At 42.9% G+C, this 249,174-nt stretch overlaps 4 protein-coding genes and 1 long non-coding RNA gene across 8 annotated transcripts; 3 read left to right on the top strand and 2 right to left on the bottom strand.

Annotated features, from left to right (window-relative positions):
• Positions 1-63,027: 63,027 nt before the first annotated feature.
• LOC110502572 (forkhead box protein G1-like) lies at positions 63,028-66,074 on the bottom strand. Its single transcript, XM_021580714.3, has one exon. It carries the CDS (start codon positions 65,830-65,832, stop codon positions 64,693-64,695), a length of 1,140 nt encoding a protein of 379 aa, XP_021436389.2. The 5' UTR covers positions 65,833-66,074; the 3' UTR covers positions 63,028-64,692.
• Positions 65,681-109,100, top strand: LOC110502574 (acylphosphatase-2). 2 transcript variants are annotated; one of them, XM_090217061.1, is made up of 4 exons: positions 65,681-65,802; positions 91,256-91,272; positions 91,470-91,579; positions 108,518-109,100. In XM_090217061.1, exons 2-4 carry the CDS (start codon positions 91,270-91,272, stop codon positions 108,630-108,632), a joined length of 228 nt encoding a protein of 75 aa, XP_090073187.1. In that variant the 5' UTR covers positions 65,681-65,802; positions 91,256-91,269; the 3' UTR covers positions 108,633-109,100. The 2 variants fall into 2 exon arrangements, with proteins under 2 accessions (XP_090073187.1, XP_021436390.2); XM_021580715.3 differs by lacking the exon at positions 65,681-65,802 and adding an exon at positions 90,707-90,825.
• Positions 96,482-104,491, top strand: LOC149972543 (uncharacterized). Its single transcript, XR_016491000.1, has 2 exons — positions 96,482-103,129; positions 103,230-104,491. It is a non-coding gene; the product is annotated as an uncharacterized LOC149972543 (long non-coding RNA).
• Positions 103,546-109,283, bottom strand: LOC149972542 (uncharacterized). The gene is made up of 4 exons (XM_090217060.1): positions 109,156-109,283; positions 105,609-105,876; positions 105,218-105,482; positions 103,546-105,118 (listed from the first exon to the last, which is right to left on the bottom strand). The coding sequence occupies exons 2-4, from the start codon at positions 105,713-105,715 to the stop codon at positions 104,936-104,938; spliced, it is 555 nt and encodes a 184-aa protein (XP_090073186.1). The 5' UTR covers positions 105,716-105,876; positions 109,156-109,283; the 3' UTR covers positions 103,546-104,935.
• Positions 109,284-120,020: 10,737 nt separating this feature from the next.
• LOC110502571 (spectrin beta chain, non-erythrocytic 1) lies at positions 120,021-245,348 on the top strand. Of its 3 annotated transcripts, XM_036960164.2 has the most exons (35): positions 120,021-120,381; positions 154,891-155,114; positions 186,388-186,539; positions 193,530-193,703; positions 207,164-207,255; positions 213,678-213,874; positions 214,724-214,836; positions 215,031-215,218; positions 215,886-216,003; positions 216,407-216,565; positions 216,902-217,204; positions 217,414-217,567; positions 217,823-218,693; positions 219,548-219,685; positions 219,833-220,589; positions 223,160-223,362; positions 223,689-223,779; positions 224,043-224,189; positions 224,594-224,857; positions 230,347-230,571; positions 231,290-231,379; positions 231,568-231,852; positions 233,109-233,239; positions 233,870-234,074; positions 234,172-234,546; positions 234,720-234,964; positions 236,093-236,231; positions 236,427-236,511; positions 236,670-236,866; positions 237,515-237,615; positions 237,921-237,975; positions 242,140-242,342; positions 243,418-243,591; positions 243,710-243,752; positions 243,940-245,348. In XM_036960164.2, exons 2-35 carry the CDS (start codon positions 154,943-154,945, stop codon positions 244,141-244,143), a joined length of 7,050 nt encoding a protein of 2,349 aa, XP_036816059.2. In that variant the 5' UTR covers positions 120,021-120,381; positions 154,891-154,942; the 3' UTR covers positions 244,144-245,348. The 3 variants fall into 3 exon arrangements, with proteins under 3 accessions (XP_036816059.2, XP_090073185.1, XP_036816057.2); XM_090217059.1 differs by lacking the exons at positions 120,021-120,381; positions 154,891-155,114 and adding an exon at positions 165,602-165,690; XM_036960162.2 differs by lacking the exons at positions 120,021-120,381; positions 154,891-155,114 and adding an exon at positions 165,602-166,310.
• Positions 245,349-249,174: the final 3,826 nt, after the last annotated feature.

Raw genomic sequence — 249,174 nt, 5'->3', positions numbered from 1 at the left:
CGCGGTTTGGCGGGTCATGTTTCAAAGGACGCAGGACTCGACCTTTGCCTCCTGAACACGTTGGGGAGTTGCAGCAATGAGGCAATATCAAAATTGGGGAGAAAGAGGGTAAAATACTACTACAACAACAACAAAAAATACATGCATACATACAGTACCAGTCAAACGTTTGGACACACCTACTCATTCAAGGGTTTTTCTTTATTTTTTATATTTTCGACATTGTAGAATAATAGTGACAACGTCAGAACTATGAAATAACACATATTGAATCATGTAGTTACCAAAAAAGTGTTAAACAAATAAAAATAGATCTTAGATTCTTCGAAGTACCCACCCTTTGCCCCGATGACAGCTTTGCACACTCTTGGCATTCTTTCAACCAGCTTCACCTTGAAGGAGTTCCCACATATGCTGAGCCTTTGTTGGCTGCTTTTCCTTCACTCTGCGGTCCAACTCATCCCAAACCATCTCAATTGGGTTGAGGTCAAGTGATTGTGGATGCCAGGTCATCTGATGCAGAACTCCATCACTCTCCTTCTTGGTCAAATAGCCCTTACACAGCCTGGAGGTGTGTTGGGTCATTATCAAATGATAGTCCCACTAAGCGCAAACCATATGGGATGGCGTATTGCCGCAGAATGCTATGGTAGCCATGCTGGTTAAGTGTGCCTTCAAGTCTAAATAAATCACGTGACAGTGTCACCATCAAAGCACCCCCACACCATCTCACCACCTCTTCCATGCTTCACGGTGGGAACCACACATGCAGAGATCAGCCGTCACCTACTCTGCGTCTCACAAAGACACGGCGGTTAGAACCAAAAATCTCAAATGTGGACTCATCAGACCAAAGGACAGATTTCCACCGGTCTAATGTCCATTGCTCGTGTTTCTTGGCCCATCAAGTCTCTTCTTATTGCTGTCCTTTAGTAGTGGTTTCTTTGCAGCAATTCGACCATGGAGGCCTGATTCACGCAGTGTCCTCTGAACAGTTGATGTTGAGATGCCTGTTACTTGAACTCTGTGAAGCATTTTTTGGGCTGCAATTTCTGAGGCTGGTAACACTGCTGAAGAGGATACGTTCATTAGAAGTAACTCTGGGTCTTCCTTTCCTTTAGTGGTCCTCGTGAGAGCCAGTTTCATCATAGCGCTTGGTGGTTTTTGCGACTGCACTTGAAGAAACTTTAAAAGTTCTTGACATTTTCCTGATTGACTGACCTTCACGTCTAAAAGTAATAATGGACTGTAATTTCTCTGCTTATTTGAGCTGTTCTTACCATAATATGGACTTGGTCTTTTACCAAATAGGGCTATCTTCTGTTTACCACCCCTACCTTGTCACAACACAACTGATTCAGAAGGAAAGAAATTCCACAAATTAACTTTTTACAAGGCATACCTTCTTTTAATTGAAATGCATTCCAGGTGACTACCTCCATGAAGCTGGTTGAGAGAATGCCAAGCGTGTGCAAAGCTGTCATCAAGGCAAAGGGTGGCTACTTTGAAGAATCTCATATAAAATATATTTAGATTTGTTTAATACTTTCTTGGTTACTAAATGATTCCATTTGTGTTATTTCATAGTTTTGATGTCTTCACTATTATTCTATAATGTAGAAAATTGTAAAAAAATAAAAATAATAAAGACCCTGGAATGACCGGTTGTGTATGTACAGTTGAAGTCGTAATTATACATACACTTACATTGGAGTCATTAAAACCGGCACAGCCAGAAGAGGACTGGCCACCCCACATAGCCTGGTTCCTCTCTAGGTTTCTTCCTATCTTTTGGCCTTTCTAGGGAGTTTTTCCTAGCCACCGTGCTTCTACACCTGCATTGCTTGCTGTTTGGGGTTTTAGGCTGGGTTTCTGTACAGCACTTTGAGATATCAGCTGATGTACGAAGGGCTATATAAATAAATTTTATTTGATTAAAACTCGTTTTTCAACCACTCCACAAATATCTTGTTAACGAACTATAGTTTTGGCAAGTCGGTAAGGACATCTATTTTGTGCATGACGCAAGTCATTTTTCCAACAATTGTTTATAGACAGATTATTTCACTTATAACTCACTATCACAATTTCAGTGGGTCAGAAGTTTACATACAATAAGTTGACTGCCTTTTAAACAGCTTGGAAAATTCCAGAAAATTATGTCATGACTTTAGAAGTTTCTGATAGGCTAATTAACATCATTTGAGTCATTTGGAGGTGTACCTGTGGATGTATTTCAAAGCCTACCTTCAAACTCAGTGCCTCTTTGCTTGACATCATGGGAAAATCAAAAGACATCAGCCAAGACCAATCTTGGTTTATCAGATCAATTTCTCACACATAATGCCTCCAGTTGCAATGATTTTTTTACGAGTGCTTTTTAATTGGAGTTCGTTTCTGGTAATGGGTCTTTGGTATATTGTCTGAGGATGTGTGCGTGTCCATATTCATTATATATTTCTGAATTGTCATGATCTACTTCACACTTATCAGTGCAATTTGCCCTTTGTCTGTCAAGTATTAATTGTTTAGGCCACTGCAGCTCTCAAGTGGCACAGATCGACTGAATGACTATATAGATGATTTATTCTGTTCTGTGCCATTTCTGTTTAGTAGCAGTATTTATTGGGATCCCCAATTAGCCACTGCCTTTCCTGGGGTCCAAACAGGAAACAAAACAAAAATATATAATACTATATAATCTCCTGCTGCCTCACGAAAGAGGAAATGGCTCCTGCCCTATGAGCCGTTCCGGTTCGCACAAGCCTAGGATTCGTGCAAGGCCACCCACCTATATAATACAATAAATACATAATTACAATACAAGATATAGAAAAATGGCTGTCTCTTCACAGTACTCGTTGTGCCGTAAGGTGTTCTTTTATCAATTTTTTGTATCTGTTTTTATTGCTAGTTTGAGTTACCTAGGGTAGCAGAGAGTTCCATGTAGTCATGGCTCTTTAATACTGTGTGTTTCCCAGCCTCTGTTCTGGACCTGGGGACTGTGAAGAGACCTCTGATTGCATGTCTTGTGTTGTGTCCGAACTGTGTGCCTGCTGCTTGAATGGTTCCAAATACGAATACAATTTGTCAGCGAATGTCTGACTTCTAAATACAGTGTTGAAGAGATTTTGGATGTATTGATTCCATGGCACATGGTGGGTTGAGTGGTTTGCTGATGTTAACGTTGTGAACAAAGTGCCCCATGGTGGGGTTATGGTATGGGCAGGCATAAGCTACGGACAACGAACACAATTGCATTTTATCAATGGCAATTTGAATGCACAGAGATACCGTGACGAGATCCTGAGGCCCATTGTCGTACCATTCATCTGCCGCCATCACCTCGTGTTTCAGCATGATAATGCACGGCCCCATGTTGCAAGGATCTGTACACAATTCCTGGAACCTGAAAAGCCCAGTTCTTCCATGACCTTCATACTCTCCAGACATGTCACCCGCTGAGCATTTTTGGGATGTTCTGGATCGACGTGTACAACAGCATGTTCCAGTTCCCGCCAATATCCAGCAACTTCCCACAGCCATTGAAGAGGAGTGGGACAACATTCCACAGGCCAATCAACAGGCTGATCAACTCTATGTGAAGGAGATGAGTCGTGCTGCATGAGGCAAATGGTGGTCACACCAGATACTGACTGGTTTTCTGATCTATACCCATACTTGTTTTTAAAGGTATATGTTGCATCCTAAGATGCTGGGTTCTTTTACTGAAGACTCCAAAGCGTACTTATAACAAACGGAACAGATTTATTTAATGTTCTCCTTCACACATTACAGTCGTCTACAGAACTCTCTACAGTGTCTTCAGCCCAACTCTCCAATACTCTCCAGAACTTTTACTGCCCTTGTATCTCGTAATCCAATCACTTCAATGCAAGAACGGAAACCCCATTATCATTTGTTAATTCAAATAACTCAACCCCTACATACAAAGCCCATTGGCTATTTGCAACCATTTTACTTCTCAACTCATTAACACATAATACAGTTCTCAATACATCACACTCCCCGGATATTCTCACTTCCTCTGAAAACATCCTTGATGAATATCATGGGTTTTCCAAAACAGTTTTTCCACTTATCAACTCATATACAACCTGTTTACAGATCCAATTGGTCCGGAGGCCTTCTGACCATTTTTTGGCCTCTCATGATGCTCTAGGCCCTCAGGCTCAGGGCCTGGCATAATCTGTGTCTCTGTATGCGTGCCTGTCACGGTCGTAGTTCCCAAGTCCCAATCAGAAATGTTCCACTCTGACACATTCAGGTCTTCTCTTTCATTGTGTTGCATCAATCATTTGATCCACATGCTTCTTACACAATTTTCCCTCAGTCTGCACTAAGTAGGTTACAGGACCAAGTACCCTTTTCACAACCCCGGGTACCCATTTCTCTCTCTCTCCTCCCCGGTAATCTCGGACAACACTGTTTGCTCCTACTGAAACAAACGAAGACGCTTGCACACCCCATTGTCCTGTATCTTACACGGAACCCAAACCGGCTGCACAAGTACGCCATCGTGCATAACTTTATTTTGTCCCCCCACACCAACCGCGATCACGACACGCAGGTTGGGGACAGGTCGAAAAGCATTAAACGTTTACGGCAACTTAGCTAGCTAGCTTGCACTTGCTAGCTAATTTGTCCTATTTAACTAATTTTTCCTGGGATATAAACATTGAGTTGTTATTGTACCTGAAATGCACAAAGTCCTCTACTCCGACAATCGACACAAAACGGTCAACCGAATCATTTCAGGTCATCTCTCCTCCTTCTAGGCTTTTTCTTCTCTTGACTTTATATTGCGATTTTCAACTTTCATAAATTAGGTGCATTACTGCCACTGACCTCATTCGTCTTTCAGTCACCCACGTGAGTATAACCAATGAGGAGATGGCACGTGGGTAGCTGCTTGTATAAACCAATGAGGAGATGGGAGAGGTAGGACTTGCAGCGCGATCTGCGTCAGAAAAATGAACTGACTTATATTTTAGCCCTTGACAATGCAGGCGCTTGTTGGCGTGCGCGAGCAGTGTGGGTGCTATAATTTAATAATATAGAGTTCTAAATTTATTTTGCAACGCTCGTGCACGTGATGGAGCGGTGTAGTCAGCCTGTTAGACTGCATGTCAGCTGAAAATCGGGGTTCACTCAGTGATAACCTTGTTCTAACCTGTCGTTTTAGGAACAACTCTGCTGGAGTTTTTCCAGTTGTGGCATATTCCTGTAGGCAAATAGTAAGTTGTCCACACTATGCTGTACAGACCGTCCTGATGACTTGTCCTTCTCTAGAGCCTGTTTCAGATTCTGTACAAGTCGCTCTGCTGTGCCATTTGAAGCTGCATGATACGGAGCCGACTCAACTGGAAGAATGTCTCCATCTCTTTTGACACAAGCTATGGCCCATTGTCTGAAACACACCCCTCAACTAACCCATAGACTGAGAACATTCCCCGGAGTGTCTCTACCGTGTAGCTGAAGTATTACTAACACACTTTACTTCTGGCCAGCGTGAGTATGCATCCGTAACTACTAAGAACAGGTGCTTTCCCATTTGAGCAAAATCTATATGGATGTACTGCCAGGGCCTCAGGCCATTTCCAAGGATGCACTGGTGCAAGGTTTGGCATATGTCTATTAGACTGACACACCTGGCATCTTCTTACCATGTCTTCTATGTCTGAGTCTAACCTGGGCCACCAAAAGTGTCTCCTTGCAAGAGCTTTCATTTTTGCCATTCCCCAGTGGTTTTCATGTAGCTCCTTCAGTAGATCCCTCTGTAGAGTAGTCGGCACCACCACTCTCATACCCCATAACACACAATCACTTTCTACAGTAAGCTCATCCCTTCTCCCCCAGTAAGGCTTTAGTTCAGGATCAGTAACATGGTTAGGCCACCCTGTAAGTGTGAAGTGCTTCACTTTTGCCAAACCCTTGTCCTTAGGTATGGTAGTTTCCCTGGCCCATGTCCTTAGCTAAAATGGGAAGTACATCTCAAAATGACACTCGATAGTTTGGATTGCTCCCCCCCCCCCCCCCTCTATCTTTCTGTAAGAGCTCTGTCGTAGGTTTGTTGGGAGTAGAGAGATTCTTCATGAACTTGCCATAGTAGGTAAGTAAAGCCAGATATGCTCTGAGCTCTGTAACGTTTGTTGGCACTGAAGCCTTTGCTATGGCTTCAGTCTTGTCCTGCACTGAATGTAGCACCTGTTTGTCTATCCTGTGACCTAAGTGACACTAGACTGAAAAAACGCACACTTGTCCCTGTTTACTCTTAACCAAAGCTCTTGCAGCTCTTCAACACTGCTTCTACATTCTGTAAGTGGTCCTCCGCCGATTTCCCTGTGATACGAATGCCATCTAGAAAGCACACAACCCCAGGTAAATCCTGTAATACATTGGTCCATAATATATTGGAATATAGCTGGAGCGCTTGATACTCCATAAGGCAGTCTATTCATCTGGTAAAAACCCTTCAACGTGTTTATAGTCAGGAAATGCTTTGACTCTTGAGCTACCTCCACTTGCTGGTAGGCCCGTGTAAGGTCTAACTTTGAACTGTTTACCACCGGCTAGATCAAACAAGTCCTGCGTCTTTGGTAAGGAGTACTGGTCCACATCCACCCATGCATTTACAGTCACCTTGTAATCATGACATATTCTGACGCCCCCGTTTGTCTTTGGAACACAAACTATAGGTGCAGCCCATTCACTGTATTCTATGGGTGTGATCACTCCTTGTTTTTCTAGCTCTGTAATCTGTTTGTCTACTGCTTCTGAGTGTATAAGGCACAGGTTTAGCCTTACAAAACTTTGGAACAGCTTTCTCTGACACTTGAGTTTTGGCTTTAACTCCCTTTACCACACCCAGTTCACCACTAAACACCTCTGCATATTTATCACACAGCTGCTGCAACTGGGTCTGACACATTGTTCACTCTTAACCAATCTAATTTGAAGTGCTGAATCCAGTTCCTCCCCATTAGCTAGGACCCTTCCCGTTTGACACTAATAGAGGTGGTGGTAACACCTGAGCACCACATTTCACTTTAACCTCTAGCTGTCCCCATAACTGAATTGGCTGAGCTGAGTAAGTTCTCAAAATAACATAACATGGTTGCATTTTATGCTTCTTAAAGCTGCTGTTGTACAGCTTCTCTGAGATAATAGACATGGCAGCCCCAGTATCTACCTCCGACTTTTCCCGTTACATCTCACCATGTAAGGTTTCACATACTCACAGTCACGATCACTACACACAGTAAAAAGTCCCAAGTCCTTTTCTGACTGGTGATTTCTGACTGTGCTGGATCCTGCAGGTGTAACGGATGTGAAACGGCTAGCTTAGTTAGCGGTGGTGCGCGCTAAATAGCGTTTCAATCGGTGACGTCACTTGCTCTGAGACCTTGAAGTAGTTGTTCCCCTTGCTCTGCAAGAGCCGCGGCTTTTGTGGAGCGATGGGTAACGATGCTTCGTGGGTGACTGTTGCTGGTTCGCGCCCGGGTATGGGCGAGGGGACGGTCTAAAGTTATAGAAGTTATAGAAGTTCGGCCTAACTCTCATTAGCCCATGCACCGTTTCTTCCCAGCTGACCAGTTAATTTACTAACGTTAGTTCTAGCTAACTTTCTAGCTCGTTCACTCAGTTGGTCATCAGTAGTCTGAGGATTTTGCCTCAGAATTCCGTTATCCTCGTTGCCAGTTGTTGCATTCTAAGATGCTGGGTTCTTTTACTGAAGACTCCGAAGCGTACTTATAACAGACGGAACAGATTTATTTAATGTTCCCCTTAACACATTATAGTTGAATACTCTCTACAGTGTTTTCAGCCCAACTCTCCAATACATCATTGAACTTTTACCGCCCTTGCATCTCGTAATCCAATCACTTCAATGCAATAACGCAAACTCATTGTCATTTGTTAATTTAAATAACTCAATCCATGCATACAAATCCCATTGGCTATTTGCAACCATTTTACATCTAAACTCATTAACACATAATACATTTCTCAATACACCACAGTATCTGTGACCAATAGATGCATATCTGTATTCACAGTCATGTGAAATCCATAGATAAGGGCCTAATTGACTTAAATTGACTGATTTCCTTATATGAACTGTAAAATCTTTGAAATTGTTGCATGTTACATTTATATTTTTGTTCAGTGTAAGTGCAACACGTGCTGCTCTGTTTTGGATCAACTGCAATTTCCATATGTCCCTCTTTATGGTGACTACACAACTGGGCAGTAGTCCAGTTGCTACAAAACTTAGGCCTGAAGGACCTGTCTGGTCGACTGAGATGTCAAGAAAGCAAAGAAACACCTTATCATGGACCAATCTCTTCCCATTTTAGCAATCTTTGAGTCAATATGTTTTGACCATGACAGCTTGCTATCTAGGGTTAAATCCAGCAGTTTAGTCTCCTCAACTTGCTTTGACAGAATGTCAGTTTAGCTCTTGTGGATGTTTTTATTTTAAAGCCAGGTGTTATTGTTTGAATAGAGCTGTGCTTCCCAAAATGTCTACACTACCTAGAGGTGGACTAACAAGTGGTGAAAGAAGCTCTTGGTGGGGTGTTAAAAGGGCCACAGCTGGTGTGAAAACTGGTGCTAGCCCTGAGCGAACAACCCACGCCTCAGATATGCTATGAAAGCTTAGCTGTCACATTGGATGAAGGGGGAAAAAGCTACACAGTACACTGTGAACCATTCCCAGGGAGGGAGTAATTGTGATGCCAACAAATGTTATCACCTTTCACCCCGATGCCCATGGAAATGGTGAAAAAAAAGAAAGCTTTTCTGCAGAAAATGTATTGTCTGAATTCCCCTTGCTTCCTCTATTACTCATTATTTTATGCACTTTCATCCAAGCAACTTGTTATCATGTGACTCCCAACCACTAACTGTATTGCTTTACTCTCAATGTGGATTGGAATAGACCACTTGATATCATAATCTGATTGCCTGCCAGTACGTAAGAGAAGTGGACAATGCCACCACTGTGTTGGACACACTTGACCTTTTTGCTCAAGTTCACTCTTGAATAACTGTACATCATGTCTTGCTGCCCGACTGCATATCCATCTAATGCATTTGTGAAGATAAAATAGTGCATTCCACAAACTGGGAACTTACAATTATCCCACAAAATGATTTTATTTTTCTAAGCTATACATTCCCTTCATTAGACAACATCTGTCTGTTTTGTCGGAAGTGTTACGCAAATGACTTTTCCACTTGTGACTCAATAGAGATCTCAGTGTTTGGTTCCAAATCTGAATACAATTTGTCAGTGAATGCCTGACGTTTGCTGCGAAGAAACAGAATCACTAGATCATGTATTATGTTATTGCCCCTATGTAGATTGTTTCTGGTTAGCAGTGTTGGGCAATTTGGAAAGCCATACTCCATCAATAAATAATATAATAATACTCGTAGGAAGGTTTTCCATCTTCAGCTCACAATCTGTGGAATCTATATGATTAGAAAGGTTTAAAATGTATGTAAAACATCACAGAACAATTGAAAAATATATGGCACATAGAAACCAAACCAGGCTGGTCTATGGTGATAGGTGGGATGGGCTGAGAGTGGCTGAGGGGTGGGATTAAAGAGTTTATGTTTGGTAATGTATTATTGATATGTGATTGCTTTATTTAAAAGTGCCATGTATGCTAAATGTATATGTAAAATGTATGTATATGTAGCAGAAAAATGAAGAGGGTAGATGGGTTAATAAAAAATGGAAACAAATAGTGTTAGAGAGTTGGTCCAGGGTCAAATGATGAACCAGCACCACTCTCCTGCTTCACAGTTCTCATTCAAGAAAAATGAATCCTCTACAGACAGACTGCTAGTTCATTTTAACTGTGGGATTTGACTAATGGCAGATGAGATCAGAATTTCGTACCTGCAGTCACTGCCCAGGTGTTTTGACTGCACCTGCACCCATTGGCTGTGCCCACTCTAGCCTACATGTTTCTCTTTTAGACGGTTTATTGTCTTTGGTGCCTGTGAGCATTAGAGCACGGAACAGGAGGGTGGTTGGAAAACGTTCCGGGACATTTCCTACACCAAACCTGATCCACAGAAAACAGAATCCTTATCCCCATAGTTAAGGATAAAAAAAATGTACCAATGGATGACACTACCCTGTTCTGGATTGCCACTAAAGCAGTGTGCAGCAAACCCAGTTCAGCCCGTATGCTATGCCTGTCCAGGAATGTGACAGGAGGGGAGTGTTTCCATGATGGCTGCTGGTGGAGCCTGAAGACTCCCAGCTCTGTTAGGGGTTCCTCCTCTCAACCTGAACAGACACAGGGCACTAAAAGCCCCCAGCCAAGCCCGCTTCTCAGTGTGTTCTCCACGCCTGCCTTCCACACAATGCAAACTGCCCACCCCTACTGGTGCAGAGACAGTGTGTCTGTTACTTGCTGCCACTAATGACCTCCTGGGTGTGCTCAGATCAGGGTCACCAGCTCACTGAAGCAGAACCATGCATGTCAGGAATGCAGAGGCCTCAGCTCCATAAACCTACTCATGTAGGGACCCCTCTCTCCCTTGCGACTGTCCTCACTGTACACATGTACATCCCTTTAGTGTCTCCCATACAGCCCCCCACAGTGCAGTTAACGAACAATCAAGAATGCTGAATGGATTTCCGTGATACGTGGAATTTGATCATTCATGCACACTTGGTTTTGCATTATTAGCAAAGACTGCATGCTATTTTCAATATTAATGCATGCATTTGATGCATTGCACAACATTCAGTGCAAGCTTAATATTTAGTGCAAGCTTATTTATCTATAGTCCCTGGTTACATCATGCAAGGTAGTAACACCTAGCCGTGTGTTTGTTTTTTGTGGATAGTGCTGCCAGATGTGAAGATTTGACTGAGCATTTGTGTAACATGATGTTGGCTCATGGATATGGAATCGCGTTGGTTTATAACACATGATATGGGCTAATGACTACATGTATAAGTTTGTGCTGATATGGCAGAACTTTTGCATGGAGGATGATGTCAGTCGGTGACCTACTAGTTCTTGACAAAAATGTTTATCTGTTAACCTCTTCCTTTATACATTCTATTAGCAATAAAGCGTAATATCTGCAGCCTTTAAGTCATTACTGAAATATTCACAAAGATAGATTGTCACACTGTAACAATTTTTGTTTCTTGATATACAACTAAAGTCGCATATATAAACTTGCCATTTCTGGTTGTATTTCAAAGTAACCTACTGCCTGGAGCTGGCTTGGTTACCCCTAGGGTACCAGACCAGTATAGAATGTGAAAACATTGATGTAGGTTGATATGACAACATACTCTGAGGGGGGAGGCAGCCTGGTGTAAGGGAGAGTACCATTTAAATGTCTTCCCTCCAAGTTGTAAATGTTACATAACAAGGATTAACCTACTTGGAGGCTATAAATATAAGTGTACACTGTGTACAGACATTTAAGATCAGTGCATCTGTGATGGTTGAGATATGTCTGCACGGTCCTAATGCTTTATTGGATTCAAATTAAAATATGAAAAAAATCCTCTCTCCTAATTAGGTTGTCTTTTCGCTTCAGATCTGGTTAGAATCAAGAGTTTGTGGATCAGAGTCTGGTTCAGTGGGTAAAACTCACCTCTGGATAGACCGGAGTCATATACTTCCCTGCATGAGCCCTACGCACAACTCTGTCTCTTTTCTTCTGCTCCTATCCTGTCTTAAAAATAAAATAAAAAAACATAAGGATTTATGAATTCTGTTCTCCTAATATACATATATATATATATATATATATATATAAAACATTTTTTATCGAGAGTTTGATCCAGACAGGACTTGACGTGCTACTGTAAAGGTCAAATGCGGAGTGGTTTTACCATTAAGAATACATTAATTCGGAAAGTACTCAGACCCCTTGACTTTTTCCATATTTTTTTACGTTACAGCCTTATTCTAAAATGTGTTAAATTGTTTTTTTCCCTCATCAATCTACACACAATACCCCATAATGACAAAGCAAAAACTGATTTTTAGACAATTTTGCAAATCTATATAAACAGAAATATCACATTTCTAAGTATTCAGACCCTTTACTCAGTACTTTGTTGAAGCACCTTTGGCAGCGATTACAACGTTGAGTCTTCTTCGGGTATGACGCTGCAAACTTGGCACACCTGTATATGGGGAGTTTCTCCCATTCTTCTCTGCAGATCCTCTCAAGCTCTGTCAGGTTGGATGGGGAGAGTCGCTGCACAGCTATTTTCAGGTCTCTCCAGAGATGTTCAATCGGGTTCAAGTCCGGGCTCTGGCTGGGCCACTCAAGATCATTCAGAGACTTGTCCCGGAACTACTCCAGCATTGTCCTGACTGTGTGCGTGGTTTGTTGTCCTGTTAGAAGGTGCTGCTGAAAAACATCCCCACAGCATGATGCTGACACCCCCATGCTTCACTGTCGGGATGGTGCCAGGTTACCTCCAGATGTGACACTTGGCATTCAGGCCAAAGAGTTCAATTTCGGTTTCCTCAGACCAGAGAGTCTTGTTTCTCATGGTCTGAGAGTCCTTTAGGTGCCTTTTGGCAAACTCCAAGAGGGCTGTCATGTGCCTTTTACTGAGGAGTGGCTGTCTGGACACTCTACCATAAAGGCCTGATTGGTGTAGTTCTGCAGAGATGGTTGCCCTTCTGAAAGGTTCTCCCATCTCCACAGAGGAACTCTGGAGCTCTGTCAGAGTGACCACCAGGTTCTTGGTCATCTCTCTGACCAAGGCCCTTCTCCCCCGATTGCTCAGTTTGGTCAGGCGGCCAGCTCTGGTCTTGGTGGTTCCTAACTTCTTCCAACTAAGAATGATGGAGGCCACTGTGTTCTTGGGCACCTTCAATGCTGCAGAAATGTTTTGGTACACTTCCCCAGATCTGTGCCTTAATACAATCCTGTACCGTAGCTCTACAGACAATTCCTTCAACCTCATGGCTTGGTTTTTGCTCTGACATTCACTGTCAACTGTGGGACCTTATATAGACAGGTGTCTGCCTTTCCAAAATCATGTGCAATCAATTAAATGTACCACACATGGACACACATCAAGTTGTAGAAACATCTCAAGGATGATCAATGGAAACAGGATGCACCTGAGCTCAACTTCGAGTCTTATAGCAAAGGATCTGAATACTTACAGTTGAAGTCAGAAGTTTACATACACCTTAGCCAAATATATTTAAACTCAGTTTTTCACAATTCCTGACATTTAATCCAAGTCAGTTAGGATCACCACTTTATTTTAAGAATGTGAAATGTCAGAATAATAGTACAGTGATTTATTTCAGATTTATTTTCAGATTTCCCAGTGGGTGAGAAGTTTACATACACTCAATTAGTATTTGGTAGCATTGCCTTAATTATTTTACTTGGGTCAAAAGTTTAGGGTAGCCTTCCACAAGCTTCCCACAATAAGTTGGGTGCATTTTGGCCCATTCCTCCTGACAGAGCTGGTGTAACTGGGTCAGGTTTGTAGGCCTCCTTGCTCGCACACGCTTTTTCAGTTCTGCCCACAATTTTCTATAGGCTTGAGGTCAGGGCTTTGTGATGGCCACTCCAATACCGTGACTTTGTTGTCCTTAAGCCATTTTGCCACAACTTTGGAAGTATGCTTGGGGTCATTGTCCATTTGGAAGACCCATTTGCAATCAAGCTTTAACTTCCTGACTGATGTCTTGAGATGTTGCTTCAATATATCCACATAATTTTCCTCCTTGATGATGCCATCTATTTTATAAAGTGCACCAGTCCCTCCTGCAGCAAAGCACCCCCACAACATGATGCTGCCACCCCCGTGCTTCACGGTTGGGATGGTGTTCTTCGGCTAGCAAGCTTCCCCCTTTTTCCTCCAAACATAATGATGGTCATTATGGCCTAACAGTTGTTGTTTCATCAGACCAGAGGACATTTCTCCAAAAAGTACAATCTTTGTCCCCATGTGCAGTTGCGAACCGTGGTCTGGCTTTTTTATGGCGGTTTTTGAGCAGTGGCTTCTTCCTTGCTGAGCGACCTTTCAGGTTAGTAGATATAGGACTCGTTTTAATGTGGATATAGATACTTTGTACCTGTTTCCTCCAGCATCTTCACAAGGTCCTTTGCTGTTGTTTTTTGGGATTGATTTGCACTTTTCGCACCAAAGTACGTTAATCTCTAGGAGACAGAATGCTTTTGAAGGCACAGTCAACTTAGTGTATATAAGCTTCTGACCCACTGGAATTGTGAAACAGTGAATTGTAAGTGAAATAATTTGTCTGTAAACAATTGTTTTAAAAATGACTTGTGTCATGCACAAAATAGATGTCCTAACCGACTTGCCAAACCTATAGTTTGTTTTAACAAGAAATTTGTGGAGTGTTTGAAAAACGAGTTTTAAGGACTCCAACCTAAGTGTATGTAAACTTCTGACTTCAACTGCATGTAAAGAAGGTGTTTGTTTTTTATTCATAATAAATTTGCAAAAATGTCTAAATACCTGTTTTTGCTTTGTCATTATGGGGTATGATGTGTAGATTGATGAGGAAAATAAATGTATTTAATCCATTTTAGAATAAGGCTCTAACGTAACAAAATGTAGAAAGTCAAGAGGCCTGAATAGTTTCCGAATGCACTGTACATTGTGTTTTCATTGTGCTTAGTTATGAATTGCAGTATGGCTCACATTTTGATGCTTTTAAAATACATGATTTATTAGAAATAAGTCCTGTAAACTATGATATTCTTTAGATTCAAACCATTTCATCTTAAGTCATTACGATAGGGCTCATTACAAAACTTGACAGACTTACCTCGAGGGAATCTATCTTGAATTATGAAACGAGGGGATGTGAGGTTGTGTCCTCTCATTCAGAACTCCAGTGCCTCTCCTCTCTGTCTGGTTGACTGGGCAGGTGAGCCTTATGCTCTGTGTCAGAGTGGAGCCACCAGGTCGCCCAATGGGACGCTACAGGACCCAAGTCAACCCTGTCTGACTGACTGCCTGGTAGTGTTTGGCTGTGCCTCTTTCCCCTAACCCACCACAAGACCGTAGATAACCCATCAGCTCAGCTCTCACCACTTCTGTGCCTATGAGTTTCTGGGATGAGAGGTGCTCTTACCAAAAGAGAAGGAACTATGTGACATGATATTGGATTGGCTGACATGTGAAATCCAGGGCCTCATGGCTATGCTGAGGCAGTATCATGACGACACAGGCTTTAGTGAGAGGAGCCTGAACCCTGTGAGTACAGTTCACATACTTTCCCATAGTTTGGTTCCTCTTGTTTCACTTCAGATGTTGGCTTATATCACTCACCGGGTTAAATGCTTGGTATGGACATGATCAAGTTAATGTACAGTGGGGGGAAAAAATGCAGATTTGACCAAGTACTTTCTTGCAGCCATGTATTTATACATTGTACAAATAATTGTTAATATCTCCTTTCTGTTTGCAACACATCTGTAGTGTGAGCTGTAAATTGGTTATGTCAGAGAGGATAATCTGTTCAAATGCAATGTAGTACTTAAAATGATTCCCATGTAAATGTAAGTATTCTGCTGATGACGTTTGCTGTACTGTCAGAAAGCACATTAGTGCCTGGTTTGGAGTTTAGTCCAATACTCTACTGTTGTATAAGGGCTGTTTATGGATGGTAATGAGTACGATGCAGTTTAGGGATTGACCTAAGCATGGGGCCTAAACTTGTGACGGTGTGGGGTGTCCTTTCAACTGAGCATTTGGCAATCTCCACTTAACCTCAAAAGCCTGTCAGTACTGTAGCTATTTGCTAAATGATTAGTAGAACTGACACAAGTAGATAGACACATGCATCCAAACTCAGGCTGAGATGACAATTGTCATGATGTTCGCCTGGGGGAGGTTTATGACAGTCATAAATACCTCTTCCCCCCTTTTTCCTCTCTCTACCCTACTGATGTTACATTTGCAAAACCCTTGGTTAACATAGAGATTCTGGGAACATCAGAAGTTGGGGGGAAATTAACTATATTCAGGTAATCGGACCAATTGAACATATCCAGTGGTACTTAATGAATATGATGTCAGTTCGGTTGTCATCTGAGACATTCTCATCAATGATAAGATGACAAACTCTACAGTGGAAAGTCTACACATCGGAGTTATCGGATTCACATGGAATTGTTGTTCAATTTAAATGTTTGAATATGAAATGATTTGTGATGGGATGAAATGTGATTTTAGCTTCTAAAATGTGAGAATTGGGGTTTTATAAGGTTAGGGCTCTGCTCAATCAGTGGCCCGCCCCTGTGAAGGGACATGGGCTATAAAACTTTTCAAACACGCCCTCCTCTCCCTTCCTATATAAAGCCTTGACGACAATATAACCTCCTGTTCCGAGGATGTGAGGACGACGGTCCGATGTCAGAATGGTTCAGATAATAACTACAGAACGAAGCCAACATCAGCGTGAGCTTTGGTTGCGAATGGTATGAACTTTGAACTCTTATTCACTTCAGAAGTGATACCTCCTAGCCGTTGAGTTAGCAACAGCAGCTGCAAACGAGGCCTGCATGAGGAGCCGTGAGAAAACATACCTGAGCAGGTTGTAGTGGTGTGGGGTCAATAAAGAGAACTCTCGCCTCCGGACAAAACGAGTAGAAGACCTAATGGCCCAGTACATTGACAGCCATGACACTGTTCAAATCAAATTTGATTGGTCACATACACATGGTTAGCAGATGTTATTGCGAGTGTAGTGAAATCCGACAGTGCAGTAATATCTAACAAGTAATAAAGAAAATCCACAACAATTACCTAATACACACAAATCTAAGTAAAGGGATGAAATAAGAATATACAGTTGAAGTCAGAAGTTTACATACACCTTAGCCAAATACATTTAAACTCAGTTTTTCACAATTCCTGACATATAATCCTCGTAAAATATCCCTGTCTTAGGTCAGTTAGGATCCCCACTTTATTTTAAGAATGTGAAATGTCAGAATAATAGTAGACGGAATTATTTATTTCAGCTTCTTTTTCTTTCATCACATTCCCAGTGGGTCAGAAGTTTACAAACACTCAATTAGTATTTGGTAGCATTGCCTTTAAATTGTTTAACTTAGGTCAAATGTTTTGGGTAGCCTTACACAAGCTTCCCACAATAAGTTGGGTGAAACTGAGTCAGGTTTGTAGGCCTCCTTGCTCGCACACGCTTTTTCAGTTCTGCCCACAAAATGTCTATATGATTGAGGTCAGGGCTGTGTGATGGCCACTCCAATACCTTTGTTGTCCTTAAGCCATTTTGCCACAACTTTGGAAGTATGATTGGGGTCATTGTCCATTTGGAAGACCCATTTGCGACCAAGATTTAACTTCCTACCTGATGTCTTGAGATGTTGCTTCAATATATCCACAGAATTTTCCTCCCTAATGGTGCCATCTATTTTGTGAAGTGCACCATTCCCTCCTGCAGCAAAGCACCCCCACAACATGATGTTGCCACCCTCGTGCTTGACAGTTGGGATGGTGTTCTTCGGCTTGCAAACCTCCCCCTTTGTCCTCCAAACATAACAATGATCATTATTGCCAAACAGTTCTATTATTGTTTTGTCAGGCCAGAGGACATTTCTCTAAAAAGTACGGTCTTTGTCCCCATGTGCAGTTGCGAACCGTAGTCTGTCTTTTTGGCGGTTTTGGAGCAGCGGCTTCTTCCTTGCTGAGCGGCCTATCAGGTTATGTCGATATAGGACTAGTTTTACTGTGGATATAAATACTTTTGTACCTGTTTCCTCCGGCATCTTCACAAGGTCCTTTGCTGTTGTTGTGGGATTGATTTGCACTTTTCACACCAAAGTACGTTACTCTCTAGGAGAAAGAATGCGTCTCCTTTCTGAGCAGTATGACGGCGGCTTGGTCCCATGGTGTTTATATTTGCGTACTATTGTTTGTACAGATGAACAAGGATGAACCAGACCTGTGGAGGTCTACAAATTGTTTTCTGATATCTTGGCTGATTTCTTTTGATTTTACCATGATGTCAAGCAAAGAGGCACTGAATTTGAAGGTAGGCCTTGAAATACATCCACAGATACACCTCCAATTGACTCAAATTATGTAAATTAGCCTATCAGAAGCTTCTAAAGCCATGACATTACTTTCTTGTCCAAGCTGTTTAAAGTCACAGTTAACTTAGTGTATGTAAACTTCCTACCCACTGGAATTGTGATACAGTGAATTATAAGTGAAATAACCTGTAAACAATTGTTGGAAAAATTACTTGTGTCATGCACAAAGTGGATGTCCCAAACGACTTGCCAAAACTATAGTTTGTTAACAAGAAATGTGTGTGGTTGAAAGTGGTTGAAAAACGAGTTTTAATGACTCCAACCTAAGTGTATGGAAACTTCTGACTTCAACTGTATACATATAAATATATGGATGAGCAGTAACCGAGCGGTATAGGCAAGATGCAATGCATGGTATAAAATACAATATACAGTGCCTTGCGAAAGTATTCGGCCCCCTTGAACTTTGCGACCTTTTGCCACATTTCAGGCTTCAAACATAAAGATATAAAACTGTATTTTTTTTGTGAAGAATCAACAACAAGTGGGACACAATCATGAAGTGGAACGACATTTATTGGATATTTCAAACTTTTTTAACAAATCAAAAACTGAAAAATTGGGCGTGCAAAATTATTCAGCCCCTTTACTTTCAGTGCAGCAAACTCTCTCCAGAAGTTCAGTGAGGATCTCTGAATGATCCAATGTTGACCTAAATGACTAATGATGATAAATACAATCCACCTGTGTGTAATCAAGTCTCCGTATAAATGCACCTGCACTGTGATAGTCTCAGAGGTCCGTTAAAAGCGCAGAGAGCATCATGAAGAACAAGGAACACACCAGGCAGGTCCGAGATACTGTTGTGAAGAAGTTTAAAGCCGGATTTGGATACAAAAGATTTCCCAAGCTTTAAACATCCCAAGGAGCACTGTGCAAGCGATAATATTGAAATGGAAGGAGTATCAGACCACTGCAAATCTACCAAGACCTGGCCGTCCCTCTAAACTTTCAGCTCATACAAGGAGAAGACTGATCAGAGATGCAGCCAAGAGGCCCATGATCACTCTGGATGAACTGCAGAGATCTACAGCTGAGGTGGGAGACTCTGTCCATAGGACAACAATCAGTCGTATATTGCACAAATCTGGCCTTTATGGAAGAGTGGCAAGAAGTAAGCCATTTCTTAAAGATATCCATAAAAAGTGTTGTTTAAAGTTTGCCACAAGCCACCTGGGAGACACACCAAACATGTGGAAGAAGGTGCTCTGGTCAGATGAAACCAAAATTGAACTTTTTGGCAACAATGCAAAACGGTATGTTTGGCGTAAAAGCAACACAGCTGAACACACCATCCCCACTGTCAAACATGGTGGTGGCAGCATCATGGTTTGGGCCTGCTTTTCTTCAGCAGGGACAGGGAAGATGGTTAAAATTGATGGGAAGATGGATGGAGCCAAATACAGGACCATTCTGGAAGAAAACCTGATGGAGTCTGCAAAAGACCTGAGACTAGGACGGAGATTTGTCTTCCAACAAGACAATGATCCAAAACATAAAGCAAAATCTACAATGGAATGGTTCAAAAATAAACATATCCAGGTGTTAGAATGGCCAAGTCAAAGTCCAGACCTGAATCCAATCGAGAATCTGTGGAAAGAACTGAAAACTGCTGTTCACAAATGCTCTCCATCCAACCTCACTGAGCTCGAGCTGTTTTGCAAGGAGGAATGGGAAAAAATTTCAGTCTCTCGATGTGCAAAACTGATAGAGACATACCCCAAGCGACTTACAGCTGTAATCGCAGCAAAAGGTGGCGCTACAAAATATTAACTTAAGGGGGCTGAATAATTTTGCACGCCCAATTTTTCAGTTTTTGATTTTTGAAAAAAGTTTGAAATATCCAATAAATGTTGTTCCACTTCATGATTGTGTCCCACTTGTTGTTGATTCTTCACAAAAAAATACAGTTTTATATCTTTATGTTTGAAGCCTGAAATGTGGCAAAAGGTCGCAAAGTTCAAGGGGGCCGAATACTTTCGCAAGGCACTGTATACACTACTGTTCACAAGTTTGGCATCACTTAGAAATGTCCTTGATTTTCCATGAAAAGCAAAGAAATGTTGTCTATTAAAATAACATCAAATTGATCATAAATACAGTGTAGACCTTGTTAATGTTGTAAATAAACACTGTACACTACTGGACACTACAGATGTTTTATGGAATCTACCTAGGCGTACAGAGGCCCATTATCAGCAACCATCACTCCTGTGTTCCTATGGCACATTGCGTTAGCTAATCCAAGTTTATCATTTTAAAAGGCTAATTGATCATTAGAAAACACTTTCACAATTATGTTAGCACAGCTGAAAACTGTCGTGCTGATTAAAGAAGCAATAAAACTGATATTCTTTAGACTAGTTGAATATCTGCAGCATCAGAATTTTTGGGTTCGATTACAGGCTCAAACAGGCCAGAAACAAAGAACTTTCTTCTGAAAGTCATGTCTATTCTTGTTCTGAGAAATGAAGGCTATTCCATGTGAGAAATTGCCAAGAAACTGAAGATCTCGTACAATGCTGTATACTACTCCCTTCACAGAACAGCGCAAACTGGCTCTAACCAGAATACAAGAGGAGTGGGAGGCCCCGGTGCACAATTATCCAAGAGGACAAGAGTACATTAGAGTGTCTTGCTTGAGAAACAGCAAATCATAGTCCTCAACTGGCAGCTTCATTGAATAGTTCCCGCAAAACACCAGTCTCAAAGTCAACAGGATGCTGGCCTTGTTGGTAGAGTTCCTCTGGCCAATAAAAATTAATCTTAATCTTTTCTAAAAATGTTTTACCCCTTTTTCTCCCCAATTTCATGGTATCCAATTGTTTAGTAGCTACTATCTTGTCTCATCGCTACAACTCCCCTACGGGCTCGGTTGAAAGCCATGCGTCCTCCGATACACAACCAAACCAAGCCGCACTGCTTCTTAACACAGTGCGCATCCCGGTCGGTTACGACAGAGCCTGGGCGCGAACCCAGCGTCTCTGGTGGCACAGCTAGCACTGAAGTACAGCGCCCTTAACCACTCCCTTAATCTTTTATTTTTATTGGCCAGTCTGAGATATGGCTTTTTCTTTGCAACTCTGCCTAGAAGGCCAGCATCCTGGAGTCGCTTCTTCACTGTTGACGTTGAGACTGGTGTTTTGCGGGTTCCATAAAAAATCTGCCGTTTCTGATCAATTTGATGTTATTTTAATGGACAAAACATATGATTTTCTTTCAAAAACAAGGACATTTCTAAGTGGCCCCAAACCTTTGAACGGTAGTGTACATATGAGATGAATAATGCAAGATATGTAAACGTTATTAAAGTGGCATTTTTAACGTGAATAGTGATCCATTTATTAGTGCCAAGGATTTCAAGTCTGTATGTTGGCAGCAGCCTCTCTATGTTAATGATGGCTGTTTAAGAGTCTGATGGCCTTGAGATAGAAGCTGTTTTTCAGTCTCTCGGTCCCTGCTTTGTACTGACCTCGCCTTCTGGATGGTAGCGGGGTGAACAGGCAGTGGGCTCAGGTGGTTGTTGTCCTTGATTATCTTTTTGGCCTGCCTGTGACATCGTGTGCTGTAGGTGTCCTGCAGGGCAGGTAGTTTGCCCCCGGTGATGCGTTGTGCAGACCGCACCGCCCTCTGGAGAGCCTTGCAGTTGTGAGCAGTGCAGTTGCCGAACCAGGCGGTGATACAGCCCAACAGGATGCTTTCAATTGTGCATCTGTAAAAGTTTGTGAGGGTTTTAGGTGACAAGCCACATTTATTCAGCCTCCTGAGGTAGAAGAGGTGCTGTTGCACCTTCTTCACTACACTGTCTGTGTGGGTGGACCATTTCAGTTTGTCTGTGATGTGTACGCTGAGGAACTTAAAACTTTCCACCTTCTCCACTGCTGTCCCGTCGATGTGGATAGGGGGGTGCTCCCTCTGCTGTTTCCTGAAGTCCATGATCATCTCCTTTGTTTTTCTGATGTTGAATGAGAGGTTGTTTTCCTGACACCACACTCCGAATGCGCTCACCTCCTCCCTGTAGGCTGTCTCGTCATTTTTGGTAATCAAGCCCATTCCTGTTGTGTCGTCCTTAAACTCGATGATTGAGTTGGAGGCATGCATGGCCACACAGTCACCCTTGTGGCCATGCAAGTTTTGAGGACTATGTTGAGTGTAAATGAGTTTCAAGGTCTGACTTTTTCTGATAAAGATGTTGTATATTAATCAGGACCGGACTACCGCACTTAGTCATGAGGCTAAGAGAACATCTTCCAGTTTTAAAGTACATTCCCTGCAATTCTATACTTTTCGCCATGAGTCAGAGAGAAAAATATGATGTTCCCTTTCAGTCAGTCAACTTCAGTACAACATACTATGGGGGGAGTCGCACTCTCCCGACTTTGGTTGAAGGATCAACAATCACGCCTGACTAGGCCAACCGAATTCGCGCCTCGCTGGAAGCCCTGCCTTCCACAGGTGATAAGTGTTCTACTCTTCAATTATTCCACTATTAACCTTGTGTGAATAGGAATGATTCACACTAATTCACACCATTCCTATTTTCATTGTTGGAGGGAGTAGAAAGAGAGAGGGGCTTGCGTGCTCCTCCAATGAGGAAGTAGCTCCCGAACAGTTGTGCCACAAAAACATTGCTGTGAAGACAGTGCCTCCACTTTCAGTTACTTCAAACGGGGTACTGCATCAGCCATTGCCGGAGCCCTCTGTGCCCATAAGAGGTAAGGGCTTCATGCAGGCTATACAGTCTCAAGGAAACAGAACCTGTTTTCAAATTAAATTGTATTAGTCACATACAACAGTGAAATGCTTACTTACAATCCCTTATCAAAAAATGCAGTTTTAAGATAAACAATGTTCAGAAAGTATTTACTCAAATAAACTGAAGTAAAAAAAAGTGAAAAAAAAAATAATTAACTAGAAAAATAACATGAATTAAAGCACAACAATAAAATAACAGTAGCGAGGCTATATATACAGGGGGTATCGGTACAGAGTCGATGTGCAGGGGCACAGGTTGGTCGAGGTAATTGAGGTAATATGCACATGTAGGTAGAGGTAAAGTGACTAGGCATAGATAATAAACAGAGTAGCAGCAGCGTAAAAATGGTGGTTGGGGGCAGGGTAAGTTCAAATAGTCTGGGTAGCCATTTGATTAGCTGTTCAGGAGTCTTATGGCTTGGGGTAGAAGCTGTTAAGAAGCCTTTTGCACCTAGACTGCTACTGCTTGCCGTGTCGGTAGCAGAGACAACAGTCTATGACTAGGGTGGCTGGAGTCTTTGGCAATGTTTAGTGCCTTCCTTTGACATCGTCTGGTATAGAGATCCTGGATGGCAGGAAGCTTGACCCCAGTGATGTACTGGGCCATACGCACTACCCTGTGTAGTGCCTTGCAGTCGGAGGGCGAGCAGTTACCATGCCAGGTGGTGATGCAACCAGTGATGCTCTCGATGGTGCAGCTGTAGAACTTTTTGAGTATCTGGGGACCCATACCAAATCTTTCCAATCTTCTGAGGGGGAATAGATGTTGTCATGCCCTGTTCACGAATGTCTAGGTGTGTTTGGATTGACGCTTTGCCTGTTCGATGGTTCGTTGGAGGGCATAGCGGGATTTCTTATAAGCATCCAGGTTAGAGTCCCGCTCCTTGAAAGCAGCAGCTTTACCCTTTAGCTCAGTGCGAATGTTGTAATCCATGGCTTCTGGTTGGGGTATGTACGTAGGGTCACTGATTTGCCAAATGGAGGGCGAGGCAGAGCTTTGTACTGTACGTGTCTCTGTGTATGGAGTAAAGGTGGTGTCAAGATTTTTTCCTCTGGTTGCACATGTAACATGTTGGTAGAAATGAGGTAAAACAGATTTAAGTTTCCCTGCATTAAAGTCCCCGGCCACTTGGAGCACCGCCTCCTGTGTGAGCATTTTCTTGTTTGCTTATGGTATTATACAGCTTGTTGAGTGCGGTCTTAGTGCCAGCATCGGTTTGTGGTGGTAAATAGACAGATTATGAAAAATATAGATGAAAACCCTTGGTAAATACTGTGGTCTACAGCTTATCATGAGATACTCTACCTCAGGCGAGCAAAACCTTGAGACTTCCTTAATATTAGATTTTGTGCACCAGCTGTTATTTACAAATAGACACAGACTGTCACCCCTTGAGGCAGTTGTTTTATCTTGCAGAGAAAACCCAGCCAGCTGTATGTTATCCATGTTGTCGTTCAGCCACGGCTCGTGACAAATTAAGATATTACAGTTTTACAGTCTCGTTGGTAGGATAGTCTTTATCGGAGCTCATCCAGTTTATTATCCAATGATTGCACGTTGGCTAATATGACTGATAGTCGAGGCGGATTACCCACTTGCCGTCGGATCCTTACAAGGCTCTCTGACCTACGTCCCCAATATCTCTGTCTCTTCTTCCTGCGAATGATGGGATTTGGGCCTTGTCTGGTGTCTGAAGTAAATCCTTCTCGTCCGACTCATTAAAGAAAAAAATCTTCATCCAGTGCGAGGTGAGTAATCGCTGTCCTGATATCCAGAAGCTCTTTTCGGTCATAAGAGATATACGTTACAAATAATGCCAAAAAACACACACAATAGCACAATTGGTTAGGTGCCCATAAACGGCAGCCATCTCCTCGGGCGCCAGTTACAACTGTCCATGTTTAATGCCCCTCTTTTACCCCACGTTTCATGGTGTTCACATGGTTCAAGGGGTGTAGCATTCTCCCCATGGTGGGAGTGATACAGGTTATGGGCCCTGTTGACAATTGGTGGTTGGGAGCAGAGTCGAGGGAACAAGCAGGGTTGGACACAACCATGCTATTATCGCACACACAGTCTGTGGTTCATCTGGACGTTGTTGAACTATAAGAGATATTTGTGCTGCTGCAAGTTGGGCCTCATGACACATTTTGTGAGGTTTTATCACTTGCATGTCACTCCTCCAAGTGTAGCCCACAGGGTTTTTACGGCTAGGACAGGGGAAATTCACTAGACAGTGCGCCATGTGCTCAGTACCCAGACTGCTGCATCTGTCGTAGTCAGGTCTGGGTGGTCTGCCATAGGCTGTTTTAATTTAGTATCCATTGGGGTCAGCTGGGGGCGTGATTATATTTTCCCCATAGTATGTTATACCGAAGTTGACTAACTGAAAGGGAATGTAATGTTATGGCTATAACTACTGTTCCTTGAAGGAGGGAATTGAGGTACAACACCTGTTTGGCCCCGCGCTGCCCGTTCCTGGGCTCGGTGAAGACCAGAGGAGCACTTAAGTCCCACTCTCTCTACTGTCTCCAACTCCAGAAATTGAACATAGGAATGGGGTTGCCATAGCTCTGGGAGAACGCTAGAAAGCTTAATTCACCAGAAGTTATGCATGCTAACCAAGAGGGTCTTTAGTCTAAGCTAGGCTAGCTAGCCTTTGAACGCAGCACGGTCTGTTTAGAATAACCAAGCTAATTTGATCAAATTTGATTTAATTGATTTGATTTGATACCCAAGAAACTCCACCATGGGGAGGCAGGAATACCTAGTAGTAGCTAGCTCGCTATGCTAGCCTGATCTCCATCATTCTTAAACAGAAGAAGTATGGAATCACCAAGACTCTTCCTAGAGCTGGCTGCCAAACTGAGCAATCTGGGGAGAATGGCCTTGGTCAGGGAGGTGACCAAGAACCTGATGGTCACTTACAAAGCTCCAGAGTTCTTCTGTGGAGATGGGAGAACCTTCCAGAAGGACAAACATCTCTGCAGCACTCCACCAATCAGGCCTTTATGGTAGAGTGGCCAGACGGAAGCCACTCCTCAGTAAAAGGAACATGATAGCCCACTTGGAGTTTGCCAAAAGGCACCTAAAGACTCTCAGATCTTGGCCTGAAGGCCAAGCATCATGTCTGGAGGAAACCTGGCACCATCCCTACGGTGAAGCATGGTGGTGGTAGTATCCTGCTGTGGGGATACTTTTCAGTGGCAGGGACTGGGAGACTAGTCAGGATCAAGGGAAAGATGAATGGAGCAAAGTACAGAGAGATCCTTGATGAAAACCTGCTCCAGAGCACGCATGACCTCAGACTGGGGCAAAGGTTCACCTTTCAACAGGACACCGACCCTGAACACACATGAATGGCTTCAGAACAATGCATGAATGGCTTCGGAACAAGTCTCTGAATGTCCTTAAGTGGCCCAGCCAGAGCCTGGACTTGAAGCCGATCGAACATCTCTGAAGAGACTGTGTAGCAACGCTCCTCGTCCAAACTGACAGAACTTGAGAGAATTTGCAAAGAAGAATGGGAGAAACTCCCCAAAATAAAGGTGTGACAAGCCTGTAGCGTTATACTCAAGGAGACTCAAGGCTGTAATCGCTGCCAAACGTCTCTGAAGAGACCTGAAAATAGCTGTGTAGCAACAATCCCCATCAACCTGACAGAGCTTGAGAGGATCTGCTAAGAAGAGTAGGAGAAACTCCCCAAATACAGGTGTGCCAAGCTTGTAGGGTCATACCCAAGAAGACTCAAGGCTGCAATCGCTGCCAAAGGTTCTTCAACAAAGTACTGAGTAAAGGGTCTGAATAGTTATGTAAATGTGATATTTCAGTTATTTATTTTTAATAAATTAGCAACATTTTCTAAAATCCTGGTTTTGCTTTGTCATTATGGGGTATTGTGTATAGATGGATTACGAAAAAAAACTATTTAATCAATTTTAGAATAAGGCTGTTACGTAACAAAATCTGGAAAAAGTCAAGGGGTCAGAATATTTTCCAAATGCACTGTATGTTGCCTGCAGTGGTCCGGTAACCCTCTTCGATAGAATAACAAAAACCAAACCTCATGAGTAATCAATAGGTCAGCTCTCTGAGGATGCTATCATTCATGGATGAGCTGACTCCCACCACCTACTGTAAAGTGCTAGATATGATTCCTACACAGAGTATACAAAACATTAGGAACACCTTCCTAACAGGAAGTTACACCCACAATATGTCAATTTTAATAAATGTGGCATGTATTTTAAGTGGAATTCAGTGTCTGTTGGTGCTGTTTAATATGAGGGAGGACGCTAATTATTTTAATGAGGATGGCCTTATTTCTATTACAGCATATTCAGTAACTGTCAGTCATATTCCATTCAGCCAGCTCAATGTAACATTGATAGGTTTAGGCTACTACATGATACTCAAATTGTCTCTATACCCATCATGAGGTTGCTACAACCTAGCCTATGAATGAAAGTTTACAACAGATCGAGAGAAATTGGAGTAATCAAGGTGACAGACATTGACACATTCAATACCGCCTTGCACACTCTTGCCTGCATCTGGCTGATCTATGGTTATATCATTAGTTAAACAGTTGCACGCAAGTTTCTATTGGACAAATTCAGGTATGTTTATCCCCGTTTTGTTCTGTTTGTTTCCATTTAAGAAATGTTTTTCAACAGAATCGGTGGAATGATTACTGCAAACAAAGTTCACTTTCATAGCAGCCACATACAAACAGCATGATCGCTTTGATCGTTGTATTCCTTCTCACATCTATGCGCTCTCCTCCTTTCACCTTTTCCCTTTGCTTGTGGACTTCAGTACGCAACAGATCAGCCTTCTGTGACCAGGTGAAAAAAACGCTACACACAGCCTTCATCGTTGTCACCATATTAACGTCATAGTCAACATAGCTACTAGAACTAACGCGTTGGTAAACTTGCTACACTACTATGCAGTACAGCATACAGTTAGCAGCAAGCAGTTTAGCATTTACACCCCAGTGGCAATAAGTTAATAAAACCAAAAGCTTACCTTGACTTGGAAGAGTTCCAGTGTTGGATAGCCATGACCAGCTAGCTAACATAGCACCCCTCTTTGTTTGACCCGGGTGTTTGAGTAGGCTAAACTAGCTAGCTGCATTCACTAAGTAAGTGAAGAAAATACAACAAAATCTCTCTCTCTCTATCTCCCTTGCTTCTCCGTAATTTTTCTCTCTCTTTGAGTCAACTACTCACCACATTGTATGCACTTCACTGCTAGCTAGCTGTAGCTTATGCTTTCTGTAATAGATTTTCTCTAATACTTTGTTTGGATGGACAACATGTCACTTTATGCTTCAGGAGCTCTGATAGGTTGGAGGATGTCCTCCGGAAGTTGTCATGATTACTGTGTAAGTCTAATGAAGGTGGTGAGCACCAGGAGCCTCCTAGGTTTTGTATTGAAGTCATTGTACACAGAGGAGGACAGAAACTAGCTGTCCTCCGGCTACACCATGATGCTACCCTACAGAGTAATGTTGAGGATACTGTAGACTTTCATTGCAAAACCATGTATTTTAATCAATGATTTGGTGACGTGAATACATTTAGTAGAGTTCTATCTTTAATGTTTCTCTATTTTATGAAATTCACTACGGAGGATGGTCCTTCCCTTCCTCCTATGAGAACCCTCCACTGGTGTAATTGGGCTATGACCATTTTATAAACATGTTTACTAACAAAACACCATTTATAGCTTTGTGAATTCCATATTTGAAAGTTACAAATAAATAGGGAAATTCGGGCTCCTGAGTGGTGCAGTAGTCTAAGGCACTGAGGTGTCACTACAGTCCCTGGTTAGATTCCAGGCGGTATTGGAAGTCCCATAGGGAGGCGCACAATTGGTCCAGCATCGTCCGGATTTGGCCGGGGTACGCCGTCATTGTCAATTTGTTCTGACTTGTCTAGTTAAATAAAGGTTACATTTAAAATAAAATAAAAATGGTATAGGTATTAAATAAATTGTAGCATATTGCTTTGAAATGAAGAACGACTGTATAATTCACCTCTCAGAAACATGAAAACTGTAGGCCATGTCACCCCACGTTGATGCTCATGAACGGGAAATGCGGACATCGATCATTTCACTGCACTTGTATCAAATGCTATGCATATCAAACACTCCCTGCACATTGCATATTTGAAATGAATTTACATATGTTTAGACTATTTATTTATCTTTATTATTTATCTTTTATCCACATAAATATAAATTCTTGAAGCATAATTGCACCCAGAACAAATTACACTATCCTGCCTATTTCAATCATTTGAAAATAATTAATTAGGCTATTTGGGTTGATGGTCTTCACAGAAAAACACTTTACTGTGGTTAGAATTGAAATGTTTAATCTTTGTTTAGATGTTGCCCTTCGTCTTGTTATATTCAATAACAATATCTGACTACTGGATGGGATATGGGATGCTGTTATGGTGTAGACTTTACTTTTCCATGTAGCTATAAAAGTGTGTGTATTTGTTTCTGTTCATAAAACAAATATTTTGATATACTAGGCTACATACACTGAGTGTACAAAACATTAGGAAAAAAAACTTTTTCCCTCAGAGCAGCCTCAATTGTCAGGGCATGGACTCTACAAGGTATCGAAAGCATTCCACATGGATGCTGGCCCATGTTGACTCCAATACTTCCCACAATTGTGTCAAGTTGGCTGGATGTCCTTTTTGTGGTGAACCATTCTTGAAAAATCTAGCAGTATTGCAGTTCTTGACACAAACAGGTGTGCCTGGCACCTATTACCATACCCAGTTAAAAGGCACTTAAATATTTTGTCTTGCTCATTCACCCTCTGAATGGCACACATACACAATCTATGTCTCAATTGTCTCAAGGCTTAAAAATCCTTCTTTAACCTGTCTCATCCCCTTCATCTACACTGATTGAAGCGGATTTAACAAGTGACATCAATAAGCGATCATAGCTTTCACCTGGATTCACCTGGTCAGTCTGTCATGGAAAGAGCAAGTGTTCTTAATGTTTTGGATACTCAGTGTAAATGGAGGCTGCTGCTGAATTAGTTGAGATTGCAGTGCCTTTTCCTCCACAGTTGGTGCAATACTCCCTTTATACTGTGGAAGCTTCAACAATGGTACAGTACAGAGGTCAGGAAAAGGGGATAGGGGATAGTAGTGATGGAGCTGTAGATACTCTAGAGAATACATTTGGATACCTGAACACACCTGAAGAACACTCTTTGTCTTTTCACAATATTTGACCACATTCATAACTGTTCTTCTATTGTTGTCGTGACCATCTTATCTGGAGGATTACATTGTATGTGTTTGTTGAAAGGAAAACATGCATTCCGAATATCCTGTACACTCTGTTTATGTCTGCTTACAGTATGTTTACTCTCTGCTTATGCCCAATTCATTGTATTGTTACAGTAACATAATGAAACTGTCTGTTTTCATTCCAAAGATTTTCTGCGTTCACCAAATTCTGTTATCATCTAAATATATGATTAGAATTGTGAAATAAATGTGCTAAATTGATGTAATATATAAGCTGCTTTTGTTTGTTTCATGATGTCAATGTCAACAGGGCAGTACAAATCCTGCAATTCTCATTTGTCAGCAGGATGTAAGTCTCTGTGTGTGTGTGTGTGTGTGTGTGTGTGTGTGTGTGTGTGTGCGTGTGTGTGTTCTGCCAAGTCTGACAAAATATAATCGAGAAATTTGGTATCCTACATAACATGAGACGTACTACATTCCTCTACACAGCACATGTAATCTATTGTTTATTGCTGTATAATATAAAGGCCTGTTATACTGCCAGACGGGTGCCAGTGCTGGACTGAAGAAAAGCCTGCACACACTGTATTGTAGCTCTAAACGAAAGCCAAAGACAAGTGCTTATGGAGACTTATCTGAAAATGTACAGTACCAGTCAAAAGTTTGGACACACCTACTCATTCAAGAGTTTTTCTTTATTTTTACTATTTTCTACATTGTAGAGTAATAGTGAAGACATCAAAACTATGAAATAACACAAGGAATCATGTAGTAACCAAGAAAGTGTTAAACAAATCAAAATAGATTTTAGATTCTTCAAAGTAGCCACCCTTTGCCTTGATGAAAGCTGTGCACTCTCTTGGCCTTCTCTCAACCAGCTTTACCTGGATTGCCCTTCCAACAATCTTGAAGGAGTTCCCACATATGTGTTGGGTCATTGTCCTTTTGAAAAACAAATTATAGTCCCACTAAGTGCAAACCAGATGGGATAGCGTATCGCTGCAGAATGCTGTGGTAGCCATGCTGGTTTAGTGTGCCTTGAATTCTAAATAAATCACAGACAGTGTCCCCAGCAAAGCAACAAAATGAGTATGTGTCTCAAACTTTTGACTGGTACTGTATATGAAACTAGAGTGAATACGAAGCTTCATTAACAGTCTAGGATTTAAATGCCAGCTTTTGATGTTTATTTCAGGTAGTGTCGGACATGTAGTTTGTTTTACAGAAAACTAATATTGCCAGAATTTAGTTCATATTGGTAGCATTTCTGTATGATGAAGAGTCAGAGACTTTGTTTTTTGTACCCCTGCTTATCGTATGAGTACATCTATCAGAATAGATATTTTAATTTCTGCAAGACGCACTTGAAAAGGATGTACACAAATGACGCTCATTAGACAGCTCAGCTATAGAGGCAGGGGGTTAAAGGGCCGTTTTTTTTAGCTTTTGTGATTTGATAATTCAGCCGTTGGTGGTAGCAGGCCATTAGCAGCACGCCATGCTAACCCAGCTGCCCGTCTGTGAATGGACAGTGCCAGGGTGAGTGAATGCATGTAATAAATGACAGTAACAGTATCGGGAGTCTAATCATGGCTCCACAAGCCAGTGTTACTGGACATCAGCTCAGCACCCTAATGGAGGTTGCACACCTAAGATGGCAGGTAAATCATGTGCTTCTTCTCTTCTCTCCTTTATGACTACAGTGATCCCTGTGTTCCAATGCAATTCACATTTTACACCCATAATTATAAATATTCCCTCATTAGGCCTATAACCACATCTGTGCTATGATGTGCCTGCAAGTATTTATATGTTGTTATTTGTTGGACAGTGTTTTTTTCTCTGTTATGAGCTGTGTGTTCATCCTGTGCTATGAATTTTTTCGCAAGGGTGAAGGCACAGCTGTGTTTGTGTGTGTGTGCATATGTGGGCAGTACTGTTTATTTGTGTATGTGTGTGTTTACAGTTTGTTTCTGTGAAACGGCATAATGTTACGGTACAGTGGTATGTGTGCGCTTGTGCGTGAGCTTGTGCGTGTGTGTGCGAGTGTGTTTGCATGTGCTCAGTCAATGTGTTCTCTGACTTGTGTTCACCTCTGTTCTGCAGTCTGTTACGTTGGCCAGGGCTGTTTGCTATTCCCTAAGCAGAAAGACTTCCATTAGCTCTGATGATCACATGTATTATCACTGATTAGGAGGCAGGGGAAAAGGCTGTTTCACCTTATTGCTTTTCCCTTCATTTATTTAGGCATATTCATCCTTTGATTGTCATGGGTTGCAGATGTCTCAGAAAACTGAATTATGGTGATTTGATGGTGATTGTAAATAATAGTACTCCACTTGATCTTAAGTGTACTTTCTGTCTTACTATTTAGGGAACATTTAAAGGCAGTGTGCTGTCTCCTGCTTCCTACTGGAATGTCGTTTGAGAGGGTCACAAGAAATAGGACTACACTGCAACTTCTACATTAGTACCACTGCCAAATGCCAAACTTGACCCTTTTGACCTAGAGTCAAGATCTTCAGTGACAAGTAAGCTAGGCCTAGAGGGGTACTGTATATCAGTAGCAGTGGTGTAGTGGAGGTTAAAAGCATGTCAATGTTGTTTACTCACCTTTTGCAGAAAAATGCATTTAAAGTATAGGTAGCGTTACTTTTTTCACAGTGACCGGCGATCAGAGTTGACCCATTATTTGTTTTACCACTACATAACTGATCAGTAACCGACCCATTGCCAAACTACAGGTGTGAAGACATTTGACAATCAAAAACAAATAGTGAAATCTCATAGTAACTTGGGTGCCTGCTTCACTGCTTTTTCGCTGTGTAGTGCTGGTTTTCTGGTTGGAATCAAGTCAAGAAAATGAGATAAGGGAAAATGTTGTTCTATTCAGGGGTCGATACCTCAATTGCGGAGGTCAGTAGCAATCACAGTACCTGTGTACATAAATAAGATCTTTACATGCATAAGCCAGAGAGATTTTCTGAGGGAACTTGCTCTATAATTACCAGAGTGCTGGTACAAAACGCTTCAGGAAAACGTGTATGTTTATTTGGATTACAGAAAAACAGAATTCTGTCCTCCTGAGGGACATATAGGTTTAAAAGCTTACTTCGGTATATGTGATATTTTTGGAAGAGGGGTAACAAAAGCTCGTGTCACAGGGCACCTCCAGTCTCCCAGCCTAGGGAACTAAATGCACTTATTCCGAAAGAGTGTGTGTGCGTGTGCGTGTGTGTGTGTGTGTGTGTGTGTGTGTGTGTGTGTGTGTGTGTGTGTGTGTGTGTGTGTGTGTTTAAATAAATAATTTAAAATCCCAATGCCACAGCTTTGATGAGTGTTTACCCAAATTAGTACAACAGACTCTTCCAATAGGGGATTAACTATGGGGAGATGTTGAGAGTGCCTTCGCTGCCTCAGAGGCAGATGGAATAGGTTACAGGGATGCACTGATCACAGGATCCTGTATGGCACTTCACCCGCACAAGGTTTGAAAACATTGAGAGAATTATATTTTACAAACAGACCATCAACGAACAGTGAAAGGTGAAGACACTTTTATGGAAATTAGTTTGATTGTATGTAATAGAGGGGGGATAATGGTGCTGTTGAAAGCAAAAGGAGCAAGAAGGCTAAACTACCTTAGGTCTTGATGTATCTGCGCATCATTATGTGATGGTCTGTAGCTAGTAATGCTAACTGGGAAGTTTCCATTGAAAACATGAGGTCATTATTCAGGAGAAATTACTTTAGAGTGTTGCAGCGGTTGTGTGGAGGACGAATCTGAACCTACCGGGCTTCTAATCTGATCCAGTAAGATTGCAAAGCCGTTTATTCTTGAATTTGACTTGAAGGCGGCTTTGCAGTATGTCAAAACAAGCGCAAGTTGTACAAATAGACATTTCTGAGTGGTGTTTACACATAACAAATATGTCCTTGACCTTGTGTCATTGTCCTTACTTCAGGTGTGACAGTTCCCTGCTTATTTCTGAGTGAGAGGAGTAAACAAAACTTTCAAGAGGTTATCCTGAAGAGGTCACACATAACCTTAATCAGAATTGGTTGTCTTTACTAAATCCTGCTTAAACCATGGATCTATGGATTATTATGAAAGGTTATTATTATAATTGTTTTGTGTGTGTATACGTGTGTTTTTCATTGTAATACATATGCCCTTGACTTTATGTCTTAGAAATCCCACATAGGCTTTCTGGATATTACATGGTGAAACGTATAATCTTTACAATTCCAAATCATTTACAATTGAAATGTTATTTTATTAGGGGTTGAAATGTTTTTGTTTATTAAGGCGTGCCCTTCTGAGATTTCTATTGTCTCTGCTCTTAAATGACGATGAATATCATGATCGCTTTGTCAAAGACCAGCCCTATAGTTATCAGACAGACAAGCCTGATCGAATGCATATGGATCTCTTCCTTAAGAGCCACAGAGGGTTGTGATGGCCTTTCCCTGTCATTATATCCCAGGAAGTCCAGGCTTGTCCTCCCTTTACAAATGGAGGATATCAAAATGGACACCAATTAGGATGGAATAAGGGGGCTAAATCCTGTGCAACATTGTATGCAAATTTTAAAATACTAATCTCAATGAGTAGGTTAAGTGCAGAAGTGGAGAATACAATGTACTCATGTTGGGAACATTGTACAGGTCTGCGGTATATAATCTAATGGACATACAAATTACCTATATTTTGATTCATTGTGTGATGGCAATAAACTAGAGGTTCCCAAACTAGGGGTGGCAACCCCATTTGGCAATACCCAAAAAATATATATACAGCGCATTCGGATAGTTTTCAGACCCCTTGACTTTTTTCCACATTTTGTTATTTTACAGCCTTATCCTAAAATGCATTAAATGTGTTATTTTTCTCATCAATACCATATAATAACAATGCGAAAACATGTTTTGAAATTTTGGGGGAAAATGTATTAAGTATTCAGACCCTTTGCTATGAAACTCGAAGTTGAGCTCAGGTGCATCCTGTTTCCATTGACCATCATTGAGATGTTTCTACAACTTGATTCGAGTCCACCTGTGGTAAATTCAATTGATTGGACATGATTTGGAAAGGCACACTCCTGTCTATATAAGGTTCCACAGTTGACAGTGCATGTCAGAGCAAAAAACCAAGCCATGAGGTCGAAGGAATTGTCAGTAGAGCTCAGAGACAGGATTGTGTCGAGGCACAGATCTGGGGAAGGGTACCAAAACACTTCAGAACCATTGAAGATCCCCAAGAACACAGTGGCCTCCATCATTCTTAAATGGAAGAAGTTTGGAACCACCAAGACTCTCCTAGAGCTGGCCACCCAGCGAAACTGCGCAATTTGGGGACAAGGGCCTTGGTCAGGGAGGTGACCAAGAACCCAATGGTCACTCTGACAGAGCTCCAGAGTTCCTCTGTGGAGATGGGAGAACCTTCCAGGACAACCATCTCTGCAGCACTCCACCAATCAGGCATTTCTGGTAGAATGGCCAGACGAAAGCCACTCCTTCGTAAAAGGCACATGACAGCCCACTTGGAGATTGCCAAAAGGCACCTAAAGTCTCTGAGACCATGAGAAACAATATTCTCTGGTCTGATGAAACCAATATTGCACTCTTTGGCCTGAATGATAAGCGTCACATCTGGAGGAAACCTGGCAGTATCCCTACGATGAAACATGGTGGTGGTAGCGTCATGCTGTGGGGATGTTTTTCAGCGGCAGGGACTGGGAGACTAGTCAGGATAGAGGGAAAGATGAATGGAGAAAAGTACAGAGATCCTTGATGAAAACCTACTCCAGAGCGCTCAGGGCCTCGGACGGGGGTGAAGGTTCACCTTCCAACAGGACAACGACCCTAAGCACACAGCCAAAACAAAGCAGGAGTGGCTTCGGAACAAGTCTCTGAATGTCCTTAAGTGGCCCAGCCAGAGCCTGGACTTGAACCCAATCCAACATCTCTGGAGAGACCTGAAAATAGCTGTGCAGCAATTCTCCCCATCCAACCTGACAGAGCTTGAGAAGATCTGCAGAGAAGAATGGGAGAAACTCCCCAAATACAGGTGTGTCAAGCTTGTGGGGTCATTCCCAAGAAGACTCAAGGCTGTAATCGCTGCCAAGGGTGCTTCAACAAAGTACTGAGTAAAAGGTCAGATAAAAAAATATATTTCTTTTTTTTTCTAAAATCTTGGTTTACTTTGACATGATGGGGTATTGTGTATAGATTGATGAGGGGAAAAAAATTTCATGAATTTTAGAATGACGTAACAAAATGTGGAAAAGGAAAAGTGTCTGAATACTTTCTGAATGTCTATACAGTAGCAGTCAGTTTGAACACACCTACAGTGCATTGCGAAAGTATTCGGCCCCCTTGAACTTTGCGACCTTTTGCCACATTTCAGGCTACAAACATAAAGATATAAAACTGTATTTTTTTGTGAAGAATCAACAACAAGTGGGACACAATCATGAAGTGGAACGACATTTATTGGATATTTCAAACCTTTTTAACAAATCAAAAACTGAAAAATTGGGCGTGCAAAATTATTCAGCCCCTTTACTTTCAGTGCAGCAAACTCTCTCCAGAAGTTCAGTGAGGATCTCTGAATGATCCAATGTTGACCTAAATGACTAATGATGATAAATACAATCCACCTGTGTGTAATCAAGTCTCCGTATAAATGCGTATAAATCAGACCACTGCAAATCTACCAAGACCTGGCCGTCCCTCTAAACTTTCAGCTCATACAAGGAGAAGACTGATCAGAGATGCAGCGAAGAGGCCCATGATCACTCTGGATGAACTGCAGAGATCTACAGCTGAGGTGGGAGACTCTGTCCATAGGACAACAATCAGTCGTATATTGCACAAATCTGGCCTTTATGGAAGAGTGGCAAGAAGAAAGCCATTTCTTAAAGATATCCATAAAAAGTGTTGTTTAAAGTTTGCCACAAGCCACCTGGGAGACACACCAAACATGTGGAAGAAGGTGCTCTGGTCAGATGAAACCAAATTTGAACTTTTTGGCAACAATGCAAAACATTATGTTTGGCGTAAAAGCAACACAGCTCATCACCCTGAACACACCATCCCCATTGTCAAACATGGTGGTGGCAGCATCATGGTTTGGGCCTGCTTTTCTTCAGCAGGGACAGGGAAGATGGTTAAAATTGATGGGAAGATGGATGAAGCCAAATACAGGACCATTCTGGAAGAACCTGATGGAGTCTGCAAAAGACCTGAGACTGGGACGGAGATTTGTCTTCCAACAAGACAATGATCCAAAACATAAAGCAAAATCTACAATGGAATGGTTCAAAAATAAACATATCCAGGTGTTAGAATGGCCAAGTCAAAGTCCAGACCTGAATCCAATTGAGAATCTGTGGAAAGAACTGAAAACTGCTGTTCACAAATGCTCTTCATCCAACCTCACTGAGCTTGAGCTGTTTTGCAAGGAGGAATGGGAAAAAATGTCAGTCTCTCGAAGTGCAAAACTGATAGAGACATACCCCAAGCGACTTACAGCTGTAATCGCAGCAAAAGGTGGCGCTACAAAGTATTAACTTAAGGGGGCTGAATAATTTTGCACGCCCAATTTTTCAGTTTTTGATTTGTTAAAAAAGTTTGAAATATCCAATAAATGTCATTCCACTTCATGATTGTGTCCCACTTGTTGTTGATTCTTCACAAAAAAAATACAGTTTTATATCTTTATGTTTGAAGCCTGAAATGTGGCAAAAGGTCGCAAAGTTCAAGGGGGCCGAATACTTTCGCAATGCACTGTACTCACTTAAGGGTTTAAATGTATTTTTACTATTTTCTACATTGCATAATAATAGGGAAGACATCAAAACTATGAAATAACACATATGGAATCATGTAGTAACCAAAAAAGCATTAAACAAATCAAAATATATTTTTTACATTAAATTGTCAAAAGTCGCCACCCTTTGCATTGATGACAGCTTTGCACACTCTTGGCATTCTTTCATCCAGCTTCATGAGGTAGTCACCTGGAATAATTTTCCAACAGTCTTGAAGGAGTTCCCACATATGCTTAGCACTTGTTGGCTGCTTTCCCTTCACTCTGCGGTCACTGTCATTCCAAACCACCTCAATTGGGTTGAGGTCAGGTGATTGTGGATACCAGGTCATCTGATGAAGCACTCGATCACTCTCCTTATTGGTCAAATAGCCCTAAGACATTCTGGAGGTGTGTGGGGTCATTGTCCTGTTGAACAATAAATGATAGTCCCACTAAACGCAAACCAGAAGGGATGGCGTATCGCTGCAGAATGCTGTGGTAGCCATGCCAGTTAAATGTGCCTTGAATTCTAATTAAATCACCGACAGTGTCACCAGCAAAGCACCTCCACACCATCCCACCTTCTTCTCCATTCTTCACAGTGGGAACCACACATGCAGAGATCATCTGTTCACCTACTCTGTGTCTCACAAAGACACGACGGTTGGAACAAAAATCGCACATTTGGACTCATCAGACCAATGGACAGGTTTGCCCCAGTCTAATGTCCATTGCTAATGTTTATTGGTCCAATCAAGTCACTTCTTATTATTACTGACCTTTAGTAATGGTTTCTTTGCAACAATTTGAGCATGAAGGCTTGATTCACGCAGTCTCTGAACAGTTGATGTTGAGATGTCTGTTACTTGAACTCGGCTAACGCTGCCAGTGGCGCAGCGGTCTAAGGCACTACATCTCAGTACATGAGACATCACTGCAGTCCCTGGTTTGAATCCAGGCTGCATCACATCTGGCTGTGATTGCGAGTCCCATAGGGCTTTGCACAATTGGCCCAGCGTCGTCAGGGTTTGGCCTTGGTAGGCAGTCATTGTAAATAAGAATTTGTTCTTAACTGACTGCCTAGTTAAATAAATGTAAAAATTATATTCGGGGTGCAAGCTGATGTGCAGTTAATTGCCGATTTCTGAGGCTGTTAACTCTAACTTATCCTCCGCAGCAAAGGTAACTCTGGGTCTTCCTTTCCTGTGGTGCTCCTCATGAGAGACAGTTTCATCAAAGCTCTTGATGGTTTTTGCGAATGCACTTGAAGAAACTTAAAATTTGACTGACCTTCATGTCTTAAAGAATTGATGGACTGTCGTTTTCTCTTTGTTTATTTGAGCTGTTCTTGCCATAATATGGATTTGGTATTTTACCAAATAGAGCTGTATACCAACCCCATCTTGTCACAACAGAAGTGATTGGCTCAAACGCAATCAGAAGGAAAGAAATTCCACAAATTAACTTCTAACAAGGCACACCTGTTAATTGAAATGCATTCCATGAAGCTGGTTGAGAGAATGCCAAGAGTGTGCAAAGTTGTCATCAATGCAAAGGGTGGCTATTTTGAAGAATTTGAAATCTAAAATATATTTGATTTGTTTAACACTTTTTTGGTTATTACATGATTCCATGTTTTATTTAATAGTTTTGATGTCTTCACTATTATTCTTCAATGTAGAAAATAGTTAAAAATAAAGAAAAACCATGGAATGAGTAGGTGTGTCCAAAATTTTGACTAATACTGTATATTATAATATTGTCTTTGTATCTCAAATTCATTGTAATGTGGTTAACCTTAAAAATGCATATTATTCAAATCTAAAAGATACAATTCAACCACACCCATGGAAACACTTGGCCGTTGAACTTGAATCATTCCCAGGGGAATGGCTATGTCCGCTATGCTATGAGACCATACACTACTGCAGAGACTTTGATATTACCGGCTGCAATTTATATGGTGAAAGTAATTTTGGGAGAGGCGGAGGCACATAAACTCACATCAATACCTTTGTCAGATAACACTGTTAAACGAATAACTTGTGCTATTGCTTGCTATTAAGAGTAAACTCTGACTGAACGACTCAAACTCCCCAACTTATGCTCTCCAAATGGACGTTAGCTGTGAGCAGTGCTTGACTTGTGCCGAAGCTGTCCGGAACGCCATACCGGCACTTCTATATTAAACAATAATATAAAAGCAAGATGTAATGTGTTGGTCCCATGTTTCATGAGCTGAAATTTAAAAAATCACTGAATTTTTCCATACACACAAAAATATGATTTATCTCAAATTTTGTGCACACATTTGTATCCATCACTGTTAGTGAGCATTTCTCCTTTGCCAAGATAATCCATCCACATGACAGGTGTGGCATATAAAGAAGCTAATTTAACAGCATGATCATTACATAGGTGCACCTTGTGCTGGGAACAATAAAAGGCTTCTTTCACATGTGCAGTTTTGTCACACAACACAATGCCACAGATGTCTCAAGTTTTGCGGGAGTGTGCAATTGGCATGCTGACAGCAGGAATGTCCTCCAGAGCTGTTGCCAGATAATTTAACATTGTTTTAGAAAATTGATCAGTACCTCAAACCAGCCTCACAACCTAAGACCACATATAACCCCTCCAGCCCAGGACCTCCACATCCGTCTTTTTCACATATTCTGATTGCCAGGACCTGGCTTCCCAGTGTGTGGGCCTGGTTGCCAAGAGGATGGGCCTATTCCCTCCCAGGCCCACCCATTGATGACTGCACACCTGCCCAGTCGTGTTAAATCCATAGATTAGGGCCTAATTTATTTATTTAAATATACTGATTTACTTATATGAACTGTAACTCAGTAACATCTTTGAAATTGTTGCATTTATATTTTTGTTCAGTATAATTTTGGGGGAATTGCGTACCAACTTCTATATCAAAACAAGGTAGCCTAAGGCAGCAGGTACCCTGCCGGGTAGGAGCGTTGCGCTGGTGACCGAAAATTTGCTGGATCGAATCCCCGAGCTGACAAGGTAAACATCTTTCGTTCTGCCCCTGAGCAATGCACTGTTCCCCGGGCGCCGAAGACGTGGATGTCGATTTGAAGGCAGCCCTCCGCACCTCTCTGATTCAGAGGGGTTGGGTTAAATGCAGAGGACACATTTCAGTTGAATGAATTCAGTTGTACAATTGACTAGGTATCCACTTTCCCTTTATATCGCTGGCCCAGATTCACACACCGAAGCAAACATGTCCGATCAAGCGGAATGAAGAAGGGATATTCATTGAATAGCAATGTAGAGTGGCATTCATTTCCTGATTACGCTTTTTCAAGTTTATATGCCGCTAGTCTGTGAATCTGTGAATTACAGTAGGTTGTTCGAGATTGCGCAGATTGTAATTAGTTTCATAATTGTTGTTAATGTAATGAATGAAATCACACTTTTAAATACGATCAATCAATTGAAAAACGACACATCAGCTATTATCGGAATTACTCTTCAGTGCATGTCTGTGGTGCTGCGTGTGTGCCTGTACGAGTGGGCCTTGGCCTCAGGAGAGAGAGCGCGACATTTCAGCTGCAGGTGTACAATGACAGATCATCAATTCAAAACATAACTGGTTGTAGTTATATCGCTAGTTAACTATAGCTAACTAAGCATTAATTTCGTCGTTGCCTTTCCACCGGTACTGTAGAGCCTAAATAAATCGGCACCGTTGGAAAACTGGGATTCCCGTCTATTAAACAGTATCCATGTAATTGCGACAACGTTAAAAATATTCTAATAGCCTAATTGACAAATAACTTGCTGTGCATAGATCTCGCCCGAAACAATATTTGAGCCGTATATATAAATATGTCAAGTTAGATACCTTGCTTTGAAGTAGCCTACCTTGTCCATTTGATCCTTGATTTTCTGAATGAGGGAATCATTTTATAAAGACAAAAGTATTTGGTTGTAATGTTGAAAAAAACAAGTTCTCAATATATATATATATTTAACCTTTATCTAACTAGGCTAGTCAGTTAAGAACAAATTCTTATTTACAATGTTATATGTGGCGGCTAAGTGCCTTGATCAAGCGCACAACGGCAGGAGGTGGTCTACATGGGATCAGACACAGCAGCGTTTCAGTGTCAATAATGCTTACGTTTTCATGTAGGCTATAATAATAGTCATGAAGATTTGGTCAAAGGTCATGGACAATGTGTATAAACCATTAACATTGTATAATCATGGGTTTCTATTGCATGTCATTTGCGAATTTCAGTGAACTGTGTCTAATGGACCGAAATGGAAAAAGTGCGCACTGTTGATCACGCCCCCTGACTTTGATAAGCTCAGATGCGACGTGCATCTAACACACCCATCTCACTAGTGGTGGTGTGTTAAGATACCTGGTCAGACTAATTTGCAATTGACTGTCATAGCCCCACATGAAAAGTATGTGATTGTAGTTGAGAAGTCAATCAGAAATAGCCTACCTTTAGTGTTTTTCAACTGAATGTCTTAGCCTAAAATAAAAAAGTAATTGTTTACTGCATGAACTGCAAGAACTGCAGAAATTCTGTAATCAAAGGTCATGAAGTTTTGACTGCAGTCTACTGCAAGTTTCTACAGTTGCTCTTCACCAGCTTCACCCTGCTTCCATCATGGCAGTGTAGAAGGTAAAAAGCGTTCCTCGGTGTACACATCACTGACAATCTGAAATGGTCCACCCACACAGACAGTGTGGTGAAGAAGGCACAACAGCACCTCTTCAACCTCAGGAGGCCGAATAAATTCGTCCTGGCCCCTACCACTCTCACAGACTTTTACAGGATGCTCCCCTTCTAATTTCCTTAATTTTGTCTCGAGTCAAATACTTTCTGTGGCACACATCAGTGTCAAATACTTTCTATAGAACAAACTTCTCGTCAGGATAGGCAACCAAAATGTATAATTCATGTATATGTGTTATATTAAACATGGAGGAGGGAGTAAAATGTAGGCAAGCATTAGACATTTCAGAACAACTACTAGTCGAATAAGACATGGGAGAGATGACGAATTTTGGCAAAGAGATTTATTTATAGACTAATGCGCTTGAAACAAATAGCCAAACCGAAAACTGCAGACATTACTAGTGCCTCCCTCGCGACAAACAGCCATAAAAATAAAATGAAACGCAGCATAACGTGGTCACTGACAGCTGCCTTGAAGGATACAAATAAAACATGTTTTCTGCTACTAAGATCAGTGAAATGTAGGCTAAACTGACAACAGAGTGAAGAGCAGCAATCTCAACTAGCAAGCAAGTCGCAGCAATGAAGAATTGAATGTGTGCGCGTTCACGCGAAGGAGAGGGGGGGATTCTGACAGAGAGTCAATTTTCGGCACCACACCGGTCTTGTGGCTTGTCTATTTGGTCTCCTTCGCGACGCGTTCCCTGAAGTATCGCGATGTTGTGCCTCAGTTTGAAAATGTATTATATTCAACAGACAGAGAAAGGTGAAGAAATTTTCATGGAAATCGGTTTGAATATGTTTAGTTAGAGGGGGGATAATGTCGCTATTGAAAGCAAAAGGAGCAGAAAGGTAAACTAGTTTCAGGTCTTCTTGTATCTGCGCATCAGTATGTGATGGTATAGCTAGTAATACTAAATGGGAAGTTTCCATTGAAACATAAGGCAGGAGAAATGGCTTGAGAGCGTTGCATTGGTTAACGTGACCAGCGGTTGTGTGGGGGACGAATCTGAACCTACAGAGCTTCTAATCTGATCCAGTAAAATTGCAAAACTGTTTAGTCTTGAATTTCATCTTGACTTTAAGGCAGCATTGCACTTTGTCAAAACAAGCACAAGTTGTAAATATACATTTATGAGTGGTGTTAACACATAACAAATACACTACATTGGCAAAAGTTTGTGGACACCTGCTCCTCTAAAATCTAATTCCAAAATCATGAGCATTAATGTGGAGTTGGTCCCCCCCTTTGCTGCTATAACAGCCTCAACCTTTCTGGGAAGGCTTTCCACTATATGTTGGAACATTGATGCGTGAACTTGCTTTCCATTCAGCCATAGAGACCATTAGTGAGGTCTGATGTTGGGCGATTGGACCTGGCTCTCAAACAGCGTTCCAATTCATCCCAAAGGCATTAGATGGGGTTGACGTCAGGGCTCTGTGCAGGCCAGTCAAGTTCTTCCGCACCGATGTATGGATTTCGCTTTGTGTACAGGGGCATTGTCATGCTGAAACAGGAAAGGGCCTTCCCCAAACTGTTGCCACAAAGTTGGAAGCACAGAAACGTCTAGAATGTAATTGTATGCTGTAGTGTTAAGATTTCCCTTCATTGGAACTAAGGGGCCTAGCCCGAACAATGTTAAACAGCCCGACCATTATTCCTCCTCCACCAAACTTTACAGTTGGCACTATGCATTGGGGAAGGTGATGTCCTCCTGGCATCTGCCAAACAATGATTTGTCCATCGGACTGCCAGATGGCAAAGTGTGATTCATCACTCCAGAGGATACGTTTCCACTGCTCCAGTCCAATGGCGGTGATCTCATGATCTCTTTGTCAAAGACCACTCCTATAGTTATCAGACAGACGCGCCTGATCAAATGCCTATGGATCTCTTCCTCAGGAGCCACAGAGGGTTGTGATGGCCTTTCCCTGTCATATCCCATTTATGGCCATTCATGTCTCTGCGGAGCACCAGGAAATCCAGGATTGTCTTCTCTTTACAAATTGAGGATATCAGAACGGACACCAATTAGGAAGTAGATCGGAGATAAAATCCTGTGCAACACAGAATGCAAAACTTAAAACACTTCTCTCAAGGAATAGGGTAAGTGCAGAATAGGGTAAGTGGAGAATACATTGTGCTCATTTTGAATTTTTTGTGAACTTTGTTCAAATTTAGTTACAGATTTGAAGGCCTGCGGTATATAATCGAATGGACATACAGTATGATTTATCTACATGTTGATTGTGTGTGATGGCATTAAACTGTCGCATGGCCAACTATACAGCACAGGCACAGCTAGACAAACTACCAGTTTCCTTAGGAAAAACAATTATTCTTTGATCAGTGTAAATGTACTTTCTTGAATGGTGATGAATAACATTATGGTTGCACCCTCTTTGGCTGACAGGACAGGCGGATTATTATCAAAGCCCATGGCTGTTTGCTTAACCTGCTCACCCTGCTGAGGTCAAGGTGCCCAGCTACGCCCCGTCGTTACCACGATTATATCACAAGTTGTCAAGCACACCAGGGGAGGTCTTCATGATGGGGAGGTTGTGTGACTCTGAACTGCGGAATAGATTCTTTCTACCTGTGCTCAAGGAGCTACAATATGTGAGGCCCTGGCCAATATGGTAAAGGTCTGCACTTGCAAAGTATTCAATTTGAACAATTACAGCATTCATCAAAGCTAATAAATCTCTGATTAAGGCCTTGAGGCTGAAATGTTAGCAATGAATGAAAGTGATACTTTACCAGCGCAGTGAGTGGGAGCTTAATTTCTTTTAATATAATTTCAACATGTCTGAGGCACATGCTGAAACATCCTTCAGGTGTGCTAGTGTATTTCATTTTCAATGGGTTATCCTAGCTAACAACAAACGTTCCTGCAACTTTAGAGAACGTTCCCTTAAGGGTCTCATTAGGTCATTAACTAATGTTTACATAGGAATGATCCTGTGATGTGCAAGTAATGTTTCCAAGATACATCCCTTAATGTCAAATAGAACTTAGCCAGAACGTGGTACCATTTTCTCAGAGGTTTAAGATATTAATGTTCTAGACACATTTCATGGGAACATTGTAAGAACATTCATGTGTCCAGTTTCAAATCTAATCAAATTTAAGTGGTTTATTGGTTTTCTGTGGGTTAGGAGAATATTCCATCAACGTCCCCCCAAACATACACAGAACATAGATGCCATGTTCCCAGAACATAAGATATTAATGTTCTAGACACGTTTCATGGGAACGTTGCAATAACTTTTGTGTCCAGTTTTCCTAGGGCTAGGAGAATATTCCATCAATGTCCCTCCAAACATATCCAGAACATGGTTACCAATTTCTCAGATCATAGGATATTAATTTTCAAGAAACATTACCTGTGAACTTTGCAAGAACTTTTCTGTGTACCAAAAAAGCGTTCTCCCAAAAAATATGTGTTTCATTACACATCACGCCTTGTTACTTTTGCCGATCCAATCAAGGCTCTGATTGGTGAACTACTGATCCATTCATAGCTTATTAATCACACAGCGTTTTTAACATAGTGTTTTCACCTTAAATATCTGACACACTTTGATATACATGATTACATTGTGCTTGTTCATTTATATAGTAATTACTATTCAACAGTCCTGACCTCAGATTTGATCTTACAACCTCTTGGTTAATGGTATGCCAATTTTCCTTCAACGGCACCATGTCCGTGTCCGGACCATTGATTTGATTTACATATTTCAGCAATTTAAGGGCTTTCAGTATAGTTGTCTAATGTTGGTGAGGCATGTTAATGACACCCCTGAATCACTGTGATCAATAAGTGGAATTTAGTGTAGTTTTAACAGAGCTGAGATTTACTTCAAAGTGCCAACATTAGAGAACTATACAGAAAGCCCTTGAATTCTTGAAATAAGTAAATCAAATCAATGATGAGAATAGTCAGATTAACCAATACCTGACACGGACATGGTGACCTACTGGGAAGATGGGAGTACAGTGAACCAAGAGGTTAGGTTGTGAGTTCAAATCCCAGAAGAGGACATGTTGTAAATGAACACACACAATATAATCAAATATGTAAATTGAAAACATTATGTTAAAAGCACAGCGAGTCTGAGTATCCCTAACCTCGTCAACAGAGAAAGCTATGAATGAATCAGTGGTACCCCAATGGTACCCCAAAAGGCCATGATTGGCTCGGAAACAGTATAAAGGCGTGATGTTTAATTACATTTTTAAAAAATGTGGGGGGGGGGGGGGGGGGGGGGGGCGTTTCTTTGGAATAATCAGGCAACGTCCTGACAGCTGATATACAGAAATGTTTCTGCAACGTTCCCATGAAACGTGTCTACAAGATTATTATCATGGCAACATGACAACCATGTTCTGTGTATGTTTGGTGGGACGTTGATGGAATATTCTTCTAACCCTCAGAAAACTGGACACATGAATGTTCTTGCAATGTTCCTATGAAAAGTGTCTAGAACAAAACTATTTGATGTTCTGAGAACATGAATATGTTATGTTCTGACAACATGGCAACTATGTTCTGTAAATGTTTGGTGGGATCATTGATGGAATATTCTCCTAACATTCAGAAGACTGGACACATTAATGTTTTTGCAATGTCCCATGAAGCGTGTCTAGAATATTCATATAGTAAATTCTGAGAACATGGCAACCACGTTTGACATTAAGGGAATGTTCTCCAAACTTTAACGCCAAAACATGCTAAAAAAGGTTATCTGAAGGTTTTTGCTAACATATATAGAATGTTCCCCCTAACTAATAGAAAACTGGACACTCAAACATTATGGGTAACATTACAAAAATGTAACCTGGGTGTTACAATGCATGCGCTGCCCTGAATGTTTTGTTTGTCTGTCCTAGTTTAGGAGCGCTAGTCTCCTAATACCTATATTCTCGTTCAAGAATTGCAGACACCTAGAAGGCCTGGAGTCAAGGTGGTGAATTTGGCTCTCTGAAAACCTGACAATCATGTCATTCTGCAGAGATACTGTAGGTGTATGTCTGCGATCTAGCTCTGTAAGATTGGACCATCTCTTCTTGTTGTTTTCAGTAATTGGGTCAAGAATTTGACATCTGCGTTAAGCCACACCCCCAAAATAATGGCTTTGGCTGCCAAAGTAATCCTAGGTATTTGTCCTACCGTTCGCCAAAGTATTAACCTTAGAATCCTGTCTTACACGGAACATAAACCGGCTGCGCGCGTGAGCCATCGTGCATTAATTAATTTTGTCCCCCTACACCAAACGCGATCACGACATGCAGGTTAAAATATCAAAACAAACTCTGAACCAATGACATTAATTTGGGGACAGGTAGAAAAGCATTACACATTTATGGCAATTTAGCTAGTTAGCTTGCAACTGCTAGCTAATTTGTCCTATTTAGCTAGCTTGCTGTTACTAGCTAATTTGTCCTGGGATATAAACATTAGGTTGTTATTTTACCTGAAATGCACAAGGTCCTCTACTCCGACAATTAATCCACACATAAAAAAGGTCAACCAAATTGTTTCTAGTCATCTCTCCTCCTTCCATGCTTCTTCATAGTTTAATGTATATGGTGATTGGCATCTAAACTTTCATAGTATTACCACGACAACTGGCAACAGTTCGTCTTTCAATCACCCACGTGGGTATAACCAATGAGGAGATGGCACGTGGGTACCTGTTTCTATAAACAAATGAGGAGATCGGAGAGGCAGGACTTGCAGCGCGATCTGCGTCAGAAATAGGAATGACTTCTATTCTAGCCCTTGGCAACGCAGACGCTCGCTGACGCACTCGAGCCGCGTGGGTGCAATAATTGAATAACATAGATTGCTAAAAAAAAATTGTGACGCGAGCGGTGTAGTCAGGGTATTAGCACACTGAAATATAGCTATTTGCCACATTTGCCATTTTTTTCAGCAAATAAATGTCTGAGCCCCATATAAGCCACTCGATGTAGCTCCAATTGTAGCCATTGGCCATATAAAATGTTGATACTTAGCCATCAGTAAGTGTCTAACATCACATTCCATGTTTAGTCAAAAGGGAGTATAGCATTAGCCCCCAGTGTTGCATCGGTTATTATCCACTGGAATATGTGGCCAACTGTAGTGTTGGCGAACGTTATAATCCACAGAATTAATCCTGTTATCTCCAATCATTATCCCTTCACGTGTTCCTAACATTAGTGACCTATGTAAGCCCCTATAGTGGCATTAAGTATCACCTCAGGTTAAGGAGTTGTGTCTAAGTAAACAGAATGTAGCTATGACTAGAATGGTTACAGCTGGCATGTGGGTAACATACATGCTAGGCTAAAGTAGACCCTTAGCTGAAGTATTAACTGTAAACAGTTACTTTATCCTCTACAATCTGAACACCTGTCTTTTTGTAAGCATTGAACAATTAGAAACAAGTAGGCCTATAGATTGTTGTTTTCTTAGGGTAAATTACCCTATTTCATAGTTTTTTGAAATTATGATAATAGAAGTCAGATGCAACCTCAGAGTATAAAGATTGATCACAGACATAATTTGACTTGTTTTCTCATAGGCAAAATAATAAATAAATAACATTGTGTTCAATTTGCTCCCATTGTTTTTAGGTAAAAAGTGTTGATGGCAGTTGATAGCATTGGCAAGTATGCACATTTACATTTTCTCTATTGATTGCAGTCTATAAATCAGTTAAGATAAATTGGCTAACATTTGAGTATATATGATCTGGAAATGTTGAGGCCTGACTGCGTAGTTTAGCCTATGCATCTGCGGCAACGGATGAATAAACATAATTTTTTTCCTGGGCAATCGTTCATGTGTAATGTGCGCTCAGGAGGGCATCTAAAGTGCTTATTGTAGCTTTGAGTGGTTTGGACTTTTTACGTGTAATTTTCTTATAAACTCCTTAAATATTAAGTCAGTTAAGAACAAATTGAATAGCAAACAGTGTATACATTATTTATGTAAGCTATGTAATTGCGAATTTAAATTACATAAAGGTGTAATATTCCAAGGTCTGATTTTTAATCAGCATATACAGTGGGGAGGGGGGAGTATTTAGTCAGCCACCAATTGTGCAAGTTCTCCCACTTAAAAAGATGAGAGAGGCCTGTAATTTTCATCATAGGTACACTTCAACTATGACAGACAAAATGAGAAAAAAAATCCAGAAAATCACATTGTAGGATTTTTAATGAATTTATTTGCAAATTATGATGGAAAATAAGTATTTGGTCACCTACAAACAAGCAAGATTTCTGTCTCTCACAGACCTGTAACTTCTTCTTTAAGAGGCCTCTGTCCTCCACTCGTTACCTGTATTAATGGCCTGCATTAATGTATTTATTTATTAATAAAAGACACCTGTCCACAACCTCAAACAGTCACACTCCAAACTCCACTATGGCCAAGACCAAAGAGCTGTCAAAGGACACCAGAAACAAAATTGTAGACCTGCACCAGGCTGGGAAGACTGAATCTGCAATAGGTAAGCAGCTTGGTTTGAAGAATCAACTGTGGGAGAAATTATTAGGAAATGGAAGACATACAAGATCACTGATAATCTCCCTCGATCTGGGGCTCCACGCAAGATCTCACCCCGTGGGGTCAGATGAAACCATAATAGAACTTTTTGGTAAAAACTCAACTCGTTGTGTTAGGAGGACAAAGAATGCTGAGTTGCATCCAAAGAACACCATACCTACTGTGAAGCATGTGGGTGGAAACATTATGCTTTGGGGCTGTTTTTATGCAAAGGGACCAGGACGACTGATCCGTGTAAAGGAAAGAATGAATGGGGCCATGTATCGTGAGATACAGCAAGGGCATTGAAGATGAAATGTGGCTGGGTCTTTCAGCATGACAATGATCCCAAACACACCGCCCGGGCAACGAAGGAGTGGCTTCGTAAGAAGCATTTCAAGGTCCTGGAGTGGCCTAGCCAGTCTCCAGATCTCAACCCCATAGAAAATCTTTGGAGGGAGTTGAAAGTCCGTGTTGCCCAGCAACAGCCCCAAAACATCACTGCTCTAGAGGAGATCTGCATGGAGGAATGGGCCAAAATAGCAGCAACAGTGTGTGAAAACCTTGTGAAGACTTACAGAAAACGTTTGACCTCTGTCATTGCCAGGGTATATAACAACGTATTGAGATAAACTTTTGTTATTGACCAAATACTTATTTTCCACCATCATTTGCAAATAAATTCATTAAAAGTCCTACAATGTGATTTTCTGGATTTTTTTTCCTCATTTTGTCTGTCATAGTTGAAGTGTACCTGTGATGAAAATTACAGGCCTCTCTCATATTTTTAAATGGGAGAACTTGCTCAATTGGTTGCTGACAAAATACTTTTTTGCCCCACTGTATACAGTGCCCTCAGAAAGTATTCAGACCCTTTGACTTTTTCCACATTTTGTTTACGTTACAGCCATATTATTTGTAAAATTTTATTGAACCTTTATTGAACTAGGCAAGTCAGTTAGGAACAAATTCTTATTTTACAATGGCGGCCTACCCCGGCCAAACTCTCCCCTAACCCGGGTGACACTGGGTCAATTGTGCGCCACCCTATGGGACTACCGATCACGGCCGGTTGTGATACAGCAACCAGGGTCTGTAGTGACGCCTCTAGCACTCAGAAGTAGTGCATTAGACCGCTGCGCCACTCGGATTCTAAAATGGATTACATTTTTAAAAATCCGCAGCAATCTACACGCAATATCCCATTATGACAAAGCAAAAGCAGGTTTTTTTAAACATTTTTGCACATCTATTAAAAGTAAAGAATAGAAATACCTTATTTACATAAGTATTCAGACCGTTTGCTATGAGACTCGAAATTGAGCTCTGGTGCAACCTGTTTCCATTGATCATCCTTGAGATGTTTCTACAACTTGATTGGAAACTCTCTAAAAACAGATGTGCCAAGCTTGTAAGCTTGTAAGCGTCAGACCCAAGAAGACTCGAGGCTGTAATCGCTGCCAAAGGTGCTTCAACAAAGTACTGAGTAAAAGTAATACTGCAGTTTTTAATTTTTAGAAATTTGCAAAAAAAATCTAAAAAAAAATCTAAAATCCTGTTTTTGCTTTGTCATTATTGGATATTGTGTGTAGATTGATGGGAACACCCCAATTACAGTTCAGCAACCTACTTAAAAACAGCTGTGCAGTGCTTGGTTACGCAACTATCAACAAAAACATTTTAATGCTGAAGCAGTAGTTTTTCATTGATGGAGTTGTGTTTCTCTTTACTTCAAATGGCGCCTTTTGTTCCTCAGGGTGACGATGGGGGCAGACGACATGTTGTAGCTGAGACTGGTCGCGTTCCCCTGCTCAGACATTGCGTGCATCAACCGATGGTTGTGTGCCACGTCATCGATTATGTCATCAGCTGTGTCATCAGCTGCTGTTAGCTGATACTTAAAATACCTATCGTGACAGTTGCCAGCAACGCCTGGGCAGAGGAACGCAGGCTGTATCTGTCATTCAGCTTGGCCTTAACCCTAACTGTTTCCCACACAGCTTTAGTGAGAACCCCAACTCTTCCGCCTTTCATCTCCGCCCACATTCCTGCCCTTCCACCTTCGCAGTGCCAGGGAGCATACGAGTCTCAAACATCACTGTCTGTATGCTAGAAAATATCTCTACAGACCCAATTTAAGCTCTTTCAGCGGTTATGTACAATCTATAACACTATTACAGCTTATTGTGAAATAGACACAAATGACTCATTCGGAAATACTTTGTCATTTTTTTTGTGTGTATTACACACATTTTTTTCTGCGCAACGCATTTCATGTACATTACACAGATTCCAATTTGTTGTGGCTAACGTTAGCAAGGCTAACTAGGTGGCTAATGTTATCTAGGCTAGGGGTTAGGTTAAAGGGTTAAGGTTAGGGTTAGAGGAAGGGTAACTAACATGATAAGTAGTTGCAAAGTATCTAAAAAGTAGTTAGTAGTTTTAAAGTTGCTAATTAGATAAAATGCTAAAGTTGTCCATGATGAGATTTGAACATGCAACCTTTTCAATAAGCAATTTGTGTTTATATCACAGTCTGTGATACTGGGTTAACAATCTCATCAACTCTTCATTCCAGCTGTCAAGAGTTCAATGCTTTCATAACTACAAAATCTTGGAGATTAGCCTTGAGTGAGCCAGATTTACCCATGACTTCATGGCTTTAATGACTTTAAAGTTATCAATAAATTAACCAATGTAGAATAAAAACAATAAGGCTGACGCTTAACAGACATTTGGAAAACTATAAGGAAAAAATGCAGGAAATGTGATGGTACAATAAAATATAATTTTAAGGTTATAACCAAATGTTTCATTAACATTATCTTCACCAACACTATGAAGCTATTCAAGCTAATATGAAAGATTAAGAACTGTTGGCACTGAAAATGGGGTCCCGCAAAGAGTATGACTGCTTTACATCTGACAATTTGCATGCCTAAACTCAAAGTACTTTAAAGCAGATGGGGTTTGTAAAAAACGAGGGAAATAAAAGCCTGCATACATAATAAACTGAAATGATGATAAGAAGTGGAGTGTATCAGCCACACTTTGTTCGTGTACATGCAGAACTCTAAACAAAGAAAGCTCAAATGGAGCGACGGGGGGGGGCGTAGTCAAGAAAGTGGAGGCATCTCTGAAAAGCATTAAGATTGGAGTTTTGAAAATAAAGCCAGTGGAAGATTGAAATAATTCTAATTAGAAGGGACTCTGTGTGCCAGTGATCCATGCTGACTATTAGTGTTGTCATGAAATGCTGCAGATGCTACTGCGCACTGGCACCCTTGCATCATTGCCAGTTTAGGGAAGGTAATCTCGCCTGGGTGTACATGCTCCCAGAGCCAACAGTGGGTCTATGATTCTGCACGCAATCATTACCAGGGGCGGGGGGAAAGGTGTCTGTCCATGGAGGTTTAAGCACATAGGTTTCTGCTTGTTTGTTTCAAAATAATGCAGAAATGCCTCACAAAATCCAAGCTAATGTTGCAGGGTCACTGATGTTGTTAGTGATTTAAACTGCGGGTTCAAGATGTTGACCTCAGCCAAAGTGTATTGAGTTTGTGCTAAAATGGCAGAGACCTTTGAAAGAAAATGGACAGGGAAATATCATGGATTAGTAAGATTCTGGTGCTACAATTCCTGCTACCAAATCTTTTTAGTTATCCAAAGGCAATTAATTATATGATTTATGTTAGTAATTTTAACAATTATATAACAGTGGAATCACACTGGTTCTCAATTAAGCCAAATGTTTTGACACAGTTCAAGGATGTTTGATATTTTAAGACTATCAAACATTATAGCGGCGGGAAGACAGACATCATATTACAAATCTAATTCATATGCCGTGCAATACTAAGGCCCAAGCGGTTCAGTTTTATGTTGTCAGAATACTTTTCTGCGGTGACCATTGCATTCCCCAATGTGATATAGTGCCGGATAATATTGACCGAAATATAGTGGATAATATATTGCACAATATGTATGTTCCTTATAGAACCCAAAATATATGGAACCCCTAAAAGTTTTCTATAGAACCTGTTTATAGGGTTCTTTGATCAGAACCCAAAGGATTTTTCTTCACTGAACCAAAATGTGTTCCATGTATAACCCTGTATAGTGTCATTTATGAATTATGGCTACTACTAATAAAAAAAATCAGGTATAGCTTTATATTTGTTTCTACAAAACATAGAAATGTGCTGTTTTCACATATGTAGACACTGGTATTGTGCTGGATCATGAAAATGAGGTTGAAAAGTGGTGGAATTCCCTTTAAGTGTTTGTTTTCAGAGTAAAACATTTTTCAAAGGTAACTTCTAATACTTCATGTCTGTCTTAGTTCTTCAGAGTGTATAGTTTCTAAGTCTGATTTCCCATTGATGTGAAATGGCTGCTTAGGCTTAGTCAGTGATGTGGAAAGTCTTAAGTGCCATGGTATGATTTTTAAAACTATCCTATCAAACAGATGATAGGTGGGTAAACATTATGGTAGAAAAATATAGCGAAATATTGAGGGACGTCATTCAGTGTGGGGTTAGATCTTATCTTTAGCACTTTTATGTCTAAGAAAAAAACATGATTCTATCACTAATGAAAACAGTATGATGATCATTGTTGAGAAGTAGATGTTAACAGGCTAAACTTGTTTTTAATGGACCAAAGATACCTGCAATCTGTTGTAGACGTCTATAATAAATCACAGATATACAATTCCTTCAGAAAATGTTCATACCCCTAGACTTATTTCACATTTTGTTGTGTTACAGCCTGAATTAAAAATTGGTTAAATATAATTTTTGTCTCACCCATCTACACAAAATACCAAATAATGACAAAGTGAAAATATGTTTATAGAATGTTTTGCACATTTATTGAAAATGAAATACAGATATATCTAATTTGCATAATACGTATTCACACCCCTGTGTCAAAACATGTTTGCATCACCTTTAGCAGTGATTACAGCTGTGAGACTTTCTGGGTAAGTCTCTAAGAGCTTTGCAAACCTGGATTGTACAATATTTGCTCAATATTTAAAATATTCAAGCTCTGTCATGTTGGTTATTGATCATTGCTAGACAGACATTTTCAAGTCTTGCTATAGATTTTCAAGACAATTTCAAGTCAAAACTGTAATTAAGCCACTCAGGAACACTCAACGTCATTTTGGTAAGCAACTCCAGTGTATATTTGGTCTTGTGTTTTAGGTAATTTAGGTGAATTTGTCTCCCAGTGTCTGTTGGAAAGCAGACAGAACCAGGTTTTCCTCTAGGATTTGGCCTGGCCTGTGCTTAGCTTTATTCTGTATCTTTTAATCCTAAAAAACTCCCTAGTCCTTGCTGATGACAAGCATACCCATAACATGATGTAGCCACCACCATTCTTGAAAATATGAAGAGTGGTACTCAGTGATGTGTTGTGTTGGATTTGCCCCAAATATAACATTTTGTATTCAGGACATAAATTAAATTTCTTTGCCACATTTTTTGCAATTATTCTTTAGTGCTTTATTGCAAACAGGATGTATGTTTTGGTTTATTTGTATTCTTTACAAGCTTTCTACTTTTCACTCTGTCATTTAGGTTAGTATTGTGGAGTAACTACAATGTTGTGGATCCATCATCAGTTTTAGCCATTAAACTCTGTAACTGTTTTAAAGTCACCATTGGCCTCATGGTGAAATCCCTGAGCGGTTTCCTTCCTCTCTGGCAACGGAGTTAGGAAGGACAGCTGTATCTTTGTAGTGACTGGGTGTATTGATACACCATCCAAAGTGTGATTAATAACTTCACCATGCTCAAAGGGATATTCAATATCAGCTTTATTTTTATCCATCCTCCAATATGTGCCCTTCTTTTCAAGGCATGTGAAAACCTACCTGGTCTTTGTGGTTGCATCTGTATTTGAAATTCACTGCTCGACCTAGGGATCTTACAGCTAATTGTATGTGTAGGGTATAGAGATAAGGTAGTCATTCAAAAATCATGTTAAACACTATTATTGCACACAGAGTGAGTCCATGCAACTTATTATGTAATCTTTTACTCCTGAACTTATTTAGGCTTACCGTAAAGGGGTTGAATACTTATTGTGTCCCATCCTGATCTGTTTCAACTGTCTTTGTGATTGTCCCCACCCACCTCCAGGTGTCACCCGTCTTCCCCATTATTCCCAGGGCATGTATTCCTGTGTTCTCTGTTTGTCTGTTGCCAGTTCGTCTTGTCAAGTCAACCAGCAAGTTTTTTTCCATGCGCCTGCTTTTTCCTTGTCTCTGTTTTTCTAGTCCTCCTGGTTTTGACCTTTTGCCTGACCTGACACTAAGCCCACCTGCCTGACCATTTAGCCTGCCCTGACCTTGAGCCTGCCGCCCTGTACCGTTTGGAACTCTGACCTGTTTAATTAACTTTTGCCTGTCCTCGACCTGCCTCTTGCCTGCCCCTTGCTGTTTTAATAAATATCAGAGACTCTAACCATCTGCCTCCTGTGTATGCATTTGGGTCTCGCCCTGTGTTGTTATTTTTTTACTTAAAATATTTCAACTTTTTGTTTTTTATTCATTTGTAAAAATTTCAAAAAATACAATTCCACTTTTACATTATGTGGTATTGTGTATATGCCAGTGACACATTCTCAGTTTAATACATTTTAAATTCAGGCTGTAACACAACAAAATGTTGAAAAAGTAAAGGGGTGTGAATACTTTTTGAAGGCACTTTTTAAAATATTTTTTTATCAATTGGCATTTAAGTTTTATCTCTCCCTTCCGTTATCTCTTCTTTTTGGGATCACTTTATTGTATGACTCCATAACATATAAGCTAATTTTGAATGTGATACTGGATTGATACATTACTTTAAAACAACCTCTCTACAGCACCCAGTATATTGTCCTATACATTAGTTGTGGAATGTTGGTTTTTGAGGGTTGTATTGCCAAACAAAGTCCATCCGTTGTCAGAACATTTTGATTAAGCTCTTCTCCAGTAGCCTATTTAGTGCTATCAAAATGAACCACAGTACATTTTGAAGAAAACAAAAATCTTCATGTTCTACTATGGAGAACTGAATATGAACATTAAATCCGACATTTGTTGTGTGTAAGTTAGCCAAATGTGTCAAGCTATAAACTAATAGGCCTTAAACAATACTGTATTAATAAATGCTACTAATATTCAGCTGGCATATGTAAACTCAAGTTAAAATTTGTAATTCGTTTGAAATTCAACCTATTTTAGCCAAATATTGTTGTCAAATAGATGGGGCACAGTGGTCCAACGCATTCCAGGGCAATATTTCAGCATCCGAACTGACTCCGAAAGGATTAACATGATCTCGCTGAAGTTGAAATGATGTCTCCATTTTACCAATTTCACACGAAATGCTTAGATGATAATAATTATACTATACATTGGGACTGTAAGTGAATATCACACACATGTACTGTATGTGTATATATACACGTACTGTATGCCCCTATATACTGTATATGACAGCCCTATATATATGGTTCATTCTACAGAAGTGATTCAAATTGCTGTCCACAATCAAAGAAACTATTTTAAAAACACAGGGAAAGAATTGATGTCTTTATTGTCACATACACCAGATAGGTGCAGTGAAATGTATTGTTTTACAGCGTCAGCCATAGTAGTATGGCACCCCTGGAGAAAATGAGGGTTAAGTGCCTTGCTCAAGGGCACATCAACAGATTTTTTTTTACCTTGTTGGCCAAGGTATTCGAACCAGCGACCATTTGGTTACTGGCCCAACACTCTAACCGCTAGCCCTTAATTAAAACATTAAAATACTAGAATAAGGCACCATAGACCCTGTGCCAATGCGTTTGTCAAACTCCAGGCAGTGCTATAGTCAGATGACATGAGAATATATCTCTTTGGCCACACACCCCAGTGGTGGGTTTGGCATTGAAAAACGTAAACATATGCAGAAAAGTACCTCATACCTAAGGTAAAATATGGTGGTGGATCTTTGATGTTATGGGGAAATGCCAACTTCCACAGGTCATGGGGCCCTTGTTAACGTCAATGGCATCATGAACATTACCAAGTATGTAGACATTGTATCCAAAAACCTGGTTGCCTCTGGCAGGAGGCTGACACTTGGCAGCAAGTGGATCTTCCAGCAAGACAATAACCCCAAGTATACTGAAACCATCCACTACGTGCAAAGCATTGAGCAACAAAGTTGAAGGAAAACTTACAGTAAGTCAAACAATAAACGGGCGTTTGGTTATATAACGGCAAAAACGTAATTTGCACAGAAGTAGCTAGCCAGTTATGCTAACGTTAGCTAGCTAACCAAATAAGAATGTTTAGCTGAATCCCTCTAGAATCAACACAAATATTTTAGCTAACGTTCATCAGAACAGAACTTCCATTCCATTTAGCTGTTTTTGGTGTAGTTTTCAGTTCAAAAGATTAAACAAATGATCCAAAAGTTGCCTACTGTAGCAGCTTATGACTAGTTCATGTTGAACATGCATAAGAAGTAAGGCTAGATCGAAAAGTTACATTAAGTTTTATATCAGATCTGGCTGAGATGTTATTGTCTGAGAATATCGTTTTTTGTGTGATTTCTAACACTATAATAAAAATACATATTATACAACCTAATGGAATTTTAAATTAAAATATCTTGTTTCTATTATTTTACATTTACATGTAAGTAAGTTAGCATTTCACTGTTAGTCTATACCTGTTTTTTATTAAGCATGTGACAAATAACATTCAATTTGATTTAATCTTTAATTAGGTTCAAATTTGAATTCGTTATAAAATTGTGATTAATGGTAGTTAACTACAGATAAATATTGTTATCGTTAGACAGCAGGGAAACTCGAGTTAACTTTTTGTAATTTTAGTGCACTCATTTTTTATCTGATAGCGTTGAAAATAAAATACATAATCTATAGACTAAGGCTTAAAAACATGGTGATGTCAAAACAAGATGACATTGAGGTTAAAGAAAGTGTGCTTTATCAATATACCAGTTTTTGCAAAACGTTAGCCCTACTTTTGATAAAATCCAAGAGGTCAGTAATTATTGTAGGCTTCCTGTATAAAAACCGGCTATCACGTTGTTTCTTGTTTCCTTCTTTGAGCCAAAGACCCAAGACCCTCACGGTTTGTGTCGTCTATTCATGCAGGTGTGTTGCATGCAGATGTGTTGTCTGTATTACAGACCTCTTTTTTTTTTTTAACTAGGAACTACTTCTTAACAATGACGGCCTACACCCGGACGACGCTGCGTCCGCTCTTTGGGACTCCCAATGTTACAGCCTGGATTCGAACCTGTAGTGACGCCTCTAGCACTGAGATGCAGTAGTGCCTTAGACCACTGCGCCACTTGGGAGCCCTCATTCATCCAATGTTACATGACAAGTAATCCAGTAAATCCTTGCAGAACAATTGGTTTTACAACGTCTAACCTAGAGGCAATGCTATGTCTAACCCAGAGGCAATGTGAGATTCCCAAATATGAAGCTTATATTTCTACTTTTTTTTGTTCTCTGTGGTGAGGCCCACAGAAACCTCTATGTGCGGTCTTCGGGGGAGTAGGGACAGCAATTATTTTTCGACTTTAAAACTATTTGCATTTTGTAGCCAACTATTTATATTGAAAAGCTTTTATCTGGCTATACGTTGTGTACTGTTTCTAGATATTGTTTAAGGCAAAGCTATACTCTGGAATATCTTCCTGATAAGCAGTTTGTTTGTTTTCTTCTTTAATTAACTACTGTAGTAGCACTCACGTTTAGGCTGTAACAATTGAATAACGGAATAATTATTTAAACTGATTCATAATAACAATATATCTAAAGTGTTTTGTGAACGTATCTAAAATGTTTGACCTTTCTCGAGAATATAGGAGCTTGGAACAGTTACATTCTGAAATCGTTAGCCTATGCTCTAGTAGAAATGCAATAATGCATGTAAATTGTGGAGGAACATGACCAAAGTGGTCAACAATATTAGTTTGATCTAATGTGCTATATGAACAACAAACATAAGGATGATAACTCCAAGATATAGGTATTTTCATGCACACTGGCAGTAGAGAAATCTTGCACGCGTTGTAGAACTAAAACAGTAGCCTACTTATATCAATGTGGTGCGCTATTATCCATATAATAGGGAAACATATTTGTATTTATACGGTTTAAGTGAATAAATCCTCAAAATAATTGTTATATTCACAAGTTCACACATATTCATGCCCACACCATCAGCAGCATATTGCTTGCCGCCAGAACAATGCATGCTTCACGGTCCAATTTGTTTATGTTTTGTAAAGTGCCAATGACATGGATATAAAATCATCCTGAACACAGGGAGAATATGATTGTTTCTATCCATTTTCTATAGCATATAAGACATAGACCCTGTCCTTTGTGTGATGTCGTGCTGTTCTGGTCACATCAAAGTTCCAATGCATCATTCTGAGAGTTTATTTCATTTTGTTTCCTAATATGGTTTCACTTTCTCTACATTTTTGTCTTCAACAACCTTTCTAAACTTTAGAGTACGAGCCCCCGAAACAGGCCTCCTCCCACATTTAGCTCCTGGCTACTCTTGAGCCTGTGTAGCCTATGCCTTTGCCATTAGGCCTATTTTTGGGGGGGATACAGGCCTAGAAATGAATGTTCGTTTTGAATAGTGCCTACACTCTTATAAAAAAAGGTTCTATCTAGGGTTTTTTGGCCGTCCACATAGGATAACCCTTTGAAGAATCGAATCAAATCAAATGTATTTATATAGCCCTTCTTACATCAGCTGATATCTCAAAGTGCTGTACCAGCCTAAAACCCCAAACAGCAAGCAATGCAGGTGTAGAAGCACGGTGGCTAGGAAAAACTCTGTAGAAAGGCCAAAACCTAGGAAGAAACCTAGAGAGGAACCAGGCTATGAGGGGTGGCCAGTCCTCTTCTGGCTGTGCCGGGTGGAGATTATAACAGAACATGGCCAAGGTGTTCAAATGTTCATAAATGACCAGCATGGTCAAATAATTGTCGAGGGTGCAGCAAGTCAGCACCCCAGGAGTAAATGTCAGTTGGCTTTTCATAGCCGATCATTAAGAGTATCTCTACCGCTCCTGCTGTCTCTAGAGAGTTGAAAACAGCAAGCACCCTTTTTGGTTCCAGGTAGAACCCTTTTGAGTTCCATGCAGAACCTTTTCCACAGAGGGTTTTACATGGAACCCAAAAGAGTTCTACCTGAAACGAAAAAGAGTTTTACCTGGAACCAAAAACGGTTATCCTATAGGGACAGCCGAAGAACCCCCTCGGTACCCTTTTTTAAAGAGTGTATATGTGGTCCAATCACTCAAAGAAATGTGATCTTCACATATTAACCCAACACTTTCGGACTACTTTTGAGTCCATTATTTCATGATTTTTTTTTTTTTACATGTATTTTGGGTGGAATTGGGCTATGACCATTTTGTACGATTTTGTTCTAACAAAACACAATGAATTTATGTTTATGTGAATACAATATTTGAAAATTATAAATGAATAGGCATAGATATTAAATAAATTGTAGCAAATAGCTTTGACATTAAGAATAGCTGTATACGTTGCCTCTCAGAAACACGAACTGTACTCCATGTCACCTCACGTCATTGTTGTTAATGAATGGGAAATGCGGACATCGATCCTTTAACTGCAGTTGAATCATATGCCATGCTTATCGAACACTCTCCACGCATTGCACATTTCACTTTAATTTACACATGTTTAGACTATTTATTATTTATCTGTATTATATATATTTTATCCACAGAAATATAAATTATTGAAGCGTAATTGCACCCAGAACAAATTACCCTATTGCCTATTGCAATATTTTGAAAATAATAATATTTCAATATTTTTAAAATAATTCATTAGGTTACTTGGGCTGATTGTCTTCACAGAAAAACACATTTTTTGTTGTTGGGACAAGCATAACATATTATATTTATTTAGATTTAGCCCTTCACCTTGTTAGATTCAGCAACAAAATCGGACTATTGGATAGGATATGGGATGCTGTTATGGTGTAGACGCCCAATTTTATGTGAATTTGCACTTTTTTCACGCAAGCATAAAAATTTGCTTATTTGTTTATGTTGATAAAACAAGGCTACATACATTAGGAACACCTTCCTAATATTAAATTGCACCCGTTTTTGCCTTTAGAACAGCCTCAATTCGTCGGGGCATGGAGTCTACAAGGTGTCGAAAGCGTTCCACAGGGATGCTGGCCCATGTTGACTCCAATGCTTCCCATAGTTGTGTCAATTTGGGTGGATGTCCTTTGGGTGGTGGAGCATTATTGTTGAGCCTGAAAAACCCAGCAGCGTTGCAGTTCTTGACACATTCAAACGGGTGTGCATGGCAGCTATACTATTTCCCATTCAAAGGCACTTAAATCCTTTGTCTTGCCCATTCACCCTCTGAATGGCATACATACACGTCCCAATTGTCTCAAGGCTTAAATCCTTCTTTAACCTGTCTCCTCCACTCCATCTACACTGACTAAAGTGGATTTAACAAGTTACATCAATAAGGGATCATAGCTTTTACCTGGATTCACCTGGGCAGTCTGTCATGGAAAGAGCAGGTGTTCCTAATGTTTTGTACACTCAGTCTAGTTTTCCTCTGTCTATAGCGTGTCTGAATGTATAACAGTAGGCCTACATTAGGTTTGTGTTGTTCTTCTTCCATTCATGATAGCAAACTTATTGCAAACTTGTAATGTCTTACACTTTAATCAAGTTCATTTTTTTCATACAGCAACAAAAACAGATAATACTCACATTAGATAGGCCTATTCTAACAACAAAAAGTGCAAAACTTTGAAATAACATTTACAAAAAAAAAATCGTCAACATCGAAAATATAACGTTGTTAAATAAATAAAACTATAGTATTCCCAATAAAGGAAATACATCTGTCAAATGTTAGGCCAAAATGTGTCAAATGTAGCCTAATTGTTATTTGTTGTGTTAATCAGCGCATTCTTCTCCAGTATTAATAGGCTACTATTTTGCTAGTAAATAGGCCTATTGGGTAATGAAAGCTTAACTGCTTATTACAATAACAACTCCGGATGTCATTTATTTGGATCAGCGTTTGCCAAACTGTGGTACTGTAAGCCTACCCCAGTGCTACGCAATCCAGATTCAGGAAGTAGATTATCATTGATGATCTTGTTGTTGAATTTATTTGAATAGTCATAGGCTAGACTATATCAAACTAGTTTTCTCAGAATGTGAGGTGTAATCCTAAAGTAGGCTAATTTACAGTTGAGTAAAATCCTAATTTACAGAATAAAGTAGCACAAAATGGGCAATAGCAAAGGGTCAGCAGACATGTTTGTAATTTTGTCAGGGCAATAGCTATAGGACGCTGGTAGGCCTTATACATCGTTATTTGGGTTTAATTATAATAGGTAGACGTGACTAAGAAAACATTGGGAACCACTGATTTAGAAGTGAAATTCTATATTGGTGTGGATATTATAGGCTACGTCGGTTTGCCAAATTTGAACTTGATGTAGCCTAATAAAGCTAAATGATCAGACAATTAAAAGGGATGTATTGCAGGCCTGAATAAGTAGCCTATAACACCGTATCAAGCATGGCAAGGTTCAAGACAAGAGGAACTGGTTTTAACGAGAAACTGAAACTTCAAGCGCTTTATATGAAAGATGGAAACAAATGCGAACAAAGGGTCAGTCACCGGGCATGCTATTATAAGAGGAGGCCTGCACTGTCATGCACTGTTGTATCTTATAATCTACATGTGCTCATTATGGCTCGATCAACAAAACAGAGGACAAAATAGGCTATAATTAACTTATGAGTACACAAAACTCCACTTCTCTCTAAAATGTGTTGCATACATTACAGATACAGCAGTAGCCTAGATTGGAGTCTATAGGAGAACCTGAGAAGACATAACTTGTAGGCTTTTGTTATATCCCGCGTGTCTTATTAACCCTGATCTTTATAAGGCGTTTTCCCCCAAAACATATTTCGAAATTAATTATTATATGAATAATGAAAAATGCTGTATGTTTTTTTATTCAATACTGATGAATACACTGTTTAATAAATAGCCTACCAAACAAAAATAAACGATTCAAAGAATTACAATCTTTGTACAAGATATAAATAGCCCGAAATATAGTTACATTTGGCAAGTCTAGTTACAGTTTAAACCCCACATGTAACGACTTTTGTCCCTTTAACGCAAAAAGAATACATCGTTGCACTTCAGGATACATAGCCTAATATGGCCATATTTGCTTTCAGGAATTGTCGTTTCTGACCTAATTAGTGATCACTGTTTGTTTAATTGCCATTTCTATGGTGCTTTTATTTGTCCTTCCCATGTTGTAGTTGTGTCATCAATTTAAGAAAGCATTTGGAGTGATCCTCTTTTGATGTGACAACATTCCTGGAAACCCGCTAGAAACTCCCGGTGAAAAAGACTGTAGGGACGTTCGAAGTGAGTCCGAGAGCAGTGTTTGTGGGGAGCTCGTGGGTACACCGTAGCCTTGCGCGCTCTGCTGGAGATGCGGCGGCTGATGCTGACTCCCTGAGACAAAGTAGCCACTCTGTCCGGATAATAGACTAGACGTGCTTACACCGTAACTGTTTGACAAGCCCAGAGCACCGACAGATCCACTTAGATGGCGCGTAAGGTCCCCATTACTCAGCTGGTCCACCCCGGGGAGTAGGGACCCATACGCGTGCCCTTGGTTCAGAAATCCTGCTGATGATCCATTGTAATGGGGATGGTGCAATGATAAAAACGGCGAGATTTGCCAATACAGAGGGTTGTTTGCCCTGTCGTTTATTCCCAAACCAAGAGGCGAGAAGCGCATTCCACGTTTCATCGCCAACTTGCCCCTGGAGGTAGCAGAACGTCTCCGAAGTTTCCCCGTAGTTCCACCAATAAATACATCATCGCTCGAAGGGTCCAACATCCAGTAGTTCCCTTTGCCCGGGTCGTCGTAATGCCTTGGCACTTTCACAAAACACTTATTGAGGCTCAGGTTGTGTCGGATAGAGTTTTGCCAGCCTTGCTTGTGCTCTCGGTAATATGGAAAGTTCTTCATAATAAACTCATAGATACCGTTTAGAGTCAGTCTCTTCTCGGCACTCTGTCTGATAGCCATCATAATCAAGGCGTTGTAGCTGAATGGCGGTTTATCATATTTCCCATTTTTGCTAGGCTCTGTCGCCCGCAAGGTACCCTCGTCTTCCTCCTTTTGTTTCTCCCGGTCCAAAGGTGCAGATTCCATATCAGGATCCAGTGATTTTTCCGAATCAGACCCGGAAGAACCCGTGTTTTTTTCCGGGAGCACGGAGTCCTGTTTGTCACATTTTGAGGGAAGCAGCAGACTCTTGATACTAAATGAAGTAGATCGGTGCACCATCGGCGGTTCTTTCTGATCTTCCATGCCGGACACTGACAAAAAAAATGATTGGGCTTTGTGTTTAAAAAGGAAAAGGTAAGACGCAATTGGATCAGGGCATTGCATGCATTAAGGAACTTATAGGATGGAGAGTTAGCCGGGACTGGGATGTAGAAATTACTAATTAAGGAGGTTCCGTTTTATCACTAGGCTACAGGGGAGGAGCCTGTAACTTGCAGATTTTTATCCCTCTTTCCCATTCGATATTGTTAAAACACGAAATAGACTTTCAGTGCACATATAGCCTATAGAAAAAACATTTTCGTAAGGATTTGACTGAACGGCTGTATTCGTTTACCCAAAGGCGTAACGCAGTTTTACGGCCCATTCTAAAAATAAAATTAAAGGATTATGACGTGTTAGTATGCTCATAATATTTTATGTCAATGCTAATATGGCAAAAAAATCGCTAGCTGGCTAACCAACAACTGTAACGATGTATTTGAGAGACAAGTGCTCATTGTGCAAATGTTAACTATTAATGTTATTTTTTGTAATCAACATTAGACGAAATATAGAAATATATGTTGTCAACAATCTATGCCAACCCCCTCTGTTTTGCCCCATAGTTGGGCATGCTCAGTTTTGTTGCTAAACAACCAACCCATCTGGGTCAAGATACAAATTTGCAGTTTTATAACTAACTTATCTCATTATATTTTACACATTTTGCCATGAGGCTGAGTGAAAATGTAGCGGTTTTAGAGCTAATTTCTTGCTATTCTACACATTTTGCCATGAGGCTGAGAGAAAATATTACCGTTTAAGATAATTTCCTGTAAAATAAAAAAGGCATGGCTCATGACGTGTTCATATAGTCTAATATCTGGAACACAAAGCTATGCGGGTGTGTGGCATACGTGCATGCCCTTGTAACTTTTTCTGTCTATGTGTGGTGTGGTGTACGCGTCAAAGTGTTCGTCGTAGTGAGCCTTGTTGTATTGAGGACAATGGTGGTTTGAATAGGCTACAATGCATTTAATACTGCCTTGAGCATTCTGGATGCGCTCCAATCATACTATTGTTCTGAGTACTGGACATATCAGATGCACATCAGAGAGCCCACTCAGGCTGAACACAACTACTTGAGCGCCTCTAGTGTACTGGGATGTTCCTGCATTGAGTGCGCACTATTTTAGCAGCATGCAGGCGGGTTTTGTGACTAAATATAGGCTAATTGACTACAAACATAACATTTGGTGCTACTAACGAGCTGTGTAGCCCTATGAGTAACATGTTTGTTTTGGTCTATTCACTTAAAATAGAATGGCCTAGACTTGACTTGAACAAATAAGCAACAGACTTAATTTGTTTTCGATCTCAGAAACTTTGTTTACGACTGCGTAAAGATCCCGATACAACCAGGGTTAAAATGATACTTTTTTTATGGTTGTTAACTTGTACTTGTATATACATTACAATTTAGGTCAATGTTATCTCCCATTCGGAATATTAATGCATTACATGACATTTTAGTGACATTTTTAACTGAACGTAGACCTAATGATGGTATACAAAAACTAGTAAGGTTCTATGCCATTACTAATCATTACTAGTAGGCCTACTTTTGTTCATTGAATATTTGTGAACTCTTTAATAATTATCATAGGCCTACCATTACAATAGTGCAATTTTCTATGCTTGTTATTATTAGTGTGTGTGTTGTTGTTGGAGTAGTAGGTGTAGTAGTAGTAGCTCAGTTGGAATAGTAGTCTTTTATTTTATTTTGTTGAAGTATTGTTTGCACTAGTAAAGTTTTGCCCTCATTGCAAAGTTTTCATAACCAAGATTATTATCATCCTTGTTATTATAAAAGTAATATGTACTATCATGATACATTGAGATGTCATTTTCGGTTAGGAGATTTTTTCCAAATGTAGTACCAACTTTTAATTACATTGAATTGAAAGTAATATTGGCTCTTAGGATTGATCCCTGATCATCATCAACATATTGATGGTTCACCAGAGGTATTTTTTAAGAGGTACAGTGCCTTGCGAAAGTATTCGGCCCCCTTGAACTTTGCGACCTTTTGCCACATTTCAGGCTTCAAACATAAAGATATAAAACTGTATTTTTTTGTGAAGAATCAACAACAAGTGGGACACAATCATGAAGTGGAACGACATTTATTGGATATTTCAAACGTTTTTAACAAATCAAAAACTGAAAAATTGGGCGTGCAAAATTATTCAGCCCCCTTAAGTTAATACTTTGTAGCGCCACCTTTTGCTGCGATTACAGCTGTAAGTCGCTTGGGGTATGTCTCTATCAGTTTTGCACATCGAGAGACTGAAATTTTTTCCCATTCCTCCTTGCAAAACAGCTCGAGCTCAGTGAGGTTGGATGGAGAACATTTGTGAACAGCAGTTTTCAGTTCTTTCCACAGATTGTCGATTGGATTCAGGTCTGGACTTTGACTTGGCCATTCTAACACCTGGATACGTTTATTTTTGAACCATTCCATTGTAGATTTTGCTTTATGTTTTGGATCATTGTCTTGTTGGAAGACAAATCTCCATCCCAGTCTCAGGTCTTTTGCAGACTCCATCAGGTTTTCTTCCAGAATGGTCCTGTATTTGGCTCCATCCATCTTCCCATCAATTTTAACCATCTTCCCTGTCCCTGCTGAAGAAAAGCAGGCCCAAACCATGATGCTGCCACCACCATGTTTGACATTGGGGATGGTGTGTTCAGCTGTGTTGCTTTTACGCCAAACATAACGTTTTGCATTGTTGCCAAAAAGTTCAAATTTGGTTTCATCTGACCAGAGCACCTTCTTCCACATGTTTGGTGTGTCTCCCAGGTGGCTTGTGGCAAACTTTAAACGCCACTTTTTATGGATATCTTTAAGAAATGGCTTTCTTCTTGCCACTCTTCCATAAAGGCCAGATTTGTGCAATATACGACTGATTGTTGTCCTATGGACAGAGTCTCCCACCTCAGCTGTAGATCTCTGCAGTTCATCCAGAGTGATCATGGGCCTCTTGGCTGCATCTCTGATCAGTCTTCTCCTTGTATGAGCTGAAAGTTTAGAGGGACGGCCAGGTCTTGGTAGATTTGCAGTGGTCTGATACTCCTTCCATTTCAATATTATCGCTTGCACAGTGCTCCTTGGGATGTTTAAAGCTTGGGAAATCTTTTTGTATCCAAATCCGGCTTTAAACTTCTTCACAACAGTATCCCGGACCTGCCTGGTGTGTTCCTTGTTCTTCATGATGCTCTCTGCGCTTTTAACGGACCTCTGAGACTATCACAGTGCAGGTGCATTTATACGGAGACTTGATTACACACAGGTGGATTGTATTTATCATCATTAGTCATTTAGGTCAACATTGGATCATTCAGAGATCTTCACTGAACTTCTGGAGAGAGTTTGCTGCACTGAAAGTAAAGGGGCTGAATAATTTTGCACGCCCAATTTTTCAGTTTTTGATTTGTTAAAAAAGTTTGAAATATCCAATAAATGTCGTTCCACTTCATGATTGTGTCCCACTTGTTGTTGATTCTTCACAAAAAAATACAGTTTTATATCTTTATGTTTGAAGCCTGAAATGTGGCAAAAGGTCGCAAAGTTCAAGGGGGCCGAATACTTTCGCAAGACACTGTATTTTAAATTATGAAATGTTGCGTTGGGGTAAATTAACCCTTTACCAATTACAGTGTCAAGGGCTTTGAAACCCAGTGAAGAAATACAATACAAAACATCTGAAATGTTTTATGCTTTTAGCTGGGGTACTGTCTCTCTGCTTCCATTGTGTCCAACAATACCTTGAACAAATAAGTGTAAGTAAGTGACGCGGCTCCACTAGTAGGCCTTTGGGGTAAGAATGAATAACAAAACAGGCCAAGGACTAGAGGTTGTCTGAAATGATTGTCAACATGTTTGGGTGTTATGTAAAATAACACGTTTCCTGTCTGTATTTAAGAAGTTTAGATATCAATTAAATTTGAGTTTTTATTTAAAAAGATACATTGTGGAGATTATATTACTTTATTGAAACTATAATACATGTATACTGTATTATAAATATATTGTACCTATCATTTGTGAAATTAAATTTTCCTTTTGAGGAAAAACACTATGGGATATCATTCCGTACATTTTGTGTCACTGAGGAAGGCCTAAGGCTTTTGATTACATTGTAATTGGGAGTAATATGTGTTGATTTTTAGTTCATGCAGACATTGTTTGTACTGTATGACAGCTGAGACAAAATCCTCCATTTAACAAATCTCAAACACAGACCCCAACAAATCTAATCTTAAATGATGAGAAGCCGATATTGCCCCCTTTGTTTAGGCCTGTCAAACAGCAGCAGGTGTTATAAGGCTCTACATACTCAGTCTAAAGGACTGTTATCTAACAGAAATGCTGAAGGTAATAATAATAAGTAATAGTATTCACTGCATGTTGGTCATTGGGGCGGCAGGTAGCCTAGTGGTTAGAGTGTTGGGCAAGTAACCGAAAGGTTGCTAGATTGAATCCCTGAGCTGACAAGGTAAAAATCTGTCGTTCTGCCCCTGAACAAGGCAGTTAACCCATTGTTCCTAGGCTGTTATTGTAAATTAGAATTTGTTCTTAACTGACTTGCCTAGTTAAAAAATAAAATTGAGGTACTGTTTTTGAAGCAATCGGCCTCAGAATCTTGCAATTGTGTTCGTTGTCCGTAGCTTATGCGTGCCCATACCATAATTCCACCGCCACCATGTGGGTACGCTGACAACAATGACATCAGCAAACTGCTCGCCTACCCGACGCCATACACACTCTTTGTCATCTGCCCGGTACAGTTGAAACTGTGATTCATCCTTGAAGAGCACACTTCTCCAGCGTGTCAGTGGCCATCGAAGGTGAGCAGGTGAAGAAGCCGGATGTGGAGGTCCTGGGCTGGCGGGGTTACATGAATGCCCACTCTCTATTGCTATTCAATGAAAATCCTGACTTCATTCTGCTTTGATCAGCCTTTTTTGCCTTGGTGTGTGAATCTGGGCCAGCAACAGGCTACTTTGTTTTTATAGAGGATCTGGTACGCAATTCCCCAGGTGAATTAGCCGGATGTGGAGGTCCTGGGTTGGAGTGGTTTCACGTGGTCTGTGGTTGTGTGGTAGGTTTGACGTACTGCCTAATGACGTTGAAGGAGGCAGCTTATGGTACAGAAATTAACACTCAGTTCTCTGGCAACAGCTCTGGTGGACATTCCTGCAGTCAGCATGCCAGTTGCACACTCCTTCAAAACTTGAGACATCTGTGGCATTGTGTTGTGTGACCAAACTGCACATTTTAAATTGGCCTTTTATTGCCCCCAGCACAAGGTACACCTGTGTAATGATCATGCTGTTTTATCAGCTTCTTGATATGCCACACCTGTCAGGTGGATGGATTATCTTGGCAAAGAGGAAATGCTCTCCAACAGGGACGTAAACACATGTGTGCACAAAATGTCAGAGAAATAAGCTTTTTGAGCGTATGGGATATTTCCGGGATCTTATATTTCAGCTGATGAAACATGGGACCAACACTTTACATGTTGTGTTTATATTTTGGTTCAGTGTATAATCACACTGGTATTATATAGAGATACGTCTAGAAAAACAGTTTGACATTAACCTCCGTCAAGTCACTACATTACCATTGTTCTGTAGGGAAACACCTACATGTTTCACTGTAATATCTCTACTACTACACCCGGCATCAGTGTGTTACCACAGACTGTCAGTTGACAAATGTTGGATAAAGTCAAGAAATCATTTCCATTTCCCCCAGCAATGAATTATTCCACAGCTGCACAGATTAAAGCAGTATTGCCACAGTACTATTTAAGAGCAAGTTTTAAGTGCGAGATGAATATTTTTTGGTGTCTCTAAACATGAACTTGGCTGACACTCCTCTCATCCACTTGAAATCATAAGAGATGGAGAGTGAGAACTTTGGAATAAAGTCATATATGAGAGTCCGGTCAGAGAGGTTATTTTCTTCACACTTAGTGTTTTATACTAGTTTGTGCTATTTCATTTATTGGATCCAATGTCCCCTTTACACATCCTGGGAGTTCTGTCCTTTTGTGTAACAAATTGGGGTGGTAGCAGAGTTTTACAGGTCTTTTAGATTTTATTGTTTTGAGTGAATTTTAAAAACATTGCATTCTCTAACTTTTCAAGTGGCTTCACAAACCTGTGACCCGTCAGTCAACCTTTTAAATTAAATATGAGAATGTCCTATCATAATGCCACATTCACTACATAGAAACATATTCTGGCATTGTCAGTCGGAAAAGTTCAAACACAAGTTCAAACACAGCTTTACTAGATTGCAAGGATAGTCTTGATGGACATTAAAGAAAAGGACTCTCTGTCAAAACATTAGTCTAGCCCATCAAACAGGACATCTGTGTGCCAGAGCACCCCCTAGGGATTCTTGGAGGATCTACCATTAAATACTCTTAAAGCCTAACCTAACACACCAACGCCAAATTAAATCAGGTTGAATCGCCAGCAGTTTCGGGGTCATTCCAAGTTTACTGCTATTTATAGAGCCGAGGTAAGGAGCCTTTTCCAGGGCTACGATGGTAACGCCCCCACACAGCGTGCCTGATTACTTTAGCTCCATCAGGGCTGGAAGAGACACAATGCAACAAGCCAGGATGTTCCCACAGGGAAGTTATAGCTACCGTACACAGAACATCCCATTGTGGGCTTTCTCCTGCTCTAAATCTGGTCTGTGTTGTCACACTTGCTCACATGAATGGGTTTTGTGTGTGAGTGTGTGCACAGAATTCACAGCAACACCCCACACATAGTCGTGCACACACACACACACACACACACACACACACACACACACACACACACACACACACACACACACACACACACACACACACACACACACACACACACTGATAGAAGATGTTGTGGGAGTTTATATTGGTAATCAGATAATGTAGAAGTGTGTCTCAGCAGTAACAAGGTTTCAAGCTTAGGTTCATTGTCTGGAATGCCTCTAATAGAACATGAGGCTAGGTCATTTTAGGTCAGGGAAGCTATTGATTAATTACCTCTTATTGAGGTTGGTTCCAGGGGTACCACAGTGTTGCTCTAGCTTATTACAGTAAATCAATGTTTTTTTTTAAGTTTTGAGGAAACAGCTAAAGTTTTACTCCATTTATTGTGGTCTGTTTAGAACTAATATTTGTGATTGTGTTGATGTTGGTGATTGGCAGGTTCTCCATCCTGGGTTAGAGGTTAATAGGTCAGTTTTCTGAAGTTCAGAGGCTTCATAAAGGTTCATATTACGTTCCTGGCTAACTGCCCTATTTAAGGTATGTTCAGGAGATTGTTCTTGGAAGTAATTACTGATACGAGTCACTCTGATAGTTTTAATGTTTATGCATAACTCATTATAAATATTTGTAAATTCTTTATGAATTATTACATGTGATAGATAAATGCTTATCAGTTGTAATGCTTATAGCTGTAAATGTTTACAAATTATTTAATACTTAATTACGAATTGTTGATTAATCACATTTTTATTCATAAAAATGATTATGAAGGAATATTTAACAACGACTTCACAAATTACCTTTTTTAATCCTGTTCTGTTTGTTGATGGAGAGTTAGCTTAGCTGTATTACCAGACAAAATGTTCCTCTTGTCATATTGATTATGCAGACACATTTAGCTGGGACTGGTGTGGCTGGGGAAAGCGCCTCTGAAGCCAGCCATATACCCTGATGTAGCCTGGGGGCTATGGGAGCAGGGGCCGCTTCCAAGTCAATTGTCCTCCCTGCTGTAAGTCAAAGCCAATGGGTGCATACAAGTCTTCATTCAAGACCGTACGCACTGTATTACATAGAAAAAAATGGCTATGATGAATCATGCAACTAGGCCAACTATTAAGCCTATAGCTAATTTACATAATTACTGTAATGGATTTAATTTAATTAATGTATTGTTTATTGAAGGAGGATAGTCCACTCAATAACAATCACAGGTGTTTTTCACAGAATCCTTGGATCCAACTGAACTGTCTCTTTCTACATTAGTCAAGGCAAACAAGACTGAAGATAAGAGATGGAGTGTACTCCAACGCTGCGCCATTCACATGAGTTATTCACTGCTTTAAAACAGAATCCATACTAAGGCTGTTTAGACAGGCAGCCCAATTCTGTTATGCACTAATTCATCATTTGACCAATCACATCAACTCTGAAAAAGATCTGATGTGAAAAGATCTGATGCGATTGGCCTGTCTAAACGCAGCTTAAGCAACATAGACAGAGGCAAAGTTCAGAAGCATTATTCTCAGAGCACTTCAGCAACTACTGTACATAGTAAATCCTGCGTTACTGTTTGTGTTCAATGTATCTGACAGTGAGGAAATACAAACAATCCTCAATATAGAAATAATCCATAAAATGTTTGGACTCAATGGAATACAGTTTATGGGCTATACTCTTTGGGGGTTTATGTGATACCTTAGTGGAGGACTATTACACCACATTACATCAGTTTAGCTTTATATCACTGCAGAGGATCAAAAGATGGATTAGAACATGGATAGACTACTTTCCCATGTATGTGTGTGTTTGAAGCATTGTGGCTTTTTACTGGTACTCCAAACATACAGTCTATGACAAAATCTACCATAACATGTTATTGCACAATTTACAGTACCAGTCAAAAGTTTAGACACACCTGCTCATTCAAGGGTTTTTCTTTATTTTGACTATTTTCTACATTGTAGAATAATATCGAAGACATCAAAACACATATGGAATCATGTAGTAACCAACCAATCAAAATGTACTTTATTTTTGAGATTCTTCTAAGTAGCCACCCTTTGCCTTGATGACAGCTTTACATATTCTTGGAATTCTATCAACCAGCTTCACCTGGAATGCTTTTCCAGCAGTCTTGAAGCAGTTCCCACATATGCTGAGCACTTGTTGGCTGCTTTTCCTTTACTCTGCGGTCCAACTCATCCCAAACCATCTCACTTGGGTTGAGGTAGCATGATTGTGGAGGCCAGGTCATCTGATGCAACACTCCATCACTCTCCTTCTTAGTAAAGTAGCTCTTACACAGCCTAGAGGTGTGGTACGTCATTGTCATGTTGAAAAACAAATGATGATCCCACTAAGTGCAGACCAGATGGGATGGTGTATCGCTGCAAAATGCTGTGGTAGCCATGCTGGTTAAGTGTGCCTTGAATTCTAAATAAATCACAGACAATGTCACCAGCAAAGCACCTACACACCATCATCCATGCTTCATGGTGGGAACCACACATGTGGAGATCATCCAGTCACCTACTCTGCGTCTCACAAAGACACAGAGGTTGGAACCAAAAATCTCAAATTTGGACTCATCAGATCAAAGGACAGATTTCCACCAGTCTAATGTCCATTGCTTGTGTTGGTTCGCCCAAGCGAGTCTCTTCTTCTTATTGGTGTCCTTTAGTAGTGGTTTCTTTGCAGCAATTCAACCAAAAAGGCCTGATTCACGCAGTGTCCTCTGAACAGTTGATATTGAGATTACTAGAACTCTGTGAAGCATTTATTTGAGCTGCAATTTCTGAGGCTGGTAACTCTAATGAACGTATCCTCTGCAGTAGAGGTAACTATGGGTCTTCCTTTCCTGTGGTAGTCCTCACGAGAGCCAGTTTCATCATAGCACTTGATTGTTTTTGCAACTGCACTTGAAGAAACTTCAAAAGTTTTTGACATTTCCCAGATTGACTGATCTTCATGTCTTAAAGTAATGATGGACTGTTGTTTCTCTTTGCTTATTTGAGCTGTTCTTGCCTTAATATGGACTTGGTCTTTTACCAAATAGAGCTATCTTCTCTATATCACCCCTACCTTGTCACAACACAACTGATTGTCTCAAACGCATTAAGAAGGAAATAAATTCCACATATTAACTTTAACAAGGCACACATGTTAATTGAAATGCATTCCAGGTGACTACCTCATGAAGCTGGTTGAGAGAATGCCAAGAGTTTGCAAAGCTGTCATCAAGGCAACGGGTGGCTACATTGAAGAATCTCAAATATAAAATATATTTTGATTTGTTTAATACTTTTTTGGTTACTACATGATTCCATATGTGTTTGTCATGTATTGTCATGTTGTGTCTTGTTTCTGTCCTTTCCCTTCACCCTGTCTCCCTCTGCTGGTCGTTATTAGGTTACCTTTTCTCCCCCTCTTTCCCCCAGCTGTTCCTTGTCTCCTCCTAACTACCTCGTCACCCCTTTTCCCACCTGTTCCCTTTTTCCCTCTGATTAGTCCTCTATATCTCTCTCTGTTTTTGTTCCTGTCTTTGTCGGATTCTTGTTTGTGTTTTTCATGCCTGAACCAGACTATCGTCATGTTTGCTGCAACCTTGTCCTGTCCTGTCGGAATCTGCCGGTCCATCTGAGCCTACCTATGTTTTGTTATTAAAGAGGTTCTGTTTACGTTAATTCGCTTTTGGGTCCTCATTCACGCACCTTAACAGAAGAATCCGACCAAGAATGGACCCAGCGACTTCGGATCCTCTCCACTCAGCCGTCGAGATCCAGGGAGCGATGCTAGGCAGACACGAGCAGGAATTGTCTGCTGCTCGACATTCCGTTGAGACCCTGGCCACCCAAGTCTCCAACCTCACAGAACAGGTTCACCATCTCCGCCTCGATCCACCGGCCACTTCCAGGGCTTTCGAATCTCCGGAGCCCAGAATCAATAACCCGCCGTGTTACTCTGGGGAGCCCACTGAATGCCGCTCGTTCCTCACCCAGTGTGATATTGTGTTTTCTCTCCAGCCCAACACTTACTCCAGGAGCACTGCTCGTGTCGCCTACGTCATATCTCTCCTTACTGGACGGGCTCGTGAGTGGGGCACGGCAATCTGGGAGGCAAGGGCTGAGTGTACTAACCAGTATCAGGACTTTAAGGAGGAGATGATACGGGTTTTTGATCGATCTGTTTTTGGGGAGGAGGCTTCCAGGGCCCTGTCTTCCCTATGTCAAGGTAATCGATCCATAACAGACTACTCTATTGAGTTTCGCACTCTTGCTGCCTCCAGTGGCTGGAACGAGCCGGCTTTGCTCGCTCGTTTTCTGGAGGGTCTCCGCGCAGAGGTAAAGGATGAGATTCTCTCCCGGGAGGTTCCTTCCAGTGTGGATTCCTTGATTGAACTCGCTATTCGCATTGAGCGACGGGTTGATCTTCGTCACCGAGCTCGTGGAAAGGAGCTCGCGTTCTCCGTTGCCCCCCTCTCCGCATCACTACCATCTTCCTCTGCCGGCTCGGGTGCTGAGCCTATGCAGCTGGGAGGTATCCGCATCTCGACTAAGGAGAGGGAACGGAGAATCACCAACCGCCTCTGTCTCTATTGCGGTTCTGCTGGTCATTTTGTCACTTCATGTCCAGTAAAAGCCAGAGCTCATCAGTAAGCGGAGGGCTACTGGTGAGCGCTACTACTCCTGTCTCTCCTTCAAGATCCTGCACTACCTTGTCGGTCCATCTACGCTGGACCGGTTCGTCAGCTTCCTGCAGTGCCTTAATAGACTCTGGGGCGGAGGGCTGTTTTATGGACGAGACCTGGGCTCGGGAACATGACATTCCTCTCAGACAGTTAAGGGAGTCCACGGCCTTGTTCGCCCTGGATGGTAGTCCTCTCCCCAGGATTCAGCGTGAGACGCTACCTTTAACCCTCACTGTTTCTGGTAATCATAGCGAAACCATTTCTTTTTGAATTTTTCGTTCACCTTTTACACCTGTTGTTTTGGGCCATCCCTGGCTAGTTTGTCATAATCCTTCCATTAATTGGTCTAGTAATTCTATCCTCTCCTGGAACGTCTCTTGTCATGTGAAATGTTTAATGTCTGCTATCCCTCCTGTTTCCTCTGTCTCTTCTTCACAGGAGGAGCCTGGTGATTTGACAGGGGTGCCGGAGGAATATCACGATCTGCGCACGGTGTTCAGTCGGTCCAGGGCCACCTCTCTTCCCCCACACCGGTCGTATGATGGTAGTATTGATCTCCTTCCGGGAACCACTCCCCCCCGGGGTAGACTATACTCTCTGTCGGCTCCCGAACGTAAGGCTCTCGAAGATTATTTGTCTGTAGCTCTTGCCGCCGGTACCATAGTCCCCTCCTCCTCTCCCGCCGGAGCGGGGTTTTTTTTTGTTAAGAAGAAGGACGGGTCCCTGCGCCCCTGCATAGATTATCGAGGGCTGAATGACATAACAGTGAAGAATCGTTATCCGCTTCCTCTTATGTCTTCAGCCTTCGAGATCCTGCAGGGAGCCAGGTTTTTCACTAAGTTGGACCTTCGTAACGCTTACCATCTCGTGCGCATCAGGGAGGGGGACGAGTGGAAGACGGCGTTTAACACTCCGTTAGGGCACTTTGAATACCGGGTTCTTCCTTTCGGCCTCGCTAACGCTCCAGCTGTCTTTCAGGCATTAGTCAATGATGTCCTGAGAGACATGCTGAACATCTTTGTTTTCGTTTACCTTGACGATATCCTGATTTTTTCACCGTCACTCCAGATTCATGTTCAGCACGTTCGACGTGTCCTCCAGCGCCTTTTAGAGAATTGTCTTTTTGTGAAGGCTGAGAAGTGCTCTTTTCATGCCTCCTCCGTCACATTTCTCGGTTCTGTTATTTCCGCTGAAGGCATTAAGATGGATCCCGCTAAGGTCCAAGCTGTCATTGATTGGCCCGTCCCTAAGTCACGCGTCGAGCTGCAGCGCTTTCTCGGCTTCGCGAACTTCTATCGTCGTTTCATCCGTAATTTCGGTCAGGTGGCAGCTCCTCTCACAGCCCTTACTTCTGTCAAGACGTGCTTTAAGTGGTCCGTTTCCGCCCAGGGAGCTTTTGATCTCCTCAAGAATCGTTTTACATCCGCACCTATCCTTGTTACACCTGACGTCACTAGACAGTTCGTTGTCGAGGTTGACGCGTCAGAGGTGGGCGTGGGAGCCATTCTTTCTCAGCGCTCCCTCTCTGACGACAAGGTCCACCCTTGCGCGTATTTTTCTCATCGCCTGTCGCCGTCGGAACGTAACTATGATGTGGGAAACCGCGAACTGCTCGCCATCCGCTTAGCCCTAGGCGAATGGCGACAGTGGTTGGAGGGGGCGACCGTTCCTTTTGTCGTTTGGACTGACCATAGGAACCTTGAGTACATCCGTTCTGCCAAACGACTTAATGCGCGTCAGGCGCGCTGGGCGCTGTTTTTCGCTCGTTTCGAGTTCGTGATTTCTTATCGTCCGGGCTCTAAGAACACCAAGCCTGATGCTTTATCTCGTCTCTTCAGTTCTTCAGTAGCCTCCACTGACCCCGAGGGGATTCTCCCTGAGGGTCGTGTTGTCGGGTTGACTGTCTGGGGAATTGAGAGGCAGGTAAAGCAAGCACTCACTCAAACTCCGTCGCCGCGCGCTTGTCCTAGGAACCTTCTTTTCGTTCCCGTTCCTACTCGTCTGGCCGTTCTTCAGTGGGCTCACTCTGCCAAGTTAGCCGGCCATCCTGGCGTTCGGGGTACGCTTGCTTCCATTCGCCAGCGTTTTTGGTGGCCCACCCGGGAGCATGACACGCGTCGCTTCGTGGCTGCTTGTTCGGTCTGCGCGCAGACTAAGTCCGGTAACTCCCCTCCTGCCGGCCGTCTCAGGCCGCTTCCCATTCCCTCTCGACCGTGGTCTCACATCGCCTTAGATTTTGTCACCGGACTGCCTTCGTCAGCGGGGAAGACTGTTATTCTTACGGTTGTCGACAGGTTCTCTAAGGCGGCTCATTTTATTCCCCTTGCTAAGCTTCCTTCTGCTAAAGAGACGGCACAAATCATCATCGAGAATGTTTTCAGAATTCATGGCCTTCCGTCAGACGTCGTTTCGGACAGAGGTCCGCAATTCACGTCTCAATTTTGGAGGGAGTTTTGCCGTTTGATTGGGGCTTCCGTCAGTCTCTCTTCCGGCTTTCACCCCCAGTCTAACGGTCAAGCAGAACGGGCCAATCAGACTATTGGTCGCATCTTACGCAGTCTTTCTTTTCGCAACCCTGCGTCTTGGTCAGAACAGCTCCCCTGGGCAGAATACGCCCACAACTCGCTTCCTTCGTCTGCGACCGGGCTATCTCCTTTTCAGAGTAGCCTCGGGTACCAGCCTCCGCTGTTCTCATCTCAGTTCGCCGAGTCCAGCGTCCCCTCCGCTCAGGCTTTTGTCCAACGTTGCGAGCGCACCTGGAAGAGGGTCAGGTCTGCACTTTGCCGTTATAGGGCGCAGACTGTGAGAGCTGCTAATAAGCGTAGAACTAAGAGTCCTAGATATTGTCGCGGTCAGAGAGTTTGGCTCTCCACTCAGAACCTTCCCCTTAAGACCGCTTCTCGCAAGTTGACCCCGCGGTTCATTGGTCCGTTCCGTATTTCTCGGATCATTAATCCTGTCGCAGTGCGACTTCTTCTTCCGCGATATCTTCGTCGCGTCCACCCGGTCTTCCATGTCTCCTGTGTCAAGCCCGTTCTTCGCGCCCCCGCTCGTCTTCCCCCCCCCCCATCCTTGTCGAGGGCGCACCCATCTACAGGGTCCGTAGGATTTTGGACATGCGTCCTCGGGGCCGTGGTCATCAGTACCTAGTAGATTGGGAGGGGTACGGTCCTGAGGAGAGGAGTTGGGTTCCCTCTCGGGACGTGCTGGACCGTGCGCTGATCGATGATTTCCTCCGTTGCCGCCAGGTTTCCTCCTCGAGTGCGCCAGGAGGCGCTCGGTGAGTGGGGGGGTACTGTCATGTATTGTCATGTTGTGTCTTGTTTCTGTCCTTTCCCTTCACCCTGTCTCCCTCTGCTGGTCGTTATTAGGTTACCTTTTCTCCCCCTCTTTCCCCCAGCTGTTCCTTGTCTCCTCCTAACTACCTCGTCACCCCTTTTCCCACCTGTTCCCTTTTTCCCTCTGATTAGTCCTCTATATCTCTCTCTGTTTTTGTTCCTGTCTTTGTCGGATTCTTGTTTGTGTTTTTCATGCCTGAACCAGACTATCGTCATGTTTGCTGCAACCTTGTCCTGTCCTGTCGGAATCTGCCGGTCCATCTGAGCCTACCTATGTTTTGTTATTAAAGAAGTTCTGTTTACGTTAATTCGCTTTTGGGTCCTCATTCACGCACCTTAACAGTGTTATTTCATAGTTTTGATGTATTCGCTATTATTCTACAATGTAGAAAATAGTCAAAATAAAGTTTGTGTCCAAACTTTTGACTGGTACTGTATATTTCATCATTGGGAAACATAAATGTTCTTGCATTATTCAAGAGGACAATGCAGTGCAATGCAATCAATCAATATGATTTCAGTCATAAAATGGTTAATGGAAACACCTGAAAGTAGTGACAGATGTTAAATACAGATTCTGGTTTTGAATAATATGCGATATGTACGTTTGTTGACAAGATGGAAGTGGTTTTGTTATGTTTTAAAAAAACATTTTTTACTGCTTTTGTAATTTTAGCCTATACACAATCCACCCACAATTATATCCACCACAAACCCAGCGACAGCATTTTTTTACTGCGACCTAACGTAGCATAATGTCCTAGGCTGAACAGTCAGTACCATTGAAAGTCTTTGAACTGCTGCAGGTGTCTTTTGACAAGTCCATTGCTGTTCATGGATGTGCCCTAATTCTCTCCTCCCCCTTGGGTTTGTGTACACTAGCGCCTAGTGTTCCCGTGTCCTTTACAAAGGTCAATTTGGCTGCTTTGGTTGGCCACACACTTCCTCCCTAACCAGCCTCAACCCCAGCCTCAACCCCACACTGATCATCAGACACATCAGGGAACAGGCCGACCAGGGCCAACTGCATACAATGTATTTAATGGAGCTCTATTTCCTTATCCTTTGTTATGTAAAGTCATTGATGTGTGTGCATGCGCCGGTGTCAGTGTGAATTCTTGGTTTGTGTGTGTGTATTTGTGTGTGTTTGTATGTTCCGTGTGTGCGTGCGTGGATGCACAGGGAGGGGAGATGGACTCTGGCCACGGATGCATTCTGTTGGATGATATTACTAAAAGGAGCCGACATGTTACACAGCAGACATGGCGTAGCTTTGCCTTTCAGCTCAGCTCTCTGCCCCCGTGCCTGACAAGGCCTCAGGGATCACCCCAGTCCACAGCGAGGCGCAGAATAGCACTCAACATCTTTCACAGACGCTGCAAAGAACACTGCGACCTAAAAACCCAGCTCACAGAAAACCCTGCATTCCAAACAGAAGAGTCATCCATGTGTGAACACAGTGAACACACACTGAAATTCGATTATATCACCACTCTCCAATAATTTAGCAAGACTGTAAAATTGTTCCCTGTCGCCTGCAATGTGATGAGGGGGGGGGGGGGGGTTGTTATGGAACAGTAGAGTAAATATTTCGATAGGAGCGATCATCGTTGTTTCATGTGACGATCCTCAGCTGTCAGTTCTGCTGCTCGTCTGTCTCATTCTCTCTTTATCAGTGGATGCTGTGTCTGTTTGCCTGTGCGTTGGTGCGCGCCTGCCTGTCCAGTGGTATGTGTCTGCACACGCGTGTCTGTCTATCTGTGTGTATGTGTGTTTGTTTGTATTCCAGCCTCTTTCATTTTGTGCTTATGGTAATTATGCTCTTGCCTTAGTCACAAAATAGCTAGTTTGTAGAGGCTAATTAGATGAATGTCAGATGCAATCTTGGTACCTATCCACCACAACCCTGCAGCTGTATGCTAACTTTAAGCTTCATACAGACCTGCAGCTGTCTAGTACTTGTCTGAGACTACCTGATATACCTGCTAACACGAGGCTACCTAGCTGAGCTATCGGTAACTACAATACAGCGTTAACCTTGGGCTAACTGATAACTAGGGCTCTTTGCCAACCTGGGGCCCCTTAGCTATGACCTGCTGACTCAGAAACATGAGCTGAACTGGACTCCTGACTGATCTTTGCCTGCAGCATCAACCTCACACTGACTTTGAGGGCAAAAGTATAAATAGCACAAATATGCCGTTACTAACCCTTGGAATTCACCCCCCCCCCCCCCCCCAGTACTGTGGCAATTAGCCAGGCAGAACCTGGATCAGTCAGTAATGTGGTACCTTATCCCAAGTATGCATTAACGATTGTGGAAACATAACGTGATTTAAATAGAAAGCTTTATCAAATCAGATAACCTGTTCAGATTTTTGTCCAGCACATGTTGGGCACAATGCCTATCTGATTCAAAGTGATATGAGAAATGTAAACACATTAACACAGAATAAGAGCAAATGACCTAAGCAGGCTACTGTAGCCGTTGGCAAATGCAGTACTGAATAAAATAGATCACTGTGGACTGTGAACCTAAGGATGGTATTTGCTGTAGGGTTGTTCTGGGTTTGAGCATAAAGATTCAATTTACAAACCAGAAACTATCAGTTCAAGTTTAGAAAATAACGGGGCAATATTTATGCAATGCATTTTTTCTACTGGAAATGTTGTACAGTGTATGAGCTTGTATTTCAATTTGGAGGTAGTAGTAAATATGAATATACTGAATTTGAATGGAAATATATTCCCTTGGATATGTAACATGAGTATTGACTGGGTTTGGAAATGTGAGTCAATGTGGGTGGGAGGATTTATTTTCTGGGATCTGGATTGGAAATGAATTACAAGGGTTAGGAAAGGCACATTTGTGCTATTTATACTTTTGCCCTCCAAGTCAGCATGAGGTTGATGCTGCAGGCAAAGATCAGTCAGGAGTCCAGTTCAGGTCAGCTCATGTTTCTGAGTCAGCAGGTAGCTGCAGGTCATAGTGCATTCGGAAAGTATCCAGACCCCTTTACTTTTTCCACATTTTGTTACATTACAGCCTTATTCTAAAATGTGTTTTTCTTCTCATCAATCTACACACAATACCCCATAATGACAAAGCAAAAACATACCTTATTTACATTTATGTAAATACCTTATTTACATAAATATTCAGACCCTTTGCTAAGAGACTCGAATTTGAGCTCAGGTGCATCCTGTTTCTATTGATCCCCCTTGAGATGTTTATACAACTTAATTGGAGTCCACCTGTGATTAATTAAATTGATTGGACATGCTTTGGAAAGGCACACACCTGTATATGTAAGGTCCCAAAGTTGGCAGTGCATGTCAGAGCAAGAACCAAGCCATGAGGTCGAAGGAATTGTCCTTAGAGCTCCGAGACGATTCTGTAGAGGCACAGATCTGGGTAAGGGTACCAAACAATTTTGGTACCACCATCATTCTTAAATGGAAGAAGTTTGGAACCACCAAGACTCTTTCTAGAGCTGTTCCCCGGCTAAACTGAACAATCGGGGGAGAAGGTGCTTGGTCAGGGACGTGACCAAGAACCCAATGGTCACTCTGACAGAGTTCCAGAGTTCCTCTGTGGAGATGGGAAAACCTTCCAGAAGGAAAACCATTTCTGCAACACTCCACCATTCAGGCCTTTATAGTAGAGTGGCCAGACAGAAGCCACTCCTCAGTAAAAGGCACATGACAGCCCGCATGGAGTTTGCCAATAGGCACCTGAAGGACTATCAGACCATGGGAAACAAGATTCTCTGGTCTGATGAAACTAAGATTTAACTATTTGGCCTGAATGCCAAGATTCACGTCTGGAGGAAACCTGGAACCATCCCTACGGTGAAGAATGGTGGTGAGAGCATCATGCTGTTGGGATGTTTTTCAGGAACAGGGACTGGGAGACTAGTCAAGATTGAGGAAAAGATGAATGGAGCAAAGTATAGAGAGATCTTTGATGAAAAGCTGCCCCAAAGCAGCTTCCAACAGGACAACGACCCGAAGCACACAGCCAAGACGACGCAGGAGTGACTTCAAGACAAGTCTCTGAATGTCCTTGTGCAGCCCAGCCAGAGCCCGGACTTGAACCCGATCTAACATCTCTGGAGAGACCTGAAAATGGCTGTGCAGCAACGCTGTACAGCAACCTAATCGCTGACAAAGGTGCTCAACAAAGTAAAGTAAAGGGTCTGAATACTTATGTCAATATGATATTTCAGTTTTTTATTTTAATACATGTTTTTACTTTGTCATTATGGGATATTGTGGGTAGATTGATGGAGGGGAAAAAATTGTAGGCTGTAATGTAACAAAAAGAGGAAAAAGTCAAGGTGTCTGAATACTTTCTGAATGCACTGTAGCTAAGGAGCCCCAAGTTGGCAGAGAGCAGTAGTTATCATTTAGCCCCAGGTTAACACTGTATTTTAGTTACCAATAGCTCAGATAGGTATCCTCATGTTATCCGTTATATCAATATCAGACAAGTGCTAGACTGCTGTAGGTCTGTATGAAGCTTAACATTAGCAAACAGCTGCAGGGTTGTGGTGGTTAGCTACCAAGATTGCATGGGTCATTTATCTAATAAGCCTCTACAAACAAGCTATTTTGTGACTAAGCATTCTTTTCAAATGTTTTCTGAAAAGAACATGAGTTTTACTGCTGTGCTGTTCTGATGTGTAATAGTATCTATCTTTGTTTTTGTTGTGTGTGTGCATCTGATTTACACATGTTTGTATTTGTTTGTGTGTGTTGGGTATATAGCCGCTCTGCACTGTATTTTACAGGTTAAGTAGGTTATGCTTTTTATATGTAATTTCAGACCCTGGGGGGGGGGGGGTCTATCAAATCAAATAGTTTCCATCAGATAGAGCCAGACATTTGCTGAACCTTCACCTAAATGTTATGTTTCATCCTCACTAATACAGACAATTGACTGTGTGGGTGCTTTTTTCTTCTTCCAATGGCTGGCATTTACCATGGTTATCCAAGATATGAGTGTTTTAGGAAATATGTCTAAAAACAGCAGTAGAGCTGTGGGTCAAATGAGACAGGATGGTTTGTCTGCCATCTAGTGGACAAAGTGGCGCAAGCTTTTCTGTTGCCAGTTCCTCCTGACATTATGCTGGACAACTGTTGGTGTCTTCAAGTTGCTTGTAGTTCTTAATTGCACAGTGTTCCCGTTGTGAGTGACCATACTGTTAAATGATCTGTGTTCCTTAATTTAGGTGCTTGCAAGTGTCCATTGCTCTGTGTTTTTATAAGCGTAGTGCACTTCACTAAATAAGCAAAGTAACACTTGCTTGCTAAGAGTCTCTGATTTACACTTGCCTTCAAATCAAATCACATTTTATTGGTCACATACACATATTTATCAGATGGTATTGCGGGTGTAGCGAAATGCTTGTGTTCCTAGCTCCAACAGTGCAGTAGTATCTAACAATAAACAACAATACACACAAACATAAAAGTTAATTCCATTATTTAAGAAATATATAAATATTAGTACAAGCAATGTCTGAGGGCATTGACTAAAATACAGTAGAGTACAGAATATACATATGAAATGAGTAAAACATTATGTAAACATTATTAAAGTGACTAGTGTTCCATTATTTAAAGTGACCAGTGATTCCATGTCTATGTACATAGGGCAGCAGCCTCTAAGATGTAGGGTTGAGTAACTGGGTGGTAGCTGGCAAGTGATGGCAATTTAACAGTCTGATGGCCTTGAGATTGAAAATCAGCTTCTGTCTCTCATCCCAGCTTTGATGCACCTGTACTGACCTCGCCTTCTGGATGATAGTGGAGTGAACAAGCTGTGGCTCGGTGCTTGATGTCCTTGATGTTCTTTTTGGCCTTCCGGTGACATCGGGTGCTGTAGATGTCCTGGACGGCAGGCTGTGTGCCCCTGGTGATGCGTTGGGCAGACCGCACCACTCTCTGGAAAGCCCTGTGGTTGTGGACGGCGCAGTTGTCATACCAGGCGGTGATACCGCCCAACAGAATGCTCTCAATTGTACATCTGTAAAAGTTTGTGAGGGTCTTAGGGGCCAAGCCAAATTTCTTCAGCCTCCTGAAGTTGAAGAGGCGCTATTGCATCTTCTTCACCACACTGTCTGTGTGGGTGGACCATTTCAGATTATCAGTGATGTGTACGCTGAGGAACTTGAAGCTTTTCACCTTCTCCACTGCGGTCCCGTCATTGTGTGCTCTCTATGTTGTCTCCTGAAGTCCATGATCAGCGCCTTCATTTTGTTGATGTTGAGGGAGAGGTTATTTTCTTGGTTCCACTCCACCAGGGCCCTCACCTCCTCCCTGTAGGCTGTCACGTCATTGTTGGTAATCAGGCCTGCTACTGTTGTGTCATCTGCAAACTTGATGATTGAGTTGAAGGTGTGCGTGGCCAAGCAGTCATGGGTGAACAGGGAGTACAGTAGGGGGCTGAGCATGCACCCTTGTGAGGCCCCTGTGTTGTACCTTCACCACCTGGGGACGGCCCGTCAGGTAGTCCAGGACCCAGTTGCACAGGGCAGGGTTCAGACCCAGGGCCCAGAGCTTAATGATGAGCTTGGATGGTACTATGGTGTTGAAGGCTGAGCTGTAGTCAATGTACAGAATTCTTCCATAGGTATTCCTCTTATCCAGATGGGATAGGGCAGTGTGCTGGACAATGGCGATTGCATCATCTGTGGGTCTATTTGGGCTGTATGCAAATTGAAGTGGGTCTAGGGTGTCAGGTAAGGTGGAGGTGATATGATCCTTAACTAGACTCTCAAAGCACTTCATGATGACAGAAGTGAGTGCCACAGAGCGATAGTCATTTAGTTCAGTAACCTTGCCTTCTTGGGTACAGGAACAATGGTGGACATCTTGAAGCAAGTGGGGACAGCAGACTGGGATAGGGAGAGATTGAGGACGTGGCTAGGAATGCCGTCTGGACCTGCAGCCTTGTGAGGGTTAGTACACTTAAATGTCTTACTCACGTCGGCCACGGAGAACGAGAGCCCACAGTCCTTGGGAGCAGACCGTGTCAGTGGCACTGTGTTATCCTCAAAGCGGGTGAAGGTGTTTAGCTTGTCCGGGAGAAAGACGTCGGTGTCTGCGACGTGGCTAGTTTACCCTTTGTAATCCATGATGGTCTGCAGACCCTGCCATATACATCTTGTGTCTGAGCCGTTGAATTGTGTCTCCACTTTGTCTCTGTACTGACATTTTGCCTGTTTGATTGTCTTACGGAGGGAATAATTACACTGTTTGTATTTGACCATATTCCCAGTCACCTTGCCTTGGTTAAATGCGGTGGTTATCGCTTTCAGTTTTACATGAATGCTGTCATCTATCCATGCTTTTTGGTTTGGGTAGGTTTTAATAGTCACAGTGGGAACAACATCCAATATACACTTTCTGATGAACTCAGTCACCGTGTCCGTGTATATGTCAATGTCAACATATCCCAGTCCTCGTGATCAAAACAATCTTGATGCATGGATTTTGATTGGTCAGACCAGCGTTGAATAGACCTTAGCACAGGTCCTTCCTGTTTGAGTGTCTGCTTATAGGAAGGGAGGAGCACAATGGAGTCATGATCTGATTTGCTGAAGGGAGGGCGGGGGAGGGCCATGTAGCCATCCCGGAAGGGAGAGTAACAATGGTTGAGAGTTCTTGTAGTGCGAGTACTACAGTCAAAGTGTTGATAGAAATCCCCAGCCACAATAAATGCAACCTCAGTGTTACATACGCCTCTAGGAAGAGGGAACGCAACACCCTGCAACAACTCAACTCCCCATGGAGTGAAAGCGGTATGGGACTGTAAGTGCAAGTAAGGATGACAAAGGCAGAGAATTTACCGTTTACTGGAAATGTATTCCTCTCACACAGTCATTTTGGGGAAAACGGGCTGAACGGAAGCAAAGCAAAAAAATTAAATGTCAAAGCCCCCTCTCCTACCTTACCTGCCTACCCACTACTTACCTAGCTTAGCACAACCTGGTGCGCTAACCAAAATACAAGGGGGTGGTCTGCCCAAGTCTTACCTAGTGTATATAGACAGTAAATACTATGGGTTATGTATGCCCGCAGGCCTCTTGCCTAAGCACTCCCTAGGTGCCTTCCCCTTCCTCCCTGGGAACAAATGAAACAGAATAATACAAACAGTTCAACAATCAAAACAGTCCTTTGGACATAAACATACCTCCGCAGGACCGCTACAATATACTTCACAAATAAAACTCTGCGAAACAACTAACTGAGGACACTAAAGAGGCTCTCTCTGAGCAACAAACACAGAATACAGGACATAGCAATACACTCTCTCTCAGCAACAACCAACACAGGACATACTAATCATCTCCCTTCTGAGCAACAGAACACTGGCTTATATAGCTGGAGAAGGAGTCTGTAATGGGATACAGCTGTATCCTGACGAGGGGGCGGGGTCAGCTCCAATTAGCAATGGAACCGACCAATCAGCTGCTTGGGGGAATTTCAGAACGCCATTCTGAAACACACACATACAAACAAAACCACAACACAGAAACTGAGGAACGTAACACTCAAGAAATGTGGTTTCCACTTTGCACAAAGTCCAGTGTAGTTCCTTGAGGGCCGCCGTGGTATATGCTTGAGGGGGAATATACACAGCTGTGACTATAACTGAAGAGAATTCTCTTGGGAGGTAATAAGGTTGACATTTGATTGTGAGATATTCTCGGTCGGGTGAACAAAAGGACTTGTTCCTCTACGTTATCACAATCACACATGAGTAGTTACTCATGAAACATACACCACCGCCTTGCTTCTTCCCGGAGAGTTCTTCATTCCTGTCTGCGCGATGTACTGAGAACCCAGCTGGATGTATGGACAGGGACATATAGCATAATGATTCTAACAACCTAAGAGCTTTTGCTGCATTATTACACCCACTGTGAACCTAAGGATGGTATTTGCTGTAGGAGGAAGCACATGGATGTTCTGGGCTTGAGCATAAAAGTTAACTTTTCTAAACCGGAAAGTATCAGTTCATGTTTAGAATATAATGGGGTAAAATTTATGCAAATATTTTTTTTTCTACTGGATATGTTGTATAAGAACTGTATTTTAATTTGAAAGTGGTAGTAAATATGAATATATTTTAAAGTAATTGTATTCCCTTGGATATGTTAATAAGTATTGCTTGGGTTATGAGTCAATGTGGGTGGAAGGATTTATTTTCTGGGATCTGGAGTGGAAATTCATTCCATGGGTTAAGAAATGGCACATTTGTGCTATTTATACTTTTGCCTTCAAAGTCAGTGTGAGGTTGATGCTGCAGGCAAAGTTCAATCAGGAGTCCAGTTCTCCTCATGTTTCTGAGTCAGCAGGTCATAGCTAAGGGGCCCCAGGTTGGCAAAGAGCCCTAGTTATCATTTAGCCCCAGGTTAACACTGTATTCTAGTTACTGGTAGCTCAGATAGGTAGCTTCATGTTAGCCGGTATATCAGCCTGAGACAAGCGATAGACAGCTGCAGGTATAGATGAAGCTAAAAGTTATCAAACAGCTGCAGGGTTGTGGTGGTTAGCTACCAAGATTGCATGGGTCATTTATCTAATAAGCCTATACAAGCAAGCTATTTTGTGATTAAGCATTCTTTTCAGACGTTTTCTGAATATAATGAGTTTCACTGCTGTGCTGTTCTGATGTGTATCAGTATCTCTGTGCTTGCTGTGTGTATGTGTGTGTGTGCGTTCATCTGATTTACACGTGTATTTATTTGTATGTGTTGGGTATATATCCGCTCTGCACTGTATTTTACAGGTTAAGTAGGTTATGGTTGTTTGTATTTCATTTCAGACCCTGGGGGATCTATCAAATCAACTCTTGCTTCCTTCCAGCCAGTTATTTGCTGAACATTCACCCAAATGCTCTTTTTCAACATGAACACCCTCACTAATACAGACTTTGACACTTTACGTTGTTTTGCTTGTGTGCTCCCCCCCCCCCCCCCCCCCCAATGGCTGGCATTTACCATGGCTATACAAGATATGAGTGTTTTAGGAAATATGTCTAAAAACAGCAGTAGAGCTGTGGGTCAAATGAGACAGGATGGTTTTTCTGCCATCTAGTGGACAAAGTGGCGCAAGCTTTTCTTTTGCCAGTTCCTCCCGAGATTATTCTGGACAACTGTTGAATTCACCATGTCCAATGACGCAGCTGGTGCAAAATTGTGTTCTGTAGATTTTGAGATTTTTGGCCATGTCCAAGGTTGGTGTCTTCAAGTTGCTTGTAATTATTAATTGCACAGTATTCCCGTCGTGAGTGACCATACTGTAAAATGATCTGTGTTTCTTAATTTAGGTTCTTGCAAGTGTCCATTGCTCTGTGTTTTTATAAGCGCAGTGCACTTCACTAAATAAGCAAAGTAACACTTGCTTGTTAAAAATCTCTGATTTACACTTGCCTTCAATGACGCATAGCCTACAGGTTCTAACAACCTACGAGCTTGCTACTGCATTATTACACCCACATTCTGTTTACAATCCTGCAGTTAGTTATTAGTTTACACCCACAGAACTCTTAGTACAGTCAATATGGAACCTATCATCATAAGTGAAGACTCAGTCAACTGTATAAGCTAATAAGTGATATAGCCTATTATATTTGTCAGTAATCACGTTTTCTCTGTTTCTTGTAGGGGTCTGTTTCAGAATGGTAAGTTTCTCCCACAAGACCCTATAGCTGAATTTCAGTAAAATGAAAATAATAAACATTCTGCTCTGCTATATTAAGTGCCCACCCCTCGCACTTTCACAGAGGAGATGCCAACCAACAGTATAGTGCCTAGTGATATCACTCATGACTGTATGAATCATCTTCATTGCTCTCTCTCTCTCTCATCTTCTCTACAGTACACAGAAAAGGAGGGTCTGAGACTGGGTCTGTGTGGCTGGGTAAAGAACACCAACAAGGGCACTGTGGTCGGCCAGGTTCAGGGGCCTGCAGACAAGATCTGTGAGATGTAAGTCCTACACCACTATCTATCTACTGCATTGAAAAAACAATCCATGTTAACCAACGCAGGAAAAGCTCCACAGAGTGAAAGACAGTAGGAACAACAGTCTGGTTTGAAATATGGACTTTGAAAATGTTCTAACTATTTTCAACCCTTTCTAAAAGTGATACAGAATGCAATGCCAATAATCCCCTCCCGTTGCTGATCTGTCTTCAAGGCCCTGTGTTTTATATACACTGAGTATACAAAACATTAAGAACACTTGCTCTTTCCATGACATACACTGACTAGGTGAATCCAGGTGAAAGCTATGATCCCTTATTGATGTCACTTGTTAAATCCGCTTCAATCAGTGTAGATGAAGGGGATGAGGCAGGTTAAATAAGGATTTTTAAGGCTCGAGACAATTGAGACATGGATTGTGTATGTGTGCCATTCGGTGGGTGAATGAGAAGAAAAAAGTTTTAAGTGCCTTTGATAGTATGGTAGTAGGTGCCAGGCGCACCGGTTTGTGTCAAGAACTGCAACGCTGCTGGGATTTTCACGGTCAACAGTTTCCCGTGTGTATCAAGAATGGTCCACCACCCAAAGGACATCCAGCCAACTTTATACAACTTGTCATATGCGATGACGCTGGAGAGACGAAGCAAGTACGGGGAGTAAAACATTTAATAAAGACGGACATGGAACGAGACAGGAACAGCGTCAGCAAACTAATACTAAAGACAAAAACAATACAGCAGCGGAGAACAGAGCTGGGGACTGACAGATATAGGGGAGGAAATTAACAGGGGATAAGTGACTCCAGGTGAGTCCACTAACGCTGATGTGTGTGATGAGGGAAGGCAGGTGTGTCTGATGGATGGCATGATGGATGGCAGGAGTGCATGATGCAGGCAACCTGGCGCCTTCAAGCGCCAGGGGGAGGGAAGAGCGGGAGCAGACGTGACACAAACTGTGGGAAGCATTGGAGACAACATGGGCCAGCATCCCTGTGGAACGCAACTCAATATTAGGAAAGTGTCCCTAATGTTTGGTATACTCAGTATATATTTCTATACTATGAGGTTGGAATAATACTGTGAAATTGTGAAAATGATGATAATGCAATTTTAGTGTAAGAGCCTGTTTTGGTGGGATGGAGTTTTAGCCTGCCTGGCGACATCACCAGGCGATATAAGTTAATATACCAAGAATAAAGAGACTTTCAAACCTCCTGAAAACTTCTATTAGGCTCATCCAATTAGGCACCTAACTCAAACCACTCCCAGGCTGTCCAAGCAAAATTCTTGCTTGAGAAATTGCTATTTGCTAAGACCATTTTGACCATTTTAATTGAACAAAATAACAGTAAAGTTCTTAATTGTTACCCAGAAATGATTTGATCTTGAGATAAACAATGGCTGCATTGGGCCTTTAATCAGTGCTTGACTTGGGCAGGAGCTCACTTGAGCTTTTCTACTGCTTGAGCTCCTATTCCACTTATAGAATATTAGCTAAAAAGTATTGTGGAGCTCCTGCACCTAAATGTAAACAGTACCAGCACCCAAAATGAATATCGGCACGTATTTCAGTCCAAGTCAAGCACTGCCTTTAATGTTTTTCTCTTATTATACCAGCAGATGGCACTATTACCCTGTATAGACCAGTTCCAATATTCCATAGTCGTGTTATAGTCGTGTTATAGAACTAAACTCAATAGAATTTAGACTTTTTGGAGTCACACTTCACTCAGTGATTGTTTTTACAATCCTCACAATCCTCGAGTCTGTCTAGCCCCATAGATATGATTGGCTTTATTTTCCTCTGTTCTGGTGGGCAGGGCAATCACAGACCACTGCCGGCACATTCTGTAATGATGAGATAGTGTTTTGGCATAGCCTTCCACTAGAACGTCCTGATACATTCAGTTTCTCTGGGAGAGAAATATCACACGATTCAAACTAAATTTTCCTTCCAAGTTAAGTGCTATTATCCAGACCTATTATTTTGACTGATCTTTGTGTGTTGGTGTGATATGAGCTGTTAATTGTTGTTGTTGTTGGTGTTGGCTCACACGTAAGCTGATTACTATGGATAATGTGTTTCTTCTTGTCAGACTTTGTCACAAATGTTCCCTTTGAGAGTCCGTTTGGGGAGGTGACGGAAACCTGCGACTGTCTGCTCCAATTCTCTTTTTCTACATTTTCTTCTCCTCTCTCAGCATTGCTCTTTTGCTCTCTTCCTCTCTCTCGCTTTCTCTTGCTCTCTTGCTGGCCAGGGACTGAGTTTCTTGGTAGAGATAATCTCACCGACAGGACCGGGGTCCGGGGGTGGGTCTCTCATCCAGATGTGAATCTGATGTCATCGGGGTGGAAGCAGGTCACAGAGATTACATCATAATCTCAAGTGTGTTCCACAGAGAGCTATGAGAGGCTGCTCCACACACCCACCCTGCCGCACACCCTCTCTAATGCTTACTGTATCTCATCACTACGCCCAGAAATTCTTGTAACTAAACACACACACATACACACACACACACACACACATTGTTGATACACTGTAGGAGACAAAGTTTTCACAGATCAAAATTATTTTCGTTTTTAGTTAACGTCAGTCTTTCAAGACCTCTGTCAATGTGAGCCAAAACCGAGCTTTACATATTTTCTCACTCTTAAAGGTTAATTGGTGTAGAGCACACTCTTTGGAAATGCCAAGCCTTCACAGATCACACCTACCCTTTCATGAGGGATACACATTGCTGTGGGTGTGTGCGTGCATGTGTTTGTGTGTTGTTCTCTTTTACGTCAAGCACAGTAGTGTAACGGCTGATCCTGTTTCTCCATAGACAGTTGAAGCAGAAAAAAACAGAACAGTGTCTTTGGGACTCAGCAGGCGTCATCTCTTCCTGAGCTCAGCTCTGTTGAGTGTTCTGGATACCTCAATCTGTAGACATGGGATCATTGACAATGCAAACTAAACCCTGGTGCCTACTCACAAGGTCCAGCTGTGCGTGCTGCTATGGTAACAGTGTCATTCCTGGGCCATAAAACCTCTATTTAAAGAGCCCTAATGGAATTATCCCCAATTTACTCTGTCTGGTCAGGAGAGAGAGAGTGGTTTGGCCAGTATCAGTCAGCTTTTGTGTTCCCTAATATGACATGATTTCCTTCTTAATTGTTATTTTAGGCCACAGAATTCTGGGTGGATGGATGAACTCGCCCTGCTATTGGGCCCAGATCATATCTGCATGACTGCTGCATCCATCCCTATTGAGATAATTCAATCAGCCATACAGCTACAATGTATTCTCCTCAAATCATTAACAAGACTATTTCTTTAACAAATAGGTTGACAATTAATAATGTCTGAAGCTATTGGAGAGTATGCAGCTGAGCTCCTGCGTTGAATTAGAGTGTTTTTGATTTTCTCTGAAGCTATACCCAGTACCCCCGGTGGCAGGTAGCCTGGCGGTTGAGAGTTTTGGGCCAGTAACCAAATTGTCGCTGGGTCGAATCGCTGAGCCGACTAGGTGAAAAATCTTTCTGTGCTCCTCCTATAAATCGCTCTGGATAAGAGCATTTGCAAAATTGCTGAAATGTACCCACCCACGTACCTGCATTTGGCCTTTTTTCCCTCATTTTCTACTGCTCTTTCCCTATCCTACTCTGTTCTGTGTTTGGATCATATTCCTTATTGGTATGTCACAAATAACTTATATGTATAGAACAGCGAAACCACCACTGAAATCAAGCTAGAAGTCCCCACCCGTTCATTCAATTTCAAGCTAGCTGATGTAGGCTAGTAGTCTGTATCAGACAGGGAGTGGCATATTATTTTTATGTGTCACATGTGACAGGTTAAAGGAAATATTCATAGCCTGTTATACATTAAAAAGTATTAGTAAGTTTATAGTATGTGAGGATCTTAAAACATCTAAGGTTAAAAAGATGCATTCAGTATTAGTTGATAGAGATTGATAACATTCATATAATTGTGTTAAAGTTCAAATCTGTCAAAGGATACGAATTGTGAGAGTAATGTGTAAACGTTATATTGATTACTTTATTTTGTGGTGCCTAAAAATGTTCATCTGTGATCTACGAAATGCTCTTAATCTATGAGCCGGAGATCGATTGCTCTGGTTTCCACCCATATTCCTGGGGAAAATCGCGGTCTTTTCTCATTACACTAAACGTTGAATTGAGAATACAACACCGTATCACACTCATGATTATTTCTCCCCTGTTTTCAGGTACTTTATTGATGATAAAAATAGTAATTTAAATGTTATAACTCGCTAACATGTCAAGAGTGTTTAAGGTGTGTCTTAGTAACGTCTTGAGGAAGTTAGAGTTAAGTTTGAAGAGAGTAATATTAGCCCTGCTCGGTTGAAGTGAAGAATAGCATCGTACTGAGAGTAGCTGCCATTTTATGTCGATTGTGAATGAACATGTACGTTGTTAATAAGATATTTTGCTGTGTTAGTTGTATAATGGGTTTTCTGTTGTTTTGTAATGTGTTACTTTTGTGAAATTATGACACTAAACGTTGAATTGAGAATACAACACCGTATCACACTCGTGATTATTTCTCCCCTGTTTTCAGGGGTGTAACATTTTTGGAGGCACCGCTGAGATCGCTGCTCAGATGTCCAGTTTCCACACCCTGGTCGCTGAATTCCGAGCCAGCTAAATCTCCACATAACAACTCAGGCAGGCTGCAGTGAGGAAAGTGTTGCTGTTCGAGGGAAGTTGGAAGTTAGTGGTTAAGTACGTGTCAACTGAGGCCATTGATCGACCATCAGAGACAGGAAGGACCATCTAATTCAGAGTCAACTCCTGCACAGTAAAAGTTCCTCCTGTTCTGTCAACATGACAAGCGCCTTGGAAGAACTACAGGAAGAGGTAGTAGGAGAATTGCACACCCTGACTAAAGACAAATTACTAGAGATATGTGATTTCCTTGAAATATCAGGCGAACAGAGAAGAGATGTTAAAGACAAATCCCGCATAGCATTAATGACTCGCATTATGATGTTCCTTGAAAGAGAGGAAGTCGCAGAGTTAGAAGATGGCGGCATGTCGGAATTGTTGCTACTTAGAGACGAAATTACAGAGATGATCAGTGGCATAGATAACAAAACAGGGCAAATTGACCATGATATTGAACCAGCCGGAACACATCACAGAATAGAGGAACTGAGAACTGTAACCCCACAACAAGGGGTGGGAACTGAGCAGATTATTGCAGCCAAAGCCAGTGATTCTCTGTGTCAGCCCCAACACCATGCCAATCTTCAGGGGAGCGTGCCGCTCTCACCCAATGCACAGCCCAGCTCATACTGCCGCAAAGAGTTTAAAATTTCTGGTCAGATAGGTGAACCGGGCCAGAAAGAAAAACTGATTTTTTTCCAGCCTTGCCCATCAGATTGAAAATGGACTTAACAGAGGCTATCCTGAGGTAGAAATAGTAGACGCAGTAGTCAGGGCTATTTCTCCAGGCTCACAGCTACGCAGCTACTTGGAAGGTAAACCCCAGCTAACTCTTCCCACACTTAGATGTATCCTGCGTTCCCACTTCCAAGAGAAGAGTGCAACAGAGCTTTACAAACAGCTAGCTTCAGAAGCACAGCATAGCAAGGAGACCCCTCAAAGCTTCCTGATGCGCGTTTTAGATTTGAGGCAAAAAGTACTGTTTGCATCCCAGGAGTCAGAATCAGGGCTTAAGTATGACCCTGCTCTAGTCCAGAGCATGTGTTTTCACACAGTCCTTACGGGTCTCCAGAGTGACAGTATCAGGATAGACATGCAGCCTCTCCTGCTAGAGAGCAAAACATCAGATGAGGTTTTGCTAGAGAAGCTTAACATTGCTTGTGCTAATGAGATAGAAAGACGAAACAAAAAGCGGTTTAATGCCCCACAGCCTGCTACAATTGTAAGTGTAGTCCAGTTAGAAGATACGCCATCTGCAAAGTGTCCTGTGAAGGAAGCCAAAGCTAAGATACCCGCAGGACTGTTAACAGAGTTAGCTGAACTTAAGACAGGTGTAGCTTCTCTAAAAGGTCTCAGTGCAGAGATTGAGGAGACATTACAACAGCCTATGTTTCAGTCACCGCCTTGTGCCTATGCCCCACCCCCAGTTAGGAGGCCAAATAGGGACCCCCAGCCACCTGTTTCCCAGCAGCAGTATTATAGCAGCTACAGTCGGTCCCAAGCACCTGACCCTGCGCAGCATCAATATGCACCTAACTGGTATACCAACCGCTCTGCTCAAGCTCCAAGGAGGTGTTTTGTCTGCCAGCAGGCCAGAACAGATGCACGCTGCACACACTGCTTCCGATGTGGGAGTGGAGAACATTTTCAAGCTGGATGTAAAATCCGGGGAGCCAGACCATCAAGGGAGGCCCCTTTAAACGGAAACGGGTTACCGCTGAGGGACGAGTGTTAACCGTAGCTACCAAAAAGTCCCAGAAATGTGCAAATTGTGCCAGAGAAAATTCATTTGAGAACCTGAAACAATGTTCATCATGTAAAGAGACACTGTACTGTTCCAAAGTATGTCAAAACCAACATTGGACTAAACATAAGGAAAAATGCACTCACCTGAAAATTGACTTGAATAGTGAAAGGTTTTCCTGCACAGAGGAAAATGCCCACTCCTTACCATCCCTAGCTCAAGGTTGCCACCCCCGTAAGGTCACCTCGCTAGTCGGCAGACAGTGCCTTATTGAGTGTCACCTGAATCGCCACCACCACCAAGCTCTATGGGACACAGGCTCTCAGGTATCGGTCATTGATGAACGATGGAAAGAGGAATCTCTCCCAAACGCAAGGCTGAGAGATGTTTCAGAAATCCTGGACTCACCTGATGATCTAAGGTTGACTGCAGCAAATGGGACTGAAATGCCGTACCTGGGATGGATTGAAACAACTTTTCAGCTAGCCTCTGAAACTGACCAAACAAAGGAACTGATCATCCCGGTGCTGGTAATGAAAGGCTGTCACCTATCTCATCCCATCATAGGTTTCAATGTTATCGAGCACATCCTGACAATGACTGAAAAGACTAAACGATACAGTACAGTAAAAACAGCTTTCCCAAGCCTCAAAAGAAACAAGGTGAGAGCTTTTATACAGGCTGTTAGCGCAGAACAGACAGATGAATACGCAGTGAAAACCAAGAAAGAGAAGGTTGCTGTACCAAAACACAGTAGCATTCAGATTGAGTGCCGTGTAGCTTCCCAGCCTTTCAAAGATGACATGACAATGCTTTTCCAGCCAGACCTGAACCCGCAGTGGCCAGACGACCTTGAGTTCTTTGACACACTAGTCAGAGTCAGGAAAGGTGTTTTTCCAGTTATCCTGCTTGATGTCTCTAACCCCACTGACCACGACATTGCCCTGCTAGGACGCACAATAATCGGTACAGTACAAACCATTATGACTGTGTTACCTGCCCAAGTCTTTGAAAAAACTGTCACTCCAGCCACAGTGAATCACACCAGCGTTCGAATCCCATGTACTGCTACTGAACAGTGGGATCCACCAGTAGATTTAACTCACCTAACCGAAGAACAGAGAGAGGTTGTTAGGCAAATGCTTAGAGAAGAGTGTCACTCCTTCTCCAGATCAGACAATGACATTGGCTGCATTGAACGATTGAAAATGACTATTTCTCTAAAGGACTCTGAACCAGTAAAGCGCACATACATGTCAGTGCCCAGGCCACTGTATCAGGAGATGAAGGATTACATTTATGACCTCATAGTCCAGGGCTGGGTTAGGAAGTCAAACTCTTCATATTCTTCACCTGTCGTGTGCGTTCGTAAGAAGGACGGGACCCTCCGGTTGTGTATAGATTACAGAGACCTGAACAGAAAGACACATCCCGACCGCCAGCCCATCCCTCGGGTCCAAGACATTATGGACAGTTTAGGTGGTAATTCCTGGTTCTCCCTCTTAGATCAGGGGAAAGCATATCACCAGGGGTTCATCTCTGAAGAGAGCAGATCACTGACAGCATTTGTGACACCGTGGGGACTCTATGAGTGGATACGTATGCCATTCGGCCTCATGAACGCTCCTGCAGCTTTTCAGCGGTGTATGGAGGAGTGTTTGGAAGGGCTCCGGGATAACATCTGCATTCCTTATCTGGACGACACGCTAGTTTTCAGTAAAACATTCAACAGCCATGTGAATGATGTGCGAAAAGTTTTGCAGCGTCTCAGAGAGTATGGCATTAAACTCAAACCAAATAAGTGTGATCTCTTTAAACCCCAGGTCCGTTATTTGGGCAGAATAGTGTCTGCAGAGGGCAGCCAAGTTGACCCAGCCGATTTTGAAGCAGTAAGAGCATTGAAAGAAATCAGACCAGAGACTGTGGGCCAGCTCAGAAAAATGCTTGGTTTACTCACTACAGACAGTACATCAAAGACTTTTCTAGGAGTGCCAGCTGCCTGTATGACCTCCTGAAAGCAGATTCAGAGAAATTACCTGACCACCCACGGAAAACAAAAACAAAGAAAGTAAGTCATGTGGTGCCCTCAAACAAGCCAATCCTGTGGACTGACCAGCATCAACAGGCACTTGAACAGCTGATTGAGTGTTTGCTTCACCCACCAGTTTTAGGTTTCCCTGATTTCACTTAGCCATTTGTTGTACACACTGATGCGTCACACCAAGGCTTGGGAGCAGTTCTTTATCAAAAGCAAGAGGGGAAGCTTAGGGTCATTGCTTATGGCTCTCGAACCTTAACAGCAGCTGAGAAGAACTATCACTACCACTCGAGCATGCTAGAATTTCTAGCTCTAAAATGGGCAATCACTGATATGTTCCATGACTATTTGTACTATGCTCTGACCTTCACTGTATACAGCGATAACAACCCGCTCTGCTACATTCTGTCTACTGCAAAACTGAACGCAACCACTTCCAGGTGGGTTGCAGACTTGGCTGATTTCCACTTTACAATAAAGTACAGGCCAGGCAGAGAGAACGGTGATGCAGATGCTTTGTCAAGGATGCCACTGGATGTAGAGTCACTGATGAGAGAATGTTCTGAGGAGCTTCCACCAGACACCATCGCCGCCACGATACAAGCAGTTGAGGTACAGAAAGAGGCTGTTGTACCTTGGTCATTTTCAGCTGCATCTATGTCAGTATCAGCTGAAGGGGAGACAACCACTGCAACAACCAGCTCGATCCCAAAAGATGGGATAAGAGAAGCACAAGAATCTGATCCGGTCATCCGTCCTGTGCTCAATTTCAAACTGTCTGGTTCCAAACCGCCAGTTAAAGAGCAAAAGAAATTCAGTCCAAAGACAAAATGCCTATTCAGAGAATGGGACAAATTGACAGTAGACAGTGATGGCATTCTGTACAGAATCACTACAGCCCGCAAGCAGTTAGTTCTACCAGAGCAGTACAAAGATAAAGTGATGGAAGAGTTGCACAATAACATGGGACACCAAGGTACTGACCGCACTGTTTCACTAGTACGTGACCGCTTCTTCTGGCCATATATGCAATCTGACATCGAGCACTATGTGACTAAAACTTGTAGCTGTGTCAAGCAGAAAAAGCCAGCCCATGCAACAAGAGCTCCTCTGACAAACATTGTGACAACACAGCCATTTGAACTGGTATGTATTGACTTCCTTCATCTCGACAGATGCAAAGGGGGATATGAGTACATCCTCGTGGTTGTTGATCATTTTACACGTTTCACTCAAGCCTACGCCACCACATCAAAGTCAGGTAAAACTGCTGCAAATCTCATCTTCAATGACTTTGCCCTGAAGTTTGGGTTCCCGTCCCGCATCCACCATGACCAAGGGGGAGAATTTGAAAATCAGTTGTTCCATCAGTTAAAGAAACTCAGTGGCATGGCGGGGTCCAGGACAACACCCTATCACCCGATGGGAAACGGTCAAGCGGAACGCATGAACAGAACATTGTTGCAAATGTTAAAGACACTAACTGAGACACAAAAGTCAAATTGGAAGGAGTCTCTGAACAAACTGGTTTATGCCTATAACTGCACTCGTTGTGAAGTGACTGGCTATTCACCATTTTATCTTCTGTTTGGGAGATCACCCAGGCTTCCAGTTGATATGCTCTTTGGATTGTGCACAGAGGCAGGTTCCAGTAACCAGTGAGACTACGTGGAGAACTGGAAACGAGGGATGGAAGAAGCATACGCCATTGCAAATGAAAATGCTCAGAAAGCCGCTGAAAGAAGTAAGAAGTACTATGACACTAAAGTTAGGAGTTCAGTGCTACAGCCTGGCGAGCGAGTTCTGATTAAAAACCTAACACCAAGAGGAGGACCAGGAAAACTCTGTAACTATTGGGAGGATACAATTCACACAGTGGTGAGACAAATGGGTTCAGACCTGCCGATTTATGAATTGAGACCAGAAAGGGGTAGGGGACGCTCCAGGGTCCTGCACAGAAACCTGCTCATGTCCTGTGACCACTTACCTTTTGAGACACAACCAGAAATGACCAAAGTGGACAAGAGTCAGAAAACGAGGAGACACCAGCCTGCATCACAGCCTCTAGATTCTGATGAAGACAGCGGTGATGAATATGACCTTCATCATGAGCCGCTACAGATTCCCACATCTCCTACAGTACCTGAGGAGAGGAATGCTGAACCAGCGAGAGAGTGGGAACACAGACCCCCAACAGTGAAACAGACAGTTGCATTGCCAGTCCCTGATACGCTACCAGCACAGTCTCTTGTTGCAAAGCGGCTGGAGGAGACAACAACACACACACAGGGTTCTCTCATCCTTAAAATCAATGAAAGTCATCACAGAAAGCACATGTGTTCCTGGGTGTTTTGTAGACTTGGAGAAAGTGGATGGTGATTTAGTGCTCCGTATCAGTTGTACCATGTATGCAGCACTGTGGGACTGACCTGCTGCCTGCTATAACTAATATAGCTCTTCTCTCTCCTGAGTCGTGTGACCCAAATCAGAACAACTTCTGTGTAGGAAGAGACCTACAAACCACCACTAGGAGGGAGGGAGGGATGATTGTTCAAGAGAGTGAGGGAGAGTGACAGAGGGAGAGGAAATTAGAGAAAGCGAAAGGGAGAAACTGAATGATGGATTAAGGGAGAGAGAGGGAGGGAGATTGAGTTAATCTATAAAAGAGTATGAGAGATGGGGATAGAATGAGAACAAGAGAGGGAGAAGCAGAGGGTGATGAGGGAGGATGATAAAGTAGTTAGATGGAGGCTGTAGGTGCCACTGTTTTCTACAAGGTCTCTGTCCATGGCGGCTGAGACCGCTGGTCAGCGAGTGGCACGGCGGGGACACAGATGGTCTGGATTCTGGCCCATTTAATCCCTCTTAGCCCTGTTTTGATGGAGCCCCAACTAAAGCCTTATTCCTCTCTAAAGCTCTCTATAGGAATGTCACTACGCCCCCTATTCACTGCAGCTATGTGTAATGCACTGCATGCAGCTGTTGGGCTGATGACTGTTTGGGGACAGGGGTTTTCAGCCTATTATGAAGCTCAGACTGGCCCAGATGTTTCATTTTGACCTCCTCCAGCTCCAATGGTAAGATTTCCTCTGGAAGTGTTTTCTTTAAAGCTGCTGTTTAGGATGCTTTATATTTTAGTGAACAAACATCCACCAATGTTTTGGTTCCCTTCCCCAGATCTGTGCCTCAACACAATCCTGTCTCGGAGCTCTATGGACAATTCCTTCGACCTCATGGCTTGGTTTTTGCTCTGACATGCACTGTCAACTGTGGGACCTTATATAGACAGGTGTCTGCCTTTCCAAATCATGTACAATCAATTAAATTTACCACACATGGACACAAATCAAGTTGTAGAAACATCTCAAGGATGATCAATGGAAACAGGATGCACCTGAGCTCAACTTCGAGTCTTTTAGCAAAGGATCTGAATACTTATGTAAAGGTGTTTCTAAAAACCTGTTTTTGCTCTGTCATAATGGTGTGTTGTGTGTAAATTGTTGAGGATTTTTATTTATTTAATACATTTTAGAATAAGGCTGTAACGTAACAAAATGTGTAAAAAGTCAATAGGTCTGAATACTTTCCAAAGCTAACACAGTAAAAAAAGCTAACACAGTCAAATACAACTCTGAAATTACAGCTAACTAGCTATTTTGCATTGACATTCATGTCCACATTAATGATGCTGCATAATTTTACTTGGTCAGATAAATAGCTAGCTGACACCCGACACCATTAACTATCTTTGCCAGGGGGAGATCGAATTCGCATTTTGCAACATTGCTTCCATTGTCTGATTGGCAAACTGCAAGGTTCATACAAAGCTGTGCTGTTGCAAACTAAATGCTAGCTAGAAGCAAGAGGAAATTGTGTTTAATAAAAGCATGCACTCATAGATAAAAAGGGTCTCTAGATAGAACCTTTTGGTCAATTCAAATTTGAACTGCCATTCTGATTCAAAACCCAACTGCCATTCCATTATGGTGATGCAACAGGACGGTAGTTGAACTTGCAAATAGCCAACCAATAAGCATGTAATTTATCAATTTATTAAGGTAAGCAAACTTTATGATTTCATTTAAATATATAAAACCAAAAGTCATATGGCAAACTATAGCTAGGCTAGATAAACAAAGTTGTATTCGAATTTGAGCACCATCGTTAAGCTAGCTAACTTTGCCCTCTAGCTGCCTAGCTAGGCCAGGAAGAAGTTAGGCTACTTTAATTAGCCACATTATAAGCTAGCAAGCTAACAAATAAACATTTTTTATTATGGAATATGGCAAATAGAGCTAGCTACTGACCCAGCCTGACATTGGCAATTAGCTTATTGTTACTTTTATTTCAGTTGCAACGTATGTGTACTGTCTAATCAAATGTCCCAAAATTAAATTCAACAAATTAAATTAAAATAAAACCTAACCAAAAACCTAAAACCTTTAGCACACATTCATTTGCATCAAGCCTGTTTTGAGCATTTGGCCATAAATTCTCATCCACATCAAAGTGAATGTTGTTCATGCACCGTGTGAAATAGCTTTTGGCATGGCGAATCCAAGCTTGACATTGGTCTGCATTGATGTCGTCATATGCCTCATCCATGGCCAGAAGGAGGGTGGCAAACTCATGGGGATGGCAATCGTATACCTTCCACCTCCCATTCCTCAAGTGGGTTAAGGAAAGGAGAGTGTGGAGGCAGGTGAAGGGTCATGAATCGGGGATGGGGGCCGAAACCATACTTGAACCGCCTCTGCATGGTGGAATCTGACATTGTCCCACACAATGACTTCGGTGACCCCTTCACCTTGACAGGCCTGGTCAATTTCATTGGGAAACAATGAGGTGTGTAGCTTTGTAGGATCAAAGTAATGGCCTATGTCCTACCACACCATCTTCAGAGATAGCTGCTCACATGGACATGTTTCCCCACGTTGTCCAGGCACTTGAATGGTCGCCCGTTGGCGGATGAGCCTCTGCCCACGACGCTGAGTTTTGGCCAGGTTGAAGCCCACTTCATCAACAAAGATACACTTGTGATGGTTCACAGCAGCATCAAGCACCATCTAAAAATATATATATGTTTTGTAGTATAGTTCCAACATAATATTGTTAAGTAGCATGTGCATCAAATAGTAACAGTAATACAGTATATAGTGCTGTACCTGAACATACTCAGCCCGCGGTTGTTTCACCCAGTCGTTGTTTCTCTCAAAAGGCACCAGGTAAATGTGTTTCATAGATACCTGGTGCTTCTTCAAAAAGCGGGTGATTGTCGGTATACTGATGGTTGCCACATTGGCAAAGGTGTCATCGTTCTCCTCAATGGCCTGCTCGATTTTGGACAGCCGTGTGTCATCCCAGGCCTTCATCATTTCCACCACTGCTGGTCGGTTAACACACGGCCACATCCATGGGGTCTTGTCAATCCTGAGGGTAGAACAGTGTATACTGTCAATAGATCATACTGTAACATATTTTGTGAATTTACATGCATTACAATGTCATTTACTGTACATGTAATGAGAAAGCATAGTGCATATCCTGCAGACTTACCTGTTTTCTTGACGAAATGTTCTCATGATCAAATTGACAATTGATCTTCTCAGATTGGGGTGAACTAATCGGGCGGCCTCTGCCATGGTAAGGCCTCTGTTTACCATATGATCAACAACGATGGCCCGGACTTCATTAGATACAACAGTTCCCGCCGTCTGCCTCCCTCTCTCTGATGTCCACCTCTTTGACGGGGCCCATGTCCACCTCTCTGAGGGGCCCCTTGTCCATGAGCTATTTGATTTCTTCTTCTTCCTTGCTGTCTATCCTGCTCCATGTTGAAAGAAAGTGCAAGTGTTTACACACACCCTTTTATATGGTGACAAATTGTGGTTGCCCCTATGTGAAATCAATTAGCAATAACAAGTGGTTATTATCTATGGTTATCATGTATCATACATATCATTTTATTTTATTTATTTTTATTGAACCTTTATTTAACAAGGCAAGTCAGCTAAGAACAAATTCTTATTTACAATGACGGCCTACCACGGCCATACCCTAACCCGGGCCAATTGTGCGCTGCCCTATGGGACTCCTAATCACGGCCGGTTGTTGATACAGCCTGGAATCGAATCAGGGTGTGTAGTGACACCTCTAGCGCTGAGATGCAGTGCCTTAGACCGCTGCGCCACTCTGGAGCCCATTAGGAGGCCACATTTAGATGTTCATACTTTACAAACACACGTTTTATTTCTGTAGTTCTCAAATCCATATATAGCAGACAAACCAGTTAAAATCTATAGGTTTACCAAACGGTTAAGTGATTAACCATTAAGCGCAATTGGATTAACTGATGGTCAAATGTATTTAAGCAAATGAGAAGAGAATCATATGAAATGTGCTGTGAACATTGCATCGTGAAAGGTATTTTTAGATGAAATGACTAATTAGGTTTAGTCAATTGAAAATATGCTTAAAGTTTTGATGATCTGTTTTGAGTTTTGTACTAAGAGTTGTTCAATATTACCACATACTTGTGAAAATAGTACCAAAGCGATACAAAAAAAAAAAAAAAACGTGTAACCTTGGCAGAGTTTTGGAAGTCCAACTTCATTATAAACCATACAGAGCCGTTAGCCAGCCAGGCCCAGTTAAGATCTGCTCCAGATTGCTCTCCAGGAACAATGCAATGCCTTAGTTTATTCTGCAGCAGAACGTCTTTTTGAAACACATTGAATTCCTTCCCATACGCTGGTCTATGTTATCTCATTTCCTCAAGTGTGTGGGACAAAGGAAATGTCCTTTCCTCTAGAGGCCTGGTCAGTCAGGCAGAGTGGATGCAGTGGGTGGTGCTCACTCAGAGACCAGGCCATTATTATCAACCCACCATCACATGGTCAATGTTAGGTCTTGTTATAGCAGCAGTCATTGCTCTCTCGCCGCTCTCGCTCTGTCTTTCTCTCTCTGTGACACACACCAGGTTTGTTTTCTTTTCATGTGCTTATTAGATCAGTTCACACAGTCATGTGCTTCTAAATTGGGATAATTCACTTATTAGGGGGTGGACTGGCGGGTAGCTTTGCTTGACAGGTTCAACCTACGAGTCAAAAACATCAGTCCATCAATTACCAGGACAAGAAGAGCAAATGCTTTTAAAAAGGAAAATAGCCACAGACACATCATATAGTAGATAGACAACCCGCCTTATGCTCATACTCTTTTGGGTTCAATCCTCCATTTTATTTAGCAGAGTAATGTCAGGGGAGATGAATATTTACCTGATGCAACGGGCGATTTAGAGCTAACCTCTAAGCCCTGTGATTGCTGTCAAATCAGCAGTCTGTGGGCTGTGTGCGACACGAGAGCAGAGCAGAGCAGAGAATGCAGATGGAGATGTTGCCTCATCTCTCGCTCTCGCTCTCTCCCTCCATTTCACTCTCTGTCATTGAGGCGCAATGGGCAGCTATTGCGTTGTGTCTCTGTGATCTGACTGAACTCCCATCGCACCAGACCGTGCTTCAGGATGACCACATGTGGCGCACTGATCCTCTACAATCTCTCCACTAATCTACACAGACTAGGAAATAATGTAGCCCATATCGGCCATGCAGCAACTTGAGTGACAGGGCCTCAGTCTCCAGGGCTTGACCTACATGCTGTAGAGTAAGCATGTTGCCTGTTGCTCCTCACTGAGGCATGTCTCATGGTAAACTGAGGTTTAGACTTAAGACAGTGCTGAGTTATACAATTCAATTTACTTGATTATGTTTGTGTTGTGCTTTTCCCAAAGTCATTTGTCATAGAGAACAGTAGAGATGGTGCCAAGAAAAACTGCCTCCTATGCACTGTACTGAGGTTGGCTGGGGCTTGGACTCAGGCTATAGCTGAATCATTTGTCTTTGCTGACAGAGGTTAGGATCATGTTGCTGAACCATTTTTACCAGTCGGCTGAAACAGAGGTTGAAGTTTTAGTGAACGCCCACAGCTGTTTATGACAAAAATCCCAGTTTTGCAAGGGAATAGGAGGGACTATATTATAGCCGATACAGTCAATCTAGTGTCACCCCCAAGGGTTGGCCGGCTTTCTTAGAAAGCCTGCATTCCCTGTGTCCATCTGACATGTGACAAGCCTTATTTGGCCTAGGCACTGGTTGCTGAACAGAAGGGTCTCCAGAAAACCTCAGATTCCCTGCTATCTAGAGCGTGTTCAAACTCTCAAAGTTAATTTTAGCAATGGAATGTATGTTCTCAAGCTATAGAGAACATGGTTAGCTGTTGAGCTGATAAACAGATCATGTAGTAGCTTATATTAGAGAAAATAGCCAACACAAGAACAGAGCAGAGTGATCATTCCTTATGGGAAACAGAAGCAGTGTGTTGCCTTAAAAAATGACCATCATTGACATGAGGGTGGTGGATAACAGAACATCTCTTTCTTTTCCTTTTCTATCTTTCTAATTGCGCAGGAAGGTGTGGCTGTGTAAGGAGGGGAGTCCCAGCTGTTCCATCACCCGGGCCTCGTTCTCCAATGAGAGATCCATTGACAAGGTGGAGCTCTTTGGCTTCAAGACACGCTTCTGAGGAACTCCCTTCATCCAACGCCACTCTAGCCACACCCTCTCCAGTGCTTTTACCACATCAATGTCACCTACGGTCTCTGTGGGTACCACCTTATGTTTCTAAATGCATTGTTTCGTTCCCAACCTTTCTGAAAAATACATAAAAAAATGTCAAGATTTTGTCAGATGCCTAAATCGATTTTATGCAGACAGTTTGAAATTGTGTGACATTTTTGTTTTAAGTAGAAGCTAATCCAAATAGTTGCTCATCCAAAAGTTGTTGTCTTTTTCTGAAAAATGCATTCCCCGTCTGAACATTTTGAATGTAACATTCAGGCTGGCAGAGCAGCATATATTGTCAGGCAGCTTTGTGCTTTGCAGATTCTCAATGCTTTTCTTCTGAACATGTAATGCAATAAAACCATTCAAGCTAGATGTTATTAGAATTCAATACAAATGCACTATTAAATAGTTAATGCAAAGGACAAAATATATATTTTTGTTGTCCCTTTAAGATAGATCCTCTTACTGTGTCTCTTTCCTACCTGGTCTCCTCTGGTCCTGAATAATGTTGTGTAAGGTCACGTGATTGTTTACCTAATCCAATTAAACATAGAGAAAGCCAGCCAGTCAGACTGCACCATCACGCTGAGTTGCCAAGACACAACTGGCCAAGTCAGGAGTATTGAATAACCCATTAGAGTTTGTGTGTGTGCGTGTCTGCTAACGTGCATGTGTGTCAGTGGAAGCTGCTGAGGGGAGGACGGCTCATAATAATGGCTGGAATGGATTCAATGGAATGGCATCAAACACATGGAAACATGTTTGTTACCACTCCATTCCAGCCATTATTATGAGCCATCCTCCCCTCAGCAACCTCAATTGGTGTGTATGCTTGTGTGTGTGTATGTTTGTGTGAGTGCGCGTGCATTCATCTGCATGATTTTCGGTTCATTAGACACGTAGGCCTATGTGTGTGTTTATCTCCATGGCGCTTGCACTTTCTTTCTCTCGCACAAATCATCTCGCTCTCTGTCTCTCGACACTATGTTGTTGACTCCCAGCTGCCCCTGCCCTAACCCCTCTCTACCTTGCCTTGTGCCAACACCATCTCGTCATCACCCAGTCAAGTCTACCTCAGTAACAACATCCATTCTGGTATGCTTTTTACCCAGCATGCAATGTGGTGGTAAATCCCCCATGTGAGCAGGAGCAGGGCAAAATCCTCTTATCTGACAGAGAAACTTGATTTAACCCAAGGGCTTATGATCCAATATTGAGCCCAGTCTCCTACTGCTCTGCATGGGAATACAGTATCAGAGAGAGAGAAGCATACTGTACCTGAATCTCTCTTCACAGCAGGAGGCTACTGTCCTTACAGCATTCATATTAACCTATCAGGACCCCTCCATGGATAATGATGCTTGTTATAGATTTAGCTTTATCTAATTATGATATATGGGCAGTGCTTTATCTAATTATGATATATGGGCAGTGCTTTATCTAATTATGATATATGGGCAGTGCTTTATCTAATTATGATATATAGGCAGTGCTTTATCTAATTATGATATATGGGCAGTGCTTTATCTAATTATGATATATGGGCAGTGCTTTATCTAATTATGATATATGGGCAGTGCTTTATCTAATTATGATATATGGGCAGTGCTTTATCTAATTATGATATATGGGCAGTGCTTTATCTAATTATGATATATGGGCAGTGCTTTATCTAATTATGATATATGGGCAGTGCTTTATCTAATTATGATATATGGGCAGTGCTTTATCTAATTATGATATATGGGCAGTGCTTTATCTAATTATGATATATAGGCAGTGCTTTATCTAATTATGATATATGGGCAGTGCTGTTTAATGTCATAGACAGACAGGTTTAGAAAGTGGGGGCTTCTTGGTCAATGACTAATTGTTTAAGTGCCCTTTGAAGCCTCATGTGAAGGTTTTTTCCTGGTCTCAGATGAATGGATAAAAGCCTTTGGGTCTCCACTACGCCCCACCCCCACCCTTCAGACAGGATCTCATATAGTAAAGATCAGTGGCACACTTAAAGTGACCAGGTAGCCTAAGCAGTCCCATGTCCTCAAGTCCATTACTACACTTGGGAACGGGGGTGTAATGGCCACTTAACAACAGGGTGGAATGGAGAGACTGACCGTGGTAACTTCTTGATACAGCAGTATGATAACCCCACCAGTGCACACACATCACACCCACACAAGTCTCACTTATGCTTCAATGTTCAGTCACAAGATGCTCTCCACTCACTCATAACAGTATGTTTTTCACTGAGTGTACAAAACATTATGCTTTCCATGACATAGACTGACCAGGTGAATCCAGGTGAAAGCTATGATCCCTTATTGATGTCACTTACTAAATCCACTTCAATCAGTGTAGATGAAGGGGAGGAGACAGGTTAAGTAATATGTTTAAGCCTTGAGACAATTCAGACATGAATGGTGTATGTGTGCCACTCAGAGGGTGAATGGGCAAGACAAAATATTTAAGTGCCTTTCAACGGGGTATGGCTGTAGGTGCTAGAACAGGTCCACCGATTTGTGTCAAGAACTGCACCGCTGCTGGGTTTTTCACGCTCAACAGTTTCATGTGTGTATCAAGAATGGTCCACCACCCAAAGGACATGCAGCCAACTTGACACAACTGTGGGAAGCGCTGTTCTGGCTGTTCTGATGACAAAAGGCGTTCCAACTCAATATTAGGAAGGTGTTCCTATTGTTTTGTACACTCAGTGTATAACTCCTCAGTCTAAAGAGCTGTCTGTCCATTGTTTTCTACAGTACAGTGTTTGTCCCTGATATATTGCAATGCTCAGTAAATCATTCCTAACTGTGTCCAGTCCAAAACACACCACCTTCATGATGTTCTCCCAACCCTCTCTCTCCCAGTGTGAGTAGGCTGGGTGCGATGCGGAGTGTGTTGCCATGCCACCCATTCCCAGGACCTTTCTCACTGGAGCCTCTGCAAGGACAAAGGAGGAGGCCCTCTGATTGGAGGTGGCCAAAAGCAGTGGATTTATGTCCCATGTGAATAGGACATGCACCACTAGAGAACCACTCATTTAGGCCCCAATCCGCTACAGTTACATAACCTATACAATCCCCCATTCAACGCAGTCTTCAGCCTTTGTCTGTGTGGTGTGGTATTTATCCCAGTCCTGGCGTTTCCATGACAATGAGTCAGCGGTGTGGCATTGAATCACAGGCTGTGTATTATAACTGTACGTTAATAGCCACCAGTGGTGCTCCTACATGGAAACAGTACAGGGGCAACTCTCCTCTCTGGAAAAAGCTATCCATCACTAATGGGGAGAAAAGGGCACATTGCTGCTTGTGTCGTGGCTACAGTGTAGGAGTACACACTTCCCATCCACACACACACACACGCACGCACGCACGCACGCACGCACGCACGCACGCACGCACACACGCACACACACACACACACACACACACACACACACACACACACACACACTAAATACACACTAAATAGGACTGTGAACATACCCGCTCTCACATACAGTACGTACAACAACAACAAAAGCCCACACATCCTCCTACTCACATACTATAAAATGTGACAAAACACTATTATATAAGAAGAGCTATACAGGGAACAAGGGGACAGTCTTTAGCCCATCAGGTAGGAGATTAACTTGTTGCATATGTTAATAGTAACAGCCCTATATCCCCTCACCATCGAGAAACCCTCTGTACTTCCATCGTGTCTGACTGTGTGCATTGTTCAGTGTTTGGCTTTCATGCTTATTAGTCTCCCACAGTCTGCGCCATCACTGACACAAAGCCATGCTGCCTGAGGGCCAGTATTTCATTACCAGTCATTCTGTCAAAGGTCCTCACTGAAAGCCCCCCATCTGATTGCATCAACATAGAACCAGCTCCAACATAGAACCAGTAATTATATTATATTCAGCCAAATATTTTAATTATATTGTAAGTAAATGTATCGACAATCCTCTTGTCTCTATTTTGGAGTAATGCAGTGATATTCCATGGTCATGCCATCAAATGCCCACTGGCTTGAAGCCAAGCGCAGGCGGATGGAGGCAGAGAGAGAAAAGAGGAGAGGAAAGATCAGAGTGGAGCAACACCGTGCACCCAGACCACCCACTCTCTTCACTCAGCGCTGCGCCACGTCTGAAATCAGGCGTAGAATATCTGCCCCCTCGACCTCCTCTCTCTGCTCTTCTCTTCTCTCTTCCTCTTCTTTCTCCTCCTCCACTTCACACACAGGCCACTTCCACGGCAACCAACAGAGCCAACTCGCACCAGTGGCCATGGTAACCAAACCATGTGGAAGGGTTTCAGAGAAACTAGAAGTGCTGAGGCCTTTTCCATCCTGTCTCTCTATCTCCTAGCACTCCATACAAAAGGGCTTCGCAATCAGCTGCTACATAATAAAGGAGATAGGATCTGATGAATATCTCACAAAGAATGATATTGGTCATATTGTTGTGTGGGTAAACTCAATGGCAATGCAGACTCTTAATTGGAAAACTGTGCTATATCTTTTTAAGTGGTAGAAGAAATCAAATCAAAGCAAATGCTATTTGTCACGTGTAATATACAACAGGTGCAGACCTTACCGTGAAATGCTTACTTACCAGCCTTTAACCAACAATGCAGTTTTAAGAAAATATGGGCGAAGAAAATATTTACTCATTAAACTAAAGTTTAAAAAAGTAACACAATAAAATAACAATAATTAGGCTACATCCAGGGGGAACTGGTACCCGAGTCAATATGCGTTAGCCGAGGTAATTGAGGTAATATGTACAAGTAGGTAGGGGTAAAGTGACTATGCATAGATAATTAACAGAGAGTAGCAGCAGTGTCAGCAGGGGCGTCACTGCAAATAGTCTGGGTAGCTATTTGTTTAATTGTTCAGCAGTCTTATGGCTTGTGTGTAGAACCTGTTAAGGAGCCTTTTGGACCTAGACTTGGCGCTCTGATACCGCTTGCCGTGCGGTAGCAGAGAGAACAGTCTATGACTTGGGTGGCTGTAGTCTTTGAGCCTTCCTCTGACACCGCCTAGTATAGAGGTCCTGCTACCCTCTGTAGTTGCCATACCAGGCGGTGATGCAACCATGCTGTCGATGGGGCAGCTGTTAAACTTTTTGAGGTCCTGGGGACCCATGCCAAATCTTTTCAGTCTCCTGAGGGTGAATAGGCGTTGTCGTGCCCTCTTCATGACTGTGTTGGTGTGTGTGGACCAGGTTAATTCATTAGTAATGTGGACACCAAGGAACTTGAAGCTCTCGACCAGCTCCACTACTGCCCTGTCGTTGTGAATGGGGGCGTTTTCGACCCTCCTTTTCCTGTAGTCAACGATCAGCTCCTTTGTCTTGCTCACGTTGAGGGAGAGGTTGCTATCCTGGCACCACACGACCAGGTCTCTGACCTCCTCCCAATAGGCTGTCTCATCGTTGTCGATGATCAGGCCTACCACCGTTTTGTCATCAGAAAACTTAATGATGGTGTTGGAGTCGTGCTTGGCCACGCAGTCGTGGGTGAACAGGGAGGACAGGAAGGGACAAAGCACGTGAAAGCAGGGCATCACTTAGTGGTGTCAAAACATTGAGAAAGTTCCCATTATTTCACTGTTTTGGCTGACAGAAGCTCAACATGACCACAAAAACACAGTCTTTTCTCCCTCTCTATGGGTCCCTCATTACCAGTGACCAAACATTCTCAGTGCCTCCACAGTAAGCTCTAAATGACACAAATTATTATCCATCCATACCATCTATGTTTTTACCTTTCTCTCTATATTACCATACATCGGGGGCGGACATCGTCAACACATCACTTCACCTGTCGTTAAGAGTGTGCTGAGAGGAAACGGTTGCTAGGCAACTTACAAAAGTTCCCGGCTAAGGCCAACTTTCTTGTATCAACAGTTCACAGTGATTTCATTGTGGGGGCGGTATTAGTAAAGCTGAGTATATATATTGTCACCTTGCTTGAGCTATCATTTGAATATACAGTATTTTGCTTCATCTAAGTCTATTGTGCAAAAACAAAGCTGGGAGCAATTACTGAACATTTTCTGCGCTGTAAACTATGTGGAAAATGGAGTAGTCCTTTGTTCTCTCTCAAGTCTGACCTAAGGGAAAGTAATTTTCTTGTAATGTGGTTCAGACTAGAGAAAGGCATAACCAGCCCTGTGTTAGGTTGGTTTGATCGATTGCTTTGACATGGGTGATGTTTAATTCCTATTCACTCCTATTTGCTGTTGGACAGAAGACGGACCTCTGGCCTTCTCACAGTCTCTCGTATCATAACAAACATGGCAGTGCCTATTCACTATGGTGTTTGGTGTCTGAATGGAAATACTCTATGTCATCATGAACGCTGCTGTCTCCTTAAGCTGACCAGATCCAATTCAGCCAGAGAGAATTATAGGACCCCCTCAAGGTCATCCAGAAAAGTTATCTTGAGAAGTAAGTTGACATGGTTCCAACTACATACTGTAAGAGGAACAGTGGTAGTCTCTTCAAATACGATATCTATCTACAGTGCATTCGGAAAGTATTCAGACCCCTTGACTTTTTCCACATTTTGTTACGTTACAGCCTTATTCTAAAATATTTTCCTTATCAATCTACACGCAATACCACATAATGACAAAGAAAAACGTTTTTTTTGGTGCAAATGTAAACATTTAGAACTGAAATACCTTATTTACATAAGTATTCAGATCCTTTGCTATGAGACTCGAAATTGAGCTCAAGTGCATCCTGTTTCCATTGATCATCCTTGAGATGTTTCTACAACTTCATTGGAGTCCACCTGTGGTAAATTCAACTGATTGGACATGATTTTGAAAGGCACACACCTATCTATATAAGGTCCCACAATTGACAGTGCATGTCAGAGCCATGAGGTCAAAGTAACTGTCCGTAGAGCTCCGAGACAGGATTGTGTCGGGGCACAGATCTGGGAAAGAACACAGTGGCCTCCATCATTCTTAAATGGAAGAAGTTTGGAACCACCAAGACTTTTCCTAGAGCTGGCCGCCAGACCAGACTGAACAATCGGGGGAGAAGGACCTTGGTCATGGAAGAGACCAAGAAGCCGATGGTTACTCTGACAGAGCTCCAGAGTTCCTCTGTGGAGATGGGAGAACCTTCCAGAAGGGCAACCATCTCTGCAGCACTTCACCAATCAGGCCTTTATGGTAGAGTGGCCAGACGGAAGCCACTCCTCAGTAAAAGGCACATGACCGCCCACTTGGAGTTTGCCAAAAGGCACCTAAAGGACTCTCAGACCATGAGAAACAAGCTTCTCTGGTCTGATGAAACCTAGATTGAACTCTTTGGCCTGAATGCCAAGTGTCACATCTGGAGGAAACCTGGCACCATCCCTACGGTGAAGCATGGTGGTGGAAGCAGGGACTGGGAGACTAGTCAGGATCGAGAGAAAGATGAATGGAGCAAAGTACAGAGAGATCCTTGATGAAAACCTGGGACGAAGGACTTGAACCCGATCTAACATCTCTGGAGAGACCTGAAAATAGCGGTGCAGCAACGCTCCCCATCCAACCCGAAGAGCTTGAGAAGATCTGCAGGCAAGAATGGGAGAAACTCCCCAAATACAGGTGTGCCAAGCTTTTAGCGTCATACCCAAGAAGATTCGAGGCTGTAATCGCTGCCGAAGGTGCTTCAACAACGTACTGAGTAAAGAGTCTGAATACTTATGTAAATGTGATATTTCAGTCATTATGGGGTATTGTGTGTAGATTGATGAGGGGAAAAAACGTTAATACATTTTAGAATAAGGCTGTAACGTAACAAAATGTGGAAAAAGTCAAGGGGTCTGAATACTTTCCGAATGCACTGTATAAAAAAAGTGTCAAAAAATGTAAACCTCAAGGAGACTAATTTCTAAATATGTTCATTATCCTAATTGTATCAACCAAGTGGTAAGGTATAGTAACAACAACAAATCTGTGGTCCTCAAATGGACTTAAGCATGGACTTGTCTGGTAGCAATTACTGCATTGTTTTGTGATCCAGCTGTGAGGCCATAGGACTGGGATTACTCATACTTCCACAGTGAGCGCAACATCCACCACAGAGCAACAATGTCTGTCTGTGTGTTGCTGTCACTGACTCCACAGCAGGAGGGACGAATTTCTGCCTGCTGGACAGTTCCAGGACTGCAGCCAAGATGGCTTTTCCTGGTAAACACATTGTCATGACAACCATACTTCATCTAGCACAGAGATGAGTTACAAATGTTACCTTTCCTTCTGTATTTATTGAAAGCATAGTAGGCCTACTGTAAATTATGTGAGAATACTTTACATACATAATGAGCATGACAATGTCTGAATAAGTTACTGCAGAGAAGGGAAAGCACGTTAACAGACTACATATAATTCACTCCATGTAAAGAGGTTGGAACCTGTCCACTCAGACTTCTTCAGCGTGCACATGCATGCACACGCCCCATGTGAGGAAACGGGATGTCCTGACCCAAGCTTGTCTCACTTTCTCAACTCCAGATGTTGGAAGCAGTGGATGCTCATCAGAACCAGAGATGTGAGAAAATGGTGAACCAGAAAATGAGAAAATGGTGAGCCAGAAACTGAGAAAATGGGGTGTTCAAACAGATAGTTCTGAACCTCTGTCCAGAGCTCCCCGTATGGGAGGGGTACAGACATACAACTCTCCTGCTGTAATACCTCCAGCTGACACCAGTCCCATGGCCCTGCATGTCACAGTACCACTGACTCTGCAGCAGCTGGGCTACACACACTGTACTCCTCTAGTGGACTCATTTGTTGAGTTGTTATACTTTTGTATGACTATTTTTTTAACAGTTTTCTATACACAGTATTTGTGATATACAAAACACATATGGTGGGAATCTTGAAAACTTCTTGTGACCGTGTCCGAGTTGCTTCACGTACAGTGTTTTCTGTCATCAAATCAAAAATAATCTAATCCAAATCAGATTTATTGGTCACATTCACGTGTTTAGCAGATGTTATTGCGGGTGTAGCGAAATGCTTGTGCTTCTAGCTCCAATAGTGCAGTAATATCTAACAAGTAATATCTAACAGTTTCACAACATATACCCAAAATACATGTACATCTAATTAAGGAATGGATTAAGAATATATATATATACATATATGTCAGGGCTGTATTGGACTAAGATACAGTGGCATAGTATAGAGTATGATATATACATATGAGATGGGTGATGCAATATTTACACACAATTAAAGTGACTAAGATACCGTAGAATAGTATATAGTACCGTTTACACATATGAGATGAGTAATGCAAGATACGGAGACATTATTAAAGTGGCTAGTGTTTCATTTCCTTAAACAGATTCTGTGACACAGTCCATTACTTTACAGTACCTGTACCTCATTCACATGTTTAGGATTTCAGTGTTCTCTCTATAACCATTTAATGCATTAAAATGATGGCTAAACATTCTCTAATAGTTTTTAATGTCTCTCTATTTTGATGGAGAATAAACAAGAAAGCTAATTCCTAGAGACATAATTGGATTTGTTTTTTGGAAATCTTTCTTCTGGGCTGCCTGTATTTCCTTTTGGGGTTTTCTATAAGACGCCGTTTTTAAAACCTGTCTTTAAAACATCCTCTACATCTGAATTTATCCTTAAACCACGGAATCGTTGAAGAATTTCCACAAAGTATTCCAATATGTTCCAATAGTGCCCCTTTAGGTTCCATGAGTCCACTCTGGTGACTCTTTAGTACTCACACAATTTTCTTTGGCTTGAGCTTTTACCAGTCCTGATTTAATTTAGTTGAATAATTCTCAGCTGGTGTAAATGTATGTAACATGATACATTTAATTAACCCTTCCCTTTAAACATGTAAATTTCACCCGCAACTGAGTTTTTAAATCACTAAAATACTATTTAACAAAAACAAATCCACCGTGACCCTTCATCTAGTCCCCTAGGTATGGGTAATAACCTTGTAAAACGACAAAACAACAACAACAAAAACACTACTCTGTACTTGACCTGTAGTTGACTTGTATTTGACATGCAATTTGTCCTTTGACCTTGACCTTAGTGCTAGAGACTAATGGTTTTCTGTGCAGTAAAGGTCTCACCACGAAGATCACAAGGATATAAGTATGTTATCCTTGGGATGTTCAGAGACCGAGGAACAGATCTGATCTGTTTAGTTTGGCTAAACTCATTAAATGTCATCCTTTGATTGATTTACGACTTTGGTAATCAAACATTTTGATCAACATTTTGAACAGTTGGGTCTAAAAACGAAGGGGGAAAAGGCATAAGAAAGAGGTCATTCCCGGCACAGGAGGTTGGTGGCACATAATTGGGGAGGACGGGCTCATAGTAATGGCTGGAATGTGTTTGGTTTCCATGTGTTTGATGCCATTCCATTTACTCCCTTCCAGCCATTATTATGGGCTGCCCTTCCCCCAGCATCTTCCTGTGATTCCCAGCTACTGGAAAATACATTTTGGGAGGTTAAAACCATATATTTATGATCTTGGTGTACTTACTGTACTTCCTATATGGGTCAAATTGACCAGTGGTCAATACTTTAATGCACTACTTAAGTCGTTTTGGGGGGTATCTGTACTTTACTATCTATATTTTTGACAACTTTTACTCCACTACACTCTTATAAAAAAGGGTTCCAAACGGGTTCTTCGGCTGTCCCCATAGGCATACCCTTTTTGGTTCCAGGCAGAACCCTTTTTGGTTCCATGTAGATCCCTCTGTAGAAAGGGCTCTACGTAGAACCTAAAATGGTTATTCAAATGGTTCTCCTAAGGGGACAGCTGAAGAAACCTTCTAGGTTCTAGATAGCACCCTTTTTTCTGAGTGTACTTTTTACTCCATACAATTTCCCTGACAGCCAAAAGTACTGGTTACGTTTCGAATGCTTAGCAGGACAGGAAAATGGTCCAATTCATGCACTTATCAAGAGAACATCCCTGGGCATCCACACTGCCTCTGATCTGGCAGAATCACTAAATGCTTCTTTTGTAAATTATGTCTGAGTGTTGGAGTGTGCCCCTGGCTATCTGTAGATTACAAAACAAACAATGGTGCCGTTTGGTTTGCTTAATATAAGTGTGAAATGATTTATACTTTTACTTTTGATAGTTAAGTATATTTTAGTAATTACATTGACTTTTGATACATAAGTATATTTAAACCAAATACTTTTAGACTTTTACTCAAGTAGTATTTTACTGGGTGACTTTTAATTGAGTCATTTTCATTTAAGTTACAGTATCATTACTTTTACTCAAATATGACAATTTTCTATTTCATCCACCACTGAAATTGACCCGGAGCATAACTCGTGTGGCATATAGCCTTTTCGAACATAAGGGCAGGGTTGAATTTCAGTGGCAGCATAGCGATATAGACCGCAATAAATCCTACTTTTATTTTCAAACATGTCAATTAAATACCCCAAATCACGCCTGTGGAGAGATGTTGACGAAGTAGCGCTGCGTAGAACCCACTTGGTGTGTGAATGAGACCTTGCGGGCGAAATCTCCGCCCCTTGTTGAGATTGTGCTGCAGTTGGCAGTGCTGTTGCAGCAAAGGAGGTGGAGAGGATTCTTCCATCAGGATTCTACGTTTTGGTCGTCCAGTCTCTGGCTTCGTGCTGTTTGCAGCCTTCTCCGCGGTGAAGTTCATTGCGAATTTGTTGATTGGTAAGTTTGATTATTTTATTGAGATAGGCTTTTGGGTTGGTGCTCTTCTCGTTAATCTAAACTATGCGCAGATTAGGGTGCGAAGAATTGTTTCATTGTATCTAGTAGCATCAGTTGCAAAAATATGGAAAGGGGACAGATTTTTTAAAATATCAACGTTGCTAGGGATGCAATCATACGTTGAAGTTGGTTCCTGTTCTTCTATTTACCCCGTAGACGTTGTTTTTGCTTGGAACGCTTATCAGATTTCTATTGTATTTGTGCAGCATAGTGTTTTTGAAAAGGCCATTCAGAGCTTCTATGAATCAGTTAGCCACTTCGCAGTCACAGAAGTGCGCCATGTTAATATGGAGGGTTAAGAGTGTATAGATAACGGTATTCACACAGGAGCCTACTGCATTTTGAAGAGACGCAGGCGTAGTCGCCCTGTATGTAGACAGATTGCAACGCTGATTTCAAACCAAACTGAAATTGTGACATTCAAAGCAAAATCATAGAATGTATTATAGTAACTGTGCGTAATGATATTGAATTGGCGCCCAGATGTAATTATATCTTGATAACTTGAAACCCTTATGTATAAGATATTATAGGCGATAGGTATCCATCACTGTAGACATAATGTCACGTCTTAATCAGTGCTCTCCGCTACATGTGGCTCGAGGCTACCCTTTGATGTTGTCGAGTTAAAAACATTCAGCGACTTCATGTCATTGGCACAATTTAAATCACACCCGAACTGCTAAAACGACCATTTGGTGACAAAATCCCCCATTTGCCTCACATCTTCACAGTTTGGTGCCAAACTAGGTTGTATCTATATTGAGCGAAGTGGGCTTCGGGGCCTTTTAATTGGTTACGAACGCCTTGTGATTATGAGACATCCATGGGCTTTGCTCGCCCGAGTTGCACTGACTGTCGTGATGCAGTTCGGTCGTAAATCATTGCTCTGCTGCAGCATCACTAATGGGAGTAAGCGGGCCTTTTGCTATTGAATATTAATATTTACCACACCATTTCACAAACCCGTTATACCCATTTAGAGTATGGGATACTGCTCCATTAAGCCATCCAATAGGAAACAGTAATGCGTATATGCTATACGTCAATAGGTCTCGGCTCAGTTGTTAGGACTGCTAGCTTCATAGGCCGTTGGCCTACTTGTGAACCCTTGGTGATAGTTTATGGTTCGCTGCGCTCTAGTATGAGTATGACTGTGATTAGAATGATCAAAGAGTGTATCTCTCCATTTATCTCTATCTGTCTTTGCCTCCATCTTCTCTTGTTTTCTACATATGAACCAGATCAGTATGTGTTGCAACAGTATTTAGAGCAGACACTGGGTAATGCAGTTTCTTTGGACTTCGGAACCCCTGCCAAAAATATTTAATAAAATTGAATGCATCAGCCCGACAGCTACTCAAAGTATGGACTACTGATCACTGTCCATGGTGCTGAAATTGCAACATGTCTATGCGACTGCCGATCAAATCGATGATGGGCTTTCTGTGGTGCCAGGGCGTGTACCCTATAGCTTTGCTTTAGCTAAAGGATACATGTTTATTGGTAGGCCTATTGGGTGATTATTTTCTCATGTTAAGCCTAACATTTCACAAAGCTATAGTACCTCAAGGCTGCGTTTTAGACTGCTGTCTGGTGGCAATAATGTAATTACTTGTTCATAATTTAACCTGGAAATTCAAACATTGCAGATTGTGAAATGTATTTTTGAAAACAAAAAAGCATACTAATTAGCATGCTAATTAGTACTGATTAGCATACTAATCAGCAACTAATAGATTTAAAAAGTATATATACAACTGTCCTGTATAGCCTACCTAAACCTGCATTACATAAGTCGTCCTTGCACGCTCTCCCAGCTTGGATAGAAAGTTGTTGTGCATAAAACCAGTTTATTATTGGCAAATAAAACACTATCTTACTAGGGATTGTTTCATTATGCAGTGTAACCTACTATCTATAGTGCCTTCAGAAAGTATTCACACCCCTTGACTTTTTCCATATTTTGTTGTGTTTTGTTGTGTTGTGCCGGAATTTAATTAGAAATTACATTTAGATATTTGTCACTGACCTACACACAATACCCCATAATGTCAAAGTGTCAAAGTTGAAATTTAAAAAAATATATATTTTACAAATAAATAAAAAATGAAAAGCTGAAATGACTTGAGTCAATAAGTATTCAACCCCTTTGTTATGGCAAGGCTAAACAAGTTCATGAGTAAACATTTGCTTAACAAGTCACATTATACGTCATACATTGTATTTAACATGATTTTTGAATGACTACCCCATCTCTGTACCCCACACATTCAAATATCTGGTCCCTCAGTCGAGCAGTGAATTTCAAACACATATTCAACCACAAAGACCAGGGAGGTTTTCCAATGCCTTGTATAGAAGGGCACCTATTGGTAGGTGGGTACAAAAAAAGCAGACATTGAATATCCCTTTGAGCATGGTGAAGTTATTAAATACACTTTGGATGGTGTATCAATACGCCCAGTCACTACAAAGATACATGCATCCTTCCTAACTCAGTTGCCAGAAAGGAAGGAAACCGCTCAGGGATTTCACCATGAAGCCAATGGTGACTTTAAAACAGTTACAGAGTTGAATGGCTGTGTTAGGAGGAAACTGAGGATGGATCAACAACATTGTTGTTCCCATGTTTCATGAGCTGAAATAAAAGATCCCAGACATTTTCCCTACACATAAAAAGCTTATTTCTCTCAAATGTTGTGCACAAATTTGTTTACATCCCTGTTAGTGAGCAGTTTTTCTTTGCCAAGATAATCCATCCACCTTACAGATGTGGCATTTCAAGAAGCTGATTAAACAACATAATAATTACACAGGTGCACCTTGTGCTGTGGACAAAAAAGGCCACTCTAAAATGTGCAGTTTTGTCACACAACACAATGGCACTGATGTCTCAAGTTTTGAGGTTAACGTGCAATTGGCTTGCTGACTGCACGATTGTCCACTAGAGCTGTTGCCAGATAATTTAATGTGAAATTCTCTACCATAATCCCTCTCCAAAGTTGTTTTAGAGAATTTGACAGTATGTCCAACTGGCCTCACAACCGCAGAGCACGTGTATGGCGTTATATGAGCGAGCGGTTTTGTGGTTTGCTCAGTTCAACTTTGTGAACTGAGTGCCCCATGGTGGCAGTGGGGTTATGGTATGGGCAGGCATGAGCTTCGGACAGTGAACACAATTGTATTTTATCAATGGCAATTTGAATGCACAGAGACACCACGATGACATCTTGAGTCCCATTGTCGTGCTATTCATCCGCCGTCATATTTCAGCATGATAATACACGGCTCCATCTCGCAAGAATCTGTACACAATTCCCGGAGGCTGAAAATGTCTGCATACTCACCAGACATGTCACCCATTGAGCATGTTTTGGATGCTCTAGATCAACATGTATGACAGCGTGTTCCATTTCCCGCCAATATCCAGCAACACTCGCACGGCCATGGAAGAGGAGTGGATCAACAGTTGAACCCAATCGAACATCCCTGGAGAGACCTGCAAAAAGCTGTGCAGCAACGCTCCCCATCCAATCTGACAGAGCTTGAGAGGATCTGCAGAGAGGAATGGGAGAAATTCCCCAAATACAGGTTTGCCAGGCTTGTAGCGTCATACCCAAGAAGACTGGGCTTTAATTGCTGCCAAAGGTGCTTCAACAAAGTACAGAGGAAAGGGTTTAAATACTTATGTTTATGCGACATTTCAGTTTTTTTTTTATACATTTGCAAAAATCTCTAAACTTGTTTTTGCTTTGTCATTATGCAGTATTGTGTGTTGATTGATGAGGAAAAAACGACTTCATCTATTTTAGAATAAGGCTGTAATGTAACAAAATGTGGAAAAAGTCAAGGGGTCTGAATACTTTCCGAATGCACTGTACTAGAGGTTGACCGATTAATCGGAATGGCTGATTAATTAGGGCCGATTTCAAGTTTTCATAACAATCGGAAATCTGTATTTTTGGACGCCGATTTAGCCGATTTTTTATTAAAAAAAAAATATATATATATATTTTTTACACCTTTATTTAACTAGGCAAGTCAGTTAAGAACACATTCTTATTTTCAATGACTGCCTAGGAACGGTGGGTTAACTGCCTTGTTCAGGGGCAGAACGACTGATTTTTACCTTGTCAGCTCGGGGATTCAATCTTGCAACCTTACAGTTAACTAGTCCAACGCTCTAACCACCTGCCTCTCATTGCACTCCACGAGGAGCCTGCCTGTTACACGAATGCAGTAAAAAGCCAAAGTAAGTTGCTAGCTAGCATTAAACTTATCTTATAAAAAACAATCAATCAATCAATCATAATCACTAGTTTGTGTAACACATGGTTGATGATATTACTAGTTTATCTAGCGTGTCATGCTTTGCATATAATCGATGTGGTGCGCATTCGCGAAAAAGGACTGTCGTTGCTCCAACGTGTACCTAACCATAAACATCAATGCCTTTCTTAAAATCAATACACAAGTATATATTTTTAAACCTGCATATTTAGCTAACAGAAATCCAGGTTAGCAGGCAATATTAACCAGGTGAAATTGTGTAACTTCTCTTGCGTTCATTGCATGCAGAGTCAGGGTATATTCAACAGTTTGGGCAGTCAACAGTTTGGGCAGTCAGACATAACATTGAAGGTTGTGCAATGTAACAGGAATATTTAGACTTATGGATGCCACCCGTTAGATAAAATACGGAACGGTTCCGTATTTCACTGAAAGAATAAAACGTCTTGATTTCGAAATGATAGTTTCCGGATTCAACCATATTAATGACCTACGGCTCATATTTCTGTGTGTTATTATGTTATAACTAAGCCTATGATTTGATATAGCCGTCTGACTGAGCGGTGGTAGGCACCAGCAGGCTCGTAAGCATTCATTCAAACAGCACTTTCGTGCATTTGCCAGCAGCTCTTCGCAATGCTTAATTGCGCTGTTTATGACTTCAAGCCTGTTAACTCCCGAGATTAGGCTGGTGTAACCGATGTGAAATGGCTAGCTAGTTAGTGGGGTGCGCGCTAATAGCGTTTCAAACGTCACTCACTCTGAGACTTGGAGTGATTGTTCCTCTTGCTCTGCAAGGGCCATGGCTTTTGTGGAGTGATGGGTAACGCTGCTTCGAGGGTGGCTGTTGTCGATGTGTTCCTGGTTCGAGCCCAGGTAGGGGCGATACTAAAGTGCCTTTAAGAACATCCAGTAGTCAAAGGTATATGAAATACAAATCGTATAGAGAGAAATAGTCCTATAATTCCTATAATAACTACAACCTAAAACATCTTACCTGGGAATATTGAAGACTCATGTTAAAAGGAACCACCAGCTTTCATATGTTCTCATATGAAACTTAGACGTTAGCTTTCTTACATGGCACATATTGCACTTTTACTTTCTTCTCCAACACTTTGTTTTTGAGGCTACATTTATTTTTTTGATGTATTATATTATATAGGGTGGCAGGGTAGCCTAGTGGTTAGAGTGTTGGACTAGTAACTGGAAGGTTGCAAGTTCAAACCCCCGAGCTGACAAGGTACAAATCTGTCATTCTGCCCCTGAACAGGCAGTTAACCCACTGTTCCTAGGCCGTCATTGAAAATAAGAATTTGTTCTTAACTGACTTGCCTAGTTAAATAAATAAATAAAAATTAAGTTAAAATAAGTGTTCATTCAGTATTGTTGTAATTGTCATTATTACAAATAAATAAAATGTAAAAAATTGGCAGATTAATCGGTATCGGCTTTTTATCGATCCTCCAATAATCGGCATCGGTATCGCCATGAAAAATCATAATCGGCTGTACATCTCCACATATCTCCTTTAATAAAGTCAATCCAACACAGAATTTCCCTGTGAGTGGGTTTGGTTTCCCCATTAGTGGGTTTGGACTGACTTGTATAGCCTCACTCTATCCTCTCCATCTATGGGACCCCTGGTCAGCTGTGCTGTGCAGCCCAGGGTGAGTGCTCTCCTCTGGTTGAGAATGGCTGTGGAGACTGGCATGACCTTGACTTGTGGGATCCTCTCTGGCTCTCTATCCACAATTCTGTAAGTGGGTTCGAGCCCCATCGGGGAGGGGAAAGGAGGCATGTGCTGGAAAGCTGCCAGCAGATAAGAAATGGAATAGTGCGACAGAGAACTAGTGCGTTTGCCCAACAGCACAGCCCTGGCTAAATATAGACCACTCTGTTTCAGCCGGGAAGGTATTCAGCATCGCCTCCACCTTTTCTCTCTTTTTTTCTGCCCTTTTAGTTAATTCAATGGAGACTCTCTCTCTCGCCTCTTGTGGACTTGTCTGTATAAATGGAGAGATCGAAATTAATGGTTGAAAGCGTTCTCAATGTTCTCAATAGTCTTTTCCTCTGTACCTTTTACCTCCCTTTCTTCTCCTGTCCTTTACATCAGGCTCTTTGGCATCCATTTCAGCAGTTTAATTCCCAGGCCGCCACCACCTTTTTTATCACACAAGAGAGGACATTTTCCTCTTTTTATTTACACTGTGCCGGACCCAGAACCTAAGTGAGGCATGTAAAACATGTCCAGTGCTGATCTTGCTTTGCCTCAAGTTCTAATCACAGAGAGTTATGAGAGGTCCAGGGATGACCTCAGCTTGGGTCAGTCTGTGCTCTCTGACTTCACTACAGCTGTGCCCTGGGTGTCATCTATTCTAAACAACCTGTTGGAAGATTATGCATTATCACTGTTACGGTTGAAGTGTGTGTGTGTGTGTGTGTGTGTGTGTGTGTGTGTGTGTGTGTGTGTGTGTGTGTGCATGCGCGTGCGTGCTTGCGTGTGTGTGTGTGTGCGTGCGTGTGTGTGTGTGTGTAATTTATGGGTTGTATGGAATCAGAAGGGAGTTGAATGAAGATAATGGTGTTGCAGTGGGCATTCTGGAATGTGGTGGGCAATGGTAGTGTGTAGAGAGGCCTGGGCTGTGGAATGTGTGATGTTTGACAGGATGGCGGTGGCTGGACAGGAGCTTGGTGCTGGGCCAAATTTGTCTCTACTGCTCAATTAAAAACAGCTACTATTTTTCAATGGGTTTGGGTCTGAATGTAAAACATCTCAGTCATGTGTATTCACTTATGGACCCAGGAAGTTTGTGTGAATACATTTTGTGTGCACACCCAAGGGCCCATGCATGGCCCTAGGCCTAGGATTCAATCTGTATCGCCGACGTTCCGCGTCTTGTAGCCAGATTGACATTTAAAGGCAATGTTCCTGTGTTAGCAGAGACTGCATTCACGGCAAACACTGCATATGTTGGCTCAATTAAAAATTACCTTTTAAATTTCAAGCACGCTACAACATTGAACTTTGGCGATACTGATTGAATTCAGCCCTTATATTAAGAAGCAAAGTGGAATACAGCATCATTCTGTTGAATCTTACAGCAAGGAGGAGGAACTGCGCTGCTTGAGAGACAGAGGGCAAGGCTTGGTGTGTCTGGCCAGAGGAGAGAAGTGACAGAGGAAACTATAAAAACAGACGGCTGAGTGGCGTTTCAAAATAATGCATGCCATATCGATATTGCACATGTCAATGCTGCGATTTTTATATGAATTTGATTAAACACTCACTCTGGGATCTTAAGCACAAAAAATTCATAACAAATTCGATTTGTAACATATCACACGAAATTGATGATGTAGTACACAAAACAATGGGTAGCTGTTTTGGCTCATGAGCCCCACTTTCAAAACTACTGGCAGAAATGATACAAACGTTTGAGAATGCATCTTTAATTGGGCAGCCCGATTTGTTGTGAATGTTTTGCGTTAACCTTCAGGCTTTTGCCTTTTGCTGATGGGGAACGATTTGCTTAGAGGTTGGAGAGAGAGAGATGCGACATGACCTTCACTGGGATTACTTTAATTTGATTTTCATGTGGCCAAAGGCGTGTCTGTTACATACAACATTAGCTGAAACCCTACCAACTCCCACATGTAGCAGCTCTGGGATAATGGTATAGAGTGGGAGTAAAACGCTAGCCAAGGAGACATACACTCTTTGTTAATCTGTTCTATCTCTAAAGAATCATTCTGCAAACACCCCCACACAATGTCAACATAAGGAGATGAAAATGAGGCACCAATAGACATTTGTTTCTCTTTCATTTTTGAGCTCATGAGATGTTTCGACACAGTTACATTTAAACAGAGTCCAAACCCCTCTGCTTTGAATTCAGAGGCTTTGAGAGAGGGTGACATTAAAGAGTTAATGGTAAAGTCAATGTGAAACCCAGTGTTTGCTCAGTACCTCTCAGTACAGTGGCAAGAAAAAGTATGTGAACCCTTTGGAATTACCTGGAGTTCTGCATAAATAAATTGGTCATCAAACTTGATCTGACCTTCATCTAAGTCACAACAATAGACAAACATAGTGTGCTTAAGCTAATAACACACAAATGACTGTCTTTTCTTGTCTATATTGAGTACATTATTTAAACATTCACTGTGTAAGTTGGAAAAAGTATGTGAACCCCAAGGCTAAAGACTTCTCCAAAAGCTAAATGGAGTCAGGAGTCAGCTAACCTGGAGTCCAATCAACGAGGCAAGATTGGAGATGTTGGTTAGAGCTGCCTTGTCCTATAAAAAACACTCACAAAGTTTGCTATTCACAAGAAGCATTGCCTGATTTGAACCATGCCTCGAACAAAAGAGATCCCAGAAGACCTAAGATAAAGAATTGTTGACTTGCATAAAGCTGGAAAGGGTTACAAAAGTATCTCTAAAAGCCTTGATGTTCATCAGTCCAGGGTAAGACAAATTGTCTATAAATGGAGAAAGTTCAGCACTGTTGCTACTCTCCCTAGGAGTGGCCGTCCTGCAAAGATGACTGCAAGAGCACAGAGCAGAATTCTCAATGAGGTTAAGAAGAATCCCAGAGTGTCAGCTAAAGACTTACAGAAATCTCTGGAATATGCTAACATCTCTGTTGACGAGTCTACGATACGTAAAACACTAAACAAGAATGGTGTTCCTAGGAGGACACCACGGACATGGAAGAAGCTACTGCTGTCCCAAAAAAAACATAGCTGAACGTCTGAAGTTTGCAAATTGTACCTGGATATTCCACAGCGCTACTGGCAAATATTCTGTGGACAGATGAAACTACAGTTGAGTTGTTTGGAACGAAAACACAACAATTTGTGTGGAGAAAAAAAGGTACAGCACACCAACATCAAAACCCAACTGTAAAGTATGGTGGAGGGAGCATCATGGTTTGAGGCTGCTTTACTGCCTCAAGGCCTGGACAGCTTGCTATCATCAATGGAAAATTCCATTTATCAAGACATTTTGCCGGAGAATGTTAGGCTATCTGTCCGCCAATTGAAGCTCAACAGAAGTTGGGTGATGTAACAGGACAATGACCCAAAACACAGAAGTAAGTCAACAACAGAATGGCTTCAACAGAAGAAAATATGCCTTCTGGAGTGGCCCAGTCAGAGTCCTGACCTCAACCCTATTGAGATGCTGTGGCATGACCTCAAGAGAACAGTTCACAATAGACATCCCAAAAATACTGCTGAACTGAAACAGTTTTGGAAAGAAGAATGGTCCAAAATTCCTTCTGACCGTTGTGCAGGTTTGATCCGGAACTACAGAAAATATTTGGTTGAGGTTATTGCTGCCAAAGGAGGGTCAACCATTCATTAAATCCAAAGATTCACATACTTTTTCCACACTGCACTGTGAATGATTACACAGTGTGTTCAATAAAGACATCAAAATGTATAATTGTTTGTGTGTTATTAGTTTAAGCAGACTGTGTTTGTCTTTTGTTGTGACCTAGATGAAGATCAGATCAAATTTTATGACCAATTTATTCAGAAATCCAGGTATTTCCAAATGGTTCACATACTTTTTCTTGCACTGTAGATAGAGGAGCTTCAGGAGGTTGTTGTGGATATTAGCTGTACAGGCGGAGCCCCAGAATGAATCTACGGAAATTAGCGATTAGACGTCCCCCTGCGATAAGGCGAGGGTCTTAAACTCTGCTGCAGCTGGACTGGGGTTGTTCCTTTCCCTTTTTATCTGCCTTTTCTTCTCCTTTATTCACAGTAACTGTATGTGAATGTCTCTGTCTTGCTGGCTGTTAATTAAGTCCTCTTGGGTCAGTTCAACCTTTCGCTACTATCTGTCCCTTGCTGTGGTTTGAAGCATTGTGAGTTAACCTTTGTCTTTCAGGGGTTAGAAAAACTGTTTACTATCAAGGAGTCATGCTGAGATTTGCTCTAATTGACCTGTTCCCCTCAGAGCCTAGTCCCCCTGTAGTGTGTGTGTGTGTGTGTGATGTGTGTACTTGTCGTTGTGAGCTTTGAAGTTGTGCCAGTCTCACCCTTAGGAGGAGGATCAGGATCAGCCAAGTACTTGTTGGGCCTCGCCATTGTCAATAATATACTGTTATAATGTCAAAGCAGCTGATGGCCTCAACACACAGGCTGTCTGGGTCCTGTAAAGCCCTGTCTCCTCTACAGCCTTAGGGCTTGAGGTCCCTGGAACAACTGCATATGTTAACCAGCATAATGGCAGAAGCTTTTCCAAAATAATATTGTACTGTAATATCCTACTACAGTGCTGCATCCAGATACTCCTTCATATGACGTGTTTGTTTGGAGATCTGTGTGCTTGTTTTTCAATGTGCCTGTGTTTGTGGATGATTGTGTGCCTGGTGAGAGTTAAACATTTTTTTTTACAAAGGCTGGGGGCTCTGTGGGATTTGGGGGGTTGGGGGATGAGCTATGCAGGGGGAGTATTGAGGAGATTTTCCCCTGGAGTATAATTTTCCCAAAGATACACTTGGCATGTTGGGAAAAAAGTGGGGGCCACTGGCAAAACCCCTCGGAGAGTGTCCTTGTACACATCATTCAGCCACATGGCTCACAGTGGCCACCCAGAATTGCCCAGGAGATAGGGGGGATTGTTTGATTGGCTGACCTGACAATAATGTCACAGCAGGAGATTGACATCCGAGCTGAGAGTAAGGAGAACTGGGGATTCCCAAGGACTAGCCGTTTCATGGTCTTGGTTTCCACTGTGATGCTGGATACTGACCACTGGATAACCCAGCTGAGTTCCCGTGCAGCTCTGCTCTAATAACAGAGCGATGTGAGCATGCCCAGAGACTCACGTATATAATCTGAATAGAGTAATATGACATTCCACAATGCACTGGGGGGTGGGGGGTGATGGATGTGATGGAATCATCTGTCCGGAGCTTTGCGTGCCGACGGTCGATCTGCCTAGGGCTTCACTGATGGAAGAAACTGAGGATGCTGGAGTGTGTGCATGCACCTACTCAGTGCTCAGCTATGACCCTCCTAGATTTATGGAGGAGTTACAGCACATACTGTAGGGAGGGTGGAGTTCAGGGGAGTGTTCTTCCTGTTCTCTGCTCTGTACGTAGCTGCGGAAGGTGTTAATGTAATGGGAGACGTGCTGCAGAAAGCCTGTGTAAATCCATTGTGTTATATATAACAGATATGGCAGGGGATTGGAGGAATTTCGGAATTCGTTGGCTCCCACTGGTGCTGCCAAAAGTGTACTTTATACCCTGAGCATACCAAACATTAGGACCCCCCCCCCCCCCCCCCCCCCCCCATTTGCCCTCAGAACAGCCTTGATTAGTCGGGGCATGGACTCCAATGCTTCCCACAGTTGTGTCAAGTTGGCTGGATGTCCTTTGGGTGATGGACCATTCTTGATCCACATGGAAAACTGTTGAGTGGGAAAAATCCAATTGCAGTTCTTGGCACCTACTACCATACCCCGTTCAAAGACACTTAAATATTTTGTCCTGTAAATGGCACACATACACAATCCATGTCTCAGTTGTCTCAAGGCTTAATAATCCTTCTATAACCTGTTTCCTCCCTTTCATCTACACTGATTGAAGTGGATTTAACAAGTGACATCAATAAGGGATCATAGCTTCACCTGGATTCACCAGGTCAGTCTGTGTCATGGAAAGAGCAGGTGTTGTTAATGTTTTGTATAGTGTATAGGGGTGGCAGGGTAGCCTACTGGTTAGAGCGTTGGTCTAGTAACCGGAAGGTTGCAAGTTCAAACCCCCAAGCTGACAAGGTACAAATCTGAAAATTAGAATTTGTTCTTAACTGACTTGCCTTGTAAAGGCAAAAAAGAAGTCCTTATATACTAAACACCTTTGATAATTTCTGACATGATTCTTTTACGGAGAAAAAACTATTTTCTTGAGCCCATTTTCCATCTGTATAAACAAATATGAATAAAATAATCGGTGCCCTGCAGTATTCAGATACCTGCTGACCAGTAACAGCCTACATTTGAACACAGAATACATATATTACTAATAGATGGCTACAAATAACTTGTGTAGAGTCTCAGGGATCTTGTTCCTCCTCCCCTTTCCTTGGCTGTGCACCAATACTGTCCCACCCTGGTCTGAGATGTGAACAACCTGTGCTGTCTGCAGTGCAAATGTCTGAGATAAGCTTCAAAAGCCAAGAAAATGTAATCAAGACAGAGAGAACTGCTAGATAGATGCAGCGTTGGAGTGTTATTAAATCCTGATGTCTAATCCGAAATATGGTCTCCCAGTGGCCGGTCAAAGTCAGCTGAGGTTAAGCACTGTAGATAAATATTTGTTTTCCCAAAAGGTAGGACTTGTGGTTTATGGAGAAAGTGAGTAAGTGTTATGAGTGCTAATAAGAAACCAAAAGATGAAAGGGGAGACACTCTCTCTACCTGTGATTCCACATGTGAACATTTGTCAACCTTGACTTGCAAGCCTGCATGTAGTTAATTGTTGGCTGGGTTGTCCTGCTATATATTGACTTATGTTTAGGATGTCTTGGTGCATCCATATCAGATTTCCTCATTTAGGTGGGGAGGGAGATAAGAGATCTTGAGCTCTGAAAGGTCCTCTTGACCCTATTTGTTTCAAGTGCTTCTTGCCCTTCTAAGAGGAATGGAAATTTGCAGTGGTGAGAAATTTGAAGAATCCCTTTTCCATGCAAGACAACGAGTGTTATTTCAGTGACTGTAGCATTAATAAGTAGCATTAATAACTGTATTTTTAATTGTTATGGATAGAATTGCTGACAGTTTGTGGTTTACAAAGAGTTTAGACAGACTTGTAGCTTCAACACAACATGATTTCTCTCCCCAGATATAGCTCCCAGGAGTCCTTTCCCTTGCTCCTGTCCCAACCGGTCTCTCAGCAAAGCTCCCGTTCAGCGTGGTGCACTGTTCCGCCTCAGTGGAGCCAGATGAAGCAGCCAAGATCCCAAACACAATTCAGATGATCATTAGGAGCTTCCTGTAAACGTGTTTTCACTTTCCACATGAACATTCAGCAGCCCATTATGCAATGCGCTGAGCCCTTCCGTGTGCTATCAGAGACCGGATTTATGTGTGAAGTGTATTTTGCTGAGGAGGGTTCACTGTTTATTTACATTGTGGACATCCTCTTGCTGTGTGCGTGGGGCTAAGCTACAACGTTAAGCTGGGAAAAAAAGAGGATATTCAAAACAAGACCGCCCATCCTAAATCCTCCATTTAAACGTCCCGTTCACTGGCCCTTACTCCCATTAACCACAAAATGTCCGCCCCACTTTGGGAGTTGTGTATGGCGGGCTTGGCTAGTCCCCAAGGACAGCCAAAGTGCTTATGAGGGTTTCCATGGTGACATATTTGACATAAAATGCTGGGCAGGGCTCCAGTCCTCTGGGTCTGTATGGGCTGAACTGTCTGGATGCCTTGTTCATTTGAGATTAGTTGATGTATGATTTTGATTACTGCATAATTCTGCCTCTCCCTAGTACTCAACACTCTCTGTTACAGTTTGGTTTGGATTCTTGTTTGTTATTAAGGCTAGACACCAGTAGTTTAAGCTGTACAAACAGTATTTCTATGTTTTTTACTACTCTTTATATCATTGACATCATGCTATCACGATTGTTGTTCGTAGTTGCCATTCTGACTTCGGCCCTGCTTTTCTGCCCAGTGTTTTGGCATTCCTCTGCTGGACTGAAGGACTGTACCAAAGGAGAGATGCCTTGGGTCATCAGTCTTATTTCTCTTGGGCCTTATTTTCTCCCAAATTATAGTTTTATGTAATGTACTTTTTTCAGTCCAAGCCCATGAGCAGCAATGATTTGAATTCAGGTTATGCTGCAGGTTATGCTTGTGAAATGTGTTGTTCACAGTTGAAGCGTCTGTGCTGTGAATCGAGCCATCTGTAAAGCGCAAAACTGTCAATGGTTCTATTCTCCTGTGCAGGGGAAAGGGAATTATTTTGAGGACTAATTCTCTATCAGATTTGTGCAAATGTGTATATCTGGGAAACTTCAACTAGATCTGCCTGCGTTACCTGGCTGGAGGGATGTGAGGGTCGTCTTGGTTTCTTCATGTCGGATCTCTTTCACTAGTGATTTTGTACAGGTCTTCATTGCTTTTAAAATGGTCTAAATTTGACCAGGGAACTGCGATAGAACATTTCCTTTCTTTGATCAGACAAAGAACTGATATATATTTTTGTGCTGTATGTAACCTTGTTCTTCAATTTAACATATTTGGCATCGGCTTCTTTAAACAGGACTTTTATTATTCAGGACAGGGAAGCGCTCTTCTGAAATGAAATATCCACAGTGCATTTGGCAAAGTCTCAGTTACCCGGCTCAGTGGTGTGAAAGTTACCCAGCTGTTCATCTTGCCTGATATCGGACCAGAAGCCAACTGGAAGACTGGTCGCTTTTAATGCCTGGTTTATTTACTGTACCACGAGGTTTGTCTGTGAGGGGATTATCCTCTCATTTGTTAAACCTGGGTTAATGGCATACCAGGCGTAACATGAAAGTGGCCGAGATCCACAAAAATACATTGTCGTCAAGTGTTGAGAAAGGTGCTGGTGGGCTGGAGGAGTGCCCACCCCGAGCTTCCTTCTCTTTCTCCCTTCTGCTACACCACCTAAACGGACTCCTGGGTGGGAGGTTTTACTAAGGTATGCTTTGATACTGACTAGTGCTGTAGACACCTTGCTTGTCAAACAGCTAGCAGGGAGCAGAAGTATAGCATAAGGGAGATATCATATCCTTCTCTTTTGTTTGCTTGGCATTCTCTGTCCTCTTACCCTTCCTCTATTCTCCTCTCAGCTGCGCCTGTGGACATTAACCGTTAATGACTTTCCCTCTAAGCACAGATCAAAACTGTCTGGTTATATTATTTAGGCTCTGGCTTCAGAGACCCTCGATCCCTAAAGCCTGTGGCCCGCCGCCAGCCTCCCACCCCCCCTCCCTGTCCCCCACCCATGCATGGAGAGGAGTGGCTGTTTTTGGGACAGAGGGAGAAGAGATTTTTGGCAACAGGGATTGAGGGAGTTAACTTTTGAGTGTTTGTACTCTGAGAGGAGAGTGGGTGGGAGAGTAATGGTATCCAGACCATTGTGTGCCTGGAATATGCACTGTTTCTGCCTGTGCGCTGGCTAGGGTTATGTAGTTTTTGGCTTTCAATAGGGGTGCATCAATATATTGGCATCCTTTCTGATTAAAGAGACTTTCCCGGAACTTTGGCAGCTACACAAGTATTTTATAAACCTCTCGGTTTGGGCTGGATGTGTCAACGTGTACTTCATACATGCATAATCTATGAGCAGAAATACTGTTTTACCTCAATTACCCATGAAATCCCTAGTTTGAAAGCAACTGTTTTCTGGAAGCTGGGTGGCGCCATTTTGAGTACTGCAAGCTTGGCCCACATGTGCCAGCCCCCTAGCAATTCGAGTTCCAGCCAATAAACTTCAGGCCTTCACCATTTTGAGTGACAGCAAAGATTATTTATTATATTGAAAAGATAGTCAAGTGACTGCTTTAACAATGGAAATACTTGTTCAAAGATTGAAGGGAGGAAGCGAGATCAGGTGGGACCATTCTAGCCAATGAGAGGGCAGATACAGTACCTTGCAAAGTATTCATCACACTTGGCATTTTTACTATTTTGTTGCATTACAACCTGTAATTTAATTTAATTTTTATTTGGATTTCATGTAATGGACATACACAAAATAGTCCAAATTGGTGAAGTAAAATTCATTTTAAAAAAAAATGCAAAGGTGGTGCATGTATATGTATTCACCCCCTTTGCTTTGCTATGAAGCCCGTAAATAAGATCTGGTGCAACCAATTACCTTCAGAAGTAAATAAAGTCCACTTGTGCGCAATCTAAGCGTCACATGATCTGTCACATGATCTCAGTATATATACACCTGTTCTGAAAGGCCCCAGAGTCTGCAACACCACTAAGCGAGGGGCACCACCAAGCAAGCGGCACGATGAAGACCAAGGAGCTCTCCAAATAGGTCAGGGACAAAGTTGTGGAGAAGTACAGATCAGGGTTGGGTTATAAAAAAAATATCAGAAACTTTGAACATCCCACGGAGCACCATTAAATCCATTATTAAAAAATGGAAAGAATAAGCTCCACAGCGGAGATTGGAGTATCTCTCCATAGGACCACTTTAAGCTGTACACTCCACAGAGCTGGGCTTTACAGAAGAGTGGCAAGAAAAAAGTTATTGCTTAAAGAAGAATTTGTAACAACCTAACCATTACAAAACTTCTATTCAATAAAATAAGCGCCATGTAGAACATTTGCCATACAAAATGTGTTGCCCAAATTTGACAATCTCTCATTGACTTCCATACAAAAATTCCTCACTTCATGGTCTTATTTTTGTGGACAGATTTTGGACAGAGTAAAACCTCTCGCTTCACCTCTTCCTCTCTGGTGACAGCTAGCAAGATGCACATTGAAAAGTTGCACAATGAAATAATAAAGCTGGCCCAGATCTCGCCAGCATTATCCCATGAGGTAGCCCAACAGCTCAGTAACACAGCAGAGAGAGAGAGAGCAATCACTTATTGCACATATCTGCACATACATGATGTAGTAAGCAATTTTCGGGGGCCCATTTTGGCTCTTGACCTCTACTTTGAGAACTACTGGCTAAAAAGTATGCTAATCTTCCAGAAAGTCTATTTAAATGTGGTAGACTATTTCTGCCCTCATGAACATGCACACGAGGTACCAACATGCCCATCAGATCTTGAAAATAACTGCTATGGTTTGGAAAGTACTGGTTTGATACTGCTGTACAAATAAAATCTATATGCCAATGTATTTCTGCCTGTTATAGTCACTTGCTGTCCTTAGGTCAGTATTGAAAAAAAACCCATTTTATTCATGGAAAAGGAAAATAGTTCATTTATTTCACTATTGCTGTTTATGAGAAGGGTTTTCCTCTACCATCACCTCCACATTGAAGCCCAGCAAGCTGTGGCTAGAGGCTGTGGCTGACCCAATAGTGTGACATCTCTCTTCCTCTGAATAAAGCCTACTGTGTTACTACGGACGAAGGGAGGTCAGAGAGCGGTTTTCCTCAGTGCACGCTTGCTATTGATCATGAGAGGCGCACACATCCCCACCCCCACATACACTCAGGCCTTTATTCATAATTCATCCACAAAACAGGAGTGTATTTACCAGGAGACTACTGTAATATTGCTAGTGCTGTTGACCAACATGAGTGCTATCTGAACTGAACACGAATGAACACGATGGAGACCGGCACAACCAAACACTTTCTGTGCATTCATCTGATTTGCACAAACACACTAACATCAACATATTTTATTAATGGTAACACACTTTGGGTTCATATGATTGGCTGAGCCCTCGTCAGGTGAGAATCTCCCTCTACTTAGGTCGGTAAGACCGTAGCCTTGGTTGGTTAAGAGGCTTCTCCAGGCTGACTGTCACAGTTGGGCTGGCTAGACTGAAGATATTATAATAATCTGGGCAACATCCATTGAAGTACGTATGTATATACCCAGCTATTTTAAAAAACAGAGCCACTCGTCATATTTGGCATGCCAGAGAACTCCCTTGAGTAGGTTTATCACGGCTCCAACACGCATCCCATATTCACTGGATCATTAGACACGGCCCTGTAGGCTCCTCAGGGCCCTCAGTCTAATGAGGTGATGACGTGTGGCCCCCTCGATTCCACTCCACTGTTCCCACTGTGGCCCTCGCTGCACTCTCACTGTCTCACTGCCACATTTTCTCATCTCTTGGAATCCTCATATGAAGAAGGGAGGAGGGGGGGAGTGGAAAATCAGTCTCCATATTTCAGTTTATTAGCAGAGGGAATTAATGAATCAATGTATTCAATGAGGGTGTTGTGCAATTTGATGTTTATATTGTCCAGAAAGACTTTGTAATTTTATCACCAAAGGCAAATACTGCAGCAGAGTTTGTCTGGTCAATGATGTCATTTTCAGAGTGACAATACTGCACTGCAATCACTTCCAATGATTGGCCTCTGGAACTATTGAGAAGTGTGCACTTTCTTTTATTGGCTGTTGGATGTACTTAGGATTACCTCCGTTTCCAAAGGCATGGGCACACACCCCCTCCCTTCTCCCCTCTCAGCAGGGACAGTCAGTGCGGTGTGTCTGACATTCTTTTACAGCACATGACATTGCAGAGGTGTCCGGAAGCCAGTGAATGACTGACTTGATTCCAGCCAGGCTCTGGTTTGACTCTGCAGGGCCACAAAGGGAGGTTGTTATCGGTCCCTTGACGCCAGCACTATGGGATCACCATGGGAGCTGTGGAGAGGGAATAATCACCATGCAGAGGCATACTAGGTCACTGAAGGACTGCCCGCCCAGTCGCCCAGACACAATTCCTAATCACTCTTAGTGTTTGAGATGATGCCTGTTAAGAATCATGAGTATGAGTGTAGTTTGACACAATTATTGGCTCGTAAATAAAAACAGTTTAAACATTATCCCGCTATCAGATTTTCTTCAGAAAGTATAAAGACGCCTTGACTTTTTCCACATTTTGTTACATTACCACCTTATTCTATAATGGATTAAATCAAATAAAACATCCTCAGCAATCTGCACAGAATACCCCAAAATGACAAAGCGTAAACAGGTTTTTAGACATTTTTGTAAATGTATTAAATAAAATTAAAAAAATATACCTTATTTACATAAGTATTCAGACCCTTTGCTATGAGACTCAAAATTGAGCTCAGGTGCATCATGTTTCCATTGATCATCCTTGAGATGTTTCTGCAACTTGATTGGAGTCCACCTGTGATATATTTAATTGATTGGACATGATTTGGAAAGATTTGGAAAGACACACCTGTCTATATAAGGTCCCACAGTTGACAGTGCATGTCAGAGCAAGAACCAAGCCATTGTCCGTAGAGCTCAGAGACTGGATTGTGTCGAGGCATAGATCTGGGTACCAAAACATTTCTGCAGGCTACAGAAAGATCCTTGATGAAAACCTGCTCCAGAGCGCTCAGGACCTCAGACTGGGGCGAAGGTTCACCTTCTAACAGGACAACGACTCTAAGCAACCAGCCAGGACAACGCAGGAGTGGCTTCAGGACATGTCTCTGAATGTCCTTGCCAGAGCCCAGACTTGAACCCGATCGAACATCTCTGGAGAGACCTGAAAATAGCTGCAGAGAAGAATGGGAGAAACTCCCCAAATACAGGTGTGCCAAGCTTGTAGCGTCATACCCAAGAAGACTCAAGGCTGTAATCGCTGCCAAAGGCGCTTCAACAAAGTACTGAGTAAAGGGTCTGAATACTTATGTAAATGTGATATTTGATAACATAAAAAAAACTGTTTTTACTTATCATTATGGGGCATTGTGTGTAGACTGATGTAACCTAACAAAATGTGGAAAAAGTCAAGGGGTCTGTATACTTTCCGAAGGCACTGTATGACACATGAACATTCTATGTCAACGTGTTTCGATAGGAGTTAAGAAAAGGACATCTATCTCCATCTTGCTTATAGTTATCTATAAGTGACTGCTATTCCTTGGTGAATTCTGTTATTGTGCCTACATAAGCCTCAGAGAAGACATTCAGCTCTCAGACAGAAACGGACATGTATTTTAGACTTCATCACAAAATACATAGCAACTGCTTAAGACATTAGCTGTCCATTTATTGGATAACCTAATAACCAGGCTGGAATGTTTGACATGGAAAAACCGCAAAATATCTTGTGACCGAGGTTTTGGTATTTTATTGGTGTCATTATGTTATTCTCTTCAGTGTCTGACCGTCTGGTGTAATTCTCCTCCACACTATAGTCCTATATCCCAGATGCTATTGTGACCTTAGGGTCACCAGTTTGGACCTGTCCTCCCTTTTATATGGTATAAATTATTATCAAAGAATGCATATTATGGTCTGGATAGATTTTTAGTAAATCGACTGGAGGCATTCCACAGTGGATCCTGGAACTTGAACAGAATAGTTAATGTCCTGAAGTTAACCTCCCTTATCTGGGCACTGGTGTGGGGTAGGCTTCACCTTGAAAAATATTACAGGAGTGGCTTATAGCTTGGATAGAATAGCCCCACAAGCCTGAATGATGTGTCCACAACTGACTTGAGAAATTCCCTGTCTCTCAGGAGCCAAGGGTAACATAGTCTTCATTTTGTCATACTATGAAGTGAAGGGTTAGCGTGCTGCGCTAAGAATGTTGACATTCTGTTCCAGAGACTCTGTCACTTCAAAGTGCTGTTTGTGCACCTTGGCGACCTTGGACTGTCTTTCTCCAAGCAATCTCGATGAAACTCAACAGCTGTCTAACATAGCCCAGATGTTGTAGATAGAACCACTCACTGAATCATTCAGAAAAGTTCTGGACAGTTTTCCTCTTCTGTCAGAATGAATGGGAAAGTCTCATTTGACTTGATCGTGCCAAAGCAGGTGACAAGCATGACCCACTTATTTAGTCAGTGTTTTACTGTAGGGCAATTCCACGGTAACAAAATGACGCTGAGACTCACATTTTCACTTTAAAAGTATGACAAACAAAAAGCCTTGATTGCAAAGTTACATTTTCAAAAACACATTTACCAGAAGAACAGTGCACAAGTAAATTTTGGCAACAAAAGGACGGTAAAATGTTCCACAGTTTATTTGACCACGTTTTACAAAAAACTGTTAAATATCTACTCTGAATTAAGATTTAAAGATGTCTGCAGAAAGAATGGGCTGTCAGCTATGATATGACATCTCTTTTGGTTATATAATAAGTGAAGTGGATTAACACCTGGTAACAGGACGATAGTAACAGAATGACATCATGGGTCCCTAATCTGTACTATACAGAAATGCAGAATTATGAAAGTCATTCTCTTCATGGTGATGTATCCTGAATAGGTACACAAAGACAACTGGCTATTATTCTAATGAGCTCCAACCCTCAAACAAGACCAAATTTGGTACTAATCATAGATGTCTCTGTTTCACAAGTTTAGACATCACAGTGCAGCACAGTAGAGTACAGTACGGCATGGTAGAGTAGATTTCAGTAAATTATACTGTACTCTACTTTAGTGTACTCTACTAAACTCTACTCTACATTACTGTATTGTACTGACTTATACTCTACTGTCCTTTACTGTGCTAAACTCTACTGTACTGTTTTGTACTGATCTCTACTTTACTGTGCTGTCCAAACTTGTGAAACAGACGTCTTTGATTGGTTCAGATTTAGACCAAATTTCAACTACTTTTGTAAGTCCGGTGCTCAGTGGGTGAGCGGGCTGAGGGAGGGAGAATAATTATGTTTTTAGAAATATTTACAAATTAATAAAAAATGTTAAGCTGAAATGTCTTGAGTCAGTAAGTATTCAAATCCTTTGTTATGGCAAGCCTAAATAAGTTCAGGAGCAAAAACTGTCTTAACAAGTAATATAAGAAGTTGCACTAATAGTGTTTAACATTATTTTTTAATGATTGCTTCATCTCTGTACCCCACACATACAATTAAGGTCCCTCGGTTGAGCAGTGAATTTCAAACACATATTCAACCACAAAAACCAGGCAGGTTTTCCAGTGCCTTGCAAATAAGGGCACCTATTGGTAGATGGGTAAAAAAAAGCAGACATTGAATAACCCTTTGAGCATGGTGAAGTTATTAATTACATTTTGGAGGGATTATCAATATACCCAGTCACTACAAAGATACAGGTATCCTTAACAAACTCAGTTGCCGGAGAGGAAGGAAGCTGCTCAGGGATTTCACCATGTGATCAATGGTGACTTTAAAACAGTTACAGAGTTTAATGGCTGTGATAGGAGAAAACTGAGGATGGATCAAAAACATTGTAGATGTATTATTTTTTCTTGAACATTTATTTAACTAGGCAAGTCGGTTAAGAACAAATTCTTATTTACAATGACGCCCTACTTACAATGACGGCCCAGTTTCTCCACAATACAAAGCTAAATGACAGAGTGAAAAGAAGGAAGCCTGTACAGAATTTAAATATTTCAATTCATCTTGTTTCCAATAAGGCGCTAAAGTAAAACTGAAATAAATTTGACGAATAAATTAACTTCATGTTCTGAATACAAAGCATTATGTTTGGGGCAAATCCAACACAACACATCAATGAGTTACCCCTATACATATTTTCAAGCATGGTGGTGTCTGCATCATGTTATGGGTATGCTTTCATTGGAGAGGACCAGGGAGTTTTTTTTTGAGGGGGATAAAAAGAAACGGAATAGAGCTCAGCACAAGCAAAATCCTAGACAGACACTGGGAGACAAATGTAGCTTTCAGCAGGACAATAACCTAAAACACAAGGCCAAATATACACATTGGAGTTGCTTACCAAGACGACATTGAATGTTCCTGAGTGGCCTAGTTACAATTTTGACTTAAATTGCCTTTAAAATCTACGACAAGACTTAAAAATGGCTGTCTAGCAATGATCAACAACCAACTTTACAGAGCTTGAAGAATTTGGAAAAGAAAGAAGAAGAAGAGAAAGACTCACAGCTGTAATTGCTGCCAAAGGTGATTCTAACACGTATTGACTCAGGAGTGTGAATACTTATGTAAATTTGATATTTCTGTATTTCATTTCATTTGTAACATTTTCTAAAAACATGTTTTCTCTTTGTTAGTATGGGTATTGTGTGTAAATGAGTGAAACAAATATGTTTTAATACATTTTGAATTCAGGCTGTAACACAACAAAATTATGAATAAGTCAAGGGGTATGAATACTTTATTAAGGCACTGTATAACTATATAGCCTACAGTATATAGCTGCACTTCTCAAAAATATAGACTCTTAGCTTTCATTTGACCCCAAATTTGATGTGCTCTTATGAACTTCTTTACATGTTAGTGCTCATGGAGCTTTTTACATGGAAATCCCCTGTAGTAGCTATGTAGAGAGAGGAAGTGAGGTAAAATTTGTTGTATGATCTAAAGCTTGAAGGAGTGTACAATTACTGGATGTGTTTGTGTGGGCGATATGTGCTAGTGAATTTGCTTACGCTTCTAATGATGCGCCTTCAGCCTTTACACATATACAGTACGTGTGGGTGTCTCCTCTAGGAATGGGAGTAAACATGATGAAATAACCCAAAAGCAAAATCCTATGTGCGTGAATGTGAAAATGTGACTAAGTAGAGCTGTCATAATCTATAAAGTAAAATCAGGTGCACAGTGAGGATGTTTGAGTGGGCTTAGTGAATGATCCATCCAGCTGTGTCCCTCAGGGCAGGTAATAATGTATGGTAATGTTAAGATAGATTGTGTGGGTGCAGAATACTATCCTGTGCCTGGCTTTTCTAAAGCATCAGGAATACTCAAGCTTTAAGTGAGGCTGACTGTAGCTAGGTTTCCATCCAAATGGTGACATTTTTACACCATCAAATGTATTGCAGATTAAAGTCTGTGCGTGATTATGTAGTGCACATACAAATAACTTTTGCGGTTAAATTCCCATGTACTGAATAAAAAATACAAGTTAAATGGGTTTCCATCGCATTTTCAACTCTAGTGATGGTTTTGTCACAAATGTGCCCACTCTGGTCTTGGCACCTGCGCTCTTGCCAACAGCTGGCAGATACAGTGTGGGTAGGCTACCTACATGATGAGATGGATAAGTGAGATTATTTTTAGTTGTCAAACGGCAGCCAATCATCTATCATCATGTCACCAGAATAAGACCCTCGATATTTATTGGAAAGGAGCGTCAAACTCCTTTGTGTGTGTGCACTTTCACCACCCTGTGAAGTTAATAATTAATTTCATCTGTAGCCTAATAAACTGCATGCTTTCCCGAGACGTAGTGGGAGGACTACACAACACTCACTACACGTGAGTACAAATTGACAAAAAAATTATTGTTATTAGCAATATTTTCCACCGCCACCTAATTAATTTTAGAGACACAAAAAGATCACTCCATGTCGAACAAACAATGTCTGTCGGCATTTATAAATATGTACCAGCATTTCCTGTTTCCATCAGCCTGGTCGTGACTTTTTTGATGCTTTAGGTAATTAATCCCGATGAAATGGTTGAATGGAAACCTGGTTAGTGTGGATGATGTCAAGGAGGTTGCAGTGAGAGAGCTTTCTGAGCCTGCTATTGGGTTTGACAGAGAAGGAAACTGGAGAAATTCCGGAAACTGCAACCAGTGTCTCTTCAAAGTATACAGTGCTGAATGGGGAGCGTGGCTGCACAGTTATTTTCAGGTCTCTCCAGAGTTGTTCGGTCGGGTTCAAGTCTGGGCTCTAGTTGGGCCACTCAAGGAAATTCAGAGGCTTGTCCTGAAGCCCCTCCTGCATTGTCTTGGCTGTGTGCTTAGGGTTGTTGTCCTGTTGGAAGGTGAACCTTCGTCCCCAGTCTGAGGTCCTGAGCGCTCTGGAGCAGGTTTTCATGAAGGATCTCTCTCTCTGTACTTTACTCTGTTCATCTTTGCCTCGATCCTGACTAGTCTCCCAGTCCCTGCCGCTGAAAAACATCCCCACAGCATGATGCTGCCACCACCATGCTTCACCGTAGGGCTGGTGACAGGTTTCCTCAAACTTGACAATTGGCATTGAGGCCAAAGAGTTCAATCTTGGTTTCATCAGACCAGAGTATCTTGTTTCTCATGGTCTGAGAGTCTTTAGGTGCCTTTTGGCAAACTCCCAGCTGGCTCCCAGCTGGCTGCCTTTTACTGAGGAATGGCTTCTGTCTGGCCACTGCCATAAAGGCGTGATTGGTGGAGTGCTACAGAGATGGTTCTCTTTCTGGAAGGTTCTTCCATCTCCACGGAGTAACTCTGGAGCTCTGACAGAGTGACCATCGGGTTCTTGGTCACCTCCCTGACCAAGGCCCTTCTCCTCCGATTGCTCAGTTTGGCTGGGCGGCCAGCTCTAGGAAGAGTCTTGGTGGTTCCAAACATCTTCCATTTAAGAATGATTGAGGGCACTGTGTTCTTGGGGACCTTCAATGCTGCAGGAATGTTGTGTTACACTTCCCTAGATCTGTGCCTCGACACAATCCTGTCTCGGAGCTCTACGGATAATTACTTTGACCTCATGCCTTGGTTTTGTTCTGACATGCACTGTCAACTGTGGGTCCTTATATAGACAGTTGTGTGCCATTCCAAATCATGTCCAATCAATTGAATTTACCACCAATCAAATTGTAGAAAGGATGATCAATGGAAACAGGATGCACCTGAGCTCAATTTCGAGTCTCATAGCAAAGGGGCTGAATACTTATGCGCATTTTTTTTAATTAGCAAAAATTCTGAAACCTGTTTTCGTTTTGTCATTATGGGGTATTGTGTGTATATTGAGGTAAAAAAATAAATAATACATTTTAGCATAATGGATCTGAATACTTTCCGAAGGCACTGTAGATCCGATCCCTGTTTTCAGAGGTTCAGGCTGTGACGATGATATATTTACAAATGAATAGCAAACTAAGTTTATATAGGTGCTCTAGTCTAGAGTATACTATAAAACTACACATCGTCTGCTGTTTCACAAAACCCTTTAACTGAAAATATTAGTTTTTAACCCTTGGTTTTCAATTCCTATGTGAACTATCACTGTTTTTCTTTTCCTATCTCTTGATCAAGTCAATTGTAAAATAAGATTGTCTTGGACTTGCCTTTGTGTTATGCTTGGCAGCCTTGTGGAGCAGGCCGAGATGGAACACTGTACCATTTTCAGTTTGCAACAAAGGCTTTTGTCTGTTTGGTTTCCATGGAGATCTTTAGTTCGATCTTGATAAAGGCCCTTTTCAATACAGTCACTGAAATGTTTCTATGTAGGAGACTGGAGAGAGAAATGGCGCAAAACAAAAATGTATGTAAAGAGCTGGATCAAAAGAGAAAACATGAAAGGGTGAAGGAGAAATCAAACAAATCATTTAGAGAAAGGCAGCACAAAATTGAAAACGAGAGCCGGAGTGGATCCAATACAGCTGTAACTAAATGGCAATAAGTTATTGCAAATTATTACTGATCTGTGTTTGGCCACACATGTAGCTTTAAGAAAAATATTGAGAAAGTGGACCCTTTTTTACCCTGTTCTTAAGTATCATTGGGGTCAATGTAAACAATGCAAAATGCTAAGCATATTCTGATGATGCAATCATCCCCATGCCAGCGTTCTGCTTTCTAAGCTCATATTGACCCAACGTTGACCTCTTTTTTTAATTTCTTTTTTTTATACAGTATATCGATGTGCCAGTCTACAGATCAGTTTATTTGACCCCTGATGTGCTTGTGTTGAGCCTGTGCTCAGAGAAGGCACAATGTGTGTCGCTCTTAGGGTAGGAGAGAATGATGAAATTACCCTCCTCAAGAAGAGAGGCTTTGAAAGTGAAATGAGTCAGCAGTTGGTATGGATTAGCCCTGATTTAAAGGATGGAATGTTGCTCTGTTGTTTTTTTGTGAATGTTTGTTTTTTGTGTATGACGTCATCTCTGCATGTCAGTGTCAGTACCATCAATGTCTGTATGTTGTGTGTCTGTGTTCAGTGCACTGTCATGGATAATGTCATGGATAATGTCATGGATAATGAAAGCATCCTCTGTAGACCTGTCAGATGGGTGATATTTGTAGTTTGTAATAGGATGATGGATGGATACAAGCCGAGGTACAATTTGTTGAAGGTCGTCCATAGACCCGAATTGAATGCATTCTCGTCTTCCCTTTATCCTCTCCTCCTCTCCTCCCTCTTTCTGTCTCTTGTGAGGTGCTCACCTTCCTCTACCACACAGGCTAAAAATATATCTGTTCGACCTGTTATCCATCTACTGCCTTATGTGCGCGCGGGCACACACACACACACACACATCAGCATCTATATTCTGTATCTTATCCCGGCCCTTTATAGCCTACAGTCACAGCAGACCAACCCTCTCTCTTCATCTCTCTGTCTTACCCAACACACAGTGGGTGAACACTGCATCTCCCTGCATCATCAGAGTGACAGGATGGGAGGATGTCGGTGGGAGGATGTCGGTGGGGGTGTGAGGATGATGCGTTGGTGGGGCTGAGCCTCTTTGGTAAAGCAGGTTTAGAATTATAGTTTCCAGACATACTACCCCTGAGCCAAACCCATTACATACTGCAGATGCTCTCATGCAATCTAGCAAATGTGGAGAACAACATTGCTCACTGTATGGAAGAATGATTTGTAAAATCCATAGCCCTTATTCCACACCAGTGATCCCGGGCATGGTTCGATAGCTCTCAACCATCGATAGTGGTTGGTTCCCCAGGTGGTCTGGTTATGTACTACAAGACAGGTGCAGTTGGTATTCAGTATCATTTACGGTGTGCTGCTTTCACCACTACATACCATTCTGCTGTGCTGTCTGAGTCTTCGTGTTAATCTCTTCCACTGCCACTGCTGGTCGCCACCATGCAGTCTCCTCCCCTCCTAAGTCCATGTCCTGACACACTTTCAGACGTGTGTGTGTGTGTGTGTGTGCACAGGCACATTGCTGTATCTCTTCTATGGGTGCTCAGGCTGTGTTAACCCACGCCAGCAGTAACACTCCGTCCCAGAGGCAACGTATTTTTAGCCTAGCAACACAAGCTCTAGTTTTAGTGATTGGTAGCGTGGAGGCGGATGGAACGGCTCTCTCTCCATCTCATCCCTTCTTCATAAAGACCGTACACTCAGTCAACCCTCTCACGCTGTCCTGCAGCACATACACATCTGCAAAATGGAAAGGGGAGAAAAAAACTTTTTCCAATGTCATGTCTCTATGTAGGAAGGTAATGTGATGTGATAGTTAACTTGAGTAATACAAAGGTAAAAACATACATAATGCAAACCTTAATGTAAATATGTAAGTCTCTGCTGTGTGCATCATGCATGTCTTTGCCATGCGTCGGGTGAATGTGTGTTTCTCTATGATTGCTGCTCTGTTGGCCCTCAAACAGTCTACACTAGCCAGGGCACCATTGTCCAATGTTTGCTGACTGTTGGTGTTCAGATAGACTTCTCCTCTAGATGATTTGCTGAGTTCATCAGGCCAACACTGGCCTGTCCCATTTGAAATGAGCTGAGCTGATTCACTTAGTCTGGCCAATGGACTGTCTGACTGCAGCAGAACACAGGGGCTAGCAGAGGGAGAGCAGGACAGGCTGCAATGAGCATGTTTTTGGGTGCAACGTACTAAAGATGGTGGTGGGTACTGGGTACTAGAGTGGATAGGCTTTTAGATGTGGTGTATACTATTTGCAAGATTTGTATTTTTTTGTGGTGCAGCAGGACTTTTCATTGGACTGTAGCAAGGTATCCCTTCAAAAATGATTTCTTTGGGGGTCATACTCAGATTTTATCTGTATGAAATGTTGCTGAGGAATATTTCATCTTTACCAGCATAGTTTAGAAAATGCTGTGTGTGCTGTGTCTTACAATAGTGTTGTTGGCCAGATTGTGTTAAACTTTTGTCTAACATTGTTTTTTTGGTGCTCTGAAAGCCAACTTGAGTTTAATGAGCTGAATATGCAAACCTCTGCGGCTACGTTGCATACGCAAGCTTTGCAAAAGGTATGTGGACACCTGCTTGTCGAACATCTCATTGTAACGGTTTTCTTGATGAGGAGAGTCGGACCAAAATGCGGCGTGTCTATTGCAATCCATGTTTAATGAAGTAACACACTAAACACAAACACTACCAAAACAATAAACTTAACGAAAACCGAAACAGCCTATACTTGTGTAACCTAACACAGAAACAATGACATCAGGACACTAAGGACACTAAGGACAATCACCCACGACAAACTCAAAGAATATGGCTGCCTAAATATGGTTCCCAATCAGAGACAACGATAAACACCTGCCTCTGATTGAGAACCACTTCAGACAGCCATAGACTTAGCTAGAACACCCCACTAGCTACAATCCCCATACATACACACCACATACAAAAACCCATGCCACACCCTGGCCTGACCAAATAAATAAAGATAAACACAAAATACTTTGACCAGGGTGTGACAGAACCCCCCCCCTAAGGTGCGGACTCCCGAACGCACCTCAAAACAATAGGGAGGGTCCGGGTGGGCGTCTGTCCATGGTGGCGGCTCCGGCGCGGGACGTGGACCCCACTCAATCAATGTCTTAGTCCCTTCTCCTCGCGTCCCTGGATAGTCCACCCTCGCCGCCGACCATGGCCTAGTAGTCCTCACCCGGAGCAGATCGGGACTGAGGGACAGCTCGGGACTGAGGCAGCTCGGGACTGAGGCAGCTCGGGACTGAGGGGAAGCTCAGGACTGAGAGGAAGCTCAGGAGTGAGAGGAAGCTCAGGAGTGAGAGGAAGCTCAGGAGTGAGAGGAAGCTCAGGAGTGAGAGGAAGCTCAGGAGTGAGAGGAAGCTCAGGAGTGAGAGGAAGCTCAGGAGTGAGAGGAAGCTCAGGCAGGTTGATGAATCTACCAGATCCTGGTCGACTGGCAGATCTGGAAGAGTCTGGTCGACTGGCAGATCTGGAAGAGTCTGGTCGACTGGCAGATCTGGAAGAGTCTGGTCGACTGGCAGATCTGGAAGGGTCTGGTCGACTGGCAGATCTGGAAGGGTCTGGTCGACTGGCAGATCTGGAAGGGTCTGGTCGACTGGCAGATCTGGAAGGGTCTGGTCGACTGGCAGATCTGGAAGGGTCTGGTCGACTGGCAGATCTGGAAGGGTCTGGTCGACTGGCAGATCTGGAAGGGTCTGGTCGACTGGCAGATCTGGAAGAGTCTGGTCGACTGGCAGATCTGGAAGAGTCTGGTCGACTGGCATATCTGGAAGAGTCTGGTCGACTGGCAGATCTGGAAGAGTCTGGTCGACTGGCAGATCTGGAAGAGTCTGGTCGACTGGCAGATCTGGAAGAGTCTGGTCGACTGGCAGATCTGGAAGAGTCTGGTCGACTGGCAGATCTGGAAGAGTCTGGTCGACTGGCAGATCTGGAAGAGTCTGGTCGACTGGCAGATCTGGAAGAGTCTGGTCGACTGGCAGATCTGGAAGAGTCTGGTCGACTGGCAGATCTGGAAGAGTCTGGTCGACTGGCAGATCTGGAAGAGTCTGGTCGACTGGCAGATCTGGGAGAGTCTGGTCGACTGGCAGATCTGGGAGAGTCTGGTCGACTGGCAGATCTGGGAGAGTCTGGTCGACTGGCAGATCTGGCTGCTCCATGCTGACTGGCTGCTCCATGCTGACTGGCAGCTCTGGCTGCTCCATGCTGACTGGCTGCTCCATGCTGACGGGCAGCTCTGGCTGCTCCATACTGACTGGCTGCTCCATGCTGACTGGCAGCTCTGGCTGCTCCATGCTGACTGGCTGCTCTGGCTGCTCCATGCTGACTGGCTGCTCCATGCTGACTGGCTGCTCCATGCTGACTGGCGGCCCTGGCTGCTCCATGCTGACTGGCGGCCCTGGCTGCTCCATGCTGACTGGCGGCCCTGGCTGCTCCATGCTGACTGGCGGCCCTGGCGGCTCCATGCTAACTGGCGGCTCTGGCGGCTCCTTGCAGACTGGCAGCTCTGGCGGCTCCTTGCAGACTGGCAGCTCTGGCGGCTCCTTGCAGACTGGCAGCTTTGGCGGCATCCTGCAGACAGGCAGCTCTGGCGGCTCCTTGCAGACTGGCAGCTCCTTGCAGACTGGCATCTCTATGCAGACTGGCAGCTCCTTGCAGACTGGCAGCTCCTTGCAGACTGGCAGCTCCTTGCAGACTGGCAGCTCTAGGCTAACTGGCAGCTCTAGGCTAACTGGCAGCTCTAGGCTAACTGGCAGCTCTATGCTAACTGGCAGCTCTATGCTAACTGGCAGCTCTATGCTAACTGGCAGCTCTATGCTAACTGGCAGCTCTATGCTAACTGGCAGTTCTGAACAGGCGGGAGACTCCGGCAGCGCTGTAGAGAAGGAAGGCTCTAACAGCGCTAAACAGGCGGGAGACTCCGACAGCGCTGGAGAGGAGGAGGGCTCCGACAGCGCTGGACAGGCGAGGCGCACTGTAGGCCTGATGCGTGGTGCTGGCACTGGTGGTACTGGGCCGAGGACACGCACAGGAAGCCTGGTGCGGGGAGCTGCTACCGGAGGGCTGGGGTGAGGAGGTGGTACTGGGTAGACCGGACCGTGCAGGCGCACTGGAGCTCTTGAGCACCGAGCCTGCCCAATCTTACCTGGTTGAATGCTCACGGTCGCCCTGCCAGTGCGGCGAGGTGGAATAGCCCGCACTGGGCTATGCAGGCGAACCGGAGACACCGAGCGCAAGGCTGGTGCCATGTAAGCCGGCCCAAGGAGACGCACTGGGGACCAGCTGCGTAGAGCCGCTCAATCTAGCCCGGCCGACACGCGGAGCTGGAATATACCGCACCGGGCTATGCACCCGCACTGGAGACACCGTGCGCACCACTGCATAACACGGTGCCTGTCCGGTCTCTCTAGCCCCCCGGTAAGCACAGGGAGTTTGCGCAGGTCTCCTACCTGGCGTAGCCATACTCCCTGTTAGCCCCCCCCCAAGAAATTTTTGGGGCTGCCTCTCGGGCTTCCTTCCGCGCCGCCGTGCCTGCTTCGCCAACTCCATTCTCTGATAACCTTCCGCGCACTGCTCCATCGAATCCCAGGCGGGCTCCGGCACTCTCCCTGGGTCGGCCGCCCACCTGTCGATCTCCTCCCAAGTCGTATACTCCATACTGTACTCCTCTTTGGGCTGCTCCTGTTGTTTCCTCTCCCGCTGCACCTTTGGGCGGCTACACTCCCCTGGTTTAGCCCAGGGTCCTCCCGTCGAGGATTTCCTCCCATGTCCAGAAATCCTTATTGCGCATCTCCTCGCGCTGCTCCTGCCTGTTGACACGCTGCTTGGTCCTTTTGTGGTGGGTGATTCTGTAACGGTTTTCTTGATGAGAAGGAGAGTCGGACCAAAATGCGGCGTGTCTATTGCAATCCATGTTTAATGAAGTAACACACTAAACACAAACACTACCAAAACAATAAACTTAACGAAAACCGAAACAGCCTATACTTGTGTAACCTAACACAGAAACAATGACATCAGGACACTAAGGACAATCACCCACGACAAACTCAAAGAATATGGCTGCCTAAATATGGTTCCCAATCAGAGACAACGATAAACACCTGCCTCTGATTGAGAACCACTTCAGACAGCCATAGACTTAGCTAGAACACCCTACTAGCTACAATCCCCATACATACACACCACATACAAAAACCCATGCCACACCCTGGCCTGACCAAATAAATAAAGATAAACACAAAATACTTTGACCAGGGTGTGACACTCATACCTAAATCATGGGAATTATTATGGAGTTGGTCCCCCCTTTGCTGCTATAACTGCCTCATCTCTACTGGGAAGGCTTTCCACTAGATGTTGGAACATTGCTGCGGGGACTTGCTTCCATTCAACCACAAAAGCATTCGTGAGGTTGGGCACTGATGTTGGGCGATTAGGCCTGGCTCGCAGTTGGCGTTCCAATTCATCCCAAAGGTGTTCGATGGGGTTGAGGTCAGGGCTCTGTGCAGGCCAGTCAAGTTCTTCCACACGAATCTGGACAAACCATTTCTGCATGGACCTTGCTTCGTGCACAGGGGCATTGTCATGCTGAAACAGAAAAGGGCCTTCCCCAAACTGTTGCACCAAAGTTGGAAGCACAGAATCGTCTAGAATGTTATTGTATGCTGTATTGTAAAGATTTCTCTTCACTGGAACTAAGGGGCTTAGTCTGAACAATGAACAACAGCCACAGACCATTATTCCTCCTCCACCAAACTTTACAGTTCGCACTATTCAATGGGGCATGTAGCGTACTCCTGGTATCTGCAAAACCCAGATTCGTTCGTCAGACTGCCAGATGGTGAGGCGTGATTCATCACTCCAGTTTCCACTGCTCCAGAGTCCAATGGCGGCAAGCTTTACACCACTCCAGCTGTTCGGCCATGGAAACCCATTTCATGAAGCTCCCGATGAACAGTTATTGTGCTGACATTGCTTCCGGAAGCAGTTTGGAACTCGGTAGTGAGTGTTGCAACCGAGGACAGATGATATTTACTCACTATGCGATTCAGCACTTAGCGGTCCCATTCTGTGAGCTTGTGTGGCCTACCACTTCGTGGCTGAGCCGTTGTTGATCCTAAATGTTTTCACCTCACAAACAGCACTTACAGTTCACCTAGAGCTCTAGTAGGGCAGAAAGGTTATGAACTGACTTGTTGGAAAAGTGGCATCCTATGACTATGCCACATTGAAAGTCACTCAGCTCTTCAGTAAGGCCATACTACTGCCAATGTTTGTCTATGGAGATTGAATGGCAGTGTGCTTGATTTTATACTCCTGTCAGCGATGGCTGTGGCTGAAACAGCCGAATCCACTAAGTGGTTAGAATGCATCACTGTTTAATTAAATGTCTCGATTTGTAGCTAACTTTAAAATAATTGACCATGGGGATTGTACTTGATCATAATAAACTAATTTTAGAGCCCAAAACAGCCATCAATTATTATTATTTTTGGTCGCTCTGGTGATAGAATTTACATAGGCTTTTTAGGATAGACCATGGCTTTTGGCACCACTAGGTTGCTACGCAGTAGACGACCAACATAGTTTGTGACTTCACGCTCCAGACCGGACACTGGGAGCCTGGTGTGGATGGACAAAATCAACATGCACGCGATGGTGCATGCGGACACGCGTGTGGCAAGGTGCAGTCAGCATGTAATGGAGTCTCACAGTTGCTGCCATTGCCAACAGATGTAGAATTCAGCTTTCTTCTATGTATTGGAGTAGTTACATTTTATCACCAGGAGGTGGTACTGTAAACAAGCTTTACAAATTCACACAAACTGTCTGAGACATTAGGGGGAGACAACTTACTTCTAATTTGGACAGAATTGGTCAGAATCTCTATAACCAGTACAATATAATCATTGAAGATTAGGGATTGAGATTAAAGACTAATGTTAGGATGTAGTTGGAATAGCAAGGCACATTTGCTTGATTTAACACACCCTTGGCTGATTATGTAAAATCATCATACGCCTGATCATTTCCCTAAACACATCATCTCCTCTGTGTCCACAGGGCTTCAGGAGAAGTGGCTGATGTGTGGCAGTGTGACAGTTGAAGGGTCAGGATGACATCTGTAGCCGCCGATTACGACCACATGGAGATCCAGCAGCAGCAGCAGCAGCAGCAGCAGCAGTACAGCAGCGACATTGTCAACAACCGCTGGGATGCTGACGAGTGGGACAACGAAAACAGCTCGGCCAGGCTGTTTGAACGCTCCCGCATCAAGGCCTTGGCAGGTAGGCACCAGAACTACAACACTACTGGGTCTGAGGACCGTCTTACACATGGATATACTGTTTTACATTGTCCTTTCCAGCACAGTTCAAGCAAAGTTAGCTATGTGGCGGCAGGGTAGCCTAGTGGTTAGAGCGTTGGACTAGTAACCGGAAGGTTGCAAGTTCAAACCCCTGAGCTGTCAAGGTACAAGTCTGTCGTTCTGCACCTGAACAGGCAGTTAACCCACTGTTCTTAGGCTGTTATTGAAAATGAGAATTTGTTCTTACCTGACTTGCCCAGTTAAATACAATTTAAAATAAATAAATCTACAGATACGCAAACAACTTTGTCCCCTGCTCCAACCTGACTGCCTGGTCATAGACTAACTAAACACGGGCCCCAACTGACACAGCACAAGCTTCTTCCATTGCATAAATGGGTTACAAATGTCACAGTGATGGGGTGTGGGGTCAGGCTGGATTCAGGCTACTCTTGAACCAATTGAACTCTCCAGCTACTCTCTTGATCTAATCAGATTAAGTTTCTGTGCTACATAGGATTAAGCTGTATTGCTTGTTAATTGGGATCATTAGGCTTTAATGTCATTGTGGTGAGTGTGTCCACTGTCTCTGGACCGCATAAGGTACTTCTGTGAAGATTAACAGGGGATTAGTGGACACAGAGTTGCAGAATAGCTGTTAACGAGGAATAATTCATTATGGAAAATGGGGATAAACTCTGGTGGCAGGTAATCTATGTTGTACAGAAAATAAATATACTAACGTACAGTAAGTGGCCAAAGCCCGGTGTTATTGTAGAAAAAGTATACACACACAGGCTGCCACTGCCTCCTTTTAAGATGAAGCATTGTAGCTAGAATGTGGCACTGTTGTTGTTCCATAATACCCTTCTTACATCTTAATACAATGCTGTATTTGGGCTCACTCAGACAATGAAAAGAGACCACCTGATGTACCCCCCTATAGTACAGAATGTGTCCCTGCTGAGGTGTTCCTCTTTTACCCCCAGTAGTATTAGTGGTGGCACTGTGTTTGTGCTGTAATCGTAGCTGTAGGCCTGTTTTTGGGCTCCATAGTTCACTGGTTTCTAGGCTAATATGCTAGTGTTCCACTTAACTAAATAATTTACCTGCCTCTTAAATATGCAGGAGTTGTTGGGGACTACAGCACCACAACATGGCTTCTCCGGCTCTTTGACTTTCAGTAAATTTGGTCTTTCAATCATGATAATGTCTGTATTCTTGTTATTGGGCCATATGTATTGTAAATCCTGCTTTTCTCTTATCCCCATAGTGTAGCTTGTGTCACTGTCTGAGTTGCTTTTTTGTAGACTATGTACAGTGCCTTCAGAAAATTTTCAGACCCCTTGACTTTTGACAGATTTTGTTACGTTACAGACTTATTCTAAAATGGATTAAATAGAAAATAATCTGCGGCAATCTACACACAATACCCATAGTGTCAAAGCGAAAACAGGTTTTTAGACAATTTTGCAAGTATTCAGCCCCTTTGCTATGAGACTCAAAATTGAGCTCAGGTGCATCATGTTTCCATGGATAATCCTTGAGATGTTTCTACAACTTGATTGGAGTCCACATGTGGTAAATTCAGTTGATTGGACATGATTTGGAAAGGCGCACACACACCTGTCTATATAAGGTCCCACAGATGTCAGAGCAAAAACCATGCCATGATGTCAATGGAATTGTCCGTAGTGCTCCGAGACAGGTTTGTGTCAAGGCACAGATCTGTGGAAGGGTATCAAAACATTACTGCAGCATTGAAGATCCCCAGGAACACAGTGGCCTCCATCATTCTTAAATGGAAGTCTTTTGGAACCTCCAAGACTCTTCCTAGATCTGACTACCCGGCCAAACTGAGTATTGGGGGGAGAAGAGCCTTGGTCAGGGAGGTGACCAAGAACCCGGTGGTCACTTTGACAGAGCTCCAGAGTTCGTCTGTGGAGATAGGAGAACCTTCCAGAAGGACAACCACCTCTGCAGCACTCCACCAATCATGCCTTTATGGTAGAGTGGCCAGACGGAAGCCACTCGTCAGTAAAAGGCACATGACCGCTCGCTTGGTGTTTGCCAAAAGGCACCTAAAGACTCTCAGACCATGAGAAACAACATTTTCTGGTTTGATGAAACAAAGATTGAACACTTTGGCCTCAATGCCAAGCGTCACATCTGGAGGAAACCTGGCACCACCCCTACCATGAAGCATGGTGATGGCAGTATCATGCTGTGGGGATGTTTTTCAGCGGCAGGGCCTGGGAGACTAGTCAGGATCGAGGCAAAGAAGATTAACGGAGCAAAGTACAGAGCGATCTTTCGTGAAAGCCTGCTCCAGAGTGCTCAGGACCTCAGACTGGGACGAAGGTTCACCCTCCAACAGGACAACGACCCTAAGTAAAGACCCTGGGCGGCAGGGTAGACTAGCGGTTAGAGTGGCGGACTTGTAAGGTTGCAAGTTCAAATCCCCAAGCTGACAAAGTACAAATCTGTCGTTCTGCCCCTGAACAGGCAGTTAACTGACTGTTCCTAGGCTGTCATTGAAAATAAGAATTTGTTCTTAACTGACTGCTTAAATGAAGGTAAAATAAAAAAGCACACAGCCAAGACAGGGCAGGAGTGGCTTTGGGACAAGTCTCTGAATGTCCTTGAGTGGCCCAACCAGAGTCCAGACATGATCAAACATCTCTGGAGAGACCTGAAAATAGCTGTGCAGTAATGCTCCCCATCCAACTTGACAGAGCTTGAGAGGATCTGCAGAGAAGAATGAGAGAAACTCCCCAAATACAGGTGTTCCTTCTGGGTCATACCCAGAAGAAGTGATATTTCATGTATTTTTTATTTTGAATCAATTAGCAAACATTTCTAAAAACCTGTTTTTGCTTTGTCATTATGGGGTATTGTATGTAGATTGACGGAAAAAAACAACAACAAGGTCAAGAGGTCCGAATACGTTCTGAAGGCACTGTAGCTAGAATATTATAATCTGGGTAATTTGGGTCCTGGATGCTGATTGGCTGAAACAGCATTTAAGCCGTATGTCTACAAGACAATATACCATGGGTGTGACGCAAAAACACTTTTTTTTACTGTTGTATTTATGTTGGTAACCAGTAGGGATGGGCACTAATATGTGGAAATTCCATATCGATATCAGTTGTAGGGTTGGGCAGTATCAAGATTTCCATACTTTCATTCTGTTCCTGTACCATGCCGGGGTATAAGGTATAACCTGGGATAACACATAGGGCACTATTTATTTCCTGAAAAGAAAATGCTAACAAAGTAGTAGTGAATTCCCATAGCGGATGCTAGCTAAATGCTAACTTGCGCAAGCGAATATAAACTATTTGCAAGGACAGACAACCCAGCTCATAAATATCTTAAAGGGCTACTCACACTTGATCTAGGAGGGGATTGTTTGTCTCTACTGAAACCAAGAAGCTTGATCTTGCAAGCTAGCCACTTATAACTAGCAAGTTAGCAAACCAAATGCATAGCTGGAGCCCTGAGCTGAAGAAAATGTATTTGGCATGTCTTACTTAACTTCTAGTTATAAGATATTTAGCTGTCAAACAATAGTATTGAATTTGTGACTGGCTCAACTACATTTTTGTGAATATTTCACAAAAATGGGTGGGTGGAAAATCATACCGTGGGTATTTCAAAATACCCCGGTTTATGGAATATACAGTATTCCGCCCAAGCCTATCAATATCAAATATATAAAAAAAAAATTATATCACATCATAACGTGGTTTCAGTTCCTGATGAGCCACCATAGTTGTTTGAACAAGCAAACTGACTGGCTAGCTAGCTAGACCTAAATTGGAGTAAACTAATTTAGCTGTACCACTATACCAAATCTGGAGCTAAATTTCTAGCTATACATTTTGTGCCCATTCCGTCTTTGTCTGATTAGCAAAAAATCTGATCTGTAGGAGAGAGTTGAGCTAGTAGACCACTGATTTGGCCAGCTCAGCCTTCTCTAGGCCGCTGGTTGGCCAGGTCGACATCCTTAGCGAGATGACATCATGTTCTATGAGGAAATAGAACACATTTTTTTAATGTTCTGTTTGAGATACAAGTTTGAGTTGTTTTTAAAAATCATTTCTCTCCAATTAATACTTTGGCCACGTACCAGTATAGAACGAGTCAACACATTTCTTTGGATATGAGTTAACAGAATAATATATTTTAAAAGTGAGATTTTTACTGGGCAGTTACTTTAAACTACACATAATGCAAATAATATATGTATGGTACAAAATAGCTAGCTGGCTATTTTGTCAGGTGGGTTCCACCACTGATTTGTGGGCTAGTCACTAACTGTCACGGCTGGCTGAAGGACTGGACCAAGGTGCAGCATGGTAGGCGTACATTTTCTTTATTTAAAAATGACGCCGACAAAAGAAAGAACAAAACCAAACCATGAAGCTTTGGGCTATGTGCCCTGAACAAAGTCTAAATGAACTTCCCACAAAACAGGAGGGGGAAAAGGGTATCTAAGTATGGTTCTCAATCAGAGACAACGATAAACAGCTGTCCCTGATTGAGAACCATACCAGGCCAAGGCATAGAAAGGACATAGAATGCCCACCCTAGTCACACCCTGGCCTAACCAAAATAGAGAATAAAAAGCCTCTCTATGGCCAGGGCGTGACACTAACGTTAGCTACTTGGCTAGCTAGTTAGCTACCATCTAGCTGAAGGGGATTAGGTAGCATTAGCTAAAGCAGATTAAAAAATAAAAGCAAGTTGGCTAACTAAAAACATGTTTGTTAAAACCATATGATGTGTGCACAAGCATAAACAGAAATAATGTAAAGAATACATACATGGCACAAATTTGCTTTCTTACAATGTTCCAGCTGTCTAGCTAGCTCGTGAATAATTTTCCCACCAGCAGTTGTTTGTTGCCTGCTATTTTGTTCTATAACTGTTTGTGGGCTAGCTGTCTAGTTAGCTAGCAGGTGAGGGCGGTTGACTCATGGAGAGCAAATAAATGTATGTATACTTAACAAAAATATAAACGAAACGTGAAATGTTGGTCCCATGTTTCATGAGCTGAAATAAAATATCCCAAAAATGTTCCACATGCACAAAAAGCGTATTTCTCTGAAATTGTGTTCACAAATTTGTTTACATCCCTGTTAGGGAGCATTTTTCCAAAATATTTGCAGTTTTGTCACACAACACAATGCCACAGATGTCTCAGGTTTTGAGGGAGCATGCAATTGACATGCTGACTACAGAAATGTCCACCAGAGCTGTTGCCAGATAATTAAATGTAAATTTCTCTACCATAAGCCACCTCCAATGTAATTTTCGAGAATTTGTCAGCACGTCCAACTGGCGTCACAACCACAGACCACATGTAACCACGCCAGCCCAAAACCTCCACATCCGACTGCTTCCCCTTCGGGATCAATTGAGACCTGCCATCCGGACAGCTGATAAAATGGAGAAGTTTTTCTCTCTGTAATAAAGCCCTGATTGGCTGGGCCTCGCTCCCCAGTGGGTGGACCTGGCTCCCAAGTGGTTGGTCCTATGCCCTCCCAGGTCCACCCACGGCTGCGCCCCTGCCCAGTCATGTAAAATCAATAGATTAGGGACTAATGAATTCATTTCAATTGACTGATTTCCTTATGTGAACGCGTGTTGCGTTTATATTTTTGTTCAGTAACCAGTTTATAACATGTTTTGCCATAATTAGAGCATTAAAAATAAATGTTTTGTCATACCCGTGGTATACCACGACTGTCAGCCAATCAGCATTTCAGAGCTCGAACCACCCAGTTTATAATGGCCAATAAACAATTTCTAAGGGCTGTTCTTAGGCACGACCCAAAGCGCAGTGCCTGGATAGAGCCTATATTTTTGTTCAGAATATGAAACATGAAATGCATTGTGGACCAAAGTATTTATTGTCTTGCCTATTTTGACAACCTTTTAGTTGTATTAAAGTTAGTGAGCTGGTCTCATTGGTGAACCCATGCTATGTCTTTGCTTTGCTAGCTATCCGCCGAGTGCGGCAGCAATTGCCGGTGCGTTGTTGTAGAAAGCGGGGTAAAATAAGTATTAAACGATATCACAACATGCCTCAGTCATATCGATATCAAACGATATTGATATCATATAGAATTATCGATATTGGTGCCCACTAGTAACCAGTTTATAATATCAATAAGGAACCTCTGGGGTTTGTTGTATATGGCCATTATGCCATGACTAAAGGCTGTATCCAGGCACTCCACTTTGGGTCGTGCATAAGAACAGCCCTTAGAAATGGTATATTGGCCATTATAAACTGGGTGGTTCGAGCTCTGAAATGCTGATTGGCTGACAGCCGTGGTATACCACGGGTATGGCAAAACATTTATTTTTAATGCTCTAATTACGTTGGTAACCAGTTTATAACAGCAATAAGGTACCTCGTGTTTGTGGTATATGGCCTATATAGCACGGCTGTCGTGCATAATAACAGCCCTTAGCTGTGGTATATTGGCCATATACCACACCCTCTGGGGCCTTATTGCTTAAATACTGTATATAGCATAATTTGTATTGTTAGGTCTGAGTTATATTGTTTGTTTATCACCGGTTATTATGTTGCATGGTATTATTACTTTCCCCTGTTTTCGAATGAAGCAGATCTGATTTAATTGATAACTGATGCATTCATGTAATCTGTCTCTATACTGACCTGATGTTTGTGCAGTACAAAACCTTTCTCTCCGCCCTACCCTTGCTTTTTTCTCTCTTTCGTTCACTCTCTCTCACTCCCTCTCCCCCGCTCCCTCTTAGCATTTGCTGGCCAGATGTGAGTTTAACGTTGCAGTGGCGGTGGCATTCTGCTCCTTGCTCGTCACTTAATGGAGGTGACTGCGCTTACATCACTCACACATGCCTGCCCCTTTTTTCAGAGGCGTTCATCATCAGTTATGCAGCCCGTGTGGTTCTGCCTATGTCAGCAGTTTAATATGGGATATTGCCATTTTCTCACAATGTTAGTTGTGAAACATGTATTTATAGGCATTATTTAGGTTAATTGTAACTATCCATACTGTATTTAAGTAAAATCTTCAATTCAGAATCCCCTCTCAAAATGTTGTCTAGCAGTTGCAGTCAAGGTTAGCTGTACAGTGTAGGGCAGGGCACAATTGGCCCAGCGTCGTCCAGGTAAGGGGAGTGTTTGGCCGGGGTAGGCTGTCATTGTAAAATAAGAATTTGTTCTTAACTGACTTGCCTAGTTAAATAAAAATAAATAAATACATTACATAATGCACCCCGCCAACACACTAAACCATGCTGTTCAAGGATACAGAATGACTTAGGAGGTGCCAGGTCTTGTGTTTGATCAAACTAACTAATGTCTGTGTAAACCTATCAAATCTATGGTGTAAACTGATGCCCCTTCCTGAGGCACAGGCTAGTTTTCTCATGAACAGTGCGTATGGCCTGGTGTGTTTCACCTCCACAGTGTGCATATGATAGGTAGGCAAATCTGAAACCACTTGGGGCTAACTGCACTGATCTCTTTAGAAACAGATCTGTATCTCATTACACTGAAGGAAGGAGCGAGGGAGTGTGTATGTATGGCTAACAGTACATATTCAGTTTGGAGCTAATCCCAAATTAGGGTATGATATGTACAGTAGTGTACAGTATGAGAATACGCCCAACAGCCAAGAGGTTGGTGTGTGAATGTCTGTCTGTGATGGTAAATAATGCCATGAAGAACCCCCTGCATTTGCTAAGACAGTCTGCACTGCGGGATGCTGGTTTCCAGTAATAGTGTTTGTGGTTTGTTTTTTACACCCTTTCATGTTGTGTATTGACCTGTTTGTAACCTTGGCAGTATCCCTGCTGTGTTTCTGGTAAACTTCGCTCTGCTTGACCCTGGAAGGTCCAGGAATAACCCGTGCGGAGGTCACAGGAATGGCTGTGGAGTTGAGGAGAGAAGCTCTTAAAAACAATCAGCCAAGCCAAGCCAAGACGTGTAAATAAATAAAACTAGCCATGGCAGCCTCCCCTCCTCCCATCTTAAAGAGTCTTTATGCTGCTGAGCACCCACCCCAAGCCCCCCTGCTCCTAACATTCTCTGCATTCCAAAATGTACACATTAAAACAGGAAGCCCCCGACTCAGACAGACTCCCCAGGTCTGGGGGAGGTGTATCATGTCCCAAATATAAGAGAAAGACGAGAATGTGTGTGGAGTGGACTCTGACTCTGGCTCAGTAAAGATGTTCATCAATCTCTCTGGCAGGAGCTGAACTCATAAGAATATTATTTACATTCGACAGGGATGAAGCAGAGTGCTCTTGTGAAATTCTCCACGATGGCTTTACAAGTTTGTGTCCTTAACGCATCACTGTGGAGCCCAGTGAAGGCTGTGCCAGCAGGGCCAGGTTTCTTAGCAACCCACTGGCTTTGTACCACCTCCACCTGTCATAGCTGTCCCCATGTAGCTTCTAATCTAGATTATGTATGGGCTATGTAGAGTGCCTGTGTGTTTGAGTCTGTGCCTTAGCAGGTCTCTGGTGTACCATCTTTATGGAAGCATTTAGTTAACAGAGAAGCAAAAGGAAGGCGCTTAATGAGTAACACGTTGGTTGATTGACTTTGTGGCATCTATAATGAGTTTCTTTTGTCGCCGCTGGTGCTCCGTTGTTTCCCATTTTGTCCTTGTGGATTACAGTACAATGGCTGTAGAGGCATGTCTGTCGTGTAGCACATGCCAAAGAGAGTGGCTGTCGAGTGATATTTCACTGCTTCACTCTCTTGGTTGGCGGGGTATGATTAAGATCACATGGTTGTGTCCCCCCCCCCCCCCCCCAGGACCTTCTTTGTGAAAAGCATTTGCAACATCCTCACGGGACATTGTAGTGAGTTTTTGCTCTTGCATGCGTTAATTAGATAATATAGAAACTGTTTCAGATGAGGGTTCTGCTATTTAAGTGAGGGAGTATTTAGTTAAACAGGCGCGGCAGGGTAGCCTAGTGGTTAGAGCGTTGAACTAGTAACCGGAAGGTTGCAAGTTCAAATCCCCGAGCTGACAAGGTACAAATCTGTCATTCTGCCCCTGAACAGGCAGTTAACCCACTGTTCCTAGGCTGTCATTGAAAACAAGAATTTGTTCTTAACTGACTTGCCTAGTTAAATAAAGGTAATAAAAAACAGTGGAGAGGGATCTTTTTTGAACGGAATGTTCCACTCAAACACACTATTCAGAAGAGGAGCTCCAGAGGCGATTCACGAGGAGGCCTTGTGATTTGTGCTCTGACCATACAGGAAATTAAGGCAGTTCATATGGAGTTTTTCATTTGGTCCATACTCTTTTCCCCTCGGACATTCAGCTTTTTTCACTTCACTATTGACTACTATAAACAGCCCCCTTTCACTGCTCATGTTTACCTTGCTCATTCAGCTATCACCGTGCATTTACCTCCCACACTCATTATTTACAGCACAGAGATACCCCACTCACCCAACTTTCAAAGGGTTTGTATATAAAACCTAATCTGGAAGCGCCTCCCCCGCCATGCTATGCCAGGCTTACTCGGGCCAAACCTGGAATGGTTTTCAGTGCGTATAATCACATTAGACTGACTGCCCTGTGAATACATACATCAATGTTAAGATATGTTACAGTATAAATACATTGCCAGGAGTAATGGGACCAGCGGGGTTGAATTCACATGAGGTTTGGGAAGTAGAAACCTTTTATCCCCTAAAAGCCATGCTTTCCATTTAAAGCTAGTGAAGAAATTCCATACCATTAAAATGCCCGGAATTTAAGAAAGGCCAGCTTTGAAATGGTGTAAAAGGGGCGCTTTCCGGCAAAGGGTTTTCAGATGGGTGGGAATATTGTGCTGTTGGACTAGTCTAACTACTGTAGATGTTTAACAGTGCTTTCTTGTCAGGAAAAACTGAGTAAATGAGGATTCAATGTTTTTCTGATCAGTAAAAGGCTTATTTTGTGCTCTGTGATTATATAATAACCCCTCGCTTCAATCGGTGGGTCAGGCGGACTACATGGCTAAATAATGAAGAGGAAAGGAGAGAAGACTGGGGAGACCTGCCTGCACTTTGGGTCCAGTTCACTGTCTAGGATATTATTACACAGAGCTCACTATGAGAGCTCCTTATTCTTCTGGCTTTGTCTGGCCATTCAAAAGCCAGTGCATTTTTGTAAGGCCCACACACTAATGTGAAACGGTGAGGGTTGGGGGGGCTAGCAATGAACTCTAACAGGACGTGCTGGTAAAACACAGTCAGGAAGTTTGTTTTTTTGTGCATGAGCCTGTCTACGTATCAGTGAAATATTAGGGGATGTTTTGTCTCTTAAAATAACAAATGTACTTAGAAATGGGGAAGGTCATGGCCAAGTCTCCCCCTCCCCCTTTCCATTTCCATTTGGTACAGCCCACCACTCCCCTCTGCTCCTCCCTCCCACTCCCCTTTTTGGTAATGAGGCTGTGACATCACCACTGAACACAAGGACTGTGAGTGGCTGCTGAAGGAATTCCAGGTTGCTGGCTCCTCCCCCCTCCCTAAGGTTTGTAAAAGGTGTGCAGTGTTTGAGCAGCCCTTTGCTCATTGCAGGAGTACAGAGTCCAGCGTGCTTTCTCTGCTTCCCTCTCTCTCTCTCTCTCCCTCTCCCTGTGGCTTTTACCATATTGGAACGGAGCACTTTATCGTTCTCACTGTGCGTGTTAGTGTCAGCAAGCTGCTTGTGCTGTGTGAAGATGGGGGGGATTATAGAGTAGGGGAGGACAGAAGACTGAGACGAGTATGATGCTGTGGTGCTGCTGAGCCAGCATTTCACCTCGGGGCTAACTGCTGCACGATCACCCAGAGAGGGACTCTCCCAGCTAACCTTTTACAGGGACCACCACTGGACATTGTTTTTTAGAAGGAGGGGGACCAGCGAACTCTTCTTCTCTCCAGAACCTTTATTTTCTACTGGACTGATGGAGCTACAGAGGGCAACCAGCATGCCTGGCCCCTTGTCCCCAGGGCCTGTCTTTCCAGGGTCCCACTCCCCAGGGCCCCTGTCCCCTTCCTCTGGGCCCGGCCCCTCTTTTGCCTCCAGCCCCGGCCCTGATCCGGGCTACTCTGCTAAACAGGCTGCCTTCAACTACAACCAACTCGAGGGCCGATTTAAGCAGCTGCAAGGTAAGATAAGTAGGGAGGAAGGCAGAGCAGAGCCCAGGGCTTTGTTTACCAGCGTTGCTATGCACGCTAAAGTTGCGGATGATAGCTGACAAACGGGAGGGTCTGTAGTATCCAGTTCATAAAGATGTGATTTCATGGTGTCGGGAAGCAGTTGTGAATCTCAGGATGCCTGGGGATGTAAGGTCTTTCCCGTCTTTGTTTTGCATTGTCTGTCAGTGATAGGAGAGGGTCGCAGCATCCTCTAATTCCTACGAGGGAGAGGGCTGGTGGATCATGAGGCAATGACAGACGCCATCCATCACCTAATGAAATATTGATGAGGTAGTGCAGGGTGGGAAAAGAGGAAGACTGGATATCAGCTACACGTGTAGAGATACACCTTTTTAGGGAGACGATGGGGTAAAAGGAAAGAGCCATTTAAAATATCGCCTTTCAGACCAGACAGCATGGCTGCAGCTGACTGGCTGTTCCAAGATGACAATGGCAGGAGAAGAGAAGTGGGAGGGGCGGTGTTCTCCTGTGTTGCTTTGTAAGCAGCATGGTGCTAGAGGAGGAGAGCCCTGGCATTGCTCCTTGTTAGACGGTGTGTTGTGGAGTTGTTAACCAGACAGGAGGAGCCTCACGTCTTGTTTTGCAGCACATTATAGGATGAAAGAGGGCTGTGATGGAGCACGCTCCACTGAGCATACTCCGAACAGCGGGAAGAGCATTTGAGCCCCTCTCTGTCCCGTGCAGTCTACCTGCATTCCACAGCCCTGCTGGCTCATTGAAGTGTGTGTATGTTTGGGTCTGTCAGTGCTGCTCTCGTTCCCTTTCTCATGGGCAAAACCAAAAGAACAAACACGACTCCCCATCTTAGCTGAGACAGAAGTCATGTCTCACTCTACGTTACAAACAAAGCCTTGTATAGCCTCCGATCATTTGTTGACATCTGTTATTTCTGTGGGCAAGATGCTGTTTGTTGACTGGGATCCTGTGGGGGTTGGTTGTTGTCTTGTGCTCAGAGCTGTGAAATACAAGGAGGTCACAACTGGAGCACGAGGGCTGGGTTGAAGCAGGGGGCACACAATCTCATGCAAACAGCATTATACAGTACGTGTACACACAGACGGGTACATTATCGCAGGCGCCAGGAATGAATGAGTGTGTTGACTTATGATATTGAGATATTGAGATATTTCATTATGCAAGCTAATAAACTATCTTTGAGATTAGGTATTGGTGAATGATGATACGTTTTCCTGGCAGTCTCCTCTGGTTTCATTAGCATGCTAGTGTCAGAGAGGCCTCTGAACATCTTCAGACACCCTATGGAACCCATGACTCCAGAGGAGTCTCTGTTATCGTTACTCATTGTGTATTTATTCCTCATTTTACTATTTTTCGATTATTTCTCTATTTTCCTCTCTGCATTGTTGGGAAGGGTCCATAAACAGTTCACCTGTTGTTTACGAAGCATGCGATGAATAATTTGTTACGAGCCAATGTCACTGTGAGACTGAGTCTCCCCTGATTTAATATGAATCCCTGCAGCCCTGACAGCACAGTGCTTTCACTCCACACAGAGACATGGGACAGGGAGGGATACCGCCCAAGTAGTGTGGCATCGCTGAGATAATGTAGTGTTGAAACGTGGCAGATTGGTCTTCTGCATTAGCTTTCTCTGTACAGAGAAGGGTGCCAGAGAAAGGTGCTGACCCAATGAACTATTGTCCCATTCAGCTACATATTTCTGTCTGGGTCCAGCATGGAGAACACTAGCTTATGATAAGCTCTCTGTGTGTACCCACTTTAGTGTTTAGTACTGGACATGAAGGCACCAATAAATTGACAGACAATTCCAGTCTTTATTGTTTTGGGTCTGGTTTCTGAGGCCAGTCCATTTGGCTATGAGTCAGCTCTAGCGCCTAACTGTTGCTTGGTGCAAGACCGTTATCAGCCTGGTAACACCACTGACAGACTCTTCCTGCACTGCCCCTGTGTGCTGTAGGGGCCATGATGAATGAATAAACAACTCTTCTAAAATAGACAGGGTGAAAGAGGAAGGAAGTTGGCATCTTTATGAAAGGGCCAGTCATTGCTGCATTCCCAGCGCAATTCAATCAATGACTCAGTGGAAAACCATACCTGTTGTGCTAATTTGATTGTACTGTATATCGAATAGTTGCAGAGGGAAGAGGAGGCTCTTGGTTCCAAGTCTGGCTGAATGTGTTTTCGATTTGTGCCGCAATGATACTATAATGAGAAACAGAATATCTGTCAAGTGACGTGTGTTTAACTGGTGGTAGTACATCTTTCACAGGTGGTAGTATGTCTTCAGACTTCACACTACATTATATGTCCATCTGGGTGGATATGTAGGGTTGGAATGTCTGGGAGGCCATAGTGACACAGTTCTTTATGCTCCCTGGACTCGAGATGGTGAAACATGAGCTCGGTGGAAAGTGTAAATCTTGCGTTTCCTGGAGCTGTGCTGAAGGTTAAGGAGGGCCAGAGAAAGAGCTAGAGAGAGAGAGAGGGGGAGACTATACCAACCTGATGAAATGGGCAGTCCTTGTGTCTGCCCTCCCACCGGCCTTAGAATGATTGATTTGTCAGAGAATAGGAGGACTCCGGTCTTTGGCACTCTTATAACTTCATTTTAAAATGGCCACCAGCACATCCATAAATAACCTCGACCATTACAGCGATGATGGAGGCCCTGGTTAGCAAACATGAGGTAGAAGAAAATCACATGTGGTAAAATGAAAAACACTATGTTGCTGCAATGAATTCTTACCTCATCTTTCTATCCATCATATGACCTCAGAAGTCTATCTGGCAATGAATGTACTGGCACTGGTGGAAATGACAGACCTTGGCAGCAGACAAAGTTAGTGTGGATAGTGATGTCTTCTGGGAGGAAAGAAAGACATAAAATGCTCTAAAGGGCTGTAGACTGTATGGATATCAAACATAATGTCACCATACAGGTGTGATGGAGGCATAGCTACACAGTTCAGGCCATCAGGTTCAGGTTGGCGTAGCTACAGTGTGCAGGCCTACATGTTCAGGTTGACATAGCTACACAGTACAGGCCAACATGTTTAGCTATAGGTATCAGATAAATGTAGCCTACCTGTGTGGTTTTGGTTGGCCAATGGTGCAGTTTTACACTCCCTCCTCTTGCCCGCAGAGACAAAATTGAGCTATTTTGCACACATGTTGTCTTGGGGCTGAGAAACAAATTGCAGTTTCAAAGCTAATGTCCTGCAATTCTACACATTTTGACATGGGGGGGGGGGGGGGAATTTTACAGTTTTAAAGCTAGTTTCCTAAAAAAAATAGTTTTTTTAATGTAATGAAGCCGAGATAAGAATTGCAGTTTCAAAGCTAATTTCGTGCAATTCTACACATTTTGCCATGTTCTTATGTTATCTGAGTGACTCAAACATTATAACAAATCAGTGGGGGCCCCATGCCATGTCATTTTTTGAATTTTAGATTCTCAGTTTTTATATTTGGGGATTGTTGCTCCATTATGTTTTCGACATCCTTTATATCTAGTTTTATTGGTTTAAGTTTACACTGAAAATGTTATACCATCACAATTTTTTAAATTATTTTTTTTTTGCAGTGGCGGCCACAATTTAGCTAAATGCATATAGGGGAAACATTGCCTCTGTTCTGCTTTTAGCTCCAATTCCCAACTCTCTGATTAGAGAAAGTCCACAGGGTGAGACACTGGTTGAAATGAGTGAATGGCCATGTCTGCCTTGTAGGAAACTGACTTTACTCCCTTTGAGCCATGCTGCATGGAACCCCCTAAAACCCATCAGGGGCCTCCGGATCTCTCTGACAAAGGGGGTTGTATCAGCCTATCAACTCCAGGCCAATGCAGTGTGGCCCAGACTGTTATGAATGGGAGTGGAGTGACAGAGACAGGGAATGCTGAGATGACAGGCAGCCTCTTTCATCCAGCTATCAAGAGGGAAAACGACCCAGGCAGCAGAAAAGGAGCCAAGCTCATTGGATGGCCCAGATTGGGATAGTATCAGTATTGTCAAATGTAATTGGTTGTGAAAGGCCTGCTTGGCTCTGAGTGTGTTTTGGAGTGGATGGGTATGGACAGTGGGGTGTCCCGGTTCCCAGTTTATGTGTGCTGGTTTTCAGATGTTGCCTGTGTACATTCTCACACTCTGAGGTTTCAGATTGACTCTGTGTCTTTGCATAACTTAGAGTTTCTTTGGTTGTTTGCACCAATACTACATTCAATTTGGCATTGTGAAATGTAAATGAACTTGCAACTGCACATTGTGTGTTACATTTTCTTGTTCATTCTGCTAACAAGAAGATTTTACAGTAAAACACTGAAAGTGGTCAGCATTTGTTAAGATAAAGCATTTCCAGGAGATTAATAGTAGGTACACACTGGGCTTGCCTGTTCTCTTACAGGGCTGTCAGAGAACAAGCAGACTGTTTGATTTTCTTCCTTCAAAACAAAGGTCAGCTTCACCAATCAACTGAAATGTTGCTACATGTGCAGGGCACCTCTTTCAGATCGCAACAGTTGGCCAGTCAAGGGTAAACCTCTACTCCAACAGAGCAGAGCGAGGCAGGCTGATCAGCTGAGTAGCCCTGGTAGGCAAAGGCAGCTTTGTTACAGCCATTGAAGAGGTTTGTCTTAACATGACCTTCTGTGTCAAGAACCTTGGCGGGTTAGTGTTGTGAAGAAAATAAACTAATTTTGTAGTGTTGAGTCTTGGTACATGTGTAGGCAAGGCATCCACATTATCAGTACAGGGAACGTCATGGTAAGTACTGGGGCGTGAGCCCACATTCCACCCTGGTGAAAGGCACGGAAGCATGGGATTTGGGTCCGGATGTGTTGGGAATGTGAGTTTAGATATGTTATATGATCCAGGTCAAATGGCCCAAAGCCCTGTTTGTGTTAGTCTTCATAACAGTCATGCGAGAGTGAACAGAGTTAGGCTAAAGCCAACCAGGCTGGTCTGTCTTTGTCTGTCCGCATGTCTCCCCAATACGCTACAGGGTGTGTCTGGAAGAGAGAGAGCGTCAGTTGCATGTGTGTCTGACATAAGAGGGTCTCGGAAAGCTTCTAGTTTTAGAAGCACATCCACCAACCTTCCACCCTCTATCTACCCCACCCTTCCCCCCTCTCTCTCTCCCCCATCTCTTCTCCCCCTTCTCTTATTAAAGACAGATGTTTGATATAATGAGCTTGTCTATCTCCAGGCTTGTGGGCTCTACCCCTCCTAGAATAGCACCCACACACCAACCCTTATGTCACAGCCTTGGCCTCTGAATAAGGGGAAACATGGTTTCTTGTAAGACTTCATTTCATACCTGGGTTATGTTTATTATCAGTAATACTGCCAAGACATGGAGTGGACCTTTTTAGTGGAAGTCCATAGCATTAGGTTGTAAGTCAGAATGAGCTCCAGTTCCAATATGGGAAACCTATCGTCTTAATGTAATATCCAAAGCAGCAGACTGAACTATATATATACTGGGTTTTTTTTACTGTAAAAGGTGATATAGATCAGGTCTTAAAAGCCTCATGGTCCTTCCTAAAGAGGTTGAGATGAGGACTGAAAGCTTCTCTTTAATGCTCAGTGAATTAGTTTGCTTTGGAGTTTCTTCTCTATGCCTAAAGCAACAGAGAGAATGACTAGCATGTGCCCTGCACCTCTCCTCTCCCTCCTACTCTCCATATGACTTCATGACTCCGCTGTGGTTAACTCTGCCTGCCATCTCCTCACTACACCAAGGGTGATTCGTTAAACAGAATAACAGCTCCAATATCTCCTGAACAGCTTATGTTCCACATGATTGGAGGATTTCAGAGCTTCTTAAAACACAAGAGTGGGAAACGTTGACATATCTGAGCTATTATGTAGCAGTCTAAATGTTTTGGTTCTGTTCAGAACATTAGCTTGTTGCGCTTGAAGTTTGATTAATTAATTGCACGTAATATTTACACACTGAGGATTGCGCCGGATTCCCTGTGAACAGAGTCATGTTTTTATTTTATTTATTACATCAGAAGGCTTGTCTTATTCTTAGCGACTACCTAGTATACAGTCTTCTGTGTTTGATCAAACACATACAGGTAACTGCCAAAATAAGGGAAACCCCAATATAATGTGTCTTAATAGGGCGTTGGGCCACCAGAACATCTTCAATGCGCCTTGGCATAGATTCTACACGTGTCTGGAACTCTATTGGAGGGATGCGACACCATTCTTCCACGAGAAATTACATAATTTGGTATTTTGTTGATTGTGGTGGAAAACACGGTCTCATGAGCCGGTCTAGAATCTCCCATAAGTGTTCAATTGGGTTGAGATCTGGTGAATGAGATGAACACACCTCCTTATGACCCCCTAAACTCCTTAGACCCCTCTTTCAAAGTCACTGAGATCTCTTCTAGCTATGGTAGCCAAAATAATGGGCAACTGAGCATTTTTATACATGACCTCACCTCTTATGGGATGTTAATGACTTAATTGTCTCAAGAACCACACCTGTGTGGAGGCACCTGCTTTCAATATACTTTGTATACCTCATTTACTCAAGTGTTTCCTTTATTTTGGCAGTTACCTGTAGCTTTAGATACAAAAATGGACAGTAATGTATGCACTTAAGCAAATCGTACACTCTTTGTGCTCTCAGAGAGTCATATCTGTAACTGTAGGTTCTTCTCTGAATGAGTGAGTGAATAGTCATCTCTAGAAACAGGCTGCAAAAATGATGAACAAAGTTCACATTCACAGATGTGGTTATGGAAGATTATACAGGAAACACATCATACAGTTTCATTTTTCAACTGGGTTTCCGAGTGTATGACTTGAGTAATAAACTAACATGAGTGATATCTCCCTTGTGAGGCCACACAGCTGTAGCGCTCTCTCTGTAACACTCCCCTTGGCTCTGTACTAATACAAAGAAGGGAAACATACTGCTCGACCAGCCTTGACATAACCCGATAGGAAAATGTTTTCTGGCTTTTTATTTTTTTGGTGGGTGTTTTTATGTCCCTGTTCAGTAAATTAGGGTACTGTTGAGGTGCCTGTCTGTTCGACCCATTGTGCCAGCCGTCATGTGTGGGCCCATAAGAAAGGGCAGCCATTTTCCTCCTTGTTTGTCCTTCAACCGCTCTCTCCCTCTCTTGCGGGTATTGGGTGAGCACCTTGCACTGAGCAGGAAGTTGAGAAATTACAGATTTATAAGTGAAACAATGTGGCCTACATTAGAGGGAGGCAGGGTGGAAACATTTGGGAGGACAACCCCAGGGGTGAGTGGTTGTATACTTGGTCTGGATGCAGGGGCTGTGTGAAGAGTGGAGCGATGGAGAGTGAAGCGATGTGTAAATCTGCGCTCCCTGGACAAGCAGGGTTGTGTATACATACAGATCATCTGTCTGTGTATGCTTTAGCTGGAGACATCTGACGCCTTTCATCCATCTTGTGTAATTTGCACAGCTATCTTCAACAGGACAGTGCCACACAGAATTCCCAATTGTACATGCAGTTTTTCCACACACATACTGTACAGTACATGTAGACTTTGTGTTGGTAGCTGAACAGTTGTATGACCTGCAGCCCACATCTCTTTCAATTACCGCCCCAGCCACCATAGGGTGGGGCAACTGTGAATGACATCAGCCACCAAAGGCCTCAGCCAGATTTTCATTTTGTTGAATGTCTCACCGTATCGTAATGTTTATTTTGGGGCATGGTATTTGTGTTTTTTTGATGAATTGTCTCCAGGAAAAAGTCCAAATTCCTCCCAACCAGATGTAGACATAATTAAACTGCAGTTTTCTAACAACAATCTGGGACATGTGGCATTGGGGTGCTGCGCCACAACCAGCGTGAAGTTGTTAGGCTGCTGCTAGCCTGATTTACCGTCACTGCTCTGTATTCCTCTTTTCATCCTTTCACCCTTCCCTCTCTCCATCTTTCTCTCACTCTGGATCTCAGCTGAATGGGGCACAAATAGGCTATAGTTATTTTTGCCTCGGGATTAAGGTGTTAACCCACCTAGAGAAATAGTTCATTCTAGGATACAGATGCTGATTTTGTCAGCTCATTTCAAAGGCTTTGGAATCATTTTTCACAAAAGGTCATAAAGGGACATTACATCGGGCTGTAGTAGCCTACAGACTGTTATATGAAACAATGCAGTGTTGATTAGCTCTGTATTCTGGTGAGTAAGACACAATGTGACAGTGTTTTCCTGTGACTAGGTTAGCCGGCGGTCACCGATGGCCTGGCTGTCCCCAAACACACAGCTGCAGAGAGCTGCCCTGGGCGTCAGTATCATTGGACGTTTTTTCTTTATTTGGACTATTTTCTACATTGTAGAATAATAGTGAAGACATCAAAACTATGAAATACAGTGCCTTGCGAAAGTATTCGGCCCCCTTGAACTTTGCGACCTTTTGCCACATTTCAGGCTTCAAACATAAAGATATAAAACTGTATTTTTTTGTGAAGAATCAACAACAAGTGGGACACAATCATGAAGTGGAACGACATTTATTGGATATTTCAAACTTTTTTAACAAATCAAAAACTGAAAAATTGGGCGTGCAAAATGATTCAGCCCCCTTAAGTTAATACTTTGTAGCACCACCTTTTGCTGCGATTACAGCTGTAAGTCGCTTGGGGTATGTCTCTATCAGTTTTGCACATCGAGAGACTGAAATTTTTTCCCATTCCTCCTTGCAAAACAGCTCGAGCTCAGTGAGGTTGGATGGAGAGCATTTGTGAACAGCAGTTTTCAGTTCTTTCCACAGATTCTCGATTGGATTCAGGTCTGGACTTTGACTTGGCCATTCTAACACCTGGATATGTTTACTTTTGAACCATTCCATTGTAGATTTTGCTTTATGTTTTGGATCATTGTCTTGTTGGAAGACAAATCTCCGTCCCAGTGTCAGGTCTTTTGCAGACTCCATCAGGTTTTCTTCCAGAATGGTCCTGTATTTGGCTCCATCCATCTTCCCATCAATTTTAACCATCTTCCCTGTCCCTGCTGAAGAAAAGCAGGCCCAAACCATGATGCTGCCACCACCATGTTTGACAGTGGGGATGGTGTGTTCAGCTGTGTTGCTTTTACGCCAAACATAACGCTTTGCATTGTTGCCAAAAAGTTCAATTTTGGTTTCATCTGACCAGAGCACCTTCTTCCACATGTTTGGTGTGTCTCCCAGGTGGCTTGTGGCAAACTTTAAACAACACCTTTTATGGTTATCTTTAAGAAATGGCTTTCTTCTTGCCACTCTTCCATAAAGGCCAGATTTGTGCAATATACGACTGATTGTTGTCCTATGGACAGAGTCTCCCACCTCAGCTGTAGATCTCTGCAGTTCATCCAGAGTGATCATGGGCCTCTTGGCTGCATCTCTGATCAGTCTTCTCCTTGTATGAGCTGAAAGTTTAGAGGGACGGCCAGGTCTTGGTAGATTTGCAGTGGTCTGATACTCCTTCCATTTCAATATTATCGCTTGCACAGTGCTCCTTGGGATGTTTAAAGCTTGGGAAATATTTTTGTATCCAAATCCGGCTTTAAACTTCTTCACCACAGTATCTCGGACCTGCCTGGTGTGTTCCTTGTTCTTCATGATGCTCTCTGCGCTTTTAACGGACCTCTGAGACAATCACAGTGCAGGTGCATTTATACGGAGACTTGATTACACACAGGTGGATTGTATTTATCATCATTAGTCATTTAGGTCAACATTGGATCATTCAGAGATCCTCACTGAACTTCTGGAGAGAGTTTGCTGCACTGAAAGTAAAGGGGCTGAATAATTTTGCGCGCCCAATTTTTAAGTTTTTGATTTGTTAAAGTTTGAAATATCCAATAAATGTCGTTCCACTTCATGATTGTGTCCCACTTGTTGCTGATTCTTCACAAAAAAATACAGTTTTATATCTTTATGTTTGAAGCCTGAAATGTGGCAAAAGGTCGCAAAGTTCAAGGGGGCCGAATACTTTCGCAAGGCACTGTAACACATATGGAATCATGTAGTAATCAAATAAGTGTAAATACATTTTATATTCTTTAGATTCTTCAAAGTAGTCACCCTTTGCCTTGATGACAGCTTTGCACACTCTTGGCATTCTCTCAACCAGCTTCACCTGGAATGCTTTACCAACAGTCTTGAAGGAGTTCCCACATATGCTGAGCACTTGTTGGCTACTTTTCCTTTACTCTGTGGTCCAACTAATCCTAAACCATCTCAATTGGGTTGAGGTTGGGGGATTGTGGAGGCCAGGTCATCTGATGCAATACTCCATCACTCTCCTTCTTGGTCAAATAGCCCTTACACAGCCTGGAGGTGTGTTTGGTCATTGTCCTGTTGAAAAACAGATGGTTAACCCACTAAGTGAAAACCAGATGGGACAACGTATCACTGCAGAATGTTGTGGTAGCCATGCTGGTTAAGTTTGCCTTGAATTCTAAATATATGTCCCCTGCAAAGCACCATCACACCTCCTCCGTCATGCTTCATGGTGGGAACCACATATGCAGAGATCATCCGTTCACCTATTCTGCATCTCACAAATTTTGACTCAGACCAAAGGACAGATTTCTACCAGTCTAATGTCCATTGCCTGTGTTTCTTGGCCCAATCAAGTCTCTTCTTATTGGTTTCCTTTAGTAGTGGTTTCTTTTTAGCAATTTGACCATGAAGACCTGATTCACGCAGTCTCCCCTGAACAGTTGATGTTGAGATGTATGTTTTTATTTGGGCTGCAATTTCTGAGGTTGGTAACTCTAATGAACTTATCCTCTGTAGGTAACTCTGGGTCTTCCTTTCCTCTGGCGGCCCTCATGAGAGCCAGTTTCATCATAGCGCTTGATGGTTTTTGAAACTGCACTTGAAGAAACTTTAAAAGTTCTTGAAATGTTCTGTATTGACTGACCTTCATGTCCAAAATAAATGATGGACTGTCATTTCTCTTTGCTTATTTTAGCTGTTCTTTCTATAATATGTACCTATTTTACCAAATAGGGCTATCTTCTGTATACCACCCCTACCATGTCACAACACAACTGGTTGGCTCAAACGCATTAAGAAGGAAAGAAATTCCGCAAATTAATTTTTAACAAGGCACACATGTTAATTGAAATGCATTCCAGGTGACTACCTCATGAAGCTGGTTGAGAGAATGCCAAGAGTGTGCAAAACTGTCATCAAGTCAAAGGGTGGCTACTTTGAAGAATCTCAAATATAAAGTATATTTTGATTTGTTTAACACTTGTTTGGTTACTACATGATTCCATATGTGTTATTTCATAGTTTTGATGTCTTCACTATTATTCTACAATGTAGAAAATAGTTCAAATAAAGAAAAACCCTGAATGAGTAGTTGTGTCCAAACTTTTGCCTGGTACTGTATGTTTCTGGAAAGAGGGAGCCGGACTGGCAGACAGGCTTCCTGAAATTTTGTCTCTCTTAACTCTGTTTTGAATTCCTTTGTTAATGCCTCAGGAACTTGTGCAATATTTTATTCGTTCTGTTTTTTTTTTTTATCTGAGGGTGAAAGTGTCACATGCAGTATTGTGGAAGAAAATATATTTTACCAAGCTACCAATTACTTCACACTGGAAAAGATTAAGCTACACTACAACTACCCTTAGGAACAATATAGTTTAGTTAATAAAGTTACTTTGAAATAGTAGTTCACTCCATCCAAACTACTTTATGATACAGTTGTAGTTGGAAGTTTACACACACCTTAGCCAAATACATTTAAACTCAGTTTTTAATAATTCCTGACATTTAATCCTAGTAAAAATTCCCTGTTTTAGGTCAGTTAGGATCACCACTTTATTTTAAGAATATGAAATGTCAGAATAATAGTAGAGAGAATGATTTATTTCAGCTTTTATTTATTTCATCACATTCCCAGTGGGCCAGAAGTTTACATACACTCAATTAGTATTTGGTAGCATTGCCTTTAAAATGGTTTAACTTGGGTCAAACGTTTTGGTTAACCTTCCACAAGCTTTCCACAATAAGTTGGGTGAATTTTGGCCCATTCCTCCTCCTGACAGAGCTGGTGTAACTGAGTCAGATTTGTATGCCTCTTTGCTCGCACACGCTTTTTCAGTTCTGCCCACAAATGTTCTATAGGATTGAGGTCAGGGCTTTGTGATGGCCACACCAATATCTTGACTTTGTTGTCCTTGACTTTGAAAGTATGCTTGGGGTCATTGTCCATTTGGAAGACCCATTTGCGACCAAGCTTTAACTTCCTGACTGATGTCTTGAGATGTTGCTTCAATATACAGTGGGGCAAAAAAGTATTTAGTCAGCCACCAATTGTGAGAGTTCTCCCACTTAAAAAGATGAGAGAGGCCTGTAATTTTCATCATAAGTACACTTCTACTATGACCGACAAAATGAGAAAAAAAATCCAGAAAATCACATTGTAGGATTTTTTAAATGAATGTATTTACAAATTATGGTGGAAAATAAGTATTTGGTCAATAACAAAAGTTTATCTCAATACTTTGTTATATACCCTTTGTTGTCAATGACAGAGGTCAAATGTTTTCTGTAAGTCTTCACAAGGTTTTCACACACTGTTGCTGGTAATTTGGCCCATTCCTCCATGCAGATCTCCTCTAGAGCAGTGATGTTTTGGGGCTGTTGCCTGGCAACACGGACTTTCAACTCCCTCCAAAGATTTTCTATGGGGTTGAGATCTGGAGACTGGCTAGGCCACTCCGGGCCTTGAAATGCTTCTTACGAAGCCACTCCTTCGTTGCCCGGGCTGTGTGTTTGGGATCATTGTCATGCTGAAAGACCCAGCCACGTTTCATCTTCAATGCCCTTGCTGATGGAAGGAGGTTTTCACTCAAAATCTCACGATACATGGCCCCATTCATTCTTTCCTTTACACGGATCAGCTGTCCTGGTCCCTTTGCAGAAAAACAGCCCCAAAGCATGATGTTTCCACCCCCATGCTTCACAGTAGGTATGGTGATCTTTGGATGCAACTCAACATTCTTTGTCCTCCAAACACGACGAGTTGAGTTTTTACCAAAAAAGTTATATTTTGGTTTCATCTGACCATATGACATTCTCCCAATCTTCTTCTGGATCATCCAAATGCTCTCTAGCAAACTTCAGACGGGCCTGGACACGTACTGGCTTAAGCAGGGGGACACGTCTGGCACTGCAGGATTTGAGTCCCTGGCGGCGTAGTGTGTTACTGATGGTAGGCTTTGTTACTTTGGTCCCAGTTCTCTGCAGGTCATTCACTAGGTCCCCCCGTGTGGTTCTGGGATTTTTGCTCACTGTTCTTGTGATCATTTTGACCCCACGGGGTGAGATCTTGCGTGGAGCCCCAGATCGAGGGAGATTATCAGTGGTCTTGTATGTCTTCTATTTCCTAATAATTGCTTGAGATGTTTGAGATGTTGCTTCAATATATCCACATAATTTTCCTTCCTCATGGAGCCATCTATTTTGTGAAGTGCACCAGTCCCTCCTACAGCAAAGCACATCCACAACATGATGGTTGCCACCCCTGTGCTTCACGGTTGGGATGGTGTTCTTCTGCTTGCAAACATCCCCCTTTTTCCTCCAAACATAAGGATGGTCATTATGGCCAAACAGTTCTATTTTTGTTTTATCAGACCAGGGGACATTTCTCCAAAAAGTATGATCTTTGTCCCCATGTGCAGTTGCAAATCGTAGTCTGGCTTTTTTAAGGCGGATTTGGAGCAGTGACTTCTTCCTTGCTGAGCGGCCTTTCAGGTTATGTCGATATAGGGCTCGTTTTTACTGTGGATATAGATACTTTTATACAGGTTTCCTCCAACATCTTCACAAGGTCCTTTGCTGTTGTTCTGGGATTGATTTGCACTTTTCGCACCAAAGTACATTCATCTCTAGGAGACAGAACGTGTCTACTTCCTGAGCGGTATGACGGCTGTGTGGTCCCATGGTGTTTATACTTGAATACTATTGTTTGTGCAGATGAATGTGGTACCGTCAGGCATTTGGAAATTGCTCCCAAGGATGAACCAGACTTGTGCAGTTCTACAATTTTCTTTCTGAGGTCTTGGCTGATTTTCCCATGATGTCAAGCAAAGAGGCACTGAGTTTGAAGGTAGGTCTTGAAATGCATCCACAGGTACACCTCCAAATGGCTCAAATGATGTCAATTAGCCTATCAGAACCTTCTAAAGTCATGACATCATTTTCTGGAATTTTCCATGCTGTTTAAAGGCACCGTCAACTTAGTGTATGTGAACTTCTGACCCACTAGAATTGTGATAGATTACTTCACTTATAATTAACTATCTGTAAACAATTGTTGGAAAAATTACTTGTCATGCACAACGTAGATGTCCTAACCGACATGCCAAAACTAAAGTTTGTTGACAAGAAATTTGTGGAGTGGTTGAAAAACGAGTTTTAATGACTCCAACCTTAGTGTATGTAACTTCCGACTTCAACTGTATATTATCATATCTAAATCTGAAATGTCATTCTAATACTTGCAAGACAGATTACTCTGGACTCAAATATTAACAGAATGTGTTATTTAGCCCATTTAACACACAAACTATGTTTTTAAGTGACAATTAGGAAGAGGAAGGTGTGATGCCGAAAAATAAAGGAAATTCTTGCCTACTTCACCAATATTACACTTTTGCTAAACAAGTTGTGTAGTTCCAGTAGTTGGCTACAATGCTGCATGGCAAAAAGTTAGCGTTTTCAGTAGTTAACAAGATTTTTTATTTTACCGCCAAGCTACTGCAAAATGTAGTTAAATTACTAGTTGAACTACATGTAGTTCAGTACTCCCAGCACTGATCAAATCCAATTTTATTGATCACATACACATATTTAGATGTTATTGCGGGTGTATCAAAATGCTTGTGTTACTACAGCACTGTTGGAGCTAGGATCTAAAAATACACAACAATACACAAACCTAAAATTTAAATAATGAAATTAAGAAATATATAAATATTGGACGAGCAATGTCGCAGTGGCATTGACTAAAATACAGTATAAACAAATTAAAATAGTAAAGCTGTATGTAAACATTGTGTTCCATGTCTACAGTATGTATAGAGGACAGCAGCTTCTAAGGTGCAGGGTTGAGTAACCAGGTGTTAGCCGGCTAGTGATGTATATTTAACAGACTGATGGCCTTGAGATAGAAACTGTTTTTCAGTCTCTTGGCCCCAGCTTTGGAGGGCAGGCAGTGTGCCCCCCCGGTGATGCGTTGGGCAGACCGCAACACCCTCTGGGTAGTCCTGCGGATGCGGGCGGTGCAGTTGCCGTACCAGGTGGTGATACAGCCCAACAAGATGCTCACAATTGTGCATCTGTACACGTGTGTGAGGGTCTTAGGGGCCAAGCCACATTTCTTCAGCCTCCTGAGGTTGAAGAGGTTGGCTTTAAAGTGTACATCAAGTCACATGTAGAGTGTATAGTACAGTATAGAGTTATTGTGTGGGCAGAACAGTCAGAGAGGGGAGGGGGTTAGCTACTAGATAGATATCCTGGCCAAGTCTCTGTTTCAGCCATGTGGCCACACCCCAGCCCAGCCAGTATAGCCGGAGGCAACCTTTGTTCCCCACACTGGGGTCAAGGTCGACCTCTAATATGCATGACTGTGTCTGTGAGCTTTAGTATTGACCCAAAGAGGACCCCGCATATCAATGTGCTGCTTTAAATGGGGCTGCCCCTACACACACACACACACACACACACACAGAGACAGTGTGTTACAGCCACTCTGGAAATAGCCCTGCTGTTGGTTCAGCATTATTGATAAGCCACTGAGTAATTTAAGACGACTCTCTTGACATTGAGACGTGGGGGTTTTGACTACCTAGCAGAATGAAAGTATTTGTAGCCAATCAGCAGAGTGGGCTAGCCTGTTCTATCACTGTCTCTACAAACAGGCTTATACACAAAGCGTGTCATTTATTTTAGAATGCATTGTTTTGAATTATAATGACCCAATCGAAGCCGGATGGGCTGATTATCCGCTTCGACACTTCGCTCAATTTGAACTTTTCTCTACGTTTGCGTTTTATTGCAGGCGCTGTAGTCACACAAAACAATAAAAATGTTGTCATAATTAACTTTTTTTTGGAGCTCAATTGGAAGGGGTAGCTAAGGGTAGAGGCTTTACCATAAATTAGACCAATTCATCCACTTATGGAAACACAACATCGCTATCAACAAAGATGATCCTATCCTCCTAGTATACAGTCACTGCTCTGCCTGTCCCGTCCTTTCCACCCGCCTTTCTCTGCCTGCTCTGCCCGCCTTTCTCTGCCTGCTCCGCCCGCCTGCTTCTGTAGAGTGTTTCGCTTTCATCTCATTCCCAGAGGTCTGTGCTCTTTAATTTGTCAATAACAGCTTTTTATCTTTAGCTTCCAAAAAACATTTATATTTTCTCCCACTGCAGTGACTTTATCTCTTCTTAGCTCACTGACTTTACATTGAATCTGTTCAGACTCCTCTTCACTAATGTATGAGCTCCATCTTAGCTGTGTAACATCCTCCCTCCTCTAAAATCACCTTAGTTTTGCTCCACTGAGCTCTGAGAGCAGGAAGTAAGTCCTGTCCTCGTATGACCGGGTGCTGTCTGTTAAATGTCACTGGGATTAAATCTATGGCTCTGCCATTGGCTCAGATGACTGGTTATTCGAGCCATCACCATCCAAGCCATCGCCCCTCCCAAACATATCCAAACTCATCCAGTGTCTCAGAAGGACGTGTCATCAAACGGTTCTGTCTGCTTTGTCTCTCTTTATTTGACACCGGTTTGGAAATGGGGACCTTGGACTTAAACATCCTTTCCTTGTCCAACTCACAACTCTTTTGTTAATTACCTCAGTCCATTTTGGAGCCGTTTCACAGAAATGCTCAACATTCGCACCTAAGGCCCTGCAGACGCCTGTGAAAAATAGCATGCCTCCTTTACATTCGGTGTCTGTGTGAGTGCACTGGCTGCCTCTAATTCTAGAATCATCTAATGAGGAGCCAGAGAGGCTGTGACAACATTCATCTCTGTCATTTTGTCTTTTATCTCACCGTCCAACTTTGTCTCTTTCCTAGTTCCTTCTTTTCCTTGACTCTATTACTTGAGAGGCCAAGTCATGTACTACCAGGCCTGATGATAGTTTGACGTTGCTTTGTATTGCTATTACATCATATTTTTAACACTTTTATACAGTGTACATTACTACTGTATTACTGCTTTTGACTTTTGAACTTAACACTGCCTTTCAACAGTCTCACATAGTAAAACAACTCTGGTCTTGGCAGACTAATAGCATTTAACTTTTAGGTATTTTTGATGTAAGGAGTTGACATTGATTGCACACAGTTCAGTGATCAGGACATCATGCATAGCATAGCAGCTGTCCACAGATTGTGGTCTTGTCAGTGGTCTGATCATTTGGTAGACTTGTGGTTTGTGGGTCTTGATCAGTGGTCTGTGATTGTGGTCTGTGACTGCTTGTTGGGATTGTGGTCCAAGGGGGTTACTGTTTGTACTCTGCAGAGCGAGAGAGCTGCAGGTTGAGATAAAGTGTGTGTGTGCAAGCGTGTGTATATCTGTTGACCGAGGGTTTCCCTTTCCTGGGCTCTGCTGTGAGGGCCAGATGCTCTCCCCTGCAGGAAACCCTGTTTACAGACACTCAGGACATGTCCAGCTCCACCCATATCCTCCATCCGTCTCTATCTCAGCTTTAGAACGCACATTTATTTTAGACATTTGATGCCCTTTTGAACTGCAGCTGATTGTGTCAACAAGTAATTGGAACCTTGAACAGCACACAGGGTCATGTGTCTTAAAGCAAAATGTATATTGTGAATGGACTATTTCACTTTACTGTTTTGTATTTGGAGCTACCTTTCATTCTGTTGCTTTTGTTTGGTATCTTATGTGCTGCTAAGAATATCCAGCATCACCCTGATTTCCAAAGCCTTTTTCCTGATTCCCAAAGTCATGATTAACCTAGCCCCCCTGAGGCCACACAGGCATGATCTAACCATGCAGCCCGTGTCACAGTGAAGGAGCTGAATGTTACTTAGTCTAGTCAGTGATAAGGCCTGATGCCGTCTGATGCTGCTTTGCGTGGTATGATGGAGAGCAGAGAACACTGGCTTCATTGTCTCTGTTCTGCTCTGACTGGTCCCCCACAGTGGGGCACACAGCTCCCTCTGTCTCGCCGCCTCCATCTGCCTCTGCCCTGGGCACTGGGACTCATAAAGGCCACTATCTACTATCTCTGGGACCCGGCTGTCAGGCTGTTGGACAGTGTGCTGTTTGGTACCTACATGATATCACACAGTCATGCTGCTGCTTTATTAGCAGTCTGGTCACGCTGTGATGTCGCAACGTCCTCTGAGCTAACGGCTGGGCTGGAGCTGGAAGGGAAAGTGCATCGGTGCACTTTGTTAACGGGTGTCATCTCTCACAGTCAGCGAGACAGAGAGAGACCCACCCTGATGGAGGGAGGTTGTGAAACTTCCTCTCAAAGCCAGATTTCCATGGCAACCGGCTTTGAGTTCATATGAGGAATACCTTGTGAAGCGGAGACGTCAGTTGGCACACTTTGTTTTTGTGTGTGCACATGCGTGCGTGTGTGTGTGTGTCTGGACATGCTTAACTATACCACAAGTCCCCACAAAAATAGTTAACATACAAAAAAATTAGACCAACTGGTGACATTTTGCCGGCCTCCACAAGGGAAAAAGGATATTTCTAGGGGGTTTAGGGTTCGAGGTTAGGGGTTAGGGAAAATAAGATTTTGAATGGGAATCAATTGTGTGTCCCCACAAGGTTAGTAAAAGACTGTGTGTGTCATGATGATGTTCATGGCTAATGCAGCAGAGGGGCAGCTGGTTCTCTTGGACCTGGCTCCTGTACTACGTTGTGACTGATGTTTATTGGGTCTGCAGTAGGATGAGAAGCCTGGGCCAGACCACCTGCCTTGCCCTTACGAAAAAAGATTGTATCCAAAATGCCACACTCGACTGCAGTAATTTGTCAGTGTAACTAAAGTTAGAGTGCAGTATAACTTCAGTTCAACTATACAGTACACTGCAGTTTTCTGCAATTACTGCATCCAAAATACCACACTCGACTGCAGTTACTGCACTTTTACTGCAGTTTCAAAATGCCAATCTTTTTTTGTAAGGGTGCATGGAAACACTACATTAGAACAACCCTGTGAGAATATGACCAGCTAACACTAGCAGCAGCTAGCTCGCATGAATAGCATGTACAGTAGACTGGAGACCAGCGCAACAAATATCACTTGGCTTACAGTATGTGCAGAAGACTATCTGGCAGCAAGACCATTATGTTAGGAATATAGTTGTTCTGTGAGAATAACTCCAGCTATGCTAACAACATTTAGCTTGTGCAAACAAGACTGGCTATTTAAAGATGGTGTATACGAATAAGGCTGTTTCAGACAACAATTGTAATAAACATATTGGGCATTCAAGTATGTTTACTAAGAACCCGCCTGGCCTGTGAAATGTTGATATTTACAGTACTCTGTTGCTGTGAAAGAGAAGTCAGCTAGCTAGCTAGCTACAGTAGCTACATTGTACTTCTTAGACAGAGGAAGCTACACCCTACACAGTTCTTCCAAGAACAATGACGGCCTTGGTGTATGTTTTCAACAGAAGACGAACAGTAACAAAGGCCAACAACCCCCCGCCCAGGAAAGCGAGGGACACCTGGCATAAACAGGAAGGATGAGTGGAATGTGCCGTTTCTGATGAAGCCTGCAAACCCTCACGTTCTACTCTGTTAGCTGCACAGCTGGAGTGTTAGCTTTGTAGCCTATATTGTGCCGCTGTTTTTCTGAGTGCCCAGAACTTAATCATAGCAGGATGTTGTGTATGTCAGTCTCTAAAGAAGAGCACACGTTAGTGGAACTGTAAAATACGTTACACATCTTCTACCCCCAGATGATAACCTGGTGAATATGTTACCATTATAGAATGCAGAAGTAAAAATTAACCCCTGATCTCTCTCTCTGCTCCTCCCTGTAGATGAGCGTGAAGCGGTGCAGAAGAAGACCTTCACCAAGTGGGTCAACTCCCACCTAGCCAGAGTGTCCTGCAGGATCACTGACCTCTATATGGACCTGAGAGATGGACGCATGCTCATCAAACTACTGGAGGTTCTCTCTGGGGAGAAACTGGTACGTAGGCAGACTGTCAGACTGGTTTACATGGCACGTGCTGCATATGTTTCACTTGGATTTCCAGGTCACATATAGAGTAAATATTCACCTTAAACAAACTTCAAAGGTTAAAATGCTGTTCCCTCGGGTTCTAAACCTACAGTATATGTAACTATTTATACATTAGGCCCATGCATAGCTCATTTTCTTCACTGATTTTACAGGGCACACATACAGGTAACTTCCAAAATATAGGAAACACCAACATAGTGTCTTAATTGGGCGTTGGGACACTATGAGCCAGAATGGCTTCAATGCACCTTGGCATAGATTCTACAAGTGTTTGGAACTCTATCGGAGGGGTGTGACACCTTTCTTCCCCGAGAAATTCCAGATTTTGGTGTTTTATTGGTGGTGGAAAACTCTGTCTCAGGCGTCGCTCCAGAATCTCCCATAGGTGTTCAATTGGGTTGAGATCTGGTGATTGAGACTGGCATGGCATATGGTTTGCATTGTTTTCATGTTCATTAAACCGTTGTGACCACTCGTGCCCTATGGATGGGAGCATTGTCATCCTATGTTGACATAGCCATGGTCGCCAAAATAATTACAAAAATAATGGCCTGCCGAGCATTTTTGTACATGACTCTAAGCATGATAGGATGTTAATTGCTTAATTAACTCCGGTACCACACCTGTGTGGAAGCACCTGCTTTCAATATACTTTTTATCCCTAATTTTCTCAAGTGTTTCCATTATTTTGTCAGTTACTTGTATTTTTCAACTTGAAAGAGTATTTATTTGTAGTCATAGTTGTTTCTCTTACTACACTCTTATTTGTGCTTTGCATGATATCAGCAGTGTTGGGGAAGATATCCTGAAGTCATAGTTTACCGAACTATCAACTACATAACCACGAAAGAAGTTAAGCTACCCTTAAGAAAAATATAGTTTACTTAACTAAAGATGAAAAAATATATAATTCTTGCCTACTTCACCAATATTTTGTTTTATATTAGCGTAAAAAAGTAGGGTGTAGTTCTAGGAGTTAGCTACACGCTACATGGCAAAAAAGTATTTAACTACTGAAAACACTACCTAGATTTTTATTTAGTTCAACTACCACAAAGCTTCTGCGAAATGAAGTTTAATTACTAGTTGAACTTAGACTGTAAATCTTCCTCTCACAAACAAGAATGTTGAATATAATTTAATTTCAATTTACTCTACCAATTGTCTGTTCGGTTTGTCCTTTTGTGAGTAGGAATTTGAGAAAAAGTATCCACAGGAGTACTTATAAGCCATCTGTTTCTCCGACCAACTGTGTGTAACGGAAGAAGAACGCCACAGTGTTGTAACTGAAAGATACTGTCGGCTGCAACTGTGAAGTTAAAACCGGTTAAAACAGATACAGTAATTGTATATTTAGCATTTGTGAAATTATTTTATGTGATATGAAAGTAGAGGACTTTGTTTCTAGAACAGTACGGCAAATGAGAATCCATTCCCATTCATCTGTATTTAGTTGTTTTGGCTGCCAGAGCCAATTCGCCTCTGAACATAACATGTAAGGTACACGGACTAAAAAAGTACGTTCTTGGGCTCGTACTAGTGTTGAGATTTTTATCACCTGGCACATGCGCAAAACCTTGTAAACACCTGCAAGACTTCGGCTGCAAGACTTCGCCTGCATGTATATCCGTCTTGTGCTTCAGGTGATGAGCGAACAAAGTATGAAAGCCAAACAGAGACCTGTGTTTTTGAAGTCTGTTTAATTACTAGTTGTATAGGTTTTCGTCAATACAAATTAACGTGGCTATGTCATTTAATGGACAGCATAGGAATGTCGGGTCTAATCTGTGCTACGTTTGTGGTTCAGCAGTATAGACGGGTTGGCTGACAACTTCATGAAAATGATGCGTGCTGTTCAATGTGTCCGAAAGGTGTGTATTGTTATGATTCTGAAAGGTCAGATGGCTAGCATCAATGACAAGAAGCTGCCTTGTGGGGAATCAGAATTAGCTCTTTTCAGCTTGTTTTATCTTGTTGTTGATACCATGTCTTGTTTTGAGTTGTTTTGACTGATATCATGGCTATGCTAATATGGCTAAAATTCTCTAGCTAGTTAACTGTAACAATGTATTTTAGAGACAACTGCTCATTGTGCAAACGTATTTATTTTCATTAAACATTTGAAGATGAAATATAGCTTACATGTTATCAACAGTCGAAGCCAGCCCAGTCTGTTTTGCCCCACAGTTGCCCACTCGTCGGTCTTGTTGCTAACCACAAACCCGTCTATCTCACTCAACTCTCACCCACTCTGATGTATATAGCTATGTTACACGTTATATACAGATAACTCCCTTGTCATATCTTACAGAGTCAACATTTATAAAACCAGACACACCTTAACTACTCTTTCCACCTCTGGGACATAATGTATTCTAATGAAGCCCTGGTAAAGTCATGGTCTTTACCTGTATACTATGGAGAGGTTATGAGCAGTTCGGTTGAGGATAGAGCAGAGAAAAATATAAGGGTGATGTGGATAGTAGTAGCGTGTCCTATTGGTTTATGCTCTGCTAGAGTTTCAGACTGGGTCACATATATTAGGTTACATGGATCCTGTTGTCTCGCATGGAAACATCATGGAAATATACACTACCAGACACACTCACAAATGTACACTGAGCGATCCACCTAGGCATCTGACAAACACAGAAACACACATTTAAAAAACCTACATGTACCACAAACACACTAATGCAGATCCAATTATACAGTCAATGCACCGAGCAAGTTGCAGTATAGCATGTGGTTACACAAAGACAGGCCGAGTGCTTACAGAATGCTAGAGGCCAAGCTAGGTTCGACCTTATGCCCAGACTGGCGTCAAAGAGATTAAGGCAAAACCAAAACATAATTACTGACTATAGTAGTAGTAGTAGTAGTACTACGCATGTGACGTTAGAGAGCAAACTTCATACTGAACTTTTCCATCTAAGCAGCTGTGCTGAAGGAGGGGAGAGAAGTAATTATCATGGCAGGATTGCCGCTAAAAGAGAGGTTTAGCAAAGTTAGCGCTGATAGGTTTGATTAACTATGTCTCAATTTAGCTCATGCACCCCTCCCCTCCTCACCCCTCCCTTCACCATCAGAGGCTTTTGAAAGGCAGCTCTCTGATGGACTCGTCCAGACAGCTCTGGAATCAAAACTCAATTAAGGCCGATTACAGCCCCTACCACTTTAATCCCCCCATCACCCTCTGCCTCGTGATTTCCAGTGGAACGTGCCAAGATCCTCCATTGATGGAGCTCACAGGGCTTCGCTGTGAGAAAGATCTGACCACAGCTTCAACTCACTCCCAGTGAATGCAGTCTACTGTGGTCCCTTCAAAATATGAGTCCTTTGTCCTTCCTTCTCTTTTGGCTGTTTCGAGGAAGTAAGGCAAAAAAACTACAACAAAACGGAAAAATGTCAGTTGATTTTCTATGATGGAGGAAAGGAAGGCAGATATGATCAATGAGATCTTTGAGAGCGAAACAGTGGGGAAGTGAACAACATCCTGCTAAGTGATCTCAAGTCAGACGAGTGAATTCAAGCCAGCCGCCATTTCCCAACTGTTTCATGAAGAGTAGGAATTCCATGTTAGAGTTCACTCCACAAAACACTACATTAAAGTGCCAGATGGGTATCTCTCTGGTTTGGTGTTATTTATGTTGGGCAGAGGAGATATCCACTGGTATTCTCCAGCTGTCCCAACAAGTTCAGTCCCTGGGTACTTCCTAGGTCATGACCCATAGAGAATGGGCTCTAACCCTGGGAAAGCTTTAGATGACATTTCTGGACATACAATGCCTTCAGAAAGTATTCATACCCCTTGACTTATTCTACATTTTGTTGTGTTACAGCCTGAATTCGAAATGGATTAAAAAACATTTTTCTCACCCATCTACACACAATAACCCATAATGACAAAGTGAAAATGTGTTTTTAGAAAACATTGCACAATTATTGGAAATTAAATACAGAAATATCTCATTTACATAAGTATTCACACCCCTGTTAGAATCACCTTTGGCAGTGATTACAGCTGTGAGCTGTTCTGGGTAAGTATCTAAGAGCTTTGAATACCTGGATTGTATAATATTTGCCCATTCATTCTTTTCAAAAGACTTAAAGCTCTGTCAAATTGGTTGTGATCTTCGCTTGACAACCATTTTCAAGTCTTGCCATTTTCAAGCAGATTTACTGTAAGTCAAAACTGTAACTCGGCCACTCGGGAACATTCACTGTCTTCATGGTGAGCAACTCCAGTGTAGATTTGGCCTTGTGTTTTAGTTTGTCCTGCTGAAAGGTGAATTTATCTCCCAGTTTCTGGTGGAAAGCAGACTGAACCAGTTTTTTTTTTCTCTAGGATTTTGCCTGTGCTTAGCTCCATTCCATTTCTTTCTCATCCTGAAATGCTCCCCAGTCCTTTAAGATTACAAGCATACCCATAATATGATGCAGCCGCCGCTATGCTTGAAAATATGGAGAGTGGTGCTCATTAATGCAGGGGTCTCCAACAGATTGATCACAAGCTACCAGTAGCTCGCAGCCCACCTATGAGTAGCTCACCAAACAATTCTGAAAGTACAAGCAATTTTCAGATGTTCCATTGCAAACTGTCATAAACACATCTCACAGGTATCAGACAGCGCAAGCTCTCAGCTACTATCTAATCAACGCCACATTGACATTATCCCACCCCTGGTTAGCCATTATTGGCTTAAAAAGCCAAACCTAACACAATATCTGCCAATTAATATCCAGCAATATTGCCCATCTGTCTGTCTGTGGTGGGTGCGTTTTGTCAATCACCCCATGTGTAGCAAGTTGATGTGGTAACTGTCTTGTGGGTTGACAGAAATACTTTCCCCAAAACCTTCTCAATTAAATGTTACCTGCAAAGTAGGCTAACCTGGCAGATTAGCGTATATCATGAGTAAGTATATCATTTGTATTTGTTATTTGCAAACTTTGCCATGAAATGAGCAGCAACAGTACAGAACCATTGCTAGACCGGCATGTTAGCACATTCCTCTCTTGCTAGATGTGCAATTAAAGGGCCAGATGCACAATTAAAGGTGAATTACATTTAAATATAAAATGTTTCGTTTTCTTCCAGACCCCCAAAAAATGAACTATTTTAATTTTGAGAGTGAAAACAAAAAATATATAAAAGCAGGAAAGATGTAACCGAGAACATAGTTTGCGAAAATACAAAACACAATTTTGGCGGGGAAAATCACATATTTTATAGGACCCCCTTAGAGTTGTTTATTAACCATTATTTTACCAGGTATATTGATGGAAAACAGCACTACTTTATCTTGTACACCAAGGACCTGGGAAAGAGTTGCAGGGGAGAGAAGAGAAAAATGTGCCTATTTGAAAGCATGAAGAAAATGAGTAGCCCTGTATCTTTGTTGAGACTGGGTGTATTGATACATCATCCAAAGTGTAATGAATATCTTCACCATGCTCAAAAGGATATTCAATGTCCGGTAAAAAAAAACCCTGAAAAAAAACACAATCTATCAATAGGTTCCCTCCTTTGCAAGGCATTGGAAAACCTCCCTGGACTTTGTGGTTATATCTGTCTTTGAAATTCACTACTCGACTGGGGGACCTTTACGATAATTGTATATGTGGGGTACAGAGATGAGGTAGTCATTAAAAAATGATGTTAAACACAATTATTGCACACAGAGTCCATGCAACTTATTGTGTGACTTAAAAGCACATTTTACTCCTGAACTTATTTAGGATTGCCATAACAAAGGGGGTGAATACTTGACTGAAGACATTTCAGCTTTTCATTTTGAATTAATTTGTACAAATTCTGAAAAACATAATTCCACTTTTACGTTATGGGGTATTTGATATATCAGGATCCCCATTAACTGACGCCAATGACGACAGCCAGTCTTACTGGGGTCCGACACATAACGAAAAATACATTACAGATTAAATACTTTACAATTTACATAAATTTAAAAACATTTACATGTAGTGTGCGTGTGTACATCGATCAGTTACACATATGTCAGTACATACACACAACAAGTAGGTCACATGGGGGAGAGGCGTTGTGCTGTGAAGTGTTTTATTTGTTTTTTGAAACCAGGTTTGCTGTTCACTTGCCCTATATGATATGGAAGGGAGTTCCGCGCACTCATGGCTTTGAATAATACTGTACGTTTCCTTTAATTTGTTGGCCCCAGGGACTGTGAAAAGACCCCTGGTGGCATGGCTGGTGGGGAAAGTGTTTGTGTCAGTGCTGTGTAAGTTGACTATCCAAACGTTTTTGGATTTTCCAACACATTGTTTCTTATAAAAACAAGAAGTGATTCCATCAGTCTTTCCTCAACTCTTAGCCAAGAGAGACTGGCATGCTTAGTATTCATGTTAGCCCTCTGATTACGATGAAGAGTAAGATGTGCTGCTCTGTTTTGGGCCAGCTGCAGCTTAACTAGGTTTTTCTTTGGACAATAATCAAGATAAGATCAAACTAGAGCCTTGCTTTTTGGAGTGTGGTGTCATAAAAGCAGAGCATCTCTTTACTATGGACAGACTTCTCCCCATCTTTACAACCATAGAATCTAAATGTTTACACCATGACAGTTTACAATCTAAGGTATCACCAAGTAATTTAGTCTCCTCAACAGCCACACCATTCACTGATGTACCATAGATATGTCCCTGTGTATAATGTACATTATTTTTATTGTTGTTGTGTAATAGACACAGGAAAATTCTAAATCTGCCTACCTCAAGGATTAAAGAAGTCTGCTAAGTAGGTCATCAGCCAAGGGAGTCCTGCCTCAAGTTACAATACACAAAACCAAACAGTTTAGATTGTTGGCAGTAGAATATCAGTTACATGAAGAGTTTGAGTGACACTAATGTAATTTGCCTGTGTTAATACCACCTATCCCACTCTTTCTTTCCCCTCTGCAGCCCAAGCCCACTAAGGGGCGCATGCGTATCCACTGCCTGGAGAACGTGGACAAGGCCCTGCAGTTCCTCAAGGAGCAGAGGGTCCACCTAGAAAACATGGGCTCTCATGACATCGTTGATGGCAACCACCGCCTCACCCTTGGCCTCATCTGGACCATCATCCTCCGATTCCAGGTCAGCTGACCACCCAGTACTCCTCTCTCATTTCTCTCATTTCTCGCACACTTTCTCTCTCTCTCTCTCTTTCAATAACGTATTTTGCATGTGCTAATCAGACCTGGGTTTAAATACATGTGTATTTGGGTATCTGGTATCTGGTATTTTATTTGAGCATTTGAATGGTTATTTGAAGAAAAAAAAACTGTAATGTGAGAGTGCACAGTTGGTAAAGGGATTTAATTTTATAAACTGTGTGGATTAAAAAAAATGTGTCTACTTAAATCCACCGATGTGTGTGAAAATGTACAGTAGATGGCAAGGAATGTGGGTGGGTGTGAATTTGTGTGAAAAGGACTGCGGACTGGGCGGGCCTAACCTTGAATAAAATAGTGCAGTGCCTTCACCTAGTAGGTCTTAGAAACTGGGTGGTTCAAGCCCTGAATGCCGATTTGCTGACAGCTGTGGTATCAGACCGTATACCATGGGTATGACAAGACATTTATTTTTACAGCTCTAATTACATTGGTAGCCAGTTTATAAAAGCAATAAGGCACCCCAGGGGTTTGTAGTACAGTATATGGCCAAAATATACCCCTGCTAAGGGCTATGTCCAGGCACTCTGTGTTGCGTCATGCATAAGAACAGCCCTTGGCCATGATATATTGGCAAAATACCATGAAAACAGGAAACTCCCACCCAGAGGCGGCACTCCTCATGGCCGGGGACTTTAATGCAGGAAAACTGAAATCAGTCTTACCTAATTTCTATCAGCATGTTAACTGTGCAACCAGAGGGAAAACAACTCTAGACGACCTTTACACCACACACAGAAACGCATACCCCCCCCCCCCCGCCAATTTGGCAAATCTGACCATAATTCCATCCTCCTAATTCCTGCCTACAAGCAAGGACTAAAGCAGGAAGCACCAGTGACTCGGTTAATAAAGAAGTGGTCAGTTGACGCAGATACTAAGCTACAGGACTGTTTTGCACAGACTGGAATATGTTCCGGGATTCCTCTGATGGCATTGAGGTGTACACCACATCAGTCACTGGTGTCGTGTCTTTGGCTATGCCGGATTAAGTGATATGACATGCTATTCTATAAAATAATTTTAATAACTGGTTGCATCACTGCCTGGTACGGCAACTGCTCAACCTACAGAGGGTAGTGCATACGGCCCAGTATATCACTGGGGCTAAGCTGCCTGCCATCCAGGACCTCTATACCAGGCGGTGTCAGAGGAAGGCCCTAAAAATTGTCATAGACTCCAGCCACCCCAGTCATAGACTGTTCTCTCTGCTACCGCATGGCAAGCGGTACCGGAGTGCCAAGTCTAGGAATAAAAGGCTTCTCACCAGCTTTTACCCCCAAGCCATAAGACTCCTGAACAGCTAATCAAATGGCTACCCGGATTATGCAGCGTGCAAATGGAAACCACTAGTCAATGGACCTATGGCTGTCCCAATGAAACACACTGATACGGCTTGACACAGTTCCTTTTTATGAAAACCACAAAAAACAAAACGGTCCTCTTCAGTTACAATGGGACAACTCAAATGAAAGAAGTATGTGGACACCTGCTAGTCGAACATCTCATTCCACAATCATGGGCATAAATATGGAATTGGTCCACCCTTTGCTGCTATAACAGCCTCTACTCTCCTGGGGAGGTTTTCCACTAGATGTTGGAACATAGCTATGGGGACTTGCTTCCATTCAGCCACGAGCATTAGTGAGGTTGGCGACTAATGTTGGGCGATAAGGCCTGGCTCACAGTTGCCGTTTCAATTCATCCCAAAGGTGTTTGATGGGGTTGAGGCCAGTCAAGTTCTTCCACACCGATCTCAACAAATCATTTCTGTGTGGACCTCGCTTGAGGGCATGGTCATGTTGAATCAGGAAAGGGCCTTCCCCAAACGGTTGCCAAAAATTTGGAAACACAGAATTGTCTAGAATGTCATTGTATGCTGTAGCGTTAAGATTTCCCTTCACTGGAACTAAGGAGCCTGAACCATGAAAAACAGCCCAGATCATTATTCTTCATCCACCAAACTTTACAGTTCGCTACATGCCCGAATGCATAGTGCCTTCTTCTGGCATCTGCCAAACCCAGATTTGTCCGTCTGACTGCCAGACGGTGAAGCGTGATTCATCCCTCCAGAGAACGTGTTTCCACTTCTCCAGTCCAATGGAGGCGAGCTTTACACCACTCCAGCCCACGCTTGGCGTTGCACATGGTGATCTTAGGCTTGTGTGCGGCTGCTCGGATATGAAAACCCATTTCATGAAGTTTCTGATGAACAGTTCTTGTGCTGATGTTGCTTCCAGAGGCAGTTTGGAACTCGGTAGTGAGTGTTGCAACCGAGAACAGACAGTTTTTACGGGCTTCAGCACTCGTCAATCCCATTCTTTGAGCTTGTGTGACCTACCACTTCGCGGCTGAGCCGTTGTTGCGCCTAGCCATTTTCCACTTCACAATAACAGCACTTACAGATGACCAGGGCAGCTCTAGCAGGGCAGACATTTTACAAACTGACTTGTTGGAAAGGTGGCATCCTATGACCGTGCCACATTAAAAGTTACTGAGCTCTTAAGTATAAGCCATTCTACTGCCAGTGTTTGTCTATGGAGATGGCAGGGCTGTATGCTTGATTTTTATACACCTGTTAGCAACGGGTGTGGCTAAATTGCAGAATCCACAAATTTGAATGGGTGTCCACATACTGGTGTACTTTTATATACTACATGTATTTGCACTGGTGAGCGAGTTACACAACTGTAACTCCTTGAAGCAACTAGTTAGCAAATATTGTTTGCTTGTAGTTTTTGTGAGTTTTCTCTCAAGCGCATCGCACTGTTGGCTAGCAATCGGTCCATCTCACAAATGTGTCCCACATGCAACAATGTCAGCACACAGTAAATAATACAGTCCGGGCTAAAAAACAACAAGGTAACCAGGGGGTTACACCCCATACAAAATAAACTTCCCAACAGGTCCCTACACCTTTGACCTCAAGTATGAAATAGGTTAATATTTACACAGAATTGTCAGCATGTCAGAGCTTGACATTGTAAAAGTACACAGATACGCATGTAAACATAGACCATGTTTCATCCAAGAAAAATAAAATAACTCCAAAAGGAATGCTTCTCAAAACATCAGCAGTACTTATACCTTTGTTACCCTTTTCATACCAAAGATGCTGCAAAATACCCATGTACCTCAAGTGTACTACAGTAGTGTTGTGAGGTGTACCTAACTCATCACAAGACCACTTAACTACTGGCAGTTTTGGGATGGCCCGAGTGTCCACTGTTGACCAGGAGGGCAGGACAGTTTCCTCCTTCAGGATCACTTTCCAGTTCATCTCCTGTGGCTCCTTTAGGTTTTGGGACAAAAACTGTAGCCTCTGGATTTAGAAACTGCCTGGTAAGGTCATCCTCTGAATTGCTTTCCTCTGCCTCAAATCCATCCGACAGCAAGGGGATGGGGACTGGATAGCAACGCTCCCTGTGGGCTGTTCGGTCATCCTCCTCCTGTGACTTAGTGTTTTGACTGGCCTGGCTGGCAGAGTTTCCTCTTGATCAATGTGCTCCACTATCTGGCTAATGGGCAGTAGGTGCTTCCTTTGCAGGGTTTTCACTGGTCCAGGGCCATTTTCCGGCTTTACCTGGTAGGTGGGTAGGCCTGGGAGCTTCTTTGAGATGAGGTATGGCTCAGTCTTACATCAGTTGGCTATCTTGTGCTTTCCGGGCACGCCAACGTTTTGGAGGAGGACTCCAGGCTGGAGGTCTTAATGTTTCACCTTCTTGTCCCCATGAGCCTTCTTTGCAGCATTTTTCCACCCAGCAGCACTTCATGCAAGGTTGTACGCCTCATGTAGCTGGTCTTTGAGCTTGACTGTGTACTGCAGTTAGTCACTTGAAGGGCTTCCATCAGGGCTCACTCCGAAACACAGGTGGACTGGTAGTCTTAACTCTCTCCCAAACAAACATGAGGTGGTATGGTGAGAAACCAATGGAGTCGTTCTTTGTGCAGTTGTAGGCGTGCACAAGGTGAGCTATATGCTGGCCCCAGGTGGACTTCTGCTTGGACCCAGAGTGCCAAGCATGTTCAGCAGCATAGGGTTGAAGCATTCCACCTTTGCATTCCCTTGAGGATGATAGGGAGATGTTATTGACTTCTTTACCCCCACAAGGGTTAGCATTTGGTGGATCAGTTGGCTCTCGAAGTATCTTCCTTGACTGTAGTGGACTCTTGTTTATAGTGTACAAAGAACTTCTCCCACGTCTTTGGCCACTGTGCTTACAAGCTGGTTCTTTGTAGGGTATGCCTGGGCATAGTGGGTGAAGTGGTCTGTAATGATGTTTCTGCTGTCATTCTCCACTGTCAGGAAGTCGATGCAGACCAGCTCCATGGGTGATGTTGACAAGCTCAGCGGCCAATGGGGGTAGTGTCTTCCAATGGATACACCTTGCACAGTTCATGCAGTGTTGCTCAATGTCGCGAGACATGCGAGGCCAGTAAAAACTTGCTTGGGCCAGTCCCATATCATCATGCGGTGACTTCATAACAGCATGGTGGTACTCTTGGGGCAGGACCAGCTGTCTCTTTCAAACTGAACGGGAGTTCTTGGGGTTCCTGTACAGCACTCCATCTCAGGAGAATGGCTTCTTCTGGCTTTGTGTTTCTGCTTAGGAATGGCTGCTTTCTTAACCCCAGGGCCTGGCTGATGGTGGATTTCACTGGGCGTTTTATCGCAGGGGCTGTACTCACACACAAAACAATAAAAATGTGGTCATAATTCACTTTCAAGCTCATTTGTATTGGAAGAGGTAGCTGATGGTTGAGGCTTTACCATAAATTATACCAATTAATCCACTTATGGAAGATGTTTGGAGATATGGACTATCCCGCTAGCATACAGTCACTGCTCTGCCTGTCCTGTCCTTTCCACCCGCCTCGCTCTGCCCGCCCAGTTCTGTAGAGTTTTTCGCTTTCATCTTATTCCCAGAGGTCTATGCTACTTAATTTGTTTCTTACAGCTTTTTATCTTTAGCTTCCAAAAAACATTTATTTTCTCCCACTGCGGTTTCTTTATCGCTTCTTAGCTCACTGACTTTACATTGAATCTGTTCAGACTCCTCTTCACTAATGTATGAGCTCCATCTTAGCTGTGTAACATCCTCCCTCTAAAATCACCTTAGTTTTGCTCCGCTGAGCTCTGAGAGCAGGAAGTAAGTCCTGTCCTCGTATGACCTGGTGCAGTCTGTTAAATGTCACTGGGATTAAATCTATGGCTCTGCCATTGGCTCAGATGACTGATTATTCAAGCCATCACCATCCAAGCCATCACCCCTCCAAAACATCCAAACTCACCCAGTTTCTCAGAAGGACGTGTCATCAAACCTTCCTGTTCTGTCGGCCTTGTCTCCCTTTATTTGACACCTGTTTATAATTGGGGACCTTGGACTTAAACATCCTTTCCTTGTACAGCATGTTTCATGACCTCACGAGAAAGGCTTCTTCTGGGTTTGTGTTTCTGCTTAGGAAGGGTTCCTTTCTTAACCCCAGGGCCTGGCTGACAGTGTTTATCACTGGGTCCCAGAGCTGTGAGCATCACAGATCCTCAGGACTCAGGCAGGATAGTCCATCCATCTTCAGAGCAGTGAATTTCACAAAGGCTTCAGGGACAGCCCCGGGCGGGGCTCCTATGTTCACAGTTGCCCTCTCAGAGATACTGCCTGAAGAGACTTTGGCAGTCATTACTCGGCAAATGGCTCTGACTCCCTTGATGAGGGGATTTCAACCCAGTCTCCATCCTCTTCAGCACTGATGTGTGAGTGTCCTGACTGGGAGTCGGCATCAGTGTTCACTCGCCCTGGCCTGTACTGCAACTTGAACTCGTAGTTGGTGAGAGTGGTCATCCACCTCTGGCCTGTGGCATTCAGCTTGGTGGTGATTTGCATGTAGGTGAGGTGGTTATTGTCCATGCGCACCAAGAGCTTTGCTCCGTACAGATAATCATGAAACTTGTCCGACATGGCCCACTTTAACCCCAGGAACTCAAGCTTGTGCGCTGAATATTTATTGTCTGTCCTGGGCAAGCACCGGCTTGCATAATCCACTGGTCTCTATCCCTCAGGGTACTCCTGGTACAGCACTCCATCCAGTCCACTCAGACTGGTGTTGATTGTGCAAGATGTAGGGCTTCTCAGGGTCAGCAAATGCGAGCACAGGTGAGCTGGTGAGGCATTCAATGATGTTCTGGAAGGCTCTCTCACACTCTGCTATCCATAGTTCTCTAAACAGCTCCTTCTCCTTTAGGTAGTTTACTCCAGGGGGAGTGATGGGCTTGCCATTTTTTGTCTTGGGGGCATAACATCTGGACAGCGTATCCTTTCACGGACCTCCAGTAGTTCTGCGGAGAACCCAGAAATTACTGGAGGGCCTTGAGTTTTTCTGGTCCAGGACCTTCATCAGCCTTTCCTTATGTTCCTCCAAGGTTTTCCCAAACACGACGAGGTTGTCCAGGTAGACCAGCACACAAGGAGGTTCATGTAGCCGACAGCCTTCTCCATTAATAGTTGGAAAGTAGCTGGGGCTCCAGTGACTCCTTGAGGCATCCTCTCTAATTGGTAGAAACCAAGAGGGCAGATAAACACGATCTTCTCCTTGTTGGCCTTGTGCATGGGGATCTGGTAATAGCCACTGCAATGATCGAGGATGGAGAACTACTTGATCCCTGACAGACAGACAGATAGTCTGTCAGCTCTCTCAAGTGTTTCCAAACATCATCTACATCCGTGGGCGCCATACTTCTGAACCTCTCGCTCAATGGTCATTCATTGGTGAGTCTGAGCATGTGTTCCACTCCACTTGCACAACCCACCTCCTATTTGTTTAAAGAAAACACTTTGGCCCATTCCTTCAGTCTCCTTTGCAACCGTTCTTTCCATTGTGGGGGAACGGGAGAGTTGCCGAAGTCAAGGAGGTCAGGGTTGAGGGTTTCTTCTTTACTGGTGACTTCTGTGTGGGTTATGTGAGCTACTGGATGCAGTTCGGCCAACTTGAGATTGGGTTGTAGTGTGACTGCCTCAGTGTTTTCATTCTTCACTCTTAGAGGGGAGATGCTGCTGCCATCTTCAGCAGGAACAGTAACCACACTGCTGGTTATCAGGACAGAAGCTGGCAACCTCGATGTTGCCTTCAGCCAGGGTCACCTTCATTACTGCTATGACAGACTTCAGTTCTTCCACCTGTCTGCAGAGAGCTTTGATTTCGGTCCCAGAAGTTAATGTTGTCTCTTTCTGAGGTTGGACTTGGGATACTGGTATTCTATGAGAGTGCTTCTCTTCTTCCCTCAGCTTTTGCAGTCGAACTGGAAATGTAGGAGGCCTCTCTCTTCTCTCTCTGTCGAAGATGCACCAGGATATCAGTGTTGTACATCACTCCCTTAATGATCTGGTTAACTTGTGCGACGTCGACCCTGGACTCATCAATGCCTCTTTTCACTCTGACCTTCTGTGACGACTTCTCTAGTCAAAGGAGGAAATCAGAGATCTCTCTAGGTTTCTGTCGCAGGCCCTCAAACTTGTAGTAGAGGTGCTCCCCTGACTCTGCTGTGCAGTATGTGTGCTCCAGTATGTTCAATTAGTCCTCTACCAATGCATCTTTGTGGTTAGCTCTTAGCGCTGTAGCCACACTCAGAGCAGGGGCCTTGAAACTCTTGATGAGTCTCTTTCTCTTCTCCTGGTTGGAGTATTGCCACTCAGGCAACATCTGGTTTACTTGTTCCATCCATGTCCTCTTCCCCAAAGGGCATTTACACCGTGCCATTGAAAATCTGCAGTCTTCTGTACGGACTGGCCTCGTAGTGAGATGTCATAGCTTCCTTCAGAACCTTCCCCATGACTTCAATGATGTATTCAGGTCTTGAGGCTGTGGCTTGGGGTTTAACAAGGTTCTTCAGCTTGCTATCTGAGATCCACTTTCTCACCATGAAGGCCTGTAGTTTGTTTTTACTACGGGGTGCTGACATGGGGGGAACTTGGTGGTGGGTACTTGCTCAGGAGAGGGAGGAGCTACATTTCCTAGACAGATCAACTGCCAGTTGATGCCCTTTTCTTCATCTTCAACCAGAGTTGGCACACACTATGCAGTGAGGTCCACAAACGTCTTAACTAAAACACTGGCCCACTTGGTTTGAGGATGTTGCATACAGTTTCAGTTTAAGCAACCCAAACAACTCGAAGGCATCCAAAGCCCCTTCAATATCTGATGCTCCTTCTCCACTCCCATAACCATTAATTCCCTGATAGGATCATTGTTTCAGCTTTTCCATATTAATCTCCATAGTCTTTTCAATGTTTTATATTCAATGTTCACTGCACTGCCTTCATGTACAGTCCTGTTGTTTAATCGTTGCTCATCCATTATCTCAGGATCTCCTGTTAACCATCTCAGCAGTGCCTCCATTTGTAGCCCTCTCTTCTGAGTTACTGGAGTTCATGTCAGTTTGGACCTACAGTAGTATCTGCAGTCAGCCACCAATTGTGCAAGTTCTCCCACTTAAAAAGATGAGAGAGGCCTGTAATTTTCATCATAGGTACACTTCAACTATGTCAGACAAAATGAGAAAAGAAAATCCAGAAAATGACATTGTAGGATTTTTTATGAATTTATTTGCAAATTATGGTGGAAAATAAGTATTTGGTCAATAGCAAAAGTTTATCTCAATACTTTGTTATATACCCTTTGTTGGCAATGACAGAGACCAAATGTTTTCAAAAGGTTTTCACACACTGTTGCTGGTATTTTGGCCCATTCCTCCATGCAGATCTCCTCTAGAGCAGTGATGTTTTGGGGCTGTTGCTGGGCAACATGGACTTTCAACTCCCTCCAAAGATTTTCTATGGGGTTGAGATCTGGAGACTGGCTAGGCCACTCCAGGACCTTGAAATGCTTCTTACGAAGCCACTCCTTCGTTGCATGGGCGGTGTGTTTGGGATCATTGTCATGCTGAAAGACCCAGCCACGTTTCATCTTCAATGCCCTTGCTGATGGAAGGAGGTTTTCACTCAAAATCTCACGATACATGGCCCCATTCATTCTTTCCTTTACACGGATCAGTCGTCCTGGTCCCTTTGCAGAAAAACAGCCCCAAAGCATGATGTTTCCACCCCCATGCTTCACAGTAGGTATGGTGTTCTTTGGATGCAACTCAGCATTCTTTGTCCTCCAAACACGACAAGTTGAGTTTTTACCAAAAAGTTATATTTTGGTTTCATCTGACCATATGAAATTCTCCCAATCTTCTTCTGTGTCATCCAAATGCTCTCTAGCAAACTTCAGACGGGCCTGGACATGTACTGGCTTAAGCAGGGGGACACGTCTGGCACTGCAGGATTTGAGTCCCTGGCGGCGTAGTGTGTTACTGATGGTAGGCTTTGTTACTTTGGTCCCAGCTCTCTGCAGGTCATTCACTAGGTCCCCCCGTGTGGTTCTGGGATTTTTGGAGTTTGGAGTGTGACTGTTTGAGGTTGTGGACAGGTGTCTTTTATACTGATGACAAGTTCAAACAGGTGCCATTTAATACAGGTAACGAGTGGAGGACAGAGGAGCCTCTTAAAGAAGAAGTTACAGGTCTGTGAGAGCCAGAAATCTTGCTTGTTTGTAGGTGACCAAATACTTATTTTCCACCATCATTTGCAAATAAATAAAAAATCCTACAATGTGATTTTCTGGATTTTTTTTCTAATTTTGTCTGTCATAGTTGAAGTGTACCTATGATGAAAATTATAGGCCTCTCTCCTCTTTTTAAGTGGGAGAACTTGCACAATTGGTGGCTAACTAAATGCTTTTTTTGCCCCACTGTAGGTGTGTTGCAATAATAAATGATGTGGTCTGTAAGCAGGCAGCATGTGAAAATGAGTGTGTGGACTGGGTGGGCCTAACCATAAATAAAATGGTCCAGTGCTTCCACCTAGTAGGTAATAAACCCTGAAGGATATATAGTTTACCCAGTAGGAAATATAATACAGTGCCTTCAGAAAGTATCCACATCCCTTGACTTTTTCCACATATTGTTGTGCTACAGCCTGAATTTAAAATGGATTACATTTAGATTTTGTGACACTGGCCAACACATAATACCCCATAATGTCAAAGTGGAATTATGTTTTTAGATTTCTTTACAAATTAATACAAAATAAAAATCTTAAATGTCTTGAGTCAATAAGTATTCAACCTCTTTGTTATGGCACGCCTAAACAAGTTGTGCAATAATAGTGTTTAACAGGATTTTTGAAGGACTACCTCATCTCTGTACCACAGACATACAATTATGTGTAAGGTCCCTCAGTCAAGCAGTGCATTTCAAAAACAGATTTAACCACAAAGTCCAGGGAGGTTTTCCAATGCCTCACAAAGAAGGGCACCTATTGGTAGATGGGTAAAACAAAAGCAGACATTGAATATCCATTTGAGCATGGTGAAGTTATTTATTTAGACTTTGGATGGTGTATCAATACACCCCCTTACTACAAAGATACAGACTGGTGACAATGGTGACTTTAAAAACAGTTTATAGTTTAATGGCTGTGGTAGGAGAAAGCTGAAGATGGATCAACAACATTGTAATTACTCCACAGTACTAACCTAAATGACATAGTGAAAAGAAGGAAGCCTGTACAAAATAAAATATTCCAAAACATGCATCCTGTTTGCAATAAGGCACTAAAGTAAAACTGAAAAATAAATTCACTTTATGTTCTGAATACAAAGCATTATGTTTGGGGCAAATCCAGCACAACACATAACGTAGTTATTACTCTACATATTTTCAAACATGGTGGTTGCAGCATCATGTTATGGATATTGTTCCACAAATAAGGTGCAAGAAAACTAAAAGCTGATTTACCTAACTCCGTAGAGATCAAAGGAATTTACAGAGTTAGCCATCCCTGAGACCGGGCGTGGGAACTCGTATGTCTAAAGTTTAGTAATAATGGTGGGACTTTTTTGTAAAATAGCTTTTTAAATGGAAACATAGCTATGTATCAACCTGTGTGACATCAAAGAGAGTCAAACAACTTTCTGGTAGAGAATGCAGTGACGAGTACAAAAATGGTCACCTGTAATAAAGCGCAGTGCGCTATGTTAAACTGCATCTGATGGCTTTAATGAAGTGGCAGCTGTTCATATAGATGATGTAGTCTAGGTCCGATAGGAACGTCGACTGAATAATCTGCTTTCTACTATTTAGCGAGAGGCTTTCCACAAGTACAAGCAATAAATCCCTCGCTATCCTCACTGTGATCGGGGATGCTCAACCTAAAATATTCATCATATACTGTTGAAGTCAGACGTTTACATACACTTAGGTTAGAGTCATTAAAACCCGTTTTTCAACCACTCCACAAATGTCTTGCGAACAAACTATAGTTTTGGCAAGTCGGTTAGGACATCTTACTTTGTGCATGACACAAGTAATGTTTCCAACAATTGTTTACAGGTTATTTCACTTATAATTCACTGTATCACAATTCCAGTGGGTAGGAAGTTTACCTACACTAAGTTGACTGTAACTTTAAACAGCTTGGAAAATTCCAGAAAATTACGTCATGGCTTTAGAAGCTTCTGATAGGCTACTTTACATAATTTGAGTCAATTGGAGGTGTGCCTGTGGATGTATTTCAAGGCCTACCTTCAAACTCGGTGCCTCTTTGCTTGACATCATGGGAAAATCAATAGAAATCAGCCAAGACCTCAGAAAAAAAATTGTAGACCTCCACAACTTTGGTTCATCCTAGGGAGCAATTTCCAAACGCCTGAAGGTACCACTTTCATCTGTACAAACAACGCAAGTATAAACATCATGGGACCACACAGCCGTCATACCGCTCAGGAAGGAGACACCTTCTGTCTCCTAGAGATGAAGGTACTTTGGTGCGAAAAGTGCAAATCAATCCCAGAACAACAGCAAAGGACCTTGTGAAGATGCTGGAGGAAACCGGTAAAAAAAGTATCTACATCCACAGTAAAACGAGTCCTATGTCGACAACCTGAAAGGCCGCTCAGCAAGGAAGAAGCCACTTCTCCAAAACCGCTTTAAAAATGCCAGAGAACAATTTGCAACTGCACATGGGGACAAAGATTGTACTTTTAGGAGAAATGTCCTCTGGTCTGATGAAACAAAAATAGAACTGTTTGGCCATAATGACCATCCTTATGTTTGGAGGAAAAAGGGGGATGTTTGCAAGCAGAAGAACACCATCCCAACCGTGAAGCACAGGGGTGGCAACCATCATGTTGTGGATGTGCTTTGCTGTAGGAGGGACTGGTGCACTTCACAAAATAGATGGCTCCATGAGGTAGGAAAATTATGTGGATATATTGAAGCAACATCTCAAGACATCAGTCAGGAAGTTAAAGCTTGGTCGCAAATTGGTCTTCCAAATGGACTATGACCCCAAGCATACTCCCAAAGTTGTGGCAAATGGCGTAAGGACAAAAAGTCAAGGTATTGGAGTGGCCTGCACAAAGCCCTGACCTCAATCCTATAGAACATTTGTGGGCAGAACTGAAAAAGCGTGTGCGAGCAAGGAGGCCTACAAACCTGACTCAGTTACACCAGCTCTGTCAGGAGGAATGGGCCAAAATTCACCCAACTTATTGTGGGAAGCTTGTGGAAGGCTAACCAAAACGTTTGACCCAAGTTAAACAATTTTAAAGGCAATGCTACCAAATACTAATTGAGTGTATGTAAACTTCTGACCCACTTGGAATGTGATGAAAGAAATAAAAGCTGAAATAAATCATTCTCTCTACTATTATTCTGACATTTCACATTCTTAAAATAAAGTGGTGATCCTAACTGACCTAAGACAGGGAATTTTTACTAGGATTAAATGTCAGAAATTGTGAAAAACTGAGTTTAAATGTATTTGGCTAAGGTGTATGTAAACTTCTGACTTCAACTGTATACTAAATTCATTTGCACTGATGAGCGAGTTACACAACTATAAACTGCTTGAAACAACTATTTAGCAAATGTTGATAGCTTGTAGTTTTCATGAGTCTTCTCTCTCGCACTTTTCACACTGTTGCCTAGCAACCGCTCAGTCTCCCAAATATGACCAACATGCAACAATGTCAGCACACAGTAAATAATACCTGTTAGTCCCGGTTAAAAAATTAAAAAGTAACCAGAGGGTTACATTTGTATATCAAGAAAGTGCTAAGTGGTGTTTATGCCTGTGTCACTCAATGCAGGTGGGTGCATTCCTGTTTGTGTGTGTGTGCTTGTATTTGTTCTGTGCACGTGAGTGTGCTATCGTGTGTGTTTGTGCTCGTATTTGTTCTGTGCATGTGAGTGTGCTATCGTGTGTGTGAATAGTGGTTGTATCAGTCTTTGGGTCCTGCTGATGGCTGGCGTTGTGACCGTTTTCTTTGATATGTGCTTCACAGATCCAGGACATCAGAGTGGAGACGGAGGATAACAAGGAGAAGAAGTCGGCTAAAGATGCTCTGCTGCTCTGGTGCCAGATGAAGACCGCAGGGTTAGTGTCTACACCACCACCAGCCTGAGGCCTACTGTATTCTACTATAGCACAAAGTTTGCAGAAACTGGGGGGGTTTCCAGAAAGATGGTTTAACAAATTCAGGATTCCCTGAACATATCCGGCGTCTCTTAACCAGAATAGTGAGTCTGGGATTTCTTCCAGTTGCAAAAGATCACAAAGCAATACACAGCATTTGTATAGCGGTCAAAGGGAAACTGTGTTGGGTTACATTGCTACAGGTTAAGTTGACCAGATACATGATTGATTGTAAAAAAATAAATAAAAATATAACGTTCCCAAATAAGATCTTCAGAATGATCTAAAGGATCTATTCGAGGTCCAGTAATTCGTTCCATTTGTAATGCACAGCAAACAATTTTAGATTTTCCGTAAAGGGACCAGTCATGGTGTTGGACAAGAATCTGATTAGCGGAGAATCCCTGTCTTTATCCACCAGGACAGGCTAAAATCAAGTTAACCTAGGAGGTAACAAGTTTGCTTCAGAGCATTCATTGCCATGGTGTCTGATCAGGTGTCTGGTGTCTGATCATTGCCATGGTGTCTCAACGTCAAGCTCTCTTTCTGGAACTGTAAATTCTGAGTTAGCCAGATCTGTCATATCAGAATTTGAGCAAACTCAATAATCCGTTTTTCTGGAACATCCGTCTGGTCAACAGATTATGGTCCTCAGTTTGTGATAGAAAATATCAACATCATCAAGGGTTCCAACTTTGTGGCATCAGTTTGGGGAAGGCCCTTTCCTGTTTCAGCATGACAATGCCCCCGTGCACAAAGCGAGGTCCATACAGAAATGTTTTGTTGAGATCGGTGTGGAAGAACTTGACTGGCCTCCACAGAGCCCTGACCTCAACCCCATCGAACACCTTTGGGATGAATTGGAACGCCAACTGTGAGCCAGGCCTAATCGCCCAACATTAGTCCCCGACCTCACTAATGCTCGGGGCTGAATGGAAGCACGTCCCCGTAGCAATGTTCCAACATCTAGTGGAAACCCTTCCCAGAAGACTGGAGGCTGTTATAACATCAAAGGGAGACCAACTTCATATTTATGCCCATGATTGTGGAATGAGATGTCCACATACTTTTGCTCATGTCGTGTGTATATAGAACAGTTTGGCCTATCCCAGTATTTATGGGTGAGTCACAGCAGTCTCAGGCATCACATGGCCTTGAAAGAAAAGCATCTAAGAAATTTCACGATCAATTAATTGAAACTATCTGTAGAGGAGCCTAAAAAAAACACAAGATTTCAACACCCACTATCTGAGATTGTTTTGAAAATGTTTCTGTAGTTAGTAACAGATACAATTTAGCATTTGTGAAACACTTTTTTTTACCCCTTTTTCTCCCCAATTTCGTGGTATCCAATTGTTGTAGTAGCTACTATCTTGTCTCATCGCTACAACTCCCGTACGGGCTCGGGAGAGACGAAGGTTGAATGTCATGCGTCCTCCGATACACAACCCAACCAGCCGCACTGCTTCTTAACACAGCCAGCGGAGGCGGAGGCTACACCGTGCACCTGGCAACCTTGGCTAGCGCGCACTGCGCCCGGCCCGCCACAGGAGTCGCTGGTGTGCGATGAGACAAGGACATCCCTACCGACCAAGCCCTCCCTAACCCGGACGACGCTAGGCCAATTGTGCATCGCCCCACGGACCTGTCTGGGCGCGAACCCAGGGACTCTGATGGCACAGCTGGCGCTGCAGTACAGCGCCCTTAACCACTGCGCCACCCGGGAGGCCTGTGAAACACTCTTTTGTTGAAATATAATTTGATCTCTGAGAAATTAAGCTAATTGATTGCACCCAAATTGGCCATTTTAATTCATAGGATTCAGATATTCAATAAATATATATAAATAGTAACCAACCTCCGATTTGGACCAAACTTGTTCCTACCAATGAGTAAAACATGAGGAATCCCCCCAATAATGGTCAAAAGCCAACCACGGACCTCCCACACCCCATGCCAATCCCACCCCAACAACCAATATACATTATCAGTGTTTGACAAGTAGTATGAAGCTGTGGCTTGGAGTATTGCTTCTCCCCATACTATGAAATGTATTGCCTGTGAATCTTGTGACTGTCCCCCCCCCCGTTCAGAAAAATATGCAATTGTTGTCGCTTGCATTATTTACCATAACATAGTGTGAAAGTACCAGGGTCTGACCACTAGATGCTGCTGTTCCTGCTACTCTCACACTGTTTTATCCATTCTGCTACTCTCACACTGTTTTATCCATTCTGCCACTCCCACACTGTTTTATCCATTCTGCTACTCTCACACTGTTTTATCCATTCTGCCACTCTCACACTGTTTTATCCATTCTGCCACTCTCACACTGTTTTATCCATTCTGCTACTCTCACACTGTTTTATCCATTCTGCCACTCTCACACTGTTTTATCCATTCTGCTACTCTCACACTGTTTTATCCATTCTGCTACTCTCACACTGTTTTATCCATTCTGCTACTCTCACACTGTTTTATCCATTCTGCTACTCTCACACTGTTTTATCCATTCTGCTACTCTCACACTGTTTTATCCATTCTGCCACTCTCACACTGTTTTATCCATTCTGCTACTCTCACACTGTTTTATCCATTCTGCTACTCTCACACTGTTTTATCCATTCTGCCACTCTCACACTGTTTTATCCATTCTGCTACTCTCACACTGTTTTATCCATTCTGCCACTCTCACACTGTTTTATCCATTCTGCTACTCTCACACTGTTTTATCCATTCTGCTACTCTCACACTGTTTTATCCATTCTGCTACTCTCACACTGTTTTATCCATTCTGCTACTCTCACACTGTTTTATCCATTCTGCCACTCTCACACTGTTTTATCCATTCTGCTACTCTCACACTGTTTTATCCATTCTGCTACTCTCACACTGTTTTATCCATTCTGCTACTCTCACACTGCTTTATCCATTCTGCTACTCTCACACTGTTTTATCCATTCTGCTGGTCTCTTGTGTTTATTAAATAGATTGATTTGGCTCATTAGATTTGGCTGTTTATGAAAATAAATAGTGTGCTTTCTAAAATAGGCCGCTTTCTAAAAGGGCTATCTCTAGGGACCATCTCTAGGGATAAAAATTTTGTGACAACTCTGATAAAATAATTGCATGGCAGTCTTATTTGTTTAAATAAACGTTTCAGGAAACTGCTCTATATGTATTGTGGTTAGTGACGTTTACTATTAAACCCAACACAACTCAATATCAATTGTAAAATACTATGCAGTGTGTGTTATTTACCACATATGGGACAAAGTATATATATAAAAAAAAAACTAAACAAGTCTCAGGTCTTTTGAGTCTCGAGGCTCGAGTCTCAAGTCACAAGTATTAATGGGCAACTATCAAGTAAAGTCCCATGTTCCACAAGTGTTTTATGACATTTCTGTAGCAATGTCAATGCAGCAGTGATTTTGGACCCCCCCACATAGTCTTTGAAAAAGGAATGTAACGATTTTTAGGACCGATGATGCCCTGATGCAGAGGTGGCACCACAGGTCCCAAAGTGGTGGGGAAAATGTGTTTTCCCTGGTGTCCGGAGCCTTTCCTAATCTGAAAACCTAACCAAGTATAAATCAGGACCCTATATGTTCTGACAGTGATTAATTTGTAGTTGTAAAAAGGTATTTATAAGGGCATTGATGGGAGTGGGACCAGATTGACATTTGAGTCATTTAGCAGATGCTCTTATCCAGAGCAATTCAGGTTAAGTGCCTTGCTCAAGGGCACATCTGCAGATATTTTCACCTAGTCAGTTCGGGGATTCAACCATTGACCTTTCAGTTAATGGCCCAACGCTCTTAACTACTAGGCTACCTGTTGCCTAGGTATACAGATATGTTCTAAACAGGTCACGTGGTTTTAAAGAAATTCTGGAAAAACTCCTGGACCTAGGGAGGATGAAAACCCTGTCAAACTGCAGCAGCCTTGTACTTGTTAATAGGAATTATATTTTAAAACGACACTTTTCCTTTTCACAGACACAACCACTGCAATTGGACAATAGAACTCACAGGGCTGAGCTTTCTTTATGCAGGTTTGCATCATATAGGCCTATGCAACTGCAATTCAAAAGTAACTCAGTGTGTTTATATAATCAGTATTGTGTTTGATTACTTTCAGTTAATAATTTTGGATTATAAAGGTCAGCCTAGCCAGCCAGCCCTAGATTGAATATAGCCAAAACCAAATTTGATCACATTTTCTCCTAACACAAATAAATGGCCTATAAATTGGCTACATAACATTACCATTTTGTTTACCCTGGCCAGAGGGCAAGATGTTACAGGGCGCATTGGCTGTAGCCTATGCAGCTGCAGTAGTTCTCAGTAGCCTAGTTGATCAGACTGAGAAATCGACTTGTTTTCTTCGCAGCTGCAACATTTCTGTGAAGAGTTCTTGCTTGTGTATGTCGGGAATGATGTGTTATCACCTTTGCTAAATAAATACCGGAGGTCAGTGGAGCAGCGCAAGCTTTCCTAGACCTGTGATTTCCGTGAATCTGATTGGTCACGACACAGAACAGAACGCACAGAACCTACAGCACTCGTATATAAAGGACAGAAATGCTTACATAGTGCACAAGATGACAAATCAAGTCTCGGGTTATGCAGTTCAAGTCCAAGATAAGTCATGAGTTATGGATGCTGAAGACAAAGTCAAGTGGCAAGTGTTTTTTCTTTTAGCCAAGTCATGTCTCAAGTCACAAAATCTGTCACGTGACTCAAGTCAACACCTCTGGTTTTTACCATTGAAGACCATTAGAGAACATAATATTGGAACCATTAGAACTTGATGTAGCCTTGTAGTTTGCTTGTTCACCATGAATGGTCCAATAGTAACTAATATAACTTTTTTGAAGGGAATAAACCACACGCAACGGGGCCATTTCCTGACAAACTGATTTGCTTTCATAGAGGACTAGACAATGACTGAATTGTTAGGATGACCACACAATGTATTTTCATCATGAGTCGAATCTATTGGTTTTCTACCAAAAATTGCAAAGGAAATGTTGTGCCACACAAGAAAGCAGGAAAATGTATAAAAGATTGTGGCGGTATATCCAGAACAGCAGCATCTAGTGGTCAAACCCTGGTACTTTCTCACTATTTTAAGGTAAATAATGCAAGTGACTTCAAAAACTAATTTCTCTGAACAGGGGGAAAAAACATCACCAGATTCACAGGTAATACATTATATAGTATGGAGAAGCAATACTCCAAGCTGAAGCTTCATACTACTTGTCAAACATAGAGAACCGATACAGTATATTGGTTGCTGGGGTGGGATTGGCATGGGGTGTGTGTGGGTCCGTAGGTAGCTTTTGACAATTTTGGGGGATTCCTCATGTCTTATAGACTGGGATAACTATTGAATATTATCTGAATCCTATAAATTAAAATGGCCTATTTGGGTGCAATAAATTAGCTTAATTTCTCAGAGAACAAAATAATGTTTCAGGAATGTCAGTCTAACTATAGAAACCATTTCAGAACAATCTGAGATGGTGGGTGTCATGGCTTGCTCAAATGACATGGAACGACTCTGAAATCATCTTTATTACAGACAGAAATACTCCTCAGCACCCCATCAGATGATCCCACATGTGAAGAAGCCGGATGTGGAGGTCCTGGGCTGGCGTGGTTACACGTGGTTGTGAAGCCAGTAGAACATACTGCCAAATTCTTTAAAATTACTTTGGAGGTGACTTATTGTAGAGAAATAAACATTCAATTCTTTGGCAACAGCTTTGGTGGACATTCCTGCAGTAAGCATGCCAATTGCATGCTCCCTCAACTTGAGACATCTGTGGTGTTGTGACAAACTGCACATTTTAGAGTGGCCTTTTATTGTCTCTACCCCAAGGTGCACCTGTGTAATGATCATGCTGTTTAATTAACTTCATGATATATCACACTTGTCAGGTGGATGGATTATCTTGGCAAAAGAGAAATGCTCACTAACAGGGATGTAAACAAATTTGTGCTAAACATTTTAGACAAATAATATTTTTGTGCGTATGGACAATTTCTGGGATCTTTTATTTCAGCTCATAAAGCACGGGACCGACACTTTACATGTTGCATTTATGTTTTTGTTCAGTGTATATGTTTTCTTCTAAGTCCTCATAATTCATAAGGTCATGTTAACTGGCTGATATTATCTCCTAGAACAAAACGTATAAGATCTCCTAAATCTGTGTTAACCTCAGACCTTATTTTTCGGCGTTTATCCCAAAACTCTATTCTTTCCCCCCATAGGAATGGCTGAACCAACCAGAGGTAACTCATTTAGGTTTCTTAGGACTTCAAGCTTACGAGCTCTATTTCCCTAACCTATGTGTTCTGTCTGTTTTCCAGATATCCCAACGTAAACATTCACAACTTCAGCACCAGCTGGAGGGATGGCATGGCTTTCAACGCCATCCTCCACAAACACAGACCTGACCTGATAGACTTTGACAAGCTGAAAAAGTCAAATGCCCACCACAACCTGCAGAATGCCTTCAACCTGGCAGAGCAACACCTGGGCCTCCACAAGCTACTGGACGTAGAGGGTTAGTACAGAGTACACACATGCAAACACACAAGCACACACACATGGAAATGTGAACACGTACATACTTCATTATGCATTACATACTCTGAATATACTCATCGGCGCATGACTCTGTACTGTTTTACATAGTCCTGGAATTCCATAGTCTGGTGAAAACAACACATACAGTGTACAGCACAGTAGGAGGCTGGAGGAGGTGCTTACACTGCTGAAGCATACTGTACTCTAGTCCTGCCTCTCGTGCATCTGCCAGTGCTTTATGCCATTATGATAGTACATTTATACCCAGACATTTTCACCTGACACCCAGTTATGCCCTTAAAGAATGCCCTATTATCCCGGTATGAATACATGGAAACCTGACAACTGTTACTACTGTACAACACTTACAGAAACCACATCATGTGTAGTTTGACAGGCCGCTACTTCTGGGTCGCATCTTTATCGGGTGGCTGACAGACCCATTATTGGAAGGTGACGGGTACAAACAGAAAGGCAATGTTCACCGCTGGAGCTCTTTCTTTTTAAGCGTGGCAGAGTAATGGCTGTGTTAAATATTTAGTAAGTGGTGGTTCTGAGATCTCAGCATGCTTTCTCAGAGGTCTGCAGTATGGGGAACAAAGAGACGCAGGCATGAGAACGCTTCCGAGCATAACAGCCCCTCTACCCCGACCGCCTCCGTCTAAACATAGCTACTAAATCAATTTTCCCTCAAATAAATTACATTTTTCTCAGCAGAGCAGAGCGGAAGCCAAGCCCTCTGTTGATGTCTGTAGATTAGGGAAACATGGGGCTGTCAAAGCCATTTATGTCTGAGTCTTAATGTGCGTGTTCGTTACCTCTACAGATATCAGCGTGGACCACCCTGATGAGAAGTCCATCATCACCTATGTTGTGACCTACTACCACTACTTCTCCAAGATGAAGGCCCTGAAGGTGGAGGGCAAACGGATTGGGAAGGTGAGGGGTCAGAGTTTGCATCTTCCACAACCTGGATCACAAGAGAACAAAGTATCTTGTCCTGTACTTCTCCAAGCACAATCATTCCCTTTACTTTATGACAAGGCCTTATATTTGAACTTTCTCACCGATGTAGCTGTAATCAGTATATAATGTATGTACTGTTATACTGATTCACCACATTCATCTCCCAGGTGCTGGACAATGCCATTGAGACCGATAACATGATTCAGAAATATGAGAGTCTGGCCTCTGACCTCCTGGAATGGATTGAACAGACCATCATCATCCTCAACAACCGCAGGTTTGCCAACTCCCTAGTGGGGGTGCAGCAACAGCTCCAGGCCTTCAACACCTACCGTACCGTCGAAAAGCCACCCAAGTGAGTCACACACACACACACACACATACACATACACATACACATACACACACACACACACACACACACTTACATGGCGGAATTAAAAAGTCTCACACCATATCCTCCACCTATGTTCCACACAGCAGCTTGTAATTTACTGTTACATTACAGTATCAATTCCCAAAATTGACTCACCAAGGACTAAACTGAAACTGTCAGGTATTCTAGATGTGTACCCTATTACTGATATACAGTTGTATCAGATTCATGGTGAACTAATGCCTCTTGGCACACTGCTCTTGCTAGTATCACTTTTTTTATTCAAGCTTCGTGTCGGCATTCGTCAGAGCTTTTTCAGAATGACATTTTTTAATTCTGAGAAGTGGCTAAAAGTAAAGCTCGCTTAGACAGATGTTTCAGCCTGTTGAAATGGACTCTGACACCATTTCCACAGAGGCAACAATGTCACCCCTACTGCCGACAAAATACCTCTCCCTCTGTGGACTACGGTCCTTGGACTACGGGCAGAAAAAATAATGCTGGTCTTTATGTTGACAGATGGAGCTGGATGGCTCAACGCAAAAGTCAAAAGGCCACCAGCCATTAGGGAGATTAGCCAAATTCCACTCAGTCTCTCCTCGGTAAGGTTTACGCTCAAAATTAAAATTGTTTCTGTTTCTGTCAGGTTCACTGAGAAAGGCAACCTGGAGGTTCTCCTCTTCACCATCCAGAGCAAGATGAGGGCCAACAATCAGAAGGTCTACATCCCGCGGGACGGAAAACTCATCTCAGACATCAACAAGGTGAGACCTATTGCTCTTTAAAGAACAGGCTCTTATCTCGAAACATACACTCAGAAACCCAATATGCGGTTCCTCAATTAGAATGGATTAAGGTGATTGACAGACAGTTTAAGGGCGGTAAGCTGATCGACAGTGGGTTAAAATAGATTTAAAAGATAGACATGGTTTCTGTAAGTTTGGTATAGTTGATGACAGGAAGCTTTACTTTGCTTTGTGCTAGGTGGATTTAGTTGCTAGGTGGATTTAGTTGCTCGGTGGATTGAGTTGGTGCAGTTGCTAGGTGGGTTTAGTTGTTTGACAAGTTAAAACAGGTTTAATACAGTAGATGTATTAGGTCCATAGAGTTCTGTACCAGGCACCTGTGTGACTGTTACTCGATCGTGTGTGTGTGTGTGTGTGTCAGGCCTGGGAGAGGCTGGAGAAGTCAGAGCATGAGAGGGAGCTGGCTCTAAGGACTGAGCTGATTCGTCAGGAGAAACTGGAGCAGCTGGCCCGCCGCTTTGACCGCAAAGCCGCCATGAGAGAGACCTGGCTGAGTGAGAACCAACGGCTCGTCTCACAGGTAACACACACACATACACTCATGAAAACACTAATGCTGCACGCTCATTGATACACACACACCATTGGTACACACTAACGATGACGCCACTCCTACTGTATTGTCTACATTAACTCTATTGGTTCATAGCATTCCCTTGTGGTCATACAGAGTAATGTACAATGAAGTCATTTCCCTCCCCTGATTTATCCTCATGATCTTGACCCAATTAATATCCCTGCTAGTTCTAAAAACATAAACTACTGGATGGAGATTATGTCACTGCTTAGCAGTTAGATACAAACCTGTAACTCTCCTCACTCCTTCTTTCTCTCCCCCTCTTCCGCCCTCCCTTAGGACAACTTTGGCTTCGACCTGCAGGCGGTGGAGGCCGCCACCAAGAAGCACGAGGCCATCGAGACGGACATCGGCGCCTACGAGGAGCGTGTGCAAGCAGTGCTCTCCGTGGCCAAGGAGCTGGAGGCAGAGAACTACCATGACATCAAGCGCGTGACAGCGAGGAAGGACAACGTGCTGCGTCTGTGGGAGTACCTGTTGGAGCTGCTGAAGGCCCGGCGCATCCGGCTGGAGATGAACCTGGGCCTGCAGAGGGTCTTCCAGGAGATGCTTTACATCATGGACTGGATGGATGAGATGAAGGTGAGGAAGATGATGTTGGTGATGTTGATGGAGGGATAGATTGGGGACTTTGGTTGGATGGTGGGATAAGAATTGTCTTGATACAGTAGCTTACACAGTCACATATTTGTGATGTAAGAGCTATTGCCTATTTCTTAGTTACATTAGCCACTATTGACCCCAGTGACCTGTGGCATTCCTGACCCTGTAGATGTGTCCTGTATCTTCAGATGCTGCTGCTGTCTCAGGACTATGGGAAACACCTGCTGGGAGTGGAGGACCTGCTGCAGAAGCACACTCTGGTGGAGGCTGATATTGCCATCCAGGCCGACCGCGTCAAAGCCGTCAACAACAACGCTCAGAAGTTCGCCATTGATGCAGAGGGTGAGTAACATGTTCTGGGATTACAGTCGGTTTTGGGTGGTATGTGATTATACTCTCTCTGTGGGTGATACCTGTAGGCTAAGAGATGTGAGATTAATTGTATCCTGAAAGGGTATAGCCTGTTATAAAATCCAAGCCAATGCTGCCTCCTGTCAGCAAAATAAGTCCTTGATCTTTGTCAGTTAAAGCCTGTATTCTCAGTTTAAATGATACAAGTGCGCTAATAATTGTGATGTGTTCCTGTCCCCTCTTTAGGCTACAAGCCCTGTGACCCCCAGGTGATCCGGGACCGAGTGGCCCACATGGAGTTCTGTTACGCAGAGCTGAGCCAGCTGGCCGCCGATCGCTGCGCCCGCCTGGAGGAGTCCCGCCGCCTTTGGAAGTTCTTCTGGGAGATGGCCGAGGAGGAGGGCTGGATCCGTGAGAAAGAGCAGATCCTGTCCTCGGAGGACTGTGGTAAGGATCTGACGGGCACCGTGCGTCTGCTGAGCCAGCACCGCGCCTTCGAGGATGAGATGATCGGCCGCGCCGGCCACCTGCAACAGACCATCAAGCAGGGAGAGGCGCTGGTGGCCGCCGACCACTTCGGAGCCGACAAGATCCGTGAGCGCATCCAAGACATCCAGGAGCAGTGGGCGGCCTTGGAGAGGCTATCTGCCGTTAGGAAGGCCCGGCTGGAGGAGGCCTGCAACCTGCACCAGTTCCAGGCTGATGCCGACGACATCGACGCCTGGATGCTGGATGTTCTCCGCATTGTGTCCAGTGCCGACGTGGGCCACGACGAGTTCTCCACCCAGGCCCTGGTCAAGAAGCACAAGGATGTGGCCGAGGAGATTGCCAGCTACCGACCTGTCATCGACGCCCTGCACGAGCAGTCCAAAACCCTGCCCGGGGAACAGACTGGCTCAGAGGAGGTGCAGGGGCGCCTGTCGGGCATCGAGGAGCGCTATAAGGAGGTGGCTGAGCTGACCCGGCTGAGGAAGCAGGCCCTACAGGATGCCCTGGCCCTCTACAAGATGTTCAGCGAGGCGGATGCCTGTGAGGTGTGGATCGATGAGAAGGAGCAGTGGCTCAACAGTATGGAGATACCAGAGAAACTGGAGGATCTGGAAGTCGTTCAGCACAGGTAAAGACAACCAGCCTAACCATGCTTGTTCAGTCCAGATGCATTATGTCAGTTGATATATTTGGAGATTTGCTGTTTTCATTTCAGGAAAACCCATTCTCTTGAGGCAGACTGTAGACATATAACTCCCTCAGTGAAACCACTTTGCAAAGAAAATGAGTTGTAAGAATATTTCCCATCATGTTTGCAGTAACTTTGTATGTTTGTGACAGCTAGAATGAAATGAATGTTCTCCCGGCGGTTTGATTGGCCATTGGAATGTAGCACAGTGAAAGGGATGTGTGAAACTAACACTTTTTATGCAAGCACGGGTGGGCCGCTAGTGTAACGTGTGGGAACTAGACTCCTATAATTCACTTTCCACTTAACAACAGAGCCCACAATGTTTTAAAGCCAATCATTCTAAAGTCTTCCCACACTGAGAAGAAACAGGCACTTGTCCTCAGTTTGCTAAGTGTTTTGGACAGCGGTTCAATGGCTTGTTTACTCCAATGTGTGTCTTTGGTCTGAAATGATCTCTCCCCCTCCACACTGTTTACTCACAGTGCACCGCATGGAATCATTCCCAGACTCCTGTTTCATTGGCTTAGCTTCTGTGTGATATACTGGCAACTGGAACATGACATTATAGTTCAGCTGGAAACAAAGCATGTTAACGGAATTTACATTAAGATTACATTGTTTCCATATGTTTATGTACAGTACACTCATTCCCTCTACCACCTCTACCGTTTCTACCTCTACTCCTCTACCTCTCCCTCTCTAACTCCCCCTCTCTACACCATCATCCTCCCACTCCCTCTATTCCTCCCCCTCATCTTCCTTCCCCTTTTCTACCCCCTCTTCCCTCGCAGGTTTGAAAGTCTGGAGCCAGAGATGAACAACCAAGCCTCACGCGTTGCCGTGGTGAACCAGATTGCTAGGCAACTCATCCACAGTGGTCACCCCAGTGAAAAGGAGATCAAAGCCCAACAGGACAAACTCAACACCAGGTATAGTAACACCCTACATCAACCTCAACACCAGGTATAGTAACACCCTACAGCAACCTCAACACCAACTACACTTAACCTCAGTTAATAACCTCTAGTGGGAAAGTAGTGTTCCCTGACTGTGTGTGTGTTTCTACATCTCTCTAGATGGAGTCAGTTCCGTGACCTAGTTGACCTGAAGAAAGACTCCCTCAACTCAGCTCTGGGTGTACAGAACTACCACCTGGAGTGTAACGAGACCAAGTCGTGGATCCGCGAGAAGACCAAGGTGATCGAGTCCACCCAGGAGCTGGGTAATGACCTGGCCGGGGTCATGGCCCTGCAGCGCAAGCTCACCGGCATGGAGCGTGACCTGACCGCCATCGAGGACAAGCTAGGAGAACTGGGGAAGGAGGGGGAGCACCTTGCAGCCGAGCACCCTGACCAGGCCCAGGGCATCATGGGTCGCCTGGGGGAGATCACAGGAGTGTGGGACGAGATGAAGGGCACCCTGAAGAACCGCGAGGAGTCCCTGGGCGAGGCCAGCAAGCTGCAGCAGTTCCTCCGGGAGCTGGATGACTTCCAGTCATGGCTTTCCAAGACCCAGACGGCCATCGCTTCAGAAGACATGCCCAACACACTGACGGAGGCCGAAAAGCTGCTGGCGCAGCATGAGGGCATCAAGAACGAGATCCGCAACTATGAAGTGGACTACCAGAAGATGAGGGACATGGGGGAAATGGTGACCCAGGGCCAGACGGACGCCCAGTACATGTTCCTGAGGCAGAGGCTGCAGGCCCTGGACACAGGCTGGAACGAGCTGCACAAGATGTGGGAGAACCGTCAGAACCTGTTGTCCCAGTCCCATGCCCACCAGCTGTTCCTCAGGGATACCAAGCAGGCTGAAGCCTTCCTCAACAACCAGGTAACATCACATTACATTACACAGTACAGACTCCATTTGGCTCACAACAATGTTAGTGAGAACTAAGCAAAATAATATATTGGATAGACTGGGTGGCACAGTGTCCAAGGAGACTTCTGAAAGCACGTACCACCGCATTTAACCCTGGCAAGGTGACTGGGAGTATGGTTGAATACAAACAGTGTAGTTATTCACTCCGTAAGGCAATCAAACAGACAAAATGTCAGTATAAAGACAAAGTGAAGTTGCAATTCAACGGCTCAGATACGAGATGTATGTGGCAGGATCTACAGACAATCACGGACTACAAAGGGAAAACCAGCCACATCACGAACACCGACGTCTTGCTTCCAGACAAGCTAAACACCTTCACCCGTTTTGAGGATAACATAGTGCCACCGATGCGGCCCGCTCCCACGGACTGTGGGCTCTCGTTCTCCGTGGCCGACGTAAGACATTTAAGCGTTTTAACCCTCGCAAAGCTGCCGGCCCAGACGGCATTCCTAGCCGCGTCCTCAGAGCATGCACAGACCAGCTGGCTAAAGGGTTTACAGACATATTCAATCTTTCCCTATCCCAGTCTGCTGTCCCCACTTGTTCACGATGTCCACCATTGTTCCTGTACGCAAGACAGCAAAGGTAACTGAACTAAATGACTGTCGCCCCGTAGCACTCACTTCTGTCATCATGAAGTGCTTTGAGAGGCTAGTCAAGGATCAAATCACCTTACCTGACACCCTAGACCCACTTCAATTTGCTTACCGCCCCAATAGATCCACAGATGATGCAATCACCATCGCACTGAAAACTGCCCTATCCCATCTGGACAGGAGGAATACCTAGGTCAGAATGCTGTTCATTGACTATAGCTCAGCCTTCAACACTATAGTACCCTCCAAGCTTATCATTAAGCTCGAGGCCCTGGGTCTGAAACCCGCCCTGTGCAACTGGGTCCTGGACTTCCTGATGGGCTGCCTAAAGGTGGTGAAGGTAGGAAACAACACCTCCGTCCTCCACTCAGGGGCCCCATAAGGGTGCAGGCTCAGCCCCCTCCTGTACTCCCTGTTCAGCCATGACTGCGTGGCCAGGCACGCCTCCAACTCAATCATCAAGTTTGCAGACGACACAACTATAGTAGACCTGATTACCAACAAAGACGAGCCAGCCTACAGGGAGGAGGTGAGGGCCCTGGCGGAGTGGTTGCAGGAAATTAACCTCTCCGTCAACGTCAACAAAACGCCCCTATCCACATTAACGGGACCGAAGTAGAGAAGGTAGAAAGCCTCAAGATCCTCTGCGTACACATCACTGACGATCTGAAATAGTCCACCCACACAGACCGTGTGGTGAAGAAGGCGCAACAGCGCCTCTTCAACCTCAGGAGGCTGAAGAAATTTGGCTTGGCACCTAAGACCCTCAGAAACTTTTACAGATGTACAATTGAGATCATTCTGGCGGGCTGTATTACCCACCGCCTGGTACGGCAACTGCACCGCACGCAACCGCAGGGCTCTCCAGAGGGTGGTAGGGTCTGCCTTACGCATCACCGGGGGCACACCGCCTGCCTGCCCTCCAGGCCACCTACAGCACCCGATGTCACAGGAAGGCCAAAAAGGTCATCAAGGCTATCAACCACCCGAGCCACGGCCTGTTCACCTCTCTATCATCCAGAAGACGAGGTCAGTACATGTGCGTCAAAGCTGGGACCGAGAGACTGAAAAACAGCTTCTATCACACGGCCACCAGACTGTTAATAAATAGGGCTATCACCCGGCTACTCAACCCTGAACCTTAGAGGCTGCTGCCCTATATACTGTACATAGACATGGAACACTAGTCATTTTAATAATGTTTACGTACTGCTTTACTTATCACATATATGTTTATACTGTATTTTAGTCAATGCCACTCCGTCATTGCATGTCCTAATATTTATATATTTCTTCATTCCATTATTTTACTTTTAACTTTGTGTATTGTTGTTAGATACTACTACACTGTTGGAGCTAGGAACACAAGCATTTCGCTACACCCGCAATAACATTTGCTGAATACGTTTATGTGACCAATAGCATTTGATTTGATTTATACTGCGACTAGCGATTGCGTCACATGCATCACACTGTTGGAGTCTACTCAACTTTGGTGAAATAATGTCATCCTTCTCATGCAAATGGTTAAAAAAGAAAGTGTGTGTGTGTGCATGTGTCAGGGTGTGTGTGCGTTCCTGTGTGGTCTAGCTGAGGGATTGAACCCCGCTCTCATTATTAGTGCGATGCTAACAGAGGCTGTATTAGTCAGATCATTGTCTGACTGGACATCACTGCCCTGTTCAGCACCGCCACTCACATCAGAGCCAATCAGACGCACACACCCTCTGTGGGCTCAGTCCTCTAGAAATATTTCTGAGAGAAACACCATGTCAGCTGTTACTATGCTACAAGTAGGCTACAGTATACGAGAGTCACCTGCTTGTTCTTGATCAAGTGTCGAATGGCACACTCACTAACACCTCTACTACCCTCTCCTTCTCTCCCACCCTCCCTCTCGCCCTCCTCTCTCTCTCGCAGGAGTACGTGCTGGCCCATACTGAGATGCCCACAACTCTGGAGGGGGCAGAGGGAGCCATTAAGAAGCAGGAGGACTTCATGACCACCATGGACGCCAACGAGGAGAAGATCAATGCCGTGGTGGACACCGGACGCAGACTGGTCAGTGACAAAAACATCAATGCTGACCGCATCCAGGAGAAAGTGGACTCTATCGATGAGAGGTATTGAATGCTTTGTAAAAAGCGCTATACAAATATTCTGTATTTGGAGAACTGGGGCTGATTTTGTGGTAGCCATCTTGTGAATGTGTTTTACTCCAGTGATAATTATGGCAGCGATGTTATGTGCTTAGATTAAACTGAATTACATGCATAAAATGAAGATTTACATGCATATAATAAATTGTATGTATAGCACTTGTCAGGTTTGCATAACATCATCTAGGAGTCTAATTAATTAAACCAATACACAAAAAATATGTTTCCGAGCCGGAACCTCTCTGTGCTAAATCCATCACGTGTTAACCCCTGTCCTTCTGTTTGTGTAGACATCAGAAGAACCGCTTGGCGGCCAGTGAGCTTCTCTGTAAGCTGAAGGATAACAGAGACCTGCAGAAGTTCCTTCAGAACTGCCAAGAGGTGAGCTGCCACCTGCCCCCTACCAAACCCTTACAACACACCCCTCACTTACTCCCCCCAGCCCCCCACTGCACAACACCCATATCTGCCAGCTAGGGCTACCCCCGCACTTCATTCCCACACAAGGAAACCCACTGATTCCTCCCACCAGCTCTATAGAGTACAGTACTGTAGGTGGAATTTGTGGATGGTGCCAAGCTGTGGTTGTGTGGATGAGTCTGTGTGTCCGTCTGTCTCACTGATTGGCTCTCTGGTGTGTGCAGCTGTCCCTGTGGATCAATGAGAAGATGCTCACGGCTCAGGACATGTCGTACGACGAAGCCAGGAACCTCCACAGCAAATGGCTCAAACACCAGGCCTTCATGGCCGAGCTTCAGTCCAACAAGGAGTGGCTGGACGAGATCGAGAAGGTCAGTGACTAAATGATGGGTGTCTGATCTTTTTGACAGTTTCGTTGTATGCCTTCTCCCGGTTTATGTTTCGTGAGTGTGCGTGGCCCTCTGCTGTGGATATTTTAGTACTAAATGCAGAGAGATTAAGTCATAACAACCACGTTGGCTATTATTATATTCGTGTTCAGTGGAATTCATTTCAAAACAAGCTTTCAACAGAATCAGCGCAATAGCTCTGCAGAATAGAACTAGTAGTTTGAAAGTTCAGCATTGATGCTTGTATACATGAGTGATTGTGGGCAGAGTCACATTGCTCAGGTCAGATTGGAAGAATTTCCAGTGTCTTCCTTTTTGAACGATATTAGTGTAGATCTATTTATCTCCATAATGTCCTAACATGGTTTTCTCCCACCCAATCCCAGGATGGGATGCAGCTGATAGCTGAGAAGCCGGAGACCGAGGCCATGGTGAAGGAAAAGCTGGCAGCGCTCCATAAGATGTGGGATGACCTTGAGTCCACCACCCAGACTAAGGCCAAGTGTCTGTTTGACGCCAACAAGGCTGAGCTGTTCACCCAGAGTTGTGCCGACCTGGACAAGTGGCTGGTGGGAGTGGATGGACAAATCCAATCAGATGACTACGGCAAAGATCTGACCAGCGTCAACATCCTGCTCAAGAAACAACAGGTATTGTATTTTTATTTTTTAGGTAACAGTTTTTAACTAGGCAAGTCGGTTAAGAACAAATTATTACATACAATGACGGCCTACCAAAAGGCAAAAGGCCTCCTGCGGGGATGGGGGCCTGGGATTAAAAAATAAATGCAATATAAATATAGGACAAAACACACATCACAATGAGAGAGACACAACACTACATAAAGAGAGACTTAAGACAACAGCATAACAAGGCAGCAAAACATGACAACACAGCATGGGAGCAACACAACATGACAACTACATGGTAGCAACACAACATGGTAGCAGCACAAAAACATGGTACAAACATTATTGGGCAAAGTCAACAGCACAAAGGTCAAGAAGGTAGAGACAACAATAACTCATACAAAGCAGCCACAACTGTCAGTAAGAGCATCCATGATTGAGTCTTTGAATGAAGATATTGAAATAAAACTGTCCAGTTTGAGTGTTTGTTGTAGCTCGTTCCAGTCGCTAGCTGCAGCGAACTGAAAAAAGGAGCGACCCAGGGATGTGTGTGTTTTGGGGACCTTTAACAGAATGTGACTGGCAGAACAGGTGTTGTATGTGGAGAATGAGGGCTGTAGTAGATATCTCAGATGGGGAGGAGTGAGGCCTAAGAGGGTTTTTATAAATAAGCATCAACCAGTGGGTCTTGAGACTGGTATACAGATATGATCAGTTTACATGGGAGTATAGAGTTCAGTGATGTGTCCTATAAGGGATATTGGTGGCAGATCTGATGGCCGAATGGTAAAGAACATCTAGCCGCTCGAGTGCACCCTTACCTGCCGATCTATAAATGATGTCTCCGTAATCTAGCATGGGTTGGATAGTCATCTGAATCAGGGTTAGTTTGGCAGCTGGGGTGAAAGAGGAGTGGTTACGATAGAGGAAACCAAGTCTAGATTTAACTTTAGCCTGCAGCTTTGATATGTGCTGAGAGAAGGACAGTGCACTGTCTAGCTATACTCCCAAGTACATGTATGAGGTGACTACTTCAAGCTCTAAACCCTCAGAGGTTGTAATAACACCTGTGGGAAGAGGGGCATTCTTCTTACCAAACCACATGACCTTTGTTTTGGAACAAGGTTAAGGGTAGAGAAAGCTTGTTGGACTCTAAGAAAGCTTTGTTGTTGAGCATTTAACACAAAATCCGGGGAGAGGCCAGCTGAGTATAAGACTGTATCATCTGCATATAAATGGATGAGAGAGCTTGTTATTGATGTAAATTGAGAAGAGCGTGGGGCCTAGGTTTGAGCCTTGGGGTACTCCCTTGGTGACAGGCAGTGACTGAGACAGCAGATTTTCTGACTTTATACACTGTACTTTTTGAGGTAGTTAGCAAACCAGGCCAAAGACCACTCAGAGACACCAATACTCCTTAGCCAGCCCACAAGAATGGAATGGTCTGCCGTATCAGAAGCTTTGGCCAAGTCAATAAAAATAGCAGCACAATATTGCTTAGAATCAAGGGCAATGGTGACATCATTGAAGACCATAAAGGTTGCATAACTTGAGCGGAAACCAGATTGCATTGCCGAGAGAATACAATAGACAATCAAGAAAGCCAGTCAGTTGATTAGTGACAAGTTTTTCCAACACTTTTGATAAACAGGGCAAAATAGAAATAGGCCTATAACAGTTAGGATCGCTTGAGCTCCCCCTTTAAATAAAGGACGTACTGTGGCTGCCTTCCAATTAATGGGAACCTCCCCAGAAAGGAGAGACCAAGGTTGGCGATAGGCTTTACGATGATAGGGGCAGCAACCTTAAAGAAGAAAGGGTCTAAACCATCTGGCCCAGATGGTTTGTTGGGGTCAAGTTTAAGGAGCTCCTTTAGGACTTGGGACTCAGTGACTGCCTGCAGGGAGAAACTTTGTAGCGGGGCACGGGAAAAAGAGGAAGACGCATCAGGGATAGTCGCATTAGAAGGGGTGGGAGATTATGAAATGTTGGACGGGCAAGGAGGCATGGCTGAGTCAAATAGGAATCCTGATTTAAGGAAGTGGGGATTAAAGGGGCGGCAGGGTAGCCTAGTGGTTAGAGTGATGGACTAGTAACCGAAAGGTTGCAAGTGCAAATCCCCGAGCTGACAAGGTACAAATCTGTCGTTCTGCCCCTGAACAGGTCACTGTTCCTAGGCCGTCATTGAAAATAAGAATTTGTTCTTAACTGACTTGCCTAGTTAAATAAAGGTAAAAAATAAAATAAATAAAAAAGAGCTCAGCCGTGTGCTTCTTGTCAGTAACAACCACATCATCAACTTTAAGCGACATGGGCAGCTGTGAGGAGGAGGGTTTATTCTCCATGTCTTTAACCGTTTTCCAGCACTTCTTGGGGTTAGACCCACAGAGAGAGAACTGCTCCTTAAAGTAACTAACTTTGGCCTTCCGGATAGCCTGAGTGCACTTATTTTTCATTTGCCTGAACAAGAGCCAGTCAGTCTGAGTATGCATGTGCCGAGCCTTTCACCAAATGCAATTCTTGTGGTGGAGTAACTCTGCAAGATCACGGTCGAACCAGGGACTGAACCTGTTTTTCATTCTCATTTTCTTTATGGGGGCTTGTTTGTTAACAATACCACTGAAAACATAAAAACGAAGGTCCAAGCGTCTTCGACAGAGGGGATCAAGCTGATTCTTTACCATTTCATGAAGGAAGGCTTGTTTACCAAGCGTCTATGACAGATCTGGACAGGTCATTTCACTGAGCAGCCATTACGAACACAGCCTGTAAAACAGTGATCACTAAGGTCATTACAGAAAACACCCAACTGATCACTATCAGGGTTATTTGTGAGGATAACATTGAGGAGAGTAGCCTTTTCTGGGTGTTTGGAGTCATACCTTGTGGGATTGGTAATAATCTGAGAAAGATTTAGGGAGTCCCTTTGCTTTAGGACTTGGTCAGGTGGTTTAAGCATTTCCCAGTTTAGGTCACCTAGCAGGACAAATTCAGACTTAGTGTAAGGGGCTAGGAGAGAGTTTAGGGCAGGTAGGGTACATGCCGGTGCTGATGGAGGACGATAGCACCCAGCAACAGTCAACAAAGAGCTATTTGAAAGTTTAATGCTTAAAACCAGCAAATCAAATTGTTTGGGGACAGACTTGGTGGAGACAACCGAGCACTGAAGGTGATCCTTGGTAAAGACTGCCACTCCCCCCACCTTTGGAAGATCTGTCTTGCCGATAAAGGGTATAATCAGAAAGGTTAACATCAGTATTCAAAACACTCTTCCTTAACCACGTCTCAGTAATGACCAACACATCTGGATTGGAGCTGTGAACCCACACTTTCAATTGATCCAAGCTTCTAGTGTTAATATGCAGAAAACCCAGGCTTTTACGAGAGCAGAAATCAGTGAAGCAGATATCGGAGCACAAGTCAGAATTGGGGCTAGCAACAGTAGATGGGCCAGGGTGTTCATACACATTACCAGATATCATCAACACAGTAATACAATCAAGGCACAGCATAGTACAGGGAGAGCTCATAGGACAGAGAGAGCTCTGCAGTGCTGATTTATGACATCTGAATGTGCATCAGATGGCAACAAGATCATATTGTTCAGCAATTTCATCAGGTAACATGAATACAAATCTGGTGAGAGGTGGTTAGACTAGGATGGGAGGCCAAAAGTCTGTGTAACCAATAGAGAGTCAGAGTCCCGAGTGTGGAAACAAACATAGTCTGTGGTTGGGTAAAGAAAGTTTGTAGTCAACAAAGTATGCAGGAGTCATGAGGCAAATAGCAAAATGCACAATAAAAAAATAAAATATATAACGACTTGGGGCTAGCCATTTTAAGTTCAGAGTCACTCGCCCCAACAGTGCGTGTGTGCTGGAGGCGAGCGAAAGCTCGGTAGAGAGGGTTGAGTGTGGTGGACGTACCTGTACCAGACAGGGGGAGACAGGCCAGGGCAGATGGTGAACAGAGAGGGGTTGAGTGTGGTGGACGTACCTGTACCAGACAGAGGGAGACAGGCCAGGGCAGACGGTGAACAGAGAGGGGTTGAGTGTGGTGGAGGTACCTGTACCAGACAGAGGGAGACAGGCCAGGCCAGACGGTGAACAGATCGCCAGGTGGAATCCAAGCAGCAGTGCAGCAGGTAACAGGAGTAGGTGTCACACCACCTTGGGAGAAGCTTTTATTTCTGGAGGCAGATTTCTTGTAGAACATGCCAGTGAATGGTCTTTGAACAGCAGGAGGGGGCTTCAGAGGACGCTTGTTGGGCCAAAAGCCCTTTTACGTCACACAATTAGTGCTAATTGAATTTGTATCTGGTCTGTCCTTTCAAGCCTGGGAGCTCAGTTCCAGGTTGGAATGGTGTCCTCAGGTCTCTGCTGTTTGTTGGCTAGAGCACCCTCTGTACAGCTTGGTACTGCTGGAGCTTGACATATTGTATGTCTCCCACGGGTATGTTATGTCACCATATAGGACTCTTTTCCTCTCCCTTTGATTGTTGTGTAGGTAAATGGTACATTTCTGTATAATTTTACATTGTGGTTTCATATTAGGTAAAAGTACAATGTCAGTAATTAACCTGAGGATAAGTTCACTTGCATAGCCAAACTATGAGCGAAATGTTAAGCCTGATATTAGGTTTTCTCTTTTCCTTTAATTAGGAAAATTGCAGCATAAGCTACACCGCACACATATGCCGTGTTGGCTCAAGGTTTATTATGCAGATAGTTTATTCATACTAGCGAGTGGCGCTGTAGCGAGCAGACAAACCACGTTATGTAACAGCCCATGCTTCTCACATACACCCCCCCCCCCCCCCCCCCCCCCATTATGTTATCTCTCCCTCGCCATGATGTGTGGAGGAGCCAGTTCTGTGTCTGTGAGATGTGTAGTGTGTGAGAGAGACAGAGTAAAACAGAGAGAGAAATGAAGCGGAACAGAGAGCACTTGGTAGAAATACAGTAGAGAATACTGATTGTATATTAGCAATTATAAACGGGGTGGTTTGAGCCCTGAATGCTGATTGGCTGACAGCCGTGGTATATCAAACCGTATACCACGGGTATGTCAAAACATGTATTTTTACTGCTCTAATTACGATGGTAACCAGTTTGTAATAGCAATAAGGCACCTCTGGGTTTTGTGGTATATGGCCAATATACCACAGATAAGGGCTGTGTCCAGTCACTGCGCGATGCGTCGTGCCCAAAAACAGCCCTTAGGCGTAGTATATTGGCCATATCCCACACCTTATTGGTTAACTGTGTAATTAAAGATGGTGTACCCATGGTATCCTTTGTGTAACCCAGAACTAAAATGTGTGCATGTGAGAGAGGGAATGCATTTCCACTGTTTGTTCGATCTGCGAGAGAGAGACCGGAAACTCCTAGAGCACAAACGAGACGGAGAACTCTGGAACACATGCTAGGGGGTTGACCAGAGAGGGAGCTATAGAGAGCACGCTATGACTGTCTCTCTCCTCTCTACTCCTCCTGGTGTGGCGTCCCTAGATGCTGGAGAGCCAGGTGGAGGTGCGTCAGAAGGAGGTGGAGGAGCTGCAGAGCCAGGCCCAGGTCCTCAGCCAGGAGGGGAAGGACACAGATGAGGTGGACGGCCAGCGCCGCATCGTGGAGAAGAAGTTCCAGCAGCTGCTAGACCCACTGAAGAAGAGGAAGGGAAACCTCATGGCCTCCCGCGAGATCCACCAGTTCAACAGAGACGTTGAGGACGAGATCGTAAGTACATTAAACCTTTAATCTAGCCTAGTTGTGTGTCTGTCTGTTTCTGTCTGTCTGATGCTGTGATCCATTTCTGTCGTGTGTGTGTCTGTCTGCCTGTGTCTGTCTGTATGTGTGTCTGCCTGTCTGTCTGCCTGTGTGTCTGTCTGTCTGTCTCAGTGTGGGCGTGCGCATGTGTGTTTCAGAGAACGAGTAAAAGAGATGACGTACTGTATGCCTACTTGTGCAAATGCTACAGTATGTTTGTGCTTGTGTGAAATCCCTGCCCTATGGTAGTGTGGAATAGCAGCAGAAGCTGAACAGCAGAGCAGTTCCCTTGTGTCTGAAGTGATTTAAGTGATAAAAATCACTATTTTGTGTTTTTTTCTCCTCTTTTGAGGGAAGGCACCCACTAAGAGTAGCAGCAGGTGCATGCTTTCATAGCTGTGAGGGTTTGTTTATTATTGTAATGACTGTATTGACTCCTTTCATACAGGCAAGAAGGAGCAGGCCTCGTGTTTTGAAATGAATGGGTTGGGTCTCTGAATGGAACTGATGTGTCTCATCTGTGTATGTCATCAACTGCATTTAAAATGCTTACCAAAAAAAACGCTTTGCCCAAATCATGCTTTTCAAGTGGTTAGCTGTTAAGTTTAATTCCTGTCATTGCATTTGCTACATCAATGTATCAGTCTTCCGAACATTATTCCTACCTATTTCTGTGTTTTCCTCTTAGCTCTGGGTTGAAGAGAGAATGCCACTGGCAACATCTACAGACCACGGAAACAACCTGCAAACAGTCCAGTTACTCATCAAGAAAAACCAGGTAAGAAACAAACTCCCATCAGTTTCAACCTTGAACAGTATTTCCATCCATAGAATATTAGCTCTTAGCATTTACAGTACTACCATTAGAATCCAGTGACAGATCTATTTCTGTACCAGATAACCACTGTACTTTTAAAGCAGCTGACATCATTCTGACCTGCTGCCCTTTGACCTCTCCCCCACCAGACCCTGCAAAAGGAGATCCAGGGCCACCAGCCGCGCTGTGACGACATCTTTGAGCGGAGTCAGCAGGTGCTGAAGGATGACGACAACAGCCCCAGCGGCGAGGGGATCCGCCAGCGGCTGGCCGACCTGCGGCGCCTGTGGGCCCAGATCCTGGAGGAGACAGCCAAACGCCATGGACGCCTGGAGGAGGCCCACAAGGCCCAGCAGTACTACTTTGATGCTGCCGAGGCTGAGGCCTGGATGAGCGAGCAGGAGCTCTATATGATGTCAGAGGAGAAAGCCAAGGTGAGGGGTGCAGTGTGTCTGAAAGCCAAAATTGCTATTCATAAGCAATCAGAATGGGGGTTGAATGTGAAGTAGGATGGTGATTGGACCTGATAGGATGAGTAGCAAGCCGTTAGAGATACAAAGTGGCTTTTGGTTAGGACTGGTGGGTTGCACTCCAGTATTTTGTTGTGATGGATCATTAGTAGGGGTAAAGGAAATTGGGTTTGGTTACAGGGCAAGCTGCTTTTTTGTAACGGGGCAAAGTTGCTGGATAGGAGGGCTGGTTGATACTGTACCAGGGGTATTGCTGCACTTGGTAGAGTTAGATCTATGACCATTGCCCAGTAAGTTGTTGGTTTACCAGGCAGAAGTGGGTCATTGTCACAAGGAGAAATTAGGAAGTCAGTGGAGGGTGAAAGACAAGGGCAGTGACTTGGTCTAACAGGCTGAATCCCAATTCTTACCCTAGAGGGTACAGGAGCTAATTAAGACCTGCGATAGCCTTTTCAACCAAGCCAGCAAGGTTGCAGGCTCCAGAGCTGTCCCAATAAAATACAAAATAGTTGAGAGGCGTACCTAATTATATGACACATGCATTTGTTTGTGTCTGATTACAAGACTTGACACATAAAACAAACAAAATACTTCCCAAATTAAATGTTCAACTGTTACTGAGGGATTTGTTCATTTGAATTTCATGCTTGTTTTGTTATTTAAAAGTGGAACACGGGGCGGCAGGGTAGCCTAGTGGTTAGAGCGTTGGACTAGTAACCGGAAGGTTGAAAGTTCAAATCCCCGAGCTGACTAGGTACAAATCTGTACTAGGCCGTCATTGAAAATAAGAATTTGTTCTGAACTGACTTGCCTAGTTAAATAAAGGTTCAAAAAAAAAATACAAAAAATTGCATCATCCAAGTCAGGAGTGTGTCCCGAAGTTGATGGGTTAATTGATCACTTCGCCACTCTCTGGAGTTTTGTTAGCAACACGTGACAATGGAGGGACATCTGAGCGAGTTGGTTAAGGACGAGGGGATGATTTGAGATTCAGCGAGGGCTGTGTGGTATTGGATGTGAAAGGTGAGTAGACAGAGAGAAGTCTTCCAGGCCATCATTCCATTTGTCCTTGACTCCTCAACAGTCTCCTTCTACAGGACTGGATCTCTGTGAGACTAGTCTATTTCTAGTCAATACTGTGCCCTCTACACTGATTGTATGTGCCTGTTCATACTCACTGTCTGCGTCTGTACCTTGACTCTGTCACTCTCTCTGTGTAGGATGAGCAGAGCTCCGTGGCCATGCTGAAGAAGCACCAGATCCTGGAGCAGGCTGTGGAGGACTATGCTGAGACTGTCCACCAGCTCTCCAAGACCAGCAGGGGCCTGACGGCCGCCGGACACCCAGAAAGGTGAGGGGTCTCAGGGGCTTATCCTCAGGGTTAACAATCCCCTCCAGTGAAAATTGGAAGTTGAATCCATGGTCCTATTCACCAATTTCAGACTAAAGAACGTTAAAGGGATAGTTCATGATTTTGGCAATGAACTTGTGAATGCCATTTTTATGTCCAATGTGAAGGAAGTTAGAGGTGGTTTTGCTAGCCAATCCTAACTTGCATTAGTGCAATGACTGAAAGTTTACAGGAGCTGTTCCCATTGACTTCCAGTCATTGCGCTGATGCTAGTTAGCAATTGCGTTAACGTTAGTTGGCAACGTCCTTCAAACTGTGCACTGAGACACAAAAATGGTACCCACGAGTTCATCTGACTCTAGGGAAGTAGATAAAGGGCTGCATTGCCAGAATTCCTAACTATCCCCTTAAGGGCTTAAACCCAGAGTGGTCAGTCAGTACCAGACAACTAACATTTAGATCAGTGTAAGGTTAAGCTCCACTCCTGCTGAGTTGAAGTAGGATTTAACCACGCAGAGGTTTAACACTTGACAGTGTAGCATCCCCGAAGATAGCGAGGATAGGATAATGTAGTTCCTATATCCTAACCCCCTCCCTCTCTGCCTCCTCCTCCCTCCTCCTGCTGTGTAGTGAACGGATCGGCATGCGTCAGTCCCAGGTGGATAAGCTGTACGCGGGGCTCAAGGACCTGTCGGAGGAGAGGAGGGGGAAGTTGGACGAGAGGTTCCGTCTTTTTCAGCTCAACAGGGAGGTGGATGATCTGGAGCAGTGGATCGCTGAAAGGGAGGTGGTGGCTGGGTCACATGAGCTGGGACAGGACTATGAACATGTCACGGTATGTAGTGCCAGCCTGCCACCCATGTTCCCCTGTTGCCAGAGTATCTTGTGGAATATGTCCATTCAGACTTTGCTGTGATAATCTCCCTCTACAGATGCTTCAGGAGCGTTTCCGTGAGTTTGCTCGCGACACAGGCAACATTGGTCAAGAGCGTGTGGACACTGTCAACCAGCTGGCGGACGAACTCATCAACTCGGGCCACGCCGACGCGGCTACCATCGCCGAGTGGAAGGACGGGCTGAATGAGGCGTGGGCCGACCTGCTGGAGCTGATTGACACACGCACGCAGATCCTGGCGGCGTCCTTCGAGCTGCACAAGTTCTACCACGACGCCAAGGAGATCCTCAACCGCATCCTGGACAAACACAAGAAGCTGCCTGAGGAGCTGGGCCGGGACCAGAACACAGTGGAGACCCTGCAGAGGATGCACACCACCTTCGAACACGACATCCAAGCCCTGGGGACACAGGTATGACAATGACACCAGAGAGACGTAGCCAGAAAGCCAAAATGCCTAAAACAGAGGTTGGACTACAGCCTTAACTAAATGTGCAGCTATAAGGTGAATCTCTCACAGATCATAGACAAGACTTCTCAACATTTGGTATCTGCCTACCCATATTTCTCCCTTTTCCTCCCCAGGTGAGGATGTTGCAGGAGGATGCTGTGCGCCTGCAGTCTGCCTATGCCGGAGACAAGGCTGATGACATCCAAAAGAGAGAGGGTGAGGTTTTGGAGGCCTGGAGAACACTGCTGGAGGCCTGTGACGGCCGCAGGGTCAGACTGCTCGACACCGGCGACAAGTTCCGTTTCTTCAGCATGGTCCGAGACCTCATGCTCTGGATGGAGGACGTCATCCGCCTCATCGAGGCTCAGGAGAAGCCCAGGTACCGTGAACCTGATGGGAAACAGTTTTGCCTCAGGCTGGTTCTTTTAATAGTTTGGCATTATTGCAGTACACATTTGTTTTCTCCTACCGACAAAAGCCAGAAAAGAAGGTGTCAGTAATCTCTGTAGTTTTCTGTAAGCAGCTTTTGGTCTGCAGCTTACGCTGTAATCACACTTTCTCAGGTCTGGATTTATGTATCTAATCCTCAATGTTCTGATTGTTGTTATTTACCAAGTTATCCTCACTAGCTCACCCCAAACAACCCTCTGTATGAATGCTGTAGCTCTGGCACTGTAGTGTAGCCCAGGTTTTCAACTGAAGCCTCAGCTGAATGTATTGCCACCCACGGATGGTTCTTTTTATAACCACTGAAGATGCAGCTGCAGAAAATGGTGAATACTCAATGTATCAATACTCAATTAATGTCCCAGGATGTCTTCTCCTCTCAGGGAGCAGCCCTTATCTGGCTCTGGTTTCAGCTGTAATTGTGATAATCACCAGGGTCGACAAGGCCTTCATTATCTGCGCCTCTCAGCTGAATCTCAGCCAGCAGCTTACCATGGAGACGGATGAAGAGGGAGAGAGGAAGAGGGAGGGGGAGAGATAGGAGGAGACAGAAATAGAAAGGATAAGAGACAGACAGACAGACATAAGGGGCTAATGATGATGAAAGGGGAAGTGGGAAAAAGATACTGGAGGAAAAGAAAGGGGGGAAGAAAGATGGATGGCTAATGGGGTGAAGGAGGAAAAAAGCGGGTGGGCGAGGGGAATTGAGAGAGAGACTTGGATTGTGTCAGCAATTGCATTGCTCTGTTTCCACTATCCGAGAGAATGGCACCCTATCCTGACTAGAGTAGACTAGTGTTTAGTTTGATAACAGCATGGTCCCAGGTACTCACCCTGGAACATCATTATGTTGAAGGCTGTAGTCCACTGAAATACGCTGGGTGTCAGCATCCTGTCTGGACTGTATGTACATGTGGTTTTAGAAAACATATGCTAGCATCGTAAGTAGCAACGTAAGCAGCATTTCTTGGGTAATTTAAACCCCAGGTAACCTAACCAAAGGACATTAGAACCTTGGTGTGTTCAGTGTGTGTAACTGGCTTATTGTTGTGTCTTCAAGGGACGTGTCGTCTGTGGAGCTCCTGATGAACAACCACCAGGGCATCAAGGCTGAGATCGACGCCCGTAACGACAGCTTTACCAACTGCATCGAGCTGGGCAAGTCCCTGTTGGCACGAAAACACTACGCATTAGAGGAGGTGAGAGGCCAACAATTTCATAACACCCTCACAGATTCGTACCTCCTTCTCTCCTCCGCTCTCTGTTTCTTTCTTCACCCCCATTCTCCTTCTTTCATTCTCCGGATGGAAATGTGGCTCCCTCTGGTTTTGTGTTGCGTCATTAAATGTATGGTGTTTTTAGACTCGTTTAACTTAATTTCCTTCCATTTTCAGATCAAAGAGAAGTTACTACAGTTGACGGACAAGAGGAAAGACATGATTGACAAGTGGGAGGACAGATGGGAGTGGCTTAGATTGGGTAATTCTATCAAATCGTTTTCAGTCCGTTGCACAGTATTAGCTAAGAGTAGTGCCTTGGGGCTCACCGAGCATTATCCCACAGTCCCTTGGTATTTCTAGAGGTATCACCGTTACTTTTTACTGCCGTGGTGTGTGACCAGCGGTGTTTCTGCCCAGTTCTGGAGGTGCACCAGTTTGGAAGGGACGCGGGTGTGGCCGAGTCGTGGCTGCTGGGACAGGAGCCGTACCTGTCCAGCAGGGAGATGGGTCAGAACGTGGATGAAGTGGAGAAACTCATCAAGAGACACGAGGCCTTTGAGAAGTCAGCTGCCACCTGGGAAGAGCGGTTCTCTGCGCTGGAACGGCTGACTACGGTGAGAGGACGGGGGGGTGTTCACAACTCACTGGGCTGTCAGTTAAACCATTCATCCAATAACTTAATCAATTTTGTTTTTAAATAGATTAGACATCCATCTGCAATGCTCTCATCACATTTGTCTGTCAGTCAAATCGTGACGTGAAGGTCCAATGCAATGAAGTACCTTGCTGTGATTGTTTTCAATTAAAATTGTTAAAAAAAAAACTTTTTTTTAAAATAGCTTCTTAGCTAAATGCAATTTCTCAAGCAAGAATTTTGCTAGGACTGTCTGGGAGTGTTCTGAGAGAGGAGCCGAATGAGAAGGATGTGTAACCTGAACTAGCTGTTTGTCAGAGAGGAGGGCAAACTCTCTTTGTTATACGAATGTATACTGCTGGTGATGTCACCAGGCAATTAAAAAAATCCACCCAGCCAAACAAGCTGAAATTTCAGACGACCTTTTCAAACAGCTCTTACACTAAAAGGGAATTACCATCATTTTCACAATTTCACAGTATAATTCCAACCTCATAGTGCGGAAATATATATAAAACACAGAAATAATCATGTTTTTGACTGCACCTTTAATGAAATTACTTATGTTTAAATTTCAATTGAACAAATTCTGTTGGTCACTAATGATGTGTGTCTGTTCGTAATGCAGATGGAATTACTGGAAGTGAGAAGACAGCAAGAGGAGGAGGAGAGGAGGAGAAATCCCCCACCTGCAGAGACCCAGACGGACACTGCATCGCCACAGCAGAAGTACGATATGAGCCCGGAGCACCATACTGAAATAATGTGTTTGGTCTGTTTGTGTGTCTGCTCTGTGTCTATGTTTAGACTGAGCAGGCATGCTGTATTCTGGTGTTATGACTATACCAGTGTGTTTATAAAGACTTAAGTACGGTGTTTGAGGCTGACAGTTTTCTGTGTGTGTTTATAGATACTGCAGTACAGCGTTGGAGACTGACTGTTGTCTCTATACTGTACGCTATGACTGTCCCAGTGTGTTTATCCTGCACCATGTTTGAGACTTACTGTTGTGTCTCTGTGTGTTGTCCCTACAGGGAGGGTGAGCAAGTGTCTCTGAATGGACTGCCATCGGACCAGGACTCCCCTCGGGTTAGTTACCGCTCCCCAGCCTACCAAAAGTACTCCAGCTTTCAAACCCGCAGGACTGGGACTGGGCGAGAAAGGCGGGCGGGCTGGACCGTGACCCCCCAATGCCTCCCTTGCCCTTTGAACCCCCTGCCCCCACCACAGGGAGAGGACTGTACACCCCTCTACCCCTGACCCCCCCACCCCCCCCCTCCCTCCGGTTCTGACAGTTAGTTAGTCACACTTATTCCTCATTTACCATTTAGCCGTATCCTAATTACATTACAGGAGACTATACTAATTCTACCTTGATTATTCCTTTTTATTTTTTATTTGCATAATGCATTTTAATGGAAATTAGCTTTGCTGATTGCAGTTTCATTTATTGTCGTTTTTATTCACCAAGTCTTATTTTATCACATGGATGTTGCAGGACTGAACATAGATGAACAGTAGCAGGGTACTAGATTTTTTTTTGGGGGGGGGCCAACCGTATAGTTATTTATGCTTTCATCTTTTTATCTTCATATTCCTTCAAACCGACTGGTACCTTTATTGATACTGATCGAACACTCCGCTGAGGACGGCTGATAAACGCTAGCTGCAGCTCACAGGAGGCTGGTGGCACCTTCATTTGGGAGAACGGGATCATGGTAATGACTGGAGCGGAATCAGTGGAATGGTATCAAATACATCAAACATATAGTTTCCAGGTGTTTGATGACATTCCATTTGCTCCGTTCTGGCCGTTATTATGAGCCGTTCTCCCCTCAGCAGCCTCCACTGCTGCAGCTAAATACTGTAGTATTTACTGATTAGATGTAAGCTGGGCCGAGATCAAATGAGAAAGTAGAAAGAAGATTAAACCGTTTTTGAGTTAGGCAACCCTATTTCAAAAGCAGTACAACATTTCCTAATTGAACATTTTGAGATTTGAGCAAAAGGTCCAAAAAATAATGTATTTAATTGTATTCACTGTAGATTGACATGATCTATTGACCTATTGACCCCAGAGAAAGGCATAATGGGACACAGAAGCACTACAGCACTACGTAGTCTAGAATGAGAATGAGCACAGCGTGTGTGTGTGGGTGTGTATATACGTGTGTGTCCGTGGGAACAAAGAAGAACACTCCACTCGTATCTTTTCTTTATATACAACTTTTTTTCCCCCTCTACCGTCAGGTTTTAGTCTTTATTCCCTATTTTTCCTCTCTCCCTTCTCTCTTCTATCCCTGTTTTTCTTCTCTTCCGCCTCTCAGCCCAACACTCCTCTCCTCCTATCTCCATCCCTGATGATATTACTCTTTGTCTACGTTATTATTTACAAACTTACCATGTGGAACCTGAATAACTGACAGACAAAATACATGGCTTAATCGTTGCCTCAGTAATGCAGTTAAATCGTCTTCTTTAGTCTCAGGTTTCAAGTTGCCCCAGATCAAATCAACCAGGTCTCTTGCAAACTAGATTTTATCTCAATTACTTGCCTGAATAAATAAAGGTTAAATAAAATTCAAGAGAATAGGAAATCAAAAGTAGTAAGTAGCTATCTGCCCCAGATATCCATCCATTTACATGACCTGCACATCCATACCACACGTTATACCACTGTCAGACAGTACCATCTCAAATACCATTTCACTATGTATGATTCATTTCACTATGCTTCACCGTCGTAATTCTGTTTGTAGGGTTGTTCAGGTCGTGGTGTGTGCGTGTGTGTGTGTGTAGAGGGGTGTAAGCACATTCCAATTTATTCCGGTCATTGGGTTTCAGTAGTTATATGATACCTACCTTCTTGTTCTCATATCATTCTTCATGTTAGCTCTGTGCATCAGATCTTCATTTTATTCCTGGTCATGTTGCACGTTGAATCATTTCAGCATCCTCAACCCACTAACGCACATTCCCCAATAAAACATTGTTAGAGTCCATCACTCCCCATGTATGTCCGATTTTTGTTGTCCTTGTGCCGCCTACAAAATAACACTGTTTTTGTCCTCATGTCTTATGTTGGGTATATTGTTTTGCATGTCATTAACATGTTGGTAATCACCTTTCACTTTCAGTGCCCACTGTTTTTGTGTTTTTCTCTGTGTGTATTTTCTATGTTTTCATCCTGGGGTGGTTTTACACACATTGATGTACAATACTTTTTCAAAGATTTTTTGGTAACACTTTACTTGACACCCAGCGTCATAACACGCAGTCATAATCATGTCATAATATGTCATAACAGCTGACATAACTTGTCATAAGTGTTATGACCATATTATGACAGGTTATGACAAGTTATGTCAGCTGTGGTTATGGTTATGACCATGTCATAACATGTTATGACACTGGGTGTCAAGTAAAGTGTAATTGATTTTTCATACCCTTTTTTAAATTGAATTGTCTTGTAGATATCATTTATCCAGTAGACTTCTGACAATAAATCTCCAGTATTTTGCTTTAGTGTAAAAAGGTACCCATCCAAACTGAGAGATCAATGTTTGAGCAATTCTAAGTTTAGTGTTTTTAGTTCTGCAAAAGGGTCATTTCTAAGGTAACTACAGTTACTGCTATCAAAGTGATCCTCCTTCACAGTAATCAAACTTTGAGATGATCAGACTTCTTTCCGTATTTATGTGGAGGTAACTGGGTTCATATTATAAGTTTGGAGAGTATATTTGAGATAGAATGTGGGTGCAGATGTGACCATTGATAATATGATTACCTATATGAGTGTTAGCCCAAGCAAAAACTATTTTAGCTTTTACCCTGAACATTTAACAAAGAGGTGGTGAGAAATATCAGTCCCATGTTGCACCAATCGAACGGTGCAAAACCTGGCAGCGATGCAGTCCTTCGTGTCCAGTATTGGTGGTCCAGCCGATGGCAGGATCTCTGTATAAGCATCCAGGATTTGTCCATCGCCTGGCAAGCTCTCAGTAAAAGTGTCCACGATTGGTCCAGCCTTGAAGAGCTCAGTAATGGGTAATAAGTGACAAATTGGAGTGGGTGTGTTGTGATAAAATCTTTTAACTGGCCAATTTTGCATTCCCCTTCACTTTACAATAATGATACCGTAAAATGAATAATGAGTTCAAGCAATTGTGTTAATTGTTTGGGATTTTATTTTGGACTTTCTCTCCCTTTCGCTGGCTTTCTCTTTCTCTCCAACAATATTTTGTGTGGGTGTGGCAATGTGGTGTGCATGTCTTAACCCCTGATCTGTGCATGTCTTTGAAATGATCTCTCTCGCTGTCTCGGCTGGACTCCGGTCCCATTTTAACCAATCCCATAAACCAAAGCTCTTCTGTAGGTCCCAGTTTTTCTCAGAATCTATATAAATTGATTTTTACTGCATCTGCAATGTCTCCGCCTAACCGTGCTTAGATGGGTCGGAATCTGAGTTAGTCAAACAGTGAGTTAGTATAAGTGAGAGTGAATCGGACTGTGAGTTAGTGTAAGTGAGTCATTTTAGAGGCTGTTCGTCTCAAGATTCGGATGGAGTCAGAGAGGTTCATGATGAATCAGTCGGATTGAGTCGTTTGATCAGAGTCAAGTTAGTGTAGAAAATGTGTAAAAATCAACTGTCCCAAGTAGATGGCACTCAATGTTGGAGAGATGGAGTGAGAGGGTTAGATATAGGAGTCAGAAAGAGACTGAGATGGAGTTAAACACTTGATAAGTTTCACTCCAGGCACTGAACCTTAAGACCTGAGACACTGTGGGTGACACAGAGAATGAGACATGATGTAAGAATAGCACAAACACTCAGTTCTGGGGTTCAGTGTCTGCCGTTCATCTTATGATGAAGCTGGGCTATAATTGTGAAATTGAGGCACGATTAAAATTTAAGGCTGGTGTAATGGCATTGTTTTGATTTATACAAATACCTACCCAGAGGCTATTTTACTCATCAAATGGAAATGAGGAAACATATTGTGATGAAAATATTTTATTTTGTATCATTTACAGTAGAGTAGGCCTAGTCATATAGAATACCCCTTTCTACTTAACTTTACTTTTCTTAAAGCCATTGTGATATAATATAGCAATCAAAGGGAAAGTACTGAATGTTTCTACACAGCCTCTGATACTGCTATGCATGAAGCCAACTCTCTGATTTCCAGCCCCACTGTGTGTTTTGTCTACCAAGCCCCAGCTTTCTCTAATACCAGTTTCTGTCTACCTCAGGACAATGGGGAGGGAAGTGACATTGTAAATGGGGTGGCGGAGCCCAGCCCAGGCGGGTCGCCCAGTGCAGCACACAAGGGCAAGCCCAGCCAGGCTGCCACACTCCCAGCCAAGTCCCTGGACTCAACCCCAGCCAACCAGATGGAAGGCCTCCTGCACCGCAAACATGAGTGGGAGGGTCACAACAAGAAGGCATCCAGCAGGTACACACACACACAATTCACATACACTCCCCTTAGTATTTATTTGGACAGCGAAGCTGAATCTTTTAATTTGCCTCAACTCCAGCATTTTGGTTTGATAGGCGACAATACAGAATGCCACCTTTTTTTTGAGGGTATTTTCATATCTGTTTCACGGTTTAGAAATGAAAGCACTTTATGTATCTAGTCCCCCCCCCATTTGAAGGTAATACATAGTCAAATTCACTTATAGTGTATTAAATGTAGTCAAAAGTTTAGTATTTCGTCCCATATTCCTAGCACACATTGAGCTCGTGACTCTACAAACTTGTTGGATGCATTTGCAGTTTGTTTTGGTTGTGTTTCGGCTGTTTTGCCCAATATAAATGAATGGTAAATAATGTATTATGTCATTTTTGAGTCGCTTATTGTAAGTAAGAATAGAATATGATTCTGAGCACTTCGACATTAATGTGGATGCTACCATGGGGGCATGATCTTTGCATCTAACTTTCTCACTCATCATTATTCACAAATCATTCATGATTATCCATAATCATTGTAGCATCCACATTAATGTAGAAGTGTTCAGAAACAAATTATTTTCTTATTTACAATAACATTTGTAATACATTATTTACCATTCATTTCTATTGGGCACGACATAATCGGAAACACAACCAAAACAAACTGCAAATGCATCCAACAAGTTTGTAGAGTCACAAGCTTGATGTCATTGTCTGCTAGGAATATGGGAATAAATTCTAAGTGCATTTGTCCAAATACTTATGCACCTTCAAATGAGGGAACTAGATACATAAAGCGCTTTAATTTCTAAACGGATATGAAAACTCCCTTACATAAAAGGTGACATTGTGTACTGTCGCCTCATAATTTTTTAAATCTCAAATCCAAAACGCTGGAGTATAGAGCCAAATTAACAGTTTTAGCTACACTGTCCAAATAAATACATAGGGGAGTTAACATGTATGCCTACTGGACATATTCATTCATGCCAAATACTTTCCCCTTACAATAATGCCAACATTTTATTTAACTGAACAGACTCTGATAACTGTGTTTCCTATGGTTTCAGATCCTGGCACAATGTGTATTGTGTGATCAACAACTGGGAAATGGGCTTCTACAAAGACATTAAGAGTGCCAGCCAGGGCATCCCCTATCACAGCGAGATCCCCATCAGCCTGAAGGACGCTGCGTGTGAGATCGCCCTCGATTACAAGAAGAAGAAGCATGTGTTCAAACTGAAGTGAGCACTATTTGCTGTATAGCTCCCTATGTGTCTTGTATTATCAGAAGATGAGATCTTGCATACAGTACAGTAGTTAGCTTGACTTGTTACTCAAGTTTTTATTTTCCTTTTACAGAGCTACAGATGGGAATGAGTATCTCTTCCAAGCCAAAGATGACGTAAGCTTTATTCGCTTTTAATTTGTACATTGTGCATGAATGACAGACTATCTTCCTCCTGTGAATGTTGTGTATCCTTTGCTGTCTTTAGTCCCTGTCTCTTACGAGGATCACGTGGGTGTCTGAGTGTTGCTGTATTGATGTGATCTGTGTTGTGTGTCCTGATAAATCCTCATCTGGGCCGCAGGAGGAGATGAACTCGTGGATGGAGGCCATCTCCAGCGCTGCGTCCTCTGATAAGACCGAGATGACCCCCAGCAGCCATAGCACCCCCGCCTCCAGCCGAGCCCAGACCTTGCCCGCCTCTGTTGCCCTGGCAACCGAATCCAGCCCAGGCAAGCGCGAGAAAGACAAAGAAAAACGCTTCAGCCTTTTCAGCAAAAAGAAGTAGATCCTCCTCCCCAGCCCCTTCAATGCCATTCCTCTTCTCTCTTCTCTCCCCTGCTCCTGTTCCTCTTAAAGCGAGACTCCAGCATGCAAGCTCAGAGCCAAAACTCCACACTCTGTGCCTAACAATCCAACAGCCGGGCTCAGAGGTCAACCACAGTATTGGTGTTTTCTTTTTTTAAGATAAGGAACACAAAAAAAGACAAACAATTATGTTAAGGTAGATTTGATGCTTTGGGCAGCTGCCATTGTAAACCATCCAGAAGTCGCCGCTGAAACACAGGATAGGGTTTCTAGTTAAGATTTCTTTGTATTTTCTCTCTTTTCCTGCTTTCATCTCTGCTTTTCACTTGTTGCTTTTGTTGTTTTTTCCCAGTTCTTTTTGTAATTCTATGTAGTTTCTAGGGTCTGTCCTCAGTTTTGTGAGGCTATCATTGAAAGATGACTTGCATTCTTCTGCGGTTGAAAAGCAAAGTCAGCGGTGCTTTGAACTGTGTGTATAACTTGTGTATAACAAACTATTAAAAAAACGTTTCATTTCACTTACTAATAACAAGCCCTACAGCATTATAAGCTTCAATATAGTCTCACTTTTTTTTCCAAAAACGTAGTATGACATTCATTTGAATGAAAAGATCATAATATTGTAAAATGTAATCCTATACCTACTCGGGCTCAAGTGATTACTAAAACCAGTCAGAATGTTGGATATCCATGAAGAACTACAACACAGATTAAGGTTTATTTCTGTCATTTTTCAAAACATTATTAAACATTGTTTTCCTATGTATTTGAGTTGCATTATAATGTATGTTTAAAATATATTTAGTACAAAGTATAAAAATTAGATGTACAAAACAATAAACACTTTAAGCATTGTTGTTAAGTAGAAAAGTTGATTCTAAGGCAAATACTGGAATAAGGTTGCTTGCTTGTTGGCTATAGCACCGCATATTATCATTTTGCTACATTCTCTAGCTATTTGATAAATAGTGTGCATTTCTCTGTCACTGTAACTATTGTAATGAAATATTTCTTCATATTGCACAATCAACAATGCCACGATGGGAGAAAGCTTGTTTGCCATAGCGACGCCTCTAGGTATGTAGTTTAATATGGACCATTGTCACAGGTAGATGGAACTGCACCCGTAGACTTTTGCCCTCTCTGTTAAATATGTGCAAATCCATTAAATTGCTTTTAAGATGATGTCTGTCTCTGTGTTTTCAGTGCTACAGCGTCACACCAAATCAGCAACAATTCCTCATCTCATTACTGATTCTATACGATTGAATACATTTTCATGAAATCATGCCTCGTTCAGTGCAAGCACTATGTTCTCATTCATTACAACAACAAAAAAACACTATTACCAAGCAATTACAGAGCTATTACGATGTAACAATGAAATTAATGGCAGAATAAATCTTGTCTCCTCTGACTTCATTTAGGAAACACAGATTTTTGACTGCCCCTAAATGTGTGCACCATCTAGTGGCGTTATGGAGATTTTGCAGCCAGTGTTGAACATTTCTGCAGAACGCAGATCTCGTTCCCAGACACCTTAGGCCTGGGTAAGAGGCTAGCAGAAAACTAAACAATATATCACTGGAAAAATACAAATACGCCATTTTAATTTGTTCTAATATGAGACGAAAGAGCACTATGGGCAACAGTTTGGTAAAATGGCTTAGCGTGCTGAGTTTGATTTTCGGGTATGTTACAACTCAAAATGGCATAGATTATTGAGATTACAGGTGGCCTGTTAAATTGACCACTTCTATCCCCTCTAGAAACATCAGGATTTAGGTTGGTCCGTTTTGGGGGATATGGGTGAAGTTTGCCTCTAAACGAATGTGAGAATAACAAGTTTGATCTTGCAGGATTATCTAGGGTAAGGCTTGAGAATCCTCTATGATGAAAACTGAGCGTGAAAGAATCAGACCATAGTTCTTAACCATTTTGCTTTAATTTAGAAATCCTTTCTTAGCAATGACCATGAATGAAAGGAGACCACAAAGAAGACTCAGTGTTTACAGATTATAATTTGGCTACTAAACATCAAAGTAACCCCATTGGCAGAGTTTTCTATCACCTCTGAGTAATCTAACAGCCAACCTGAGGGGACAGGAGTATGGGATATATATAGATATATTTGTTTGTTTTTTAGATGATCAGATTAACTATGCTCCCGTATCTCTCGTATTGGGAGAGAGCAGAGACGTTCCGTCATCACTTCTATCACAAGAGGGCGCAAGAGTACCAGTAAACTGAGAACTCAGACTGCCCTTCACACAAGGACGTTATACACTGAGTGTACAAAATATTAGGAACTGCTCTTTCCATGACAGACTGGCCTGGTGAATCAAAGTGAAAGCTAAGATCCTTTATTAATGTCACCTGTTAAATCCACTTCAAACAGTGTAGAGAAAGGGGAGACCGGTTAAAGAATAAGTTTTACGCTTTGAGACAATTGAGACGTGGATTGTGTATGTATGTCATTCAGAGGGTGAATGGGCAAGACAAAAGATTGAAGTGGCTTTGAACATGGTATTGTAGTAGGTGCCAGGTGCACCGGTCAACAGTTTCCTGTGTGTATCGAGAGTGGTCCACCACCTAAAGGACTTCCAGCCAACTTGACACAACTGTGGGACGCAATGGAGTCATCATGGGCCAGCATCCCTGTGGAATGCTTTCAACACCTTGTAAAGTCCATGCCCGATGAATTGAGGCTGTTCTGAGGGCAAAATGGGGTGCAACTCAATATTAGGGAGGTGTTCCTAATGTTTTGTACACTGTGTAGCTAGGTCTGCTCTATCAACCCTGACAACCAGGTATCTCCTGTCAATCAAAAATCTTGCACTGCAATCAAATCAAATGTATTTGTCACATAAACATCGTTAGCAGATCTGCTAACCCCAATATGTACATAAAGATATATGAATAAGTGATGGTACAGAACGGCATAGGCAAGATGCAATAGATGGTATCGAGTACAGTATATACATATGAGATGAGTAATGTAGGGTATGTAAACAAAGTGGCATAGTTTAAAGTGGCTAGTGATACATGTATTACATAAAGATGCAGTAGATGATAGAGTACAGTATATGCATATACATATGAGATGAGTAATATAGGGTATGTAAACATATTAAGTAGCATTGTTTAAAGTGGCTAGTGATATATTTTACATCAATTTCCATCAATTCCCATTATTAAAGTGGCTGGAGTTGAGTCAGTGTGTTGGCAGCAGCCACTCAATGTTAGTGGTGGCTGTTTAACAGTCTGATGGCCTTGAGATAGAAGCTGTTTTTCAGTCTCTCGGTCCCTGCTTTGATGCACCTGTACTGACCTCGCCTTCTGGATGATAGCGGGGTGAACAGGCAGTGGCTCGGGTGGTTGTTGTCCTTGATGATCTTTATGGCCTTCCTGTGACATCGGGTGGTGTAGGTGTCCTGGAGGGCAGGTAGTTTGCCCCCGGTGATGCGTTGTGCAGACCTCACTACCCTCTGGAGAGCCTTACGGTTGTGGGCGGAGTAGTTGCCGTACCACATACAGCCTGGATGCTCTCGATTGTGCATCTGTAGAAGTTTGTGAGTGCTTTGGGTGACAAGCCAAATTTCTTCAGCCTCCTGAGGTTGAAGAGGCGCTGCTGCGCCTTCTTCACAACGCTGTCTGTGTGGGTGGACCAATTCAGTTTGTCCGTGATGTGTATGCCAAGGAACTTAAAACTTACTACCCTCTCCACTACTGTCCCATCGATGTGGATAGGGGGGTGCTCCCTCTGCTGTTTCCAGAAGTCCACAATCATCTCCTTTGTTTTGTTGACGTTGAGTGTGAGGTTATTTTCCTGACACCACACTCCGAGGGCCCTCACCTCCTCCCTGTAGGCCGTCTCGTCGTTGTTGGTAATCAAGCCTACCGCTGTGGTGTCGTCCGTAAACTTGATGATTGAGTTGGATGCGTGCATGGCCACGCAGTCGTGGGTGAACAGGGAGTACAGGAGAGGGCTCAGAACGCACCCTTGTGGGGCCCCAGCGTTGAGGATCTGCGGGGTGGAGATGTTGTTACCTACCCTCACCACCTGGGGGCAGCTCGTCAGGAAGTCCAGTAGCCAGTTGCACAGGGCGGGGTCGAGACCCAAGAATACCCATTTGGATTCATGTGCTCAACAAATCAATACAGTTTGAAACGAGTTATCCACTGCATCAATTCAAACAGTGACATGCAATTACTTTGTGCATCTGTAGTATTTTTTTATTTTACTAGTCACAAGGAATATGAGGCAGGATTCAAGACAGTAGTCTTGTCTAATACTTAATTAGATGCTTGATTGCACACCAATAGTGCATGAAATAAACCACAAAAACAGAACATCTCTTATTCTTACAGACTCACCCAGCATGCCCTGGTTAGAGGAATGAGGGAGGGGATTATGTATTATAACAAAGTAACATTAGGCCATCAACCAAATTATAAACCATAAGGAAGTACAACACGTGCTTTGTCTCCCTTCCATTAGCATGACAACAGGAACAGTTGTCATCGTTAGATTAGGCTTCGCAGTGATATAGAAGCTTATTCTGATGCTAAGGTCAGGCTGGTTGGGGCATAGTATGGTATACAGTCAGATCAGATTATTGGCACCCTTGATAAAGCCGAGAAAAAAAGACTGTATAAAATGAATAATAGCAATTGTATTAGTATAAAATAATATAATTGTACCTTTTTTAGCATACAATATAGCTCCGTATTTGTATTGTAATTATTTTATAGTATATTTTGCTCATCTTTATCAAGGGTGCCAATAATGGACCTTATTGTATATAGGTTATAGCCAGTTCCTTTTGTGCTTTATCCAATGCCTCTATCAATAATTCTCATACCATCCATGCTTGATGGCGTGCATGGCAACAAATGTCAGAGGAGTTGGCTAAGCACAAGCAGATCTTGGGTTGGGTGGAGCAGTAATACAAACCTCGAGCAGTTGCTATGTTGAGGAATCGGTAAGCCGCTAGAGTCCCGTGGGAGT

The sequence above is a fragment of the Oncorhynchus mykiss genome, chromosome 23 (assembly GCF_057628025.1).
Source record: "Oncorhynchus mykiss isolate SJ-2025 chromosome 23, ASM5762802v1, whole genome shotgun sequence".
In the NCBI taxonomy this organism is placed as follows: domain Eukaryota; kingdom Metazoa; phylum Chordata; class Actinopteri; order Salmoniformes; family Salmonidae; genus Oncorhynchus; species Oncorhynchus mykiss.
This window is presented reverse-complemented; position numbering and strand designations above follow the sequence as displayed.

Excerpts from the sequence above, each read along its gene's own strand:
- LOC110502572 (XM_021580714.3), bottom strand. The coding sequence starts at position 65,832 with ATGCAATGCCCTGATCCAATTGCGTCTTACCTTTTCCTTTTTAAACAC.
- LOC110502574 (XM_021580715.3), top strand. The coding sequence starts at position 90,759 with ATGTCCAATGACGCAGCTGGTGCAAAATTGTGTTCTGTAGATTTTGAG. Across the intron at positions 91,580-108,517 it reads GCAGACAAGATCTGTGAGAT|GAAGGTGTGGCTGTGTAAGG; the intron begins GTAAGTCCTACA and ends CTAATTGCGCAG.
- LOC149972542 (XM_090217060.1), bottom strand. The coding sequence starts at position 105,715 with ATGGTAAACAGAGGCCTTACCATGGCAGAGGCCGCCCGATTAGTTCAC. Across the intron at positions 105,483-105,608 it reads ACATTTCGTCAAGAAAACAG|GATTGACAAGACCCCATGGA; the intron begins GTAAGTCTGCAG and ends TTCTACCCTCAG. Across the intron at positions 105,119-105,217 it reads CGCGGGCTGAGTATGTTCAG|ATGGTGCTTGATGCTGCTGT; the intron begins GTACAGCACTAT and ends ATATATTTTTAG.
- LOC110502571 (XM_036960162.2), top strand. The coding sequence starts at position 166,106 with ATGGAGCTACAGAGGGCAACCAGCATGCCTGGCCCCTTGTCCCCAGGG. Across the intron at positions 224,190-224,593 it reads GGCTGGACGAGATCGAGAAG|GATGGGATGCAGCTGATAGC; the intron begins GTCAGTGACTAA and ends ACCCAATCCCAG. Across the intron at positions 236,512-236,669 it reads ATGGGAGTGGCTTAGATTGG|TTCTGGAGGTGCACCAGTTT; the intron begins GTAATTCTATCA and ends GTTTCTGCCCAG.